Source organism: Photinus pyralis, unplaced genomic scaffold (genome assembly GCF_008802855.1).
Source record: "Photinus pyralis isolate 1611_PpyrPB1 unplaced genomic scaffold, Ppyr1.3 Ppyr1.4_LG5, whole genome shotgun sequence".
Lineage (NCBI taxonomy): Eukaryota > Metazoa > Arthropoda > Insecta > Coleoptera > Lampyridae > Photinus > Photinus pyralis.
In genome coordinates this window covers 33,847,780-34,136,137 of record NW_022170596.1, presented here as the reverse complement: position 1 = coordinate 34,136,137, position 288,358 = coordinate 33,847,780, and the positions used below count along the sequence as shown (strand labels likewise).

Below are 288,358 nucleotides of genomic sequence, written 5' to 3'. Positions count from 1 at the left end.
GCAAGAAATATTCTACCACGGAATGCTGATTTTCTCCTTTGAAAGGTTAGTGACAATTTGGAATATTAGATGGTAGAACGCGTTTATTTGGTTACTCGTTGAACGTGAATCTTGAAAGATGATTGACAAATTTGAAATTGGTACAACCGTGGTTCAGGTTGCTCGCCAATTTCGTTTAATTATGGGAAAAATTACCAATGTTCCGCACTATGGAAATGCCCAAAATTACCTTTATAGTCCAGGGAGAGAAAGCACAAATTAATTGTTTTTAACTTTTTTACCGGTCGCCGTTTTATTTATAATTTTATTAGCATCTCGTATAAACAGATCAGGCGTACAACTTTGATTAATAAAACTAGTTTTTAACGTACACGAAAACTCTTATCTAGGTCGTAATTTGGGACCGATTAACCACAAAGCTAACCATTTACAGATAAAACAAGTTAATCGACAGAACACATTAACTAAAAAGTCTTAATTACCTTAAAGTGTTAATAATCCAAAATCTCCATTCGTACTATGATTTACAAACAGACGCGCTAACAAAAAACATTAGGTGGAAATGCTTCACACCACGACTGTAATTATAGCACTTGAATTTCGATTTAGATGACATTGGGTTCCTTGTACTTACTAATGTAAAATTTGGCGCTTTGATGATGGAAAACTCCCTTTGAAGGGTGTTGAGAAACAACTACTTCTTAGTAAAATTCACTTCCTTACATTCACTTTTATTACGACGACTTAAATCTCTTAATACTCATAGCACTCAACCAAATTTCCTCCAAAACAAGAAGTTTACGATTATAAAGACTGACTGTCTTTCTAAAAATACGTTCAAATAACGAAATATATGCCAAACAGTCACAAAACAATAAACGACTACGTTCCAAACGTAAAAAAAAACAATTTGTAACGACCACCACCAAACAAGCTGCGACCATTATCCGTTTCTCCTATTTAAAACCATTTCCCCTTTTTTAATTCCGCTTCACTTCTTTAACATATTAATGCGTCGTTGAACGATAAACAGCACCTATGTTTTCTTATCTTGAAACTAACTAGCTTACGCCGCGATAACGCTCCTATCGCCATCACCATGAGATTACAAATACTACGCAAATAATTCCACATGAATAAACTTAATCTTTTAACAGATAATTTAAATTTACAATTACCAAAAAACAAATATTTAAACAAAATCAAACATCAAGTAAATAATTCTGATACAAAATAAACATTCAGCTCAAATTCAACCAATATGACCATCTTGTGTCCAATATCAAATTCAACCAACATTTAACGTCAAAAATAATTGAAATTCAAATACCGGGTGACCATCATTATTGCATGGCGTAGTTTACACAACAATATATTATCTCTGACGTATGTCAAGATTATCGAAATCATATATACCACGTATACGAAACAAGTCACCCTGCTAAATACTAATATTCGTGTTATGCAGTTAAAATGTGCAAAAAGCATTGCGTTAAGTAACAATTCTTATACAAAACAATATTGAGCTTAAAATTTAAATATAAAGAACGAACTATGTATTTAATTCAATACCAACGACCATAGACTAAGAAATTGATACTCCACATATAGGGTGACATATTATCATAGATGCCGTGGCCAAACGAAACGTCTCGATTATTTTATTCTCCTGGTACGCATAGACCGTTAACGAGTCATGTCCGACTATGTGGCTCAGTGGTAGAGCGCTGGGTTACACAGCCGGGAGGTCGGGTGTTCGCACCTGGGCTGAGGTGAATTTTTTATCTGTGGCAGAGATGGGAATTTCCTTAGGCCAGTTTCGAACATTCTGCCGCCTACACCGAATTAGGTTTTCCTGCAGTTTTCCTAATTCGTTGCAGCATAGAACAATTTAAGACCTTCTGCAGGGGCACCTCCAAAAAAGCATTGTAACGATTGGACGAAAGCTTGTTGAGGGCCCAGAACAAGAGAGGGACAATAAATAAATAAAATAATGTTTATCGTTTGACTCAAATACACGGTTTCTTCTATATCTCCTGAACATTTGATCTCAGGCGATCCTTACCGCCCCAGTGTTCCCACAAATGTAAACTGCAAAAATGCTCCCAAACAACTTCTTGAAACAAATAAAAATCTCGCTTGTCATATTAATTTGAATATTGTTGCTTTGACTTTACAGAAAATAAATTCCTTAAGCTCCTTTAACTGTTACCGGCACTGAACCTCTTTAGTTGAATAAATTAAAATACGGAAGTCAAAGCGATAATAGGAAAATACTCTTGGTTGATCCATATCTCTAAATGGGGTGATGAACCATACAGGAAACAACTCAATTCCTCAAAATCTTCCCCATGGATATATCCCCATATCCTGTCCTGTACAGCGATAATATTCAAATTAATTAATATGGCAGACAGACTGGTGGGAATTAAATCTAATGGGAATGACGACGAGCGACATCTACGACATATACGTGAACAAACAATCAAAACTGCACAAACTAGTTCACTTGAGACTGTTCCTGTCGGATAACTACCTACAAAACACTCGTTTAATTCAAGCGACACTTGAAATATAATCAGGGGTTTTGTTTTTGTTTACTTTTCGTGACGATTTAAAACATCCCGATTTTGGGCAATGTTTGAAAATAATATGCGATCTCAGTTTTACGAGGCAAGAGTAGGATCCTATTTCAGGGCGATATAATGTTCGCATCTTTTGTTACATTTTCGTTTCTCGTTAATTGAATTTCGCCCTGTTTTCTTCGTTTCTTTCTCTTTCGCATTTTTGAGGGTGTCGTCGACGTATCAAGTTACCGGTATCGCGAATGTATCCAAATTTTCCACTGGTTCCGATGTAACAATTTCACAAATCGTGATTATGACAGAGGAGGAACTGTGCGTGGGGTAACCTATTTAGTCGCCCACTTCCACACAACACCAGCCTGAATAATGTTGTTAAGGGATTAACTTCACAGTCGTTTTTTACGCGGTTTATTAAATTGAATTGGGAATAATTGTATCACGTTTTTTAGTCTGTTATCAAATTCAACAGCAGTTTGTTTATCTACCCACTAAAAAAGCGCCTCGGGGTTTAATTTTGTTTTAAGTGAAACAACGGACTTTATAACGAAGCAAAAATTGAACCGCATCATGCAAAAGTTGAAAGGCTCAAATTTCAAAGCAAGTTAATTAGTAATAAACTGGGCGCACACCTTCGACTTCAAAGCGAGTCTTGTAAAGGAAATGTATCCAAACAGAATAGACTCGTTGCATAACATTCACGACAATTTTGAATTCATTTTCCGTTGCGATGGAATGCACAAGCCTTTAATTAGCCGACATTCAAAACATTTCATCGAATTAACATTTTCAAGTTGAGAGTTCGCATATAATTAGTAAACTTCGAAAAAATGTCTCGCCATTCAGGATAAAAATATTTTTGCTTCCTTTAAATTGAGTTTCTGCGACGCTATCCACGAGGTACCGGTGTTGTGCTAAATATTAATGCCCGTGGCTTTACGCTACTGCCATCAGACCATACCACTACTTAGACAAAGAAAGTTGGAATTAACGCAGTTACTCCTTGCTAGTAAAATTTAATTCTAGACTACAACGGCATAAACCTCGATCTTATAGTCCCATGTATTAACGGAAACTCATGGCCGTCCCGTATAAGTTGATTGTATCTAGATCTGCCCACACTATAGAAATTGTATATAAATAGACAGGCTTTATATGCATGCCGGTACATTAATGCACGTGGGCGAAAATCATCTCGACAAAGTTCAAGATCAAATATCACGAAAAATGGATTAAACCTCTTTTATTTCTACAATACCACCTGTTACATAAACTTACTTCCTGAAATAACCGTGAATGAAATTAGTTATGTTAGTTTTACGAGCAAGTTACTCCTCACAGTGTATTTTTCAACTAAACGGTACAATCTCCGTAATGTTTACTTTCTCACAGCAAAGTATGGGTTTTTCATGATTAAAAACACCGCACACCATGTTACCCAAATGGTAACACAAAAGAGAGTTGTATGGTTATCAACAGATGTTCGATTCCTTTAACCTAATAAATAAATTACCTAAAATTAGCATAACACACTTTAGAAAATGTTCTACTTCCATTTACCTACTTATACTGAAAAGGGTCAGATCAATTGCATTGAGCTCATTTGGTTATTGGTAGCAGGGGTTTGTTTTTATAAAATAAAGGGTTTTTTATAACTACATTTAAATTGCTTGGGAGATTATGTGGGAGCAAAGAAATTTTGTTATGCTGTATTCTGTTAATTTAAATTAATTGCGCGATTTGTAGGTTTGGGGTTATTCAGTTATTTAGTTAATGGTGTGTTTATACAAATATTATCATTAGTTCACTATCTTGAGATCATTAAAGAATAGCCAATAGAAACAAAGATGTGGTTTCATTGGTTAGCAACGCACAATAAGCATCTGTTTCTATTGGCCATTTATTAATGATCTAATGATAGTGAACTAATGATAATGATGGTGTAAACTCATCATAACACATGACGGATCTCACAACTACTAATGGAAGATAACACCACTGTATAACCACACTGTCTCTATACAGGGTGTTTTTTTGGCAGCTTTAGTTAAAAGTTTCTGGGAAAGTAAAATAGGTAGGTTTTTGAAAATTTGTACTTAGGAGTTACTCTGAAGGCCGAATCGATGTAAAATATTTTCAAAATGGCCGCACTTCCGGAAACGCCGGAAGTGGATAGTAACTTCGTTATTTTAAATGGCAACCCCTATTTTTTATTGCATTTTTGGATTCTACGTGAAATTTTAGTTCTTTTGATACCTATATGTCGATATCTACCAGTTATGGTTTTTAAGTTATTTTGACTTTAAGAAAAAAAAATGGCGGATGCAGATGGTACCTTGATCATTGATTACTTGAAAACGGTTGTAGTCATGGCAACCTCGTTCAACTGAATTTCTTAAACAACTTATAAATCTGGAAATTAAGAGAGGTAATGCGATATCTGTTCTAGCAACAATTCCATACCAAAAATGTTTCAACGAAGTTTTTTATATTTTGCATTGAATTTAATTTGTTAATCTTGCATTTGCAATTCAATTCATTTTCTTAAATATTCTCTTGTAGAGCTTTGTACCACTTATGCTTCAACGGTTTGTAGTGCATTAGGGGTACAAAATTTCCAAAATTCATACAATTTCGTTCCAGTTTTCGAATGAATGTACGGAAAGCACGCGCCGCGATTCTGCCCATTTCACCATAAATAACAATTAAATTTCTTGGTGAAACCTATAACAGTGGGTGATGGATTAGTGTCACTAGATTTGTTTAAAATTCAATTGTTATAGAATCATGGCCGACTACTAAAAAGAAAATCCGAAAAAAATAGTGTCAATCCTCAGACGCCTCAGACTCTTCAGACCCTTCACTTTAGATTCTTCAGATTCTTCAGATTCTTCAGATTCTTCAGATTCTTCAGATTCTTCAGATTCTTCAGATTCTTCAGATTCTTCAGATTCTTCAGATTCTTCATATTCTTCAGATTCTTCAGATTCTTCAGATTCTTCAGATTCTTCAGATTCTCCAGATTTTCCAGAATGTGGACGTCATACCTTTTATTAAAGGCACTAGCCATTTCAGTTTCAACTTAAGGCAATTAAATACTTTGTTGCATGCATCTGCCATTCCTTTGACTCAAATTCGCTCATGTCGACGGAGTAGGTTTTTCTTTTCTCCAGACCCTCACTATTCTTTCGTATTTCCCAATTCTACTTTCCTATTCTTCGGCCTCTGATTTTTCGGGTTCCTCGGTTTCTTAGGACCTTTCTATCGTTTCGAACGCCCTAGGTTTTTACGATTCGTCGATTTTTTAAATCTTTTAGTCTCTTCACGTTCACAGCGCTATCTACCTCCATTAGAGCTTTCAAATTTTTATGGTTCATAAAGATTGCATCCTGTGGCTACACATACAATGGGGTGCGTGGTAATGTAGACACCGTTATCCTGGTTTCCTTCGTGTACGGTCCTGAGCTGACTGTGACTTATATGCTGCAGTTAATCTCCAATCCCCTACACCACTCGCTAACCGGCCAACTTGCTTCTGTCCCAAGATCACACAAGTGCTTAAAAAGTAAATTGAATTTGTTGTGGGTAGATTGAATTTAGGCAGTGTTGCGGAAATTTTAGATTTAGAGGGTTTGTAGTTGTTTTAAAATTTTGTCACGTGTTTTTAGGGACCCAGTAAATTTAGAGTCTCGTGTAATTTGGGCCAGCCGAATGTATGATAGTAGATACACAAGGCCGAACCTGGCTCAGTTCAAGACCTCTCGCAATTTGGCAGTGACACTGGAAAGTAGGCCAAGATGAAGTTCAAGTCGTCTGCCACGTGACTCTCAAACGCTCTTCTAGTGTTGACCTTGAAAAGTGTGTGACCTTGAAAAGTAGGCCAAGAGAAACTGGAGGATCGCTGGTCTCCAGAGGTCCTTCGCCTCATTTTATGGTGTGATTTTCTTTTTCAAGGTTATCAAAGCTCAATGACCCACACTTGTCCGGTGTCATTTAATTTTTAGGGGTATCAGAGGTCACAGACCTCAACTTTTGTGGTGTCAAATTTTATTCTGAATGTTGTCAAAGTTTAATGACCTCATTTTTTGTGTTGTCATTTTCCATTTTCAAGGCCATCAGAGGTCAATAAGTCAATTATTCTGAGGTGTCATGTTGTTTTCAAGGTTATCATTGTTCAATGACTTTTTGCAGTGTAATTTTCCATCTTCAAGGCCATCAAAGGTCAATGATCCTTTTTTGTGATCTGTTATTTAGTTTGTATGGTTTATCAGGGGCCTGTGGTGTATATAAAGTGGTGTCATATTTCGTTTTGAAGGATATCAAAGTTCTATAACCTGATGCTCCGTGTATAGCATTGGGGATTTTTACATTTTTATTCTGGCACATATTTTAACGCTTGTTTGCATAGGTCAGACTTTTGTCTTTGTTAGTCAAGCCACTCCTTCAACTTTGGGGTCATTGATCTCTGATGACCTTGGAAATGAAATTAGATACCACAAAATATAGGTTCCATTGACCATTGACGATTAGTGGGATTTCGCACATTATTAATCGAGTTTTAGAAGGTTAATAGTTAATATGTTCTTGCCAAGTTCCTGCGCCAATATCGAACTGACAAAGTTCGGCTCACATTCTTAGCGATATACTTTATAAGCGGAGTCGTTATTTGTAGTTTATCCCAAAAGGAGTTTGCAGTCCGATCATTTTCCGAAGATTTGATATTTTCAGGACTCGACCAACCGCAAAAATCATTTCCGGTTGACGAAAAACCGTCTACCAAACTGTATATACAATATATTACTGTTCCGTATTAGCAACACGTCGTGGAGCATTCAGGAGCGATACGTTCGCTGGATAAACTTTCATCTGCGTGAAGAGCATCCCCAGAAAGGAACACCAAGTACCGCAAGTCATTATTTTGGTATCTGGATTTCCTACAGCTAATTACGAGTGCGTTCATTAATATACCAGGAATACATTCCTTTTCTCTTATTTTAAAGGTTTAGTGAGAACGGACTAATCTCTTGCGTTGTAAATTTTTACGATTGCAATTTTCACATAAATGCCATTGGAGTTGTTTTGTTTTGAACGTCAAGAGCGAAGCTACGGATGATTGGTGTATTTCAACCTTGCCGCACATTGCTGTCTGGACAAAAAACATTTACTGTTTAATTACAAAGAAAGAATTCAATGGATTTTTTTCACTGATAATCCCATTAATGATTTGAAACAGAATGCATTTATTACAAGTAACACGAAAATCAAACAAATTCATACCGGCATTCAAAAGTACAGAAACCTAATTCCTAAATTAAACTAAAATTCCTGTTCGCCAGATAATTTAACCTATCTTAGTAAACAATGTAACGATCACTTCTAAATAAACAAATGTAGATAATGAAATTTAATTTATTTAATAAGTGCCCAAGAAAATATATGCGGTTCAAGTTTAATTCACCAATAAGTCGCATAAAAAACGCGAATAATAAAAATAGTACCTACGTTAAAAAAATACATCAATGTACAGGGTGTCCTATTAATTATTAACTGTTGGACGGTTTGGGGAAAAAGATTTTGTTATCAAAAGCGGCCAAGAGAAATCACTGGAAATTATGTTCAAGTTTCTAGGTTTGCCGCTAGAAGGTTAAGCAGATAAATGAGTTATTTTATTTTTTCATCCTATTTGATAATATCACATGTTAATTAAATCGTTCCATTTGAAAATTTCAAGAAAACCTAGAAAATCACTGTTGAAGTGGTACACAAATTCAGCTGTGTAGCAACTAACGTCTGCAGGTTGGGTGCACCGTTGACCTCTTCTAAATTGATTTTTTCTGAAACTACTTTAGAAACACCTACTTTTGTCTCTAAAACGGGTGAAGAAAATGTGATTTTCCTCTTTAGTGAGGAAAGTATAAAACAATTGCTGCTTTAATCTTAATAATGACATTTAAAATTTAAACATACAAGTATCTAGATTACCTACTATGTGTCAAACTTCATTATTGCAAACAATAATTTTTGAATGTTAATTGTAGTTTCAGAACTATTCCGTCACTGTTTTAAAATATGGGATTCATGCGTGTCAACCCAAGATGCCTTGATTTCGTTGCAATCAATCCGAAACTTTGTTTAAAACAAACGCAAGCAAGTGAAAAAACAAATCGCAGCAGTCGTTTCATGATGATACGCGGATTCTTTTAAGATCCATTAATGATTTGACAACTCCCGACCTTTGATATAATACAGTGGCGCCTTTAAATTAACAATTCGTGCAATAATTTAATTACAATGTGAAACAATTGCGCAAATGTTACGCAGCCTCGCGCTCTCCTCTTTCAAGAGATCAACTTCTAATATTTTCCCGCATCTCCTCAACTTATAATACAGACCCGCTACCTTATCTATCTCACATTCCGTGTTAAAAATAACTTGCTAGCGATACAATATAAATTTTTATAATGTACAAAATATCGCTTCTACATTGGGAGTAGAAAAGAAATTACCTTAAATTGAGAAAACGTAACCGATTGTGTTTTCACTTATTAATTTAAGAAGCCTCGCCCCTATTTACTAATTTGTATTTCTCTCCCATGAAAATAATATGATTATTTTGTATGTCACATTTTTTGCCTGTACTGCTGTGAATTCAAAGGCATTTAACTTTCTAGGTTTTCTTGAAATTTTCAAATGGAACGATTTAATTAACATGTGATATTATCAAGTAGGATGAAAAAAATAAAATAACTCATTTCTCTGCTTAACCTTCTAGCGGCAAACCTAGAAACTTGAACATAATTTCCAGTGATTTCTCTTGGCCGCTTTTGATAACAAAATCTTTTTCCCCAAACCGTCCAACAGTTAATAATTAATAGGACACCCTGTACATTGATGTATTTTTTTATTTTGAATTTTAACACGCTGCAAGCACAATTTATTTATCATGGAAGTTACTATAGGTCTACGATTTTAATAAATTTGGTAGAAGCCACATACTAAACTAAATCACCCCTTTACAAAATAATAGATATCGTGCATTGACTATCTTTATCTCTACCCATTCTCCATACAGGCGAAAAAAAGGAATTTTCTCCTTGTATAACAAAAAAAAAAGTAATTTAATTTCTTGTTTATCTGCTTAATCAGATGAAGACAGTTAAAAAGCATTTAATTACGACGCACAGTTTTTAATAAACTGTTCTCATCACTGCTTTCGTAATTGCTCTCAAAACAAACAACTTATTAAAAAGTAAATTAAATTAGCGAAAAGCCAAATACTCTTTGATAAAAATCTAGCTGAAAAAGAATGCCAAAATTGTTAAAAGGGAATAAATGAAGAGTAACTAGCGGTGGGCAGAGTTTTATTTCAAAATTCCTAATGAATTGTTTTACTCATCTCTAGAGCAAATGTTTTCCAACGAAATTCGCTCGAGACGAAAATTAGATTTGCAAGACAAAGGACGTCGGAAAAGTTTATTGGAAGCTGTGTGTCAAATTAAAATACTTATCGTTTACGACGGAATTGAACACAACAAAGCAAGCCAAGTTAGATAATATTTTTCCAATTACAAGTAACAAAAAGTTGGAATAATTCCGCACCCCTTACCGTACCGGCACGTTTGCCTCGTTACGATATATTCATAGCGCAAGCACGCCAATTTCCAACCCTTTTTGTAAACCGCGTCGTGTACTCATTTATTTTTAATCATAATAAATTTTCGTTCTTTGTTCCTATTCATACTTTTCGTGTCACTTCTTTCGGATTTTGCCGTGTCTAAAAAAAATTGCACGCCTCGCGCTTTTCTATGCTATAAAAATTGTAGGTGTAGGTAGCGATATCGTTGAGCATAAAAGGGTAGAAAGTCAACACTCTTCGCGTTTAAAATGCGTATTTTTAAGCGCCTTGCAAACATCTCCGATAACAATTTTACAACGGAATAAAAAAAGATTTAATACCCGTATTTATTTCTATGCCTCGTGTATCGAGACATTAAAGAACTTTTTTGTGGGTTTCCATTCGAACTGCGTATATGATCTCTTATTTCCCTTTCGTTTTACCCACGTTTTTTTTTCTTGGGGCGCCTCGGAAGCGTAAAAGATCCCAGATTTATCGAGAAATAGGTTGTATCAGGTAGATCCTTTATATACGCACACCCTCCTAATGCGCGCATTATGAAAAGAAAAAAGGAGATGCGTATCTCTTGAAGTGCCGTCGTAAAAGTCTATGAAGAAAATGGAAAAGTTTAAAATTGTAACTTTATTGGAGTTACAAACGAGCAACAAGTCGCGAAATGTTGCAGTCAATAAAATGTTATTCAGGTGGATATAGCGACGTTAAGGATCGTTTGAAATTTTCACGTTGAAGAAATCCGTGATGGTAGAAAATACTGGTATTGATCGAGAATTTAAATGTGAATGTTGGCGTTCCTTTATTCAGCTGTTAAATATGTAGACGGTGTCACAGAACCTAGGTATTTCCAGCGGTCTGCAAAAGGTATAATGGCGAACCAAGTGCTCGTGGTAATATATCAATGTTTTTTTAATTAATTTTGACATTATTTATATTTTGAACAGCCTGTAGTTTTTTAAGGTAGAGTCTATTGGCAGTTCGTTCCCGAATTATCAGTTGGAGAGCTGCAGCAAAGTAAACTTACTTACCGCAAGACCTGTTGTGTGGTAGTCACCTAAAAGCACGGTGCTCTTTGTCAAAGATTTTTAGGACCAATGGTGTTACTAAAATCACTCAAGCGAAAGAAAACATTTTGCTAAGATTCTTCTATGGAATGATCTGCACCATTTCTTCTCTTTTCGTGTTCCACATAATTGTTTGCCATAAAGCTCACATACCAGTGATTTTCTTTCAAATTGTATAAAAATGTGGTGGTTGAATTCAAAAAATGATATACAGGGTGGCCCACTGAAAACAGTCAATGCCAATTTTGCCAATTCGCTTCATTGCTTGTGCACTTATTGCACTTATGTCAGATGTTCTTTTCTGACACAAGCTCTCAATTGTTTCAACTTCAACGTCTACTTAATAAACATTTAAAACAGCTCTGTAAAACCATTTAAATAGAGTTTTTCTGGAACTACTAATCGAATTTGAAAAATAAAAACAGTTCTGAAAACATAATGAACATTCCTTTCGACCTATCTAACATTTACTACCCCTTCCCATTTAAAATTTTTGGGGTGCAATTCACCCCCCTTCTCAGAGTTAAAGTTATGTAAGTAGTATTACTTAATTTAGGTGTCTCCCTCAACACTAAAATTGACGTGTACGAGCGTTTCTGGTAAAACTGTCGTTAAGTGGGCAAAATTGGCATTGACTGTTTTCAGTGGGCCACCCTGTATGCAAGATCGTTTAAACAAGTTTTTTTCCAATGACCAGAGTAAGAAAACGGGAACAGTTGTCGCTAAGCCTTGGCACATCGTCGTCGAGCGAAGACCGTTTGGGGTGCATCGGTCGGTCAAGGCCGTAAGGATTTTTTTCAAATTATCGGACTTTTTTGTCAAAAAATCGTATGGAAAGTGATACTTTTTTTTCACGATTTTTACATACTTTCTACATTAAATTCGGAACTGTGTATTATAATGTGTTCTTTGTAAGGTAATAACGCACGAGCAGCTAGGAGAAGTCTATCATGAATATTAGGTTCATGATTCATGCAGTTTTCATTCCATCTTTTTGTATAGTTCGAAGCCATTCATATATTCCCAGAACAGGAATTAAATTTTATCGTTAGTTGGAAGCACTGGCCGTAAAACCAAAACACCAATAAACCACAATAATAAATTTAAACATCGAACCCCTTTCAGCGAAGAACAACAGCTGATATTGGTGTTTCTTTTTTACTTGTCGTTAGTTGAAACAAGTTGTAAATCAGCATATGCATGATGAAAGCGCATTTTTGGTAATGCAGATCAGTATTTCATTAGCAAAGTTTAAAATTATCGATCTCACGAGTAATCCAACTCAAAATAGACTAGAGCCTGCACATCTACGCTACATCAGAAAGCTTTTAGTGAAAATTTGAAGTCTCTAGCTATTTCTTTCTCAAAATTACACTAATAATTAAGTTGTTTTACTGGTAGCGCTATCTAACGGTAAAATTATAGCACCTCCGAAAACCATATCGAAATTATTTTCTTAAATTATCGATCTCACAAGTAATCTAACTGAAAATAGACTAGAACCAGCACATCTACACTACATCAGAAAGCTTTTAGTAAAAATTTGGAGTCTCTAGCTATTGTAATTGCTGAGATCTCATCCGGACAGCCAGCCAGCCAGCCATAACGAATATAATAGCGTATTTTTTAAAAAATACGCTAAAAAAGTAAGTGTGAGGGGTAATTGCCAGTTAAAATTAGTCTGGTGGATTAATTGTTTTATTAATTAGCACGAGAACGAGCAGCTATACTCCACCAATAACGTCAAACAGTTTGAACATCCGTCCGTTCCAGCGTTTGCGCGATAACTCAAAAACGCTTTGAGGCTCAAATTTGGTACATAGACAGGCAATGACTCATTTTGGGCTTCGTAAGTGAACCCCTTCAGCAGGGGCACCATAAAACGCTTTGCATGTGTTACAGGGAGCTCCTAAATATGATATAAATACGGAAGGGGCTAATTGTTTAATTTTATGACTCAAAGTTGATATAAACATAGGTTTTCACCTTTCATTAATAAACAGATGCCAACACAAGTTACAATTTCAAATGCCAACTGTCAAAACTAATAAACAAAAAGGTTATCCAAATAAAGTCAGAGCCTATTGGAACATTTTAAAAATTTTTCTTGAATTTAGCTAACTATATCGATAATTGATTTTTATTCTTTTCACTGATAACGGTCGCAAATATGAAAAAATTACAAGATATCAAAAGTTTTCAAAAAAATCAGAAAATCAAATTCTTTTTTTGCAATCTATCAGTGGCTGTCCGAAAAAAAAGTGCAAGGGTAGAAAGACGACCCCTGAAAAAACAACACCATGTAGATTCTTCCTGATTTTTATTCATTGTACTGATAACGATCGCAAATATGAAAAAATTACGAGAGACCAAAAGTTTCCAAAAAAAATCAGAAAATCAAATTCTTATTTTACAATCTATCACTGACGGTCCGAAAAAAAGTTCAAGGGTAGGAAGACCCCTGAAAAAATGCAAATCGATTACGATATTGCTGGTTACTCAGTATGGTCCATACAAATGTCACCAGGAATTTCAGGGCTACTACTTATTAAAGCAAATGTCACCCCACTATTCGTAATGAATTCAAAAGACCACATTAACTTGATTTGAAATTAAAATTCAATTGAATTTTTTTCACAACTTATTGAATTTAGAAGCTACGAGTAATAATAATTTGCGGTGCATTTGTTAGTTGCAAATCGATTTTTCGTCGACCTTAATTTTTATAACGACGAATTTGACTTAACAATAATGGTTACCGGCATAACATAAACGCCTTGTTACACTCCCAAACGACGACGACGTAAACTTGAAAAACTCTGAACGTAAATGCGAGCAAAATGACAAACACCTTAACGTTGCTTCAAACTTCAAAACGTCGAACTAACTTGAATAATTTTCAAAATTTCAAAAATCTCCATATTATTTTTTAAAGGCTCGCAATTTTGCCGTAGTCAAACACTTACATGTCCACGTATGCAAAAGGTTATATTTGTTGTCTTATCTAAACCTTTTCACACATCTGTTCATTTTAGACAAATATAATGCCTAACAAATAATTTTACACAAAGAAACACCTGCAACTTTTATCAACTTCGATGTATTATCAAATTAAATGAAAGTGATAATTTTTCACCTGGTCCACATTAATAAATAAACGTAAACCACCTGTACCGTGATTAGTTTTTGTCATACACAAAAAATTATACGAGTTTTTTTACTCGTTTCATTTTCAAATGTTCACACTGCTATAGAGAATAGAGTATAACGTATAAAGGTGGATCATGTGACGTTATATTTTACGTTTCATTTTTAATATGGCATAGACATAGGGTGTGCAGATTAAAGGTACGCAAACTTGTTATGAAAGATTTTTATGAAATTGGCCGCACGGGTTAAATGGGCCATTGCGACATTGCGTGTCTTTTTTTGCCATTTCCGTGCTATGTGTATAACGCATGTGTAGGTTTTGGTCGAAACTCATATTTTGTGTTATTTCAATATTATTGAAGCTAAGACAAATACGAAATCTCAGTCAATCCATTAATTTTGTTACTCCAATTCGAATAAGACAATTTAGTGACAATGATTTCAGTCATTTTCATGAAAATGTGCACATTGCAAAAGTATTATGCGCGCAATATAGGGCAAATTTGAAGTAAAAAATGTAGATAAAATAAAGTGGGAAATTACCAACATCTTCATTGAGTAAACGTATAAACTAAATTTTAAATGAGCACTTAAAGTAAAACTACGTTTTACAAACTGCGAAAGGTAGATAGGCGCGCTATTAAACATTTAAAACGGACGAAATATGGAATTAATTTTCTAGTCACGTTTTTTTCCATTTCTTGAGAGTTCGTTAAGGTAATTAGAGCCGAAGGCATTTTTTGTTAGGAACACGAACAAATGAGTGATGCCACTGGGTTTTTGTTGGAGAGAAAAGAGGTACAAGGATTCCATTTCAGAGAGAAGCACTCGTACAATAGGTTTTTTGCTAAACTACTAGAGCACTTCAATTTCAAATATTTGCACAAGTAGGTAGCTATTCTGTTTGTAGCCGGCGGAATACATTACAATCAATTTCCCAGCGGAAAGGGATGAAATAAAGAAAGTTTTGAAATATTCAATTACCTAAGCCGAGGATAATTATTCGGCGTGCCCGACTTTCATTTCTATCATAAGCGACGGTCGATCGAGAAAAAAGGCATAAATCAATCAAATGAGAATCTTGCCACCTGTTAGTTTGACGATTGCTTCCACCTTGCGCTGCACTAGGGATGAGCGCCGTCTTAAACACACAAACTGGAGACCAGCGGGCGTCGGTCGGCTACGGCGTCGTGTAATTGTACTATCGATCGGGTGTTCGTTTCAGAGGCCCGCAACGTTGCCACATCAAATTTTCAAACCATTTCCCCGATAAGCGCCAAGATCTGGGTACTTTTAGCATTAGCTCTTAATTAGTAATTACGTGAGGCACCAAGGCGACATATTAACGTTCGACGTAGTACCTTAAAAGAGGGATAAAGCGAAATGCTAATTAACGCACAACGTGGCGTTATAAATTTAAGATTAATGGGGTCTTCAATTTAATTAGACGCACTAAAAACTTAAGTACAACCAATATTTACAGTAACGGATTTTTATATCCCACGTTAAGCGCGCGTGAAAATTATACCATAATCCATTTAGATTGCACCTGTTGCGTGAAAGTATAGTGGCAATAAGAAAAGTTCGTCGTGGAAAACGTTGACAGGACACTAAAGAAATTATACATACAATTCCACACATGCAATTTATAAATGTTTAGTGAGCGTTTTTATTGTACAACACAGTATAATACTTTTCACTAACAATGTGCTTTGGATTGTGTTTCGTTAAGATAAAAGGAATATTGATTCGGTTCAAAGGACCAAAATGAAGAACTTTCTCTGAATAGCTAGTCCGGCTCTCAAGTGCACCGCGTTTTTATGGTTAATTGATAATTGATTTAATTTCACTATTTCAGAATTACTTGATTTATAATGATTGTTGAATAGGTAGTTTTCAAAAGAAGTATACGTAAAAAGTTTTCGGAATTATTTTTAAAATGGAAATTCCCCGTAGATCTTACTCTAAAAAGATGAGCAAAAGGAATAGTATATTTCGTATTAGGATCTGTATTGAATAATCCTTCGCGTGTCTAACGCGTCACATTTTACAATCAACGAAAGTTTTTCAATTTCCTCACCTTTGAAAATTTAATTAGAGCAATATAGCTTGGGCAAAATTTAAAAAATGGTAATTAATATCGTTAATCCAAAGAGCGTGGGACTCACCAGCACTAAGCTAACGTTTCGGTATGGCGCTTCCAACTTAATTAATTATACGAATGGCTCAGGAAATTTAATAATGGTTGAATATATTTTTTTTCATAAACTACTTCAAAATTAACCTGTTTCAGTTAAACCTGTTAAAATACACATTAAATCGAAACCCCTATTCTTATCCATATCCGTTTGCGATACGGAACAAACGCAAAGTTGACGGCTCGCATGTATTTTCTCGGAAACCACGGACATTAAAGTCCAACTTTTGGGGTTTCAATTGTAATAGACACACTATAAAAATTTGGTAATAGTCTCAGATTTGTGGTGTAGTTCGATGTAGAAAATTCATAATCATCGGAAACCTTGGAAATGATAACAGTATAACGTCATATGTAAAACACAAATAACCCTTATTCACCCGGGATCTAAACTTTCTGAATAATAAACCTCATAATAATAGGGGAGCTAGCTCGAAATCCACTGAACGAGAATGATCAAAATTTTAACTAATTTTAATTTTAATTTTAAAATTTTAATTTTAATATTATTATATATTAATTTTTTTTGATTTTAGAAAGTTCGTGAAAACCCGACCAAGAATTGTTTTTTTTACGGTTATCAACTGATCAACGCGATCTTTTAAATATTTTTTTAAGAGCTATTATCAACATTTTCATTAGGTGTATAACTTATTTTTTCGAAAAACAACCTTTTAGAATTGGTACCGCAAGAAGTATCCACAGCGCCTTAAGTAATATGACCTAAGACTGTCGATTTTAGCATACTGGGATAGGGCAAAATGGAACTCCATCGGTTAAAATTTTGATCATTCTCCTTCAATGGATTTCGAGCTAGCTCCCCTACTATAATATGCGAGAATTTTAGACGGGAATTAACAAAACATTTGAGCACTATTAAATAAGTACCGTATTGACAGTATCCGCGACTTTTCGTAAACCTACCGATTGCAGTCGAGTACGGTACAATCATCAATTGATGCGACACCGTGTCTTTTCTGCTTGAACGAAACTGGTAACTTTATACTCATATACAAAACATAAACATTTCCAATGCTAAGATTCTTGATACAATTTACTTCGTTCTTCTTTTGTTGTAAAACGCTTGAACCTACCTTTCGTACTTTTAACTTCCTAGGCTAGCTCAGATTAAAAATAATAATAATCAAAACTTCGTAATCACAATTTGGAAAAAACACTATAATTTCAACTGATATATTAGATATTCCTGCTGGATAGATAACAAAATTTACCTTAGAAAACCACGTAACCAATTATTCTAAATAAATTAAACAAATATAGCAAACGAGCTCCTGGGTATGGCTATAGCATATGCAAAACCAAATTTTAAACCTGATGTTAGTTTTTCTTTTATTTAAAGTGTATATGTATGAAATTTCATTTGAATGCCTCCATAAATAAGCTGCTCATGCGCAAAACCAAATTTTGAAACTGGCGTTAAATTTACTTTTATTCCAAATGGCTATGTATCAAATTTTATTTAAATCCCTCCATAAATAAGAAAGTTGGCACTGCGCATGCGCAAAACCAAATTTTGAAACTGGCGTTAAATTTGCTTTTATTCCAAGTGGCTATGTATCAAATTTCATTTAAATACCTTCATAAATAAGAAAGTTTGCAATTCGGTCTGTAAATGGTCGAGATGCGCAAAGGGCACTGTGAATGCTGATCGATTAGGTTCAACTTTTGGAATTGTGTTTTATATGGCTAAAGCTATGCGCATATTGAATTTCATGCAATTCGGTTCATAACTAACGGAGATGTCAAAAGGGCCTACTTTATTTTTTGGGCTACATTGCCAATTCACGAACTCCGATCTACAAATTTGATAAAGAATCCACCTGCAAAATTTCATCGTAATCGGTCCATTCGTTTATGAGTTATCGTGCTAACGGACGGACGGACGGACGGACGGACGGACACAACAAAATTATAAACTCGCTAGGAGCTCGTTAATAAGCAAATTTTTAATATTATTCAACAAGCGTTCCTTATTATTATTATTATTATTATTATGGGTACGTGACGCTAATAAGCCCCCCAGGTATGATCATGAAACTGATAGCAATGGATAGAGGACACCTTAATAACACGTTTAGAATAAAAAAATTTGCGGAAGAGGCCCTAAATTTTCCACAATCTTAATTAAAAGTTCACCTCATTTAATAAATAAACAAACAAATGTTTGTAGGAGGTTATGTTAACTTCTTCGTCTACTAAAATGAAATATGTTGGGTTTAACGTGTATATTAAGAGAATGTAATAAAAGTAGTACAACAGGTATAATATACAATACAATTTTAGGTTTTGTTCGACTTAAACACCAAATAAGTGACACTTCCATGTGACGTACATTTTAATAACACGACTTTTTGAAGCGTATACAGGCCTTTTTGTATCAATCGCCGCTTAGCATCCACCGCCTAATACGGTCGTGAGAGTGAGGGGAAGGAACATCTTTCGCATTTTCCATGGATCGCAGCTACGTTAGCGATCGCCGCTTAACTTGGAACGCCTTTTCCTTATGAATCGCTGCTTAGCACAATGTGTAGGATGTAGAGAACTACTTACTGCTATTATGGTATAATTAAAAATACATGTATAAAGTTGTATATCATTGTTTCAAGTTAATTAAATCGTGGAAAAATAACATAACCTCTTAATAAACTAACTAAAGTTGGCACTCAGGAATGTTAAGAACACCACTACCAACTGAAAAACAATCATGAAATTTGGAGTAATATAACCTCACTTTAGACGAAATGAATTGAACTTTTAATTAAAATTGTGGAAAATTTAGGCCCTCTTCCGCAATTTTTTTTATTCTAAACGTGTTATTAAGGTGTCCTCTATCCATTTCTATCAGTTTCATGATCATACCTGGGGAGCTTATTAGCGTCACGTAACCGATATTTTTGTACCTCGGAGCCTTTGACAGATGCAATTATCTGCGTGGAAACCAACGCCTGCAGGTTGGATTCGTGTACTGCTTTGCTTACCTCTAATAAAATTCACGTAGTATTGATGAGGATTTTGGAAAACGCGTTGAATGCTTCGATCTTCGCGATCTTTTAAAAATAACAATCACACGGTCAAATGAACAAAACGCTGCCTATTTTGGTGACGATTAATCAATGGAACGGTATTATTTTTACGATTTCACAATCGGTATTTATAAAGTAGATCTTTATTATCACTTTATTGATAATTTTGCGTACTCCACTTTCACTTTGTCGTAAAAATAAAGGACCAGTTGCGAAAACGCTCGAAGATAACACCGCCAGCTATCACATACCTCTTTCTCTTGCGAGCCATCAACCCAGTCTCCCTTTGCACACTGCACTGTGTCGGTATAAGCTACATCTTATCTCCCATTCGAGGATTAAAATAACTAGGAAAACAAAAAATGATAACTTAGCACGTTAACGATACAGTACTTATTTTTTTACAACTACTCAAATTTTCCTCCTACCAGGAGTAAAAAGAAATTACTTTACATTGAAAAAACGTAGCCTGTCGTTGATAAACTTATTCGCGGTTACTATTCGTATGAAGGAGTGCATATGGTGGTAATTCAACCCAATCGAAAAAATGAAAATAGTTAACGGGCTCCCGTTACAATACGTTCTCGAATTTGTTGGTAACCTTGATTGCCATCGTTGAACCTTGACGAATTTTCTCTCCTTCGAAATAAACCTCTACCGGAAACATTCTTCCCTCAACTCTGCCATGACCAACAAGTTTAGCATATAATCAGAGTAAATTTTTGATTTCGTATCGTTCATCCACTATTTTTCCGAAAAATGACGTCCAGATGGTTACCAAACCCTTTACTATTGTTGAGATGCTGTGCTCAGGTCGAGATTTTCGGATGGTGTCTGGGTAGTGGAAGTAATGGAATAAGTATTTGATGTCTATTTTTAGATGAAACAATTTTTTCTGCCTTATTCCTCTACAAATCGCTTCAGATGTATTTGATATGTGCAATTTGCTTAGTAGCAGTAGTGGAATTGCAAACCTACTAGACTTGTTCTTATTCCAAGATTCGCACCCTAGTTTTAATTATGAATGTTTTACATGACGCACTGATACCGCATTTGACGTAAGTTTTCAGTGCAAATACAGTTCTATTTTTATGACATGAATTAAGACGGCGCTGCTGTTTCTCAAAACCCGCCACATAAACAGCCCGCTTGCTTAGGGATGTTAATACCACAAAGGGACACGAGATACTTTACAGTTGTTAGTTCGGTATGGCCATAAACAACTTTGATAAGCTTCACTGTGACTTACTGATATATTTTCCCACTACAATAAATTAATGTGATTTCATTAAAATTTGTAATGATTCTAGGGATTTGAAGCCGGCACTGAAAATGTTGACTTACCCTGTACTTACCGTTGGCAACTCTGGGAAAAAGTTACGAGAAGAGTCACCCACCTTTCAAGTCGAAACGACGCATGTTTCGCGGTACTTTTTGAATCTACGCAACAGTTGTGTAATTAGTCCTTTTACGTGTTGGGACGTGAAACATGATCGGAAAGGGAATTAAATAAAAGACATAATTTTTTGCTTCTGATGGGAATAAGAAAATAAAATTTATTACGCACGATGCTTGATTCCGAGGAGCAAATCCAAACCGAAAAGCCAGGGAAAAAAGAACCAGCAATAAAAAACCTGGCCTAACATACACAAATACACGAAATAAATCAAGTACAACAAAATGCAATAGAAAATACACATAAAGAAAGCATCTCAAATTGTATGATAAAAATCAGGTAGTCAAATGCAGTTAAACAAATTCATAAAAATAAAACACCATAAATGCAGTGGAAAACATGATAAATCAATTCAGTGCAAAAATACATTAAAATACATACACGATCAATTGAGATAAAACAACTCGTAAAATAATAAACTGCATGTACATATGAAACATCAAAATGGCGTGGCTCTACTCCAGTCTCAGTGAACATAATTAATTTAACACGAAAAGTACGTGTGAGAATGCAAATAGCAAGTATTCGCGTGAAAGTCAATTATCCCTCAAGCAAAACATTTTTCGAGACACAAGAACTGCAGCCTGCATGAGTAAGAGAGCAACATATACAGCGAATCATATGACTGTATCGAGGAATATAGTTGAAACATTCATACACGGAAACACCACATAAGAGACCCCCCTCTCGTATAGCTTACGCACCGTCCGGCAGCGGGCCACGAATAAGAAAGTAACAGACACAGCGAACAATCAAACTGAACTAGGTCCTTCCCTCACGGAATAGTTAGATTCTATCGAACATGACACTGATAATCAACTCCTCGTGAATACAGAAATAAATACTTAATAAAAAACATAAAGGCATAACCACCTGTACAGTATATCAAACAAATATAGGTACATAAGCAAAAGCTGAGTACCCAACAAACAAAATAATCCAGAAGAAAAAAACCGGGAAAGCGTGATGCCCTCCATCATCGACTCCATCGCCATTTTTTTCATTCCTCACGCTAACTTTTCCCCCTAGCTTCGTTATGAAAATCCCCTAGTCCTCGGCATCTGCGCAATATACAGAGCGTACCGTATTTTTGTTTCAAATGTAAAGGTGTGTTGCCTAACCATAAGGGTGGATGTTCAAACCTATTTAAATCCCCCCCCCCCCCCTCTCATTCAATTCAGGTACCAAAAGAAATACTGGTTTATTTACACCAAATATTAAATCAAAAATAAACTCTACAATGGAATAAGGTAACACATAACACACAAATATTCAAAATTATACGTTAGGTTACACACAAATCTGAGTATCTTGACTGAGCAATTTAACATTTTTCCGGTTTAACAAACCTCCAATCAAGAATGATCGATTACCCTTAACACAACTTTCCACAAATAAAAATGTTTACTTCGAGCAAAAATTCGCACGTCACTACAAGTACGAGTAAAACATAGTAGGCAACGCGTACCTTGATTTAAAATAGATGACGACCCCAAGAAGTGAGTTCAGTGCTCGGATCCAAAACCTGCAAACAAAAGAAAAGCTCGCTAGCCGCAGAGCTCGCGGTATATAATTAATTGAAGAATGCCTGAAGGGCCTTGCTTTACTCGTAGTAAGCTTCTATCACAGGGACGCTACTTAATCGGCCAGCCGTTCCAGAAGGAAGTGGAACAAATTAATTGAATGTGATGGCATATAATCCAGAAGGAGCAAAAATAGTTAATACTAATACGCTAAAAGTTACGTAAGTTGTTTCATTTGTTGAGCATCGTAATTCCGACATCAAATCATGCTTATGATCTGGTGACCCATTTCCAGCAAATGCCGCAGGTGGAAGATGTGTCAAAGGCTTCGACACTCGCAAACAAATGGTAAGTTTCACCCAAGGTTACATGCTCGTACGTCAACAGAATTGTAGGTAATTCGTCCCCGAAAATTAAGCGAGCCCCTGCAGTTCAATTAGATTTGATTCGAACTAAAATTAAAGCTAGACTTTGAACCCTAAAAGAAAATCAAAGGTAACCCTTTCGTTGATGCCATTAAATTTACATATCTCTTTAATAAGAGGGCTAATTATGGATGCATGCCACAATCGTCGATGGAAAATACAATATGTCAAATATCAGTCGAAACCTTAAGAATGATACATCAAATCCAAATGGCGTACTTACGAAGAAGAAGCAAAAAACACAGTTATATCCCCTATATATCTAAGTTAAAGGTGAATCCGCCCAATACTGCGGAATCCCCCAATTAAAGGAATTCAATTGCCAAAGATTAATCAAATTTGGATGACGACAATTAAAATTCCACGCGTTCTCACTAACGCCTCAGTTGTTTTTCAAACGAAATGCACTCTGTTACTGCTCACAAACGAAAAAGGAAGACGCTGGCAAAATGCGCGCTAAAATTGAGTGGACAAATTTCAACAATAGATGGAGCCATCTATTCAACAAAATATACCGTGAACAATAATAATGCTTCTAATGAAGAAAATAAACCGTTACAGGATGTATATTCAGGTGCTGTGGTTGGCTGTGGTTTCAACAAAACAAGTGAACTCTATTGGTACAATCTATGAAACTTTACACATCGAGTGCACCTTGGTATTATGTTCATAAGCACAAGTAGAGACCTACCGATGATAATTATTAAACAGCAGGGAGGCGGTAAAGAAGTGCGTGTCGACGGAATGTAGAACATTTGTTGTAATTGAAAAATGACCAACATAACGTAATTTAAGGTAAGTGAAATGGTATGTTCCCAAATTGGACTTTTTTCCGTGCTACATGTGAACTAGGAGTTGAACGTGAAATGAACATTAGTCAATACAGCCCTGACTAGAAAAACTACTGCTGAATAAGAAACATCTTATTTGCATGAAGCACGGTGTCTTCAGCGACATATTGCGGAAATGAAAGCTCGGATTATGAGTTCGTGAACAATAAGAAAATGCGTGACACAGATTCAATTTTCAATTTCTTAGAGGATTAGCGAACAAGGGGCCTCGTGGCGACACGTAATCAATTACGAAATAAGCGGAAATGTAGTCGGAGATGTTCCCACAAATGCCGGATTTGATTTCTTTTTTTTTGCCGTGTACAAATTACATTTGCCTGGAGGTGGGTTGTGGAATGAAATTTATAAGAAAGAAGTCTGGTGAAGATCACGTTTTAAGTATAAATACGGATGACGCCCGAACGACGACGCTCACGTCTTTTAAACTCGATTGTTTTAAATCTCTTGGTTGTTCTCACGCTTCTATATCTCGCGTTTCCGTAACAATTTTTAAGATCGAAACAAATTGAATTATTCGCGGTTTTTTACATGGAGAAATGCAGGGATTATGCATGGTATCCGGAATTTACTATGGCTTTGATTTTAAGTGTGCCTCATCTACATTTTGTGAGAATCTCCGACTGCCAAGCCCATACTTACCGATTCTCGGTTAACAGTTGTATTTTTAAAGCGGTAAAAATCTTAATTATATAAGGTCCCGTGTGTACCCTGTAACAGTACGACACCTTTTCTGATTATCCCGATACCGTCACTCTCCAGGGTTGACTTGCTAGAAAAGCACTGACGCGCATATATTCCAGGAAATGTTTCGACCCACATGCTAAATCGGGCCACAATGACAGGCATTTCATGCATTCAGCTAATGTGCATAATGCAAAGGGAGCTTTGAGACATTTCGTAGGTAAATAATGGCCACAATCAAATTCCTTAAAAAAACATGAGACATTTATCTGAATCGTTAAAAAGGGTTCGAATAAACACGCGATTTACAAGAATCAACATAGACAAAATGTATGCTAAACACACAAATCAAATTAATCACAGAATCAAACAAATTAATGCAATCTAAAACCACTTACAGTTTTCTGGTAAAATCTCAAAAATCCGGGCAAAACCACTAATTGCGGCAGAAAATTAACGCACTCACAATCTCGGTGCACTACACTTTTTTGTCGTTAACTTATCTCCTCTTCGGAAATCAATGAACGTCATTTTTCCGTTTTGAATTGGGCTGGCTAGCGAAATACGCGACCGATGGCTGTTCGAAACAACCGACGAATAACTACAATGAAACTGTGACTCGAACTCGGCTGAGTTTCTGATTAAAGCGTTATGAACTTTACTTGTCAAGCAAGACCAAACTTAACGCAGGACGCGCGTCTTCTAAGTTTTGAACGAACAGAACTCCGACCTCGAAATTGACAATGTGCCTCCTTCTTACACCAACTTCAGTAATTAAACTCACTCCCCCAATTCCAAAACTAAAATCTTCATCCAAATAAGGGACATCTAACAAAACAACAGCCAATCCCGCCTACGTTCCTGGTCTCTCCTTAACGTCCCGTATCTAAATTTTTTCGTAGAATTCCTTATTTCAGATAACACTTTTCTACGAAAAACATCACAATTAACAAAAGTAATAAAAATGCCCATAAATTCAATCAGCACTGTCACTTAAATTACTTAACAAAGCAAAACTGATAACAAGATAAACAATAATTTATTTATTGTCCCTCTCTTGTTCTGAGGCTTTCGCCCAATTACAGAACGACCCGCATAATTTCCCTACACTTAACAATTCTAGAAATTACTCTTTTACAAGGAAAAATAAACCACTTGGATACAACTAGAAATGCAATAATCGTCTGTTTACATGTAAAAAAAACCAACAGACTAATTACATAATATGAAAAGAAAACTTAACCATCAATTAATGACCCTTCATTAATTTAGGCGTCTCGACCACACCTTAACGTCCACGTTGACGTTAATATAGTAATATATGTAAAATAAAGGTTTGTAATCGTGTATGTTATAACGCGCAAGTTTAGAATGCAGGGCACTATAAAATACCATGTGCAATTGGAAATCAACACACACCGCTGCTCGGCCAGCTAGCTCCGTTAGCCAAATACTTAACAGCGTAGAGAGATATGCTCTTACTCAGGGTAGTAGGTAAGTGAATTAAAAACTTTGACAACAAATCATTATAAAAGATGCCAAGTAAATCTCCGCCACTAATACTTACTGGTGCTTCAATTCAAGTCTTTCGGGCGCCACCTAATTCCCCAACAATTTTATCTGCAGCCACCGGAATTAGGAAAGGTAGCTCCAATATAAAAAGAGTCAACAATTCAACAATTGACCCACAAGAAAAATTATCGTTTATTAATCAAAGAGTATGCAAAATAAAGAAAATGAAATCTTCCCATGAACTATTAACACAAAAATTAACCCACCAACAACCCCTGAAGTTATGTGACACCTCGTACCGCTAAGAAACGACAAGTATAATTACTAGAAATTAAAATTGAAATGATGTACTATAATCGGTAGCTTGAGGTGTTGAAGTTAATCGTAGTAACGAGCTCTTTACCTTACAAGTGATTACTTCTCTAGAGTTAATTCTATTTGATAGTTAAACATCCTTAAAGGTCAAGCATACTAATTACAGTAATAAATCCACTTCCACATAGGGGTCAAATAAACTGTTTCATAGATATTTAGGTCTTAAACAAAAGAAAAAAAAAATTGAAGGATACGTCACCGCTAACAATAAATTGTTCGCAATTCCACAGGTTCCTGTTAACCAAAAATTACTCCCACGAGATACAATGCTGTGCCCAGTATATGCTCTCCCGATCTACGTTCGGCTGCCCTTAAGATCTTAATGATTCTACGGGATGTTTTACAGCACACTCATCTGCAGTAGGCCGATTATTTCCCCGGATTCAGCTGAATATTAACCCCCTTGCAAAGACTCTAAAAAAGTAACCTGATTACGACTACGTTAAAACCCACAATGATGCTAAGCTCTTATTCAGAGAGTACACAAAAGAAAAGAACTGGATACGTCCCAAATGGCTCCAAAATTTACTATATGGTCGGTATTTGTTCCCCTACAATAGAAAAAATAACATCGGTAACCTCAATTCGTGCACAAGAAAACACTTACGATTTGGAATGCTTGAGTTTTCCGTATTAAAAGTCCATTTCGGAAAAAATTGTAACCGAACGTCCAAAAACAAATTATTGGCACAACGGGTAATCGATTGATTAAAGATGCTTCCGCTAATTATTAAATCAATTCGATCATTGGAAAATATATCAAACACTCAAATTCGGGAATGTAGTACGACCGATTCTATTGCAGGTTGCTGGAAGACGCCACAAGTTTCGAAATTTTACCCAAGCCAAAGCTACGGATAGTCACTCTGACAAATAGTAGGGCAGTATTTGATACATGACGATATAAGGTAATTTAATGGTTAACATAAAAAAAGCAAAACAAACTAAATGTCCTCTAACGACAAGAATACAAGACAAGTTAAATCGGAGAGGCAAACACAGAAATGCAAAAGTAACTAGAAATTGGTCGCATTCAATGACGAGAAAATTCAGAAAATATACAGGTGGAAATTGAAATATGGACAGAAATGTTAATATTATTTTAAAACTGTTACAATGTTTACACCACTTATAGTTCAAGAACATGATTTTTGATTTGTTGGATTCGTCTATCCGACGTAGTGTGTGTTCAAAAGATTTGAAGTGTACACATTGCAATTTTGCAAAAAATCTTGGACATGTTCTGAGACGACATCTCTTAACACAAAAGGCTTCAAAGGATTTAAAATGTGCACAGTGTGATTACTGATTATACAACCAACTAAATTAGTCATTTGCGCACAGCTCACTGTAGCCTTCTTACATGCCGGTACCAGTACAAAGCAAACTTCAGTAGTCATATGTTAAAGTCTGTTCGTGGGAACTCTATCTGGTTCGCACTTTGGATTCGAATAAACACACAATTAATTGATTGGCAAAGACGAGATGAAAGAATTAAAACAAAATCCCTGAAAGAAAGAAAATTTATTACCCGCACGCAAGCGGTCGACAATTAGAATAAGAAATATTAAGTTTTTTTAATAATCCAAATAATCTGCACTTAACTCAAACTGACAGTTTCTGAACAGCAGTGCACTCTGCGGTAGGGTAGCGTAGTTATTCTTTATAGGGGAGGACCATCACCTACAAAATTAAAATATAAACACACATTTTGCATAAACGAGAGTGTCATGTCAAAAGACTAGAGATACTTTTTTGACAAGCAAATGTTGTGACACAATCGTAAAAGCCACCCCTTAATTTTTATACCCACAAAATGTGACCGTCTGCAGAGATAAGTTAACCCCACTCCCAACTACTCCAGAACCAGGAAAAATGAGGATTATATCAACAGATTTTTTTTTTCATTCTCAGCAAAAAAGCACTCGTTTTGTGTTGCTTTGAGGGCGCGGACGACACCAATTTAGTATAACGCGATTAGTAACTTATAAAACTGTTTAGGGAAAACGAATTCCGGGGTTGTGCGTGGCTAAAATAAATGATCCAATTATGCAATTTTGATACCATCTCGCTCTAATGATTGAAATTACCTACCAGTTCTCTCGCCGCCTAAAAATGAAAATTTATGAACTACGCACGTTCGCCGAGAATATTATTTGAAAAGATTAAGAACTCGCAATACACTTACCATAATAACGCAATTTATCTTTGCTAAGGTGATATTTAAGTTTAATAAACTGCGCGTTAACGTTTTTTTAGGAGACGATTTAATCATTTTTAAGTAGGAAAGAAAAATTAATGATCAAGTTTTATTCTGGAAAATTGTCGCCGACGGAACGTTACATCTTTTGGTTCGCACGTTTATACCTTGCTAATGGCTTTCGTGACAATCCAAGACAATGCGCACTGTACGTATTTCACGCGTTTAATGTCGTACCTACATCCCTTGTTTTACACCGCCTTTGCTTTATATTCATGTAAATGCACCACCGACACGTGAGCGTTTTTGACAATGTACCTAGTCTTGGGAGTGACTCTTTAGAAACATGAGCTGTTAGATAAACATATTACCATTGAATTTGTAACTATAACCATTTTACTAACTCGATGGAGATGTATATGTATAATCATTCATCTTATATTAATTCCTGTCATACTGCATTACATGGATGATCCATTTCGCCATTTACAGCCATTCATTCCTATCTACCTTTCTCAAGCATCGCCTGACAAGCGAATTACATGATTCTAATTAATTGAGTATAGCAACTGAGCCAAGGACGCACTTACACCAATATAGTTATTCGTTCAAATTGTATACATACCGAGACTCACGCTTTACCTTTGCCAGTAATTATATTGCTCACAATCAAATACAAGATTTTGCCTTGTAACTCACTTAATTGCTCAATACGACCCACAGAAAAATACAAAATTCTGAATTATCGAAATAAATGAGATCGTCGCCCCACCGTTCGTTACTGAACGTGACTATTTTCCCAATCACTTTTTCAGTTTTGTTTTACACGTAAACGGCTAGCCCAAGGTTTACAATAGACTCAAATTTTACAGAGTTCATAAACACACGTTTACAAACACACTCCACACATCCATGCGTTGTCATAAAACAGTCGAGAAAGTGCGGGTTGGTTAATAATCAGAGGTGGTTGCATAGAAGACATTCCAAAGCGCACTGATTCCGGCTTTATGGTTCAGTTGGACTATAAATCCGGAGGTCGGGTCTTCGAACCTGGGTTGAGGTGAATTTTTCATCTAAGAATCTGAGAATGAATTAATTGAATTGCTAAAAATAATGCCGTTGTAACTCCAGTTTTCTTTACTATGGTTGTGATTGAAAAGATGGATGTACTTCATATAATTAAAACAAATTAAAAGTTAGACCATGTCTCGTGATCACGTCCAAATCTAATTAATTACCTACATTTTTTTATATCTTTATATCTTTGGTTATCGTTCATATAACAATACACAAATTGGTTCACGGGATAAATTCCCTTAAATCGACCACTTCAGGGACGTTGGAATGACTTTTTAGTACACATTTTTTATAGAAAATCCCGAAAAACTGTCGACTCGTTTTTACACAATGCAAAAAATTCTCCCACGAAATGCTGATTTTCTCCTTTGGGAGGTTAGCAGCAATTTGGAAAATTGAATGGTGGAACGCTTTTATTTGGTTACTCGTTGAAAGTGAATCTGGAAAGAAGATTTTGAAATCGGCATAACCGTGATGCAGGTTCCTCACCATTTATTAGTTCTAGTTTAGGTTATTTATGGGGAAAATTACTAATGTTCCGCAGTATGGAAACGTCCACAATTACCTTATAACTTAGGGTTTGCAGCAAAAGAAAGATAAATTAATTGCCTTTAACCTTTTTACCGGTTGCTGTTTTACTTATAATTTTATTAGCACCTCGTACTGGTATAAACAAATCAGGGTCACAACTTTGACTGAAAAAGTGGTTTTTTAATGTAATTTCCAAAGATAGCGCAATGAAATATTTGCATCTTGAACTCAAACGCTTTCATGGTAGCAATTTATTTGAATACGAGCACCTTACTCCGACCGTGCAATGACCCGCAAATATTCACGTACGTATTAAACAAGATACGATGAATCGCACACGATTTTCAGTAAGAGCATTTTTTGTCACTCCGCTCGTATTCGGAATCCAGATTTTGATCCGGTTCATATTTAATAGCAGTGATCCTTGAACTCGTAGCATTGGCGAATATTTGACCACTCTGTCTCTTTTCGTTCTTAGGTTAGACGAGGAACAGACGGACAAGCGGGCAGACAGACGGACAAAACCATCATATAATGGGAATTTTTTTCTTTTAAAAAATTTTCCTAACCCTCCCTTCCCCTAATCCTCGGTAAAGGATGCCCGCACGACATACCAATCGCCAACTCTGTCGGTTTGTAGAATGCAGACGCAGTAGTCGTCCGTTCTGGTCGCAGATCGTCCCTTGTTTTTTCCTGAACGACACCTCGAAACCTCAAATCGGTAATTTTACTTACATCAACTCCCTCACCAACGCCGCCTGCTACGAATAGAATAAAATTGTCCCTTTGCCCAGGGTTTCAGTGGCACTATCTTTTGCAAAATTTAAAAGCCCGCATTTTGAATCGTCTATATCGCAAAATAGTCCGAACTTATTGCACATCTGCGTTGTAGGGCCACTGTCCAAGCGCAAATCGCAACTATGATGGGCGATCGAGTGTGCCTCCGTCCAAACCTGTAGACAAACTTTGGCGCGCTCCTCACCACCACCTTTTTATTCTTCTTACGACACTCCGAAGCTTTGTGGCCAGGTTCATGGCAATTGAAGCATTTAAGTGAAAATCCAAGATCTCCCCATAAAATGAATGAATGAAATTGAAGCATCGCAGCACCGGTGGCTATTACTCGCCTCGGACCTCCTGCAATCGCGTTGTTTCTGCGATGATTTTAATAGGCAGAGCATCCGGCGATGGTAAATCATAGAGTCGAAACTCGCTTAAATGCAACCACTGATCGACAAGATTATGTCTGACTTTCCCTTGAGGTGGATTTTGATCTATGCGGTCACGTTGGCGTCGTTTAAAGTTTTACGGAATCTTCGCTGTCGCTCTTGATAACCAGCGCCTGCATGTGCAGCCCCCATGTGTGTGTGTCGTGGTCTCGTGGATCTCTTTCCCAAGTAACTGCGGGGCGCATTTCCGCCTTTATTACACTTTCACTCCCGACTTCCAACACGCGAACAGTGATCCTATAACCTGTTTAGATGGCGGATCACAAAATCGAAAAGTCAAAAAAAACTTTATTGAAAGCAGAAACAGTTTTTTATTTTATTTTTTTATTATTTTATTATCCCTCTCTTGTTTTGGGTCCTCAACAGGCATGCGCCCAATTACAGAGTGACCCGCACAATGCTATTTAGAGGTGCCTCTGCAGAAGGTCTTAAGATGGTCTATACTACTCCTGTATTTACCTTACGAATTAGGAAAACTGCAGGAAAACCTAATTCGGAGTAGCCGGTAGAATGCTCGGAACTGGTCTAAGGTAATTTCCATCTCCGCCACAGATGAAAAATTCACCTCAACCCAAGTTCGAACACCCGACCTTCGGATTTATAACCCAATGCTCTACCACTGAGCCATAAATCCGAGTTAAAAATCTAAACACGAAACAGAACTGTGCAAGGCATGATCATTGTTATCATGCGATTAACATACTTTGCGAGGCGCAACTCGTTTACAACAGAATACAGATGGAGCCACTAAGCTTTAAATTCAATTCAACAAATTTCAATCAATTCAACCTAATAAAAAAAATAGATGCTGTAGTGTACTTAACCCCCAGGTTCTACGTTAACTCGTAGCCTACCGATCTATCGGTAGGCTACGGCTAACTTCACACTACAAGAACACGGAAATAAAGTCAACCCGTCAACGTTTAAAAATGGCCACCCGAATGACTATTCCCTCCAAAACTAAACAAGATCCCGATTAAATTTGAAAAGTGGCACGTGATCAAACATCTAAGGCAGGGCCCCCTTACGTTAGTTGTAGACAACGCTTTGACCTGAAGCACAGTAGGGAAGGAACGTAAAATAAAACACTCAAATTGTGAAAAGTTTGTTTAATAATGATCGCAATTATTAAGATTGTGAAAGCTCGGAAATTTAAGTCGAAATAAATTACATTGCAAAAATAAACTTTGAAAATGGTAGTTCACCGAATAAAAATAGAAATAGGCTGGGAGAAAAAGAACTTCCCAATAAAAAAACAGCCATCAAATGAATATTAAATTGTGTAGTAAAATTAATTGTTTGTAATGATGTGAATGCGTAACATAAAATTATAACATCACAAAAAGTATATAGCATGTAGGCTTCAAGAAGTAACATAGAGGTCAAAAACAAGTTTTGGGAATTATGGATCAAGCAAGCATCAGGTACCAAGATTGTAAGAAAGGGTGAAATACACAGGATGTGACTCATCTTTGGTGCAATAAAGTCCTTTTGTTAAAAGCAAGATGGAAAATTACATGGCGTTGTATGCAAATTTAACTAAAATCAAGATATGTCAAAATTATTGAATCGCCACTCATTTATCGCACATAGATTCTAAACTGAAGAGCTTTGATTAGCGTAATCCAGTTCCTGCAAGATAGGTAACCCGCTCCTGGTTTCGGAGTTTCGAGCCTACAGTTGAAAGTCGAAGACAATCACGGAATTAGGTGTCGTAGCTCAATTTTCACTACAGTTTTTATCACCCCCGTGGCTGCTTCATTCACGGAGAAAATTGTTAGTTACAAGTCAGTACATACATCAAACGAATCGGTAATTTCCATATATTACAATTAAATGATCAAAACTTATATGAATGTTACTTTAGGGACAAGACCAAGTAATCAACATTAATAAACATAAATTAAGCAAGCATTACACCAAAAACGTAAACAATTATAAACAAAAGGATAACGGTATTAAACATTTCATTCTGCATTGCGGTTAAACCAAGTAAATTTCAAAAACAAAAACTGAAACATACAAAAGTATAAAATGCGGCATATAAAACACAAATACGATATAAAGAAATGCAAAGATTAATACCTGCACTAAAAAAACCACAAAATAACAACAAACATTTATGGAGCGACGCGTTCACGACCGCCATTCAAGACAAGATCCCAAACGTAACCCCCGTTCGTGCTCTTCAGATGGCGCAAATCGCTCTCCCCTCCTAAAAATTGCGTGGTTGCCGACTCTCAAAAATGTGTGCATCGTCGTAAGTTGTATATACAGGGTGGAACCTCTTAATGCTCTGGCCGAGCACCGATGTGTCCTTTTTACTTCAGCTGACCGTGCTTAATTTGAAGGAGGAAAAATTGGCATACATCGTCTGGGAAAGAAACTCGCTAAAGCTGTAAACAAAAAGCAGTACGTAGGGTCGCTACTTCTCTAGCTACCAATAACAGGTATTGAACTTGAAACAGGGGCAGTAATCACCTCAACGTTTCCGTGATTGCCCATGAGGGAGCGGCATGGTTTGAAAAACCTGCAGAAGGAACCCAAAATTCATAAAAACAAACGAAATATTAAAATTCATATTTCTATCCTGCACCACCTAAATTTTTGACTACCACTAAAAATTCCCAATACCCAAGTCCTCCTCACCCCTCCAAAACCTCCCTGGAACTACTATGTGTAAGGCTACAATCGCCTAAAATCGTCACAGTCGAGAAATAAATGAAAATCATGTTTCATAAACACCGCTAGGATTGCGACTGCATTCTACGACAAGAAATGCCCTCTGCGGTATTCTTTTCCGCCCTTGCACGGCCTAAACCACTAAATAGTTTTTTTAGCATAGCAAATGAAAGGTATAATGTTATTGTTGATAATTAGTGAGATGCTCTAAAAATGGATAGCTTCCTGAGAGTTAAACTATTCGAATTTCCCTTTATATTGAAGTTATAGCACAGACTGCAAGGAAGTAAAATACAGACACGGTTGAAATAGTATATTGCATAATAAGTGTGCTAAGAAGCCTATTTCGCACGAGTATTTTGCGACACGAGCGAGCGCAGCGAGCGAGTGTTGTAATAAAATCGAGTGCGTAATAGGCATTAGCACTCGAATTATGTACTATACTTTTTCTACGACTTGAATATAATTGATAAAAGATTGATAGATTACGATTGATTTGGTTCTAAATATTCGAACTTCGAACTAAAAATTAGAACTGTCAAGTGTCAAATGTCATGGTCTATTTAAGGGTACGTTCCACTTAACGCCCGCAACGACCACAACGCCCGGCTGCCGTTCCACATAACGACCACAGTCGTTATGGTCGCAATCGCGACGTCAGATATGACGTCATTACTAGCGACCGCAACGAGCCCACGGCGCTCGCCTATCGTACCTGGGTCAGCGTGGGCGTTCTAATTTTATAACCTTACATTCTTGACAGGAGACATTTCTAGAGACATTTAACTGTCAGACACTAATTGTTTGAACACGCATGCGTTACAAATTTTTCGTTTTCGCTATGGAGAAAATATAATTACGTGTTTCAGTACGTAACCTTGTGGTGGACATCACTATGGATGTTCTACATGCACAAACGGGTAAGTATATATGCTGATTCGTGAATGTTAAAGTTATTTGTTAAGGAAAATTCTGCTCTAACACAATTTTCTTTATTGCAGATCTTAGATTTGCCACTAGTTTCAAAGCTGCATTCCCAGAAGAAATTCTGGGGAGAAGTGTTCATTATCATCGTATTAAGTATGGCCGCAACATTTATGATAGAAATTCAAAAGTCGTCTTCAATATTTTATTAACAAGAAGCCATATCTTGTGTAAAGCGAAGAAGTATGTGTCAATAATTGGTACTGAAAAATAAAAAAAATTTTACTAACTTAATGTGACTTTTGAATTCATAATCCACCCCACTTTCTATCCTTTACGCATTACGATCTCCTCAACGGCGTCCATGTTGGAAAACTGTTCACTCACGCGTGACGTCACACCGTACCCAAAAGCGTTCCACTTAAGGGTTCGCCCACAACGCCTCTAAGCTAGTGGAACGACAAAACCGCGGTCGCGGTCGTGATCGTTGTGGGCGTTAAGTGGAACGTACCCATAAGGAATACAAAATACAACGTAACCTCACTTATATTCCATGAATGCACGCAGCGAGCAAGAATTTTATAAATACTTTTTACTTAGATTAGAAGTGTATTGCAGGGTTTTTACATCCCTATTCCTTACTGCAATGTGAGTTTTATTTTAGCACCATAGATGCAATAGCCAATAGGATACAAGATACAAGTGTTGAAGTTGAAGATTACTACCTAACTAGCTCAGGTGGTGTTTGTGCTCTTTTTCATTACAGTTTTGAACGATTTCTATTGTAGTTGCCAATGTATTAGGTACCTAACTATCGATAATACTAAGGCCTTCAAAACGCTGCGTCTTTTAACGAGTTTTCCCGGGAAGGAAGCATCGGACTACCCAGTATTCTAAAGTGCATTATTCCGTGTTCCATATGGAAGTCGTAATTGGCACCATCCATTAATTCTTCGAGTACTTATTGTAGTTTTCTAAAATACAAAATAGTAGCAACAGAGTTTGCTTAATTAACTAAACGCAGCTTCAAACCATTCTTGAGTAGCCCATTACGATTATGAAAAATAATTGGGCACGGCTAATAAATTACGTACAGGCTCCATTCTCCATTCTCATACAAATGGCAATGTTTAAACAAATTATGAGTAATTCTGTTCAAAGAAGTTTACAAAATGTGAAACATAACCTACAACAATAATATCTGACGTTACTTCATTCATTAGGCAGGGCTGACAACCTACTAAATTAACATTTCGCGTTTGACCTTTAACCTGTTACGTAATATATATATATATTAAGTAACAGTTCTAATTTTCATTATGCAACCGTATGATATAATGAACGATTTAGACGTGCAGTACAGGGTGACATTTTGGGTATGTTTACGACATAGGAGTAGAAAAAATACATATGCATACCATTATCAGACGTCTGTCGACTTGTCAATATCGCGTAGTCTTTATACAGATCACAGCGTACATTGAAAGCAATTTATTTATGTCCGTCTTTCGTTTTAAAAATACTAGCGACAGCGACTATATTTACATATAAAAATCGATCGTTAACCATTTATTTCCCCATAATGGAGTTATTTATAGGACTGGAAATCTAATTGCAACTGGAAAAGCATATAGCGTAATGAACAATTTATTACTTTGAACGTCATGCGATGTCGAAACACGTAACGACCATTAAATTTCGAAAAATTGATTTACAGTTTCATAACCAGGTGCTTCGAATGTCTTAACATTTTCTCAATAAAACATCAAAGTCGAATTTCCAAGGTTCGAATTTCCTCTAGAAAATTTTACTCAATGCATTCAAGTTTTATGTTAAGCAATCGCAATCTGTGAAAGAGTGATGGATGAATTCCTCTAACTAAATACCCTCGTGTGGATGAACGCCTACGTCAAACGTTAGTACTACAAACCAGTAAAAATTTTTTACTCAAAATCGTCCTGAAACCTTCATTTTCATGCCTACTTTCTGTCAGGAAACTTTAGTTTACCCAAAATCGTCCTGAAACCTTAATTTTCATGCCTACTTTATGTCAGGAAAGCGTCAGTTTCCATGACGGAAGCAGACCAGTCTACTTTTCCTGCCGCCTGTCACTTTACCGGCCGCACTTGTCACTTTACCTGCCGCACCTGTCACATTGCTAAATGTCTATAAAGACTCCTGTCATCATCATTGACAGATTGACATTAATCAAAAGTTCTATATGAAAATTGAAATTTTATGTTAAAATACGATTTCGGGTAAAATTTAATACAAAACTCGTCAGTAAAATGTCATTACCTGACTCGGAAATTAAAGTACTCGGCCCCTCGCACTTCAATATTTCCTCGCCAAATGTATCATTTTCCTGACTTTTATGTAAATAACTATTGCCGATAGGAATAATTTTCTTGTAAATCAAGGGTTATCATACGTTTTCCGATTATAAGAATGATTCCCTTAAAGGTCCATGTAGGCTAAACTCCCGACAGAATATAATCAACGGGAAAGCGCGAATAAATTAAGCGACCCATCCGGAAACGAAATACTACGTTTAAGCACTTTTTCGTGGTGTGTGCACACTTTAAAATATAATTAATAAGATCCGTCATAATTACAATTTGATGGTTTTTCGTTAGTGCAGGATAAGTACACAATAAAAAAACCAGAAATTCAGATCCAGAAAAAATGTTCCATTACGTTTTACATCTTCGTGGGAATTTTGATACATCCGACGGCTATCCAAATTCGACCCACATTCCAAACGAGCTAGGGTAATCTAAGAAATATCCATTTTACAGAGGAAACCGATTCAATGTTATATGCGAAGAAAACTAGTTAGAGATTGAAGTTCAGGTTACGGTTAATACTATCCTTCTTTGGAAAAGGTAGCTTCAACTTAGACTTATACGATTCAGCTGAAATTTCGGCGCCGCTCTGGTAATATCAGCTTGTTGTTGAATGGAAATTTTAGTACAAAGTTGCCCGTATGAATTACGTATACAAACAAGCCTGCTTCAGGTTCTCGACAGTATGTATCAATATATTGTTTATGCACAGGAATAAAAAGTCAATTTCCCATTGAATATTAATTTTGCCCATTTATTAATGAGGTTTTGCTACTCAAACTAAATGTCATAAAATTTATCGTATACCACTGGTAACAAAGTTTTATTGGTAACACAACGCGTCTCGAAATGAGGTCACTAAAAGTTTACCGAACTTGCCTTTTTAACTAGTCGTTACAATCGCAAATTATAAAAAAAGTTCTTTATTTATAATGGGATTTGACAATTGGTTTAATATCATCCTGATGTGTAAAAGATGGCATGTAAATGGATTGCTATAATTCCCTTAAATTTTAATCCCCCCTCTACCCCACCGTCGTAGCGGTTCAGAACTGGCAACATAGTTGAGCTCGTGCTTATCTACGTACGCAGTCTGCGTTTCACTCAAAATACACATCGTTATCGCTCTTATCTCCAAACATACTTTCGTTCATGTTTACTATGAAGCAGTACATGTGTAAATTTCCCTATGTGTAACAAATTCGAAACAAATGATTTTTGAAACAGCAAAGCGATCGTGATAGCTTTTTGATACATTTAGAATGATTCATGTGAACAGTCAATATTTATAAGGGATATAAAATAAAAGAAGTTTCTAGGTACCTATGTACTGTAAGTCGGCTATCCCGTTTTTAAACAGTTTCCAAATGCTGGGCAAGTTTACTCAGAAATAAGACCTAATCTTACTTCTAGAGTTTTAGTTTTCATAAAATGAAAGAGCGTGTATGACCTACTTCAATTGTAATTGGCATTTTCATGACTTTGAGGTTTAACGCAACATGCCGGTGGATGGTGCACAAAGGAGTTCATTATGTGTTACTCTTTCCGATGCATTCATAAAACAAAATGAGTTTCTGCATAAGAAACGATTTTGTCATTGTACGAATTTGAAATGCCGTTTTTCATTTCACGTCTTCTAACTTTTTTTGAAGTTACTTCGCGATGACTTTAGAAATTGCAAGCTCTCGGAAATTTCAATCAAAAAAGTTTTATTAAATTACCTTCTTCGTGCCGAAGTTGGCGCGATAATGATTTGTCTCCTATAGGTAAAAATTGGAAAAGTGCCGCTCGCATTTTTAACTCGAGAAGGAATACAAAGGAATAAATCAATTGTATCAACTGATCATTGTGAATTTCGTCATTTATAATGCGCTTTCTAAACGTATTACACGCCAATGAAGTTTATCGCGTAACATAGATTCGAAAGTGAAGATTCTATCGAACCTATTGAATGGGTAGTTGTCCCTCGTTCCGGATATCAAGACCTACAGACGAGTTTCGAAATCAACATCTGGTTGACGTAGCGTGGTTTTTATTACCTACAGTTAAATTAAACTTCGTGACAAGATCATGCAATCGAAACCACAAATTAATTGAGCATTTTTGAACAAATTTAATTGAGTCATTCTCTAGGTCTATCTGTGTTCCAAATTTGAACTTTATATAACGAAGAGCGGTCGGACGGACGGCCGGTCAAAGGTTCGGTCTTCTTGACGTTACTCACGTTTTTTAACAAATTATAAAGAAATACAAAGATTACCATCCGTACTAAGTAACACAAGCAAAACAACACGATCCCCTTTTCGCGAGAGCCGTACGTGCTCTTGGAACGGCACACACAGCTTTTGAAAATATTTCCAGAATAAAAAGGTTTGTTGAAAGAATATAGTATTGGATATTGGTTGTTGAGATTTCCGCCCATGTTGCATCAATTTTCTACTACATGTCATACGTGTATTGTGTGTTGCCTACTTCTAATTTGAATTTCTGATGCAACATGGCGGCTGGGCGTAGCTTTTTGTCTCGCATAAAGCAAGTGTAATTTAAGGTATTTTTAAAAGCGCCCTCTATTAAGCAGCAGTATAACCATGTACCGTTTCAAACTGTAAAAGGACACTTATGGATTCATGAATTGGATGTCGTTCCAAAAATGTTAAAATATTCTTATTATTGGTAATACCATTGTTTAATTAAACAAGGGCGAGCTACTCATTCGCTTTGAATTTTTTGCAGCGACATCTAATGCATATGCCACGAACTTATAAATTAAGATGGGCTGCTGATCAAACAGTTGCATAGAGGTAGAAATTGCCCTAGCATGGGCGCGGCCATGATGTGCACATTTTAGTTATTTTCTAGGGGAATTTTCCTAGTGCTCAAGTTTTGAGACTATTGCAGCCTTGGAAAATGACATGTGTCACAGTAATTTATTTAGGAAACGTGAGGTTAATGCTTGTTTATTAGTTAATTTGAATTTCGCGCCAAGTGAGTGCACATCATGGCTGCCCCCATGGAGGTGTCATTTGTCAATTCAGCATTAGTAAGTTCGTGATAAATGCATAAGCATAATGTTACAATTTTGACTTTTTATAATGCTGCACAATAGAGGGCGCTTATAACTATACCTAAATGTGTTACCCATGAAATGCAGAAGGATGCTGTAGTGTACTTAACCCCCAGGTTCTACACCAACTTCACACTACAAGAACACGGAAATAAATTCAACCCGGCAACGTTTAAAAATGGCCACCCGAATGACTGTTCTCTCCAAAACTAAACAAGATCCCTTAAATTAAATTTGAAAAGTGGCACGTGATAAAATATCTAAGGCAGGGCCCCCTTGCGTTAGTTATAAACAACGCTATGACCTGAAGCACAGTAGAGAAGGAACGTTAAATAAAACACTGAAATTGTGAAAGGTTTGTTTAATAATGATCCTAATTATTATGATTGCAAAATCTCGGAAATTTAAGTCCAAAATAAATTACATTGCAAAAATAAACTTTGAACATTCACCGAATAAAATAGAGATAGGCTGGGGAAAAAAAGAACTTACCAATAAAAAAACCAGCCATCAAATTAATATTAAATTGTGTTGTAAAATTAATTGTTTGTAATGATGTGAATGAGTAACATAAAATTATCACAAAAAGTAGCAGGCTAGCAGGTAAACTTCAAGAGGTAACATATAGGTTAAAAACAAGTTTTGGGAATTATGGGTCAGGTAAGCAGGTACCATCTCTGGTGCAATAAAGTCCATTTGTTAAAAACAAGTTGGAAAATTACATGACCTTGTAGGCAAATTTAACTACAAACCAGATATGTGGAAATTACTGAATCGCCATTCATTTATCGCACAGATTCTAAACTGAAGAGCTTTGATTAGCGTAATCCCGCTCCTGCAAGATGGGTAGCCCGCTCCTGGTTTCGGGGTATCGAGCCTACACTTGAATGTCAAAGACAATCACAGAATTAGGTGCTGTAACTCAATTTTGACTACAGTTTTTTTCCACCCCCGTGACTTGCTTCATTCACGGAGAAAACTGTTAGTAACAAACAACAAGTCAGTACGTACATACATCAAACGAATCGGTAATTTCCACATATTAAAATAAAATGATTAAAACTTATATGAATGTTACTTCAGGGACAAGACCAAGTAATCAACATCAATAAGCATAAATTAAGCAAGCATTACACCAAAAACGTAAACAATTACAAACAATAGCATAACGGTATCACACATGTGATTCTACATTGGGGTTAAACCAAGTACATTTCAAAAACAAAGATTCAAACACAAAAAATATAAAATGTGGCATACAAAACACAAATACGATATAAAGAAATGCAAAAATTACTACCTACCTGCTGTCCATCGTCCATATTTCAAGCTTGCACGAAGATAACATAATTTTTGAGAATCAGGCAAATCTTTATTTTTGTCTATTAATGATGTAAACACATCGTAAAATTCACGCCAGTTAGCAAAATTCCCATCAAATACGGGTAGATCAATGCGTGGCAATTTCACATTGATGGGTTTAGCATCAAGAACTTGTTGAGTGGTTTGATTGACAACAGTGAATTTTTTTAGTAAAAGATTTGCTCTGTTGAGGCCCCCAAAATATCTATTTTGAAAGGTCTCTCTTTCATTTAAGTTTTTATCTACATCTGGTTCCAACATATCGATTTCACTTTGTAATAAATTATATTCATCGAAAAGGCATAGAATTTTTTGTGACCTGGTATTCAAATCGTCACAATCAACAGAATCGCTTGACTCGAGTACAACTAGATATTTTTCGAATAGAGTAATCTGTGACAAAATACTACCACGTTTATGCTTTAATTTTTTTAACTCATCCATATTAAATATTAGATATGAAAGGAATAACTTAATGGGTTATAGGTTTATGTTAATAGGTAACTTGAAATTAATAATTCAAAGATGGAACGAACTCACGAATTTTGGTGTGGGTGTCCATCGTCCATATTTCAAATTTAATTTGAGTATGGTTTTGAATTTTTGCACAAGATCGGTTAATAGCGTTGCTGCTAATAACTCTAGTTTAGGAATAGTGACAGGTTTTAGAGGTGAAACTCTTGATTTGGCAGCAAGAAGTTTTACTGAATGTTTGTTATTCCGATCTGTTGCCCTTAAATATATAGTAGCTCCGTATGCATATTCCGACGCGTCTGCAAACCCGTGTATTTGTATACTAACAACATTGTTAATTAACACAAATCGAGGAATTGAAATATTGTTAATACAATTTAGGTCTGACTTAAATTTCATCCACTTGGTGTGCATGTTGATAGGCACAGACTCGTCCCAACTACATTTACTTCGCCACAACTCTTGTAATATTAGTTTCGCTATGACAATGATTGGCGCCAAAAGACCTAAAGGGTCGAATAACTGAGCTACTGTAGTTAAAATTGACCGTTTTGTCACTTTAGAGGCATTCTTAAGATTATTTAAAGAAAATGTAAAAGTATCGTTGTTTGGGTTCCAATACATCCCTAAAATTTTGGTGATTATTTCCGTAGAGTTAGTTTTTAAATTACAATTTTGATGGTTAAGTTCTGGTACGTTACTTTTCCATTTCTGTAAAGAGAATTTGGCCTGATTAAGAATAGTAATTAAATTTGCTTGTATAGATTTCAATTCTTCTACAGAACTAGCACCCGTAAGTACATCGTCGACATAAAAATCACTTTTAATAATTTGAGACTCGATTGGAAACTGGAATTCATTTAAATTAGCGAGTTCAAACAAACAGCGAATAGCTAAATATGGCGCAGCAGCTGTGCCAAACGTGACAACGTTTAAGTAATACAGCCCAAGTGGTAAAGAAGGAACTGCTCGCCAAATGATTTTTTGATATTTCCTATGATCGGGGTGTACGAGAATTTGTCTATACATTTGCTTTACGTCTGCTGTGAGAACGTAAGGGTGGGTTCTAAAACGGGCTAATATCGAAAATAAATCATCCTGTATGGTTGGACCAACGTACTGTATTGAATTTATGGGTATACCTTTATTTAAGTGACACGAACCGTCAAATACAACTCTTAATCGGGTAGTTTCACTGGATTCCTTTTCTACTGCGTGGTGCGGAAGATAAAATGAATCAGGTTCATTGAGTTCACTCTTGGATAAATGATTTTGGGTAATGTAATCCTGAATACAATCAACATATAAATTTTTAAAATTAATGTTTTGACTAAATTTTCTTTCTAAATTCTCAAATCTGGTTTTAGCTACATTGTAAGAATTCCCTAATTGATCAATATTGGTTTTTAATGGAAGTTTGACAATGAATCTTCCATCACATTCTCTAGTGGTTGTTTCTGTAAAGTGCGATTCACAGAAAGCTTCCTCTTCGGTTAAATATTTGGACCTTGAAATAAATTCATCAATTTTCCAAAAATTTTTCAATTCATTGTTTAGTTCTATCATTGTTAAAAAAGATACAGTTTTGTCTACTGGTTTTTTACTATATACACTACCTGATGTTACCCAACCTAGCTTTGTTTTTTGAAACAAAGGCCCGTTTGGTTGTTTGATTTGACCTATAGATAACAATTCATAAAATATACTTGCGCCTATTAGAATATCTATGCAGCCTTGTTGATAAAATGTGGGATCTGCAAGTTTTATGTTTAAAGGTATATGCAAATTATCCAAATTCAATGTAATCGAAGGTAATTGAGTAGTTATTTGTGGAATAACAAAACAGTTGAGTTCGATACTAAAATCAGAATAGATAGATTTCAATTTGACTGTCGTAGAAAATTTGACGTTGGAGGAACTTTGATTTATTCCTGTCACTATGGTATTAGAGGGTTGCATGGGTAGATTTAACATTCTACAGGTTCTTTCCGTTATAAAATTAGATTGCGATGCAGAATCTAGCAAAACTCTTACACGAATAGGTTCACTATTGTAATTATAAACGTCAACTTTAGCTGTTGATAATAAAATTTGTTGGCATTGTGAATTGTTGTAATATGATGCACATTCATTTGGTGTAACAGTTTCCCCAGATTGGGTTGGAACTGTTGGAAGTGAATCGTTAAATTGAATTACAGAAGTGGACGTAGCTTCTTTTACCTTAGTATCAAAATGTAACAAAGTGTTGTGTTTCTGATGGCACGTCCTACATCTTGAAGAAATGCAATTGCTAATAAAATGCCCCTTTCGTAAACAATTTAGACAAAGCTTAAGTACCTTTACACGTTCGATTCGGTTTTTTGCATCCATTTTTAAAAATGCATCACATTGCTGTATAAGATGATTTCCATTACAATTAGGACAACAAAGTGTGGTTGAGGTTAAAGTTCGATTAGATATGTGATTTCCAAATTTGAGTTTTACTGGAGTAGTATTTTTAATATAGGGTTTTTTTGAGGAATCACCTAAATATGAGTCTGGTTTCTTATCCGATATGCTCTCTAGTACATTAGTTTTTGTATTTAAAAATTCTAACAACTCTGACAACAAAGGCAACTTATTATTTGAATCGGGTTTCTCGTTTAATTTCTCCTCCCATTCTTGATTGATAGTTAAATTTAGTTTGCTCAAAATTATAGGTATCAAAATAGCATCCCACTTATCAACATCCTGCTCGTTGGCCTTTAGACACTGAAGATTATTTTCAATGGTATCTATAAACCTTCGTAAATTCGCGCGCATATCAAGTATCGGTTCAAGATTTAATAAATTTTGTACGTGCGTGTTAATGATTCTACGTTTGTTATTATAGCGTTTTTTCAATGCTTCCCAAGCAATAGTATAATTTTGATCAATAGTCTCTAAGGAACTTAATTTTAAGGAAGGTTCTCCTTTCAAGCTTGCACGAAGCTTAAATAACACAAATAACAACAAACATTTATGGAGCGACGCGTTCACGTCCGCCATTCAAGACAAGATGCCAAACGTAACTCCCGTTTGTGCTTTTTAGATAGCGCAGGCAGCTTTCAGTTCACAGTTCACCGTCGAGGCGTCTGGCGTTGCGGTAGTGGGGCTGGTGTTGCAACTCCTCCTATGGTGACCATCTCAGTAAAGTTAGTACACTCCCTAACATCGAAAATTTAAAGAAGTTAACGTTGAAGAGGAAATTAACCACTATTTAAAATTTGGTTAATCGACTAATGAAAGTAAATAAATGACCTCTTGATCCAATTTTTGTTCTCTTCTGCAAGCGCTGTCTGTAGGTTAACTTAGATAAGGTATTGACTTTGGGCTCAGGAATCAAGGGCCCAAAGTCAATTAAAATTGGAACTTTAAACAAAACGTGGATGTAAACTTGAAAATTAGAGCTTGGGAATACAATGCTAACTCAAAACAAACAAAAAAATTAAAACCGTGTAAAGAAATCACATGTAACTTCCATTGGAACGAAAAAATTGAGATACCTCCGACTTGATTCAAACTCCATATAAAGCAGAGTACATGATACAACAATTAATTCAGCAAATGGCGGCCACTTGCGTATTTAATAAATTCAATTTAAATCCTCCAAAATGAGAATCCGCTTAAGTTTGGCCGTGCTCGCAAAATAATCAAGCGCATTCCAAACTCGCTTTAAGGAGTCCCCCATTCATAATTCGCCACGACTAACTACGAAACAATTTGGAAACTATAGTAGTACTCCAACAAAAATTACAGTGGTACTTCACCAATAATAATTCATATCTACTTGAGAAAATAAAACTGTCACAAAGAACAGTGGGAGGAAAGTAATTCCCATTAATGACTAGTTACGCACTATCTAAAAATGCTGTAGATAATGGTGTTATTCTCGTAAAAACTTTTTAAAACCTGGTGGTTTAATGAAATGTTAAACAATCTGAAAGTGGCACTTTGTAAGTGCCGACAGCGGTGATTACCTTTTTCTTTCTCGCAATCCTTCGCTCCTTTTTTTTGGTGCGATCTGTTATAGAAAAAAAAGCGCGCGTTCAGGGGGTTCGAACCCGCGTCATCACAATCGAAAGGCGTTTTTTTATTTTAACTGCATTTAAAAAACGCAAACTTTGGATTTTTAGGATCGTGACTACCATCTAATTGGAGCAAGGGACGAGAGTGAGTCTTTAAATTTTTTGTGCGACAAGTGCTGAGAATCCATTAGTTTAATTATACGTTATTGTGATCGAACAACACCGAACCAAACCCTGGGATAATAAGGACACTTCAGATCAAAAGCAAAAGCAATTATGTCACATAGATTTCTTCTCTTGGAATTAAAAAAAACCAAATATGACTTGAGATATGATTATTTATACATTGTGCACAACGTAATTTATTTTTTTATAGGTAGCACGAACTCGAAATAATAAGCACCCTATTTTGCTATCTTTGTTGTACTCGGCACGCAAAGAGAAAGATGTCTAAATTTTTTAATAAACACTTTGAAGTTTCGCTTTGAAAATCAGCAATGTTTGTAAGAAACCTCATTAACTGTGAAATTGTAAAGGAACAATGAAACCGTAAAGGAGTAAACTGTAAATAAAGACGATATAAACTAAATTAAAATTGCAAAGCCAATTGTGTTGGAAAACAACCTTGTACATTCGAAACGTGGATCGATCTGTTTGTGGGAATTGGAAACGGGACGTATCTCCAATCGACGTTTTATATAATTGATAGATGCCTACATCTGTAGACGTTTTAGCGTGGCACTGAAATCATTTCAATTTTCATCAATTAGTGGAAAAGTATTCTGGAATATTTCGCGTAACTTGGGAATAAGCTTTGTTGTAAAGAGGTGATATGCAAATTTAATTGCCATAGTCCGCTACTAATTTCCATAATCATATTACTAAAATGATATACGTGCGAAATTGAAAACCTCTACCGGGGCGAAATATACAAATTCTGTTAGAGACGCAAATTTATGCGGCCCTTTCGTCGTTTTTATACGGGGGACGACGGTCGGGACCTTTGCGGTCAATTTTCCAGTGGCGCAAAAGAGTGCGTGGTCGAGCTCGCGTCCCGCATGATTAATTTACGACCGAGGTTTCAAGTTAATGAATTTAAAACGAAATATGGAAATTCGCGACGCTAAAGATGGGCGAATTCGTTCGCCTACGCCCTAAGGTCGTATGAGCAATCTCCGTTAAATTGGACGAATAAGTCCGCCAATATTTCGCGTAGAACAGAACATAAAGGACCCATTTCCTTGGGTGGAAAATTTATAGACAATGACGTATAAACAATTTTTATTTTACTTGGGGGCTTCTGGTATTACCTATTACTACTGTTTCGTAACGTAAAGACGGCACAAATAGAGAGCTCTCTCGTGGAGTGATATCAACACGTTTCCAAGTGTTCCATTTGCAATTTCATCAGTCCGTTATGTTTGCTGCTTTCCCTGGCGTAATACTTTAGATATTGATTTGACTTCAGATCGTTAACGTGAAACACAATTTCTCTATTAATTTAATTTCAAATTATTTTCTTAGTACTTTTTGCTTCAAAATGGCGTAAGCCGTCTGGAAACAATAATTGCCCTTTGATCTTCATTCTTGATCAACAGCAAATGCAAATCCGTTTTTCGCCTTTTGGGGCTATTTGTTTCTAGTTTTGTTTACAGTTGTCATGGATTTCTCACACCAACATTTTTCAACTAATTTTATTGGATATTTCAAACTTCCCGCATTTTCTTGTTTAAGAACCTGGAGACTATTGTCATATATATAAAAGAGGATATGACTATTGCGGTCTTTTATTAATATAGGATTCCGATTAATTTCCCTAGATTATAGAAAGTAGCGTATGAGCTGAAGCACATGTACCTAATACCCCAAGTATAGCATAGTATCTCCACCCTTAAATGTCACCTAAAGGCCTGTGCACAATTACGAATAGTTGACCACTGAGCGTTTCGGAATATTAGTATCAAATAAGGACGTGTTGACTCACTTTTTCATTTTTAAAAACCACCATATGATTGCATGCCCTTATGGTTATGCAACACACCTTACCGAAAGACCAGAAGGTGGAAATACGAAATGCACTGTATAACAACTACATCACTATTCGATGCACTTGAACGAAAGTCCTTCGACTGTTTAGGGTAGCTGTCGGAATCATAATAGCAGGATGCTGAGGAATCTCGACGCTTAACTTGTTTGGACGTATTTATACACCTATTTGGGAGGGGGGAAGGGCGGTTTAAAAAAAACGATAACTATAGCTCCACAATAAATTTTAATCTTCTTGTGACTTAAACTATAAACTAAAAAATGGCTTATAAGTTTCAAGGGGAGGAAGGGGTCTAGCAGAGTTAAAAAATTAAAAATTAAAAAATGCCATCTGTCCGCTGGTCCGTCTATCTGATTGTTCGTCTTAGCGTCGGTCCGTCTGCCGCCCCCACTTTTGTCGTTTTGAACTACTTTTAGGGGAATGGTCCTATAGTTCTGGAATTTTGCGATAGAAACCTTGAGGTTTTGCCAGCCAGCTACCCGTAACAGTTGGTTGTTTTGAAGGGGGGGTGGGGAGGAATCATGAATTATCCCCCGAGATGCTGATAACTTTTACATGCGACGACCAATCTGTCTGAGGTTACATCGAAAGGAATAGGATTCTAAAAACTATAACTTTCCTCTGCGATTCCTTTTAGAGATCAAAGGGAGAGAGGGGAGGGGGGAGTTGGTTTGATAGTTCATGACATTCTAATTAAAGGTCTTAACTGTTCAACGAAAGGAATTAATTTCTACCAACCCTAGCTGGGAGAGGGTACTCACAAAGGGCGATTGGAACGTCTAGACGAGACATATCGACTGTCGATGAAAATAGTTGAATATGAATATCTAGAAAATGGAGTGTCGCAGTGTCGGATTGATTCTTCTTGTTTTATATACCGTCAATTTTGAATGTGTATAACTAAACTTGATTATAAACTTCTCAAGACACGCTCGGCCTCCGCTACAATGAAAAAAAAACTCGACAAAGGCTTGATTTTATTAATTTAGGAATGGCAGGAGCCCTGATCGCTTCTCCAATATTCCAAAGGATTAATTATGAAAATTTTGATTAACACCGAGGTTAATTTCGGTGCCAACAGAAAAAATTTTCATGAAAACTCTAATCTGGGTCGCAGTTTGGGTTCGATTAATCACACAGCTACTTGATTGACAGAGACAAAAATTTATTCGGTAACACATAAAAAAACTAAACAAAGATAGGCCTTATTTACACATACCACGGATGCAAGCGATCGGTAGACCATTAATTAAAGAAAATCTTAATTACTTACAGTTTTTAATAATCCAATAATTTGGTCGTTAACTGCGATATTCTGTCGCACAAAGAACTAAACAGAACGCTCGCTGATAAACTCAAAATTTCCTCTTTTCTATTAGGCAAACTGAATTTGTGGAATTCAATGACTAAATGTTGTGCTTTTCGAATGGTGGAAGACTTTTGATTTTAACGAAAAAAAAACTTGAGGAAAGGCCTCGCCGTGCCGGTCGACACACACACTCGAACCATTACTTTTTCCGAATACGGATAAAACGCTTTAAAGTTCTCTTTATTAACGCACTTTGTAAGGTCGCAAATTAAATCTCTTAGCACAATTACCTAAACTTCTTTCTACAAAATTTCTTAGGCGTCACTAATGTATGTTTAATGTAAAATAAAAGTATTTAAATAGTTCCTCTATTCTCACAAATAAATAAGCAAAACGCAAGGTAACTCGAAGCGGCTTTAAATTTCCCGGTTCTCCAAGAACCCCCTTCCGCAAATTCGGGATGATCTCCATCTGGACCCAGAAGTCTACTCCAAGGATTAAGATATGTTGTAGTTCAGGAACGACTAATACCTCGATCATCCTCACTCTATCCTGAAGTCTCATAGGAACTGACAGGACTCCAATAACGTTGAAAGTTTGCTGGTTGGCAAATGTGCAAGATTGTGATTTCGATTTTTGAAGTTGCAATCCTAAGGATTTTAATAATTGAAATCCTTTGCTTCCTACCACACTTCGATTTGCACCGGAGTCTAACGGCCCTTTGATTTTGTAACCTAGAACTTCAACTTCTAGGTATTGTCTCTCATCACCTTCCGTATGTGAAAATATAAAATCTAAAACCGGACTTATTTTGGTGGTGATTGATTTTCTTAGCTGACGTAATTTTTCTAAGTATGGGATTCTTCTTTTGGTTAGGGCCCACTGATCGATCCGATTTCAGTGGGTCCCTTGGCCGTTTCCCGAACATGAGGGGCAATTGCGTAACGTTACGTTTGGTTTCCCACAGCGATAACAATGGATACGTTTCGGTTGACCACATGCTCTTACCACGTGACCAGAATTTTGGCAGTTCCAACGAGCCATAGCTTGTGGACGTTGACTTTCGTTATTTCCCCACGTCTAGAGCGTCCTATTATTTATAATAGGTGCCGAGGCCAAAACAAAACGTGCACATGACGTTGTTTACACAACATTTCTCCCTTAAATTGACCACAAAATCAAAATGACTCAAAACCCCCCTTGACTATTGGAATTGTATGTTTCTGGTCAATTTAGCAACTGATTTACCTTTAACCCTTAACCAAGAAGCATTTAATATGCTGGCGATATATTTTGAGTATTTTCAAAATGCGACCATCGCTGCCCACATCTTCTATTAGCGTTATCCGAATCGACCACGAACCATCGCCGCCATCAAATTAAACGCTTCTTGGTTAGAAATCGACATTTTAGAAAAGATTACAAATTAAAAAAACTGCACTTTCTGAATGTAAACAGCAGAATAATTTACAAATGACGGCTGCTATTATTTTATAATGCATCGTGTTTCATTTGTTTAATTTTCCAAGGCCTACCTAAAAGTGTAGGGTCCTTTTCCAAACAATCTTTCGCGCCATCGACAAATACCGAAAATATGTCAAATAAGATACAATTTAAGCATTTTTTTTAAATAATTAATTCATCTCATTTTCTCAATATTTGAGGTTAGGAACGAGATTTTGAAAAACCGTTTTGGCTGTGGGTATTATTTGGCTACTTTTTCATAAAGAGAAAAGTCATATCATTCCATTTAACCCTAATTTACAGGTCTGGGGTGGATCGCACCCCACAGCCACTTTCAATGTCCATAAGTTCTTTTTCTTTCAATATTTTGGCCTGGGAGCTCGAGTACCTTCCAAGTTTAGTCTTTTCTATCGTTTTTGGCGTTCTTGGGATTTGAGTTTTTATTTTATCACTACTTTTAGAAAAACTTTCAAGTTTACAGGTCTGGGGTGGATCGCACCCCACAGCCACGTTAAATGTCCATAAGTTTTTTTTTTCAATATTTTATATGGGGGTTCGTTCCACCCCACGCCCGTAAACTTGGAAGTTTTAGTGGCCAGTAAACTAGGGTTAATTTTTTTGACTTTTTTAGGATTTTGGATCTTAGTGTCAAAACTAGCCCCCTGGCGGAGAAGGATTCAACTAAATTAACTATATTTTGAATTGATTGAACGCCCCACGCCATCTTTGTTTTTGAAATGACCAAGTTTTTGTTTTTACGGAAATGATAGATAAACTGGTTCTTTTTAGAAATGTGAAAAAAGAATGTTTATTATGCGAAATTTCAAGAAAATGCAATTTTAAAATTTAAGATGACAGTTACGCCCTCTGGTGATCATTTTTAGAACTTAAAAATATTTTACAGCGAGTCTTCATAACCGATTTACCCAATCATTTTTTTTATCCCTAAGTGATACGACGAACGGTTCTCGAGATATGACCGAGGAACAGTCTTATTGGGTCACCCGGTACATATGAAAAAGGAAGTTATTATTCGCACTGTTCAGGGTTGAAAATTATAAAAGACGTCCATTGCGGCAACATTATAACGTGTGCCGATTTTTATCTGCTTGAACACTCGTTTCTTATCATAGCGCGGTTATTTTCTCGAATAGTAGTTCAGTTTTCTTTCGTATAAAATTTCCTATAGCGGCAAATTTGTAAATATTTAGAGCCTAAAGTCTAGATATGTATAACATTTTTTGTCTTGTGCGCTTTTCATGCGGGCAATGAAATGACAGTACATGACAATTTTAACCTAATAAATTAAGAGCAATTGCTACTGTGATCAAAAATTCCAAAACCCTTCCTAAGCATACCAAAGTTAAATTACCACACTTGAATCGTGGACTTGCTTCTTTGACTTCAGAAAAAAGCTTGAAGCTTTGGTTTGGGGAAACTTAGCCATGCATACTAGCCACTTTTTTGTCACCTTGAAGTGTACCTATCGACACTTACCCACTAGAACACATAATTTACATGTTAACGTGGGATTCTGTGATCCTTGAAGCTTTGCTCGATAATGTATTCGTAGGGTTATTATTTGCTTTTTTAATAAACCGATACAACGAAATATCGAAGGATCCTCAGTATTACAATCACTTTTAACGACAATTTATTTTAATCTTACAAAATACATTTTATAGTTAACAAAAATGCATCAAATTCATGTCTTGGGCTTTGAGATAATGCTCTTGGTTTTTTTCCCCACGATCTTGGTGCATAAATAACGATTTTGACATGTTTTGATCAAAATCCATGTGGTCCATAAAAATAGATCAAATTCATGTTTAGATCATTGAGATAATGCTCTTGATCTTTTTCCCAACGATCTTGGTGCATAAATAACGATTTTGACATGTTTTGATCAAAATCCACGTTTTCGCCAAAAATTCATCAAATTCATGTCTTGGGCATTGAGATAATGCGCTTAGTCTTTTCCCCAACGCTCTTGGTGCATAAATAACGATTTTGACATGTTTTGATCAAAATCCACGTGGTCGCCAAAAATGCATCAAATTCATGTCTTGGGCATTGAGATAATGCGCCTAGTCTTTTCCCAACGATCTTGGTGCATAAATAACGATTTTGACATGTTTTGATCAAAATCCACGTGGTCGCCAAAAATGCATCAAATTCATGTCTTGGGCATTGAGATAATGCGCGTAGTCTTTTTCCCAACGATCTTGGTGCATAATTAACGATTTTGACATATTTTGATCAAAATCCATGTGGCCTCAGAAAAATAATTTAACATTTTTGAATCACACACATGCGGTTATCAAACGTGCACGTTATCAACTCTTTCAGCATCAAGATAATGCGTTTGAAAGCTTTTACAACTCTAAATTCATGTGTAAAGAATAATTTTGGGTACATTTTGCTCTAAAACTTTTGACCGAGACCACAGAGAAGAGTTATATTGAATTGTTACACATCTAAGAGTCATAGGGAATAATCTAGCGAAAGTCCGAACTCGATACATGACCTAGGGAATGAAATATGTTAATTTTTATTATATTGAGTTCGCAGTTTTTCCTGTTCCGATTCACTCGAAGTCGTATAACTTTTGTTCCTGTTGAACCAGCTTCCTGAAAATCAATAGCGTCCGTTCTTAATGTCCAACGTACCCGTATACCAAATTTCAACACAATCGGTCACTTTTAAAAAGAGTTAGAGCGCACACGGACGGACGGACGGACGGACGGACGGACGGACGACAATACAAAACTATAAAGGATCTGAGGATCCTTAATAATCGACTTTTGTAGGTAACGTAATAAATTCGCTCTTTAGGATTACCATCTGTAGCTGTACTTATCTGGGACTTTAATCCTCGAAGCGCTTTTTCCGGCAACGCGCATTGATTTACACTTAAACATTTAATAAATAATGTATTAAACGAACACGAACGCAACTCGAAAACATAAATACAACAAATAAAAGGTAATACGAACTAAAATCTCCTAAGTATAACGACGAAACCGATAAATAAAGGGAGCGCAAACCGCAAAACAGAAAACGAATCTTTCTAAAAGCCATACATAATTTAAAACCACAGGTAAATATTACAGAAAACCTCTTTGATAAAGCGTCACTTGGGTTACAATGGAAAAAGCAATATCATAAAAAGCTAATCTCTATTTACGCTTTCGGGATTAAGGTATTATTTCTTAAAAACGCATAATTCCATGCACCTAAATTTATATGTTATGACATAGTTTCAGTTTTAGCATTGAATTTTATTATTCAATGGTTTTAGGTTTGGGCGCAAAGCCTAGACAAGATCGTGAATATCGAATAACGCCAATATTGACAGTGTAAGATCCTTTGATGTATACTGTAAATTGCGAGCAGAAACAGAAACTAATTTCGCGTCAGTGGATGAAATGAAACTCGAGCAAGCTTAGAAAAACGCTTTTCCACATCGAGACTCGGGCTAGTGCTTTTCATCGTAGGTATTTATTTTACGTTTGCGGATATGAAGATGTGTGGGTTAAATCAACTTGTCGGTTTCGAGAAAGGCTTTGGAACTGTGACATTTCATTACACGTTCAGAATGCCTTTATCATATAAGTGGATCGTATTACAGAACACGCATAGGTATTTGGTTGCTCATTGCCGCATTGTCAACCCTTGTTGGACGTAAAAAATAAAGTGGTAGGTTAAGCGCTAGCTCCCGGGATGCATTAGCTGCAACTGCATCTGGTTCTCCGCGGGTATTATTGATCTCGTTTCAGAGAAACGGGGTAGGCAGTTGCAATACTAGAGCGAACATTTACCATTCTGCATTATAGAAACGCGGGAATCCTGTTTCGCGAGAAGTACTTAAAATTTTAATGAGTAAATGAAATTTCCTCGACGCATCATGAATCATCAAATTTAACGTTTCGCTTGTGAAAATTTAAGCAGAGGCACGGATTTAGTGTAGGCAAATAGTCTGGGATAAACAAAACCGCGAGCAAACAGCTTTGGTAAAAAGCCAATGCGATATATGTTGCTTTCACTTACCTACCCCATTAACGTGAAGGGGCCAGAAAGCACAAAATGAAATTTAAACGAGCTGCGATGGGATCAATTTCTTTCCTGTCACTTTTTAGAGAGTCTTTATTGAAATAAATGCGACTTTCGATTTCATCCGTTTAGATGAGAAAAGCTCAGATCGATCTTTGAATTGAAGGAATTAATTATACGAGCAAATCAATGCTCTGACACACTGAAGGCACAGTCTTGCCTATCTTTTGAATAAAACACTGTATGAAACTGAATTGTGGTAAAAGGAACACCATACATGCGCCGAAATTTTAATAATAATAATTTATTGTCCAAATATACGACAATATTATCTAGTGAGGGTCACAATTTATAGTGGATAAATATTGTATAGTCATATTGCATTTCCTCTATGACAGTCATACATCTCTATGGTATAGTGCAAGGGAACAAAATATACCTAGCTCTATAGTTTCCTTTTTAGTTCGTAGCTAACATACCTACCTTTTCGATCAATTTAATCTCAGGATTCTCTTTCTGATGATGTTACACCTACTGATATCTTTTCCATTCTATTTCTTTTTTAATATTGTAACGATACCTCCCAGTATGGACCCACATTTTTCCATTTTGTATAACTATATAGTATATACCCTGCTTTTCCCGTAGTTGCTCCTTAGATTGTAGCTATAGTTTTTCGCCTTACCTATATAAATACCTGTTATGTATTATGTGGTAAATAAATAATGTGATATTGGCATATCCAAAATAGAGTTTGGGTAGATTTATGACAATAAATCTTGGGAAGGATGTGCTCAGATCAAGCGCCAATTTTAAATTTCCCATCAAGATAGAGATCGATACGTTACTTGAATTTTATCTTTAAATCAATAAATACTGTCAAATACATCGTCTGCTTTATTTATGATGCAAACGTTATAAATAGTCCAATCAATGAACTACTTATTTGGGGAGTAGAGTGCGTGAGGGACCTAAGCGATTCCTTCAGAAACTTCAGAGCGCTTTGGTAACATACTAACAATCCTAACGCCAATTTTTTAGTTTTCCGCTTTTATATTAAAAACTCAAAGAGGAAAGTTTATTAAATTCTCTACAACTTTTGTACCACTTTTTTCGAATTGCCAACGTTCTCAAAAGTCAGTTTAAAAAAGATCTTTATCTCGCGTTTGTCATCAAATATCCTTTTGTATTGTCTAAACTGTTCATCAGAGATTGAAATTCTACTTTAAGGAGTTGTAGAGAATTGTAAAGTGATTGTTACGTCCATTTTAAATCGCCGTACACAAAAAATGCAATAAATTACACTGTGGACCGTACGAGTACTTCCAGCTGTAGCCGCCATGGTCCAGCAATGGGAAGAAATTGGAACAGATTACAGAGAATGGACACACAAGCTTAGATTTGGATCCAGTATTTCAAGATGGTTTATCTGGTCAAAGAACGCACAACGATCAGGTGATTGGGGGACACTTCCCCTACGCCAAGTCCCTCCAATTGTATGTTCAGGATGAAAAGTTTACCATCAGCAATGACAACTGTGCAGTACGCCAATACCCCAAACTCACCACCAGCGGCTACTTTACATTGCAGCGCTCGGATCGGTTTTGGTTCACCGTCTGGTCGGGTATGACCATTCAAATGGTATTTCAAATTTTTATGTACACGGTAATTCAAAAATATTTATTCAGGTACCATCTCAAGTGGTGTTACACATTTTTTTTTGTGTGACATGAAAACTTAAGGCGCGCCTGTGAGTCGTGGGATATGGCGCCATCGTCTCAGGTTACAGGGAAAAACGACAAGAGATGGGTTGAACCGAAATTAGATCAAACACCTGTAAATTACTCTAGTGTGTTTTATTTGTGTAGGCTTTATATATTGATGTGACGCCCTAATAATCACGAGTGTGTATTCCTTTCTGAGAAATGCTGTGTTAATACGGTATAGGGAAGTTAAGTTCGTATAAAGCAAATGCGAGAAGTTTAAACGCCCAAATTAAAGTTTTGGTGACCCTCATTTACAAGGGACTATTACAGTAAATACGAAGTAAATTTTAAACGCGCTAGATTAAATTCTCTGTGACCCTATATAATAACTCTAGAAGAATGGACTTATTGAATTTCATGTTTTAAGAGTTGAATCAATCGTTTGGATCAAGTAGTACTTCGAAAGCAAGGAGGAGCAATAGTATTGATCTATAATTACGGTAGCCATTTTGTTATATTCAAAATAATAGGAAATAGTTACTTTAGGATGTTGTTTAAAAAAATTTAAAAAAAGTGTGCTATTGTTTGCTTTTTGTTCGTCTGTCTGTCCGTCTGTCAGTCCGTCCGGGCCCATTTATGCGGTTTTGAATTACTTTTAGGGGACTTGTCCTAAGTCACCTTAAGGTGGACCAGACTGTCATCAACTGGTGTTGCCTTAAGTAGGAGCCCCCCTCCCCCTCTTCTTATTTCCGAAGATGCTGTTTCTGAAAGTAAAATGTGGATAATTATGACATGCAACTCAAATTTGAATAAACAGAGTTCTACCCTTCATGGTATTCTAATGAAAATTGGTTTTTACAAACTATAACTAGCTAGCCGTCGGAAAAAAATTGCAAGAAGGCACCATTTCTTTATATACACTGAAACAAATGTATTTAAACATTTATCTAGATAAAGTATGATCAACAAAAAGGTAATTCGAGTTGGGCCTGACAGAGGGCGAGGTATCGATCATATTTCATTTTAATGCATTTTTAATGTCACCTTTGAACGAGTACAACCACATATATACACAAAAAAAGATGCATTTCGTGGGTAACACATTTCTAATGACTTTAATTTGCATTAAAGTCACTAAATATAGAAAGTACCGCAATCCATTGGGCTCGTGTGTTAGAGAGAGAACGCATGATTTTTGCCCAAAAATGGCGGAAGTTACCAGAATCTAGTAACTTTAATGTTAGGGATTGTTCCACCTGTTTGGAGATATCTGTATATATTTTTATAAAACATGACAGTACTATGAAGTTAGGTTATAAAAAATGACAGCTATTCAGATTTTATTTGTCAATTTTTTTAAGTTGGCACCAAATTTGCCCAAAAATGGCGGATGATTGCGGTACTTTCTATATCTAGTGACTTTAATTTGCATTACAGTGACTTTATAGAGACAGTGGCGACAACAGGGTATCTCGTTTTTGATTGGTCGTTGGTTCCGGTCGCCATATTGGAGCTAAATTCCAAACTGGCCAATAGAAAACCTTCAAAACGACGCGGTACACTCCGTGCTATAATTATTAATTATACTGTTTTGACAGTGTCACCTGTAATTGTCACGGCTTCATGTTACTAGTTTACACTTTGCTTCTTGTATTTGCTTTATTTTACGTTTTCCGTCTCCAGTTTTATATAAACTCGATTTTTAAAGACGCATATAGTTTGGATTTATTACGATATTATAAGGTATGTAATCCGCTTAGTGTTTTTAGATGTAAAACTGTGCCTAACCTTACGACTGGTAATTGATGTAAAATTTTTTTCAGAAGCCCTAAATACCTAATGAGTTTAGATAGAAAACTGGTTAGAGAAGCAGCTTATCCGAAATTTAGCAGCAAATTCAATTGTGATCGTAAATACGCTTGAATTGGTTTCATGTTTGCTGGAGCACATGGAATATTGATCTCTTGTACTCCGTGGACTAGATCAACGTGTTTTGTCTTCCATTTAAGAGACTAAAGAAATACTTTTAAGTCTGGAAGGAGCAACACGCGACAGGGGACAAGAAGTGACAGAAGACACTGAAATGTCAAACACAATTTAATGATTATTTATATGTACATTTTGGATATTGCACCATATGTCATACTACTTATTATACCGTTTTCCATATACCCATACCATTTTGAATTTGGGAGGCATTTGTTTTCCCATAGGTTGTTCTGCAAAGCTTTAAACGATCATTTCTGCGCCGTTCGTTTTGAACAAGAATCTTTACTTAAATGAAACTGACATTTATTATTCTACGCTCACAATTTGACATGACAAGGTATATTGATCTTACAATCAATTTTTTAGCTCCAATATGGCGGATTATGATAAGTTGTCGCCACTGTCCTTATAAAGTCACTGTAATTTGCATTACAGTGACTTTATAGAGACAGTGGCGACAATAGAGTGTCTAATTTTTGATTGGTCGTTGAGATCGGCCGCCATTTTGCGTCAAATGTCACGTGTTTCCGGTAATAGATATGTCACTCGCATTCCCGCGCTTCTATAAACGTCACTGGTTGACAAATTTGAAGTACAGGTGCCATGATATTCCTACAAGAAATAGTATCATGACAGATGACAGCCTGACATTAGCGACTTCTGCAGTCAAATGTCAGAGGCAGACGATGAAAAATTTGTGTTTCGATGGCCGTGAATTCAGTACCTAATTGTATTTCCGCGTGCAATTAGCATTGGAGGACAAAGGCATCGAAAAATAGCTGAAAACGAACGTGGCGGAACCTAATATGTGTGACAATGGGGCAGCAATTGAGGATATTGTTGTGAAACGCGATACCATATTCGACTCGCAGTGCAATAGCCCATCGAACAATTTCTATGAGTTGGATTCAGCGAAGAGATTATGTTGACGAGGCAGAGTAAGACGTTCAATTGAAAGGATGGTTTTCAGAAAGCAGTTGATGGAATCTGGACCATCCTCTAAGGCGGAGCTGTGGAAGTTGAAAGATATGATGCTGAACCCACTGATCTGTGACCTGTGGGATGATCAAAAAGTGTTTTCAATTACTTACTCAATGGTAGCGAAAATGATAATTATACGTGTTTTGCTTAGACCAATTATTTTGTAATAAATTGATTGGAGAGGAATTTTGTGTTTTATTTAATAAGTGTAATAATCCGTTCTTCTTGATATTACTGTCTTTTCATTTTCTTCACCTGCAAAGATATTCAAAATTTTACATTGAATAAATGTTCTTAATTCTGATATTCAGTCCAATTGTTATAAATTTTCATCTAAAAAGGAAAGATGTTCACATAATACTTGTAGGGGTTTGTTTCTTACTAGAAACAACCAAATTCATATTCATATTTAGTTTTCATATCGCTAATTGTACTAATAAAACGTTTAGAAAATAGTCGTTCACAATATGTGTAACGCAACCACCGCGGTGTACACCACACATGCCTACGTGTATTGTGTGTTGCCAACTTTTGACGCAAAATGGCGGCCGAACTCCTATTGTCGCCACTGTCTCTATAAAGTCACTGTAACTGTGATGAGCCAGTGGCGACAATAGAGGATCTACACAACACATGTCAAACATGTATTGTGTGTTGCTTATACTTCAAATTTGAATTTTCGATGCAACATGGCGGATGGGCTCCCAGTGTCCTCACTGTCTGTACAAAGTCACTTTATATCTAAATAGAGTGACTTTTTGCGAGACAGTGGCGACAATAGATTGTTTTAATTTTTGATCGGCGGCCATTCTGCCTCGAGTTTCTGCTACATGTATATGATTATTGTGTGTCATACGTGTATTGTGTGTTGCCTACACTACAATTGTATTGGTATTTAATAATTCCTAATTTGAATTTTCGATGCAATATGGCGGCTTAAGGCGGAAACACATTACTGTCACGTCACATGAGCTCACGTGCTATCACGTCAAGCATACCTTCGCGTGATGGCACGCTAGGAGATACACTTGTGTGCGCTCACGGCGTCGCGCGGTAAATGTCGTTGCAATTTAAGATTTGCATTTAGTCATTAGAAGCGATGAAGCGAAGTAGATTCTTCTTCGTCCAGTTCTTCAGACGAGTAAGAGGCTGGTGGCTGCTTTTACAGTGGCTAAGATTCTACCAATTTCCTCCCAAGCTTCTTGTCGAACCCTCTAATCCCGGTACTCAGCAGAGGAGTGATTGTATAGCCCTTCGTGCTGTCTCACCAGCCAAATTAAATGTTCGTCCATCTTTTCTGGACGAAACCACTTCGGAAAACACTTGACGTGATGGCACGTTCTACCACAAAATGTAATTTTGCGGGATAACGGAGGCGTGATATCATGCGAGATCAGAACAGCACGTCGTGAATGCGTAAGGTGACAGTAGTATGATTCTAAAGACATAAAACGTCATAAACTTCTATACGTCAATGGAGTTGCACATTTTGCGCAGGTAACGTGAGTTTGCGTTATAGCACATGAGCTCACGTGACGTGACAGTAATGTGTTTCCGCCTTTAGGGGAGCTTTTAGCTCCTATTGTCGCCACCATAAAATGAATAAGGTAAAACTAAGGAAGATGTTCCGGAGTCGTTCAACTCGAACTACTGACTGGTCTACTTAGTTGGACCAAGTGGTTGGAAGGACGTTTCACTACTGTTCGGTTTTACGACGATGGTTCCCAACCCGGAAAATATCTCTTTTAACTGAAGGTCACTAAGGACTTTAATTTGCAACCTTTTTCACGTATGATTGAAACGTACTTAGCTACTTCTCTGCACGTAATATTTACTGCTGGTTAGACTCAAATTCAAATAAACAAGAAATAACAGGCATTCTGCGATAAATTCCCGGGAACCGACCGAAGTTCTGTCGCGATTCGAAAACACAAAATAAAAAACCGACCCTACGGTTATCTGTTCACGGACTTGGACCTATTGCTGATACTTGTGGAAAATCACTTGTGGAACAGTATTTAGCACTTTTTCCACTAAATATTAATTCATTTTTGAGGCACATGTCAATATGCGACAAGCTTTTCTTGCATAACTCGCACTATACTTCAGTAAAATTTAAATTACAAATGCAAAATATACCTATTCACTGTAACGTTTGGTATTGAAAATTTTTAGATACACGGTAATTCAAAAATATATATTCAGGTACCATCTCAAGTGGTCTTACACATTTTTTTTGTGTGAAAACTTAAGGCGCCTGTGAGTCGTGGGATATGGTGATAACATGCACTCTGCGATAAATTCGTAGTAACCGACCGAAGTTCATTCGCGATTCGAGACTTATCTAACACAAAATAAAAACCAACTAAACTTCGTTGAAAGCTTCGCGTTAAATGTCTCTGGCGGTTCGGCGTGAATTGCCTCGCGACTTAACACCAATATCTTGACGGCTAAACTCGAATTCAATCGTGGCTTAACGCGCATTGCCCCACGGGTCTATACCAAAAACTTAATTACCACTACTTTCCTTTTTTTAAACACAGCCATTCCGTGTATCAAACCTTGTCCACCAATCAAAACAAGTTTTTTCGTCCAATTAATCCGGTAAGCTTGATAATCACGACTGTAAAATCAACCAAAAAAATCCGGTAATCTGTATCAAACGCGTCAGTCATGCGACTCACTGGCGCCGCCCGATTTTGCAAGCAATTAACCAGTCAGAACCCTATTCAGGAACAACTCGCCCACATAAAAAAATCAACAATAATCAACACTAAAACTCAGTAAACCTTGTTATTTAACTGATAAAAATCCGAAATTGTCAACACTCTTAAAGTACACTGTACTGCATTGAATACACATATAGGATGGCTGCCATAAGTATACACCAATAATCATAGCAATATTCTCTGCGTCGTCCGAACTCTCAGTACTGATGGATTCATTCGGCTGCCCCACCTTCGATAAAAACTCCTAGGTTTCGTACAATTAATCGCCCCTTTGATTTTGAAACTCCAATACGATTACTCAAAATTACGTTATCAAAGGGTTAATATCAATGTCATATAAAAAATATTATTTGCGCACAATCCGATATGCGAAGACATACAACATGGAATTCATGAATTCATTCTTCTAGTTTTCAGGGCCTCATTAATTTTGCGGTTTAAAAAGTTCTGGCATTGGTCAGTTTCCAAGTCGTAAATTATCCTAAGGGTCACCAAACCGTAATTCGCCTTTTTGCGCATTTTGTCCGTATTCACCGTAATAGTTTTTCATTCGCAAGATTGCGGATGAGGATAATTTAAGTTTGATTTGCGCATTACACATAATCAACTTGGCTACGATAAATTACAGGGGGTTGACTTGACTTAGCTCACGGTTCAAAACGCATTGTTCTCTCACGGTTCGATTCGAATAACTAACTTTTTTTTAATGACGGCCGTTCCGGGATGCAAACTTTCCACCAATAACAACATTTTTGGTCCAATCAAATTCCTTGACATGCATAAATTAACTCTCTGATCTTACAAAATCCATGTTAAATAGAAAATTCCTAAAGTTATTTTTATTTCAGATGGAGGGGCTGGTGCGGGAGATGCAGGACTCGGAGAACGGAGTACCAGTGCGGAGTCAAAAACTCTTCTTAACATCCATTCCCTCCGCTTTCATGGGTAAGTAATTAGTAATAAATGATTAAATTGATTCTGTCACAACGTAAGGCCAAGTCTGTAGTCAGAAGTTTTGAACGGTAATCAGTCACAAGATTATAATAGTATGTACATTATTTGTCTGCGAAAATGTTGTACCTTTAGGAAAAGTGGAAGTGATTTTGCGATAATGCGTAGGTTATAAAAGAAGTTGTTCCAGAATAACTGAGGGGGCGTTTCTTCGTTTTTGAGCCATAGAGACTTTTGATAGTAAAATTTAACAAAAGAGCACACTTGCATATTTCATTCAATTTAAACGTCCATATTGCTTACATTTATTTTAGCCAAGGACGAAACTATCTGCCGCGTGACCAGTCTTTCTCAAAAACGTCAAAAATAAACACAAACTGAAATTATGCGCACTTTCACAGAAGTATTATTTAACAGAGCGCGTTTGGAAATTACTCACGTAATAAATGCTTTCCCAGAAAATCTCAAGCGTACACGTTCCAATTTCTTACGTTGCAACTCGAAAACAAAATCTCATTAAATTGATCACGACTGAACGCGAATTCAACTGGAAAAGGGCACGTTGAAAAGACGAAACCAGGTTAAAGAGACTAAAACAAATCTTCGAGCTGTCTGCCATGTCGTCACTGTGATATGTAAAGAACTTAAGCGTGCACGTCGAAAGCGAGACAATAAATAAGACGAAAAGCCCAAATGTGAAATTGGTTAAATCGAGCAAACTATGCCGTTCCTATAACTTCCACTAACCAGAGTATTATGTACCTCTAATTTCAAAAATCTAAACATAGTAATAGATATAATGAATCTAATCAACTACAAGAGGTTCAGATTGTTTGACATAAGCAACCGCATAACGCAATTTAATGGGGGATAGAATCTCTTAGCTACTTTGACTATATCGAGCGCAAATTTTCTTTGATCTTCCTTTTAGCATTGAATTAGCCGCCTTTATTCACTCTGTTGCACTCCTTTCTATTATCGCGTACGCATCCAAGGCGCCACGCTTCAGTGCGATATACTAAAAGCAGAGAATTAAGCTGTGCGGGAAACACTGCGTGCAAACCGGCATAAACATATACCGCAATAAACACAAATACGCCCACTAACAGCATTTGTGGCATATTTTCGTTAGAAGTAGCGTTGTCGTTAAACGCCCTGCAAATAATTCTTCCATAGTCTCATGAATAGCGGAAATTTTACGAGATGAATGTCAATAAAAAAATAAGGTAAATGTTAGTCCGCTGTTCTGAGAAAACCGTCAGACAATGCGTGTTGAATAGTGAGTGAAGTTAAGTCGGCCACCTGTAAATTATCGCAGGGTAGACTTTATTTTATGTGTAACTGTAGACACAAAACTCCTAACCCTCCTTTTAATTTTTATAGGTTGGTCTTTATCGAACAAGAGAATTCTTTTTTGATGACCTTGTATATTGGTGTGAAACTCTAACAATAGAGAGCGTGTATACTTTCGGAGAAATTCCTTGCTAATACAGGTAGCGGAGTTAAGTAATGCGAAAAGTTGTGGGACTCTTAAATTCAATAGATAATCTGCGAATTAGAGATCATTACGGTAAATACGAACAATAGCGCAAGTTTTAAAGACACAAAATGAAATTATGTGACCATGAAAACTAGAGGAATGGATTCGTTGAATTTCACAAGCGGAATTTGAATTGACTTCTAAAGGTGCCATTCATTATATGAAACCTAGGATTTTGTATAAACTGTTTTTGTCAATCATTTGGATCACGCCATTGGATCAACCAAAAGAATAATCGCTCAAAATTGATCATGTTCGGCAGTTACGATTGAAATAATGTTGTTCAAAAGTTACTTCAGTACGAATCTCTGTATCCTTGACGAGGTAACCAATTTATGAATGACAAGTAAACGGTGATCTAAATTTTTACGAAAGTAATCGTTCTCATGTTCCTTGAAGAGGGACTATTCAATTAATTACTACTTATTTTAATTCCACTAGATGTTTAGGGGTTCTAAGGAAATGTTTCTTATCTACGCCCACTCGTCGAGATTACCGGTTTATTGATTGGTGGTTTTTTGTGTAAGCTGGCCGCTACCAGGTATACAGATTCCTTAACAAGATACTGTGGTTATCTCATAATTATCATGAGTGTAAGGTAATTGACGGATTCGCACAACTTGATGACGAGTTGATTTTTTCGGCCCGAATAAACGCCAAAACGACGAAAAAATATCGACTGTCGTAAATATAAGGCGATTATTCCATATGTTGAATGTGGTCCGATTTTTGGTTGAAAATGTGCGCTGCTCACCCCCTTCGTCGAAGTGGATCGGATGGTATGCCATCAGTTGGGAGACTTTTGGGACCGCATTTGACCAATTGTTAGTTTTTCAAATTTTTCATATCGATGAAGTGCGTTTCGAAGGGGGGAAGCAGTTCATATGGGCCCACACTCGCGGGGGACTGCTCGAAAGCCTTAACCAAATTTTCTGGTGGTAGCCGCACATCGAAAAAGTCCAGCGTGTAAAAAATTGGTGAAATCGGTGAGGCTAAAAAAAGTTCTTAAAGAAAACGTCGAGAACTGCTTGCAATTATTACAAATCACGTCAGCGGATGAAAGTCAACGGCAACCTTGATGTCACGTCGGCAAAACGGACGGATGACGGACTCGAGCGCCACCAAGGGTTACGGTCTGGCCCTGATCAAGGTCGGCGGTGGTAGCGCTTTACGGAATGCTCTCGGACGCCTCGGGCAAACTCAATCAGAGTAAACGGCAGCAGGAAAACAACTGTAGACATTTCTATGCAAGAAAAAGCACACACTGTAAATACGGTAGAAACAAAAATTAAAACGATGTGAATGCAAAATGGCAAAAATGGAGGTATTTACGAACGTAATTTGAAAAGATGCAAACGGCAAAATGATCATCTCTAAACAACCGCTTTACCCCTTTATAAAATTTGGCCATGGTAATGGAGGGAACGACGGTTTCCCCAACCAGCTCAGTGTATTCGGATAAGAACTTCCAAAAATTAAAACTTCTTTGATTAATTGTGTGGCCTGCTGACGTCCTAAAAATCTGTAATGCTTTTAAAATTCAAATTAAGAGCGTTTCTTTTGAGACCACTCACGATTTAATCGGATGCTGTTTCTGCAACTCATTAAACTAGTTACGTATTATTAATCATACTCACTTAAATATGCGAGATAAAATTTCTAAATACATACTTCTAATTAACACCCATTGTCTCTTGCAATTTCTCAGTTCGGTCAAATGCCTCTTATCAAACAGATACCGGCCTAAACCGACATGGCCTTGCAGTTACTCATTTAAAATTACCATAAGAAACTAAAATCGGCTAATAATGACTTAACGGCTCTGAAATTCTAAAATATTTTCGCTCTCGTCTTCTAAATGTCAAGAAATTTTGGAAACAACCAATTGAAATATCTTGACGGGAAAGGTTGCAAACGACAGCTTTTGTTTAGGGTAATGGCGGTTGAAACACAACTTTAGACATTACATCAATTATTTTTACCTTCTGTCTTCCACTTCTAGAGTCAACACAAATACTTTCGGCACGACACTTTTCGCTTCCAGATACCCGTACCGGGTTGTCATGAAAGTATGTAAACTTCAAGGCGGACAATAGGTACTGCGTTACATTATATGTCATGTATACAGAATACACATAATTCGGTTATGCAACTAACAAAGAGAACAAAATCTTACGAGTTCTAATCTCACAGAACTGCTAAGTAATATCTTTTCATTTAACATTGATTAATTGAATTGAATTCATAATAATTTAAACGCAGCTTTTATAATTCACAAAATATGCATGTAGTTTAATCCCACCAATGGTATACAACCAAAGGGGGCGTAATTTAAGGATATTTCTTAAATAAACTGTACGCTGTCGCAATTATGTCTTGCGCTTATGCCGCGCGGCGCATGGACTGTAAGTCAAAGAAAGAGACGTATTTTGATATTACGCCCCATGTAGAGAGAGAACACAAAAAATGATTTTCTCATTCGAGATCGAAAAGGTCATTGAATTGCCTGGAGGTAACTAACGGATTAAAAATAGCGAAGCGCATCTGCAATAGGTGGTACTTGTTTTAATGCGCGTGTTGTGCCACAACACCGCTTTGAATCGTGGCGATTAAATGAGGAGTATTTATTTTTGTGTGATATAAATATAAAAAAGTTGACGATGAAGATGCTTGTACTTCGACGATTGTTTATAATCTAAAACTTGAAATATGACATAGACTTGGGTTTCACAAGCATTGAAGATAGTAAAGTATTGACACAACACCAAATGAAATGAAGAAGCATCTAAAAACACTGCTCCTGAGATATATAATTGAGTAAATTCTTGAAGGCCATTGTAGAAACTTTATCAAAGGAAACAACCTAACAATATTCCTTTATCCACGAATTATCCATAAACTTATTTTCCGATATAGAGCAACAGTTTATTGGAATAGTATTTGCAATTCATCTTTGTGAGGGAACTGACTGACTGTTTTAGGAAGAACTCTAGGCAGTTACAAATAATGTTACCACTGAGGCACATTTCCAGTGGAATCATTGAAAAATAAGAAGGCATAAACAAACTCTCTCTCTGAATATAATCGGTAAAGGTTTGGTGACAACAATAAAGCTTAACTTAAACTGGTGAACTATTACAAACCAATCTTGTAGTTAGTAGAATCGTAACTAATATTTCTTGGAAATGAAGGAATGAACGGAAAACTTCACGATTTCCAAGAAACTGTGAAAACGTACAGTGTAACAAATCAATAATGAGGAAACTTTCCTTTCGAAATTTAACTTCTTCCATTAGAAACGTCAAATTGCTACATCATGTGCAGTCGTTGGCCAAATAAATTTAAACTTTGACGCGAATAATTCATATGGTCGTGGCATGAATGACGGCAATAAAAACGCGCGTGCTCGTTATTTATGATGTGGCATTTCCAAATTTGGCGTCTTTTCACCGTATCTAGATTTAGGTAACGTAGTGGAGTACTAGCTGTATTTGAGTAATTCGGCATATTGAGGATTGACCCAACCGAATACGGAAGACATTGAATTCCGACTAATGCGCGTGCCATAAATTGAGGTGAATTAATTTTAGGATTGTCAATAATTCATAGCGTCGCGTTGTAAATTCCGTTTGAGAGTTTCTACAGCTCAAAAGTTCGAAATACTGAATTTCTCATTGCAAAACGGTTTTACGATGGCGGCGCACGCACGAAATATTTCGTTTAATTGCATTCTAAGGCACTAACGCTATCGTACGGATTTTTGTAATTACGTCGTTTAAATACGTATTAATACGTCAGATTGGTTTTGGTGATTTTTAAGGGGTGTCATGTTTATTTCCGTGGAAAAGTGAAACAAGAGAGATTGCATCAAAATGTCGAGCGGTTTAGAGTTAAATTTGACGGTAACCTACACGATACGGGAATAATTTATTCAGGAATGTTAACAATGTCTGAAGTTTGAAGTGCGATAAACCCCCTTCAAGTGCAAAATGTACCTACTCGTAAAAGTTGATGCAAAATTATGTGCAATACCAACGATCATTACGATCTTAAACTTTTTAAGCTGGCTGCGTAAGCTTTCCGTATATTTTATTTCTTTTTTGATGGGTTACTTACAGTCATGAAAATTTTACGGTTCAGTGTAAGTTTCCTGTGAAATAAAATTCTTCCCCACTGTTCATAAGATGAGTGATTTTTGCGTTTGCGTCGCTTTCGAAGGTGAATTATGACCTGGGAATTCCCTACTTAATTTATTTATTGCAACAGGAAGGATAACTGTAGGATTCAGTCTTATATACCACTTTCAGTTTTAAGGGAAGTTCAAATGGAATACCTGCCTTTTATAAGTCAAACTCTGCAAGACATACTCCGCAAGTACGTGCAGATTTTTTAATGGAACTACAAACTGCCAGTGGTAGAAAGAAGGGGTTTCCCATTTAAAACAAGTGTAAATTGTGCAGATAAACTACAATGTTTTACCAAAATAGTATCGTAAAGTTTTTGGATATGTAACGGATATTACCATTTATTCTTCTACTTATAAATATCTATATTCATTGTTCACCAGGAGTTCTATATGCGTTCTAGCCACCTTCTTTCCGGACCGGCTATGTAAACCGTGTTTGAGACCGTTTCTTCTATGTAGATTTCAAATTGACCTCCAGCTGCTCTGCACGGACCGGATACAGAATCCTAGTACATTTTCCGCCGTGGAAATTTTCAACTTTCTTGTTTTCATCTTGGAAATGCTGCGAAAATGTTCGCCTGGAGAGCGGCGGTGCTTGAATGAAAATGATGGCTCGCTCTTGACTTAATTTCTATGTTCGTGATCCACCCAGTGGACGGTTTAACGCGATATTTTAAGCTTTTTGTCATTCAACATTCGGTTCCCATAGACGAATTTAACTCGGTTCTCTTTGCTCTTATTTTAATATAATACGTAGGTAACGCAGAATAAATATTACGCTTAAGGTTAAGTAAAAAGAAGCCAACATGAAATACGCAATTCCCTTTTAATATCCACACACACAAGATCTGTATTTAGATAATGTATTTTTACTAAACTGTACAAATTTCCGTATACGTCCGGTTACAAATACTACTAGGAGGGCAACGTTGACAAGGATTGACAAAAACTGGAGTGGAGAAGCTTTCTTTAGACACAAACACTTAAATGCCATCTGTGACACAATCAAACTATACGCTATATTGCATTTTCGCTTTGTAAGTACCCTCTTGTGTGTACGAGATATTCCCACTTAAGGATTTGCCATATTACCATCGCCCCGTTCTGGAGATATTCGACTTTTTTCTATTTCTATGACGCTGCAATTTCAAGATAATCGGATTTGAAGTTCCTCGTTCCCCGGTCGATAAGTCTCGTCCGCTTTTTGGATATGCGGAATTAAAACGAATCTCCATATTACGCGAGAAAAAAAGACGGTGGTAAGTAAAAATTAATTGCTTTGGATATTTACGCAATAATGGCAAATGCTCTTTAACAATCGTCTCGTAAACATCAGCGTTTATTCTTCGTATTTCCTATTTAAAAGAACAACCACCTCCATCCGTAAATTCCATATCGTTGTTTTCAGGCGATACTCGGAACTCTGGTCCGTCGCTCGAACTGATAATCACATGCGTTGTTTATCTCGCACGTGGCATTGTTTGTCGTAAAACCAAATAATTTTCGAATATATATTCCCTTATTTATGAGCTTTAAACAAGAAATAAAGAGTGAATTAAACAATTACTGACTAAATTTATAATAAATAACTAACATTGAAATGACAATTTAACAATTTTTCTAATTCTATCTACTCAAAATTAAAAAAATTCTCAGATCCTATAAAATAACTTCAATGATTTTAAAAAATGCGCTTCTTCACACGAATTCCATACATATAAAATTTCATTTGCACAAACCCTTGGATTTTGTGCCAAGGTCGTGGTCTTGGATTCAAGACCATGGTCGTGGTATTGGAATCTGAACTAAGGAGCGACCTTGTTTTATGGTACAAGGTCGTTCCCCGGCAAAGAATTACGTGACTAAGAAGTAATCTTGTTTTGAGGTGCAAGGCCGTGTCCTGGGATTTTGAAGTACTGTAATTAAGGCTTGCCCTTGGTGAAGATGGCGTTAAGGTGCCAAAAGGACGCATTCGTAGTCTTATTTAGCTTTCAATGCATCATAACTCAAATTTAATCAAAATCAGATGAATCCTTAGGAAATAGAGTTAAGGTGGCCAAAAGAGCAACACCACTCTTAAAAAATGGCAAATTATTCATTTCAAATTTTTCAGAGAAGAAAGAAAGCAAAAGCGTCCTAACCAAACAAAAAAGGTTCTGTACTTACGTATTTTAAAATTCACCAAAAGTATTCACCCACGAAAGGATGCACTATAATCGCATAAACTCTTAGAAAATAATGAGGGATTTATGCAACTGATTACGGAAAATATCAAAATTAATACGGTACTTACGAATGTAACTATCAAAATGTCAAAAGCAAAAGATCCCCCCTAAACAACACTTTCCCTTTGGTCTTAACGTTTAAATTAATTAAGAGTGCTTCTTTGAAACCTCTCACGAGTTAATCGGATCCTGTTTACTGCATCTCATTTAATCGTAAACCTACATGGACTTGAAGTTTTAATGCTCTTTTTAAATTACCATAGGAAACTAAAACCGGCTAATAATAACTTCACGGATCTGAAATTGTAAAATATTAATTCTAAATCTTCTAAATGTCAAGAGCTTTAAGACGCAACAAAGATAATTGAAATATCTTGACGGGAACGATTGCAAACGGCGAATTAATTACGACTTTTGTTTAAGTTATCTTCAACTTCTAGAACCAACACAAATGCTTTTTCGACACACTTTTCGTAACGAAGCGACCAACTTGAAACGCTTCTAGATACATGGTGCTCATCTACAGAGTGATCACTAAAATTGGTAAATTCAAGGCAGAAAACGAGTTGGAGTTTCTAATTGTCTGGCTTTTCAATTGGGATATAACCCCGAGCAAAATATTGTTCAAGATCCCGTAGCGGCACATCCCATTTAGATTGGGTATTTTGATCGGGGTGATGCTCAGGGCTATGTTCCAATTGTAAAGCAACGTGGTCAGGAAATCCAAGTAAAGACAAAGAGTTTAATTAATCTTATTTTATCGGTCTATTACAAATTCTGAAACTTATTTCAAAATTTAAACCTATTTTTTGGATGTCCGTTTCCACCGGGTGGGTTAGGGCCGTCTGGTAGATGGTCAGTAATCTTCATCTTGGGTGGTACCGAACAAGACTGGTTCCAGCCTACAATAAATACATTACCGTTTGCAGATGACTAAACAAAACTACAAAAAACAAAATGTGTCAGTCAAAAAGACGAAAGTTATGCCCTTTAAAGAGAAATATCCGATACTTGGAGAGTAATTAGGTGAAGGTGAAGGTATAAATTATACTAGAAACAGTATATACCATATACTATTTCTTGTAATGTTTAGCGCATTGTTTAAGGATTAAAAAAAATGTGCTATTCTTGCCCTTTGTCCGTCCGTCCGTCCACCCGTCCGGACCCACTTCTACCGTTTTGATCTACTTCTAGGGGAATGGTCCTAGAGTCCTGGAATGTTTTGCAGTAGATAGCCTACACCTTGAAGGTGTGCCAGACGGCCATGAAATTTCGCTGTCTAAAAGGCCCCCCCCTCCCCCCGTGTATAACTTTTACATACGACAACCAATTGGTGTCAGATTTTGCACACGCATGCCTTTAGTGGTGCCAAGTTAAACTTTAGAGAATGGGTGGGGGGGTAAACACATGTTCTACCCTTCACGGTATTCTAATGAAAAGTCTCATCGAAATAAATTGGTTTGTAGAAACTTTAACCTTCCAGTGCGACTCTTTTTCGAGATCCGTGAATAAAAGCAAATATAACGCCAGTTTCAAAATTTGGTTTTACGCATGCGCAGTCCCAACTTTATTATTTATGGAAGGATTTGAATGAAATTTGATACATAGCCACTTGGAATAATAGCAAATGTAGAGCCATTTCCAAATTTGGTTTTGTGTAGGATGTGCAGTGCCAACTTTATTATTTATGGAAGAAATTTCGTAGGGATTTAAAAAAAATGCGCTTTACCTGCACAAGGGTTGTGCACAATTTGCACTTGTTTCGTATTTGCGACCGTTATCAAGAAAAAAAGTAAAAATCCATTTTCAGTAGGTAGCTAAATGAAAGTATAATTTATAACATTTTCCCGTAGGCCCTAGGTTTATTCAGATCATATCTTGCTTGCATTAGTTTTGACAGTTGGCATTGAAAATTATATATTTTTGTTGTTTATAAATTTTAAGGTGTACGGTAGAACTATAACACCCTGTAGATCTGTAACGAAAAATATATAAACTTTTAGATATAAAATAAGGAAAAGAATTAGCCCCTTCCGTATTTACATCATATTTAGCAACACCCTGTACATTCCTAAATAACAATAACATGAAGAAGATATTAAAGTTAAGGGGCCGTTCTCAAAGATTATCAATTTTCTCGAGCATATATCTTGAAAATGTAATTTGTAACTTGTGAATCAAATGGGAATTGTAAAGACACTTTGTCAACTTTTATGGAGTGTCAAACAAGATTGTTTACGATGCACCATTTTTAAGGTATATAAACAACTTTCAGAAGTGAAACTTCGGCTACAACTAACACGTACACTCTCTTTTGAGCATCACTTGAGTTGTTGACATTTGTGTCAATGACAATGATTAATTAAGTCAGTAACGGATGTTTTAAGCTTTGAGACGTTTTGAAGCAGTTGTGATAGTGATGGAAATATGCGAAAGCTTACAATTCGATACATTTTATTGTTAATTTCCAAGATACTAATTTATTAAGAGGAGCAAATTTGAATTATAGCGCCCTCTATGTACCACTCTTATGACATAACTACCCTGTACGTAAATTATTTACAATTACATTTTTTTTTTTTTGTCCACAACTCCGAGACGTTAAATCATAATGTTAAGCGTGGTGGACAGCGATTAAGGTCTAACCTTCATAATCCAATTAGTGCCATAAAATAGGGAGACGCTCATAAAAGAATAGTGTAAGAGCGGAATGAGAATCCCAGATTATAACGGCATTACCAAACAAGTCGTATAACGCTCCGCTTTTTATCCCTTTTCATTTTAAGTGCGAATTTCTTTTGTAAAAGTTCGAAAGAATTGCTTGGTTAGGTACCAACCTTTGAGGAGACGATTTTATTCCTCCACGCACTTCGCTAAGAAGCTCTAAATATTCCAGGCAGGGCCGATCAAGTTTAATCTATGAGATATTTATTTGCGCTATTACACTCCCCATAAATTTAATTTTTGTCTGCAAATGCCTTTGAATGTAACTCAACCCTCAATAACGTCATTCGGGAAAATTGAGTTTCTAAATTCCGAGAATGAGAGTAAACAGTTTCTACGAAAACCACTCGAGTGAGATGAATCATATTTGTGGATGTATTTGCATTCTTGTCTTGTCAGTATGTTTTTGTGAGAATTTCAATAAGGGTTTTAAAGGAAAAATTTAGAGACGCAGAAGAACTTTCAAGGAGCTTGCTTACACTTCGTAAACCTCTATCACCATATTTTGCTCGATTCTACATTCCAGAAATCGAACGCAACGTGTTTTTATTTGGGAAATGGATATTACCCCAATTCCGCGCCTCTCTAGCTCACAATCGACGCATATCGAAGAAAAAAAAATGACTATTACCTTGACTATTACTAACTATGTTATTATTGAAACTACGGTCCTTATCACATAGACAGGGTAGATAACAAGTCCCGGAACGGTCGTTTAAACTCCGTTAACAAAGATTAATTATAATGGCTTCCTTTTTCGACTTTCGGTTTAGTTAGAAATTACCGTAACTTTTTTATTTCCAAATGCGGTACACCCTGTATATTTTATTGTTAACGGTTTTAGAGACCGACGGGACCGCGAGAGGGAAAAAAGCGAAAGAAAATTTGTTGGCGGGTCCGGAAGTGGCGATTTGAATGAAATTTGGGGTACTTTTCAACCGATATCATTAATTACGGTACTGAACTTTCTTTACGAAAAAATGATTTTATACGTTTTTGTTAAGTAGCAGAATTCTTAACGAATCTATTATAGAACAAGTATAAATTGTGCACAATCCTTGTGCAGGTAAAGCGCATTTTTTTTAAACACCCCTACGAAATTTCTTCCATAAATAAGAAAGTGGGCACTGCACATCCAACACAAAACCAAATTTGGAAAATGGCGCTACATTTGCTTTTATTCCAAGTGGCTATGTATCAAATTTCATTTAAATCTCTCTATAAATAAGAAAGTTAGGACTGCGCATGCGCAAAACCAAATTTTGAAACTGATGTTAAATTTTCTTTTATTCGAAGTGGCTCTGTATCAAATTTTATTTAAATGCCCAATGGTTATATTTCTTCCAGACGTCCCAATCGCCCTTTGTAGGTACTTTCCTTTGACAAAGGGATCGAAGAGGAAGACTATGGTTAGTATAAATTAATTCCTTACGTTGAGACCTTTCATTAGAGTACCATGAAGGATAAAACTAGTTCCACACCCCCCCCCTCCCCCTCCACCCCGTACTTTGATAAGAGGACAGAAAGAAGAGCAGTAGTTTGTACTTGGCACCACTAAAGGCATGCGTATACAAAATCTGAGACAAAATCTGAGATTATTGGTTGTCGTATGTAAAAGTTATGCATGTTTTACTTTCAAAAACAGCATCTTAGGAAATAATTTGTGGGGTGGTCCCCCTTTTAGACAGCGAAATTTGATGGCCGTCTGGCACACCTTCAAGGTATAGGCTACCTACTGCAAAAAATTCTAGGACTCTAGGACCATTCCCCTAGAAGTAGTTCAAAACGGTAGAAGTGGGTCCGGACGGACGGACAAAACGCAAACAATAGCACATTTTTTTTAATTTTTAAAAAATGCGCTAACAATTAGCTATGTCAATACAATTGTATACGAGGATCTAAAATAAACATTTTTCCAAATAAACTGGAGGTGGTTCAAAATGTTTAATCTGGGAGCCATCCCTTTCTCCCAAATGGCGGTTTATTTTTAATTTTTCTCAGCGACCGTCATTCATTGGAGGATGGAATTAATTCTGCGGTTGCAAAAATTTACACTGGAAGTAGATAAGAAAGTTGAAAAATTAAAGTGGAAACGCAAATTTTGGGACCACTGAAACGACCCTTTTCGACTTTCATAAATGAACACAAACCGGGCACAATTACCAGTATCTCCGCACAAAAGGTGGGAGCATACTCACAAATCAGCACAAAACGAGCACTAACTAATGTATTAATGAACTTCAATTTTTGAATGCACTGCACGTCAATTTCTTCAATGCAGTGCTTGTCCAAAAATCCAAAAATTTCGTGTCCAGCATCAGGAGCCGTTACGATGTTCATACAAAATTATCGATAGCTACTGGAAAATTTAGGTATAATAAAATTCAATTCTAGAGGAAGAGCCTTAAAAACACGTGTAAGTGACGCATTGCTTGGTTATCTGATACGTATTTTGTATCGTGGATGACGAAGTAGGTATCATTATCAAGTTTGGCACATAATTTTGATAGAGCGCCATTACAACGCACACATGCCAAACGTAATCCTTACTCTTGACTTCAGGAAATTCTAAATTTTCCTTGAGGGTTAATGTTGGAGGTAAACCCGATGGAGACGAAAACGATGAGAAGCAAGCAAGGGGGCCAAATTTCCTCTATCGGAATCGTATTGTCCAATTTGACTTTGTTTATGTTTAGTTCCATGGGCCAAACTGCAGTTCATTGTATCGATTTTAATCTTGTCAATAACCGATACGTGTACAAATGAGAAAAAGGAGCGATAAGTTTGATAACATTTCACAATTGACCTTATAAACTGTACTTATTATCAAATGTGGAGTGCGGGCGAACTTTCAAGTATGCCTTAACAATAGTAAAACGTAACTGCTCACCTTTAAGTACACCTTCCACGGTTAACACAGTACTGGTACTAGAAGCAACTTTTGGTAACCACTTCCTTTCAAACGTAACATCGACAATGCGTTCCTCAAGATAATTCCACACTAAATAATCTTATCAGTACTTGTTACCCATTAATGAAGATCGGCTAGTCGGTCCAAAATCCAGCGGGAAGTTTTACTCCGTTGAATGCAGATTGTAGAATTTTTGCAACTCAAAATCAAAAAGTGATGCTGTTATTTGGAAAAAGGGAAAGCTACTCAACATACAGCATTTAGTATGGACATTTAATTTGAAATACTTTCGTTTCATCTTTTTTCCAGTTTCAGGGGATCTATCAGAACCTCCAAAAACGCTTTTAAATTAATGCAAATCACAAAGAATTTTTGAAATAATTATTTTGAAATAATATTAATAGAATGTTTGACGCAGATAATAACGTTTTTTTAATCGCAATTGAGTATGACGTCCGATGTCGATAGGTCGCTTGTATCGCAACATTTTTTAGTTAATTTTGTAAGATACTCTCCATATCTCGATCGCTTTTGTTTATTTATCTTCACATTTACAAAATAAAAAGAAATACTCTACCTATAAAATTTACGTTTAAATATTTTTGCGTTAAAAAAATTTCGAGTGAGATTTTTTTAATTTTTCGAAATACGAGGGTAAGTGAGGTTTTTGGTTGAGTTGCGAGCTGTTAATGCACCGCTTCTTACAGCCCCTCCCTTAACTATTTGAGTGGACCATGTAACGGGTGATCGCTTTGCAGTTTTAAAAACAATTTTTTCTAGTTCAATAGGGAAACTCAACGGCTTCACTAGTAGTAGGGGAGCTAGCACGAAATCCACTGAACGAGAATGATCAAAATTTTAACCGATGGAGTTCCATTTTGCCCTATCAGAGTATGCTAAAATCGATCGTCTGCCGCCTCAGGTCATACGACTTAAGGCGCTGCGGGTACTCGTACTTCTTGTGGTACCAATTCTGAAAGGTTGTTTTTCGAGAAAATAAGTTATACACTAAATGAAAACGTTGATAATAGCTCTTAAAAAAACATTTAAAAAAATCGCGCACATTTGATAACTCCGTAAAAAAACAATTCTTAGTCGGTTTTTCACGAACTTTGTACGGATATAACTAGGTTACCGTTGGAAGAATGAAGCTGATTTTTTTACAGACTAATGGTAGGTACAGCCAATGACTATGAGAGTGTTTCTTTTTTAAATTTTTTCTCTAATTATAAGATATCTTATAATGTTAAGCTAATAAGATAATCTTGTAATTAGAGACAAAATTTAAAAACGAAACACCGTTAAGTCATTAGTAGTACCTATCATGAGTCTGTAAAAAAATCAGCTTCATTCGTCCCACCGTAACCTAGTTATATCCGTAGAAAGTTCGTGAAAAACCGACTAAGAATTGTTTTTTTACGGAGTTACCAAATGCGCGGGATTTTTTTAAATATTTTTTTAAGAGCTATTATCAACGTTTTCATTTGGTATATAACTTATTTTTTAGAAAAACAACGTTTCAGAATTGGTACCACAAGAAGTACCCGCAGCGCCTTAAGTCGTATGACCTGAGGCGGCAGACGATCGATTTTAGCATACTCTGATAGGGCAAAATGGAACACCATCGGTTAAAATTTTGATCATTCTCGTTCAGTGGATTTCGTGTTAGCTCCCCTACTATAGGTTCCGTTTCAGAAATGCAGGTGGGCATCTACAAACGATTTCTAATTGCGATAAAATGCGAGTTTTAAGTACATTTCGTTTATTTTTCGCTAAAGGGCAAGCGCACAGTTTTAAAGAGCGGGGTAGAAGTATAAACTGTTAGTAGGTCTAAATTACAGCAGGGGTAGTCTATAAGATTTACCCGAATAAACCGTTGGAGAAAAAACATTTTGTGTTCACAAAATTACGAGAAAAAACTATCGGTTTGTATACAACGCTTTTACACACCAGAACGCTATTAAATCAATTGAGCTTAAATTCTCAGTTCCTTTTTTCAAGGTAAGACATCGTAAGCTGATGAAAACACCAGTGTCATCCAAAACTGTAAGTAATATTCCTGATGGAACCGACTTATGAAAATTTAATCGGATATGTATTGCATTATGTGATAATAATCGAATCCACACAAAGGACACAAACGTTATTTTTTTCTTAGTTGGGAATTTGAAACAATTCCTTATCTGGTTTAGCATTAAGGGGTGTGTAGATATTTTGAATAGGAGAATGTACGTGGAGTTTATTATGTATAAAAAACGGCATAATCGGCAAATCTAGAACAAAACTAATATTTTAAAGCAAGGTGGATGTAAAAGAAGATTGATTAAGATGAATCGATTCATCTTACGTGCGTATTTATTTGAGTTCAATCAAACCATAGCATCAGGTTCTGTATTTCAGATTTAAAGAGAAGGCCAAACTCCCGAAAAGTAAAGGGTAATTAAAATTTGTATTACAGAGCTAGCCGTATGTAAAATTAATGGTGATAGGAAAGTTTTTACTAGTGCGTAGAGGTTCGATTTTAGACAATGCAACCTAGAGATCGTTTATAATTTTGCATTGCTATCTGTCGTCTGCATGCTGGTCTGTCCGTCTGTTCCTTTGCTGTCTGTCCATCTATCTGTCCGTGTGAACGATAACTTTGTTTAGAAATGTTCGATCGCTTTTACATCTCCGTTAGTTATGAACTGAATTGCATGAAATTCCATATGGGCATAGCTTTAGCCATATAATACGCAATGCCAAAAGTTGAATCGAATCGATTCAAAATTCACAGTGCCCTTTTCGCATCTCGACCATTTATAAACCGAAATGCAAACTTTTTTACTTATAAAAGTATTTGAATGAAATTTGATACATAGGCACTTGGAATAAAGGAAAATCAAACGCCAATTTCAAAATTTAGTTTTGCGCATGCGCAGTGCCAACTTTTTTATTTATGGAAGAATTTAAACGAAATTTGATACATAGGCACTTGGGATAAAGGAAAATCAAACGCCAATTTCGAAATTTGGTTTTGCGCATGCGCAGTGCCAACTTTTTTATTTATGGAAGAATTTAAACGAAATTTGATACATAGGCACTTGGGATAAAGGAAAATCAAACGCCAATTTAAAAATTTGGTTTTGCGCATGCGCAGTGCCAACTTTTTTATTTATGGAAGAATTTAAACGAAATTTGATACATAGGCACTTGGAATAAAGAATCATCGAGCGCCAGTCTCAAAATTTTCTTTTGCGCATGCGCAGTGCCAACTTTTTTATCTATGGCACCATTTAAGTGAAATTTGATACTTGGAACAAAGGAAAATCTAACATTAGTTTTAAAATTTAGGTTTGCGCATGCGCAGTTCCAACTTTCTTATTTAGAAAAGCATTGAAATGAAATTCTTCTCATAAACTGAAATTGAAGTAACACGTAAAAAATGGATTGCCCATGTGCAACGCTATCTTTCATATTTGTGGCCGGATTTTTACGATTTTAACAGAAGTTGCATCTTATAAATGGGAAATGAATGCAAGTGGAAATGCGCTTTATGTAAATCGTTTACGATTACTTTTTAACTTGTTCCCTTTTAGCATGATTTTCTAAAAGTTTATTCCTTCTTATTACAAATTTCACCCCTATCTTTGGAGGGTAGATTCGTCCTTTTAGCCTTTGAACTGCTGCCTTGGAAAAGATGCTTCTTTCTTTTTGGATGATTTTATAAGTTTTTCCAGCCTGCTACAAACATAATTGTAGATACTATATTGTAGTGAACATTCCAGATTCCGAATCTCGATAGACATCAAGGGGCTATGAAATATTAGTACTCGGCGTTAAAGAACGAAGGCGGATGTGACGTAATCTTTTCGAAAAATATGACGTGTTTGTTCGAGAACGTTCTAGAATAGTTGGATGCCTTCGGAAGCGTTTGAGACCTTTCGAGAAATAGAAGGCGTTTGCTATATAAACAAACAAATTGCGTTTCGGTCCGGTTCCACTTTTGACGACGAAGTAATAAATAGTTCGCGCTGTTATAAATAATGATAAATAATATTTTACTGTTATAAATCTATTCATTTCAAGACTGTTGTAAGTTTATTGTTAATTAGTTAAAAATAAATGAAGCAAGTAATTAAATTTACGTTACATTATAAAGAAAATTTAAAATTACGATTTAAAAACAATAGGCATTCCTCTGTCGAGTAAAAACAAATTTTAAAGTTTGTTCTACAAACTTTTTTCATGATCTTTAATCAGTCGATTCTCAATAGTTATTAATCATTGCGTATTTGATTCGCGATGCATTTGCTAATTTGGATCCGTGACCTCTTATACTTGATAATACTGCTAATCTTGATTATCCTGTATAGTTGTTGAAGTTTTTTGTCCTAAATGACTTTACGACCTTTGTCTTTAGAATACGTTTGATATTTATTGACCAGTAACAAAGGAATAAAATGTCATAGTTGTTCTAGAACTGTAATAACTGTATATTTTGACATCTTTATAAATTAATCAAATTTTTATAAACAAACAATAAATGATAGGATCAATCTGTAAATCAATCAAATCTATAAAAATTGTTCTATCCGTTAATGTAGATAACTATTTTGGAAAGTAAATATCTTACAAAAACACTATTAATGCCACTAACAGAGATCTTAAGCGGCCCATCACTATACTGCTTACCTATGCCTTCTATTTTTGGTATTTCCTTTTTGTAATTTGCCTACAGTAGAAGGTCGAATACAAAGAGCAACGGAACACACAGTAACGAAGTTAACTTTTCACATCAATTTTACTTTTATTTGTAGTAATTTGGAATTGTAGTTTAAAACACGCCCACTTGCAAAAGTTATAGTAACCAAGCACGGTTTTGAAGAAACCTCCTACAATTTATCCCGTTTTTTCAACCCCAGCCACATTCCACCTTCTGCGCCCAGGAACAAACTGCGCCTCTTCGTGACTACGGGTATTTTTGTTTCAGGCACGGGAATAATATCAAATTTGTTCAATATCGCACAAAGTACCAACTTAACTTCCAACAGAGCAAATCGAGTACCTGAAAAATGATACATTTCGTAAAGCAGGCACAGTTGGTATAATACCTATGCATCCTTTAGGCCCAGCTCCAAATGGAAGGTAGGCAAAAGGTGTTAAAGTCTGTTTATTAACCGCACTAAACCTGTCCGGATCAAACTTCTTTGGATTCGGATAATAACGTTGATCCATGTGGATGGCATGTACGGGTATCACGCAAATGGTTCCCGAGTCGAAACATACAGTACCTTGGTCGGATTCCTCTGGCTCGATAGTGAATGGCTTTACTGCCCTTCGATCGGTAAATGTAAGTGGTGGCCACATCCGCAAGGTTTCTGAGAAATTCGGACCTTTAACATGTAATCGAAACGTGAGTATGTCAACCTGTAACAACCAAATCCATATAGCTCATGCTAATTAAAGTGTCGTACGTAACAAAACCACCGCAGTCCTCCACAGCGGCATCCACTTCCTCCTGGAGCCTTCGCTGCACGTCCGGATTAATCGCTAACTCATACGCGGCAAATGTCAACGCCGTCGAACTGGTATCAAAACCGGCCAAAAAGAAAATTACGGCCTGCGCTATCAAATCGTCGTCGCTAATATCCGACGACTTAAACTTCTGAACTTTACCAAGTTCGGACTCTTGAACTGTCGCAAAACTTGTATCGGTCTCATCAACATCTTCATACTTAAGGCGACCCTTTCTGGCTTCCAGCAGCAGGTTGAGCACGTCTGGTCTTTGCAGGTCTTGTTTGGCGCGTTGTTGCATGGCTTCCAGTACGATTTTACGAAAAAAATCGCTTACGTGCCTCGGCAAAAATGCGATACCTAGAAACTGAGGGACCCATGCGATTTAGACTGGTGAAGATTGGGCGCTTACTTTCATTACGGCCGGAATTGCACCGTAGCCAATTATTTTAAGTAGAGAGGAAAACCTCATTGCAATAGAATCTTGGCCCATTTTGTAAAAAATGTTATCGGGGTTACTGAATGTGTTACACTCAAGACCGAAGGCCGTAGTCCCAATAATATCGGAGGCATACTTGGAGAATGTTTCTTTCATTTCCAAAGTAATTACATCGTCACTGCTCATTTCGTAGTGCCTTACTAATTGCTCGGCGCACGAGACCATCAGAGGGTACATCGTTTTCAGCTTGTAACTGGTAAAGGCTGGGCTGAGCAGCGACTTTAGCCGTTGCCATTTTTGCCCCCCTAAAAATCAACGCGTAAACTCCCTATAATAGTCCAGTCAAATTACGGTTTGGGCTGGATGTTGTCACTTCACTCAACGACACCAAGCGCATCCTATGTAGAAAAATTCGCTGAATCCGAGAATCGTAGTCCCCCTGGCCGGAAACGCCCGGAACATATTGTTATAAACAAAAAACGAAGAAAAAATGGGAAAATGTCGTGTTTTTTCACATTTGACTCTGAATATCTCGTTAACTATTGCTCGGAGGGAAAAAATGAATAGAAATGAACTTGTTTAGAATAAAATTTTATATAAGATACAGTTGGTCCGGAATGCTCATTTTCAACTGTTATTGCTATTTACGGAAAAATGTAAAAAAGTAATCTCGAAAATTAACACTCTGTTATTACTAAGTAAAATTCATCCGATTTTTTGAAAATCCGTATTTAGTAACATCTTTTGATAACAAAACAATATGACAAACCAGATCACCGTAGGTTTCATACTCATTGATTAATTAAATAAACAAGTAGAAAAAGGGATGCTTTGTCTTTCAAACTGGGGGACTACAAGAGCGTTCCCAATTTTTTTATACATAGTGGAACCGTAAAACAATCTTTTCCAATAATTGTCCCGATCATTTTTGCAAATCAATGGACTGTGGAATTTTTTTAGTTAACTAACAAATTGAATAGCTTCCGAGATTTAACAAGAAAAGTAACTCTATAATCGGCCTTTGGCACTCGGATTAATAAAAATCATTCATTTTGGTGAAATAGAAGCATGAAAAAAGTTCACGCTGTAAAGAATCGATCGGTGCTACCCGATTTGCAAAATCATTCTGGTTGTTTCGAAAACTGGCTTCAAAGTCAAAAACTGATTTCTCGTGAACTATTAATCTGATTTGGACGTATTTTTTTTTAATGTACGGCTTTCCGAGAGGTTTACATTCGCCTATTATAGAGTTATATTATTTTGTTATATTTCGGGAGTTATTCCATTTGTTAACTAAGAAAATTCTTCGGATTTTAAAAAAAATTGCACAGTCCGTCGATTTGCAGGAATCATCGGGACAATTATTGGGAAAGATTGTTTTAGGGTTATAATATGTATAAAAAAATTGAGAACACTCTTGTACTCCCCCAGTTTGAAAGACAGACCATCTCTTTTTCTACTTGTTTATTTAATTAATCAATGAGTATGAAACCTACGGTGATCTGGTTTGTCATATTGTTTTGTTATCAAAAGTAGTTACTAAATACGGATTTTCAAAAAGATCGAATGAATTTTACTTAGTAATAACAAAGTGTTAATTTTAGAGATTACTGTTTTTACATTTTTCCCTAAAAAACAATAATAGTAGAAAATGACCGTTCCGGACCAACTGTGTCCTATAGAAAATTTTATTCTAAACAAGTTCATTTCTATTCATTTTTTCCCTCAGAGCAATAGTTAACGAGATATTGGCAGTCAAATGTGAAAAAACACGACATTTTCCCATTTTTTCTTCGTTTTTTGTTTATAACAATATGTTCCGGGCGTTTCCGGCCAGGGGGACTATGATTTTCGGATTCAGCGAATCTTTTTACATAGGATGCGCTTGGTGTCGTTCAGTGAAATGACAACATCCAGTTTATACTACTTTTAGAGCTAATTTGACTGGACTACAATAGTGTTGCACGACTCTTGCCTTTCATAAACAAAATGTTTCGTGCAAAGAATGGATCGGCGTCTTCAGGCACAACGCTCGCGTGCTCGGGAAATGTGTCAAAATCTTTCACTGTTATTCGCTTGATGAGGTTGAGATCTTTTATTAGCAGCGTGGGAGTGGTGAATTGGTAGACTCCGAAATATCTAAAAAAAACCACGCGTGGAAAATGGCTACTTGTTAAAGTTTACCTTTCATTCGGAAAGGAGTTATAGATGCGATGCCACAAATCCACCGGGGAGGTTTTTTGAAATAATGTCGTCCCGGTATTTCCAAGTAAGGGTAACGGAGGTAATTGTTTGACTCCTTTTCGTTTCCAATAATTGTTGATGTTTTGTATTTTGTTCATAATGTATATCAACAGCAAAAGAATTGCCGCAACGTACAACATCGTCACAAAGATCTTACCAGAAGTTGCTAGTGCTTCTCACTTTAATTGAAGTTACTGCATTTATCGAATTAGTTTTGGTATATGTTTATCTTAAGTACTTAATGTGTAATAATGCGTAATCGTGTTTGTAATTTGAACCTTTGAGTTGCGCGCGCCTAATTTTCTTTAAGTTGGTAGGTCATGCAACCAACTATGATTAGGTGTGAGTGATTTGGTGTGATATTACGAACGCTACACCATAATTTAGCTCCAATTGCTGTCAATGAGAAAATGCCAGAAAATATCGTTTCCAAACATTTTTTCAGGATTTTTTAAATTTTATTTAAAACGCATTTCATAAATAAAATAAAAAATTTCTTCTAGTCTGAAAGAATTGGTGAAAGTTCCCATAATGCAACTTGCATTCCCTCTTTGAATTGCAATACCAATTTTCTGTTTTAAGAAGTGTTGAACGTTTTAAGTTTAATTAACGCTCCCATAGCTTCAATGAATGATATTGCTTCATCACACCATGGTCAGTGGCGGATTTACATATAGGCACACTAGGTACGTGCCTAGGGGCGGCAGCTTTAGGGGGCGGCATTTTTTTGCATTATATTTATTTTAGGTAACATTTTAAGTTTTAAGATAAGTCCGTTAACAAGTTAGGTACAAATGACAAAAATGTTTTATTAAAATTATGAAATAAATTAGAATTGGTAGATAGTTTCTAGTCATATTAGTTTTAAAAATTTCATGTTATAATTTGAATTTTATTTTAAAATGTATTGCAATTTAAAGATTATTTTGGGGCGGTATATCTTTTGGTGTGCCTAGGGGTGCAAAAAATTTAAATCCGCCACTGACCATGGTCCAAGGGTTTCGACAGCAAAGGGAACGAATAAGTAATTATCTGTGACAAGGTCCTTATATTTGTTTAGTTTTCTTTTAGCAGCTTGTTTTGCAATTGTACCAGCTTCTTTGGAAGAGGAATGAATATATGATGATTTGCAAGAGTGTCTGGTACTGTAGCATTCCAAAAATGGAACCTAATGGCGAAATATCTACCTGGATTAAATTTTGGTGTTGTGTATTTTGAGGTGGCACACTATTAGTTAAATTACATTTTTCGACTTAATTCCATTTTAAATTGAGAACATAATAAAGGGTTTTTCAATAAGGACGGGTCGATTTTGACATGAAATAAAAAAGGCTGTATGTGAGATATTAACGAATTTATTTTAATTTTGAAAGAGCTATATATGCGATTATGTGTGGAATATCATATCGTTCAAATGTCCGCCGCGGCTTCTGACAGTGGCACGAATTCGAGTGGTCCAATTTTCAATGACTCTACCGCATAGATCCGGTTGAATTTGAGCGATAGCCTGAGCTATGTTGACTTTAAGGGCATCGGTAGATTGTGATGGAATACCCCCTAGTAAACACTCATATTTTACCAAGATTTGCAGAAAAACTCCATGAGCTTCTTTTAACATCCTTTTCAAGCGGCCATCCACTTTCTTCTTTTGCTGGAGGTGGGGGGACTCACCTGTACTACGTTTCTTGTGGCACCTTTTAAGAGGAGAGAATATGATTGTCCATGCCCATAAACTGCCACGAGAGCCCTGAAGGATAAGCATTTCTACCATGAAACTATCATGCGAATCCTAAAGTCCAAACATTTTGTTGATGAAATTGTAACGGGGTGGTCTGGAACGTATGGAATACCCCCCAGTAAAAACTCATATTTTATCACAATTTTGAATTAAAATACCATGAGCTGCTTCTAACATCATTTTCAAGAATGTGTCATCCATTTTAGTTTATTTATTAATTATTTTATTTCTTGGTCGCGTTGCATTTACTATCATGCCATACACATTTATTTTACTGTATCTTAATTTTATTTTATACTCCGAAATTACATTTTTTTTGCCTCTACTCTTTGCTGAATTTAAGTAGCAATCACTTGTGTCCTGCATACTAATTTATCACTTATGTATGTGTTTAAAATTAATTTAATTTATTCTGTTAATATTGTTTAAGCTTTTATTTTGAGGTTTGTCCTGTTTACAACTCAAATTGATTAAATAAATAAATAAATTCTTTCCTTTACGGGGGGGGGGGGGGGAGTATTTCAAACCCAACGGTGGTACGTTTCTTGCAGCACCTCTTAAGAGGAGAGTATCTGATTCTCCAATATAATCCATGCCCATAAACTGCCACGAAAGTCCTGACATTTTGTAGATGACAGTATTACCGGGGGGTGTTGAATACTTCCCAGCAAATGAAAAATGGATGGCCATTTCTCTGCCCCACTAAATTTTTACCGCGATGTGCAGTAGAACACCATAAGCTACTTCTAACATCATTTTCAAGATAATGCTTGGGGAACCCTACATCCAAAGTGTTGCGAAGAAGGAAGTTTGTAACAAAACTTCAAAAATTCATATATCTTGAACGGCTGGGTCCGCTGACCTGACATTTGAAGCAGGATAATGTGGACAAATAGCAGCAAAAGCAGGATAATGTTTGGGAGATCCTGCTTCCAAAGTGTTGCTGAGAGGGAAGTTAGCAACAAAATTCCAAAAATTCGTATCTCTTGAAGGGATGGTGCTGCTGACCTGAAATTTGAAGCAGGATGCTAGCAGCACTAGTAGGATGAGGTTTGAGTGATCCTCCTTCCAAAGTGTTGCCAACTTCCCTCGCCTGGTCATGAAATTTCTGGGACTTGGACAGGGTTTAGTGGCAGGAATTCTCGAGTCAGGCCAGGCACGAAGTACCCGCCATGATTGAAATTTAGGTCCCTGATCCGCAGTGCCAGCTATGAGCTTCAGGATAATTCGGGGTTCAGAAAAATAAAAAAGTCCTGGGGTTGCAGATCTGAGTGGTTTGATTAGAGGAAGTTTACGCGAAGGAACGGTAAATGAAAAAGTCTTCTCTAACGGCGAACGATGAACTTTTTGGTATCGGGGTACCAGGGTGTAGCATTGCCGTTCCCGTGTGGCTCTTTTGGGGGCAATTTCGCGTCAGGCGTCGGTCCACACGACGCCAAAGTATTTCACTTCGGTCCTATACGGAATGGCATTTCCGAAGATGGTGTGGTATCTTCCTTTCGTGAAAAGGACGGCCTCTTCTCAGCGTTGACAGTGCTCCTGCATCTGGTGGACCGTGTAGGTCGTTCAGTGCTGTCTAGAGTGTCCGACGTCGTCTGAGTAGAGACCCATGGTGGTGTTCCGTGTCTTCGCCTTCTCCCGCACGTAGGGAGAGAACGAGAGCCCTGGGGGTACTCCTGCTGTTGCTTTGCGCTCGCGCGACCTGTATCTTTCGTAACGGACGCGTCAATGTCTGTCTTTGAAATATCATGCAACAATTTGAACCTTGGCTGGGGAGAGACCGGACTCCATTTTCCACAGCAGCTCGTTATGTGTCAGACCTTATCGAACGCCTAAGAGACGTCCAAAAAGACTGAACCCTTGGAGCGCATGCGTTTGAAGCCTTCTTCTGTCGCGTGTTCTACCGCCGTTATCAGCTGGTGGATCGTCGAGTGACCCTTCCGGAGCCCGAATTGGATGACGAGTCTCTCGTCCGTTTGGTCCTGCAGCCTCCTCAGGATCACCGCTTCCGCTACTGTAGTGATCGTCGACAGCAGGCTGATCGGGCGGTAGTTCTGTGGGAACGTCGTCGTGAACTGGCTCGGTTTCCAAGGGTTTTCCACCGCGATTGAAAGTGAGACAGTCTTAGCATCACGCTCAGAATAAAAGTAGGACTCTTATCTACCGCATGTTGAGGGAGCTTTTTGAGCGTCCTGTTCCTGATGCCCTCCGGTTCTCGCGTCTTTCTCGGATTGGTATTTTTGACGGCGTCGGATACTTTTTCTTCGTCGTCTTGACTCAGGGATCTCCTGACCCTTCGATTGACGGCGGCCAGATCCGCGATTTTGTAGTTGGGAGAAAACTGACGTTCCAGATACTCCGCAAAGGCGTCTGTACACCCCAGTCCTCCGACTCCGTGCAGCAAGGACGATCTCGGGAGGGTGCGCCCTTGTTATCTTCCAGAGGTCGATCAAGGACTGCCGGCGGTTTTTCCAGGACTCGTTTCGGTAGTCGCCGGTGGCGGCTTTGACCTGTTCTTAAAGCCTGGATTTGGTTCTTTTTCCGGATTAGGACTCGGATCCAATAGGGCGGGCGATAATTGTCTCTGCGTTCTCAAAACGACTTCGTGGCGTCTCGTAGGGAAACCTGCATACTTTTGTTAAACTCGTCGGCCCCCGCTTCTAGATCCTCCACGTCTTCGATTATTGGTGGATCGCCCGTCATCGTTTCGCAAGGCGCGCCAAGTCGCATACCTCGTTTCGACCTCCTCTACCGCATTCGGCCCCAAAACGCCCCGTTCTAGTAGAACGGCATTATGGTTCGAAACCGGTGCTGCCATCGTGGTGAGACGATACTTCAGTGCGACGTCAGACGTCGCCCCTTCCTTTCGAACTGTAAGGCTCAGTATGGACTGGATACTAGATGTTGCTTTGGAATCCGGTTTCCCTTTTCAACTATCAGTTGTACTCGCGACCACATGTATTTCCGGCATCGGATCCTTTGTTGCCGCCACGTAACTCGTACCGGGACAAGTCTAGGTGGTTTGGCCCTTAGATGGCCGCGGTTGCCACTGTAAAACCGCTCTCGGCCTTCTTGAAAGAAAACGTGGAAACTTTTCGCATCCTTTCTAGTTTGCGCGATGGTATCTCCCGCGATGTTTTTCGATCCCTCACGCACTCGGTGGTCAAGCGAGAGCCGACGCATTTCACCCAGCGAGCGATGGAAGCCCCGACAGCGGCGACACTGTCCGACGGTGAGCCTCCTTTTAAAATACTAAAGCGTAGTTCTTATTCCATCCAATATGTGCGACTTCCGAGGATCCGATAGTGTTCCTATTGATTGAAAATCGAGATCAGTGGTTGACCTGGGGGGGGGGGGAGGGGGGTGTAGGAGGGTAGGAATTAATTTTATCTTTCATGGTATTCTAACTAAAGATCTCCAAGCCTCAACAAACCGAACTGTTTTCTACAAACTACCACCCTTCTTTCTGAGTCCTTATCAAAATATGGGGTTTGTTGGAGGGCGGGGGTGGGGGTAAAATTGATGCTATTCTTCATGGCACTCTAATGAAAGGTCTCAATGAAAGAAATTAATTCCTATCAACCACAGTCTTCCTCCTCGGTCCCTTATCGTGATCGGATATCCTTATGTCTCAAGAATAGATTGGTGATGTCAAAAATTTAGCAGCGAATATTTCGAAAACAGTTTGTCGGAGGAAAGTACTTTCATCGTCTGGACGAGACGTATCTATTGGTCAAATCGAAGCGAATAGACTTGAAAACGAAGTGTCAGAAGAGGGTACTCATAAAGGGCAAGTGGAACGTCAAGACGAGACATATCTTTTGGTGCTTTCAGTGCAGATATCTGCGAAACGGAGGGTCCTCTCAAAGGGCGGAATGATCGTGTCAATGGTCTATCTAGCTTTCAAGAAATAGTTGTTCTGGTTCCTTTTAACGTTATTAGATAAAAATGCGAAATTATTGCTTTCATTTAAATTGGAATGCATTTTAAGCTGATAAGGTTTGCAGATTTTTCTTTCTGTTTTTTATCTTGGAAGTTTATTTGTTATGGACAGGTGTGAAAAGTGAAAGTGGTTCGCGTGCAGTTTTGAATAAAAACAACTTGAGAACCCATCTACAAATGTTTGTAATTCTAAAAAAAAATTCCCTAATAAAATTGAATTTTTGATCAGGGGTGTGGGTGGGTTAAGCAATACGCTCCTTATTAAAGCTGGCGTGGCATCGATGGTATTGACGTTACTTTTTCGGAGTGTGAGGTCCTGTGAGCAAAGTAAATTTTCCGAAGACGAATTTTTGTGAGAAAATTTTGAGGGTTGAGTTTTCTTCGAACCGAAACCGCGCGGATCTTCTAGGAGCAATATTCCGGGGACAAATTTACCGGGCCTGTTTAACGTACACGCTTTCAAGTAGCACGAGAAAAGTTCTAACTTTATCTACAGAGTGTAAAAAGTAGGTAGGTACGACCTTCAAAATAATTTGGCGATTGTTATGTGCATTTTCATATCAGTCGTAGAAACAAATGTTTGGAATATGAAATAAGCGCGCCCCTAAAATAAAAATTTTGTACCCCAGAATAACAAACATTGATACGTAAATCATTAATTTAATTATGGATCACTAAAAAAACGTAATGATACGTTTGTATCGCAAAATTGTAAAGGAAGGTCCAATTACAATTACGTAATCCTTTCCATGTGACAATTTGCAACGAAAAGCCTTTGTCGTGTAAGAAGATGATTAATTACTTTTGCCGATTAATCCACTTCTTTTTTGGGGAAATGAGCAATATACGACCTAATGGCTGTGGCCGTTAGTATAATTATGCAGTTCAGCAGATAAAAAAATAGGTTGCGTGTTTGCCATACCTATAAGTAGTAGAAACATACCAATAGATAGGTACGCTTTCGTTTTTTTTCGTTATACAACGAACACGTATTTTTTGTCGGTAATTTAAATGATCAATTTAGTACGGTGGATTCGCTTGTCAATAATATTTAATTGTTGATGAGAATCCGCTCCTCATTGTTAAATTAAATCTGTGTATCTAAACAACAGCGACATATTTAAAATAGGGTGCTAAAGAAAGAATGCAGAACGGAGAAAGGTAATGTTAATTTAACTATTTTTTCGGAGACAAATTATCATTATCATGTGCGTATCATTGTCCAAAGATCCTCGATTTTTCGACAGATTACAGACGTCATTTCGAAGCCTTTTTTTTTCATTTTCCGGTGCAATCTCGCGTAATCACGTTCAATACCTCTAAATTTACTAACAAACACCTGACAAATCGAACTGTTATATAGGCAATAAAATAACGAAATAACGGGCTTGCTGAAATCGTAAGGGTGGAAGGGATAAAGGTTATACTGCATAATGGTTACAGCGGCCTGTACAGAAAATAAAGCATTAAAAGCAATTTTTTGGATAGATCTTAAATCACACATACACAGTAGGATAGAGGGACGAAAAGTTAAAGAGGAACATAGGGAACATATTTATATAGGTTTGAAATAATTACCGCCACGTTGGTTGCGCTAATGATGATTTTTCACACAGACTCTTTGACCTGTAGTTGTTCCTTAAGTTATTAACTCGTTGCATGAATTTACCTTTTTTGCTTACCTGTATTTTTGTAGTAAAGAAAGAATGTGGTGTTGATATACCCAAAATTTAATTTGGGTAGATTTAGGGCAATAAAGTTTGGGAACGTTGTGCTTAAGCGCCAGTTTGAATATCTCAGCAAGATCAAAATCGATACGTCACCTGAGTTATATTTTTAAATCAATACATACTGTCAACTGTTGACAATTTCCACACAAACTAGTTTGTCTATGGAAAAAAATACTATTATTATTATTATTATAAATGTCGGCAATACATCGTCTGCTTTATTTATGATGCAAACGTTATAAGTTACAATGTAGAAAATATATACAATTCAATGTAAGTTTCGAATCATTCAAAAACACATATTGAGGTATCATCTCACGTTTCTCGGAGTCAATTGCGTTTACCTGATCTGCCGCTTTGGCTCTAGACATGTTTTTCTCTTTTTTGAACTTCACTGGAGAACGCCATTAAGTTACATAATGATCTGCCCGAGCTGGTGGCTGATTTGAAAGTTAGTTTTCTCTAAATAAAGGGTGAACGACGGTCATCGTTAGATGCCGTCTTGTTTCTCTAAGCACACGGGATTCACAGTATTTAAACCTAGGTTTGCTTATTAACGTATTAGGAATGCGTTCTGATGATCCTTCTTTGTTTTCGCGAAATTCCACTTCCGATCTGTAATGGGTGCTGTAACGAGAGCGATGATTTGCATTAAATTTTTTGCGATTTATTCCATTGAAGTATGCGTAAGAGGAATTTCCAATTTTAAAAGAAGTCAAGGTTTCAGTAACATTTAACCAAACAAATATTCCTTATGTCAAGTTCAAGGTTTTATTTTGTCGATTGTTTATTTATTTATTATACCTCTCTTGTTCTGGGCCCTCAAGAGGCTTGCGCTCAATTACAGTGACCCGCATACTGCTTTTCAGAAGGTCTTAAGTTGTCTACACTACTCTGGTATTTACCCTACGAGTTAGGAAACCTGCAGGAAAACCAAACCGGCAGAATGCTCGAAACTGATCTAAGGAAATTCCCATCTCCGTCACAGATGAAAAATTCTTACTTCAGCCCAGGTTCGAACACCCGACCTCCGGACGCTCTACCACTGAGATACATAGTCGGATTAACGTAGTGAACTTTATTTGTCGTCTTCGTCATGTTTATCGGTAACGTCTTTGTTTAAATCGCACTTGGCGCCCCATTGTCGAAAGTCGGTGTTGTTTTACTCGATAAAAAGAGGTCATATTAGGTTACATATCCTACGCTGCGAATTAAGCATCCTTTGAGAAAAGATAAGTAAAATCTGTCGTGTCAACTTTTCTGTAGCCAGCCCAGAAAGTTGGTGAACCAAGGGAAATTGACAAAATATCTTTGCTATAACTATTCCACCATTAAATAGGCTTTCAAAAGTATAGAGAGCGTGAATGATTTTTCCCAAAATTAGAAAATCTCGTTTCGGCGTTCGAAGAGTCAAGACGAGAGGTCGTTTGGTCAATATATGTCGAATAGCGGCCTTTTGAGCCTAAATAAATAAATTTGGCGTTAAAAGTTAATCAATTTCAAAGCGACCATTAGTTTCCAGTTTCTATCCGGTAGTTTACTGGAAAATTATTATTTATCCCAGTGGAAAGTTATGGGAGAGTCCAAGTTTTCATTTTAAAATATTATTTTAAAAAGTGCAGTATAATTTACCTACTTTATACTCAAACCATTTCTTGGTCGTGTGGGTCGTGTTGGTCTTCAATTTTTCACCCAAAATTCCTTACGCACTAGGGATTTTGTTGCGTGCCAAATTGACTTGACCTACTTCTAAGCAAAATATATGACTAAAATTTAATCAACTATTTTAATGCACTGTTGATTAAATATATGAAATTAAATAAATTTTACAGTGGTCCTAAAAAGACACTAGCTTAACTCAAAATATATCTACTGGCCAGATAATTCAATTTATGTTAGTTAACAATATGACAAGTAATTCTGAACAAGCAAATCTAAATTATTAAATAAAGCGTTCATTTTCTGTGATCTCTTAGGGGCTTGAAGACGACCCCTGCAAATTGACTTTGGAGGACGATGTCCCGCGCCGATCGTAAACAAGCGCAAGCGTTAAATAAAACAACTGGCCAGCTCAAAAGGATAACACGCCTAAGTCTTTAAAATAATTCGCCGCTCATTTGGATGTCCATTAATAAATGGAAGGTTTTCGATTTATGGTGAAATTCGAATGTTAATATTGGACACAGATGAACGTAGTTTTTATATGTGCGGCTATTATAATTTTTTTGTTATTATTTTACCTTTTATACGCACAACTTTGACTTTTAAATTGGCCTTACAACAATACTATCCGGCTACAAAATACATGCGATTTTCACGCATGAAACGCTCAAGTTCACCCTCTACGAGTACAAATCGTAAACCCAGACACCTTGAGACGTTAGTTTCAATATTCTGTGTGCCATTGTTGCTGGAAAAAATGAAAAGGAACGTAAAAGTTGGCACTTTTGGGGCGTAGTCCTCGGATTACTTACAAAAATGTTGATTAAACACCGCCGGTCTATCCGCCTGAGGGTTTAAGGTTAATAAGTCTTAAAATGTAGCCTCCGCCACGACGAAAATGTCGATATTGACGTAAATTTTGTTAATTTGAGAAATTCAGCAGCCTTAAACGCTTCCAAACTTCCAAAGAATTAATTAACAAATTTTTTAAGAATGGCAATGGGGCCAAGATAACACATCTACCACACAATAAGCGATTTAAACCAATAAATTTTTTTGGATTACTTTAAGTTAATTAATAATCCGGTCATAATTGCGCTTTTTAACAAGCAGACGCACTAAAGACTAAAGCCTTCCCTCTGAAACTTAAAACACGCTTCCGTATACCTCCACTTATACAATTTTCTCCGTGAAACGTAACTCGTAACACACTTGAGCTTTACTAGACTTTGAATGAAATAAACGACTCAATTCCTCAAAACCTTCCCCATGGATATTTAATTGTTGACAAACATATTGTGAAATGTTACATGTTTCGATTGTTAATCATCTTCAGGTAACAAATTATAAGTACGGTGTGTGAGAAAAATTACTACACCGTACTTTGTTACCTGAAGATGATTAACAATCGAAACATGTCGTAACATTTCACAATATATCTGTCTGTCAACAATTAAATATCCATGGGGAAGGTTTTGAGGAATTGAGTCGTTTATTTCATTCATGGTTCATCATCCCCATTTTGAGCATGGATCAACCACAACCACGAGTTTTATCTGTCTACTAGACATTCTACTACAAAACTTTGTAACTGACAAAAAGCTTCGATACTGGCAAAATTTGTCCGTTTTGCAAAAAATAACGCCCACCAAACAAGACAACCACGATTAACGTCTTCCTCTTCTATTTAAAACAATTTCCCTTCCTTTCCTCTTTTCTTAAAAAAATACTGCGTCTATGAAAAAATTAACATCTGCTTACAATGGCGATAACACGTGCTTATCTTGAAAATAATTAGCATACGCCGCGATAAGGACTCTTATAGCAAACGATCGTAACTTTTACAATAACAACAAACAAATAATCAAACTATAAAATAAAATAAACCAAATACAAAGGTTTTCGTAAATAAAATTAACAAAATAGTTTCGATACAAAACAGAATTGACCCCGAATTCAAATGATATGGTGAGATTTGCGTTTAATCTAAGAATTAACGTACCACATGAACGCTTTAAAAATAATTGAAATTACACGTATAGTGTGACCCAATATTATTATAATAAAATTTTATCTAACAAACGCCCGCATTATGTAGTTTACACAACAATACTTAGAAGTTTTGTTGATGTAGCTCAAGGTAAAGTAATCAAAACACGAGCTAGAAGGTCGAATATGCACCTGGGTACTCTGCATGGAATAGGTTAAAGGGAAAACGGAAGGTAGGATGGATCTGCCGGTGAGGTCAAAACTACAATCTCGCATACCTCAGGAACAATGGGCCAGAAGAGAGATGTAACAGTTAGTTACAAGATTAACTGAGATTGCTTTAAAATGTATCGAAGTATTTTTTATTTATTCATATTTACTTGCCTTTATTTTTGAGTGGGCGGGGTTTCAGCGAAGGCTGCTCTACCAACCCAACCCACTATACATTTACAAATATCCATGCCCGAACCCGGATTCGAACCAGGGACCCTTAGCACCACAGTCCAGCTTCAACTGAACTGCCCACACGAGCCGGCAAGTATGGTTGCACCGAGTGGTTTAAACGGACAAAAAATTTACTTCTTAAGATGGTGACATAAATATGTATTTAAATAGGAGTAGGTTCATTAACTAAAATTCTAATCCGACAAAAAATGGCGTTTAGTCGTATTTATGAACAAAAGCATAATTTTTGAGTGACAGCAAAACGCAAATCTCAATGATACTATTCAATTATGGATCACTATGCAAAAAAATGTCCTGTATAACACATTTTGAAAGTGTCTTTTTTTCATGAATTTTCGTGATTAACTTGGGCTTCACCCACATTAACCAAACTGCTAATTCATGAAAAAAAGTATCACATTCAGAACTAGTTTTGACAGTGACAATACTATATTTGTCACCATTCGACGCTCCGTTTTCGGGGTATGAAAAATTATAAACGATCTCGATAAGAGATCGCGGAGGATGGGGGTGGTTGGTAGAAATTAATTTACTTCCTTGAGACCTTTAATTAGAGTGCCATGAAAGCTAAAATCAGTCCACTCCTTCTCGATCCCAGTAATTTTTGTTGTTGATACATTGAATTCGAATATGATGAATAAAACCACTTCTTAATATACAGGGTGAGTCAACGATTGCGCGGAGTAACTTAATGCCTTGAAGATAAGATGTTTCGATAGAGTGCTTTTGTATTATGATATGGTTGAATATTCTCCACATTTTAAAAATATTTGGAATTATACAGGGTGCGCCCACAAAGTAGGGCGCCCAAATGGTACATTCTTTTAAATAGAACCCTCTGTATTTGAATGCATTTTTGAATTCTACGTGTAATTGTACGTTTTTTTATTATATTGTTAATGTCCGAAAAGCTAGTAGTTTTAAAGATAATTCGATTTTTAAGAAAAATTGGGCATTTGCAATCTTCATAATAATAATAATAATAATAATAATTTTATTTAACCTTTTTGTTTCCATTTCTAAAATGTAAAGGTAAGTCATTAACTATTATGTAATATAAAAAATGATTAATCTATAATATTATTACAGTTCAAATAACATACCACAGATAACGTACAACAGATAACGTACAACAGATAACATCTATGACTTCACACATTCTTGGAGCGAGTAATAGCAATTGTTGACTAGATAGATTCTAAGTGCATTTTTGTACTGATTTTTATTTTTTATTTCTTTTATTTTTTGTGGTAGAGCATTGTACAAGTAGCAACCTGCGTAATGTACCCCTGTGGGTTCGGGGATAGAATAGGCCCACTCTCGCCCTAGAGATCGTAAAAGGCGATCAATGGGCACTAAAGGTGACCAGTCCAACCACCTTTAGTACTTACCTACCCACTTTACTTTCCAACTCCCACGTCCATGTTCCCTACTTTCCTACATTATACACAACACGCAGGTGGATATTTGCTTACGCGAATATCTTGAAGAGTGACGCCTTCACGTGTTCCTAGTCACCCCATATTCTTATGAAAATGGAGTTTAAACAAAGCCTCGGAAAAATGCCGCTACCTGAGGAGCGTCAGGGCACGTCTGGAGCTATCGCTGGGCGTTGCAGCATGCGAGCCGATAGTGACGAGTTGGTGAACAGGCGGCCGCTCGTCGGGATACCCGAAACCTCTACAGCCGAAAGAAGACTACGAAGAGGACAACGACCACCTGAAGAGGACCGCCATGAAGAGACCTTTGTGCCTGCTTCTCAACCGCTTGTGGATGGGACCAGCGCAAAGGATACCTCCAAAAGACGTATGAAATGGGACGAAGGGATGAATCGCTTCATTTTCGGTACGTATCTGGAGATCACGAAGATGGAAACGGACAGGACAGCATACAGAGGTAAACTATATCACGCGTTCATTACACAATACCCACATTTAGCACACTTGACAGAACAACGCATTGCAGACCAACGTAGAGTTATCATTAAAAATACACTCCTTACATTAGACACACAGGAACAAATCAGGCACGAAATTGAAGCACTACTCAACACAAACAACACACTCATCGTACAAGATAATACACCCGTTCTAAACAACACTGAAATACAGATATTTGCGACACCCCAGCAATCGATAGATACAAATAATCCCATAAACCAAACACTCACATCCCTTCAAAAAGAATTTGACAATGCATTGTTAGAATTCTCAAACACTGACCCAACACAAAGAGCACGAATACCTAAACAAAGTCACACTACAAAATTACGCACACTCTCAAAAACACTAAATGATCACATTTTACCAAATTACATTAACGATAACACAAGCTTACATCAACTACACTTTGTTGTGTATTGCGGTGCGGTTGCAGTTTCTAGATGTAACGGTTCAAGAATAACAACAAACAAAGAACACCACACAACAAAAAAGCGCTCACCCCCGGCTTGGGAAAAACGCCTGATTAATCGCATCGATGACATCAGACGTGACTTGGGTCGAATTACACAATACATACAAGGAACTCGTTCTTCAAAATTAACACGACAAGTACAACACATAACTACAAAACTAAACAATCACACCACACGAGAACAAAATACAAACTATAACGAACATAGAGATACACTCACACAAAAACTATCAATATACACAAACCGTTTAAAACGCTATAGGGAAACTGCAGACAGAAAGCGCCATAACACACAATTTAAACATAACGAAAAACTATTTTACAGATCACTAACACAAAACAGCACTAATGAAAAACTCATTCCACCATCTCTACACTCACTTCAGCAATACTGGTTTGACTTATGGACCAAAGACATTAAACACAATCCACACGCCCCGTGGATTACCACAGAAACCACACGCACTGAATACATTACTCCTATGAATAACACAAACATCACTACAACAGACATCATTCAAACTATTAATCACTTACATAACTGGAAAAGTCCAGGCATTGATAACATTCACAACTTTTGGTGGAAATATTTTACCTACACTCACTCTTACCTTGCGCAACAATTTACTGAACTTCTTAATTCACCAGATCGCACTCCTGCATTCTTTACACAAGGTATCACTTACATGCTCCCAAAAGACAACAATACACAAGACCCATCTAAATATAGACCAATTACATGCCTTCCTACAATATACAAAATCCTTACATCATGCATTACAAACAAAATATACCAACACTGTACTGATAACAACATTCTATACGAAGAACAAAAAGGGTGTACCAAGTATTCCAGAGGCTGTAAAGAGCAACTCATTATAGACTCTGTTATACTTGAACAATCCAGACATAACAAACGAAAAATACACACTGCATACATTGATTACAAAAAAGCATTCGATTCAGTACCACACTCTTGGTTACAACAAGTACTCTCAATATACAAAGTCAGCAACAATATTACACAATTCCTCAATTACATAATGTCATGTTGGAACACTACGTTAACACTTACACTAAACGACACAAAACTTATTACTGACCCAATACAAATTAAAAGAGGAATTTTTCAAGGCGATTCTTTAAGTCCGCTCTGGTTTTGTCTTGCTCTTAACCCACTTTCACATTTGTTAAACACTACTAACTTTGGGTACAATATTAAACACAACCACGAAATACATCACAACATTACACACCTGTTTTACATGGACGATCTTAAATTATACTCTTCCACAAGCATAAAACTTAATCACCTTCTACACATTACCGAAACATTCTCACGTGGCATACAAATGGACTTTGGAATTGATAAATGTAAAACACAACACATCACAGCTGGTAAAAGACAACTTTTAGATTATGAGCTAGAACAGGGTAATTTAATAAATTCCATGGACGAGAATGAAACTTATAAGTATCTTGGTTTTCAGCAAAATACACATATTAAACATACGAGTATAAAACAAACACTTATCACACAATACCTACAAAGAGTACGCAGTATACTTAAAACAAAATTACACGGTAGAAATACAATCAAAGCTATTAACACTTATGCCATACCAGTGCTTACATACTCTTTCGGGATTATACGTTGGACAAATACAGATTTAGAACAAATACAGAGAAACACACGAACACTATTAACAAAACACCATATACATCACCCTCACTCCTCCAGTATACGACTTTACCTTCCTCGTTCGGAAGGAGGTAGAGGACTTACAGATATAAAACTATTACACCAAACACAAATACACAATTTACGACAATACTTTTATAACAAATCAGATACTTCAGTCTTACACAAAACAGTAACATATGCAGACAAATCTTACACACCACTTAACCTACACGAAACTAATGTACTCCCACCCACATCCAAACTTACATACATCACAAATAACATACAGACATGGAACCAAAAGCCTTTACATGGACGATTTCCACAAGAGGTTGGCCAGGATTGTGTTGACTCTATAGCAACGCACAGTTGGTTGTCTGAATGTGATGTCTTCCCGGAGACTGAGGGTTTCATGTTAGCAATACAAGACCAGGTCATTAACACACGCAACTATAAAAAAACACATACATAAAGATAAAACAGTGACAAATGATTCTTGTCGACTTTGTTCACAAACATCAGAAACAATCCAACATATAATATCGGCATGCACACGACTTGCACAAACTGAATACAAACATCGACACGATCAGGTAGCTAAAATCATACATCAAAAATTAGCACTTAAACACAATCTCAAAACAGATACGACACCATACTACAAATACACGCCACAGATCATACTCGAAAACAACACACACAAATTATATTGGGACAGGACACTACTCACAGATAAAACTATCCACAATAATAGACCAGACATTACACTTATAGATAAAACACAAAAATCCATTTGTATTATAGACATTGCCATCCCCAACACTAACAACTTAACTAAAACACATGCAGAAAAACACCGCAAATACACCGATATAGCTATCGAGCTTAAGACGCAATGGAGAATGAAATCTACTGTTATAGTTCCCATTATTCTTAGTGCTACTGGAGTTATACCAAAGACAATACACAACAATTTACAACTATTAGGTTTAGACAAAAACACATACAAACATTTACAAAAAGCAGTCATTATCAACACATGCCATATTGTTCGTAAATTTCTAAACATAACACAAGATACTACATACAGAAATGATCCACAACGTATACATGTAAACAACAGTACTCGCTCACAACACGGTACACAACATACTGTAATATCTCCACCTCTAACCCAAACAGACACACAAATACAACTTACCGAACAAACAAGTACAACAAATGATACAACATATACTACAATCAGAGATTCACCTCTGAAGCAAACCACATTATCACAATCCATTAGTATTCAACCCAAACGCAAAAGCCTAAACAGCACTTTAGACTCACAACATGACACACAACATACTGTAATATTTCCAAACTTAACTCAACCAACCACACAAACACAACTTCCTGAACAAACAAACGCAATAAATACAAGTAACGCAACACGCACTACAAAGACGCCCTCACCCACACGACCTAGCACATCTGAAAAACACAATACTCTTTCTTCTCAGAAACACACCACGTTATCACAAACACAACCCACTCGTACTCAACCCAAACGCAACAACCTTAACACAGGCTCACAAAATACTGTAATGTCTCCACCAATAACCCATGCAACAACAGAAATACAACTTCAAGAACAAAGAAACACCATAAATACAACTAACGCAACATGCACTACAAAGACAGGTCCACCCAATAAAATTACACGCCCTAGCACAGTTAAAAAACACATAACTCCTTCCTCACAGAAACACACCACATTTTCACAACCCACTCGTATTCAACCGCAACGCAAAAACCTTAACAGAACTACAGGCTCACAACATACTAAAATATCTCCACCTAAAACCCAAGCAACCTCTCAAATACAACCTCAAGAACAAAGAAACATCATAAATACAAGTAACGCAACATGCACTACAAAGACAGGTCCACCCAATAAAGTTACACGCCCTAGCACAATTAAAAAACACATAACTCCTTCTTCACCGAAGCACACCACGTTATCACAACCCACTTGTATTCAACCCAAACGCAAAAACCTATACAGCACTACTAGCTCACAAAATACTGTAATATCTCCATCAATAACCCAAGCAACCTCACAAATACAACCTCAAGAACAAAGGAACACCATAAACACAAGTAACGCAACATGTACTACAAAGACAGGTCCATCCAATAAAGTTACACGCCCTAGCACAGTTAAAAAACACAATACTCCTTCTTCACAGAAACAACCCACTCGTATACAACCGAAACGCAAAAACCTTAACAGCACCACAGGCTCACAAAATACTGCAATATCTCCACCAAAAACCCAAGCAACTTCACAAATACGACCTCAGGAACAAAGAAACACCATAAATACAATTAAAAAACACAAAACTCCTTCTTCACAGAAGCACACCACGTTATCACAACCCACTCGTATTCAACCCAAACGCAAAGCCAAAGAAACACTTACACAATAAACTCCATTTAATAAAATTACAGGAATTATTATAATGAATTTTTTTGTTTTGTTTTGTTTTCCTCTTTCCTGATAGCGTTGGCTATTGTGCCCATCAATAGGTATGTTGGTAAGTACGAATTACATTATCCCTAGATGTCCAATGTACGTGTGTGATTTTTTTTTTTTTTTTTAAGGACCCTACATAACTTCACCAGACACAGACACAGACACTAATCGTTACTTGATTTTTAATCCGTGCGATTAGTTAACCAGGCTAGACCTGAGTTCTCACAAGAAACACCGATAATAATTTTATTTAACCTTTTTGTTTCCATTTCTAAAATGTAAAGGTAAGTCATTAACTATTATGTAATATAAAAAATGATTAATCTATAATATTATTACAGTTCAAATAACATACCACAGATAACGTACAACAGATAACGTACAACAGATAACATCTATGACTTCACACATTCTTGGAGCGAGTAATAGCAATTGTTGACTAGATAGATTCTAAGTGCATTTTTGTACTGATTTTTATTTTTTATTTCTTTTATTTTTTGTGGTAGAGCATTGTACAAGTAGCAACCTGCGTAATGTACCGATTTTTTGAAACTAGTGTGATTGCATTTAGGTAAGTATATATTGTGCCCAGTTCTAGTTGAATACTTATGATTATCACAGTTACGTTTAAATAGCTGTATATTTACATGTATATATATGTTAAAATTTTATATAAATATATAGATATAAATGTTAAAAGGTGGTGAGTTCAGTATATATTGTCAAAATTAATACTTAAATTTTGATTCCAGGTTTTATATCTTTTATCCTGGGTTAAGTGAAAGTCAAATAAATACATCTACTATCAAACATTAAAAATATAGCTTACAGGGTATTTTTTTGGTTGGTCCAATGTTGCAAAACTTCATATTAAAAAATCTCACTTTTTTAAATGGAACACCCCGTATATTTTTCTGTCATCATTTAGCTCCTCTAAAAACTTTCAACTTTTGATAATAATGTCCTATACCTATCTCTGATAGTTTTCGAAACATCTAGGTTTTCCTGGAAATTCAAAAATGCATTCAAATACAGGGAGTTCTATTTAAAAAATGTACCATTTTGGCGCCCTATTTTGTGGGCGCACCCTGTATATTTCCAAATATTTTTAAAATGTGGAGAATATTCAACCATATCATAATACAAAAGCACTCTATCGAAAAATCTTATCCTCAAGGCATTAAATTACTCCGTGCAATCGTTGACTCACCCTGTACATCTATAATATACACTATAGAGGTTGAAATCGTTCGTTCGTACTAAATAAAATTGGTCCTCTACGGTACTGGTAAGAATTTTCATATACGGATTACATAATAAATAATTGAAAATATTGCCAAACTAAGATCGAGTCAATTCCATTCTCTTTTACACTTATGATTTCAAATCTGCTTCATATAATTACAAAACATTCCCTATCTCGTAGCGACGTATTAGTTCTAATTTCCCTTTAAATTTTGTTAAGCGTTACGTACTTCATTTTCGAAGTTCAATCCGCACAAGCTTGGCCTATTTTTATGATGTTGAATAATGTACCTTTCTAAAAAGGTATCAGAAAATCAAAATAGATAAAGGCCCAAAAATTTCGTGGAAAATAGAAAATATGCCCAATTGGTATTCAAGCACGATTAGAACGTTGTGCGCGGGTGCACCATCCTGTTGGAACCAACAGTTCCAACTTTGGTTTTTTTGTGTGCGCCGTACATCTTTGTATTCGTAGTTAAAAGAATGCTATTCATTACAGTATGTACCTTTTTTACGGACCATGTAAAAAATAAAGTTGATGGCGATTTTTCCGAAACGAAACGTTTTCTCTCAAGGGTGTCTTGTAGAACTCAAATAATGACAATGAGATTTCAATTACGTATTAATTGCTTCGAATCTTCTATGGTTTCTGAGATCCCCACTATCTTGGACACAGTGTATATTTCCTTAATGCAAACAAACTAAATTGTGTGCTCATCTTGTTTTGCTTTCTTTTCGGTTAAGGTGGTAAAGAAAAATATTCATATATCTTCAATTTCGTGGGTAAAAAGGTAAAACACTTGGCTTTGATGCACAGGAACAACAATTTAGTCATCCTCTTTAATTTACACGCCTTTTATAGTGATCCAAGTTTTCCAACAGAATTCATTAATATTGCAGAATAGCTGTCCTTAATAACTACAATCAAAAGGAGAGCGCTCAGCACAAATCCAGAGATAACAACGTCAAATTTGGACAAAACAGCTCTAGATACTTTGCGGAGTTTTGTGGATCGACCAGCATACATGGACTCAAATATTTAAGAGAACGCGACCGTTATGTGATCGAAAAGTAAGTGAATAGTATTTTGGATTTTACTATCGAGACGTTTGCAGAATATGGTGGATCATAGTAGTTTCCATAGCGACAGTCGGAGCGTTTTCACTTATTTACAAAACGTACATGAAGTGGACCACCTCGCCCATAGTGGTAACTCTTGCCAAAACCGAAACGCCCATTTGGAAAATTCCCTTTCCGGCCGTCACAATATGTCCCGAATTGAAATCTAGCCCAACCGTCTTCAACTGCACGGACGTCTACCTGAAGTATCTCAACAACTTGGAGACTACCGAAACCGAGTACGTATCTTTCCGGTCACACCTCGTACGCATATCATCGCGTTACCGGGGTGTTATGTAAAGGTGAAGGTGAAGGTCTGAAACAATACTATTAGCTAATTAGCGGATCACATACCTAGCAAACCGTAAAGTATGGGTAGAGGAGACGGAAGGTTAATGAAAATGATTAGTGTAATTTGTTCCGATAACACGATAGCGAAATTAAATAATTACCTACTGTTTCAGGAGGGAGAACTATGAACTCTTCTCCTTGATATGCGATTCGAAATTAAAATTTCTGGACGGGAACACTACCGAATTTTTCAACGAGACGCAAATACATCATTTAGTGAAGGTAATTGCATTTTTGCTTGCAGTTTTTAATTTGCACCTACTTGTATCTGGTATCTCCATCCTTTTTGTTATTAAGCGGCAGAGCAAAGCGATGCAAGTTTTATAGGGGAGTCGATGGTGTCCATCTGTCCGTGAACACGATAACTGTCAAACGCTTGGACCGATTTGGTTCAAACTTTGCACAGTTGACCTATATGCCACAAGTAATAAGCCTCTTGAAAATGGGTCAAATCGAATGACCCCGTAGGGTCACGCCTCTCTGCCTCTGGCAAACGCTTGAACCTATTCGGTTCAAACTTTGCACCGTTAACATATATACCACATGTAACAAGCCAATTGAATCCTATGACTCCGTGGGGTCACACCGAGGTGCTCTGCCGATTTTTTAAACGCTCTTTATGGGTTTATTTCAATTGTAAACCTATAGGTACCGACTGTGGAAGTGCACGATCAGTTGTCGTAAGTTTTTTCGTACCTTGGTCTTGTAGGGTGACAAATTGATAGTAAAGCCTCTTGACAAAATCTCAACCCACGATTGTTATTATAATTAATAATAAATTTCAAACATAAATTCAACGTGAACGTGAAGTTGGAAAGGAAAGGAATTCAGTTCTAAGTATCTCATAATTTTGTGCTCATTTTGTGCTAATTTGTGCTGGTAATTTAAAATTTTGTGCTCGTCAGGTTAATGAGTAGGTAATTCAACATTTTCTGATGATACTCCTACTTAATTCACGCTGTAGTATCAACATCGATTTTTTCAAAATTTTCTTTTACTATAATTTTGTGCTCATTTTGTGCTAATTAATTTGTGCTGCTAATTTAAAATTTTGTGCTCATCATGAGAAATTCAACTTTTTCATGATACTCACTTCACAACTTCGCTCTGTAGTGTCAACATTGGTATCTCCAAAATTGTTTATTGCATTAATTTGGCCTCATTTTGTGCTAATTTGCTCTGCTAATTTACAATTTTGTGCGAGACACGGTATCGATATTTCAAATTTTTTGGTATGTGCCTCCAGTTACGTATCTGTGTACAGTGTGGTCCAATTTCGATGGAATTAAATGCAGTTTTTAACGTAGATAATCAATGCCGCCAGTCGTTTGTAGACCTTTTAGTAACTGCGCTGCAACACAAAATTGATTTTTTTATGGAAATTATAGTTGACCAACTTTTGTTATTAACTTTCAGGCACGATGTATTAATAAGCAAAATTTATGGTAGAAAACTTATTGAAAATAAGTATGATATATTATACATTTTGGAAAAGCGCGTAAAACAATAAATATTTTTAAACCATCGTAAACTGTACCTTTATTTAAAAAAAAACCAGGTGTCAAATTCTTGACAGAATAGCTTCCTAGCTGAAACCAAAAATTGCCAACATATGTACGCACTTACAGACGGGAAAAATTTATTCTTTAAAAGTTGCTTAAAATGATCTAAAACGTCAACATTTGAAGAAATTTCGCATTGTACCTAGCTCATGCTATGAAGAGAAAACCGTCAATTCGTGGAATTGTATGCAACCAATATTACACGATTTCAGGATACGTCAAACATTTCTTGAACTGTTATCGAACATACCATTCCAATTTATTCGTTGTGAAAAATCGCAATTTGACACTAATAAAAAATACACACTAATGGGCAACTTAAATTTGACATTAAGCGACCATTTTTATAGCATAGATTATTTCAAACAAATTCGCGTGGAGTTGATTACCTGTTTCATCTATTCCCCATGATTGACCTGTTTTTTTAAAGGTTACATATGCCGAAAGTATACATTTAAAAAAAATTCTCTGTATATATAGGAATGGAAGTTACTGCAAATCTGACATAATAAGCTAGAAAGAAACCCAATAAGCATTACACAAGTGTGAAATAAAATACACAACAAGCTAAAGGTGCTGATGCCATTCATGCGTCTTTTGAGTAGGCTAGTATCCACGACACATTTAATCGATCGTAAAAATCAGGTGTGCATATGCGCGCAAACTGCGCAATGCCAACTTTTTAGTGTATCACAACGATGTTGAGGTAACGCTTATGTGCTTGTGTTTTCGTCTGTCTGTCTATGTCCGTCCGTCTGTTCCATCGAGATCTCGGCCCCTGGGTCACCAAGAGACTTCAGATTTTCGCTAATTGATTGCTGCTATGGTCTATATTTGCCCATTACTCATCATTTACAATGTGTTACGCGGCAATACCCACGAGTGGGTTTTGAAACATTTTTTGGTAATAAAACCCGACACAATTTTTGTAGGTTGTACACAGGAAGATAAGATCTTCCAAATAACTCAATAAAAATTTCAGGTTACTATTTGAAAAAAAAAGTTTGATGCCATTGCGGCGCTCCAAAATTTTTTTTCAAAAATCCAGCCCGTTATTTTTCTGTTCGGTATGCCTAATATACATATCCGAAATTTGAACAAATCCGTCGAGCCGTTTTCTCAGAAAATTGCCAACAAACGTACGTACGTACATACAGACGGAAAAAATAAGAAAGGTGCATTTTTTACGCATGCATTTTGTTTTCTTTTATTAGGAGGACCTACCATCCAAATTTCGTTCTAATTGTTCCATAAATAAGAAAATTGCATTTCTGCGCATGCGCAACACGATTTTTGCGCATGAATTTTGTTTGCTTTTATTAAAGGGACTTACCATAGAAATTTCGTTTAAATTGCTTCAGAAACAAGATCGTTGCGTTTTGCACATATGCAACACAATTTTTGACTTTGACAATTTTTTTCTCCGTTTTTTGATAATATAACCCGGCCCAATTTTTTGTAGGTTGTACACAGGAAAATAAGGTCTTCCAAATAATAGAATAAAAATTTTAGGTTGCTATTTGAAAAAAAAAAGTTCGATGCCGTTACGGCGCTCCAAAATTTTTTTTCAAAAATCCGGCCCGTTATTTTTCTGTTCGGTATGCCTAAAACATATATACAAAATTTCAACAAAATCCGTCGAGCCGTTTTCTCAGAAAATTGCCAACAAACGTACGTACGTACATACAGACGGAAAAAAATTTTATTCTTTAAAAGTTGCTTAAAATGGTCTTCGACATTTGCAAAAAACGGCTATCGCAATAGCTACCTAGCACATGCTACTAATTCGCTTACGCGTTTCCGTTACAATTTTCGGTCGGCCACTGAATATGCGTATAAATTCAAATAACTTGAGAGCTGAAGCACGAAGTTAGTTTAGAGAACTAACTGATATTTAGAAGCTTAAATTTAATAAAATAAATTGCAATTGTAATATACCTCTAACGCTACCTTCCTGGAAACAAGACACAACGTGTACCCTAAAGCCTACGTCTAAGAGGCCATTTTAGGTAACGCTAATAGTTCCGGAAACAATTATAGATTAAAATACAAGGGACTCCGATCTGTCACCAAGGCAGCAAGGCGCGTGGCGCAGTGGTTGCGCTAACCGATGCTATTCGGGAGGTTGTGGGTTCGAATCCCGCTGCTGACTGCTCTGTCTGGGGTTTTATCAGGGGGGTTTTCCTCAGACGTACCGTGAACCGTGATGTTTTTCATAATAATAATATAGAATCCAGAATGCATTTCTCAATGTAAAAAATAAATGTTCTACGTTATTCATAGAGTATTAAAGGTCTTTAATATTCGTAAATTACTCAAGTTTGGCGACGAGGTAAAAAAAATACCGGTTACATTAGGCAATCTTGAGCAGCCCGCTCCGGCGTCCCTGTAGTCGGAAATTCTAGAGGAATGAAACACGATGACATTTATCGCAATCTATTAACCTGTACATAAATCGACTGTGGTCGACGCGAACGCTATCGTGGCCTAACGCGCATTGCCAGGCGGTTCTCTGTCATCAACCTAAATCCCACTACTTTTCTATTTTAATTCACGCCCAATTCGCAACTGAAATCTTTTCCAGCGATCAAAAGTATTTTTTTTCCTCCAACGAGAACCCTTGGCCTTTGACAAACCCTCGTGGAGTAGAATACCTCTGAATCAGTAATCAGTAACCAGGCCGAAATAGAAGCAGTCAGAATATCCAGTTGTCAGTCGGCCCTCTCTTGAAGTCAGTAGACTGGCGCGACACCGTCGACCTTCGTAAATTATTCAAGTTTGGCGACGAGGTAAAAAACCGGTTACATGAGGCAAGCTTGAGCAGCCCGCCTCGGGCGGTCCTGTAGTCGGAGATGCCAAAGGAACGAAACACGATTGCCTTTATCGGAATCTATTCACCTGTACATAAATAGGCGACGGCAAAAACACGAGCACAAACCAGACGGGGAATGGTAGAAGGTAATACGAACATGCAGCTTACCTTCTCCATACCTTCTCCTACAACTTGTATCGCAGCTTTTTTTTTTCACAATTCTATTAAGCCCGTTCAGCCAAATTTGGCTATTTCAAGGCTTGTAGCACAGGTATTAATCTTTCACTGTTTTAAGCACTATGTGTTTATATTCACTATTCGTTACTGTTTATTAATTATTTACTGTTTATCCACTATCTCCATCCGATAAGTAAATATCCTGTGGTAATCTTCGTTTCAGGCGGGTATGTAGGTTTTTTATTCCTAGATTATAGTGTTCACAGGCTGGGCTTATGCGTAGTTTAGTGTTGTATTGTTTATACAGCGTTTTAATAAAAGCATTTACGAGCGGTATCCCGGTTTCTCGGTGGATTTGCACATTCCTGACGTACCATGGAGCGTATACGATAATTCTAAGCACTCGGTTTTGAAAAACTTGAATTTTATTCAGTTGCGTGCCGCTTGCATTACCCCATATTGGGCAACCGTATGTGAGGACAGGTCTTATAATTGCCTTGTACCTATATTAGGGTGCCACATTCGATTTTTAGTGGTGAGTTTTTGTTTATCACAGGGTAGAGTTTTACTAACCGCGTGTTGGCCTCGTTTAATTTTTTGTTAATATGATATCCCCATTTGAGGGTTTTGTCCAGATAAATGCCCAGGTATTTTACGGCGCTGTTAGCATTGTTCCACTGTATTAGTTGACCGTTCAGTACAATATTGGGTGGGTTAGATACTCGTCTCAATGTGAAGATTTTTGCTTCGGTCTTAACTGAATTTAGTTGTAACCTCCATTTGGAAAACCAGCTGCTAATTACGTTAATGCCGTTTTGAAGTTGAATTACTGCTGCGTCTAAACTGTGATTTTGTGTTGCTATAACGGTGTCGTCGGCGAACATACCTACTGAGATGTTATCGCAGCTAGGGAATGCAATCCCGCAGCAAAATCTCAATCCCGGCATTTGCGGGATCGTTAGATGTTAATCCTGCGGGATCCCGGTATTTGTGGGATCCCGCAAAATTTTAAATAAATTGGCAAATTGGAACTGCGCATGCGCAAATCTAAATTTGGAAACTAACGTTAGATTTTCCTTTGTTCCAAGCGCCTATGCATCAAATTTCACTTAAATGCTTCCATAAATAAAAAAGTTGACACTGCCCCCTAGCATGTATAGTTTAGGAGATACACCAATTTAAAGTTCCGTGTTTTTCTCAATTTTTGGAAATACCATTTTTAGCGCATTTTTACGGATTAAAAGAAATGTGGGACAACTAATTTGTCTCATATTTTGCATGTACATGCCTCCAGTGATGCCATGTAAAACTTTTGAAAATGGGGGGAGGGAGAGGGAGTAAATATAAATACGCGTTCTACCCTTAATGGTATTGTAATGAAAGGTCTCACCGAAATTAATTGATTTCAACAAACTATAACCTTCTACCAGCTACCGTCATTCTTTCAAACCCTTTATCACAAAGGGGGAGGGAGGGGGTTGGGTTACTAGTTTTATCCTTCATGGTACTCTAATGAATGGTCTCAATGAAAGGAATTAACATTTTACCAATCATAGTCTTCCTCCTCGATCTCTTACCGTGATCGATTATAATTACTTATACCTCAAGAGTGGATTGTCGGAAAAGATCTTCTAAACGAGACACTTCTATCAACGCGGTAGAAACGGTCACTTGAATGAGTTTTTTATACACGTAATGATGAATTAAGTAAATAAATTTAGGTAGGTATTTGTTTATATATTGTATATCTAATCTTTTTGTGTAAAGTAAGTCTGGAAAAATATCATCTTCTACCGGACCTTTTGTAACCATAAAGTAGAAATTAGCTGAACTATTAGTATTGCGAAACTAAAATCGGCTAATATCCCGCATCTTCCAAATGAGGAGAGCTTTCGGATGCTGCAACAATAATTTAAATATTTTCACGGTTACAAAACTGATAAATTGTTTATTTTTGCTATTAACGGCTGAAATACGGTACAACAAATTAAAGCAATTAATTCTACACCCTATTGCCCATTTCTGCGGGAGAGAAATAAATAAATATATTACGTAAATAACTTACGGCTACTAGTAAAGTAATAGAGCGCCCATATACATACCGTGTGTCCGTCCCCATGAGAAACAAAAACACAGCACTGGACTCGTTTTCCATTACTGCAGTAAGAAAAGATTTGCAAGGGCTCCAAAATACGCTTTTAAATTTCCCCCTCGCTCTAAAGCCCGTCTTACAAAGAGCTTGGGTCACACTAATAATATAATAAGCACCTACTACCTACTCTTTACATTAGTCGAGTGAGATTTCATTACTCTAACCTCTAGGATCTGCTGCTAGATCTCACGGCCGGATCATGCAAATGGCTGGGCGTGGAATTTAATTGCAGTAGTGAGCTCAGACCACTGCTAACCCTGGCGGGATTGTGTCGAACTTTCAACCTGTTGGACTTCTCCGACATGTTCGACGAAGAAACTGAGTAAGCCCAGCGCCGACGCAGCCCTGTAACTAACTCGCTTTCGATGTAGGGATATACTGAACACGCCGAGGGACTACCACAAAAAAATTCGTGAGTGGTCGTTGGAGAGCGGTTACCACTCATCGGCGTCCATCGACACCTACCCCAGAAGGACGACACTTCCCGGCATCAAATCCGGATTCCAGGTGGATCTGTACGTGCACGACGACGATATTGACTACACCTGCGGGGAGTTGCAGGGCTTTACGGTTAGAAGGCCGCGGTCAATTTATTGACGTAAGGCTTCAAGTGACTTTTGCAGGTTTCTTTGCACCATCCGGGCGAGTCCCCGGATTTGGTTAACTTCTTCCGGGTACCTTTGGACCAAGTCGTGATCGCTGGGGTAAAACCGAATATGATAAAGACCTCGACGGACCTTAGCAAATACGCGCCTCATGTAAGACAGTGTTACCTTCCGGGAGAGAAGCAATTGGACTACTTCCAAATTTACACTCAGCGCAACTGTATTATGGAGTGTTTACACAATTACATACTGAAAACGTGCGGGTGTATTACTATGAACATGCCGTGTACGTATAAAGTCATTTTACTGTGACGATTATTGACTAGCTTTCAGATGAGGACGATACCAAGTTCTGTGGACCGGCGAAGATGGATTGCGTCGACTACGCCCACGGTAGGCCCGACGCAACGGTCCGAAACTTAAGAATATGATTTCAGTACATTTTATGGAGGAAGAGATTCGGATGGAAATCGACAAAGACTCGGAGGATGACACGAATTACTGCGGCTGCCTACCGCCCTGCACCTCCCTGGAATTCGACGCCGAAGTATCGCAGACCGACTGGAACTGGCGCAAAACTCACAGTCTAAGGAACGAAAACGCGAAACCGCCCAACTTCGACTTCGAAAAGTGCGTAGGTACAAGAATCTTTGAGTGAAAGCTTACCTTTAACTTTTAGGGGTCATTTTTCGAGATTAACGGTTTTCTATCGCGAGATGCAGTTCCTGAGCTCGGAAAGGCACGAGGTGTATGGGCACACTGAGTTTTGGGCCAACTGCGGCGGTCTGCTCGGCTTGTTTTTGGGCTTCTCGTTTACCTCGGCCATGGAGATTCTGTACTTTTTAACTTTAAGGCTGATTTGTAACATTCTCAAATTTGGAAAGAAAGTCTGGTCGGGCGCTCCCGAGTTATTGGAGAAACAAAAAAATAGTGAATAAATTTATTTGTTAGTCAGATCTTTAACGATTCGCTTGTGTCCTTTCATGATGTGACAATAAGTGCTTCTGCATTTTTCACCGTCAAGTTTTGTAGGAACTTTCCTCTTTTTGTCAAATTGCTTCTTTTGAGTTTGTGGCACGCCCTTGATCTAATAGATAATAATGTTAAAATCTGAAGAGCCCTTCAGACCCCTTATACTATGCTTCAAGTGGATTAAAAGCTCTTGAAAGTCTTTAAGAGCGTTTAAGAGTCGGCAACAATTTGAGACGGTTTCCAACATCTCCAAGTATCAAAAAAGGTCTTTATTTCATTTATTATTAATGTAATATGACGATTGTAAATAGTACCAACAGTTCATAATAGCACACTTTCATTCATTATGCTACCTATAAAGGGTGCGTTCCCTGAAAATAGTGGTGGGAGATACAAGAAACATGGCGCTGTTGTCAGATTTAAGTTAAATCTCCCCATCTCGACAGGAGCTCGTTGGAGACCTTAATTTACCTTGTAAATATTTGATTTATATTCCAGTCGACAGAGTCTTTAATTATGACACAGGGCCGTATGAATAAAAGTAAGCAAATGCTGATACTTGCATAATTCAAAGTAAATACTCGTAAGTGCTCCTTCGCACTGGGCGACTTAGCAGCGCTTCTAAGCAGAAGGACAGGACGCAGTGCAGCGCTGCTAAACCATGCTAAACAGACCAGTATGAAGGGACAGTTACGAATATTTACTTTGAATTTTGCAAGTATAAGCATTTGCTTACTTTTATTCATACGGGCCATTGTCCTGTACTGTCCGTCCAAGATAATAGTGCTGGAATCTCATGGAAAACCCATTCACCGAACGTAGAAGTTAACAACCCGATAAATTGCACTAAGTATTACTATTAATAACAATTATTACCTGTGCCTGTAGGTAAACCACTAACGACTTCTTTAATAATTAGGTACCAATTGTGTAGTCAATGTTTTTAGCTTCAATCTATATAGGATATTACTTTGCACAGTTAGATATAAGTTAGGTGAACGAACGATGCACTTATTTGTGGCGTTATTGGTGGGTTTTATACTAAACGTGAGCGGGTCTGAGCTCGGTTATGTTGTATACTTTCGAGACACTTTAAGTAGTGCAGTGCAGAATGCTACAAATGGAATTGGTATTAAATGCAGACTCCATCTCGACTATTACCAGAAAGAATTGGGGACGTATGGAACGTGGGCTTTGGAAAGTAAGTACGAGCTCTAAGTTCAGATTTCAAAAATACCAGTGTTTAGTGTTCGACGCATCAAGCAAGGTACCGTCAGGAATTGCTGGTGGAAACGCGGCTGACTTGGGTTCGTTTGAAGAGTGTATTAACATAAAGCAGCGGGTGAATTCTTCAGATTTTATCCGAGGAAGGTATTGTTACGGGAGCACACCCTTGAACTACAATGAGGTGAGTTTAGAGTAGATGTTCTTTCAAAACTAAGATGTTGCATCTTAAAAATGGGAAATGAATTCAAGTGTTTTTTAACTTGTTTAAATGTTTTTCAACAAAAATCAATGTCTGAATTAAGGAAACAACGTTTAAGGAACTAAACTGCATTTATGGGAAGACCAAATCTAAGGATTCTCCACTTTTTGCTTCCACTTCCAGTACGAGTCACCAATTTAAGGTAGTCATTAACCAGCAATTACAGAGGCTGCACCCTGTAAAAGTAAACCAAGTTTCAGTGCTTCAACTATAACAAGCTTGGCCATCGGGCTCGTGAATGTAGGAAGCCGAAGCGTGAAAAAGTATCGCGCTTCAATTGTAGATCGATGGACCACAAAGTAAAATCCTGGCCAACTGCTAAAATTAAATTTGAAAATACAATTTCTCAGTCAATGACTTCCGTTATTAGTTTACAACTTTCCAATCCTTTCATTTCATTTCATTCTCCACTTTCACCGATGGTATTACCAGAATCGTTAATATGACCTTGCTTGACACTGGTAGTGTTTCAAGTGTGATTCAAAGTTCTTTTGTTCCTCTTCAGAATCAGTAACCGAATCACTTGCTGAAGTCCAATAGACTAATAAAACTATCATCCAATTCCGAGATAACCATTGGAACCACGGGTGTTCAAACCAAAATAGGAAATTCCTCTTGTATTAAAGATGATGTTTTAGAAAATTTAAATATTCAATAACCGAAATGGAATCTAAAAATTGTTCAAATCGATTAACCCATAACCGGTAACGTAGACTTTCATTTTACGAAAACTACCGTTAACTTTAAATCGATTAATACAGGATGGCAATATTCTTCCTAGTCAATCTCCTTATCGTATTGATTCGCAATCGTGATGGGAACATTACAGGTCTGTGCAGATTACAGAGAATTGAACAAAATTACGGTTAAAGATAATTTCCCGACTCCACTGATCGAAAAAATAAATCCTATAATAAATCATTGGACCTAAAAAACGATTTTGATCATGTGAAGATGGCAGAAAATTCCATTAAGTACGTGTCATTCATAACATCCATTGGGCAATTCGAATTTTTACGAATGCCGTTTGGACTTACTAATGCTCCTTGTGTGTTCCCAGGGCATTTGGTTATTTAATTCAAGATTAATACACTCCATTAATATACGACCAATCAGCCTGGTGATTGTTTCAAATTCTAACCAATCAAATGATTTTTATCTGATTAAAAGCTAGGTAGCTTTTTATCAGCGATAAAAATGCGCGTAGGAATGTGTAAAATATACAGGGTGTTACATGACCGCATGTAAAAAAATTTTTTTTACAAAATTCTTACACCGAAAGGGCGCACCCCTATTTGGGGGTGCGAAAAAAATTCTGATTTCGACAAAATTTGGTATCTGGGGGTTTTTGAACATGAGAATGACGAATCTGGAAGTTAAGGAACAAAATTGTTGAACAGTTTGTTAAAATAACTTTTCAAACAATAGTTATACTCATTGGAAGATTGGGCCTTCGGGTTACAAAGTGTTCCCCGCCTACTGGTGTAAAAATAAAATTATCCGATTAAAAATCAAGCTCTTGTGTATTTACCCCTGATAATAGCATTTTATTCTAGTACTTGACATATTAATAGCCACGGAAACAATTGAGGAGCATCTGTCAATTTTAAATGAAGTTTTTAGGCGCACTGTCACTTTTAAATTGGAATTTCGGTCAGCTAATTCTTTTTCTTAGATTATGAAACAGCATATTTAGGATATTTAATTAGTAGGAATGGAATTAAATCGTGATGCGGGAAGTGTCCATATACGATCGAATAGATCGTAATGTTACATATAAATATTTTTCGTGTTTCACCAAATAAAAGAGATATTGAGGTGACCCTCACAAAAAAAAACGCTACCATTCTGTTGTCATTCTGCAGGGATCGGACTAAATTCATTTGTCCTCGCGCAACTAGTCGCTTTCGCGGTTCCACGCATATTTCTTTTTTCTACTTTCCACGAACGATTTCCCTACTCTCTTCAATTTATATGCCCCAAAATGACCCTAATCGGTTTTGCCAATCGAATTCATTCATTTTTACCAATCTGCTATTTAGAAAAGCGATTCGTCAGAAGCCTCTGGTAACCCAGCGGAATATGTCCACATAATTGGTTGTGCAATGACCCGCCCAAATAACACAAGTACGTACATTGCAAATACAAAGTACGTACAGCTCTGGATTTACGGGCGTACACTTTACCGTTCATGTACGTACACTTCACGTACATGGTACGTTATTTTTGCGCTACTTTGTACATGTACCGCACATACATTAGACGTACCCTTATGTATGTATAATGTGCTTACTTTTACTCACGTAATACGTACTTTCCTGCACATACATAGTACGTACGTTAAGTAGCAAAAAAACGTACCGTGTACCGAAATGTACGTACATGAGCCGTAAGTGTACGTGAAATGCACGTCCGTAAATCCATAGCTATGCGTACTATGTATTTGTAATGTACGTACGTGTGTTATTGAGGAAGTAGCCGTGTGGTTCAGTCGACTTTCTATTAAACAACAGCGTGATTGTATACCTAATCATGCAAAGTTCTTTTTGTGCAATTATGGAAAAAAATGTATTTGGCCAATTACGTTATACATTAGATGAAATGCTATAACGTTTTCGGGTGTTTAAATAACAATACAATAAAATGAGCTGGAAAAATAAACGCGTTATTTCCCATGCATAATTTCTGCCGATGATATGGGATCGTAACGAAACGGTTCTTCACGGTTATGAATTTCATGAATTACATTGTAAAATTGTAGTTTTCAAATTCTAACGATTGCGATAAAATGGTCACCGGCCGCCACTGAAAGCAATGAATCCCGAAAATAATGAACTTCAACAATATCATATCCATCAAAGTCATAAATAATACGTACATCAGACGTACATATTTGTCACATGGACGTATGTACGTAAAATTGAACAAAAATATACGCACAGTGGACAATTGGTGCTATATGGGCGATAGCGAAACGGATCTAGGTTATCAAAACGACCACCTATACCCTATTAACTCTGCCCTTTTTGCCCTAAAGAGACCATTCTGCAGCTTTTGCAATACCCATTCAAAAAATCGCACACCCCAAAGATAGTTGACTCTAAATACCCCCCATATTGGAGGAAATCACCCCACCAAAACTTAAAAAAAATCGCGGTTACTGTAAAAAATTTAAAAAAATGAAACTAATTAAACCCCATTAAAGGGATCCCGTTACAGTAGACCTCCGTACTTAAACCTGAACATTAACTTCTCTGTGTTATAAATTTTCATGTTGCATGAAATATCATAACTATGTATTACATTTGGGCCTCTCAGGCACATTTTGGATTTGTTAACACCTAATAATTGCGACTATCATTTCAGATTGCCTCCACAAACGCAACATTTAGGCTACAAGTGGCAAGTTGCCTACCCGACACCTGCTCTTCTAACGATGTATCCGCAATATATAACTACTTCGGTCTCAACGCTACTTTTCCAGAACCTCTGTGCCAAACAGCTTCGGTCCATGAAGTGTTGCGATTTGGCGTAGCGGAATACTGCGGAATGTAGGTATTTTCATTTACCTACTGCTCGTAGAAAAGGAAAAAAAAGACGCAGTTCTCTTCAAGTGCAAATTATCGCGGCCTCTTTCTCAAAGCTCACTGATAATTCAACGTGGCGATGTCGTCATTAATTAAAACGTGGACACGCCTTTACATTCAAGAACGAGGCCTTGATGGAATTTGTTTGCAACTAAATCAAAATGGCTGACAGCACATGCTAAAATATGTGTAATCAGTAACTGGTTCTAATCATTGTCCGTTACGCTTAAGGAGGACCGCGTGTTTTTTTTCTATTCTGCGAAATTTGCACCCCCAATTAAAGATGTACTGAAATGTCACGCAGAATTTAAGGTCTACTACTTAAAAAAATAGAGGCTATCTCTTCACTATTCGTCACTGACAGTGACTTCAAAAGGACATACAAACTAAATTTACAAATAAAATTCAATTGAATTTACGCAATTTTTGAATCACACTCGGCTTGCTCAAATCACATGAGACTCTAAACTTCCTGAGTTCATAAACACAGTTGACCGAAACATTATCACCTAATAACGGCGAACCATCCATAGCGTAATCAGCTTTCTGATAAACATAAAATAACGACCTACACTAAAATTGTGCGTGGCATCGCAGCAGTACTATTTTTTTTTCAGAGCATTTTTTGCAATTTTCGCGCTGATTACATCTGCTTCTACCATTTACGACGTCTACCTGCACAACTCACACCAACTGAGCAACACAAAAAGTTGGTACGAGACGCTTGTTGCATTTTCCATTCTTAAAAATGGCAGGAAGTTACTCGCCATCGAACATAATGCGAAACAAATAACTTGTATAAATGGAATTCGAGTTATCAGCACCTTGTGGATCATTTTGTATCACACATTCTCCATACATTTCTACTCACCAGCAATGAACAGCTTCTACCGGGACAAAGTAAGGTGTCACGATTTCGCTCACGTTTCACCAAGTTCAATTGCAGTGGAGGCAAAGCCCAGGAAGTATGTTTCTGTTTAACGCCCCAATAGCGGTTGACACGTTCCTGTTGCTATCAGGAATCGTTACATCCTACGCACGTCTATGGTCGGCCGAAAAAGATAGACCGTTTCAGCTTGTCAAGTTTTACCTACACCGCTTCTTGAGGTGCGCGGTTAAAAGTAGGACAATGACCAACGGACTGTTTTAGGTTGACACCAGTTTTGGCGGCGGAAATTGTTTTCGTAGTCACGTTGCTAAGGCAGTTTTCCTCAGGTCCGCTCTGGACTCATATAATTGACACGCAGTTGATTGAAGCCTGTCAGGAATATTGGTGGAAAACGTTGCTGTATGTACAGAACTATGGACAAGTACCATCCTTGGTATCTTCCCGATTTTCTACTCGGATATTGTAATTCAATTTTCAGTGTCTCCCTCACGGCTGGTATCTGGGCGTCGACATGCAGCTCTTTGTAATTTCGCCAATCTTCCTGCTACCGTTGCCGAAATGGCCGAAACGTACAATATGCGGGGTTGTTGCGCTGATCGCTTGTAACATAATCGGATGTTTCGCATTGGGCTGGTTTTTGGAGCTTAATGGTATAATTGAAGGAAATGTAGAGTAAGTCAGGGACGATTTCGTGCGTTAAACTCATGAAACCCTCACAGCCATAAAAGCTTGATATACGCTTGGCAGTACTACTACCCTGCGTACACAAGAGCAGCACCATGGCTGATAGGAATTGTACTAGGGTACTACTTGTACTTGTCCAACAAAAAGAAGCATACGCTACCGAAGGTATGAGAGCTAATACTTCGCCGTGGAAACTTTAGACGATGAGTTTTAGAAAATTGTCGCATGCGTATGGATTCTCAGCCTCCTGGTTATGTTCGCAATTGCATTCGGTGGACATGGTCTGATGACATCAGAGGGACAAAGAGCGATAAATTCAATCTACATCGCTTTGGCCCGCCCGGTTTGGGCATTAGCTGTTGGCGTGGTGATTTTTAGTTGTGCCAATGGTTACGGAAGTAATCTTCGGGGGTGTACTTTCCGACAAAACTAAGACATACTTTCAGGATCAGTAAATTGGTTCCTTTCGCTGCCTGCGTTCGAAGTGCTATCACGGTTGACTTACAGTCTTTTCATTGTTCACTACATAGTTATTTATGTCTTATGTAGTCAAATGTGGACAAGTGGACGAAAAGTGGAAGTTGTAAGTATGTGACAGCGATTTTAACTTTGTAACTTGATCATTTTAAGATGGTCCAGTTTTGGGGCCACTTTGCGTGTACGTTGTTCATAGCGACGTTTGTAACGTTAGTGTTCGAATTACCTGTCACCGAAATTGAAAAGATCATATTCACAAAAAGGAAAAGTGAGGCCCAGGAGGGTGTTTTATCAAATAACAGTTTAGCTCCATCTACGATAATGAATAACTGTACAGTTACGGTGACCGGTAGCTTGTGATATCTTTCTACAATGGAGAGCTGTTCCACGTGGTAATCCATCATCAAGTCGCCATGTATGCGCAATTTCGTTTGTTAATATGTTTAATTTGTTAATTAAAACTAATTTCTTGATACTTATACTTTGACATATGCCTGGTGTAGCTGTTTAAACAACATTTCATCTCCAAATTATTCAGTAACTAGAATAATAAAGGGAGATTCTACAAGTAGCCTGTTGCCGTTACTCCCTTCCATTCGAGCTATCATAAGTTAAGTCTTTCGTCGTTACGGGTTGTGAGACTGCTTCCCGGTGGTAGCTCATCTCCTTATCCTTCTATTCGGTTGCCATAAGTCAAGCCTAAATCTACACAGAACGTGAGGCTGCGTTCTGGTGGCAATCTCCCAAAACGAACTTACCCTAAGTTTATTCATGGTCCTTCGAGCCGGATTTATCCCATTCTAGTTGCTGCTGCCAGAGTTCTTCTATCAGAAGTTTCGCTTTGATTATGACTGGTGCTAGAAATCCTAGTGGATCGAATAACTTCGCTATTTCGGACGGGATGAATCTTTTCGTAATGGTTATTGTGTTCGTGTGTGTGTGTGTGTGTGGATTCCAGAAAACTCCCAAAGATTTGGTTGGTTCGTCTTGTGACATCTCTTTGATGGTTTGATCTGACGATGACGTACGATGACTAAGTGGGTATTGTTTCCTGTTGATAGCCTATCTCCCTTCGTTCCATTAGTTCCCGATGCTTACATCCATTGATCTCAATTCCTTCTTTTTTGTTTCTTCCTCTTGATTCGTCACCCACCTCCAGTACTCATCTCATTTTGCTTTCTTCTTTTTGTGTTTGTCTCTTCTCCACTCTTCCCATCTCTCTATGGGAACCTCCGAGGCCGCCACCGTTTGGTCTATAGTGATGTTTCCATGGGCCGGCCTACTTTTAATTCAGATGCACGTAAGTAGATTCTTGGCCATCTGTAGATTATGGTCTTTGTACCTCCTGTTTGTATTCCCCAATATCTCAGCTGCCTCATCTTTAGTCTCTTGGTGATCATCTTTCCTTCTAGTAATTCCCTTATTTGATTTCTTGTGGTGTTGATGTTTTCTATCAGTATCCTTAGTGACTACCGTTCCGAAGACCTGCCATCTCCAGGTATACTTCGCTGGTTTCGACGAACTATATTCTTTCTTGTCCGCAATTACGAGTAGGTCGTCCGCGCACGCCAATAGTGTCGGTAGTTGTAGCTGGCCATCCGTTTGCTTTATGGCGTTGTCCAGTGCTATCGCGAAGAGCCTTGGGGAATGGGGAGAGCGGACATGCTTGTTTGATTCTTTTGGTTTTCATTTGGTGCTTGGTCTTCTTCCCAAACCATTAGTACTAGTATACTCCCTTAAGCACGCGTTTATAATTCTATTGGTTAAAAGGTCAGCCCCAACAACGTCAGAGAAGTGTAGTGTTGCCGCGAGACGAGACGAGACGAGACTTTCAAAGGTCTCGCCTCGTCTCGTGACCTCGAGACGAGACCAACTCAAAGTCTCGTCTCGCCCTGGTTCAGTCTCGCCTCGTCTGGTCTCGTCTGGTCTCGTTTGGTCTCGCGTGGTCTCGCCATACTATCAAAAAATGGTGTAGACTGTAGAGCATATAAAAGGGAACAACGAAGGCATGACAAATAATAATGACCTTCCTTATCTATTTGCTAATCACGAAACATAATTATGCGTATTTTAAAAATTTTCTTTACCATTCTGCAGCTAAAAAATATTAGCTTTCATAAAATGTATCTGGTAATGTAACTAGGTAGGAAAGTCTCACTGAATTCTTTGTTACTTTGTATTTTGTAAAATCCTACTTTTATGGTCTTAACTACGCGGTTAATATGTAGGTTCAGGAAGTACCTATACCTACAGTAACTGTGTTAGGATATGCCATATGTCCACAATATACATTTTACCTTAAGCAGCGCCTTTATTCACAGAATTTTGCAAGAACACAAAAAAGTGTAAACCCATACTAAAATACCTGTAGCATTTTAGCCCCAATATGGCGACCAGAACGAAGTACCAATCAAAAGAAAGGCTTCCTGGATTTAAGAAAAATTACCTCCTTCAGGAACTTCTCCCATACTGCCATTGGTGCTTATCCATCGGCGCATTCCTCTCCATTGGGCTAAGCTTGGCGAAATTCTCTGCAAACTAGTCGAATTCCTTGATCTCATTTTGTTCAAAGCTGTTTTCTCCTCCCTGGCCTCCCTTAGCTCCTTTTTTGCTTCGGGTTTGTGTGGTGTTCCTGATCTCGTCCCTTTTTTCTTACCCCCCCCCCCTACTTTCACCCCTTACCATTTTGTAGTGCGATCCTACTGTACTGGCCCATACTGTGTTCGTGATGCTTATTTTCTTTGACTTGCTCCTTACTATGTGGTTGATCTGTGATTCAGAGTAGATTTCCTGAATGTGTTTTCCACCCTCAGTCCATGTAGATCTACCATGCTTGGAAATATCATTCCTCAAAAATGGTGCCAATAACCTGGGATGACCTTGAAAATTAATGTGATCAATGACCTCGGATGACATTGAAAATTAATGGGGGCAATGCCCTCGGATGACATTACAAATGAGGCCACCACAACCGCCCATGTGGCACACGACTTTCACCGTGACCTTGACCTACTTCCCAAGGTTGCCACCAGGTGGCAAGCGACCTTGAACTGCGCCAGGAGCCCCCCTGTATAACTACTTCGCTTCCTTCTTCAAATGTCTCAACCACAATGATTTGGCGTTTCCTGATTACGATTGCTGTGCCTCTGCTGGTACTCTCCTCCTCCTATCCACTAGTCGTAGTTCCTTGTCGCGGCCATCCCACTTGTTAGTTTGGTAGTAGACTGGCTACATCTATTCCCTGTTTTCTTAATTCGTGGTCAATTAACTCCCTTTTATTTGGGTCGTTTCCCCCTTGTACATTCCACGTGGCTACCCTCACGCTGTTGCCTCCTTTTGCATCTTGGCTACTATCCTGGTTATTTTCACTCCTTCTCGGCGTAGCATTCCTCCCGCATACCATGCTCAGACTATATTCGTTTGGGACGGCCGGCGGCTTCTCTCGCTTCCTCGTACTCCCCCAGTACCCTTGTTCTCTGGTATTCCTCCTCTTCATCTACCCCCCCCCCCCCCCCCCCCCATGCCCCATGCTGCCCTCAGCACGATGCCGTAGTGGTTTCGAACATTGCTATTCTATATGCTATATTGCAGTAATCTGTCGTCCCCATTATTTCTCGTGGTTCTGTGATCTGTTTTCTCCCTTCTTCTTCGTAAACCACTATCTGTTATATTTGTTGGTCGTTGCCACCAGAGACTCGTATTCTCCCCAGAATCCCTGCTTTCTGTGATCCCTGCGGTAAGCTTCGACCGTATCTTCATTATTGGGGGTCCTAATGTCACTACGTTCCCTATCAATTGTGGGTAGAATTCTTCCAGGTTCTCCCGGATGTATGTGTTGGTTTCTTCCCTAATACTTTTGGTTAATCTCCTGTGTGGTTCTAATGACACCGGGCATCCCCTAAGTTGATGCCTATAATAACTTCGAACAGGCAGTCCCCATCCTTATTCATCTTAACACACTCTAGGACGTACTCGTTTGTACGCACTTATTCGGCCATCCCGTTTGGCGGCTGTTGCTTGTTGTTTAGGTGGTATTCTGCGGTCTTAATTTTGATTTAAGGTAATGGGCGCTGTTTTTTATGATCGCTAAGAAAGATAATTGAACACTGAAAATTGAACGCTGAAAGAGATAATTGAATTGGATTATGGTTCGGAACAGTGAGACATGTCCATGCAATCTAACTTGGTCACCCTCTATAATATGTGTTATAAAGTAGCCTTGTAAAAGAAAATTCAAATTAATTGAGTCGAGCAAAGGAAGTAAACTTCTTATTTATCCCTCCAAACGCTATAAGTAACGTAAAAGCGCCCCTCGTATGTATACAACGATATGTCGTCAACTTTGGGAATTTAAATAGCCCGTTGTATGGGTTAGGGTACATGTATTTCACCGATTTACAAGTTTATGTTTCCTTTCGTAAGGGTCCAATTTGTTTGCAAGAGCGTAAGGCGAGTTGAATGCAGACGATATAAATAAAAAGTTTATTGCCCGATCATCGGCACACGCAGAGGTAGTCTTCATCAATCATCCTTGCGGAGATCCTATTTTCGTTTTCATATTGACCAAATTTAAGGCACCATCCGTACCAATTTGTACCATAAAGAAATCATCGGGTCACGTTAAGGTAACGAATTTTTTTTTTATTTGTGTAACAAATGACTGTAAATTGACTGAATGTAATATTTAATAACTATTTTTGGACTAGAAATAATTTTGATTGTTTCTGTTCTTTTCAAATTGTATTGTCACTTACCTAAATGAGAATATTTCTATAAATGAGTGCAATTTTGTTGGCAATAAAGGTTAGATAAGGTTTATTATTGTTATTGAGGGTTAAATATGGTAAGTAATCATCGTAAAAGTATAAAATCTTGAAGTAAGGAGTAAGAAGAAAACATAAAATTTATACATTGAGCAGATTCCATGATTTAGTTTTTACCTTAGAAAAATTTTTGAAGAGAAATGAACGGCCTTTTTACAAATAGCTCCGCAGTAAACAGGTATGTGTTACGTCTCTTATTTATAAATATGCAAAATGGTAAGTTTATTCTAATGTTTCGTGGTTTCGTACTCGTGTCACGTGAAAATTCGTAACAATAAAAGCGTGTATCTTGCGAAATCTATGCGATAACGGTAGTGTGTGATATAAATTATTCATACAAAATGTAATATGCAACTGAATCCTTTCAAAAATAGATTTAGTTGAGCTTAAAGAGTGAACGAACAAATATAACAAAAGCGTTAATTAGCTAATGATTGTATTAATTATTCTGCTGTGCTTGTCGACCTTGTAGCATCATTTGCGTTGAGTTTCTGTGTGTAGTGAGTATCGAAAGGCTCGTGAATAATGTGATGCTTGTGAGCTGTACGTACCTACTATAAACATTCGAGATCATAAATGACCATGTAAAAACAGTTAAGTAAGTATACAAAATAGAATAAGTTAGCTGTTAGTTGTTTAAGTGACAGACTGACAGATTGTATCATTTATTTAAACAATTTATTGGCAGCGTATACATTGTAGTATTCATGCAGTAAGATAAAAAAAACACCATACGAAAAATCGCATACAATTTTCAGCAGGTGAATTTTTTGCCACTCAGCTCGTATTCGGAAACCAGACTTTTGATCCGGCTCATATTCAATAGCACTGATCCTTGAACTCGTAGAAATCGATTGGCGAAGGTTCGAGTGGCTCTACATTGTAGAGTAAATTTTAGCTATTTCTCTTTGCAAATTAAAAATTTATACTGTTTAATATAGTAACAGATTCCAAAAACTACTGCTTACAGAGACTTCCCACAAGTAATATTTTAAAGAATTTGTGGTATATAATTTTATACTAAGTTGGTTCTATTACCGGGGAACACGCAGTTTGTGCTCACATACAGACCAGTAATTCGCACCTACAGACTTACATAATTTTAGATCTACTAAGTCCTTATTGCTAAGAGTCACAAATTTTGTGCCGTCTTACAAAAAAAATATTACCAGAAGCAATTGTACACCTATGCTGTTCTCATATTTATATACCAATGGCTTTATTTATTTTTTTAGTGACACACGTAACGGTGGTTACAATTGTTTAAAAAAATCTACGAGTCTAATCTCAGGGCTGTTCTTGTTAATTCGGACCTGCCATTTTTTAATATAATAATAATAATAATGCATTTATTGAAAACAACTTAATATAATGTTCAATGTTCAAGATAAAAATAAAGAAAAATAAAATCATACATGATGTTCGAAGAGAACAGAGTACTTAAGAACTGCCTCACTTGTTGTTCCCAAATGGAGTGAGTTCAAGCAACTACTAAGTAGCAGCTTGGTCTTCCACTCAACCCAGTTTGATTACTAAATAACATTAATTATGGCATTACGAGTGAAAAATAATATTTTTAACGGGACAAATAAATTATAATAAAAACAGAAGCTTATCAAGATTAATTTTTATTTAAGAGGTGTATTGATTAAGTAGATATAGTTTATGTAGTTGAATTTTGAAATGTTGTATAGGAAGTTCTTTAATTTCAGGAGGTATTGAATTATAAACTTTAGACGCGTTATAACTAAATGATCTTTCATACAAGGAGGTTTTATGAAGCGGTGTTATAACTAAATTTTTATGTCTCAAGAAAAAATCACGTATGTTATGCCGAAATCGAAGCTTATTGAAAAGATACTGTGGTGTTTGGCGAGTAATGACTTTATGATATAAGCAAGCCGAATGCAGCATTCTTCTATTTGTCATATTCAGCCATCCTATTTCATTCAGTTTGCCACCACCACCAATAGAATTAAATTTTCGAATACCAAATATTAACCTTAGACACGAGTTTTGGATGCGTTGTATTCGTCTGCAGTCGACGGAAGTTAAACAAGGACCGTACACACAATCACAATAATTAAAATGAGATAGGACAAGCGACTCGCAGAGTATTATTTTTACTTTTTTAGTTAAGCAAGACCGATTTTGATTAATTTGTTTTAGATTAATAAATGCCTTTTGCACATTTTTAGATATATGCTGTCGAAACCTAAGTTCATCATCTATAATAAGCCCTAGGTTCTTAACACTGCTCTTAACACCCAATGGAGTATCCCTTATCATAATATTTATTTGAGATATATACTTTTCTCTTGTCTTCCGTTTGCCTAATAGCATAAGGTAGCATTTAGATATGTTAATTTGTAACCCATGAGCCTCTGAGTAATCCACTAGACTGTTAAGATCAGTGTTAATATGAACCAAGGCAACAGGCAAATCTATAGGCTTGAAACTGTAATGCAACTGAGTGTCATCAGCATATAAATGATATTTACAAAATTTTAGAGAAGATTTTAAATTAAAGGTATATATAACGTAAAACAGGGGACCAAGAATTGAACCTTGAGGTACTCCATTGATAATTGGTAAAGAGATAGATTGAGAGTCTTTTATTTTCACTATCTGGCTGCGATTAGTAAGGTAATTTTCAATTAAAGAAGTAGCAGACTCGTCGAAACCAATACATCTCAGGATTGACACCATAACATCATGTCTTATGGTGTCAAACGCCTTCGAGTAGTCAAGCATAATCAACACGGACAGTTCATCACTATCAGCACTGCTCAATATATCATCAGTTATATTTAAAAGAGAAGTTTCACAACTAAAACCCGATCAAAATCCCGATTGTGTCTCGGGGATAATATCAATGGATTGCATATAGCTTTGCATTTGAGTCATCATAATTTTTTCGAAAACTTTTGATAAACATGGAAGGATACTAATTGGTCTTAAGTCCTTATAGTCAGTTGGTGCATTTGATTTAGGTACAGGAATAACCTTTGCGGTTTTCCAGGAGTCTGGAAAGATCGAATCGATTATGCAGGAATTGATAATATGTGTCACGTAAGGAACAATAAAGGGACAGCAAAGTCGTAACATTTTTATACTCAGTTCATCAGTTCCAACCGCATTACTTTTGATATTTGATAAGATTTTTAATATTGCTTGGCCATCAGTTAATGAAAATTGAAAATTTGTCCCAAACTTTTGTGGAAAATCTTCGCAATAGAATCGAATAAGGTTGTTGAAATTAACGGTAGACAAAGATTTACTTGAATTTACAAATGCCTCATTAATTTTGTTAGGATCACTAAGATGAATAGGTACTTCATGAGACTCTGCTTTTGTATATATGTTAGTCCTATTTAAATCTTGCCATAACGTTTTATGTTTATTTTGATTGAGTCTAAATTCAATATATGCTTTTTTCTCCTGTTTAACTGCAAAGGTAGTGTAATTCCGTAACTGTTTGTAATAATTCCAATCAGTATCCTTAAGCGTTCGTTTAAACTTGACAAGGGACTTATTTCGTAGTTTAATCATAAATTTGATATTATCAGTCATCCAGGGAGGATTTTTTTTAACAATTTTAATAGTTCTAATGGGAGCATGAATATTGAACAACTCTGTAAGATTAGCATTTAAAAAGTGAATTTTATCGTTTACATCACGTAAATGAATCATTAGATGCCATGGAATAGCTTGCAAGTCAGCATCAAAGGTTTTTTGGTTGAAGCGATTAAAGTCCCGGTAAGTATGTAAATGGCTTTTCATTTCCACGTTACTGTGAAGTGGGTACTGACAATATATTAAACAATGATCAGACAAACCATGCGAACCAATTACACCACACTCAATGATTACCTTACCTTCACTAACCAAAATGTGGTCTATTAAAGTAGACGTTGTACGAGTGACGCGTGTAGGTTCTTGGATGATTTGTTTTAAACTGAAGAAGTCTATCATAGTTGTATACTTTAATGTATCACGATTATTTAAATTGAGCATATTTATATTAAAATCACCCAAGCACACTATTTCATCAGTAATAGGTAATACAGATACAACCGAATTTTCCAATTCACTGAGAAACACATCACATCCAAATTCCTGTCGCCTATATAGAATTCCAAGAGCTAATTGGATTCTATTTATTTTTAATAAGATCCATAACTGTTCACTGGCTGAGTGCGATTCGGATTGCTCTAAAATTGAAAAAACAAATTCACTTTTAACATATATACCTACGCCTCCACCTCTCGCTACGCGATCCTTTCGAATAAACCATTGAATAAAAACACTATATTCAATGAATAAACTTATACCCATTTATGTGAACTGCATCACTAGGTACTTCGGGCGATAACCACGTTTCTGTTATTCCTATTATGTCAAAGTTGCACTCAAATGCGAGATCCTTGAATTCTGAAAAATTATTACGAAGAGATTGGGCATTTAAGTGTGCAATTCCTAAAATATTCCTACTCATCTAACATCTGTAAACAAAAAAGGAATTAATAAATGACCATATAAAAATACAGTTTTTTTTTTAAATTTTGGTAATATCCAAACCGAATTTTGTAAAGCATAATTACAAGTAAATTTAATTTTAAAGACACAGAAAAATATGTAACACAAGTTATTTCCCAGAAAAGCAGTCATTTTTGGTTTAAAGAAGCAAACCTTATTGATAAACACATCATGCTAAAACTAACAGTGGGGCTATTGTTTATGTAGGAATGTTCGGCGATAACTTTGAAGAAAGCAGCTGCAGATAAATTCACAAATTTCCAACGAACGCACGTAACTAAACTACTATTGGCTTTGTGATGTATAAAAGTCAAACAAAAATTTAAAGACAATAAAATAAGAGCATTTTCTCCGTAATGTTTTGAAAAACAACAAAAAAAACACTATAGTGTGATAAACCATCACCGAAACTCGATCAGTGGACATCCCGAAGATCATTACTTGATTTTATTTCATAAACGCGGCTCTGCTCATTGACACGCATAAATATTTTGCCATTCCGTATCCACAAATATTTTACGTTGTTTTGTTTTTTAAACTCACGCGCCTTATTTAACAATATCTTGTTGGTAACCGTGAGCGAATCGTTCACATAGATGTAATTGTCTTGCTTTATTAAATTACGAAAATCGGAACCTAAATCACTTACTTTAAGTTCACGTTTAACTCGCTTTAACCTCATGAACTCTTCTTTATCTAATCTGCGTACGAACTTAATAATGATTCCCCTGGCTTGATCCGGACGATTTGCGTTTTTTCGCAACCGATGAGTAGTATCGATCATCCATCTTTCCAATTTAAACCCTATCGAATTGGCCACTGCTTGGACAACAACGGCAATATTTTCTCCTGGGGATTCCGGCACGCCATATACTTCAAAGATATTTTTCCGGGTGTACTGTTCCAACTCATTTAATTTTTCTTTAATCTCACTGTTTTCCCTTTGAAGAATTACGTTCTTAGTTTCTAAAGCTTCAATATTTTTTTCACAGGCTGTCACCGCATCGCTTAGTTTTTTGAAGTTGTTGTTCAACTCATCAATTTTTTCGTGACATAAATTGATCGACGTAGTTGTTTCTGATTGTACTTCTAAAACAGTTTTCAGTTGACCTATGATGTGTGCAAGTGCAGTTGACGTATTTAGTTGACCGTCATTAGGATCCACATCCACAGATGCTGGGATCTCATCTGGAACATAATATGATGAGCTGCCAGTGTTTCGTAATTTCGTATTAGATTCGATGCATGTAAGACATTGCCATTTCTCTTTGTTATCTTTCAAATATTGCAATTCCCCGATTGTTGGGTTCATGCAATTGATATGATATCTCTTCGAACACCTTACACATTTAATTTTTTGCTGAGTGGACGTAATATTAAATGTACACTTTTGACACACTTCAGACATGATCGTTGGTTTTTTTTTAGATTTTATAATTAAACTAAACACAGAGCGCTGAAAACACGTCCGCACTCGATGCCGTTATAAACGAGTTTTTTACCAATTTTCTAACACAACACACTTTATGTTAAATTACAGGTGACTGGTCTAAATTCGCGTACAGTTCAACGCGAATTTTGCATAACACAATAAAAAATCCACCCTACGGCAAATTACAGGGGATTGACTTGACTTCACTCACGGTTCAACGCAGTTTTCAGGTGGGTGGCCTAACTTCGCTAATTGTTCCCCCAAACAACCCCATTATCTTATTCCATTCATAAAGGGAACTAGCCAGGCACCACTTAAACACACCAAACGCCTATTATGTCTACCCCATTTCCTTGGCAACGAGGTTCAGAGCCCATTCCCTTCAATAAAGTAAGGACCCTGTTTAGTCTAAGCTGCTTCACCCTCCCCAGTTCCAAATATATGGCGCCAAAGAGCTGATGCCTGTCTCTGATCAAGGCGTCACAGTGACAAACTACATGGTAGAATCGAAGTAAAATCTTCCCAGCCGGTAACGTAGAAACTCATCTGTGGGGTGATTGACTTGATGAGATGGCGGTGGACTTCCCCAAATGAATCTTGCACAATATTGGGACAATCCAAAATTCAGCGGTCTCCAATCAGAAATGTTGTTGTAGAAAGCAGAATGCGGCAGGTAATAATGAAGAAAAGAGAAACAAAGTCAAAAGGTAAATGCGTAATCTTTGTTAACATACCTAAAATGGCTTTAGAACTTTAGTAAAATATATCCGCAAATGTATCAAAGCAAAATAACAAGAGAAAACTTCACAAAACTTATACAGCAACAATAAATCCCAAAAGGCTGACAAATTGTCGAGTAACTGGAATGGCGTGTGTCTGTGTGTTCTTCTACAAGGAATGATGGAATCTCGTCCTGGCACAAAAAAGTGCGTGCGCCAAAAGAAACTAAAGAAAACTCTGCACGACCTCCGTCGGCGAAACAAAGAACATCGTAAAAGAAACCTATACTAAGATAATAACAAATTTACTACAGGAATTAACTTACATCTGAAAGTGGATTACAAACGAAACATTTTGATAGCGTAAGAATATCAGGTAAAACCTATTTCAATATAAACGAGAGTTTAAGAATACTAAATTTGAATTACGAGCGAAAAGAACGTAACAAATTAATAACGGGGTGCTGGTATCTGGATCAATCTGTCTTACTCAGTCATACGACTGCACTTGAGAGGGATAATTAATAACGTGACACAGGTGTCTGGATTAATTTCTCTTGCTCAGGTATACGACTGCATTTGAGAAGGAAAATTACGGGTAGGTATCAGGATCAAGCTTCGGGTAAGCGCGAGGAATAGGGAATTCAGAACGTTTCGTTCTGGGGAAACTGGCGGTGGACGAATACATGCGTCAAAACTGCCGCCGGGCCTCCTGGTAGAAGTGTCCACTGCCCATTAATTGAAGGATTCCTATAGAATTTTTAAAAGAATAAATGATATACCTAAATTTCATGTCATTACTGAGGAGAATGGACCTTTGTCTATAGGTATACCTGAAACACGTTTTAACGTGCAGTTTATGTGCCAAAGAACGTTATTTTACAAAATGACGTCTTTGACAGATAATCTGCCCGTTAAGTTTAACTTGCTGAATCTCATTAATAGTTATTTGTACAACTAATTTTGAAACTGATACTTTTAGAATTGTCAGATAGCACAACATTACTCGTGTACAGGGTGGCCTATTAATAAAGGCTGCAGGTCATATCTATGGAACCGTTAATTGTGCAGCTTGGGGAAAAAGGTTTTGTTAATAAAAGAGGCCAAGAGAAATCATTGGAAATTATTTTCAAGTTTTGAGGTTTGCTGCTGGAGAGCGTATGAATGACGTTTTTTTTCTAAAATATACCCAGCAAACATGCATAAAACATACATGCATAGCAATTTTGTATCAATTTTGCATCATTTTGATGCAGACAAATTGCTCTAGCTCATAAAATATGAGGGGTGTGGGAAGGGGAACATCTCTCTAAGGGATTTAGTGTAACTTCGGTTTAGGTTAACAGATTTTCACACCTTGTTGGAAAGAGCTCTCTTCGTGGAATCAGATTTTACATGAATAGAGCCTTTTTAGTAAATGTGATGCGTGGTAGAGGGCGCGATGTGACATTAACATAAACTTTGCAGGTTTTTTTGAACATTTCAAACGGAACGATATAATTATTATATGATATTATCAAATAAGATGAAAAAGTGAGAATATCAGTGAAAACAGCATTTTGATATCTGTTTTCTAAGCAGAGATATGGCGAAAATACGAACATTCACAAATTTTAATTGCCCCTTCCCCCACCCCTCATATTTTATGAGCTAGAGCAATATGTGCTGCATCATAATGATACAAAATTGATACAAGATTGCTATGCATGTATTTTTTATGCATGTTTGTTGGGATATATTTTAGGAGAAATAGTACATTGAAATACAAGTGCAGAAACGGTAATATTGAAAAACGAGTTTTTCAATAACCGTTTCGGCATGCGTGTTTCATACTATTTTTTGTACGAAAGTGGAAAGTTTTTCTCTAGAAATTAGAAATTTAAACTAGGCAGATAACGGCAGAAAATCATGTAGTCTGATCGTAGTTGGATGTTTTAATTGTAAATGATCAAGTAAGCTGGTTGCCATGACAAAACATAATTGTTTGAAAAATCGTAAATTTAAGTCAAACAATTTGTGGCGTAGTGATGGATTTTGACGAAACTGAAGATGAAGAAGGTATGTGCACCCCGCCGGACGTTGCGGAAATGGCTAATGCGGTTTCGCATGAATTGCTACCCCAAAATTCTAAGCAGCGTTTCGGAAAGGAGCGTTTTCATAAGAGAACAAATCGTTTTTGGGAGAAGCGCCTAATGAAACATTTGTAATAATGAAGGTTTGTGAATCTCTTATTGTATTTTTAAATAATAAATAAGCATAATTTAATAATTACAGGTTGCTCTCGTCCTTGGAGTGGCTGGAGCTTGCCGTCGGAGAGCGAACGTTGTAAACTGACTGTAACGGATTTCACAGAACAAGATACAATTTTATTGATAACGATTCCTGACTCCAAGAATCATGTCCCAAGTACGTTTTCTGTAGCAGAAGGCAAAGAAAATTGGATACAGATTTATACCAAATCTCTAAAGTCACTAAATTAGAGAGTTAGAGAGAGACCGCATGATTTTTGCCCAAAAATGGCGGAAGTTACCAGATTCTAGTAACTTTAATGTTAGGGATTGTTCCACCTGTTTGGAGATATCTGTATAAAATTGTATAACATGACAGTACTATGAAGTTAGGTTATAAAAAATTACAGCTTTTCAGATTTTATTTGTCAATTTTTTTAAGTTGGCAGCAAATTTGCCCAAAAATGGCGGATGATTGCGATACTTTCTATATCTAGTGACTTTACAAATCCCGAGCTTTACGTCCCTCTAATGTGCCAACTAATCGGTTTTTCTTAAATTATAAGAAAGGTAAATTTACCGTTCAACCGTATAGGTAAACACGTTTTGCAAAATTTCTCAACAAACTGCAAATGATCTAAATCTGCCAGATCCTTTTGCTTTTATCGGTCATTGTTTTCGCCGGACTTCGGCCACGCTACTTGTTAATGCTGGAGCAGATATTCTGAGCCTAAAGCGTCACGGAGGCTGGAAGTCGTCAATGGTAGCAGAGGGTTACATCGATGAGTCTTTAAGAACGAAGTTTCCAAGAAAATAATTGGTAATGCTTCTGATATTTCTGAATTAACTGGTATACCTGCACATCGTCTTGGGCGTTCAATGTAATAACTTTCAATCTTTCGATTTCAAAATCTATTAATCAATTAAAGTCGACAATTCCAGGTGTAAGTATAGGTAATTGTTCATCTTGTACCTTTAATATTAATATTAGTAATTAGTAATATTTCATGTATGATTTTTTAGTTGTAGTTTAATTGTAGTTTTTAGTGATCCAATTTTTCTACCATTGTCTTATATAACGAAACTGTGAATAAAGCAATACAATTACAAAGAGTTACTTCGTTTATTAGCGTGTAGAAAATGCGTGCAGAAAATATTTTTGCCGCACTACACCTTTTCCACTTTTATTCGAGAAACTATCAAGTTAATTTGAGAAAGTATCAATTGTATTTGAGAATAGTAAAATGTATTTGAGAAAACAACAAATGTAGTTCAGAATAGTGATTTGTATTTGAGAAGGCATCAAATGAATTTGAGAGTAGTAAATTGTATTCAAGAAATGGTAAAATGTATTTGAGAAGATATCAATTGAAAATGAGAAAAACAAAATCACATGCATAACATAGCCTGATGCTGCTGCTGCTGTTGCGGGACTACATACAGTAGCGGAATTATAAAAATTTGATTCTTAATTATAATTCATTAGGAATAATATTACATTCTAAAATACAATAAAATTAAATGATACTTTCTCAAATACAATTGACTATTCTCAAATACATTTGATGTTTTCTCAAATCCAACTGACTATTCTCATCTACTTTGACGTTTTCTAAAAATAATAATAATAATAATAATAATAAATGTCTTTAATAGTACCTATAGGTTACATTACATAGAAGTGTGTACAAAGGGCGAGATTCAGTAATGGAATGAAACATATGTACATACCATTTCTGCTCTTCCATCTAACCCATGTGATTCCGTTCATTAACAGAAAATACAAAGAAGAAAAAATAAAAATAAAAATAATATATCTAGCAAAAAAAAAAAACCTCAAATTAAATTGTCAAATATCATTGAGAAGAAGATTGTTCGTGCAATAACCTCGACATGGTAGCTAATCTAAATGTTTTGTAAGGCATGCTTTTGATGTCCATAGCTAGGGAATTATACCATTTGCTGATGTTGTAGGTAAAAGATCTTTCATACATAGCTGTGGCGTGCGAGGGAGGTGTAAGCAAACCTTTGTTTCTCAAATTTAGCGTATGTACATCAGTTCTGTATTTTAATTTGCGGTATAAATAGGTGGGTTGATTATTAACTAAAATTTTATAATACGTGCTAGCAGCATGTCCAGCGTAGTTCTCAAATACAATTTACAACTTCTCGAATAAAAGTGGAAAAGGTGTAGTGTTTCAAAGACCTGTTTTCACAATCAATTTAACTACAAAAACAAATGAAGAAAGAAAGAATGTTGCTATATACCTTGCACACAACTCAGAAACTCCATAAACGTAGAAAGCATTTTTGCGTTAGACACTTCTTTGTCAGAGGGGTCGTCCAGAAGGGAATAGTGAATCCTAGTGATCTTCAAGGCTTAGGTTTCATTGTAATATTAAAATTCATTATTGAAAGTTTTGTTATACTATTTTCACACCCCACCCTTCTTATTACACAAAGTTAAATTTGTCCTTGGTAGAGATCTTCAAATTATTCCCAATTTTCGTGGAGGTACATTTGAATACCGTGCCGTAGGTAAGTTGGTGTAGTTCCTCAATTTAAAAAAAAGTGCCTTTGGTTTTACCATAACTATGACTCTATTTAAGAAGCAAAAAAACATTGCTAGTACAATATACATAAATATTGAACTAATCCTCACTTAAAGCTATTAAATGCAATACTGGTGTTACTGGTATCCGAAAAACTCCCATCTTGTATCAATTCTTCACGTCTAGGTACGTTATGTAACGACGACAGTGAAGTCCCTTGATCACGAACTTTAATTTTCGAATTACGGCGGCTACATCATGATGCTTTATTTCCCAGTGTAGCACTAATCGAATACTGGATGGCGAAAAGGAAAGGGCTTTCACGCTGACTTCTTCCGTCTCTGTTATCTTGGCGAGCTGCTCTAAGAACGTCTTTGAAGTAATCTTTCCAGTATCCAGATGTATGTTAACGATATTGGTCTGTACAGCAGACAGGTCTACGCGGACGATGTCCGAATCTGCATCGCTAATGGCTGAAACGAAAATGAGGGTTAGGTTCGATTTTACCCTGGTTTAAATTACCTTTAGCGATCTTATAGGCGTGGTCGTGATCAATCTGAAGGCGATCAATCATTTCGTCTAAGGCCACCAAGCCGGCCGCTGCCAAAATACCAACTTGCCTCATTCCGCCACCCAGCAGCTTTCGGTAACGCCTAGCTCTGCAAAAACAACGCATTTGAGCTGCAAGCAAACGAAACGATGAAAAACGCTTACTGCTTGATGAAGCTTTTGCTGCCGCACAGGACCGAACCAACTGGACATGACAAACCCTTACTCAAGCAGAAGCAGACAGAATCCATGTCACGTGCGATACGTTTCGCGGACACTTTGCTCTGCACCACCGCGTTCATTATGCGTGCACCGTCCATGTGGAGTGGTAGCTTGTAGTTCCCAGCGATCTTGGCTAACTTATCAAGCCATTCCAATGGGAGAACCTGACAACAAAAAGTGTTACATTCCACTTGGTAGGTGTAAAAGTCAAGAAATTACCCGTCCCCCGCACAGATTGTGTGTATTTTCAACTACAATTAGTGCAGTCGAAGTTTCATGGCTATCATTACTGGTTCTGATTTTCGATTCCATTTCCTCCAATGAGAAAGTACCATCCGGATTGTTGGGAATTATGGAGGATTGAACTCCGGCTAACACTGCGGGACCACCTTTAACACAAGCATTTGCGATAAATTGACATGAGTGGTTAATATATAATTAGGTACCTTGTTCGAATAGATGAAGATGGCTCTTATCGCCAGCTATAAATTCAACACTTCGCTTGTTACAGTGGACCATAACTATAACAAGTTAAAAAGTAATCGTAAACGATTTACATAAAGCGCATTTCCACTTGCATTCATTTCCCATTTGTAAGATGCAACTTCTGTTAAAATCGTAAAATCCGGCCACAAATATGAAAGATAGCATTGCACATGGGCAATCCATTGTTGACGTGCTACTTCAATTTCAGTTTATGAGAAGAAGTTCATTTCAATGCTTTTCTAAATAAGAAAGTTGGAACTGCGCATGCGCAAACCTAAATTTTAAAACTAATTTACTATAACTAACTAATAAACTAAGATTTTCCTTTGTTCCAAGCGCCTAAGTATCAAATTTCACTTAAATAGTTCCATAGATAAAAAAGTTGGCACGGCGCATGCGCAAAATAAAAGTTTGAAACTGGCGCTAGATTTTCCTTTATTCCAAGTGCCTATGTATCACATTTCATTTAAATTCTTCCATAAATAAAAAAGTTGGCACTGCGCATGCGCAAAACCAAATTTTGAAATTGGCGTTTGATTTTCCTTTATCCCAAGTGCCTATGGATAAATTTCGTTTAAATTCTTCCATAAATAAAAAAGTTGGCACTGCGCATGCGCAAAACCAAATTTTGAAATTGGCGGTTGATTTTCCTTTATTCCAAGTACCTATGTATCAAATTTCATTCAAATACTTTTATAAGTAAAAAAGTTTGCAATTCGGTTTATAAATGGTCGAGATGCGAAAAGGGCACTGTGAATTTTGAATCGATTCGATCCAACTTTTGGCATTGCGTATTATATGGCTAAATCTATGCCCATATTGAATTTCATGCAATTCAGTTCATAACTAACGGAGATGTAAAAGCGATCGAACATTTCTAAACAAAGTTATCGTTCACACGGACAGATAGATGGACAGACAGACAAAGAAACAGACGGAGAGACCAACCGGCAGGCGACAGATAGCAATGCAAAATTATAAACGATCTCTAGGATCGTTAATAAACGGCAAAAGTGTAAAATTATAGAACATGTAAAAAAACGGTTTTTTGTTTTTTTTACAATAACTTTTTTTGTAAGCGGTACAGAAAAAATTCCTTCCTTGGTACAAGACTCGACACCATAACGAACCAAATAGCGAAAAAAGTAGAACAATAGCTCTTAAGATAAAAAACTAGTAGCGTCGCAAAGTTAGCGGACGGACGGACGGACGGACGGACGGACAAAGTGGCCACAATAGCGCATTTTTTTTTATTTTTGTGGAAATGCGCTAAAAACAAGATTACAGTAATTAATCACAAACGAAATCATTAACTTACCTGCAATTATGTTGCACATAGTTCCACTGGTTAGAAAAATGCCATCTTCCTTGCCCATAAGTTCTGCAGATCTTCTTTCTAACTCGTTCACCGTGGGATCTTCTCCGAAAACGTCATCTCCAACTTCGGCTATGGCGATGGCCTTACGCATATTCACCGTGGGTTTAGTGATGGTGTCGCTTCGAAGGTCCACAACGTGGGCAATCGTGCCCTCTACGTGGCCGCACTCGCTGTATTCTTCGAAATTGTAAGGCATCGTATTGTTTGTTGTTGTGCGATAAAAGTCGACCAACTGAATGCCTCCTAATTCGTTGATTAACTTTTATACACGAGGATTCGGAAGTTATCTAACAGTAGGGAATGTGCAGAAGGGGCCAACCTCAAAGATTATGATGAATTTTCCATCTTGCTTGGAAGTTCTCATTAGATTTCCCTTCGATGGTTAGTAATAGTAATAGTAGCGCGGGTTTCTCCACGATCCGCGGTCGTAGTGTTTTGATACCACCGCGTCTGGGACATACACGGGCTGCCTTATCTAATCTAGAACCGCATTGTTACCCGTCATTACATAAGCTATATAGAAACCGCATCTCTTGTAACCAGGTGTAGAATTTTGTTATGGTTAAATTTACCCTGTCAAGCACGCAACAGAAATTAACTTCCGCGTACGTCATTGGATATTAAACAGTCAAAATCCTACGTTTAATGCTATACCACCATAAGGGACCAAAGACAATAATTGAGGCGTATAGGATCAAAACCGGACATGTCACATATTTTAACAAAATGAAGTGAGATATAGGTTTTGTACATTGAGGCGTGTTTTATAATAAAATGAAGTCAGTTTAGTTGCAAATCCGTACATCTCCTATTAAAGTCAGGCTTGAAAATTGCCATTAGATTCAAAAGCGGACATGTCCCATGAAATTCTGATGCAAAAACGGACATGTCCATTTGAACCAATAACGTTCTGGCATTGTGTCATGTGATCATGAATTTATTGAGGAAGTTTCTTGCATATAAGTGGCGTGGCCCCTTTTTTGTGCTTTTTTAATCAAAAAAATTTATTTTCATTTTTTAATAAATTTTTGATTATGTTGCAATTGCGTTAGTTTTTTTTACTGAAAAAATAAGGATAGGTATTGTAACTCAAAAATCCATCATATTTAGTTTCAGAACCAGACATGTCCACAGTTTGAGTGCAAATTCGGCCAAACCCTAATTAAATTAATTAATAACTCATTTAATAATCAAAATATTCTTATTGTTTCTTGAGTAGGTATCATTTTTTGGGTTTTTGGGTAGATCTGCAACTCAAACCAAGAATTTTTATGTTTCGAATCCACTGAACAGATTATTCCGTTTTTTGGAAAACCATAATCATGTGACATGTCCGATTTTGATCCTGTACGCCTCAATTCATCACAAAAGGCCCAAAATTAGTTTTGATCCTAAGGGTGCCGTTTCTTATCCGAAACGAAATTGAGGGCCATAACTATCCAAACTATGTTATATACTCTGTTTCTTGAAGTCTCGAGTCTTGATCTCGAATCTTCAAAGATAGAAAACGATGGAATCTCTACAGATCGATCGCGACCAAAGTTCACCTTTCAATTGTGCTCGTTTTACACTGATTTGTGCGCCATATGCAGGGTGTTATATATTATAAAGATCCCACAAGATGGTGCACCCCTAAATGGGAGTGGGAAAAAATACCGAAATATTTAAACGTGGAAATGGCGAACCTGCAATTAGATTCTTGAAAAATTAGAAAGACAATTCCGACTAATTAGTAGCACAGTCGATATGGGCTTTGTGCTCTGCAACAATTCCAAAGTTTTTGAGATGTTTGTATCTCTTTTTTTATAGTGCATCCTATTAATCAAAGCAAAAAAAACATTATGCCAGCTTTCGGAAGGCACTATACAGTATGCGTTTGTGGCGGATAGTATCAAGGGAATTAAGTGTATGTTTTAATCTTAAGGGATTAGGACGAAAAATTTGTTCACCTCATAGGGTTTTTAACAGTGGATACTATGGTGCCTCCTTGGTCTGTCAGGTGGGTTTACTGGAGTTTCCTGTCGCTCTGATCCGGTTCTCTTGTGTCAGTCTTGACGTTTCCCATTTATTTGAATTGGTGGAATACTCGCCTCTTCTCCCTTGGAGAGTTTCTAGCAATAAAGTTGATGGGGTTTCGTATGGATGGCGATAGACACTGCATTAAGATGGTGGTAGCGAACGTGTCGACTGCCGAATCGACGTCGTCGTGGGGTGTTTCGAGGGAGGGATGTAACGGAGTGTTTTTGATACGTGTTGGGCAAAGTTTCCATCAAAAAGTATTATAGTGGGAGGAGGAATAGGAGGACGGGTGACGTTTGTATGGACAAACAATGGTAGGTAATTGTTGAAAAGAAAAACATTAAATTCGTTAGATCAGGGTTTCAGTGTGTCAAATATAAAAGATTTGATTGATGACTGTACTTTTTTTTTATTAAAATCGTCTTGAATATCTCATCGTCTCTCGTCGTCTCGATTTTTTCAACATGGTAGCAGAGCGTGGTTTCCTATAAAAGAAGTTGGACATTGAATTTCTTTTTGGAATGGAACTTCAGGAACATGGAATTGAGAAACTCAGAGGAACGGAAAATTGGACTCTTTGGAAGTTTGCAGTGAAAAGTTTACTTCGAGGAATAGATGGAGCATATGAGGTACGCATCGGCGAAATTGTGAACCCAGCTCCTTTGAGAGAGGAATCAAGAGACGCCGATCGAGCTGAATATAAGGTCAATCTTAAAGCTTGGAATAAGGCGGATCGCGCAGCGAGTCAGCTGATTGTAAAAACAATCGATTTTAAGGTATTAGCGTCACTGGTGCGTGTGAAACAGCACAAGAAATGTGGTTGAAACTACAGTGTAGCAAATATTTCATCTAAAGAAACGTTGCAGATATGGCATGAAAAATTGGGCCATCAAAACAAGTGTCACGTGAAAGAGTTGCTAAAGAAGCACAAAATTGAATTCATTGAGGATGACGATTTTTGTGGAGCTTGTGTTGAAGGCAAGCAGCATCGTAGTAATTTCTTGAAACGTCAGCAACGCGTAACCGAACCAGGAGAAGTAATAACAGCTGATATTTGCGGTTCCATGGAATGTTTTGCTTTAGGAGGATCAAAATATTTTTTTCGTACTTCCGAGACTAAAGTGACAACTTCACTCCATTATGACAAGTACTGAAGTGTCACTTTTTGTCCCGCCGGGATTAAATTTGGACGACAATTCAACTCATGTATAAAAAATCGCATAAGCCGCAGTGAAATTGTCACTTTGACAGCGGCAAAAGTTACCTGCAACTTTTCCAGCGACAAATGCACTAGTGGTTTTTTCACTTATTCATTTTCGAACCAATTATCGCATTATCCTTTCCCATATGACTAGTTTGACGTCTGTCAGTAATTGATTAGTTATGTGAATTTCTTGTTCGTTAAATTGTCCTGCCGAATTACACTCGAGGTTTGTATTTAAACCGAGTAAATTTGTGTTGTTGCAATTCAAATCTGTTGCCTTTTAGCAATTGAACTCGAAAAACTGTCAACCTAAAAATGCTCCACCTGCGGTGTCGCATTTTTATTAGTTGACAGTTTTTCTCGTCTAATTGCTAGGCAACAGATTTTCATTACCTAAACAACCCAAATTTACTCGGTAAAATACAAACCTCTTGTGCAATTATAAGTGAAAATCCCGGAAGGATGAAATTACTAACAAGGCAATTTCAGTAGGTTGTTCCACATTTTGTATGCGGCACTACTTCTTAAACGCATCGTACTGCTGCTCATATAGTTTTTTGGATTTCTGTGGTATCAATTCTTTACCTACATTGGCCGCTTTTTATCAATATCAAATACACCTTTGTCACCCACCACTAAAATTATGACACTAGCAATGACAGTTTCCAAATTATTTTTGTTACCATAGCATAGGGATTGTCGTACCAACGCAACGTTCCTATGGTAACTTGTTAAGCAGCGATTTTTGGAAAGAACGCGTTCTCTAACTCCATACATATTAAGTGTTTCGGTTTCGGAAGTACGAAAAATATCGTATATTATTAAATTGCTTTATTGGAATCGTCAGGACATTGTTAAGTACACACACACATGCATACACAATAATACTATCTTAAATTTAAAAAAAAATGTAAAATATATTAGAGAAAAGAAAAAAAAAAGATTTTATTCTAGTGCAAGTGTGCTAAAGTTTTATTAATTAATTAATCTCAAATGAGCCTGACCCAAAGGCGAAGTTCGGTTAAGAATATATGTCTTCGCCGATCTTCCACTTAACCCTCAAAAAATTGTAAACTTGCTGAGAAGAGGAACAATCACAAGGATAATTAAATAATCAAAAATTGTTAAACATACATATTGCAGCCCGAACAATTTACAGCATGGTAAACAGTGCATAATGATAGGTGCACACCGAGGTTGTACCTATACGGTAAGGATCTCACGACATAGACCTTCGTATTTTGTATTTAAAAGATTTTAAAGGGTATAATTTTAAATCGGGAGAGAGGGCATTGTATAGTGAAGTTATATTGTAGGAGAAAGATCTTTGGTACATTTTTTTTGTTTTATATTTAAATATTGGCATTGATAATAGCCCTTTTCCACGAATATTAATATTATGAACATCGGTTCGATAGCGAATTTTTTCATGAAGGTATTTTGGAAAGCCTGTAGTGATTATTGAGTGATACATGCAAAGTGCATGTAGTTTTCTTCGCTGCATCATATCTAACCATTGCAATTGTTTCAGTTTTTTGGAAACATGCTCATGACGTCGAAGACCAAAAATAAATCGAACGCAGTCGTTCTGAACAGTTTGTATGCGACGAATGCTTACGGCATCCAAACATGGCCCATATAGCGTATCGCAAAAGTTAAAATTTGACAACACTAAAGCATTGCATAACTTTTTCTTGGAGTTGAAGGACAAATAATGTCTATGTGGATATAGGGCTTTTAAGTTTCCGTATGCTTTACGTATACACATATTAATACGCTCACGAAATCGCAGTTCATTATCCATATGTAAACCTAAATTTCTTCCTACACGTAAACCCAGACTGCATAGCAGGTAAAGTATCATGATCAATAACAAATTTCCTAAGCTGACTTTCTAGACATCTTTCCAGTACTTTAGACAATACTGGTAGTATACTAATCGGGCGGAGATCGGCATATGATTCTGGTTTTCTATTTTTAGGTATTGGGCTAACGACCGCAACTTTCCAAAGATCTGGAAATTCACATTCTAATATGGCCGAATTTATTAAATGTGTTATATAGGGAATTATAAAAGGACAACACATCTTTATAAGCTTGATATTAAAATTGTCAAAGCCCGACGCGTTTGTTTTGATGGCAAGAATTGCGTCAACAACATCATTATTTGTTACGGTTGTAAACATGAACTCTTCTGTACTGTCATTTAGCTTATGTCGATACTGTTGTTCTACGTCATTTATGTCGCTGGATATATGTGGTATTGAGTTAACAAAATATGAATTAATGCTATTAACATTTTGTAGTTCTAAAGGAATTTGTACGGTTTTCTTATTTATAATACCCGAGTTATAGAATCCTTTCCATTCCCCCACACCCTGTATATAATGGTTCAAGTACGCTCTTTTATCGTTTTGTACTGCAGTATTGGTCATATTTCGCAACGACTTGTAATATATCCAGTCATGTGGGTTTCTCGATAGTCGACTATTAGTGAACGCTTTATCTCTAAGTTTCATCAAGAGTTTGGTATTGTCAGATAGCCATGGTGATGCTTTCCTCTTAAAAACTTTTGCTTTGAGTGGAACATGCACATTGAATAGATTATCGAGTAAACTATTTAAGTAAGCCAGTTTATTGTTTACACCATTTATATGAAGAATATCATTTAATGGGAGTGTACGCAAATCATTAGTAAAATTGTCGTAATTACATTGTCTGAAATCACGAAATGTGGTGGGTTGATGTGCTAGCTTATGATGATTTGTGTTTAATACAGCAAAGATTAGGTCATGGTCTGCTATGTCACTAACCGGCATTACATCACAGAGAGCAATTATCGATGTATCATTAGTAATAATAAGATCCAGTAAAGTACTTATACTCATTGGTGTGACTCGAGTCGGAGTATTTATCATTTGGAATAACCCAATGCCCTGCAGCATTAAGTTTAAATATCTTACCGCAGGATCCTTATATTAATGTTAAAGTTCCCTAAACATATCAACAAATCATTATTAAAAAGGACATCTTTAAGAGTTTCTTCAAGTTTATCCACAAAATGAGTAGAATTACTATTCGGGGGTCTATATACACAACCAACGGCTAATTTTCTATGACGCAGTATTAATCTAATCCACAGTTGTTCTACATCACCTGAGCTGGTAATTGGGAGGACAGTAAAACAATTTCTTACGTAAATAGCAACACCTCCACCTCGTTCATACCTATCTCTACGATATACATTATACCCTTCAATATTAACCTGATGATCATGTATACTGGAATTAAGCCATGTTTCCGAAACAGCTAGTATATCAATTTTCTTCTCGATTATGAGATCCTTAACGCTATCAAGCTTGCTAATTATAGAACGGACATTAATATGTGCAACTTTCATTTTATTTTAAAGTAACTAAATTAATGGCACCCATGCTGGTAAATAGTGAGGGCAGCTTTTCCACATTAAACACTTACCTAGCTATATTCTTCCACAGTATTCAGAAATCCAAATAAATACAGTCTTAAGTGATAGGTAGATCAAATCTAGCGAACCAAGTCGGGTATACAATAAAAGATATCGTTGATATGTTCCTCAAGGCAGCAAGTTACTAAAATAAAAAAAAATCGCACGTTAATTCGAAAAGCACTAGCAAGATATTCACAAAGTTATCTTCGGCACACATGCGCCTGCATATTATTCTATATCTTTACAATATTAAAGTAATACATGGTATAGTCACACGAAGACAAAATGAAAGTAAAAAAAAGATGGAACGCACACAAGATAGAAAAAAAGAGAAAAGAGTATTTATTTAATTTATAGAAAATATTTCCTCCACCAACCACAGTTCAGAGTTGGACTGGGTCACTGGGTCACTGGGTCAACTGGGTCACCTGGGTCACTAAATTAAACTGGGTCACTGGGTCGCTGGGTCACGTCATACTCTTTTCAGTTAGACCCAGTGAGCCAGTTGACCCAGTGACCCAACTTGACCCAGTTTGACCCAGTGACCCAGTGACCCAGTTTGACCCAGTGACCCAGTTTGACCCAGCGACGCAATTTCACCCGGGGACCCAATTCGACCCAGTCACCTAGTTTGATTGAATAACGCAGATAAGTCAGTGCCCTCGGTTCAAGTGTACAGATTATGCAATAAATGAAATGCTGGTTTGTTGAAAATAATACTCGATTGCTTGACAACTGCCATTTCTGTGATGTTTGCTTTAATACTGCCGTAAAAAACTTTCCATGTCCCGAATTGTATTAGAATAATGTTATTTCTTTGCTTCAGGGCTTACCAGTTTGCTTACAGGTGTTCATTCACATTTAATTTTTTTCTACTAGTTAGCTTAATCCAAATAAATCTTTTCTCTAAATACTTTCATTGACTACTTGACTACAAACTATAAACAAATGCATTTGATTTTTTTAGGTATTAGTTCTCTTGAATGAAATTGGGCTACGTGCTTGTTGCCGAATATTATTGAGGAAGTTTTTTTTTAAATTATTACTTGAAATTGTTTTGGATGATACCTAACAATAATTTAATTACTGGGCTACCGGGTCAGGACGGGTCACTGAGTAAAGCTGGGTCAAGATGGGTCACTGGGTCAAGCTGGGTCACCGGGTCAAGCTGGGTCACCGGGTCAAACTGGGTCACCGGGTCAAGCTGGGTCACTGGGTCAAGCTGGGTCGGGTCAAACTGGGTCAAGCTGGGTCACCGGGTCAAGCTGGGTCACTGGGTCAACTGGGTCAAGCTGGGTCACCGGGTCAAGCTCGGTCACCGGGTCAAACTGGGTCACCGGGTCAACTGGGTCACCGGGTCACTGGGTCACCGGGTCACTGGGTCAGTAAACTAACTGGGTCACCGGGTCACTGGGTCACTCTATGCTTGACCCAGTCCAACTCTGCCACAGTTACATGTATTATAAAATTAATTTTGATTGTACATCATACATCTAAGAACTAAATTAGTGAACAATCCATATAAAAATGGCCCCAAAAGCACATACTCCTATATAATGATTGCATTGCATGAAGCATTGTACTAAACCATTCATGAAAAATTTACAAGATTAGGATAACACATATCATTAAGCACAGTTGTATGGCGTTAAAATTAACCGGTGTTGGAATTGGCTGAACTGGTCACTATTATTTAGATTTAGATAAAGGCACATTTTAGTGTAAACACAAAGATTAGTCGTTAAGGTCATTTAACGAAAACAAATTTACGATTTTACCTTGGTTTTTCACTTTTAATTTAAATTTCTTGATAGCGGCAGACAGTAGCTCTCCTCTTTTCTTCGTCAGATCTTCACGGATAGTAATTCCGGTTCCCTTTAGTCGCTTTTTTTTTTATATATACCTTGCGACTGAAGTAGTGGTCTTAATCCCTCAGGTAAATTATGGCCCTCCCTTCGGTCGGGCCATAAACTTTACCTTCGGGATTAAAAGTACTACTTCAGTCCCGCGGTATATAATATACTATATTGTGTTTTACTTGCGACTATTCGAAAATGCGTATTGTTTATTTTCTCAAGGAAAAATCCGAGACTATAAGAAACATTTCTGAGATGTTGAAAGTTGTGAAGAATCAACTTGGAAGAGCAGTCAGAATTTTTCAATGCGACGGTGGTTTGGAGTTCGATAACGCTGAAGTGCGGAAACTTATGATGGAGAATGGTATAATATTGTCGGTTACGAATCCATATAGTCCAGAACAAAATGGCTGTGCAGAGAGGACAAACAGGACTGTCGTTGAACTTGCCCGGACAATGCTTCTTGCCAAGAATTTACCGAAACAGTGGGCTGAGGCTGTAAATGCATCTATTTATATTCTAAATCGTACTGGACAGAGTCGTATTCCTGGACAAACACCTTATGAGTTGTTTATTGGTAAAAATATCCACTTAAATAATTTTCACATTTTTGGTACAGATTGCTATGTGCATGTACCAAATGTAAAGCGATACAAATGGGATAAAAAAGGAAAACGTGGAATTTTTGTTGGGTATTCTGATAACGTGGACCGATTTCGGATTTGGTTCAAATCAGAAAACCAAACTGAACCCAGCAAAAATGTAGTTTTTGGGCCGGAATTTACTGGAAGATTGTTGACTTTATTTCCTAATGAAAATCATAGTCATGGTTCCAGTCACGAAAGAAATCAAGTAGTACCACTTCCAGTAGATGTACCCGTTAATCAGGCTGACGATATAATACCTCTAACAGAATTTACGGAAGATATAAACCTCTCGCCAGGAAAGATTGCCGGTCATAGAACACTTGATCACGGTCTACAATCTATGTTTTTCTAAAGATGTGAGCGACTTCCGGGATAGTATCGTCTCAATGTTAAACGAAAAAACTTTTCGTTCAACATTGGCACGATCCTATTTCGGAAGTCGCTCGCACCTTAAGAAAATCATAGATTGTAAATCGACACAGGGTGTGCTGTGACCGGCAATCTTTCCTGGCGAGAGTTATAGATGATGAACAAAGGCAATTGGGTGATCGTACAACATTAAAAGCGCCAGAGCGATTGCTAGAAATTATGATGGCTGAAATAGAAGAACCAAAATGTTATTCTGAAGCAATACAATCTGCAGAACAGAGACACTGGAATAAAGCAATTAAAGGGGAATTAGATTCGCTTGAAAAAAATCAAACTTGGGAATTGGTTGACTTACCGAAAGGTAAAAAAAACCATCTCAAATCGTTGGGTTTACAAGATGAAGCGAAATTGTACTGGAGAAATTGCTCGGTATAAATCACGATTGGTTGTTCGTGGTTTCAATCAGAGATAGGGCATTGATTATGAAGAAACATTCAGTCCAGTGGTACGTTTTGATACTATTCGAATTTTTTTGAGTATTGCAGCAAAGGAACGGTTAAAATTAGCTCAATTTGACGTAAAAACTGCTTTCTTATACCTACGGATTCATTGATAAAGAAATTTATATGCAGCACCCGAAGGTTATGAGGATGGTAGTCAACAAGTTTGCAAATTAAGAAAAGGTATCTACGGTTTGAAACAGTCACCAAGATGGTGGAACAAACGTTTCAAGGATGTTCTAATTTCTTTTGGATTACAAGAGAGCAAAGCCGATTCATGCTTTATTTTCGTCTAAATGAAAATGATAAGTTGATGGTTACTCTTTATGTTGACGATGGTCTTGTTGCTGCCACGAAACAAGAAATCATTGAAGATTTTTGGGACAAATTGAAGGAAGAATTTAAAATAACTATTGATAGAGTCGTTGGAAGTTTTCTGAATATACAAATTGATCGTTTCGATGATGGGTCAATCTTTATAAGCCAAAGAAATTACACTAAAGGACTTCTTCGGAAATATAACATGACAGATGCAAATCCTGTATCGATTCTTATTGAACGATGTCAACTGACAGGGAAAGTACTAAATACTGAAAGAACTAATGTTCCTTACCGAGAAGCAGTAGGTAGTTTATTGTATTTGACTGTAGCTACACGACCTGACATTGCCTTTGCTGTGAATTATATTTCGCAATTTGTAGAAAATAGTCAAAAGCAGCATTGCACAATGGTAAAGAGAATTTTAAAGCATTTGAAAGGTACTATTAATTTTGGTATTTGCTATACTGTTACTGGAAATATTCAAGAATTAGAGTCCTATTGTGATGCCGATTATGCAAGTGACCCTAATACGCGTCGCTCAGTGAGTGGAGTATACTTTTCAAGTTCTGCGGTGGTGCTATTGTATGGACAAGTAGAAGACAACAAAGTGTTTCATTATCGACGACAGAAGCGGAATATGTAGTTGCCAGTGAGGCTGCTAAAGACGCTGTTTGGTTGAGCCGCTTATTTAATGAAATTTCTCCACTAATTTGATGTACCAACTCTTCTGATAGATAATCAAGCGCTATGAAACTTGCTAAAAATCCAAGTTTTCATAAGCGCTCTAAGCATATTGATGTTAGGTCACATTTTATTCGAGAAAGAGTGCAAAGTTGTCAAATGAAGATTGAACATGTATCTAGTGAAAAACAATTGGCAGATATTTTAACAAAACCAATTGCAAGACCCCGTTTTCAAGAACTTCGAACCAAAATTCGAATGAATGAAGTTGAAATTGGATAGAAGTTATGTTAGGTATATCTGTTATTCGTTACAAGAATTTTGTGTTTTAGGGGAAGTGTAGAAAAGAAAAACATTAAATTCGTTAGATCAAGGTTTCAGTGTGTCAAATAAAAGATTTGATTGTTGACTGTACGTTTTTAGCGCATTTTTGCAAATTTACTTGTAAAAAGTAGCTTTTAATCTCACTGTGGCTGGCTGGCTGGCAGCAAATATGGGCGCATAGAAAAACTCTTGTAGAAAGGCAACGGGTGTACGTGTATCTACAAGGCCGTGTAATTTGTCAACCTTAGGGACCATGATGTGGGGTTGGCGACATCTGGGCGTCATCCTCGAGCGTAGTTTACTAACGTGAAGGTTTTTCAGTTTTTTTCTATCTTCTATTACAGTTTTGCTCCGATTCTTTTCAAATTGGTGTCGTCAGAAAGATGTAAACGCGCACAACTCCCACGTGGCGTTTTGTTTTTTGTCCTAGGGCGCGAAATTAACGACCTTTTTCTAGGCGCGCGCGCGCGGCTTCGAGAGGTAGCCAACTTCGGGCACCTTTTACCTTCCGTTGCGAATTTTGTCACGCGGTTTAACGTTTCGTAAATCTCGAATCGCTGTCTCTTTCTCGTGTCGCCAATAGAAGCTCGAGCAATGAGAAGTGCCCCAAAAATTAAAATCCACCAAAATGTGGGTGTAATATAAGTATGCACCGAAAAAGAAAATGTGGTAGCTCCGACAAGATCTAACTGATGGTGGAGTGAAAACTTCAAACGCGAATTTGGGGTGAACGGGGCATCGGAAGTGAGTGCCGTCAAAGGGAATGTGGTAGCCCCCGTCACGATCTTCCTGAAGGGAGAGTCAAATATTCAAACGCGAATTGTGGGTGAACGGGACGTCGGAAGTGGGTACCAACAAAGGGAATGTGGTAGCCCCCGACACGATCTTACTGATGGTGGAGTCAAATATTCAAACGTGAATTGCGAGCGAACGGGACGTCGGAAGTAGATACCGATAAAGGGAATATGGTAGCCCCCCGACAAGATTTTACTGATGGTGGAGTCAAAACTTTAAACCCAAATTGCGGGTGCACGCGGAAAGTGGGAAGCGGGTACCGACAAAGTGAATGTAGCCTTCGACAAGATCTTTTATTGATGGTTGAGTCAAAAGTGGCTAATAGAATACTGATCTGCCACATAAAAATACGCTGAAGTCCCTTCGATCTCACACGAGGACTTGACTAATTTTTTTAAATTAAAATCGTCTTGAATATCTCATCACCTTTCTCGTCTCGATTTTTTCAACAGTAATAATATGATAGACCATAGAAGTGCCGTGGGTGTTACGGGAGTTAAAATCCTCTAACAAGACGGTGTGGGTGGGTGGGGGGATATAGACAAAGAAAATCATTCAGAGGAGTATAATCTGGGGGTTGTAAAAACTGAAAAGGTTAATAGAGAAATTTGGAGTAAACCGCAGGGATTGTGACCTTAATTTAGAAAATTACAAGTAATATTGGGGTCTTAAGGTACGCGCACATAGAACGGCATCGGACGGACGGTACGGACGGTATTCTACGCATTTTTAATAGGGTATCGCCCATAAGTTATCGGAATCGCCGGAAGAAATTCACTTTAAATCTTAAAATGTCTTCGTGCAGCCTTCGTTCTGGAAGAAGAAAAGCTAAAAAAAAGGATTGGACGTAAGTATCGTAGGCCTCGATTGGACTGATTTTAATTCTTGTTTCTCAATTGGCGCCGGATTTTTAAAATCCGATCCGTACCGTCCGTCCGATCCCGTTCTATGTGCGCTTACCTTAAACCCTTCCTTCTGAACTACTCACTGTCAAACAACTAACTACTGATGTTTTTCTTGCTCAAGAGGTGCCTCAACCTTCTTACCGCACGATAAGCAATTTTCAAATATCGACGCCTCTTGGTTAATTCTATTTGTACCACATTCAAAGTTGCAGTTTTGCACTTATTATTTGACAAAATTAGCGTACAAAAATGTACACGCTCTTTTAACAACCTACGGCAAGATGGTCCTATTAGGCCAACAGGCTCCGTTTCTTCCTTCTTTTTCCTATTTAAACAAAAAAACTCCTACTTCCGCCTACTTCAAAAGTAATCTCCGATAAGAAGCACTTGAGTGTCCCCGCTACCAAAACAAAAAAACGCGCAAAAGAAATCGTGCACATGTATGCTTTATCAGCGCTTTTCGAAAATCAATTAACCTTCGCGGTAACGACTTCCTTATCACTTCCAAAAAAGATAGCATTTAAATGCTCTCGACCAGATGTTATTTAATTTTAAATAACGCAAACTTTACATTTTATAATTTAAATACAAACGGATGATAAAATTTAAACAAGGAATTCCGAAATTGAAAATAATTCTAAAATGGGAAAATAGACACTAAACTGCCAAATTGCGATTAAATAAACCAATTTTGTGCTTATTTGTAATGAGATCCTGCAGATTTAATTCGCACATACAGGATGGCCCGTTATTAATTATCTTCGGTATTATTTCAGCCTGAATAACGTTCACACCTGACGTTTATTTATTTATTCATTTATTTATTTATTTATTGTCCCTCTTCTTCTGGGCCCTCAACAAACTTTCGCCCAATTACAGAATGAAACGCTTAATGCTTTTTAGAAGGGCCCCTGCAGAAGATGTTAAGTTGTTCTGTACTACTCCGGTATTTACTTTACGAATTAGGAAAACTGCAGGGAAAGCTAATTCGGATTAACCGGCAGCCGCCCTGAGCGATTACAGGTTTGAATAATCGATAATCGATAATTAAAAATACTGATTAATTGATTAATCAAATAACCGATTAATAAAATAATCGATTAACCAAATACTCGATTAATCAAAGAATCGATTAATCAAGTAAGCGATTAATCAAGTAATCGTTTAATCAAATAATCGATTAATTGATAAATCGATTAATTTAAAAAACAATCAAACCCAACTATCGTTTGTCGTTTGATTATAATCGCAAAACTACCAACGACATTATGAAAATAAACATAGGGAAAATTAAAGATAGCAGAAACGCTCATTTCGACGACAGCGCTCACTGCGGGCACCTCAGTTCCCATGTTTATTTTGAACTTGATTTGGTAAAAACTGTTTTTTACAAAAGATTATGCATTACATTGGTTCATCGCTGTTCTTAAATAAGTCAGAACAAAGCGCTCTCGTTTGCAAGAAATTAAAACCGTAATCAATCATTTATGGTCACCCCGTATACTCATCATTATTCTAGATTACGTGGTTTTATCAACTGATAAGAAATCGATGGTCTAAAAGTATGTAATTCAGTTTCTTTAAATAACGCGTCATATTCCATAATTTGTAACAAAAAATGCTTGCGGAATAAGTTTCACAAAAGTATTCCATTAACATACCAAACATAGAGAATTAGCTTAGGTAATTACATTAAAATGACATTTAGGTGAAAGTTGTATTTAAATGCATGTTTTGTTTTAGGTAAGGCTCAGTTCAGGCTACTCCGCTACGTAACCTCGTTTAAAATGATTTTGACGATTTTAATTAGTGTAACGATAATTCTGTTGTATCTCAAAATGCGGCGGACTTATAAATATTGGAAAAATCTGAATGTGATCTACTTGCGCCCTTGGCCGCTGTTTGGATATATGGCACCTAGTGTACTTCGCTTGAAGGCGTTCCCGTTGATTCTGCAGAAGGTCTACAACGTATTTCCAGAACAGAGGTAAGCTAATTTGTGAACTTTTTACGCTTACTAACGCCTTTACCGCGTGATAATTGCACACTAAGATATAAAATTATTATACCGTATGTAATGGACGAACACAATGTGTCGTTTCGGGACCTAAATTGATAAGACATTGTCCATCAAATATATCTAGAATGCTTTATCGAGCCAAAAAATTAAATAATGTGCCTACCTACATGACACACCCTGTACAAAAGTTTTAGTAGGGCATGCAGGCATTTTTTGAACACTCCCCTATTTGTTTATTATCGAGTTTATGCGGTTTACTTGATACACACATTAAGTGTTATACAGGGTGCTCCTAAGTATGATATGCATACGGAAGGGGTTAACTATTTGGCTTATTTTATGACTAAAAGTTCATATAAACAACGTTGATTCACAAACCCTTTGATCTACAGGGTGTTATAATTTCACGATCTCACGGTATATATCGTGCAGTTTTTTTTAGAGATTTAGCACAAATTCGATTCAGCGGTTTATACACAGTCGATCGTCAAAAATCAGCAATCGTTACCAACGACCCCTTACTCTTAAAAGTTCTAAAGAATCAAATTCTGCGTCAAAACGGCGAAATTTAACATAATTTTAAAATTTTGCCTTCAGATCTGAATCTGCAATAGTAGACCCTAAAAGAATACTGGCACGATCCGGTTTCGGTGGGAGGCCAAATTGAAGTAGGTACATAATTATTTTTCGATCATTCTTTCTAAAAAGTTGAAAGCGAATTTCCTCCAAATGTTTGGAGCTGACGCTAGGGGTTGAGACCGAAAAGAACCGGGACCGAAACCGATTGCGTTTACAAGCCCCTCTCTTGTAGGTAGATCAGGAGTGGCGTTGGAATCCATGATATATGAGATCACGTGTTGGGGGCCCGTATGTTTTTGAAACACGTTTATAAACTTCATTTTGCATTGTCAAAAAATATAAGGGTGGTGTCACAGGCACTGAAGGCGTGAAGGAATGTTTTTGTGCTTCTTCAGAGAGCTTAGAACTGTTGGGGGTGTAAAAGGTTAATGTGTCTTGGTTATCTTTTCCAGGCTTCATGTGACGGGTTCCTCTAGCAGAAAGTCTTATATTTACTTTTACGTTTTTATTGGTATTTTATTTGGAGGAGCCGTTTCTAACATACAGTTTCAGCAACTTGAACTTAAATTCATTTTTCCGCTACGTTGGTATTGCTGATTTTTGGCGATCGATTGTAGCTAAACCCCCCTTACGAAAGTGGACGAAACGATGAGTTTTTGTTCAGCATTGATGCGATCCTATCCCGGAAGTCGCTCGCATCATTTGGAATGAAATTTTACATGAATTCGAAGAAATTGATTAATCCGACCTCGTATGATGAACCAAAGAAATCGAACGGATATAAAAGTGCAACAGGAATACGGTTGAGTGAAAATCAATCTGAGGTCTGATGGATATGAATAACTGAATATCGAACGAATCTAGAAGAATTGAAGAATATGGACATTCCGGAGAAACGAAAGATTTTAAAGTACTTGAAGACAATGAAGAATCGTAAAAATCCATATAGATATTCGGAAAGATCCCCAATGTTCGATAAAGTTCAATGATTGGAAGAATTTGACATATTCGAAGAAACGGACCGGTCGGAAAAATTGGAGGGAAAGGAAGAAGACAACCAATGTGAGGAATCCATGAAATAATCCGAAGAATTAGAGTGCAGGGCGCAGCAATTTCAATTCCAAATCGAAGAAACGGTCTCATGTTACCGGGCGGGGTAACGTAAGTGGCAACGGAGGTTGAAAACGTATATTACACAATATTTACAAATAATACAGAGGCTATATGTACATATATAAGATCGCTTCTGGCACGTGGGATGGCGCCGGACTTGACTACGGTCAAGCCGGGAAGTGATGGCGTGCGGAGACGGTACTTGAGCCCAAGCGACCAGCCTCAGTCGCTTGTATAGGGTAAGGTAGGCTTGCCCAGGCACAAGTGAAGTTCCCCTGTCGGTGCGCTGCTTATAAACGATTTCCGGTAGAGGCGTCTGGCGACGCGGCCAATAGGGCGCTAGTGGATGGTGGGGTGGAAGTTTCAACCCCTCTCCTAGTCGTCGTAACAGTATCCCCCCCCTGTAAAGGGGTTGCGACGGCGGGGTGCAGGCGCTGTAGCAAACGGCGGTGACGGGGTTGTCGTTGGTTCCGTGGTGGCGTCGGTGAAATGATTCTTGGCGGAAGTTCCGGTACTGGTGCCGGGGTGGGTTGGTTGGGTGCAGGGCGTAGATCGTGTACGTGCACCTTTACCAGTTCGTTTCCTCGCCTTATCCAGTACGCGTTTGTGCCCGCCAGCGCTTCGATGGTGTAGGGACCTGTGTACTTCATGTGAAAGTTCCCGGAGTGTTGGTCCCTGGATCTTTCCATCACTCCGTCGCCTACTTGGTACTGGGTGCGGGCTGGCCCGTAGTTCGCGTACCGGCTGCGGGATCGTGCCTGGTTCCTGTGCACCGTCTGTACGACCTCCTCTCGGGCTTCTCCTGTCGGTGGAGGTGGTCGATCCCTGGCTTTCCACTCTCCTGGCCTGGGTAGGTCGTAGCCTAGCAGCGCGTGGCTCGGCGTGAGTCCAGTAGCGGCGTTTCTCCTCGTACGTAACGTGAACATGACAATGGGTAGTACGGCCGCCCAGGCGCTGGGGCTTTGTCCCACCAGATGAGTGCGGAGGCCCTTTTTGATTTCTTGGTTCCGGCGTTCGACGGGGTTCGCCTGCGGGTGCCATATGGGCGTTGTCCAGTGCATTGCTCCCCACTTCCGAAGTGCCGCGTCCCATGTCACTGATGTGAATTGCGGTCCGTTGTCTGAGATGATCGCTCTCGGGAAACCATAGCGTGCGAATACCTCGTGTTCCAGGATTCTGACCACTGTTGGAGCGACTGCTTCCTTTACTGGAAATGCCTCCACCCACATGCTGAAGAGGTCCGTGATCACGACTATCTGGCGGTAGCCTGTAGGTGTGGCGTCGTAGGGGCCCATCAAGTCTACGGAAACCGCTTCCCAGGGTCGTGTGGGTTTGCGTGGGCGTACGGTGGCGTCCTGGACCGGGCCTCTTTTGACTGCCGCGCAAATCCAACATGCTCGTACATAATTCCGCACCGTGTCTCCCAGTTTCGCCCAGTGGTAATGTGTCATTATGGCCCGTTCCGTTTCTTCGGCTCCTGGGTGTCCAGCTGTGGCTGCGTTGTGGTACGCTTCTAGTACCGCTGGTTGAAGGCTGCAGGGGACTACGAGTAGGTTCCCTTGGGGTGCTTTGCGGTAGAGGTAACCGTTGTCCACCGTGTAATCCCGGTTGAACCTTGCTTGTGCTGGTGTCGCTGGTCCTTCCTGCTGTATTCTGTGCCAGGTGCGTACCAGAACGATGGCGTTTTCGTTTGTCTTTTGGCACTCCTTCACATGGTCCGCCAAATTGGCCACTTCCACTGCCGCGATTACCGGGGTGCTGTTGGTTTGTTTGGACTCGTGTGTGGTCGTAGGTGGCAGCATGCGGTTTACGTCTTCTGCCGTGGCTTCTTCGGCTTCTTCTGCTGATGGGTGGCGGGACAGGTGGTCTGGAAGCTCGTTTTCTTTCCCCGGACAGTGGACCACATCAAATGTAAATTCTTGGAGCCGTAATGCCCAACGAGTTAGCTTGCTCTTTTCGTCTTTTGTGCGATCCAGCCACAGGAGAGCGCGGCTGTCTGTCTTCAACGTAAAACGTCTATCTTCCAGATATGGCCGGTATCGTTTAATGGCCCACACTACTGCCAAGCACTCCTGTTCGTTGATATGGTAGCGTCTCTGCGCGTGGTTAAGTTTGGCACTGGCGTAGCTGATAATTTTTTTCTCTCCGGGGTGGGGTTCTTGAAAGAGTACGGCCGCAATCCCGTTTTCGCTGGCGTCGGTTTGCAGCACGAATGGAGTGGCGAAGTCCGGACGGCTGAGTTGGAGTGGTTTGCTAAGTGCTGCTTTTAACTGGCTAAAGGCGACGTCGGCTGCCGCTGTCCATCGGAAAGGAGTGTTCTTTGTTAGTAAGTTATCCAACGGTGCTTGTAATTCGGCACACCGGGGCACGTACTCTCGTAGCCAGTTGGTCAATCCTAGAAAACTTCTTAGCTTCTTCCTCGAGGTGGGCCGGTCTGCGGTCCGGATTGCTTCGATGTGTTCCTGGCACGGGCGGTTCCCGTTCGCCGTGATGTTGTGGCCCAGGTATTGGATCGTTTGCACCCCGAAGCGACACTTTTCGAGGGACAAGCGGAGTTTGTGGCGTTGCAGTCGTTCCAGCACGAGGTGTAGATGTTTGAGGTGCTCGTCCCAGGAGTCTGAGTAGATTATTATGTCATCCAGGTATACCATGACGAATTTCCGTAAATACCCGGCGAGAACGTCCTGGGTCATTAGCTTCTGGAACGTAGCAGGTGCATTCTTGAGCCCGAACGGCATTACTTTGAATTGATAACTCGCTCCATCAGGGGTTGAAAACGCGGTGAGATGTCGGGATTCCGTCTCTAGCGGCACCTGCCAGTAGCCTGATTTGAGATCCAGGCTGGAAAAAACTTTGGCCGTCCCCAGGTCTCGGAGGGTCTCCTGTATGACTGGCAGGTTGGTGCTCTCGTCTTTTGTGATGGCGTTTAGACGACGGTAGTCGATGCAGAATCTCGGGCGGCCGTCTTTTTTCTGAATTATGACGATGGGCGAGCAATATTCGGACGTGCTGGGCTCGATCACCTGCGCTGCTAACATAGCTTCCACTTCATCCGCGATGACCTTCTTTTTGTTTGGCGAATGTCGATATGGCGGAAGTCGGAAGGGCGTTGTTTTGGTGACTCGGATGCGATGTGTGGTGGATGCTGTTGTTGTGGGCGTTGCAGGATCGGCAAGTGTGCTACCGAAAGTTTCCAGCAGTGTGGCCAGGCGTCGATCGAGTGGTGGTTGGAACCCGTGCTTGACTCCGGCGAAGTTTATGGAGGCGCTCGTTGTTGGGCCGCGGTTCGGAGCTTGGTCCCAGTGTGTTGTCTGCCTTGTATGGGTTCCCCAGTGGATGCACGCTCTCTCGTAATCCAGCACCGCTCGATGTTCTTGGAGCCACTTCTGTCCCAAGATCATGGGCACGACAAGGTTTGGTGTCACCAGGAAGTCGTCCGATTCTTGCTTGTCGTTGAGCGTGTACTCGACTCTGGATGTGCCGATGACTTCCAGCTGATGGCGGGGTTCGCTAGGCCGGCTGTTTGGTGGTTGCTATGGTGGATTTTCCACGCGAGCTCCTTCTGGATGAAGTTATGGGATGATCCGGAGTCGAGGAGAGCTCTTACGCTTTTTCCGCGTACCTTGACTGCCAGCGTTGGTAGGTTGGGTCGGGTCGCAGTCTGGATTAGGTGGACGGCCGGGCATTGTTCCCGACCGCTGCCCCGTTTCCCTGGTCTCGGCGGCGGGTCAGTACTGGGCAGTCTCGGTGGAAGTGATATTCCGGGCAGTGGTGGCACTTTGGTGTGTTGGGAGGTCTGTCGGCGGGGGTTGGTGGCGATGGTCTGGGTTGGTTGTTTCGAGGTAGCGCTTTGTTGCAGTTTTCGATTTCCTCGGCGTGACGCACCAAGTCGAGGAGTGAAGTGGGTGTTGTGGTTAAAAAGGCTACTCTAATGCGTGGGTGCAGCAGGTCTCTCAGTAGCTCGAGGTGCTCGCCGATCGGGATCTTCAGCCGTTTTGCTAGCTGTGCCTTCCTCTGGAGGAATTGCTGCGGCGACTCTGCTCCTTGTTCTCGGCCGAAGAATTCTGATTGCATCTTCCCGCGAATCTTGCTGCTGTCGTATTTTTCGCGGGTGTAGTTCTTTAGGTCGTTGTATGTCGGTGAAAATGCCTCGTAACTGTTCCACCATTTCGCAGCCTCCCCTTTTAGTTGTGCTGCTGCTGTTTTTAACTTTTCCGCCGGGTCGGTGGTTTGGATTGTCTGCTCGAGCGTGCTGAAGAAGACTGTTGGGTCCTCCAGGTGGTCGCCGCTGAAGGTCGGTAGGTCCGGTGATGCGGTTTTCTGCGCGTTCTGGAGGGCGTCGGTCAGCGCCTTTAGCATGTCGAGGGTGTGTTGAGAGTGTTGGGCGCCACTGGACGGGGTTGCCGGGTCCAGACCGGGGTTGATTGCCGGGGTCATCTCCGTTGTTTGAGTGTCGATACCTTCGTCGGCGCCGGAGTTGGACGTCGGGGTGTTCCTGCTCCTCGTATTCATGGTGTTGCGCGTCGGCTGTCGCGGGAGCGTGGGCGTAGATCCTCAGAGCGCGATGCTGCTGGTTGACTCACACGTATGGGCGCCAATTGTTACCAGGCGGGGTAACGTAAGTGGCAAACGGAGGTTGAAAACGTATATTACACAATATTTACAAATAATACAGAGGCTATATGTACATATATAAGATCGCTTCTGGCACGTGGGATGGCGCCGGACTTGACTACGGTCAAGCCGGGAAGTGATGGCGTGCGGAGACGGTACTTGAGCCCAAGCGACCAGCCTCAGTCGCTTGTATAGGGTAAGGTAGGCTTGCCCAGGCACAAGTGAAGTTCCCCTGTCGGTGCGCTGCTTATAAACGATTTCCGGTAGAGGCGTCTGGCGACGCGGCCAATAGGGCGCTAGTGGATGGTGGGGTGGAAGTTGCAACCCCTCTCCTAGTCGTCGTAACACAGCGGATTCTATAGCCGGTCCGTGCAGAACACAGCTGGCGAGAGGATTGAAATCCGTGACCAGAAGACATCTAATCTAGAACTCCTGGTGCACAAACATTAAAAAGATTCATGAACAATAATTGGTATCACGACGGACAGCGCCACTATTTTACCATTTGTTGTTGATAGCCTCATTGAACTAGTGTCTTTATTAAGCGGCAGAGCAAAGCGATGGAAGCTTTATAGAGGAGTCGATTGCGTCCGTCTGTCCGTGAACACCATAACTGGGCCTATTCGGTTCAAACTTTTCGCAGTTGACCAATAACCACATGCACAAGCCTATTAAAAGTGGGTCAAATCCGTAAGGCTAGCCGAAAGGTATTGAAGATAATTGTATACCAAGCGCTATTTAATTCTGTTTTTGCAAATGAATGCCTTTTAACCGCAAACCTCATTGCAGCAAAGATATACCTTAAAGAAGATAAGAATCGTTTCAAACTTGAAAAAACATTATTGACTTATTATTTATCATTTTTCCTTAAGAGGCAAGAAGAGCTAGCCGGGACACTTTTAATTATATAATTACAACAATAACAAGAATCACGCCCAACTTAATTAAGATATATGTGTCACTGGAGTTATTCTTCCACGCGCAGGTCCTATGTACAGCTCCTGTATTTACTATATACAACTCTGTGGGTTAACCAGGAGTAGGATGGAGTAGAAGTAATTGTTAACATCCGTGAGACCGCGTACCACGCCCTCTAATCGTACGAAAATGCGTTTCGGACATATTTTCCAAGAAATTTGCGCGATAGATATTCTTGCACGGTTATGGCGTTGTGCGTGGGTGCACCATCCTGTTGAAACCACCAGTTTCCTACTTTTTTTTTGTATACCTTACATCATTCTATTCCAGGTTCTATTTGTAATAAAACTCAAAACAGTATGTACTTTTTTAAGGGCATAAAAAATAAAGTTGATGATTTCTCCGAAGTGAAATGGAGGAATTGATAAACGATAAAGAATGCAATGTTTTTGAAGCTGAAAAATGGGAAGGAACCAATCAAGTGAAAGATTTAAAAAAATCAAACAACTTGAAGAAATTGAAGAATCGTACGAATCTGAAAGTATACAGGGGATATTGCAAATTTCGAAGAAATAAAGGAATTCGATGACACCAATGCAACAGAAACATCTAAACTGAACAAAATTAAAGAAACCAAAGAAGCGGAAGAATTCGAAGCACTCAAATTTAGAAATATTCGAAAAATGGAAATCGCTAACAATTTTGATCTACGAATATGAAGTAAGGTGTGTACGAAATTTCGGAACGATTAGATCGAAAAACGGTTTCGGTCCCCACGTGCAGACGGAAGAACGTACGGGTATACAAAACATAAATCTAGACGTAAATACTTCAAATTCAAAAGAAAAATAATATGAAAGCTAATGCTGAAATGACTAACCTGATCCAAAAGGTAATTTTCACTACCTACCTAATTTCTGTGGTTATCTCAACAAAGTTAAGCATACGTATATTTAAAGATATGTAAAATTGTGAATGAATAACACATTGCTCTCGAAGAGGTCTCAATCGTAGTCCTCTCGGATCTATGAGAAATTTCATTTTTACCATTCATGCATTTGTCTAATGATACAGTGATATACGGTAGTGGATATTCTCGTGTTTGTTTGGTGTGGACATCAAGGATAGTAAACTCTTTCTATATAAACCAGTTCCGAAAATAGCTCTTATCGTTACTTGATTTTAATTCGTGCGATTAGTTAACCAGGCTAGACCTGAGTTCTCACAAGAAACACCGACCATAATAATAATAATAATAATAAGACAAGAGGTTAGTCAGGATTGTGTTGATTCTATAGCAACGCACACTTGGTTGTCTGAATGTGATATCTTCCCGGAGACTGAGGGTTTCATGTTAGCAATACAAGACCAGGTCATTAATACACGCAACTATAAAAAAACACATACATAAAGACAAAACAGTGACAAACGATTCTTGTCGACTCTGTTCACAAACATCAGAAACAATCCAACATATAATATCGGCATGCACACGACTTGCACAAACTGAATACAAACATCGACACGATCAGGTAGCTAAAATCATACATCAAAAATTAGCTCTTAAACACAATCTCATAACAGATAAGACACCATATTACAAATACACGCCACAGATCATACTTGAAAACAACACACACACAAATTATATTGGGACAGGACACTACTCACAGACAAAACTATCCACAATAATAGACCAGATATTACACTTATAGATAAAACGCAAAAATCCATGTGTATTATAGACATTGCCATACCCAACACTAACAACTTAACTAAAACACATGCAGAAAAACACCGCAAATACACCGATATAGCTATCGAGCTTAAGACGCAATGGAGAATGAAATCTACTGTTATAGTTCCCATTATTCTTAGTGCTACCGGAGTTATACCAAACAAAGACAATACACCACAATTTACAACTATTAGGTTTGGACAAAAACACATACAAACATTTACAAAAAGCAGTCATTATCAACACATGCCATATTGTTCGTAAATTTCTAAACATAACACAAGATACTAGAAATGATCCACAACGTATACATGTAAACAACAGCACTCCCTCACAACACGGTACACAACATACTGTAATATCTCCACCTCTAACCCAGACAAACACACAAATACAACTTACCGAACAAACAAGTACAACAAATGATACAACATATAACTACATTCAGAGATTCACCTCTGAAGCAAACCACATTATCACAACCCATTAGTATTCAACCCAAACGCAAAAGCCTAAACAGCACTTTAGACTCACAACATGACACACAACATACTGTAATATCTCCACCCTTAACTCAACCCACCACACAAACACAACTTCCTGAACAAACAAACGCAATAAATACAAGTAACGCAACATGCACTACAAAGACGCCCTCACCCAATAAAGTTACACGGCCTAGCACAGCTAAAAAACACAATACTCTTTCTTCTCAGAAACACACCACGTTATCACAACCCGAACGCAGCAACCTTAACAGCACTTGAGGCTCACAAAATACCGTAATGTCTCCACCAATAATCCAAGCAACAACACAAATACAACCTCTAGAACAAAGAAACACCATAAATACAAGTAACGCAATTTGCACTACAAAGACAGGTCCACCCAATAAAGTTACACGTCCTAGAACAGTTGAAAAACACAAAACTCCTTCTTCACAGAAACACACCACATTATCACAACCCACTCGTATTCAACCGAAACGCGAAAACCTTAACAGAACTACATGCTCACAACATACTGTAATACCTCCACCAAAAACCCAAGCAACCACACAAATACAGCCTCAAGAACAAAGAAATACCATAAATACAAGTAACGCAACATGCACTACAAAGACAGGTCCACCCAATAAAGTTACACGTCCTAGCACAGTTAAAAAACACAAAACTCCTTCTTCACAGAAACACACCACATTATCACAACCAACTCGGATTCAACCGAAACGCGAAAACCTTAACAGAACTACACGCTCACAACATACTGTAATATCTCCACCAAAAACCCAAGCAACCACACAAATACAACCTCAAGAACAAAGAAACACCACAAATACAAGTAACGCAACTTGCACTACAAAGACAGGTCCACCCAATAAAGTTACACGCCCTAGCACACTTAAAAAACACATAACTCTTTCTTCACAGAAACACACCACATTGTCACAACCCACTCGTATACAACCGAAGCGCAAAAACCTTAACAGCACCACAGGCTCACAAAATACTGCAATATCTCCACCAGAAACCCAAACAACCTCACAAATACGACCTCAGGAACAAAGAAACACCATAAATACAATTAAAAAACACAAAACTCCTTCTTCACATAAACACACCACTTTATCACAACCCACTCGTATTCAACCCAAACGCAAAGCCAAAGAAACACTTACACAATAAACTCTATTTAATAAAATTACAGGAATTATTATAATGATATTTTTGTTGTAAGTATTGAATTACATACTATCTCTAGATTTCCAATGTGAGTGTGTGAATATTTATTTTATTTTTTATTTTTCTTTAGAACCCTACATAACTTCACCAGACACAGACACAGACACAGACACTAATCGTTACTTGATTTTAATCCGTGCGATTAGTTAACCAGGCTAGACCTGAGTTCTCACAAGAAACACCGACCATAATAATAATAATAATAATAAACTTTATTTCCCGTTTTCTTATAACACATCCAATTACAACACGAAAAAAAGGAAAAAGGACTGCATTCAGTGCTTATAAGCTCTGTTCTTCCATACAGCCCGGACAATAACAGATATATAAAAGTAAATTTCTCATTGTCTCAGAAGAAAAAAAAACAGTAATTCATTAAAACTTAATCAGGTGGCATGATTACATAACTACAAATGTTAAATTTGTTTTCGCAGCTAATCTTTAAGATGATACTTAAATGGAATAACAGATAAGTGCTTGGGAGTGGTGGAATGGAATTATAAACCTCAGCTACATTGTATGAGAATGAACTATTGAAATACGATGTTTTATGGTCAGGAATTGTTAATAGGCCTCTGTGTCTAAGGTTTAAATTATGAAGACTGCTTCGATAACGTAACCGTTCAGCTAAATATGGCGGTATTTGGGTAGTGATGACTTTATGGTACAGCACTGCAACATGTAGGCGTCTTCGAAGGTTCATATTGAGCCAGCCGGAGTCTCTAAACTTGCCTGATATGTGGTGCATGCGCCTAATCCCATAAACAAACCTTAAGCAAGAGTTTTGAACTCTTTGCACCCTACTTGCCGTTAACGAATCAATGCATGCCCCATAAACCACATCACAGTAATTAAAATGACTCAGTATTAGAGAGTCCGTCGGATAAGTTTTTGTCTGTATGGATAACAAGTTCCTACTAGGATACAACTTCCTCAACGTGGAATACGCTTTACGTATACAGGAATTAATATGTCCCTTAAACCTTAAGTCGGAGTCTAGTAAGAGCCCTAGATTTTTGGCTTCATCCACAAGAGGAAGAAGTGAACCATTCATAAATATTTTAATGTGGGATTTTGAACGAGTCCTTGCTAGCTGGCGACCAAATAACATTACCACCGATTTGGATGGATTAATACTCAGATTATGTGCCGATGCCGTTTCAGATAAGGTATTCAAGTCTGCATTAATTTGATTTACGGCTGTATTAGTTTGATCCAATGTAAAAGAGCAATAAATCTGAGTAACATCAGCATATTGGTGGAATTTGCAATAACGTAATCCATTGCAAATGCTGCTGGAATAGATACTATAAAGAAGGGAACCCAGAATAGATCCTTGAGGGACGCCACGCAAAATACGTTCCACATTAGAGGTTTTGTTGTTGACAACAACGCGTTGTTGTCTATCTGACAAATAAGAATTAATCAGCTGGCTTGCCGGCGCTTCACAGCCAAAGTGAGTAAGAACGGATGAAAGAAGTTTATGACTAATCGTATCAAAGGCCTTACTGAAGTCCAATAGCACTACCACCGTAAGTTGATTTGCATCAGTTGCTCGAATTATATCGTCCGTTATATTAAGAAGCGCTGTAGCGCAGCTATAACTCTTCATAAAACCCGACTGCGTCGATGGTAGTAAGTTAAATCTCTCCAAGTACTCTACGAACTGTTCTTTCATTACCTTTTCGAGGATCTTTGACAAAGTGGGAAGAATGCTAATGGGCCTAAGGTCTTTGTAGCTTAGCCGCGGATTGTTACTCTTGGGAATTGGAATAATATTCGCTGTCTTCCACGCTGATGGAAATGTGTTTGATGAAATACAATAATTTACAATATGTGTAATATATTTCACAATAAATGGACAACCACAATAAATGGACAACGTATAACGTATGCTTAATGCTTTCTTTGTTATTTGCAGATACTTTGGAGCTTTCCAATTCGGCACACCGGTTCTGTTCATAAGATGTCCAAAGATGATCAAAAAAATTTTGGGAGATGATTTCGAAACGTTCCCAGATCGCCGGTCAATAATGGACGCCGACCTGGACCCAATATGGGCTAAAAACTTACACGCTATGCCAGGTTAGTGACGCCAAAAAAACACTTGAATCAGCGCCGATTTACAGGCGGGGATCAGTGGCGCAATAAGAGGTCGACCCTCAGCTTAGGATTCGGCGACGAAAATTTGGAAAAGACGTTCGAGTCGATGAAGACGTGCGCGAAAAATTTGGCCTACTTTTTTCTGGAGCGAAACAGCGAGTCGGTTGAACTCGTAGACGCTACGAGCAAATTTGCGAACGACGTTATAGCGTCCGCGGTTTTTGGCGTTGCTTGCGATTCCTTACAGAATCGCCGCAACGAGTTCTATTCAATGTCGAAGCATATTACCGAATTTAATCTACTGAGGTTATTCAAATTATTTGGCTACTCAGTAAGCCCAAGGCTAATGAAGGTATCTAGCAAAGCAGTTTACCTACATCGAAATCTATTGTGAAATTTGAGTTTTTTAGATTTAAAATTATCGAAGAGCGCACCAGCCGATTTTACAGTGGGATCGTTCAGGACAGGTGTTCAAAGGAGGACAACCATTTAGTTAGCTTCTTCGCGAACAATGGAATCGGAAACGACAACAAAGATCACCTGGACGAAGCAATTGCGCAAGGAATTCATTTCTTCGTGTCGGGTTACGAAACTGTATCTATCGGTCTCAGCTTTGTGTTATACGAACTAGCAATCAACAACGACATCCAATTAAAGCTACGCAAAGAAGTAGACAGCCTCATGGAAGCGTGCAAGGATGTTTCCTACGCTCATGTGCTCCACTTGGACTATCTAGACATGGTAGTCTCAGGTACGTTGTAAATCTTTCCGTGGCTGTGTTCAAATGAGTGTTGTAATTTACAGAGAGTCTCCGCAAGTGGCCCCCGACCGTATTAATCGATCGAAAGTCTGTCAGATCGTTCACAATCGACGCTGAGCAAATATGGGACACTACGACAACGTTCAAAGAAAATACACTGTGCTTAATACCGATATTTGCGATTCACAGGGATAAGAAGTATTATCCAAACCCGGACGAGTTTGTCCCTGAAAGGTTTAGTTCCACAAATCGGGACAATATTGTTCCAAATACCTACATGCCCTTTGGTTTCGGTCCGAGGAATTGTATAGGTAGGATGTATGCTCCATTGGAGACGATGAAAGCGAGATTGTTTTAGGTTCTCAGTTTGCGTTGCTCGAAATTAAAACCGCCGTCCTTTACTTGGTGCACGAATTTGAAATTGTGTGCACTCCAAAAACTAAGCACCCTGTCAAACTGAGCCGGACTGGATTTCAGCTGTCACCTGCGGGTGGTCTTTGGGTAGGGCTGAAAGCTCGAAGAACGCCCGAAACGCTGTAATAATGATAATGTTAATAGATAAACGTGTAGTGTAATTTTGTATGTATGAAGAATGAATTCATTAGAGTGTGTTGGTGTTGAAGGGTAGTTTGAGTTCAATTTCGTTCAGGTTATGGTAAATAACCCTCGCAATTACCTGTATCGCTGCCGTAAGGGGTAAGTTTACCTATCTGTAGGTGGTACCCATGACGTCCATGTCTTTGAAAAAGGTTGTTTGGTTGTATGGTTTCTAGCAATATATAAATAATATAAACCTTCTATTTCTATTCTACTCTTAAGGGGAGCACGACCGGGCAGCACGTAGGCACACCAAAAGCCTATTGTGTCTGTTACAAATCATTATACCTGATTATAATTTTAGTTGGCATAGTTACAATTTACAATATAAAATAAAAAGTATTGTCAATTTAATGTTTTGAAGCAAAATAAAATATTAATTTAATCCTTCTTATTAACATTCTTGTATTCTACCACTATCCCAACAGTGTCTACCCCCATTTCTTTCGCAAGCACCAAGCGGCCGCTCCGAAAAGTGCTCGCCAGTGACCGCTCGCAAGCGCTTTTTCCGCTTGCAGCGTTATTTAGAGCGAAACGCTCGCGAGCAGTACCCAACTCTTACCGCCACTTAGTCTTCAGTAATTATCAAAAGAGAAAGAAATACTTATCGAACGGGGTAACAAGGCAGACTATGAGATCCTTTTTCTGGTCTGGGGAAGCTAAGGGAATAAAACAATACATAAACAATAGGCCACTGTAATATACATACATATACAGGGTGTTACATCATATCAAGACAAGTACCTACTTTTTCCGAATAAACCGGGGGTCAACGTCCTCGGTCATATCTCGGGAACCGTTCGTCGTATGCCAGGGGTAAAAAAAATATTGGGTAAATTGGTTATGAAAAATCGCTGGAAAATGACCACCAGAGAGCATAACTGCTATCTTAAATTTTACAATTGCGTTTTCTTTAAATTTCGCATAATAAACTAAACAATTTTTTTTCACATTTTTAAAGAGAACCAGTTAATCTATCATTTTCATAAAAACAAAAACTCAGTTATTCAAGGATGGCGTGGGGTGTTCAATTGTTTTTGCAATAACCTGCCTTAACTTCTTAACCCGTTTGACCGATTGTAACAAATTTGGTATCGTTGAAAAGAGCATTCCTTGGGCAACAAGAATCAACCAAAATATAGTTAATTTAATTGAATCCTTCTACGCCAGGGAGCTAGTTTTGACCTTTTCTGTATGAAAAAGTGGCCAAATTTAAAATTATTTAAGATGGCAGTTACGCCCTTTGTTGGTCATTTTTTGAAAATATTTTCCAGCGATTCTTCATGACCGATTTACCTAATATTTTTTTTACCCCGTCATATGACGAACGGTTCTCGAGATATGGCCGAGGAACAGTCTTATTGGGTCACCCGGTACACAACAAATTTCGTGGAATTCTCTCCATTTTCGTTGTCTGGCCAAGAATTGTAATGGAACTTTTTTTTTCGAATTTTCAAAAACTAATTTCAGATTCGTCATTTTCATGTTCAAAACCCCCATACCAACTTTCGTCGAAATCAGAAATTTTTCGCACCCCCAAGTAGGGTTGCCCTTTCGTGGTAGAAATTTCGAAAAAAACATTTTGAAAAATTTAGAAAAAAATTCAAAATTGTATACAGCATACCTGAAAACCTTTTCAATGACGTGCCACGCACCCATCTTTGTAACTTGCTTGCTTGGTTGCTGAGAAAAACATTGAAATCCAAATTTCACCACTTCTTTGAAGTGGCTCCCAAACGAAACCCGTTGGACTCTCGGTTTATTTAGAAAAGTGCTTCTCTTGATCCCCTCGCCCAATTTTATTTTATATGCGGTCATGTAACACCCTGTATAGATCTGATATGTCAATATTTGAATTTAAATTAATTTTTAGTAAAACTAGTTGTCAGGTAAAGTCCTGACTTGACTTTCCGACTACTTTTAATAGAGTCATTGCAATTATCTTTGGTCATAGTATAACATCTAGAAAATGCCCCCTAGTGCCTTTATTTTGAACCCGACGCAAAAAGTGTAGAAGCCTTTTTTTGTAGATCTCATCAAGATACATCTTTTTTGTAATTAACATTTTTCACTCTGATGCTTACTTTTAGAGAAAAATGCAAATTTAGAAAAATAAAATAAGTAGTTTAACGTTTCAATTCAAAACTTTTAAAAACAAAGGAACTCACAAAAAAATTGTAATGAACTGTTTGTAGAGTCAAATGTAACAATTACAACTCGATGGTATCGAAGACCAATATATAATCAACCAGTTAAAGAAGAGGAAATCGACTAACATAAAAATTTTCCCTTTGAATTACAGGTCGCAATGGCATTGTGAGCTCAAGAAGGGCGCGTACCTGCAAATCTTTAACCAGAAAAAACAACAACAAGTAAATAAGAGGGGCAATGATCGCGCTGCATAAAATATATTGCGAATTGCAATGCTATCGTTTGACACGAAGGCTAATCGTATACGAAAAACTGTCATTAATACTTAAAAGGAATGAATAACTCGAATGACTTTATACTATGGAATCAAAAATTAGTTGCTCACGAGTCAACTTAGCATGTATCATAAAGTTTAGTTTTTATTTGTTCTTTATTAGGTAGCAGGCCGTTTGCTTCCAAAAGTCAACCTTTACTAATTCAAGGCAGTAAGTATTCTTTCCCTAGGTACAGCCAACTGTGATTAGTAGATGTTCATCACCTTTCGCTTTGAATCAACTTTTACGGAAAAGACTAGTAAGAGTCTACTTTACCTAGGTCTTTGAATATAATATTCAAAGACCTAGGTAGAGTTCATCCCAAAATAACTTCCTTATGTCTTCGCTCGAATGTTTACGGGAATTGAGAAAAATGTGATAAAAAATAAAAAAAAAGGCTATCGTTTATTCGTACCAAAATGTAGGTAATTATACTATGTAAATTCTTTAACCAATTAAGTAAAGATGTTAATGATAATTAATTATCGTTAAGTTAGGTATATACTGTTTAACGAGTAAAGTAAGTTAAACAGGTGAAATATGCGGTATGAGTACGTACTTGTGGTGATATTAGTGAGCGGTGTGTCAAATTCGAAAGTGAGCGGTGAACCATTGGGTTACTTGAAATACGTTCTGGATATTCTGGGTGATGTGGTTCAGAATGAGACAAATGGAATTGGTATTAACTGTAGACGTCATATGGACTACTATCAAGCAGGATTGAAGACAAATCGATTGTGGGCTTTTCAAAGTAAGTACGATCACTGGTTGGTTGACACTTGAGAACAATTGGAATCGTAGTGTTTGACGCTGCAAGCAAGCTACCATCAGGGATTGGAGCAGGACATACGGTCGATTTGGGTTCATTTGAGGAGTGCCTCGAAGTAATTCAACGGATAGATTCCTCAGATTCTTTCCGAGGACGATACTGCCTTGGAGAGACGAATATAAATTTAAAGAAGGTGGGTTTAGAAAAGAATGTTATTCTTTCAGTCAGTAACGCCGTCTTGTGTATGAATTTTGTACTGAAGCGTAGAAGCGGCATACGAGTTATTTTTTGCAATGAATACAGTGTTAAGTGTAAATTTATACGCCTCTAATCTCGGAATTTACAAGCCTATCTGGGAATTTACAGAACTTTCTGGTAATTGACGGGTCTATCTAAGAATTTACGGAAATTCATGCAGAATATTTACGGCGCGGTAGACAGCTCCAGAATTTCTGTCCTTAAAACTGATCCCCGCAGTATTTGCTCCCAGAAGGTTCGCCTTCGGAAAAATCTTCGCTCCCAGGAAGTTCACCATATCTTGTATTAGACGTGCGCATGCGCGAAGTGCGCAACGTCTATTTCCATATTTATGAAGATACTTCTTTAAAATTTTAACCATTGATGCCTTTTGTAGAGAAAAACATGACTTTTTGGGAAGTACCGATCAATGCATGGAAAATGCGATTAAGTTATCTCCTTAGGGCCGGTTCCACAATTACACCTTTACCCAGAATAAGATATTCTTGGAATAACTGCCATAGCAACATAAATTGGATGATGCAATGGTAACCAACGTAACCGTGGACGTATTCTAGCATTACCTGCATTGTTGAATCGGCCCTTAGGGTGAAAACCTTTTTACCACAATAAACAGTGTCCGGCTTATCGGATGATTATGATTATAATTCTGCCCAACAAAACTATTAATTATTTTTTTCTACTCCTATACTTTAATTGTTTAATTGATATACGTATTAAACATTTGCTATAACTTTCGCCAGGAAAGATTGCCGGTCACAGCACACCTTGTGTCGATTTACAATCTTTGTTTTTATTAAGATGCGAGCGACTTCTGGAATAGGATCGTGCTAATGTTGAACAAAAAGTCTTTTCGTTCAACATTAACATGATACTATCTCGGAAGTCGCTAGCACTTAACGAAAAACAGAGATTGTAGATCGGGATCAAGTGTTCTGTGACCGGCAATCTTTCCTGGCGAGAGTTATACCTGTACCTAAATGTAATTTCGATACAGATTTTTCAATTTACGACCAATAGAAGTGCAGCATCATGGGAACACGACGTATAACTTATGAAAATCAAAGTTGCCATAACAATGACAGGTCTAAAATTTATTACTTTTGACAACTGCTGGGCATAGCGAATTGGTGGTTCGTTTTCTTATGAATTAATCATAAGATTCCAATCGACGGCCTTCTTGAATAAATTTGACAGTAGCTCTCTGCTGAAACGCGTTACCATGACTGCGCAGTGCGCATGCTTTGAGGTCGGTAACTTCGCTATCTGCACACAATAAAAATCTCAAATTTTGGACCGCTTTTGAAGCCATCGTACTCTCTATAGCTCATCATAGCCGTAGAAAAAATAGTGTAAGAAGCTCGCATTTATTAAGACACTGGTATTTTCTTATATTCTCATACTCGTGGCTTAATAGCTGTCATTAAATGCTCATTACATAATATACTATTGTATTGTTTGCTTTAAATTTTAAATTAGTAAAAAAAATTTGTTTTGTTTAATTTGATTCTTTTAAATTTGTTTTTCCTTGGGAAACAAGCTATGACGTCAGTATTTTTGTGAGACTTGATCAATCTACAGAAAGGGATCCTGTAAGATAACTTGTTCCTGGTGTCATATGGTTTATACAGTCAGCAGCAATAAACCCAACTAAAACAGTATAACTTCCTTTGAAATACTCCAACGTATTTTCATGAAGTGATAAAATTAAAATGAGTCAATTGTAAGAAGAGGAATTAATTAATCAATCCTTTCAGCTAAGTTAATATAATTTACTAGCAGAATGCGTAATTAGCAAACGTAATTCCTATTTGGCATGGCTTCGCGCGGTTAGATTTTCATTAATATAAAGCACATAATATATAAATCTGTAATTCCTAACTTTAATTATTAAATCCGTTCTTGACCATTACTCATATTAAACCACGCGCAGATTTATATGGGATTATATCTACTTGCAAATATTATATTAATTAATTTTAATTGAAAAGAATTTACCTTGTATTGAATTATTCTTATTGTGGATTTGCACTGAAAATAATTAACAAATGCTTGATTACATTTCACATTCCACGTCTTTTTTACTAGCAAAGCTGCTCTTTTCCCGGTCAACGGGTATGCTTGACTGCTTCCCGAACGCTTTCTTTACAAGTTACATATCCATTCCTTAAGAAAGACATGAAAAATGCTTAAAACGTACATTTTTCACCTTTATTGCTTTAGACTAGATAACGAGGTTGTAATAAACAGGGTCTAACATAAATGGGCCATAAGTTACAAAGCGCGTACGCATTCGTTATTTCTATTTTAAAATTCCAGTTAAAGATTCTTTCTGCTTAATTATCATTTAACAAGTATCTATAAAGTAGATCACTTCAGCGCCTTCGAGTGATTAAATAAGTTCTACTTGGCCCTCAACAAAATGGGCCCGTTTCTTAACAATTCAGTACGATCAACATCCGATTTTAAAGCAGCGAACACCCAAAACCGTCTGCCACTTGCTCTGCACTCACGTCTCCCCATTCCACTCTTGACCAGTACAAATGTAGAGAGTAAAAGCAGTCGAACAACTTACATTAGATAGTCTTCAAATTTACTACATTTGTTACAGATAAATGCCACAGTACCACTGAAACTGGCAAGTTGCTTACCGGAGAGCTGTTCCACTACCGATGTGTCTACAGTATACAAGTATTTTGGATTCAATTTCTCGTTCCCAGACAATTTGTGTCAAACAATCGCTGATCGAGAAAAGCTACGGTTTGGATTGTCAGAATATTGTGGAGTGTAAGTGCTTTGAAGCTTTAATCTCATTCAGTGTCCATTTCCAGGGCATTCTTCGCAATCTTCGCGCTGGTGATTTTTGCTTCTACAATTTACGATATCTACTTGTACATAACCGAATCACGTAAGCAGCAACAGTGCCTCACCTGACAAAATTAAATTCTCGCTTGCAGAGGTCAAGCATCGGGCACTTGTCGCGTTTTCCATTCTTAAAAATGGCAAACAACTGATCGCAATCGAAAACAATGCCAAACAAATAACTTGCATGAACGGAATTCGAGTTATCAGTACCATGTGGATCATCCTAGAGCACAGATACTACATACCATTAAGCTACTTTCCTCTGTGGAATAACTTTTACAAGGAAACCGTAAGAATGGAGTTCACGCCGTTTTCTATAATTTCTTTAATTTTAGTGGAAGCAAAGTGCAGGAAATATGCTTATGATAAACGTACCAATGGCAGTTGATACCTTCTTTGTACTATCAGGAAGTCTTGTAAGCTACGTTTACCTCTGGTCCGCCGAGAAAAGCACCTCGTTTCATATTTTCAAGTTCTACCTTCACCGGTTTTTGAGGTGCTTACGTGATACTAATAAAAGATGCTTACGGCATGCATTTTTTCAGATTAACTCCCGTTTTGGTCGCTGTTATCATTTTTATAGTCACATTACTGAGACAATTAGCGTCAGGCCCGCTCTGGTCGAGCATGGTTGAATCACACCTGATTGATGGTTGCGAAAAGTATTGGTGGAAGGCGTTGTTGTATATTCAAAATTACGGTCAAACGCCCTCATTGGTATGCACCTTTAGTGTTTTTATTAACTGCTACAATAATGAATTCAGTGCATCTCTCCCAGTTGGTATTTGAGCGTCGATATGCAGTTGTATGTAGTTTCCCCAATCTTTCTGCTGGCGTTGTCCAGATGGCCGAAACGTACCATTTATGGAATCGTCGCGCTCATTGTCTGTAATATAGTGGTATGTTTTTTGCTAGGTTGGTTTTTTGAGCTTAATGGTATAATGGACGGAAATGTAGAGTAAGTCGGAATTGTTTCGGTATAATGAGTTTATGTTGGCACCCTAGCGTTGAAAAGGCGCTGATATTTGTCTGGCAGTATTATTTCCCCGCATATACAAGAGCAGCGCCATGGTTGATAGGAATTATATTGGGGTACCACCTATACTTGTCCAAAAAGAAGAGGTATGAGCTGTCTACGGTATGTGATTCAATTCATCCATTCTAAACGATTGGACGGATGAGTTTTAGAAAATTGTCGCAGGTGCGTGGATTCTCAGCTTGATGATTATGTGCGCAATTGCATTTGGGGGTCATGGTCTGATTACTTCAGAATATCGTAGGGTGTTAAACGCACTCTACATGGCTTTGATCCGCCCGGCCTGGGCGTTAGCTGTAGTCGCCGTGATTTTTACATGTGCCAATGGTTACGCAGGTAATGATGAAGATGTTGTAACCACAAACCCAGTAGACCACCATTTCAGGTCCAGTAAATTGGTTCCTTTCGTTGCCCATATTTGAAGTGCTATCACGTTTTACTTACACACTTTACATTGTACACTTCATCGTCATTTTTGTTCTAACAAGTCAAATGAGGACAACTGTGCCGTTTAGCAACTTGGAGGCGGTGTGTACTCCACAGTAATTTCATCTTAGTAAGTTGAACTGTTACAGATGCACCAGGTTTGGGGCGACTTTGCGTTTACGTTTTTCGTCGCGACGCTTGTAACTTTAGCGTTTGAGCTACCCATGATCGAAATTGAAAAGATCATATTTGCAAAGAAGAAAAATGAGTTAACTGATGGTGGGTCAAAGCAGCCTTAATTTTGTTTTTAGTTGAGTCAACGTCTGGAGGACAGTAAAAATACGGAAGCCGGTCCTAGTATATATTAATAAAATAAGATAGCAAGTACCTACTTATAATTTCCCAGTACTGGGGAGAGGCTAAGATTAGTGTGCGACTATTATAGAAACTATATATTTAGTGAACATTTACTTCAGTAGCTGCTTACTTATTAGGTAATAACTTAATAACTGGTTAAGGGAATTAGAGAATTATGTTTATTTTGCTTCATTGAATTCTAAACATACGGATGCTAAACGGGGACTTCGATTGAGAGAATGAGAGATGATGTGTAAGTAAAATGGCAACAATTACTAAGGAACTTTCTCAAAAGGTTTACAAAAAAAGTCTACAATGATAATTTGCTACGGGGGTTCCTTCTGGACTTGAAAATTACCATCGGTTCCGCCCGGCAAGGCAAACCGTCTTCTTCTCAGGCTGCTCAATCGATAAAAATAAATGCTCCGGCTAACTCAAAATCGGTGGGCTTTTAACTCTTTTGAAACTGCGTAACAAACCTTAACCTGCCGCCTACCAGTCTCCTGCCTCAACTCCTACTCCTCCCTTTCCTTCCCCTCGTTCTTCGTTAAAGACATAGGCACATTGAAACCAAATAGATAATATATTGAAATGATATTAGAGATACAAACAAATTACAGGGATCTAGCAGTTCTTCTCTCCTCCTTGTAAAAACAATAGCTTAACAATGACAACTAAACTAAATAAAAACTTCTACCAGGTGAGACTAATTTACTCAAGGGGTGGCCATCCTCTACAGTTTGAAAATTGCAACAACAGGTAATCGGTTTTTAATCCAGCATGGGCTGGGACTTATTTAAATAAACACAAAAATTTATCCTACTCTTTGGTAATCGTTCATTGGACTTTAATAAACAATCAACTCAAAAAATTTTTTCTCTATAGCTTAATTACCAAAAAGTGGAATTTTACAGAACGTTACAAATTTAATTAGACTAACCTTCACAACATTTGTACAGCCGATCTTGTGAACTGCTCTTTCCTCTGGTACAGGGTGGATGTGATGAAACCTGACACTTAGGTCTCTGTGACTTCCCAGGGGGTGGCTTGAATTTAACACGCGGAAACAAAAATCCACGGTGCCTATCCTTCCTCGGAACGAAAGCAAAGTTTAGTGTTTGAACGGAAACTTAGTCCAGGAAATCCTTCGCGTGGCGAGTGGGAGACGGCTAGTTGCCAAAGTTTCTACACAGCACGTGTACTTAATTTTATTTTATTAGTTTATTAGCTTTGATCGCCTGCGGGAGACGGATTTTTTGAGTTAGCGGTACGGCAGAACACAAACTTTTATGATCACTATCCGACGGTAAACCGCGATGGGTCAAAGTATTATTTCACCAGCTCTTCTTGGGGCAAATATCTCTCCGAAACGTAGCGCTCCTTCGACAAATGACCTTACGGCACTAGTAGGAAATTCCACCTGGGGCGGATCCCGAAATTCTGCGCCTTGAGGACTAGGGCAGCACTTTGAATTATATATCCTCGAGAAATCACAACGTATCCTAACGCGATTCACTGCATCCAAAGTAAACTGGGGTGAAGCTCAAGGGTTCGCCAAAATATCACCTGATTGGAACCTGGGTCTTCTTCGCCAAAAAATCAACGCGAAAAGAAAATAACACTTCCGAACGGGTGCAAAAAGCACGCAACTGGGAGCAGCCGAAATAAGCCGGTGGCTCAAACCGCCAAGTGTACCAAAACGATCGCTCAAGGTACGTGTTGACCCCTTGACGTACTAGACGCGAGTCTTCCCAAAAACGATCCCCTTCTTCAGAATTGAAATGAAAAAAACCACACCCAAATTACCATAAAACAAAAATGGCTCCCGCTAGAAATTCTCCCATTGGTTTAGATAAAGAAGACTTAACCCACTCTAACTTCGTCGTCAACCTCAAGGAACTGCTGACTAAACTGATCTCACGGTTTTCTGCTGATGACGTGAAAACTCCTTATCTCTTGACGGCTCGGTGCTACATCCGCTCCTATTCTCGGTCCAGACGGCGCCAAAGTTGATAAACGAACGACAAAAAACTCGCATTACTCATGATGACGTCAATCAGCTTTGCACTCTTCCCACGACGAAATTAAATCTGAGCGAAATTAAATCTATCGGACCATAGTCTTGAGCGAACCGAAATGCCCAAACACAAAATTTCTAACCGGAACAAATAATGAAATATACAGGGTGACCTTCACTATCATGACAAGAAATTTCGAAATTTTTTATGAAATTTGGCGCGAAATCAAACCACTCGTTACAAATTGTAGACTGGTCGCTAGGTAAGAAGGAAACTAAAGACTTAGGAGAAGAAAGAACTTTTAAGGTGAAGAACTCGAAAAATTTTTCAAAAACGGTTTAGCGGGTAGCGCTAAATAAAGTGCTGTGCGTTTTAAGAAATATATCTACTCAGTGACATGGAAATTGCAACACCAAGAAGGAGTGGGAATTTTTTGAACAAACGTTTAACATTTAACTACCAAAGGTAACAATTGACTAAAATTTAAAAGAAAAAGAACGAAATATAAACATATTTTTTTCTACAACTGTCAAAAAAACCTGTCATTTTCTGACGAATTTTGAAACACGAAGTACTAGTTTTTTAAACTGTTGATTAATAAGTAAAGTTGCTCTTGACAACGTGCGCGAAACCGTCAACAATGAAAATAGTACATTATACAGGGTGGTGCCTAGCGCGACGCAGCATAGGGATTTCAATGGTAATTTCTTTATAGTCAATTACTAGCTCCCCTAATTATTTTAGAGCAAAAGTCTAAATACGTTTCTTTTAGAGAAAAAAATACTGAATCTGTTCATACTATTAATTATAATTTTCCGTTTTTCAAAACCGTAAAAATCGACAAAATAAAAAGGTTCATTTTACAATAAATCAGATATGCCTTGGAATTACCTAAAAAAACAGCGATAACTTTTTATTATTTGTCTTTGACTTACTTATATTAAATTTATACTTGTTTATAAATTAGTTAATCATAAAAAAATCATGTATTTAACTGAAAAGAAAGAGGAAATGTTATAATAGTACATTATATTATATCAAGGTAGAGAAGTACAGTATTATTGCCTGAGCACCAAGATTACATCTCGAGGCGCTTGCGCCGAGGGGTCTAAGGTGCGAAGGCAATAATATACTTCTCTACCGTGGTCACTGCTAGCACTTGAAATCCTCTAAATTAACATATTATATTGGTAAGAAAGTGAACGGTTGGACAGAATTTTTTGAAAAAATTCGAACGAAATTACTCTTTAAAAATATCTCAATGACAGAACAAAATACGGCCTGTTTGACTTCTACACACTTGATTGACATGTTAAATTAATAAACAAAAAATTCTGTCCAACCGTTCACTTTCTTATCAATATAATATGTTAATTTAGATGATTTCAAGTGCTAGTAGTGAAAAAAATAGTATATATACCACGGTAGAGAAGTCTATTATTGCCTTCGCACCTTACACCCCTCGGCGCAGGCGCCTCGAGATGTAATCTTGGTGCTCAGGCAATAATACTGTACTTCTCTACCTTGATATGTAATGTACTATTTTCCACTACTAGTACCTTGAAGTCCTCTAAATTAACATATTAAATTGATAAGAAAGTGAACGGTTGGAGAGAATTTTTTGTTTATTAATTTAACACGTCAATCAAGTGCGCGGAAGTACTATGCGATCAAAAAAGAGTTGCTGTCGAGTCACCTTTGGAATTTTTGTTTACATGCAAATTCATATTTAGCTTGACCTTCCAAAGGCGACTCGACATCAATCCTTTTTTGATCACCCGTTACAAGTCAAACAGGCCGTATTTTGTTCTGTCATTGAGATATTTTCAAAGAGTAATTTCGTTTGAATTTTTTCAAAATGTGATAATTTTAGGTATGTAATTTCTCTGGAAATGGCGGATGGTTGCGTAAAACATCATAGGGATTTCAATGCAAAATTCATAACATGCGATTATTGGCTCCCCAAATTATTTTAGAGCAAATTTTTGTAGAACAAAATTTTTTATGTCAATCAACCGTATTAGTTTTCAATTTTTTTCATATAAAGACGGAAAATTGGAAAAATAAAACCCGCATCTTTTTCAATAATCTGCGATGCCATGGAATTTTCTAAAACAAAAAGATACCCAGTTATCAATTAGCAGCAGTTCGAAATGGATTTTATGATCGACTTGGTTACTGTCTTGCAGTTAATGGTGACTTATTCGAACATTTATTGTAAATTGTTATATTAGGAAACCGTTTTTAGTAATTTGGTCTTTCTTTATGTTGAATTCGCTGTTCTAAATATAATACTTTTTGATAGAATTTGGTTTGTTTTATAGCAGACATTCCATGGCATAACGGATATTGACGTAGTTTTTGTATTATAAAATTCCATGGCATCACAGATTATTGAAAAAGATGCGGTTTTTATTTTTCCAATTTTCCGTCTTTATTATGCAAAAAATTGAAAACTAATACGGTTGATTGACGTAAAAAATTTGTTTCTACAAAAAACCTTAATACATTTTTTCTCTAAAATAATTTGGGGAGCCAATAATGGCATGTTATGAATTTTACATTGAATTCCCTATGATGCGTGACGCAAGTCACCACCCTGTATACAGGGCCGTAACTAGATATGACCGCGCCTTTGCGCCCCCTCCCCCCCTCCAAATCTGCGCGTGGGGGTATTAAATACCACCCAACAAAACCGCAAGGACCTTCCGGCCCTTCTCCGAAAATTTTCTAAAGTCCTACGCTTGAAGCTTTTTGATCCGAGAATTTCGCTTCTTTAAAACATGGAGAAAAGATGCATATGGCGGGTATAATTCAAAATCGTTTACCCCAACATCCGGAGTGCCCCAAGGATCTAACCTGGGTCCATTTATATTTTTAGTATTCATTAACGACTTACCAAATTTCATTTCTGCTAGAAAATTGATTTACGCCGATGACATGAAAATATTTAAAAAGATAAATAATATACATGACTGTCAGATTCTCCAGAACGATTTAAATGTTATATATGATTGGTGTGAAAATAACAAACTACACCTAAACATTACTAAATGTAAAGTGGTGTCATACTCACGAAAAAATCAACCTCTTCGTTATACATATACAATAGCCAACGAAACGTTAAATAGAGTCACCATGGTCAAAGATTTAGGCGTCACTTTTGATAATATGTTAACGTTTGCGTTTCATATTAATGACATGGTAAATAAAGCAATGAAAGTAGCGGGGAATGTTATACGCGTCAGCGCGGAATTTTCCAGCATCGCAACAATTAAATCTCTCTACACAACATTGGTTCGACCTAAACTGGAATACGGAGCAATCATATGGAGTCCACTGTACAAAAAGTACGAAAATGACATCGAACATGTGCAGAGGAGAATTATTAAATATATGTGTTTCCGCAAGGATGGTCACTACCCGGAAAGAGGCTACCCCCAGGCAATTATGCTAGAAAACTTTGATCTTGTCCCGCTAGTAGTTAGGAGAAGGCGAATGGCTGTTACTTATCTATATAAGCTTGTGCACAACCTAACTGACTGCAATTTGCTACATAACTCGATAAAATTTTATATACCACGTCCCTCATCTAGGAATAAAATCACATTTCAATTGCCAAGATGTAGAACTAATATCAGACAAAGCTCACCGATTTATACAATGTGTTATCACTATAATGATATTTCAAGTCATGTAGATATTTTTCACACTCCATTACCTATCATTCTTAATTATATTACTTAGTTATTATTTTTTTTTTACGAGTTAGTTACTTCATTAATTTTTACTCTCTCACTTATAATTTTGTCCTATTCTAGGGTTTTGTATTACACCTGTTTGGACAATAAAGATTATTATAAAGATAAAGATTATTATTACAAAATACAGTGTGTCCAAGATAAGAATGAACATCATGGACACATCGGAAACCATAAGAAGTACACAGTCGGTGAAATTAGAAGAGTTTAGGGCTTAATAAAACGATGTTTTAAACATGCGGAAATTCCGATCAGTTCCGAAGATATTTTAAAAAACCAAAAGTAACTTTTTAAGCTCACCATTTTACAAAATTTTCGCTGCGACGTTTCGTCTTTGAGAAACCATCATCAAATTAATATTTTTATATGGACCGGAAAAAAGTGTGGTACAATATGTCATTTAGAAGAACAAATTATTTTGACATTTTGTCAAGGCCTGCTAAACCAAAAATGTTAAAAATTTAGTAACAAGCCATTTTTCTGAGCTAAATAATAAATCATTTTTAACATTTTACTGTAGTAAAATGTTAAAAATTTAGTAACAAGCCATTTTTCTGAGCTAAATAATAAATAATTTTTAACATTTTACTGTAGTAGGCGTTGACAAAATATCAAAATAATTCATTGATGGTTCCTTTAAATGATATAGGTGATAAAGAATCTTATTGTGCCATACATCGTTGTTGATGGTTTCTCAAAGACGCCAATTGTAAAAAGAAATTTTTTCATGGCCAATTTTGCGCCTCCCCGTAGCTGCGCCCTTGGCGGGCGCCCATCTCGCCACCGCCTAGGTACGGAAATGGTGAGTTGCCCTAGGCCTCAATCTGCCAACTCCTAGGGTTGATCCAAGACGCTCGATCGATAGATGCCCCTAGTGCTCGCGGTTGGTGCTTATATAGGTAGCCGCCGCCAATCCCTAGTATAGTAGGCTCCGCTTAATGAGTAAGGGTAACAGTTCCCCCCCCCCCCCCCCGCTTCGAAGGATTCGGCGGCTGGTGGTTGGACGTGACTGGCTGCGCCGTGTTAGCTTCCTGTGCTGGCCGGATTCGTTGCGGTATGTTGTAGTGGCCGGATGTTCTTTTGTGGCGTGGTGCGAGATGGCGGTTCTTGGTCGGGTGTTCCTCGATCTGGCGGTGGCGGTTCCCGTGTTGCCTCTCTACGATTGGGTGCTGGTCGTAGGTCATGGATATAAACCTTCACCTGTTCTCTGTCTCGCTGGATGAAATATGAGTTTGTACCTGCGTTGGCGATTACTCTATATGGCCCCTTCCATTTTCGCTGAAATTCTCCCGTTGCGAGGTCTCGCGATCTCTCCATTACTTCGTCCCCTGCTTGGAACGGCACCCTGGTTGGTCCGAAGATCGCGTACCTGGATCGGTAGCGGTGCTGGTTGCGGTGGACTGTCCGGATCCCTTCCTTGCGTTCTTCACCTTGGCCGATGCGCCATATGTTCAAGTTGTCTTACCTTCACCCCTGCAAATCCATATTCATTTCAAATTACATCCTTACCTTTCCATGTCTGTACATATTAGAAGTTTTAGTTTTTGTTAAGACCAATTTAGATATTTTCAGGGATATTTTCAATCGTCTGAACTTTAATCATCAATGCAACACACGGTATGGTCATAATCTGCAATATAAAACACATAATCTGGAAAAGTATAAAAAAATCCTGTGTATATTGGAGCTGTGCTGTATAATAAACTTAGTTTACAATTAAAAAGTATAGATAAGATATATACATTTAAAGCTGAATTAAAGAAAATATTATTAAGTCACGCATATTACTCTGTAAATGAATATTTAAGTAACTGAATGTAAATACGCTAGACTGTAGGACTTGTCTTATATCATAATATGATCGTTTAGACAAAAAACATATTATTATATTATATTATATTATATATATTATATTATATTATAATACTTATATTATTATATTAATATTATAATACTTTCTTAATTAACCTGGTTCCGCCTCTCCACTGGGTTGGCTTGGGGGTGGAAGATAGGTGTCGTCCAATGGTAGCACCCCCAGTGTCGGAGTGCGGCATCCCAGGTGACGGAGATGAATTGTGGGCCATTGTCGGAAACTATCGCCCTTGGGAACCCGTATCGCCCGAATACTTCATTCTCCAGCCGATTGACTACAGAGAGGGAAAGCTTCTACCCACATGCTGTATAGGTCCGTCACTACCAGTATGAACCGATTTCCCAGATGTGAGGTGGTATATGGTCCCATTAGGTCGACGTAAATCACCTCCCACGGACGACTGGGTTGGCGTGGTCGGACAGTGGCTTCCTGAATGGATCCTCGCTTTGCGACGGTGCATACCCAACAGTTCCGCACGTAGTTTCTTCTTCCATTTTCGGCCAGTGGTAGTGGGCGTTTATGGCACGTTCTGTTTCTTCCGCTCCTGGGTGGCCTGCTGTTGATGAATCGTGGTACGCGTGCGGGACTGCTTCTTTCATGTCGAGGGGTACTACCTGAAGATCTCCGTGGTTGGATTTGCGGTAGAGATATCCGTCGTGGGAAGTGTAGTTCTGGAAGAAACGGTTTTGGGCGGGGTCCGCGGGCCTGTTGTCCTGGATTAGGTTCCACGTAGTTATCAAATTGCCAGCGTGTGGATTGTTTCTCTGGCTTTGCTTCACGCGGTCGGCAAGCTCTGCCACTTCGATGTTGGCGAGGAATGGTGGTCCTGTGTCGTCCCTGTCTGCTGGTGCGGTAGGCGGGGGTAGGAGGCGACTGATGTCTTCTTCGGTATTTTCTTCCACGACTCGGTCTGTGGGGTTCCTCGACAGATAGTCGGGGAGTTAGTTTTCCTTGCCGGGGCAATGTATCACGTCGAAGGAGAATTCTTGAAGTCTCAGGGCTCATCTGGTAAGTTTACTCTTGTCGTCCTTCGTTCGGTCTAACCAAAGGAGCGCTCAACTGTCCGTTTTGAGTGAGAACTTTCTGTCCTCCAGGTATGGGTGGTATCGCTTGACCGCCCAAACGACCGCCAGGCACTGTTGTTCATTCACATGATACTTGCTCTGTGCTCCGTTTAGTTTTGCGCTCGCGTAACTTATGATGTTGCGCTGGTTGGGGTGGGGCTCCTGGTAGAGTACGGCTGCGATGCCTTTGCTACTGGCGTCAGTTTGTAAGATGAACTGCAGCTTGAAGTCCGGACGGCACAGCTTAAGGGGTTGGCTGATGGCGTCTTTCAGTTGAGCGAATGCTTGGGCGGCTGCTTCGGTCCATCGGTACGGCATGTTCTTCCGCAATAGGTCGTCGAGGAGGCCTTGCATTTCTGCGCATCGCGGGACATAGTCTCTCGGATCCCATTAGTCAGTCCCTGGAAACTACGCAGCTGCTTCTTTGTTTTAGGCGCTTCGGCGGTGCGGATGACCTCGACGTGCTCTCGTAGCGGTTTGTTGCCGTCTGCTTCAATGGTGTGACCAAGGTATTGAATGGATTGTACCCCAAAGCGGCATTTCTCTACCGATAGTCGTAGCCTGTGGTGCTGCAATCTCTCTAGCACTAGATGGAGGTGGTGGAGATGCGAGTACACAATGATGTCGTCTAGGTAGACCATTGCGAATTTGTGTACATATCTTGTGTCATCAGCTTTTGAAATGTTGCTGGCGCATTCTTCAGACCGAAGGGCATCATTCTGAATTGATAGGTGGCTCCGTCAGGTGTCGTGAAGGCGGTTAAATGTTTGGACGCATCATCCAGTGGTACTTGCCAGTATCCCGAAGTCGGAAATTAACTAAATTCCGAGTTTAAAGTTGGAATTTAGTTAAATTAGCTTAAATAGCTCCAATCATTTACAGGCTCCTTTGGAATATATCCACATCTTAAGTTTGAATTCTGCAATGCGGGCTGCCCGTCCAATCATCATTAATTATTTCAAAAATTAAATCAATATTATTCAAACGAGTTTTTTAATTTTTGCAAAACAAATACGTCGTCGGTTTGCTTATTGCTGAATGTTTACGGCAATTTACAATTTTGCGGTGAGGATAACGTAAATGTCTGTCAAACAAGCGCGAATAAACAAAATTGCGCGCCGATACGATAGACAACAAGTTAAAAAGTAATCGTAAACGATTTACATAAAGCGCATTTCCACTTGCATTCATTTCCTATTTGCAAGATGCAACTTTTGTTAAAATTGTAAAAATCCGGCCACAAATATGAAAGATAGCTTGCACATGTGCAATCCATTTTTGACGTGATACTTCAATTTCAGTTTATAAGAAGAGTTTCTTTTCAATCTTTTTCTAAATAAAAAAGTTGGAACTGCGCATGCGCAAACCTAAATTTTGAAGCTAACGTTAGATTTTCCTTTGTTCCAAGTGGCTATGTATCAAATTTCATCTAAATCCCTCCATAAATAAGAAAGTTGGCACTGCGCATGCGCAAAACCAAATTTTGAAATTGGCGTTAAATTTGCTTTTATTCCAAGTGGCTATGTATCAAATTTCATTTAAATGCTTTTATAATTAAAAAAGTTTGCAATTCGGTTTATAAATGGTCGAGATGCGAAAAGGGCACTGTGAATTTTAAATATATTCGACTCAAATTTTGGCATTGCGTATTATATGGCTAAGGCTATGCCCATATTGAATTTCATGCAATTCAGTTCATAACTAACGGAGATGTAAAAGCGATCGGACATTTCTAAACAAAGTTATCGTTCACACGGACAGATAGAAGGACAGACAAACAAAGGAACAGACGGGCAGACCAACAGGCAGACGACAGACAGCAATGCAAAATTATAAACGATCTCTAGGAGCGCTAATAAACGGCAAAAGTGTAAAATTATGAAACAAGTAAAAAACAGTTTTTTGTTTTTTTTACAATAATTTTTTTGTAAGCGGTACAGAAAAAATTCCTTCCTTGGTGCAAGACTCGACACCATAACGAACCAAATAGCGAAAAAAGTAGAACAATACCTCTTAAGATAAAGAACTAGTAGCGTCGCAAAACAAGCGGACGGACGGACGGACGGACGGACAAAGTGGCCACAATAGCGCATTTTTTTTTATTTTTGTGGAAATGCGCTAAAAATATGTGTAAAAGTAAGAAACGTTATCGTTTATTCAACCGTATCATTTTTACCTTCAAAGTGTCCTTATATTATGTAAATTTATAAACCAACAAAGTTGAAATTTACTCATTATGTAAATTTGTTAACCAATTACGTAAAGATGTTAATGATAATTAATTATCGTTAAGTTAGGTATATACTGTTTAACGAGTGAGGTAAGTTAGATAGGCGAGAAATGCTGTTTGAATACGTATCCGTGGTGATATTTGTGAGCGGTCTGTTAAATTCGAAAGTGAGCGGTGAACCATTGGGTTACTTGCAATACGTTCTGGATATTCTGGCTGATGTGGTTCTGAATGAGACAAATGGAATTGGTATTAACTGTAGACGTCATCTGGACTACTATCAAACAGGATTGGAGACAAATCGATTTTGGGCCCTTCAAAGTAAGTGCGATCACTGGTTACACGCGTGGGAACAATTCAAATTTTAGTGTTCGACGCCACAAGCAAGCTACCATCGGGAATTGGAACAGGAAATACAGCCGACTTGGGTTCGTTTGAGGAGTGCATCGAAGTAAATCAACGGATAGATTCCTCAGATTCTTTCCGAGGACGATACTGTTTTGGGGAGACGAGTATGAATTTAAAGGAGGTGGGTTTAGAAAAGAATGCACATGTTGCTTGTGAATTTCAATATCGGCGTCTTGAAACTTCGCAGTCTCTTTGAATTACTGTGAAGTTGCTTCGATATTGAGATTAATTGAAGCACATTGGTGGGATTAGACCGCCATTTTGCTTATTTACAGTAGCTAAAAGTAATCATTATTGTAGTCTTTACGGCTGTAAAAGTAAATACACTTGCAAAAATTTCATTTCACCCAAACCAATAAGTAGTATTCTTTGCCCAAACATAGTTCTCCAAAACTACGCCCGTCGAACATTCGAATTTAGAGCTCTACCAGAATCCGGTTCAGCAAATATGCACAATAAGTAATCTAAAGTATCACTCCACAAATAAAAGTTCGGAACTCAGGTAGTAAATGAATGAGAAAATCTATAACCGAAAGAGAGTTGCCTAACTCCAAAGTATGCTAAGGCAGTCAAATAACGGGTTGAGTGCCAAACCGCAAAGGCGTTAGAGGGTTAGTAGTGCAGCAGAGAGAGCCGCGAAATCGTTCAAAAAATTTTTTCGGAGTAGAAAGAATTGGGACCCACACCATGTTGTTCAGAAATGTTTGAACCTTCAGAATCCCGCTTTACGACATTTTCCCGTGGTCTTGACAAAAGTTATAGGCCGCTAAAGTTGAAATTTACTCATTTTCGCGCGCGCGACTAGACCACCGAAAGTATTTATTTTCTCAGCAACTAAGCGATATACATCAATCATTCCTTTTGTAAAATGAAAGTACATTTATAGCAGAATCTAAAGCATTCAATTTACCTACCTTGTTATGCACAGTTTTTAGAAAAATGACCGTCAACTTCCAAAATTCGTGTAGCAGATGAAAAGTGTGCACTTTGAACTCTCATAACTTTTTATTTCACGATATCGATTTCCAATATTTATAGCTCATTCGATGCTCCAAAGCATTGTGATTATTTTATTTTCTATAACATGACCGTGAATTTTTCATAATAAAAAAGTTACGGTCATTTAAGTAAAAACCTACCGACCTCGCCGAGTCGGTAATCGCGAGTGAGACGGAGAGGGAAGGATAGTCAGCAGCGTTCGCTAAACAAGGAGCGATGCGTAAGAGATTTTACTTTACTAAGAAATTTCTCTCCGAATACCAAAACTAGCTATTTAGGCCGTTTAGTTTACAAATGCATTCCGCCAAGTTGCATTGTAAAATCTCAAACAATTCATTAACTTCATGTATCTCAGTTCTTTGGTGAAATATATAGGTACAATAGGTACCTTTCCCTGTAAATTTTGGGGGTTACTCCACATCAGGTATCTCTTGTGCTGTGCTGTATATTGCAAGATCAGCAGTAACAACGGTATGATTTTGTCCCAAAGATTCAGGCTTGTTTTTTGATTTCACTAGACGATGGTTAGGATGGTATTGTAGCTCGCTGGTGGAGAATTCAAAAACGGCATAGGTATATTATATTGAATGGTAGATACCGGAACTTACTTAGGAGGATTATCAGCAGGTACTTAGGCTGTTAAAGTCAGTTATCTGGTCGTTATCTAGTGATAGGTAAACCTGGTGGTCAATCATTTCTAGACATGCCGTCTGCATGATCTCGAATTTAAACTTAACTTAAATAATTTAAATATGTAGTCATCTCAATAGTTTCAAAACTTTTATAAGTTTATTTTTTCCCCCCGGTTCTTTTGAAATGTGTTAAATTCAACTTTCAACTTTTAATGTAATAATTCAACCCTCCGGTTGGTTGTCTTAACAAGGCTTGATAATAATTCGTTTTGAAACTTAGGACAACCTTTCCGTTTTAACCACCCTTCAGGTTTTTTCACTTGGCTTCGGCCAGTTAATAATTAAAAAACAACATGTTCGTCTTATTCGTCTTCAACGTTTGTAACTTACCGTTTTCCTGTTAAATTTTCACATCGCCTGATGATGGCAGTACGCCCGAAACTATAGTCGTAGTAAAATCCCTTACGCATCGCTCCTTGTTTAGCGAACGCTGCTGACTATCCTTCCCTCTCCGTCTCACTCGCGATTACCGACTCGGCGAGGTCGGTAGGTTTTTACTTAAATGACCGTAACTTTTTTATTATGAAAAATTCACGGTAATGTTATAGAAAATAAAATAATCACAATGCTTTGGAGCATCGAATGAGCTATAAATATTGGAAATCGATATCGTGAAATAAAAAGTTATGAGAGTTCAAAGTGCGCACTTTTCATCTGCTACACGAATTTTGGAAGTTGACGGTCATTTTTCTAAAAACTGTGCATAACAAGGTAGGTAAATTGAATGCTTTAGATTCTGATATAAATGTACTTTCATTTTACAAAAGGAATTATTGATGTATATCGCTTAGTTGCTGAGAAAATAAATACTTTCGGTGGTCTAGTCGCGCGCGCGAAAATGAGTAAATTTCAACTTTAGCGGCCTATAACTTTTGTCAGAACCACGGGAAAATGTCGTAAAGCGAGATTCTGAAGGTTCAAACATTTCTGAACAAAGTGGTGTGGGTCCCAATTCTTTCTACTCCGAAAAAAAAAACTATCTCAAATAAGCGAGTTAGCGCCGGCTCTCCGCTGCACTATAGGGCTAACCACTCTCATAATAGTATATAATAGTATAATTTAGCTATTGGTGTTTTTTGTACTCAAATTATAATTGTTTCCCACGCACTGTAATTATCACTTTTAATTGCGCGGTAGTTCACCGTCATTGTTAACTTGGTACTTGGTGGTAAGTACTTTTGAGTGATTCAGTAAGTCTCACTTTATGAGCTTGGCTCTCAACAAAATGGCCCCGCTTCTAAACAAGTCTGCACCAGTACAATCAACATGCGATCTCAATGCATCGAGCGCTCAAAACCGTTTCCCGCATTCACTTCCATTCCACTGATCACCTCTGCAACGTGCGTCCTTTAACTTACTACAATCTCATGATAGAAACAACGTTACAAATACAATACATTCTGCAGAGGCACCTCTAAATAGCATTATGCGGGTCACCACACCACACCACATTATCACAACCCACTCGTATTCAACCCAAACGCAAAAACCTAAACAGCACCACTAGCTCACAAAATACTGTAATATCTCCACCAAAAACCCAAGCAACCACACAAATACAACCTCAAGAACAAAGAAACACCATAAATACAAGTAAGGCAACATGTACCACAAAGACAGGTCCACTGAATAAAGTTACACGTCCTAGCACAGTTAAAAAACACAAAACTCCTTCTTCACATAAACACACCACGTTATCACAACCCACTCGTATACAACCCAAACGCAAAGCCAAAGAAACACTTACACAATAAACTCTATTTAATAAAAGTACAGAAATTATTATAATGATATTTTTGTTTTGTTTTCTTCTTTCCTGATAGCGTTGACTATTGTGGCCATTAATAGCTATGTTGGTAAGTATGAATTACATACTATCCCTAGATTTCCAATGTGAGTGTGCGAATATTTATTTTATTTTTTAATTTTTATTTTTCTTTAGAACCCTACATAACTTCACTAGACACAGACACAGACACTAATCGTTACTTGATTTTAATCCGTGCGATTAGTTAACCAGGCTAGACCTGAGTTCTCACAAGAAACACCGACAATAATAATAATGTGGTCTTTCCTTTAGTAGAACAACTTAAGTACTTTGTTACAGATAAATGCGACAATAACACTGAAACTGGCAAGTTGCTTACCAGACAGCTGTTCCACTGGCGATGCGTCTACAATATACAAGTATTTCGGACTCAATTTTTCGTTCCCAGAAAATTTGTGCCAAGCACTCGTTGATCGAGAAAAGCTGCGGTTTGGGTTATCGGAATATTGTGGAGTGTAAGTGTTTTGAAACTTTAATCTCATTCAGCGTCCATTTCCAGGGTATTTTTCGGAATATTCGCGCTGATGATTGCTGCTTCCACAACTTACGACATCTACTTGTACGCAACTGAATCTCGTAAGCTGCAACGGTATGCGCCACCTGGTTAACATGAAATTCTCACTTGCAGAAATCAAGCATCAGGCACTTGTCGCGTTTTCCATTCTTAAAAATGGCAAAAAACTGATCGCCATCGAAAACAATGCCAAACAAATAACTTGCATGAACGGAATTCGAGTTATCAGCACTATGTGGATCATCCTAAACCACAGATATTTCATACAATTATCCTACTTTCCTCTGTGGAATAACTTCTACAAGGAAACCGTAAGAGTATTGGAGTTGACGCCGTTTTCTGTAATTTCTTTAATTTCAGTGGACGCTCAGTGCAGGAAATATGTTTGTGATAAATGCACCAATGGCAGTTGACACCTTCTTTGTACTATCAGGAAGTCTTGTAAGCTACGTTTACCTCTGCTCCGCCGAGAAAAGCACCTCGTTTCATATTTTCAAGTTCTACCTCCACCGGTTTTTGAGGTGCTTACGTAATGCTAATAAAAACTGCTTACGACATGCAGTTTTTCAGATTAACTCCCGTTTTAGTCGCCGTAATCGTTTTCATAGTCACATTGCTCAGACAATTCGCAACGGTCCCTCTCTGGTCGAGCATGATTCACTCAAAACTGATTGAGGGTTGCGAAAAGTATTGGTGGAAGACGCTGTTGTATATTCAAAATTATGATCGAACGCCTTCAATGGTACGCACCTTTAGTGTTTTTATTAACTGCTACAATAATGAATTCAGTGTCTCCCTCACGGTTGGTACTTGAGCAGCGATATGCAGTTGTATGTAGTTTCTCCAATCTTTCTGCTTGCGTTATCCAGATGGCCAAAACGTACCATTTATGGAATCGTCGCGCTCATTGTTTGTAATATAGTTGGATGCTTTTTGCTAGGTTGGTTTTTTGAGATTAGTGGTATATCGCAGGGAAATGTAAGGTAAGTAGGGTTTGATTCGTTACATTGAGACCATGTTGGATCTCTAGCTTTGAAAGGCTGATGTTATTCGTCTGGATGTATTATTTTCCCGCCTATACAAGAGCAGCACCATGGTTGATAGGAATTATACTGGGCTACCACCTATACTTGTCCAAAAAGAAGAAGTATGAGCTGTCTACGGTATGTGATTCAATTCATTCATGCTAAACGATGGGACAGATGAGTTTTAGAAAATTGTGGCAAGTTTGTGGATTCTCAGCTTGATGGTCATGTGCGCAATTGTATTTGGGGGGCACGATCTGATTACTTCAGAATATCGTAGGGTGTTAAACGCAATTTACATAGCTTTGGTCCGCCCGGCCTGGGCCTTAGCTGTAGCCGCCGTGATTTTTACATGTGCCAATGGTTACGCAGGTAATGCTGAAGATGTTGTAACCACAAACCCAGTAGACCACCATTTCAGGTCCAGTAAATTGGTTCCTTTCGTTGCCCATATTTGAAGTGCTATCGCGTTTTACTTACACACTTTACGTTGTACATTACATCGTCATTTTTGTTCTAACAAGTCAAATGAGGACAACTGTGCTGTTTAGCAACTTGGAGGCGGTGTGTACTCCACAGTAATTTCGTCTTAGTAAGTTGAACTGTTACAGATGCACCAGTTTTGGGGCGACTTTGCGTTTACGTTTTTCGTCGCGACGCTTGTAACTTTAGCGTTTGAGCTACCCATGATCGAAATTGAAAAGATCATATTTGCAAAGAAGAAAAATGTATGATGGTGGGTCAAAGCGGCCTTAATTTTGTTTTTAGTTGAGTCTGGAGGACAGTAAAAATACGGAAGCCGATCCTAGTATAATCTTAATAAGGTAGCAAATATAATTTCCCAGTACTGGGAAGAGGCTAAGATTAGTGTGTGACTATTATAGAAACTATTTAGTGAACATTTACTTCAGTAGCTGCTTACTGATTAGGTAATAACTTAATAAATGGTTAAGGGAATTAGAGAATTATGTTTATCTTGCTTCATTGAATTCTAAACATACGGATGCTAAACGGGGACTTCGATGGGGAGATGATGTGTAAGTAAAATGGCAACAATTACGAAGGAACTTTCTCAAACGGTTTGTAATGTTCCTAGGGGTCTATCAAACCGACACGGAAAACGTTGATTTACCCTATACTTACCGTTGGGAATTCTGGCAAAAAACTACAAGCAACCTTTCAAGTCAAAACGAGAGACGTTTCGCGGCACTTTTGAATTTGGATATCAGTCGGCTCGATATGGATGACACAATGACTCCTACGTTATGTAATCGGTTTTTTATGTATTGGGACGTGCGACATAATCAGGAAGGAAATTAAATAAAAGACAGAATTTTTGTGCGTAAGAAATTACAAGAACAAATAAATATATTACACACACACCCTACCATGCCAGGGAAACCTTCTACGGGACTAAAACCCTGGCATAGGCCACACAAATACATGAAATAAATCCAAAATACACATAAATAAAACATCTCAAATTGTTGTATGATAAAAATCAGATAATCCGATCAAATGCAATTAAACAAGTTCATAAAAACAAAATACACAAGACATCATAAATCCAATGGAAAACATGATAAATCAATTCAGTACAAAAACACATCAAAATACCAGTACGATCAATTGAGATAACACAACTCCTAAAATAATAAATTGCATGTACATAGGAAACATGTAAATGGTGTGGCTCTACTCCAGCCTTCCGTTAACATAATTTAATTATCTTCTATCTTTTGGCGCATTCATTCAAAACTTCAAACAATAATAATAATAATAATAATAATAATAAAACCCCTGTGGGTTCGGGGATAGAATAGGCCCACTCTCGCCCTAGAGATCGTAAAAGGCGATCAATGGGCACTAAAGGTGACCAGTCCAACCACCTTTAGTACTTACCTACCCACTTTACTTTCCAACTCCCACGTCCATGTTCCCTACTTTCCTACATTATACACAACACGCAGGTGGATATTTGCTTACGCGAATATCTTGAAGAGTGACGCCTTCACGTGTTCCTAGTCACCCCATATTCTTATGAAAATGGAGTTTAAACAAAGCCTCGGAAAAATGCCGCTACCTGAGGAGCGTCAGGGCACGTCTGGAGCTATCGCTGGGCGTTGCAGCATGCGAGCCGATAGTGACGAGTTGGTGAACAGGCGGCCGCTCGTCGGGATACCCGAAACCTCTACAGCCGAAAGAAGACTACGAAGAGGACAACGACCACCTGAAGAGGACCGCCATGAAGAGACCTTTGTGCCTGCTTCTCAACCGCTTGTGGATGGGACCAGCGCAAAGGATACCTCCAAAAGACGTATGAAATGGGACGAAGGGATGAATCGCTTCATTTTCGGTACGTATCTGGAGATCACGAAGATGGAAACGGACAGGACAGCATACAGAGGTAAACTATATCACGCGTTCATTACACAATACCCACATTTAGCACACTTGACAGAACAACGCATTGCAGACCAACGTAGAGTTATCATTAAAAATACACTCCTTACATTAGACACACAGGAACAAATCAGGCACGAAATTGAAGCACTACTCAACACAAACAACACACTCATCGTACAAGATAATACACCCGTTCTAAACAACACTGAAATTACAGGAATTATTATAATGATTTTTTTTTTGTTTTGTTTTCCTCTTTCCTGATAGCGTTGGCTATTGTGCCCATCAATAGGTATGTTGGTAAGTACGAATTACATTATCCCTAGATGTCCAATGTACGTGTGTGATTTTTTTTATTTTTTTTTTTTTTATTTTATTTTTTTTTAAGGACCCTAAATAACTTCACCAGACACAGACACAGACACTAATCGTTACTTGATTTTAATCCGTGCGATTAGTTAACCAGGCTAGACCTGAGTTCTCACAAGAAACACCGACCATAATAATACTGTAATACTGTAATGTCTCCACCAATAACCCAAGCAACAACACAGATACAACCTCAAGAACAAAGAAACACCATAAATACAAGTAACGCAACATGCACTACAAAGACAGGTCCACCCAATAAAGTTACACGCCCTAGCACAGTTAAAAAACACATAACTCCTTCTTCACAGAAACACACCACGTTATCACAACCCACTCGTACTCAACCCAAACGCAAAAACCTAAACAGCACTACTAGCTCACAAAATACAGTAATACCTCCACCAATAACCCAAGCAATAACACAAATACAACCTCAAGGACAAAGAAACACCATAAATACAAGTAAGGCAACATGTACCACAAAGACAGGTCCACCCAATAAAGTTACACGTCCTAGCACAGTTAAAAAACACAAAACTCCATCCTCACCGAAGAACACCACGTTATCACAACCCACTCGTATTCAACCCAAACGCAAAGCCAAAGAAACACTTACACAATAAACTCCATTTAATAAAATTACAGGAATTATTATAATGATTTTTGTTTTGTTTTGTTTTCCTCTTTCCTGATAGCGTTGGCTATTGTGCCCATCCATGTTGGTAAGTATTTTTATTTATTTATTTTTTTTAGGACCCTACATAACTTCACCAGACACAGACACAGACACTAATCGTTACTTGATTTTAATCCGTGCGATTAGTTAACCAGGCTAGACCTGAGTTCTCACAAGAAACACCGACCATAATAATAATAATCATCTTTATTTAGGATAAGGAAAAGCCACAAGGGCCATTTATCCCTCCTCTACAAGCTTAATCATATAAATGTAGTTAAAGTTCATTAAATATAGTAAGTACATAAGAATATAGATAAGTAGATAACATCAAAGAGAAAGAGTATATATACATTGATTGCAGTGGTATGAGTTAAATTTAGCCTACAGCGTTCATCAGGAAGTTGTGGCATTGCTGAATGAAAAGTTTTCTGGCAGTGATGTCACGAATGCTCGGCGGTAAGGTATTCCATAGGCTTGCGGCTAGCACTTGAAATGAAGTAGAGCCTATCTGAGTGTTCGTTTTAGGTAGAAACAAGTCACTGGTACGTGTGTTATACGAGTGAAAACTTTGTAGGGATTTGAACAAGTCACGTAGGTATAATGGTGCACTGTTTGTTTTGATTACTTTATGCAACAGACAAAGTGTGTTATGTACACGGGTTTTCTTCATGTCTAGCATATTTAGACTGCGTAGCATAGGTTGTATGCGATCAAACTTATGTAAGCCACATGCATAACGTAAGCAATAGTTTTGGACCTTTTGTAATTTGTAAGATAGCTTCCCGTTAAGACCATGGTAACATACATCTCCATAGGTGATTAGTGGTAAAACTAATTGTTTAACTAGATTGAGTTTAATATTTTGGCTTAAAAGATTTTTAGATCTGTATAGCGTTTTTAACTTGTAATACGATTTGGTGCATACATAGTTGGCGTGCACTTCCCAGTTCAGATTTTGATCAATATGCAGTCCCAAGATTTTGGCGGATGTGGCAAACTCTATACAGTTTCCGTCGACTTCTACTTTTTGAGATGTTGACATGTGAAATTTATGTAAATTTGTCGTGGTGCCAACGGCCATAACAACAGTTTTGTTGGAGTTGAGATGTAAGTTGTTCACGGCTGCCCACTTAGAAATTGTGTGTAGATCTTCATTTAGATTACTCATATGCGTATTTGAGTTGCTACTGTTGATCGTCATTAGCAACTGGATGTCGTCTGCGTATTGATGTATATCAACATATTTTAGGAAATAGTTGAGGTCCGAGACATACACGTTAAACAGTAATGGTCCAAGGATGCTTCCTTGTGGAACACCTCCTTCAACAGGTAATGAAGCAGATACGGAAATCCCTTTTGCCGTAGAGATTTTAGTCCTTTGCGATCTATCGGATAGATAATTTTTGAACCAGTTTATAGAGTGTTTAGAAAGACCTAATGTCTCCAGCTTATGGGTTAGTCTAGAATGACTGACAGTGTCAAAAGCCTTCGAAAAGTCTAATCCACACATTACAGTAACATTGCCGTTATCATACTCTCCTTTTATTGAATGTAGTAAACACAATAGAGCAGTAACAGTGATGTGGTGCTTACGAAAACCTGACTGTTTTAGGTAGTAGAGATGGTTTCTTTCTAAATAAATATCGATTTGTTGGTGTACGATTCTTTCCAGTATTTTGGACATTGCTGGAAGGATGCTTATGGGCCGATACTGTTCCACATTTTGAGCATTTTTGATTTTCGGGATAGGTGTGATTATTGCGGTTTTCCATAGTGCTGGGACAATACTGCTGTATAATGAATAATTAATTATGTCAGTCAGCGCATCTAAACAAAATGGCAAACACAACTTCAGCTCAGTAATGGACAAATTATCACATCCCTTGGCTGAGCTCTTGATTGATTGCACTGCGGATAATACTTCAGACCTATCCACACATTTCAAATTGAATACATGTGACTCAGGATTTCGACATTTGGCCTCCACAGTAAAATTAGGTTGTAGCCCGGTATATCTACAGTCTTGGTGAAAGTATTTATTAAACACGTTAGGGTCCTTTAATACGCTGAAAAAATTTTTGTTGTGTTTGCTATCGATAATTTCCATGTTACGTAGTCCATTCCAAAGGCTGCGTGGGGTGATATTGTTTGTGTTAACAAATCTATTGATGGCCTCCATTTTACGAGTTTTAATTGCATGCTTTGTGTCAGTAAGTAGGCGTTTGTAAAATACCCAGTTGGTGTAATTCCTTTGAGATCGATATCTTAGCCAGGCATTGTTTTTCTGACGTATCATTTTTAAAAGCTCTCCAGACAACCATGGCTTATATTTTTTGCTCGTTTTGATAGCTTTTATCGGTGCATATTCATTGAGGAGTTGATTGATAAGCACATATAAGTGGTGTAGTTTTTCATCAATTGTGTGACAGCTGTTTACGCCATTCCAATCCAGTGAAGACGCAGTTTGACAAAATTCAGCGTAGTTTATATTCCTGAGATCTCTAACATGGACGCTGGTTTCGTTGGTGGTAGTTGTGACTGAATTATTCATAATGTATTCAAAAGAAATAACATTGTGGTCAGAAGTTCCAATAGGACAAGTTTGTTTGATATTAATAATTCGCTCGGGATGGATTGTAAACAGGAGGTCGATGAGTGTACTCGAGCTGGGAGTAATTCTTGTAGGATCTTTAACCATCTGAACAAAACCTAGTTCGTTGAACATTTCTTCAAAAACATGAGGTACACGTGGACCAAGCATATTAATATTAAAGTCGCCAACACAGATTAGATTGTTATATTTAAAGTATAAGTTCTTAATAGTATCATTTAGAGCAGACAGGTCACTAATGTTACTACTTGGGCTTCGATAGGCGACCCCAATGGCAAAAATCTCACGTCCGTGTTCGACTTCCAACCATAATTGTTCGATTCCAGTGTTAGCGGTGTGTATTACTTTTGCTTTGATATGATTTTTGACTATAACCGCCACACCACCAGCATGGGTAGGTCTATCAACTCGATGTACTTGATGGGTGTCAAATACTATATGGGGATAGGTACATTTGGGATCTAACCAGGTTTCTGATAAGAACATGAAGTCGAAATCAACCACCTTCAATTTTATGTAGTCGGCATTTTTAGACAAGGATCGTATATTGGTAAAACATATTTGCATTGTGTGATTAGTGTAGCTTGTGAGGAGGGCATTTACAAGTTTTTTTGATCAACGATTTTGGGCTGGCCGCGTACATATCGAATGGTAAGGTTTGGTTCGCCATTGTTTTTCCGTGAATCTAGTTCGTTGCGCAATTTGTTCAGATAGTCGCGTTCCTTAGGCGTTTGATCGCTACTGATGGTGATTGCTTGATAGTTCGGGTTACCTTTGAGCTTGATCTTGTTTTTCAAGATAATTTTCGTTTCTTCACTGGTATTGAGTATAACCTTAATTGGTCTTGGGCGAGATGTCTTGTTAATGATACCTAGTCGAAACATAGACACTCCGGATAGGTTGCAATCAGTGCTGATTAGCTGTAAAATCTGGTTTACCCGACTACGGTCGTCTTCTCTGCGGAGATCAATACTTTCATTATTGCTTTCTGTTACCCCAAATATGATAATGTTCTTCTGGCGAGTCCAGCGTTCGTTAATTTCATTAATTATTTCTTCGGTGTTTGCCCCATTCTTTAGGCTCTCAACTTCGTTTTCTAGAGCAATGATTCTGTTTTCATTTTTGATGTTACTTGCCATTGCTTCCTCAAGTTTTTTTGTTAAATTAGCAACGGTGTTTTTTATGTCGATATGCATGTCTATTAGGAAATCGAGCTTCTCATCAATCGTCTTAGCACGCATCTGTTGCTTGCTGCCCGTTGCGGCATTCTTATCAATTTCTCCTGGATCACAAGCATTACATAACCACGTAGTGATACTTTTATCCTTTTTCATTGTTTGATATAGGTCCACAGAAGTATTTACACATTGTATGTGATAAGCGCCTTTGCAGTTACCAGTGCAGTGCAAGATATCATCGTACCTTCCTAGCTTGCTACTGCACCCTTCACAGTTTACCATTATGCGTATGTAATTTGTGTAATAGATTTTCTTTTGCGTAAATGCACAAAGTATGAAAAATTTGTAAATAAACAATTTGAAGGAGACAGTATTTTTGAAGTATGATAAAGGGTTTTATCTAATCATGCAGTTTATAGAGTAATGGTGTACTACTCACTACTTTTGTCTATAAAAGCACAGGCACTACTTGTTTTGTGTAACTATAGTCGCTAATGGATACTACCGGTTTTCTTCTATCCTGCGGTACCGAACAAAACAATTAACTCGCAATGGAAACTGTTCAATAATTTAAATTAGCGAGTCTATTACAACGCAATCGAGTAACAACCATCCGTTCCAAACGATTCTATTATAAGTCAAATTAGGAAGCATCCTCATTTTTTAAGGTGAGCTGTTCAAAATCGTCCTATACCACAGGAAGATGTTAGAAAACATTTTTCTGAATAATCACATAGAATCTACCAAGGATGATATAGAAAACAAGGGGAGCGTCTTATTTTAGAGATTACCACTAGGGAGATTGGAAGGTACGGGTGCTAGTGGTCCAACAAAAATTGACATGAAGACATGAATAAAGACTTGGTGGAAAAATGATACAGATGAAAATGAAAAAGCCCAGGCGCTTCCCACGCCTTGGGATTTTCCAATCGTACCAAAAATTTGTATTTTATAACAGGCACGAACAGTCGGAAGTACTTTAAATAGCTCACATATTCACATTGAATTTGAAAATTCACTATTCACAAGCACTACCTAAGTGTACTACTTATAAAAGCAAGACCTTAAACTTACATTTGGACGTTGCAAATCACCGCATCTTTTGAGTTTCGGTTTCTTACATTATCTACCTTTTTTATATCACGTAGGGTAAGTACATACATACTTTTCTTTAGTGTGTGTTGTAACCAATAGCTGATAAAAATGAATTATATTAGTTTTTAGATTGTAAATACTTAAGACATAAAACTTACAATACAGATTTTAACTTATTGGTTCAGTTGTTTATTATTCAAGTCAGAAAAAAAGGCGTTGATATTAAATTTTTTCCATTTGCTGTTGATAAAAGGTCAAGATAATTTTATTGTTAGTTCCTTTAATAGTAGTTCTTCATTAATATAAGACGATAAAGGGATATTTTGAAGCGAATTAACTTTCACGAAGATGGTTAGTTTTCCTTTTATCGTCGTGAGTATAATACCACAAACCTCTTATTTGCTAATTGGTGTAAGATTCTACAACGCTCTCACCAGAATGCATAAGAATTAATTCTCGATAATAAATAATTCAAAACAAAAGTTTCTACAATCTCAATCAATGACTTGTGGTATTCGTTTGGATGATTTTTTTTGCCAAATGTTGCATTTGATAAAAATTTTTTTGGTTCAAAACTTCACTCGTAAAGGTTGTAAACACTGTTTCAAACTTCTACAGTTATTTCCATATTTTTTAACTTTAATTTTATGATTATACATACTATATATTCAATATGTATACCCCATCCGTATGATTATAATTCATGTATATTTTACGCCAAATGGCACAAAAATAAATGAGTCTCAATTTAATCGTATATTGGTTGATAGCTTGGAACCGAATCAAAGACGAACGTGAATGAGAAACCTATAACTACGAGGGTTGTCCAGAAAGTAGCAGACGTTTTGAAATAAAAAATGTTAAACTTTAAAAGAAAATCTATTATTATATACATTTGGGGGCTACACTCTTGGGCTATTTATCAACACAAGCGCCATTCAAATTGAGGCACTTATCATAGCGTGGCACAAGTGTTTTGAACCGCTGCTAGAATTTTCCCGAAAATAGAGAACATGATACCTCATATTGGCAAATGGGTCTAAGATTCTACAACGCTTGACCACAACACATAAAATTAATTTCGATATACATATAAACATTTAAAAAAATGCTCGAAAAAATGTTTCGCATATCGTCATTGAAGGACGCTCAATGTATTTATTTACAGTCATTCATTAACTCCTTTTCAATTTTACCGCTTGCGTATGTAGATAATCAATCAAACACTTTCTTTACGAAGAATAAACCAGCCGTTCTCTTATTGATAAACGCATTGTTAAACCCTTCACCTAGGTATGTAGCTAATCCATATTTTTCGTCTAAGAAATTCGTACTAAGTTTTNAAACAAAAAGTTTCTCATCTCAATCAAATGACTTTGTATTCGTTGGATGAGTTTTTTGCCAATGTTGCATGTTAGATACAAATTTTTTTGGTTCAAAGTTGCTCGTTAAAGGTTGTAAATATTTCAAACTTCTACGTTATTTCCATATTTTTAACTTATTTTATATATACATACTATATATTCATATGTATACATCCGTATGATTATAATTCATGTATATTTTACGCCAAATGGCACAAAAAATAAATGACTCAATTAATCGTATATTGGTTTGATAGCTTTGACCGAATCAAAGACGAACGTGAATGAGACTATATACGAGGGTTGTCCAGAAAGTAGCAGACGTTTTGAAATAAAAAATTTTAAACTTGTAAAGAAAATCTATTATTGTATACATTTGGGGGCTACACTCTTGGGCTATTTATAAACACCAGCGCCATTCAAATTGAGGCACTTATCATAGCGTGGCACAAGTGTTTTGATTTAAACTTTTATAAATCCGCCGCCTGAGATTTTAACCTGCACTGGGTAACGCTGACATGAAGTTCGGCGTCCCTATCGAACCGCTGCTAGAATTTTCCCGAAAATAGAGAACATGATACCTCATATTGGCAAATGGGTCTAAGATTCTACAACGCTTGACCACAACACATAAAATTAATTTCGATATACATATAAACATTTAAAAAAATGCTCGAAAAAATGTTTCGCATATCGTCATTGAAGGACGCTCAATGTATTTATTTACAGTCATTCATTAACTCCTTTTCAATTTTACCGCTTGCGTATGTAGATAATCAATCAAACACTTTCTTTACGAAGAATAAACCAGCCGTTCTCTTATTGATAAACGCATTGTTAAACCCTTCACCTAGGTATGTAGCTAATCCATATTTTTCGTCTAAGAAATTCGTACTAAGTTTTATAGAGTAAATGATTTTTGTGCTGGAGGTTTCATAAACACTTATCAGTTCTAAGATGCTAACCATTTCATAATCTATGCCAGTAGCTATTTATATTCTTATTTATATATAGGATTGACAACAGTTTTTTAAAAATAATTTGATGGTTGGATCGTTATACCCGTAGGTGCGCACCTTGTAATACACTACTCCATTGGACAAATGTGGTAAAAATCATCATCGAAATTTCACTTCCAGACGGGGTACATTGGCAATAAATTAAATTTCTAGTCGCAGAGACTGGTATGTGGTTCATGCAATATGTATACTGAAAAAGTTGGGGGGCCCAATGCTCCGTCTTGGGACCCTTACTTTTTATCATTTTTTTAAATGATTTACCATTTAGTTTTGGGCCACTGGAATGATTTTGGGGGGTATATATGATGTATACTGACAACACTAACTTTGTATCATTTGTATATTACTAAATGTGCAGTGTACGTCCACAACAACATTCGCCTATTTGTTGCTAATGCCAAAGTTCATAATTACAATACAGCATACCAAATAATTTAAACGCCAAGTACCACTTAGGTACGCTTTTAAAAAAACTTTGATTGCATACTTCAGGGAATTTGTTTTTTACTCTACATGTGAATTATTTGATTCTCTAAACCAGAATTTTAATTTTAGTATGTGAACATATTGTACTGTAATATTATTTTTTGTCTAATATGTAATACTATTCTACACCTATAACGGTTAATATGAACAAAGTGCGATATGATATGATTCGCTATTGTAGAGTACTACAGAATATAATGCTATACTTCAGAATGCCATGTACCTAGGTACTATTTTAGCTATTTCATCAACCGATAATCAATGCATTTTTTAATTGCCATAATCATATTAATTACATCAATAAATACGAGTAATTTAATTAAATTAAAAACAGTTCCCAAGTTGTTTATACATCTTAAATAATTAGTAGCATACTCAATAAGAGCTCCTTGGACTCACAAGTCCATACAAATTCACTTGAGAATATTTTCCAAAACGTAAGAAACCATCAAACCCTATTCAATAGTTCTCACTCAGTCAGTAAACTAAGCGTACGTGCTCACAAATTGTTTAACTCACTAGTTTGTTTTTTAAATTTCAAGTGACAACAATGGCGAATTCGGTCAGCGAGGAAATGCAAAGAATAAAAAATATAATCAGTAGAATGAGAACGGAAACTGACATTAAGGTTAACGAAGAGCTCATAGATTCGGTTACAAAACCTGGCGAAAATTGGGTTGGAGAAATTTACAGTGTTAAGGCAAGTCGGTATCAATCCTCGGAAAATCTTTTTTTAGTAATAAAAATTGCCCCCTATGATTTAACGTACAGGAAAATGTTTAATGCTGCCTCCTTGTTCCAACGTGAGATATACTACTATGACAAGATAATACCGGAATGCATAGCAATACAGCGAGAAAGACGCATAGCAAAGATCTTTCATCCGTTCCCAAGGCACTACTTCTCGTCAAAGAAAGATCTGGAGGAGGCTATAGTGATGGATGATATGAGACAGAAGAGCTTCATTGTCGGGAATCACCGCCAGATAGTGGATTACGAAACCGCTCTTTTGGTTATGAAGACCTTAGGAAAGTTTAATGCATTGTCGTTTGCAATTAAAGAACACAATCCGGACGTGTTTGAGGAAATAAGGTTAAATTGTGAAGACAACTTCTTGACAAGTCCGCCATTGTAAGACATGTTGAAGAGTGTTTGCTCAAGTTTGTCAACTCAAATTATTTCCACCTGTGGTTACGGAAATGAACAAATTGTAGAATCACTAACAAAATTTACTGAAAATCTTCCATCAACGTTTCCAAGACTACTATAATTACACCCGGAGCACGTCGACCATGGTGTTGTTACCCATGGCGATCCACAGATAAGGAACTTCCTGTTTAAATACAATGTAACATAACCATTTTTATTTAGCTTCACTAATTGTTCAAATTTTAGACCGCATCTACCATTCCAAAAGAATGTTGCATGATTGATATGCAAATCGGACGGATCGGATCGCCAGCATTAGACATCCTGTTTTTTATGTTTGTCACCACGGATAAAGGTCTTAGAAGATCTCACTACAAACACTTGATTGAAGAATACTACAGTAGCCTGTCTACATTTTTGCGAGAGCTGGGATGCGAACCCGACACTTTGTTACCTTTCGGCGTTCTTCAGAGTCACTTACGTATGTTTGCCCCCATTGGGTTAATGTTAGCGATATGGATAGTTGGCCTAAATTTTAAAAATCCCGAAGACGCTCCCCAAAAGGACAACCTCACTGAAGAGTCATTAACGAATAATTTTTCTACGGTTAATGACGAACGGCATTTCACAAGGATTAAAGACTTGGTTGTTGATATGCTTGACTACGGATACGAATTCTGTTAAGCGCAAGATAAAAGTAGTTTAACGTTGTATAGTGAATCATGTTTTTTAGCGCATTTTTGAAAAAAATACGCTAAGGGGAATTGTGCCTAAAATGACATACCAAAATTGAGATGTCGGAAAAATTTTTTTTATTCAGAGTTTAACGTGACAAACCAATACAAGTAACTTAAACAGGCATATATGAAACTTTTATGAGCAATACTTTGAAGAAAAAACACATAGTTAAGGGAAAAAAAAATACAAGTTAAAGTTCTACACTATGTCATTTTATCAACAAGTGCTTTGTTAAAATGACATACCTAAATTAGTAGCTATGTTAATGGCATAATTCACAAGTAAACATTTTTATTTTAAAAGATACTCCTGCACACTCAGTGTGGCTCCATTTTGAACAAGTTTGACATCGAATCCATTTATCCTTGGGCTTTGATAACGAATACAGCTCGTTGCAATAGATGCATGCTGCATCATCATCTTCATCGACAGACGGGTTAAAATATAAACCATTTCCATCATCATCACTGGTCTCCTCCAGCACAGAATCTTCAATTTTCTGGCTTTTGACCGTTTTGCTGCTTATCACAATTTTTCTTTTTGTTCCTGCCATTCTTTGTGATTTTCGAAATTCTCTAGCATCTTTTTCAATTTTCTTCCTTTTAGCTTCTTCTAAATAGGGTGTTGAAGTAAGTTCCTCTGCGGATTGTGTTTTTCTCTTGTTCTTGTTATACTGCAATGAAGCATTTACTGGTACAGGAGATATGTCTTCCAAACGAACAAGACATTCTGTGATATTTGGACCAATAGATTTATTAGGAGGGTTGTCGAGAATTTCATGTTCCACGGATTTTGAAGTAGTGGGTTCAGAGATTGTTGAAGCACAGCCAGCTGTTTTATCGAATCCAGTTGTAATCGTGGACGTACTAGGTATACAAACTGGGCCATCTTGAAGCCGTTCACCTGTAACTTCACTAGGAGCGAACATATCATCAGAAAATATATCAGGATTCCACGGTGAAATACCAGAATTTTTAAAACCATTAATGGCATTTGAAATAGTTGCGGCTTTTCCGTATGCTACTGAAAATAGTTTCGCAATCTGAAACGTTGTTACAACTCTCCCTGGATTGTTTTTTAGCCATTTTGATACTTCTTGGTTATAATATGTGCTTAATGGTCCAAAGAAGCAAATATCCAGCGGCTGAATTCGATGTGTGCAGTGGGGGGGTAGGCATAACAGAATCACGCCATTGGACTTAGCATACTCTAGAGAGGCCACATGCTTGTGACTGGCGTGACCATCTAGAATTAACAAAACTTTGTTTTCCGGCGAAGCATGTGAATGCTTTACAAAGTGCTTTATCCACTTTTCAAACAGCTCTCCCACCATCCAGCCTGATTCATGAATAAGTGGTAAAGATCCTGGGGGTGCCTCGTCAAATAATTCTGCTTTAAACTGTTTTCGGGCAAAAATGATTGCTGGAGGAATGAATGTGCCACTTGCACTCATACAGCAAACTACAGTTGTGTGGCTTCCTCTTTCAGCGCTTGTAAGCTGGCCAACCTGCTTTTTACCCCTTGTGGCGAAAATTTTCTGAGGTTTCTGAACCGATGAGAGACCGGATTCGTCCATGTTATACATGTTCATGGGTTCAATGTTATGTTGTTTTATAACATCACTTAAACATCTAAAAAACTTTCCAACTTGCTCTCTATTGAATCCAAAGGCTCGGGCGGCAGAAGTTGCTTCCGGAATTCTTAAGCTAACTTCAGGATTTCGTAATCGGAAACCTTTAAGCCAGTCCCACCCAGCCATTTTCGATTTTTTAGAAAATCGGTTTGGAATTTTATTAATGTGTGCATATTCATACACAATGCGTCTCAATTCAACAGTGGTTATGCCAAAAAACAAATTTTCCATTTTTTTGACGTATGCCACTATGTCCTTTTCCAAATTAACCGGAAAGGTTTGCTGAAATCGACCTAATCCCTTCTGAACGCCATGAACTTGTTTGTTTCGATTTTGAGCTCGACGTCGAAGGGTTGCTTGAGGCACATTAAATTGTTTGGAAGCTGCAAGCCAACCCATCTGTCCATTGGTCACAGCTTGTACTGCATTCTGCATTGACTGCACATCCCATGATTGTCGCTGTGTTGTTCTTTGGTATTTTCCAACCATCCTCTAAGTAACAATCGAATTTTTAAGTGCATAATATTTAACAGACGAAAAGAGATACGTCAGTCTAAAATGACATACCTATGTCATTTTAGCAACACGGGACTATGTCATTTTACCCTGAAAGTAACCTCCAATAAACAAAGCCTCGCATTTTTTTTAGTGTGCGTGTGCAGCTATACTTTGATTTACCAATACGAAGCACAGTAGTATACGAATACGCTACAAAAAGGTTTAATGAAATAAAACTACCTGCCTTTAGATTTTCCTTCTAGAAGTTCACCATCAACATTACACAAAAGTACCGGGAAACACATTTACCAACTGACAGACCGTAAATATGGTATCTAACTTCACATATTGCAGAATATGACAGGTATGTAACAAATCATGGTATAGATGGCGCCAGATACATAAAAGAACAAATATTTTTTGTTTTCCTGTGGTGTGTCATTTTAGACGTATATGTCATTTTAGGCACAATTCCCCTATATTCGTTATTGCTGGCAGGCCGGCTGTCCGCGTTAGATCTCCACAACTACAATAGCTAGAGAATTCAAATTTTCACTAAAAGCTTTCTGCTATAGTGTAGATGTGCAGGCACTAGTCTATTTTGAGTTAGATTACTTGTAAGATCGATAATTGAAGAAAATAATTTCGATATGGGTTTCGGAGGTACTATAATTTTACCGTTAGATAGCGTTACCAGTATAAAAACTTATTATTTACTTTGCGATTTGTTTTACAAAATGAAGACGTACCGTCAATTGAAATTAAATAAAATTAATTATTTAACGCAGCCAAAATTACTCGTGAGATCAATAATTTTAAACTTCGCTAATAAAATACTGACCTGTATTACCAAAAATGCGCTTTAATCATGCATATGCTGATTTACAACTTGTTTGGGTATATACTGGTTATATGGATTTTAAGGTAACAATTAATCGGTAAATTTTGGTGCAGTAGATTTTTGGAAAAAAGGAAGGTTATACACTGCCTTTTTTTTGCCCCGAAAAAAAAAATTGTCTCAGATCGTCCGGGGAAAATTTTTCTTATAGAACGTGGCCTGTAGAATCCATAATTTCAAACAGTTCCAAGATTGGGCTACTAGTTGAAAAGTTACAGCCCTTTGAATTTTCTTTCGAAATTGGTTTCTAGTCTATAACTTTTGATTGAGAAGTCTGATCGAAAAAGTACGAATTGTTTTGGATTCTACGCACCAAAATTAATAAGGAAAAGTGTTTTCCCGAGAAATTTTGAAGCAGTCGATTTTTGGTAAAAAAGGAAGGGTTTACACTGCCTTTTTTTGAGGCCAGAAAAAAAAATTGTCTCACATCCACCCGGAAAAAAAATGTTCTTATAGAATGTGGCCTGTAGAATCCATAATTTCAAACAGTTCCAAGATTGGGCTACTAGTTCAAAAGTTACAGCCCTTTGAATTTTCTTTCGAAATTGGTTTCTAGCCCATAACTTTTGATTGAGAAGTCCGATCGAAAAAGTACGAATTGTTTTGGATTCTACGCACCAAAATTAATAAGAAAAAGTGTTTTCCCGAGAAATTTCCGTGTGGACTTTTGGTCCTTCGTCGCGGTTTTCTTTCTCATAGAGGAAAAATGACATTTTAGTCCCTTAAATGAAAGACAAAACAGGTTTATTTAATCCAGGGAGTACAAAATTCGCTTTTGAAGGGCGTCTAACTTTATGCAATCAAAGTAACTTCTTAAAACAAATAAAGATCTACTTGTCTTAGGCCGGTATTGGATTATAAAAGATATTTGACAAAGATCTTTTATAAAATATATTTTATGTACGACTGCTTGATAATGCGGCGATTACAGTCGCAATTAGTGGCCATAATTTGCAATATATTATGGCCTAGTCTATAATGATAAAGTAAAACGACGGCCTGTCAATGTGACACTCGTACTTAGGTGTCAATCCAAGGTAAATTCAAGTATTTTAGAAATACTTGACAAATGCTTGACATCTGTTGTCAATTATATATAGATTTTATCGTTTATTGAATTCCATGAAATCTCATTAAGGGTTGTTGCAGTCGTATACAAAGCTTTGTATATATCACGTCCATAAATAGGCTTCATGGGGACTCGCCTTGTTTATTTGTGCCTCGCTCGCAAGTTCGCTCGGCAAAATAAACGGCCCGTCCATAAAGACCCAGTTTATGTACTTGATATATAAATGGAAGTAATAACAGACGATAACATTTAATAAAATATTTGTCAATCTTTTATTAAACATATTTGATAAAATCTTTGATAGTGCAATACCGGCCATATATATTAATTAATTCGAATATAACCTAATTCATTAAAAAAAATGAGGGACCTTTTCCCAATTAAGCTTCGTTGCGACTTACACATGCAAATAGATTTCTATTTGAAATAGTTTATACATAACCGTAATGATTTACGGCCTTTTTAAGTGACAACAACTGTAAAAATAAATTTACAATACCTCTAGTCCGGGTAATTTAACATCGTAGAGATTCCAGAGATTCCTATTTCCTGTATGATGAATACTGTCACCCTAGGGCTAGGTCAGCGTTCTTTGTAGTTGCAGCATACGCAAACACGGTTGACAATGGAGGAAAACACGGCTCGTTTTAGATTAAATCGGATCGTTCATACATACACTAATCATCATGTTCACCAGGTCAAAGGTTAAGGTGAATATTGTATTGTATTATAAATTACTGTAGTTTAGACGATGGTTATTTTTTGTTAAATAGCAGCATTGCAATTTGTTTATTTTTATTATAAAATTGCTTTGAGCAAATATTATAAGGGGTTGTAAAAATTATTAAACCCGTTTCAGCGCACTTTGACCTTCAGATCTACGCATGCGCCAAGTTCAAGGTCATTCAATTCAATTCGGTTTCTGTTTAACGGACCTGTTTCTGATAAATACACCTGTTTTCGTCGATAAGCAGAACCCAGGGCAGAACCGAATCGAATGACCTTGATCTTGCCGCATCCCTAGATCTCAAGAGCAAAGCGCGCTGAAACCGGTGTTGTTCTACTACTGTTCTCCTTTACACAAAACAATAAACGACATAATAACAAAAAGGAAATTTGATGAAGGTAGGAAAATATTTACGAGTCAAAATCTGTAAACGGTGACGGCGGCGATAGTCGACGAAAGACGGCTGCAAGAAACGGAGGAACGGGATAGTGCTTTAAGCGCCACCAGATGTTTTCGGTCTCTCTTGTTTCTGGACAAGATGCAGTCGCTGATGGTAAGCTCCAAGTAACTCGAATGGAGAACGGCGGTCCCAGGAATCCTAAGCGGGAATAGTAAATAGTCGGATTCGGTAGTAGTTTCTACGGAAAAGCAATTGCAGGAAACGAAAGAATATGACCCCGTTATAATTAATGAAACGAAAATTAACTAAAAGCTTACCTTGCGATTAACGGAGCGATAGCAATTAGTGTCGGTAAAACACCAAAGGCAAAAGATAACACGATTAATTATACTTATCCAAATAGTCGGAATAAAATGTGCAAATTCGTAAGTCCAGCACTTTAATCCCTTGAATGACAAAACACCAAGAGAGAGTTTTCTTACGGTCGATCCTTCGGGGGTGTAGGTTTCATGAATGTGAATATTTCTTGGAACTGAAAAGAAATTGTTACAGAGAAAACTCCGAGAAATTTTACTTAGAAGCGAATTTACCGCACACGAGCTCCAAATTCTACAGGGTTTCCAACGGCCAACTGAATTGATCTAAACAACTATATTTCACAAACGTTGTAGGTAAGGGTTATTTAATGAATCCGTGTCAATATTTGAACTAACGAAAGGAGTCATCACTCAATCAAATCCTAGGGGAGGTTGTGCAATTTTGTCGGACAACTTCGAATGTTTTTAAAACAATATCGGGAAACGAACGATGGGTTTGTGAGAACTTACAGAAACTAGCACCGTTTGTGAAGCCTGCATAGACAATTTTAATTTTGAAATGATGTTAACACCAACGTCCTCCTTGCCTAAACGAAAACAATCCAAAAAGTAGTGCAATCTTCACGCACTTGAAGGGGATGCAACGGAGACATTTCAAGAAGAAATAACTTCATTACATGCGCCTTTAGATATTAACATTTTAAATAGATTAAGACAAGTACGTTTTGCGGTGTATGGCACGTGTTGAATTAAATTGACGAAAACGCAATACTCCATACACAACACCTATCAAAAGTGATATTCAGTCGCAATTATTCTAGGTACGTCGTGGTATAAATAGGTATACTGATGCAACCATCAATTACTATTTCTTCTTCTGTTGACTAAATCTGTCAAAGCGTGTGCGCATTTTTTAAATTTTTTTATAATAAATACTGATTTTGCATACATTACATAGGCAGTTCAAATCTAACACTAAAATTAATGAGAAATCAGGAAATATGTCACACTTCCGAAAGATATACTTCAAAAATCACTTCCTAACGGTAATCAAAACTAAGAGAAGGATGTTAGTTAACACGTTTCATTTTAATAAAATAAACAATAGTCGTGACTAAGATGGTCGCTTATAAACCTATGACTAATATTCTAAGCGGCATTACTTTTGATAGAGTTACTCATTTCACTTTTTTTTGTTTAGGTACCACTAGCACCAGACTATGCTATAACCTGTCGCGAGAAGACAGGAAGGAATTGAACGGAATTTGTAGAAGCGAAAGCCACAAGCTCTAGACAGTTACTTAATTTCCGATTAACATAATTAATCATTTTTTTTTCAGTCAGTGACCTTTATCAGATTGAAGAGACCAAAATGTGTGATGTGTCTCATCGAACGAAAATGTGCACGAGAACATGATCGACCGTTGGGAACGCACAAATTTTGTACGATTAGTCAGAGTTTCTTAATTATTATGGATTTGTGTTAATAAACATCGCAGAATCGGAAATGTGCGCAGAAATTACAGATTAATTCGCATTAGAAAAGCAAACATTCCTTCTACCTTATTATGTATGCAATATTATATGGACATTTGCACAATGCAGTCTTTGTCATTATAAACGTATTTCCCATGCAAAATATTAATGAGCGAGTTCATGACTTAGGACTTTCTGTTCGGCCGTCCGTCCGTCCGTCCGTCTGTGTACATCATAACTCGCGAACGGTTTCGAATTTTTCAATTCTATTTTCAGTATTATGGTTATCATCACCCAAGGAAAAACTGATTAAATTTTCAGTGATTCAGAAGCTCGTTTGTTATACCTGTTTACCTTCATCCTCAGCAACGATAACATTCGAACAGAACTGACTGTAACTACTTGTGTTTTTGGGGGGTGTCATTAGTCATACCATATCATCCGAAGATCCGGAGATACCGTTGAGTAATAGTTCACTGTCGGTTTTGCTTTCTAGTGTGAACGTTGGAACGTTCGCTTGGTAGGTAATTAAAAAGATTGTATGCTCTTCTATAGAAACAAAAATATTAGGCGCTACTTAGTTCATTTTGCTCAATAAAAAACGGTTCTTCCCGTGAAAGCAAAGAATTTTTATGTTTTTCAACTATAAATATTCTTTCTCCCCTCTTATTATTAACAACCTAGGCTTTAGTGTACTCAGGCCACAAATCCACCACTGATGATACTTTAGTTCCAATTTTCTCTAAAACGCTACATTCGATGGATTTCCACTGTCAAGTTTAAGCTGAATTTAGATGGGTTTAAGGACCTACAGTAAGTAATATTGCTCAAAGTTTGACCACAGATTTTGTATATTTAAATCTGTGGTTTGACGTTGAAGTTTGTTCGTGTTTAAACAAGGGGGCACCCTACATGTGGTATAATTTCGCTATATCCTTCCATGGCGATTTGCAAAACAGACTGTCTAAACGACTGCCGCTACTTCTGCCAAAGTTTGGAAGTCCCTGTTGGAAGACCCGTTATTTTCTTTCATGGTTTCCAAATGGCTGCTTAAGTGGCTGCTTACACGTTATCTTTAAATAGCATTATATTCTAGTTCTCGCAATGTGGTGTTGACTGCTAGAGTACATTTTTTGTGCGGAAGCTTTTGGTGGCGCAGTGGCGTAGAGGCTCGACTGCGGTGCTAAGAGTGCTTGGTTCAAATCAGGGTTTGGGCGTGGATATTTGTAAATGTATAGTAAGTCGGGTTAGTAGAGCAGCCTATTCATATAAATAAAAATAAATGGAAAAATGTTATTAAAAACTCAATAGCTACCTTCTTTTGATGGTAATGTATGCACCAACCAACCAAGATTTAAGATAAAAGTTAGGTATGCTGGTAAATTAAACCAGTGCCGTTGCCGAATGTATGAGCTTGTAGGTCTATTAGTAAAGTTAAATAAACAACAAGTTAAAAAGTAATCGTAAACGATTTACATAAAGCGCATTTCCACTTGCATTCATTTCCCATTTGTAAGATGCAACTTCTATAAAATCGTAAAAATCCGGCCACAAATATGAAAGATAGCTTGCACATGAGCAATCCATTTTTGTCGTGCTACTTCAATGTCAGTTTATGAGAAGAATTTCATTTCAATGCATTTCTAAATAAGAAAGTTGGAACTGCGCATGCGCAAACCTAAATTTTGAAACTAATGTTAGATTTTCCTTTGTTCCAAGCGCCTAAGTATCAAATTTCACTTAAATGGTTCCATAGATAAAAAAGTTGGCACTGCGCATGCGCAAAACCAAATTTTGAAATTGGCGTTTGATTTTCCTTTATCCCAAATGCCTATGTATCAAATTTCGTTTAAATTCTTCCATAAATAAAAAAGTTGGCACTGCGCATGCGCAAAACCAAAATTTGAAATTGGCGTTTGATTTTCCTTTATCCCAAGTGCCTATGTATCAAATTTCGTTTAAATTCTTCCATAAATAAAAAAGTTGGCACTGCGCATGCGCAAAACCAGATTTTGAAATTGGCAGTTGATTTTCCTTTATTCCAGGTGCCTATGTATCAAATTTCATTCAAATGCTTTTATAAGTAAAAAATTTTGCAATTCGGTTTATAAATGGTCGAGATGCGAAAAGGGCACTGTGAATTTTGAATCGATTCGATTCAACTTTTGGCATTGGGTATTATATGGCTAAAGCTATGCCCATATTGAATTTCATGCAATTCAGTTCATAACTAACGGAGATGTAAAAGTGATCGGACATTTCTAAACAAAGTTATCGTTCACACGGACAGATAGATGGATAGACAGACAAAGGAACAGACCGGACAGACCAACAGGCAGACGACAGATAGCAATGCAAAATTATAAACGATCTCTAGGATCGTTAATAAACGGCAAAAGTGTAAAATTATGGAACATGTAAAAAACGGTTTTTTTTTTTTACAATAACTTTTTTTGTAAGCGGTACAGAAAAAATTCCTTCCTTGGTACAAGACTCGACACCATAACGAACCAAATAGCGAAAAAAATAGAACAATAGCTCTTAAGATAAAGAACTAGTAGCGTCGCAAAACGAGCGGACGGACGGACGGACGGACAAAGTGGCCACAATAGCGCATTTTTTTTTTGTGGAAATGCGCTCAAAAACATGTTGATCGACAAAATTTTAAACCCCACACTACCACTTCGGGTGGTGAAGAACGGTGGGGATGCGCTAGAGGTCATCGAAATTTTATAGAAAACCCATATCAAAATTATAACAAGATTCGAAGAATCGCGTACGATTTTCAGTATAGGAATTTTTTGACACTATTTATCACTCTGAAAACAACGAAGCGTGGTATTGGGGAAACATTGCTTAGAATTCATCAGTAAAACGTGTTAATAAACTTAAATTACTTGCTCATATCCAAAAATCCACCACGAAAGAAATGCGAAGGATGACGAATGGAAGTGGAACAAGATATTCAGCCAAAAGTTAGCTCAACCATTCATCTAATGAAAAATCTGGATGTGCGATGAAAAGCTGGAGGCAGCTTTTCATCGCACAGCAGATTGTTCATCTTTTGTAAAAAAATCATTGTAAAAATGTGTTTTCTGACATATGCCTTAGGAAATTGCTTTTGTCCAACAACACAATAATCCATACGCCATAGCTGACTGGGTGAGTTGAGGGCGATTGTGGTGCAAACCTACGCAACAAGCGTCGCTTTCCAATATTTTATTGAAACATTTATTTTTATTATTGCGTCATAAAAACGTTCGATTCCCGAAATGCTCTGCAAGCACTCGAAGTACGTCTTCATTGCGCCCACTTCTGGTATTACCCCAGATACGTTTGTGAAATTCCGATAACGACGCAAAGAATAGTTACTGCGGAAATGCTAATAGATCGATGCCAGGAAAATTTTTTGATTTTTCCGTTGGTTGTGTGAAGTAAATTGTCAGAAAATTATAACTATGGCAATACGCAACGAGAGGAATTGGCGATATTTAAATTCCAGAAGGAAATTGTGGAAATTCTTCAAACAATATAGTTTTCTTAGACGAGTTTTTTCGGAGGTCGAAAAAACTTACGCCGTTGCTGGAAAAGACACGAAACGAAAGAAATCGAAATATCATACATATCTTTTACTTCATACCAGGACCAAGTTCAAGGTTTCACGTGCAGATGATAGAACTTTTCATTAAGATTTTTATACACCAACGCACTACAAATTTGTGCGGTGAGTCAATATATTGGCAAAGGTTAGGAAACGAATTACAGGTAGGTGCAGTTAATACGATGTTTAATCGAGATTGTGCAGGTGATTGGATCAAAAACATGCTTTTTGTGATCGATTGATTTTTCCATCTTCTTCTTGATAAATATTCCTCCGTCGTTTGATAAAGTGTTTACAGTTACAAAGTAACTAAGGCCAGGTAATTCTATTGTTCATCTTTAATACGCAATTTGAATATTGATCGCGAAGTCCTTACCGAAAGGTTTATCAGAATTTAGTGACTTTGCAAAATTTGTCGGTTGACGATTTCTACAAAGTAAACAACACCGCCAATTGAGAGTTGCTCTGAATAACTAATGAAAAGTGACTACGCACGCAAATCGCGGTTTTTACGAGATTGATCTATTTCATCCTTTCCAATAATTAGGAGTTATATTTAAACTTGGGGACAATTCTCATTAGTGTTACGAAGGAAAAAAAAATATTTTTGGGACGAACTTTTTGATAAGTTCCGCGTCAGAAAGTCTTGTTCTTTAGACCCATGAGTCACTTCACCATATGAGTGCGAAGATATTTAAGAAATGAGTTGTATAATGTGGGTACTATATCTATCAGCGGTCATTCCACGTATGAGTGGATTGGCGTGACTCATTCCATATGCTTTTCAATCTTTCTTTTATTCGATCAATTTAGAAGCCATTAAATCTAACCGCATAAAGAAAATGAAACCTCCTCAGTATGTAAATCGCTTGCATGTAAATTTCGATGACCTCCATGGCGCGTAGGTATTAGCTTATGTGTATCTGTGGTATTAGCGTAACTGGACCGAATAGGAAGTAGCATCTTGTTAATGTTGAATTAAGGAAATGGTTGTCCTTGACCCAGAAAGTTTACTATAAACATTGTGAGACATGAGCCATAATATACTTGTAGATTAATTCATTAATTTGGCGTCAATTTAATTGATTCCTGTCCTATGTAATTCAAAGTGTTATTTTAAAAAGTTTTTTTATGAAACGATAGAATTTTCAGAAATCAATATTAGCAGTTACCAGAAAAAATTAACTATTAATAATAAGGCTTTTTGTGAAAAAGAGTAACGTCGCCAGGAACAGATGGTTTATGTCCTCTTGGATCTATAGAACTTGGTATAATATTGAGGTAGTAGATTACTTGTTAGGAGTAGTAATTTTAGTCCATGAATTCGAAGCATGTTCGATTTGGTAAACGTGCAGATCCAGAAGCCGCTGTGCTGCCTGGGAGATGTTTTCGTGTAACGTTACCCCAGTGCGAATACACCTGCATACATTATCGATACTCAAGAGATAATCTCCACCATGTGACCAGCTTATGCGACGCCTCTGGGAAACCACAGATCGTTTCCTTTCCTCAAGAACACCATAATGTCAGCTTCGAATCGCTCTTTTTTTAGGAAGAAAATAATCACTCTTCACACGAGCAAGCTTATCAGGTTTTTGCAGTTAGAGACACAGGCTGAGCAGGTGATTGACTAATAAACCAGTCCATTTGCTTGGAAGGAAATTTGTTTATTTTATTGCAGATGTTACATTGGCAGTATAACATTTCTGAAAATTCTAAATTTAATTTAAACACCAAAAATAGCAAGCTTACGTTCTCCCCCTGGTTTCATAGAAACTATACTGTTTTTTGTTCTAAACTTTTATTTCACACTCCGCGTCCCATTTTTAATAAGAATGACACATGTCATTAGAATGCATAATCATTAAGGTAAAGCGAAGCTAACCTTTTCGTAAATTAACATTTTTCACTTTATGGTTCAAACATCCCTTTATCGTCTTGTATAATAAAAAGAAGCATTACTCCCCAAGCGAAATCCACCGGACCCAGTAGAGGCAATATATGATGCATTTGACGATATCACACGGACCGAAGTATTCACGGCAACACGGGAGATGACGAACAACAGTACGCCCGACCCGGACATGGTTCCAGAAAAAATAGTAAAATATATGGCAACCTATAGACCGGAAACAACAATGGAAAACAACTGCTAAACATATATGAAGCTGGGCCGATACCCCGACGACGAGTGGTGTTGGGTCCGAAGACAGAAATAACATATAGACTCATACGGTTCCTAGATTCCTCAGGGACATTTTTCGAAAATATAGTCTGGAAAAGATTGGAAGCCTCCATAAGTTTCAGAATATCTGAGAAACCGAATGTATTCCGTAAAAAAATTCACGCGATACAGTCGTATCGTCGTATCTTTTATGGTTTAGGAGATGAGATCCCCATGATCCTGATCCTGAACATAATGTATATCCAATTTCGTGGAGATCAGTATAGGAATTTTTTTAAGATTTTTTTAAAAACTTTGGACAAACGAAAATTCTGAACCCTTGCTTTATTTAGAAAATTCTTTCTTTTTACTTTAGTTCATTTAAGCACAATTAGTCTATTATATACATCAAAGGGACTAAAGTATGTGTATTAATCCCGAGGGTGCAGATTGTGGCCCGAAACGTAGTTAGGACAAGCACCCGAGGGATTAGGACGCACTTTAGTCCTGTGGCATATACGCTATTTTTGTACTCCTGTAATCAGTTGCAGCAATTTCAATGTTACAGTCCAAATTTGAAAGAAAAAATTTGTTTGATTGTAGAATCAATATAACTTGTGTCAAATTGGTATTGGCAAAGTTATAACACTGTGATTTAATGTCATTAATTAATATTAATTACATTACCTTACAATCATTTTCATATTGTTAACTATGGGATGAATTACAAATTTTTCTGTATAAGTTCATTGCGTTGAGGTAGAACCAATTTGTTTCGAATTTTCGAAAGCTTAAATAATCTAAAATCGGAAGCTATAGATTATATAAAATCAAGTTTTCAGTTGTCATCATTATTCTGCATTTTACAATTATCAGGTCATACGGAGTAATCAAGCGAATTGGTGATTTTATGCCGAAAGTGTAAAGAGCATAAAGAAAGCAGTCACGTAACGTTCAAATATTAGTTTCCGCAGGTTTTTCATAACTCGGAAGTAGGTACATAATTAAAATGTCTCATTTAATGGAATATTTATTAATTACTTAAAACATTCATTGATAATCTAGATATAATGATCACATGCTCATTTTGAGTACCTACGGATGGAATGTTACTGACACTACTTTCCATGGCTCTGGCTGCATAAAACTAAATATAGAGCGGAGAGCGCTATAAACAAAAACAAAATCTCTAGAAGCAGCACATTATTTAAATTATGTACCTACATTGATTGATGTGGTGTATTCGCCGTTAAAACAGCTTCACAGTTATCACACTTTTGGGCACAAGTCTAGGAATTTCGTGCGTAAAGTGTTTGTCCACAAAACAAGACCATTTTAAAATAACGGAATGTTTAGACTTCATTATGGTATAAAGTAGGTAAGCAATTTTATTTCCGTAGTATGTACTACATTCCTCATAATTGTTTAGTCTCAATCAATCAATCAATCTATAGGGGATGCTGCAATCGACTTTCTTCACAGCTTCGTTCAGCTTTTATTGTATTATATATATAAGCAGGTCGCATAAAAGTGTGGACTACAGCGAGTCCTTTCTTATTATTTTAGACCTGCGCACAAATATCGCAAGAACTATATTCAAGTTGTAGGTAATTTTATCTCCTTTAAAAGAAAGTGCCAGAATATTTCCGTGCAGTCGATAATTCTCAAGACATTGATGAAAAAATGAAAAAAGTCGGAAAACATCGAGGTTTTTCGACCACCATCTACCATACCATAGGTCTTTGGAAGTTGAAAGCTTGGTTTTACACTACCCTCATACATCTTAACAACACAACAACAAAATTCGATTGACTTCATTTTTTTCCAATCTTTACGCTGAGTGTACATTTGTAACTAAATAGCCCTAATTAAAGTCACAGAACATCATCTCCATTCCAGACATCTCGGCGACTAGGTTTCCGAAACTAAGAGAACAAAGCGCTGTTGAAATTAAACGACGCAGTCAAGCACAGGATTCATTTGCAGCGCTGTTTTAAAATTTCCACTGCAGTGGTGAATTAATATAAGGGAAGAATTAATTATTTTAATTTTATTACCCCTATGCCCCTACGACATACAATGCCTAAACTGATCTAAGCGTTAAAATCCCAAGAAATTTAGAAAAAAATTAAATGCAAGTTTAGAGCTCCCGTTACAAACTCTATCTTACGAAACCGTGAAACACATTATCATCTTAGGCGGTGGCGAAATAGACAAAGAACATTGCACTCTAGGCTGTGTACCTGCTTATGCTTTTATAATTATTGTTTTGAGAAACAAAGAGAATCGAGCATCTTCCATTAGCAAAAAAAATCCAGACCGAAATTTCTTTAAGTATTAAAGTGATAATTCAATCTTTAAGATTTCTAGCACTATGTAAAATTGCTAGAATATTTTTAAAAAATGACAATTTGTTTCATCGCTGAAATTTAATGTACTAATGAACGAATCTATTCCTTATAGGATTGCACCAAAAAAGTACGCAGGGTTAATAAAAAAGCGATAGTTTTGAAACTGCATATCGATTAAATTACCTGCAATCGGGAGTAGGGACCAATTTTGTACCATTCTCAAAATTCCTAGTTTGCAAGTGACCAAATTTTAATTCGAAGACATTCTAACAATAATAGAATTTCATTGGCGAAACTCCGTCATTTGCGAATGGTACGTTATCGCAAGGTGAGAATAGGTTAATTCCCTCGCAAAAATTTCCTGCTCTTCTTTTTCAAATATTCTCTTATCTCATACTTTACGAAAAAATTTACTCTAATTTCTAAAAATGTCTAGTTTCGCGTTTTCCTCATTTTGCACCATTATTTTTCAGCTATTTCTTCCTTATGGGGTGCAGGAGGGCCGAGAATTTGCTCAATGATGCTTTTTTTCAGCATGAATTATTACACTGAATCAGAGATCGTCCATATGTATTTGTAACTATATACGCAGATTTTGCTATTTTATTTTTTCAGTTTACGCTTTTATTCGAAAGGGAAAATTTTTTAACTTGGCTGCGGCGGCCCCTCCCACTTATCACCTTTTACTGATAATAATAAGTCACGCAAAACAATAAGATGTGGTGTACCGTTAGAGATGAAATTTCTACTAACCCGAGATCATCCAGAGTTGATCCCACTAGACGTCGAAAAACCCATAGTAATGACTTGATGCCTTAATCGGTCGACTACAAAACTGCAAAATCGATGAAACCCAGAAACCTACAGCTCATCTTTATACTTTCATCTTTCTACGTGAAGAGCAAAAATATATTGAACTGAGCCTCTTGGCAATGCTTTCCTTTCTTTTGTTTATAGTGTTAAATATTTCTTATGCATTAGGATAGGAGAGGAGATCTTATGCCATGCACGTACACTGTAGATGAATTTAGTGCTATCAGCCATACTAGGAATTGTTTGATAAATGTCCCGCGGTGGGGATCCATCCTTTTTATTTAATTAATTATTTCTAATTTGCTATCACGATGCGTAACGATTTTAAGTTTAATATGTAATCAGCGGATGTTGTTTATTTATTGACGTAATTTTTGTTGACAAAAAGTGATATAGCATACAGCAAACATAAGTACTTTTTATGAAATTTGCGCTATAAATGTAGATACTTGAAAAAGCGAATGTGGCCATAAACGTCTTTTTTCAAGCACAATCTCAAGATTAGATTTTACAACTTTTATGCTGTTGTAAATTTCTCTAGGAAGTTCATACGCTTACAAAATACATGGGACTTGGTAGAAAGCGTTTTGCTCATGATGGTCCTCAACTACTGGAGTGAAAGCTATATCTCAAAAATATGCCAATACAGTAGTTCCAAACCAAAACGTTCAACCAACTATTATAGGAATAAATGATCTCTGGATTTATTTAACAAATTACTGCCATTAACATTTACAACATTTTTCGGCCCTCCAGTTTTCCTCAATGTCACCAAGCGTATAAATTTACATGATCATAAACCTACCTCACTGCACACATCTAAGGTTATTCAACACAAACAAATTACAAAAACCAGTTAAACTCAACCGTTTGTTAACAATGCATTGAAATTAACAGGTAAGAGTAATTATCTCAAGTTTTATTTAAATTTCTTTCTCTGGATTTTGTTTTGGCTAATGAAGGCCAACTCTTGCGACCAATTTGTTCGCCGCTAACGAGTATGAAAAATAGGTACAAAAATTGTGGAATAATTAATGAAATTATTGCGGTTAATGCCTGCCTAATTATGTAATACCACCGATGATGATGTCAGCCAACCACAGTAGATTTAGGTGAAATTTGAAAAAGATAATATCGTACATTATCAGCAAACTTTTATTGGATTTTGCAGATTTACAACTGTTTTATGACTCATTTTACTACACGGTTTCGATTCTTAGAAAATGTTTAGTCAGCCCGTAACGATTGCTATGCATGCATCTAATTAAACCCATCTCATAACGTGCGTAAATGTATGTTTTTGTGTTCTGCGGTTTGATCGTTCACGACCACCTCAACTTTGTCGGTGCGATTATAAACCCAAAGAATACGGAAGGATGTGAGGAAGCAGCGATAAAATTTCCACATCATCATCTTGTAAATCACTGTAAATTTTCGCACACTTTCTTGTGGGTGTTAAATTCAAAGAAGAACCGCAATGCTCTACATGTTGCATTTGGGTACAATGTCTGCTTTTGTCACTGGTAAGGCTTAGTTCGAAGCACGTCATCTGGTAATTACCTCCATTGAAATGTGTGAGAAAGATGTAAAATAGAAAAATTTGATCTGGCAAAGTTCATTTTGGTTTTTACCTTGAAAAGTGACTCTCATGTTATTTAAATTATGTATGTACTTACTTACTAGACATGTCTATGAAACGTGATTCTTCAAACATGCTCCGTCCCTTGGAAACGAAAATCTGTGCAAATAGATGAAAATTTAGTATTGAGCTGGAATTAACCCATCATAACTAATAAGATAATAATTCTAGTAATGGTGATAGTCCCTTATGTACTTTTAGTATCTACGAAATATCCATTTATAAGTGAATGATTGCGATGGGAATCGTATTGTTTCTGTTAAGCTTTGTGAATATGTAGGTACTTCCAAAAATTTCCAAACGGATCCAGTTTATTTTTTCTCTAAAACGAGTCTATCAAATTTGGATTGTTCATCCATCTGTGATCAACACGTATACCAAAATTACTGTTTTTTAATGGGAAGTTCGAACGACAAAGGTCTAATCATCTCTACATAAGTACCTACATAAGTACCCATGTCTCCAGTCGGTGCTTAATTTTTAAGTTTTACAATACTTTTTAATCTGTTCAACTCCTCCTTCTACACATACTTCTGCTTTACAATTTTGTAAGAACTGACAATATATAGTTTAATTATTTGTTATTTATTATTGGACAATGATAACTTTATGATTCTGTGAACGTATTTTAAAAAAATCCGATTACTTAATATGAAACAAGACAAGGTTTTGCAAATAAACGCCACCCAAATTTTATTTGGGACACGCTTTACATACGTTAACGACTGAATTGATATACATTTGTCGTTACTTGTGGAGAGGGAACTGTTTACACTATGAAAAGACCGTGTTGAAAAGCAACACCAATTTTGGTTATTCTGTTCCTAAATTGGGCGTTGTTGTCATTTGAAAATCCAAAAAGCTTTCCACACAACTACGTGAGCCAATCTGTGGGACTAACTTTCTTAATGAATTTGAGTTCATTATATTTTTTACTTGCATTGAAAAAGGTACACACGTGTGTTATAAACAATAGGTACTTTGTAAACAATTTAACAAATTGCCTATTCTAATGGTAATTACCTACCAATCAGTACGCTGTAACGCTGGAAGATGGTTTGATTTGGCGTTTTCGAAAATCGCTATGAAGTAACGTTTCAGAAAACATCCTTAATTAGACACCTATACGAAACGATTACTAAAAATGTTACGAGCAATCCTTCGCAATAGGAAATGGCCAGGAGTTCTCAACTTATAGAGATCAAGATAAATTTGATCGTAAATTTTAACATACAATGCAGATTTTCATTGCGCCAATTGAGCATTATCTCTTCTGATCGTGATCAAACTATGCCTTTCACTCTGTCATGAAATACGGTTCGTTACTTTGGAACTGTCATGGAGGAGCAGACTGGGCATTTTAGAGACTTCGGGCTAACATTAGGCCACTCAATTTTCTCTCAGCAACATACATAGAAAAATCCAACAAACCGCTTTATACTTAGATTTTCGGGTATGCCAAGCCAAGGTGTTTTCTAAACTCTTTTTTGGGGTGCACCATCTTGGGGTAAAAATATTGAAAAAAAAAGACATCCACAAAAACCTAGCCCTTCTTCTACATTCTACACCAAAATTTCTCGGCAAAACACTTTTTCTTATTCATTTTGGGGCGTAGAATCCAAAACAATTCGTACTTTTTCGATCAGACTTCTCAATCAAAAGTTACAGACTAGAAACCAATTTCGAAAGAAAATTCAAAGGGCTGTAACTTTTGAACTAGTAGCCCAATCTTGGAACTGTTTGAAATTATGGATTCTACAGGCCCCATTCTATAAGAAATTTTTTTCGGGTCGATCTGAGACAATTTTTTTTCGGGGCTCAAAAAAAGGCAGTGTACAACCTTCCTTTTTTACCAAAAATCGACTACACCAGCGTTTCTCGGGAAAACACTTTTTCTTATTAATTTTGGGGCGTAGAATCCAAAACAATTATTCGTACTTTTTCGATTAGACTTCTCAATCAAAAGTTATGGACTAGAAACCAATTTCGAAAGAAAATTCAAAGGGCTGTAACTTTTTAACTAGTAGCCCAATCTTGGAACTGTTTGAAATTATGGATTCTACAGGCCACATTCTATAAGAAAATTTTTTTTCCGGGTCAATCTGAGACAATTTTTTTTTCGGGCCTCAAAAAAAGGCAGTGTATAACCTTCCTTTTTTACCAAAAATCGACTGCACCAAAATTTCTCGGGAAAACATTTTTTCTTATTAATTTTGGTGCGTAGAATCCAAAACAATTCGTACTTTTTCGATCAGACTTCTCAATCAAAAATTATAGACTAGAAACCAATTTCGAAAGAAAATTCAAAGGGCTGTAACTTTTGAACTAGTAGCCCAATCTTGGAACTGTTTGAAATTATAGATTCTACAGGCCCCATTCTATAAGAAAATTTTTTTTCGGGTCGATCTGAGAGATTTTTTTTTCGGGGCTCAAAAAAAGGCAGTGTACAACCTTCCTTTTTTACCAAAAATCGACTACAATAAGAAAAGGATTAAAGCTCTCAAATTATGAGATTTTGGCACTTTACTTTAAGTAAATAGAGGAATTTACATTGTGTAAAGTTTTGAAATTTTCGTCGCTTTATACGTGTTTTTAGACTCATTTACGTATTTTTTAGACTGCACAAAAATGTATACTCGTTTAATAGGCCATTAAATCTGGTATTTCAATATTTTAAACACTTTAAAATTAGATCAGAATGAACACGGAATTTTTTTTAAAATGCGTCTTTGAAAGTTGTAGAAAAACTCTACAGAAAAATAATCCTGGTAGACGGTAGAGGGGTGTTAGTCGTGTTTGCATTGTGCGTTTGCCATTTAACATTTAAATTTAAAGTTGTGGTTAAAAACGATTAATTTTATTGGTGCAACTGGGGCTAAGACAATCGTTGCTATGGCATTTAAGTTACGGTTAACTTGAGCGATACTTAATTTTGACGGTTCAATAGGCCATTATCACTTGACGGCAAGCTTGACGGTTTTTATTCCAATTATTGTATTTGTCTTTCCCAACCATTTTTTTTTATTTTTAGGTAAGCCAAAAATAACAAAAAAATTTTTGGGAAGGACAAATACAATAATTGGAATAATCTACAGCCCAAATAATGATGGATCCACCAATACAATATTTTGACGGTTTTTCTTTTTTAATTTTTTTTTCTAATTATAAGATATAACTTGTTAAAAAATTATGCTCTTTAACAAGTTCTATCTTATAATTAGAGAAAATTTAAAAAAAAACCGCCAATCCATTAACAGTACATAGCATTAGTCTACAAAAAATCAGCTTCATTCATTCAACTGTAACCGAGTTAGGAACGTAGAAAGTTTGTGGAAAAGCGACTAAGATTTATTTTTTACGCTGTTATTAAATGTGTCCCATTTTTTTAAATAGTTTTTAGTGCACTTTTACTTTAATAAAATTAAAAAAGCACTTTTACGCTCCTTATATATCTGTCTATCTGTCTGAGTCACAAAGGCTCCGAAACGACACCACTTACAAACTTGGTATTTGTGTCATTCGATCAGAAATTAAAAATTATTTCGTGTTTGTATTGTCGTTAAGCCATGAAATGTCCATAAGAGCTATTAAAATCGAAAAAACAAATTTGAAAGTGCACGCTTCGCCTTTTGCTTACAAACGGCTTAACGAATTTCTTTAAGAGCTATTATCAACGTTTCCACTTGGTGTACAACTTATTTTCCCAAAAAAACAAGATTTAGAATTTGTCCAGGGATATCAATTGCCGTACTGCGTGCATCATTCAAAGATTTATAGGTATAAATACATTAAGATTGAATTATTATTCCATGATATGTTCCAATATCTGGAAAACACTGATAGGGGGAATATCTCCGCACTGTAAAGGGTTTTGGAAGAAGGATAACTTGGGAAGCCTTCAAAGAGGAAATTTGACTGGAAAATTTTTAATTGTATGACGCCAAAAAGGTACGATATGAGCATAATATTGTTATTCAATTACACTGGCATCTGAAGTGCATTTAGGAGAATAATCTTTTGGCATAGCTGAGCTTTTTTTGTATTATTAGTGACTACGTTAGTTACTTTATACATTTTCATAACAGGTACTTCTTAAAATAATATAGTGCGTTATTGTTTGACACTAACTAAATATTGTACGGTTTTCATGGGAATACCAACAATGTGACATGCAAAAATCGGAAAAAGTTATGCGTCTTGGTTTCCCATAGTTTTGGGATAATGGAATTGAGCGCCGAATATTTAATCCATGAGATATTGCCTTAGATCCGGTACCATTCAAATGTTAACCAGAATCGAATGTATTACGTCGCTCAAAAAATAGTGTGTTACAACATCAAGAAATGCTACCCTGTAATTATCGATAAATAATGATACTTAAATATAAAATCATCATGTGTTCATGATTAATACGTTTACGCTCATTAATGGAATTAGTCATTACAAAAACCTGAGCTTCGTGTTTTTTAGAAAGGTAACGCATCATTAATAATATGTACCTAACTGTCGTGTGTATTGGAGATTTAAATATTTATTAAAATTTTAAATGGAAGCACTTAAAGTAATGACAGCGCAACAAAAGTGAACAATGCAAGTTAATAAAAATTAAAAGAATGACGATGTAAATACGGTCACACCTCATTTCCATTTAAAAATGTTGTAAAGTCTATGAATCAACCCCCTTAATACGAAACCACATCAAATAAAAAGATCAAGAACAATCAAGATGGTGAATTGCACATCGTTCTCGCGTATTAAATGCAACTCGAATATAAATGAAGTACCACAACCTTCGCTTGATACCACTACATTAAATGTCTTTAACCCACAAAAAGAATGCAAAAAATGTATCATTTAGATGTCATTGTGTTCGGGACGTTATACCCACTTTTGCTTGGGATTAAAGAAACACAATAGATTACGAGGGCGTGTGATGGACTGTCAAAAAGGTTTGTAATTCAAACATAGATCTCTTGCGATCAAAACTTTTTCTCGGAATCTAAATCAAATCTACATCATCTACATATTAAGATCAATGGTCTCTCATTTATAACTAAACGTTATAGATCTACCTTGACAGGTTACAGTTTTTTGTCAACATTCAATTTCAATTCTTATATTGTAATAACATTATTCTTTTGTTTGATTAGCATCAATTACCGATGTATGTGTGGGCAATTGAACACAATGGTAACTGTAAATTTTCTAAAATTATATAATAGTGTAAATACGGTACAATTTTTGCAATTACGCTTTTACTTTAACAAAAAAAATGTATCCCCCACGTAGTGATTTATGGATTTGAATCGATCAAAGTAAGGTAAACGCTCTGGTCGTTTTAATTAAGATAAAACCCTCGATCCATCAAACTAACGATGTGACAGTGTCGTTGTTAAAAATTCGGATTAGTTTTTCTTTTTTTTACTGCCACAATGTAAAAGTCAAAATTTTACGATCAAATCTACGCTTATACTTTCTGCTCTATTGTTGTTATTATATGCTTTTATGGAGAGCCAGTGAACTTGCACGCGAAAGGTGTGCTTGAACTGAATCATTTATTGTTTGTTTTGTTAGTCCGTAATTAATGATCTGTGTTAATTAGTTTGCCTATCTTACGTAGTGAGTCGTGGTGAATTGCTGCGTCACTACAGTTCTAAATAGGAATAAGAAAAGTATTCCAGGATTTAAGAAAACGCAATTAATTGCAATTAACATAAAAATTTCGTTAATTTGTTTACAAATACTTTCTCTATAAAATGCGTGTAATAGTGGCACATGCTTTAGTAAATATTATTTATTTGTAAATAAAAAGGGTTTATGCGTATAATATCAGGCCAAATTTTAATAATTATTATTTTCTGTTTGGAACGTATTTTGTTTTCCTGTCCGCCTTGCTGCTATTAACATTTGTCATAGTAGGTTCTCATTTTTGAACGTCCTAGTCGGAACTGATTACTGTACAGTGTACGGCACACCAATTCTCAAAAAGTTGAAAATTTGGCGCATTTTTACAAATGGGAAGGATAGCTATTGTAGACATTCTGTCTCTCCGCCCCTAAAATAATTTTTATTGCACTTTTTATTCTCAAAACGGAGCTTATTGTATAACCAACTGTCTGCTGTTCTGACGCCTTTTATAAATCGATCGAGATCTCGACGACGACATATTATAGAACATTCGGGTTTTCGGCATTATATTTATATTATCGCGTTATTCGTGCATTGCTTAGTCTGAAAGCTGAAAGTCATTCCAATTATTCACTCTGTCAACAGGTCAATACATGGTCAATACATCCCCGATGGGTAATAATATAATAATATATATTCAAGATTTATTAATAATAATAATAATAATAATATATATTCATTGTGCTAGTACATTAAAAGTAATGTTTACACGCGTCATAAAAGCAGAACAATACATATAAATATAAAACACAGAGACTTGCTATAGCATAAAACATAAAACGTAAACTCTAAGAAATATTAAAATTTATAATTTAACGTCAATGTTCAGAAAATCTTTAATATTGTATAAGGGGTTTTCAGTTAAAAAAGCCTTTATTTTGTTTTTGAAAATCTTTCTATTTTCTGATCGAATGTGATCAGGCAACCTGTTATAAAACACTGGCCCCCAGTAGTTATGTGCAGCTTGCGATTTTTTAAGTCTAAGTTTCGCGCATACAAGATTATTGCTGTTACGTGTGTTGTACCTGTGGATGTCTGAATGGGCTACATAATTTAATTTATTTTTATGAACATACACCAAACATTCTAGTACGTACTGAGAAGGCGCTGTAAGAATTTTGAAAGATTGAAAAATGTAACGACAGTCTTCTCTGTATCCAGCACTAGCTACACTTCGGACACACCTTCTTTGCATCGCAAATATTCTCTTCATTGCAGTGGAGTGGCCCCACGTATATTTTTCGTTGAATGTTGGCAATCTAAATGCTAATTTCGGGAATACTTCAAAAACTCACCTACGTATTGTAACCGTTTAGTTACATTTACAAGAGCTGAAAACCCCACTTGCATTAAATCAAATTAAACCGAGAAAGAGCAGTGGAAATCACGGGTAGAAACTAACAAATTGACAGAAGGTGAAATAAAAGTCGCCAGGGGTGTTTTACCACCCCAACTTGCTATTTATCTACAAGACTCCCGTGATCGAAGACGGATTCAAGCCAGGAATTTTCAAAATTGTTCTTATATTGGTTTGACACCGGCGGCGGGACTCACGGACCAGCAAAATCATCACATAAAATGATTTTTTCTTTCAAAAAATTTCCCTAAAAAACGTATTGCTCTATAGCTAAACGATTTAAAGTCAAACAACTTCCAAAATACTATAATGTTGTGTTGTTTGTACCTAACAGAATATTATTTACAGATCGGTGGAGGAAATCGGCAGAGTATGCTACGTCTGTTATCCTTGATTATGTATATGTGGGTATCTAATATATTTGTTAGCGCATTTTCCTCAAAGTGAAAAATCGCTATTGGCTGCACTTTGTCGTCCGTCCGTCCGTCACACGTACTCCTTCTATATCACTGAACCGATTTGGGCGATATGGAGCTCATTTGAAAGGGCGTGGTCCAGGATACCGTGATATTTTTTGGTTTTGCGCATGCGCAGTGTCAAAAATTTGGATTAACGCATTGTCAATGCTAACTTTTTTTATTTATGAAGATATTTAAATGAAACTTTATATGTAAACACTACGTATAAGTAAAATTAACGTCGCTTTCAAAATGTTGTTTTACGGCAATGGCAACTTTCTTATTTATGAAAGCATTTAAATGAAATTTATACATAGGCTCTTGGAATACGACCAAACACCAATTTTAAAATTTGGTTTTGCGTATGGGCAATGGTAACTTTATTATTTATGAAAGCTGTTAAATGAAATGTCATATGTAGGTACTTTGAATGAAACTAAAATTACTGTTTATGTATGCTGTATGATGTATTTATGAATACATTCCTATTTACAAAAGGATTAAAAAAAGCCATATGTAGACACTTCGAATAAAAGTAAAACTAATGCTCATTTCAAAATTTGTTTGTATTTGTATACGCTCCACTATTTTTCATTAAACTGTATAGACTTCGACGATAGGCGGCTCATTTGAAAGAGAATGGGGTAAGGATCTCGCATTTTTTCCTGGTCCTAGCATTAATATTATTAGGAGGAAAATACGTTCTCGTCATTTATGTTTGCATAATGACTTTTTAAGCTTGTTTTTTTAGTCGTCATATCCCATTCAATGGTTGTCAGTCAGTCTACAGGAAAAAAATCAGTAGGTATACAATAAAAAAAAAGTACAAACAGACAAAGAAATTCGCATACCAAACCAACAATAATAAAAATAAATAAACAAGTTAAAGTCACACATTAAAAAGCAATAAGTGTACGCAGTCTATGGAGTAAAAACAATACGTTAAAAAATGATTTTTACAACATTTTTAAGCTTATCAAAATTTAAATGTTTTATAGCCAGTGGTAGTACATTATACAAATCTATGCGGGGGCTATTATTTATTATCGCATTAATTTCTTTCGAAATAAAAAAAAATTCAAAGCGCTCGAAAATTTGAAGGTAGCGCTTTTTTTTGCAAGTTTGTGACCTTCCCACTCCCTCACGTCACGCTCAAATCGTCAGATTATTGAATTACACACTTTTTCCCACGTAGTCAACCCGCTTTATTCGAGTAAATTTCAAAATCCCTTATTGAGCTCCCCTACTATTATTTACCTTCATAAAAATAGATCCCTTTATTCGGATTTATTACAAAAATTGCAATTTAAAAATTCCAACTTAAATTCCGACCTAAAGTTTAAAATTCCTCTGCAATTTCGACGTTTGGTAAGAATACACTTGATGTTTCGTTAAGGATTTTTGTGTTTAAGCCACAGTTCTTAAGGACAATTATGATACTATTCTACCGCTTGGCGCTTCCTAGTATAGGAAATGCTCCTCGAGCATCCCTTAAGAGAGACTTTACAATAATTTAATAATTGTCGTCAAAAATGCGAACATTGATCAGAAAGAGCAAAAACCGACCGACGTTGAATATGTGGCAGGAAATTTTAAATAAGTATCTTTCAAACTGGTTATAAAAACACAAACGATGATTTAGGACTAATCAGTGATTAAAAATGTTAGATGGTAAACACATAACCTAATAATCGAAGGTAGCTACATTTTTAATCACTGATTAAACATCGTTTGTGAAAGGGGGAATACATCTCTACATGTTGGTATTTTGAGTTTTACAAATCTATTCAAAACTGTCTTCAGGTGCGTATTTCAATCCCGTATTATAGCTTCATGAACGACCAGTTAGTCATTTAGGTAAAAGTCCCAGTGTATCTGTGTAGGTACCAAATTGTGTAAATACCTACACTTATTCATCCCTTCAAACTAAAATCAGTGAATCATATTTTTATTCGCTTCGCTGCTACAACGTATGAGTAGATAGTATATAGTAGTTTTACGCCAGTAGCAAATAATTACTAAGTATTACTTACGAAATTCACTCGAAGTAATTTTGTTTTCATTGATAAATCGAAAAACGTTTACTCATCAGTTGTTATCAGATACTCAAATTAGTTAAATTAACCTTTGCCATCGCTACTCACAAAATCTATAGTATGACGAGAGCAATTTATCTCAACTTCAGTGAGTAAGGACTTCTTAAAAAAACATTTCAGATATTGTAATGATAAATCGTAATCTCCTTTTCAGCGAATGAAGCTGTTTGTTTTTGTAATCTGTGCGGTATGATTGTTACATAGCGGCATGAAACAAATTTCCTAGGAATCAGGTGAATTATATAAATCCCCAAACTGGATCGAAAATCTGTCCCCAAGACTGTGCCATTTTTACTCATAGTACACCATAGTTTTCTAATGCATGCAGAATTACCCGTTTATACAAAATGTTGTTATCGGTAGCTTATCTGATTAACTGATGATGCCATTCAGAGATCTAAAACCTTTCCAAACAGTACAATCAACTTCTGGCAGTGCGAGTACCTGGAACAATTCGCGAATCATTTATGTTACTTTAATTTTTTGTTTCTCTATACTGATCGTTGTAGTGTTACAGATACAATAAATTTTGTACCAATCCATCTTGTACTAGGCACAATCTTAACTGCCACTTTCATTTTTCACACTGTTAGGTCTGAAATATACACCCACGTTTTGCCCAATGTTGTAGCCGAAAAATCTGAGGTGAATGCTACGGAATGGCAGAACATACACAAAGACGACTACATAACGATCTTTAAGCAAAAATGATCGATCACTAGTCAATTTCGTCTAATTAGCAAGCAATTACCATAAGAGTCTCATCAGGTGTTGAAATATGTAACCACCAACGGAACGAATATTTTTTACAGGTGTTATAAATGAATTAATTAGTTTTTATTACCTAACTAACATTCATATAGCTAGTAAATGTGTCATTAGTCATTATTTTACAAATTTTTTAGTTGGTTGGGCGCTCTGTTTCAAGCGTAGGTACTGCAAAACCTCCCAACTCTTCTCCTTTGAATGGCGGAACAAGATAAATTGTCATATTGCGACAATGACCTCGATAAATAAATCATTTTTTTAAAATACATCAGCCAACTCCCGCGACTGATTTCCTGATTCACTTCCGAATGAAAATTAACAAAGGTGCCGAGACGTATAAGGAATTTCTATTACTTCCACTGAAGTTAAAAACTCTTCATAAATAATTGATGAATCGTTATGCACGTGTAACGCGTAATACTAAGTGTATCACAACGTTGTAACTACTATTTGACATTTTTTCGAAAAAAGATGATAATAAAAACTTGCTGGTAACCTTGACTTCTGTGACAAATATAGTTTCACGTTGTAGATTTCATCAACTGATTCCAGCAGGCCTCACAATCTAAATTTTGTTGATCGAAAAGAAGATAATTAAAATTACCTATTGTGTCTCGGTGCGGTTTTTTTTTTTATTGTGTCGCTGCTACGATGTGGTATATGATGTTGTAAATCGAGAGTGACACCATTTTTTGTGCAGACCATTCATTGATATTATTTGCGATTAGCTATTTTTCACAGAAAATCGTACCTACTCATTATAAATTCTTGGTCGTGGAATTTTACTATAATGCTGATGGTACAATATAATTACATAGTGATCGAATCCTCGTGAAGATCCTTGAATAGGATGTATTGCAATAATGTGGTATTATTTAGTAATGTAGTCATTAACTCTAAAATGATGTACGGCTACTGCAAAATTCCGAACTATATTTAAAAACTGACACCACGGGAATTACTCTGATCTTTTCCGATTTTATCGTCCAAGTCAATAAAAGAAATGTGTGTTTTCTTGGTATTCCTTGGTAAAGAAAGAAGCGAATTTTCCGTCCACTTTATCGGATTACCTAATAGAAATGGATTGAATACATTATCGCCGCGGACATTTACTAGGGTTAAAATCGGAAAAGCCAAAAAAATCATTACGTGGTGTGAATGAAAATAACATTAAAAAAGCAATTTTTAATTGAGAATTTCTGATAATGTATGTGCGATGTTAGAAATGCAGGAATTTCCTATCATTTGTGCAATAGTTTTTCGGACAAGATGGACTAATCCCTGCATTATTGAATCCTAAAAACTCTAAATTTTGATTCTCAGTACAACCAAGTCTTAAATCGATTCTTATACCAATATGAACCTTTACAAACTATTAAGTATTTCTGGCGGGATTGACGGTCTTCAACTACAACACTTAAAGCATTTGTCAAAATTAAAAGGAGAATCAAGCACTCGTTCTCGAAGCTGAGAAAAATGGTCAATTCTTAAGATGAAAGTGTGACAGCCAAACGAGCAAGCTCTTCGGTACCAGAAAGGAACATCCAATTTCTGAGGTCAGTTTAGGTTTGCTATGAACGGAGGTTGCGAAGTCCGGATTTTACAACCCAAGCAGTCTTATACAAATTGATCTGTCCAATTTTCTGGCGCAATGACGATACCCGAACTAATTTTATCGCAGGATGTATGTCACGATCCAGGTGCTCCATTATGTTTTTTAATTTAGTTATACAGACAATATTCAAAATATTGAATCCGTTTACAAAGACTTGCAAAACTTAGGCATTGAAATAATTGGTTGTAGGTTAACCCCTCTAAGCGCACAGAGCGATTCAAAAAATTCAGCGTCATATTTGGCGATGGAAGTTTAGTTGTGAATTCGAAATAAATTGACAGGTCCATCTGACAAGTTTATTGAGGTTGGTCCACAATAAACACCTTTTTTTGAATCGTTCTTTACTAAAAAAGGCTGTACATAATATGCACATCGTTCTCATTAATCCATGCATTGTAGTCCTAAAAGGGTACGTTGTCTAATGAAACTATGAGAATGATCATTGGTTCTTCCAAATACCCATAAATCATATCAAAAAGTCCGCCAATCTATTGTATTTGATAAGACTGTTTATTTCATTTTCTATTTATCTATCTCAAATTAAAAAATGAAACCGCAGCAGGAAGAGCTTCGATAGTAGGATGTCTTGACGCATTATAGAAAAATTTGATAACGCAAATGAGTCAAAATTGAAGTCTTTAGGAAAGTCTAGATAGCCTTATCGTAGGAATTTGCCGTCGCGTGATATCAAGTGACGTGGCATCTTCGATGGACCAATTTATTATGCCTCCGTTACACCAATTTTACCAACAGTCCCGAATTTTATAAATCGCTCTTCATCACTTATTTTTTGACATCAGCCCACCACCCCCTTTTTCCTTCGACATGGATTGTGGGTACCAAACCAACATTGGTTACTGGTTGTTACTAGCCACAATTAAATTGTGGTTGATACTGGCCGAAGTGATTACATTTGATTGAAAATCGATTTAAAATTTCAAATTGGACTTGCCCAGAACTTACCTCCTTATCGAAGAAGTGACTTCTTTCAAAGTCCATTCCTTTCCATCTTTGCAAACCACACCTCATACGACAAGATGCGTACTAGGATGTGGGTATTAAATTGGTCCGCATGGATTTTTAACTGCGGTTGTATTATTTCAGTCTACGGAATTGTATACTTTCCAAGCTTGTATACCTACTTTTGTTTCTAAAATAGGTATAAACAAACAAAAATTGATGCAAGAAAAATGTCTGACTGATGATATTTAGCAAAGATCCGTTCCTTGTTTAATTTGGCTATTAGAAAATCGAGGCATTCTCAAAAGCTTTACCAGTATCTGTAATGAAACTTTTTTGCCAAAATTAAGTAACTCATAAAGAAGCTCTGTCTGTACTTCTTCCATGTTTATCAGGTAACCCAATTATCTTTCTCGTTTTAAAACCTAAATATTTACAGGCACAGACGTACAGAGCTTTCAGTGCGTGTGTGGATACTTCTTTAGGTTTGACATTTTTTTGGAATCATAAGCTACTAGGTTTTCATTTTATTAAACTTTTAAACCAACGCAACGTTTCAGATTTCTAGACAACACTGCAAGTGTCCCAGAGTGACACGATTCGATTTCAGAAGCTGAAAATTAAGCAATCTTAGCTGAAGTTTTTAATTCGTAGAAATAATTAGTTGTATAGTGATTCTGCGGCAATACCTAATCTTAAAAGCAGACAAATGAGTATTATTTTCGTATTTCCACTCGAATGCTAATAATGATCAAAATTTCTTAGTCTTGGACTTGTTAATTGATAGTAAGAAACATTCCCATTAACGACTTCGAGACCTAGTTTGCTGTCCAATTAGCAACTCTCATTTCGTTGATTGTACTGAATTATTCCCAAACGCAATAATGCTACTCAAAATTTCTGTATAAACCTTCCCTTTTATTCTGATTTTTACCTTCACGTAATTTTAAGTAACTGTGAATAAAAATAAAATGACAATTCCTCTTTTCACCGTCTACAAACATACTAATTGTCGTGAAAATTGCAACATCAAGAAAGCGTTGGAATTTATTGCTTCAATTTGGTCGAGACGTATAACTACTCAAAAGAAGTAATTGCTTAATTTGAAAAGGAAATACAAACGATGGACTTTCATTTTTGGTTTGTTTCTTTAATAATGCACGTTGACCCTGTCCTATTGGGAGGGATTCTAACCCTTCGTGACATCGATCTCAGTAGTTGTTAATGTTTATTTTATTTTTTTGCTTTGTGTCTTTTTTAATGTCTTAATTGATTTTTGAGCTGTTTTTATTTCCTTTTTGATTTGTTATTTATTTATTCTCTTTGGTAGTCTCGTTTTTGTAATACATATTATAAAATCTGTAACTATATTAATAATTCGTTTAATTTTACTATGTAAGTATATGCGGAAGTTCAGATGGTTTTGTAGTTTGTACAATATTATCACTTTGTTCGTTTACAGTCAAGTTTTGGTAAATGTAATTAAATAGCTGAGTCAGGAGGAGACGAAATTTATGGATCGACAACACAGGAATTACTCCGACATTTTGAGTGAAAATGTGAAATATCATACAAGTAACTTAAAACGCAATCTATTTAAACGAAACATTTTTTATGCTAAAATGAATAATAACAATGTACATCACCTGAAAGTAAGTGAAAATAACCTCCGTACAAGATAATCAATTAACGCCCATTACATAGGCTTTCTCCCTCATCACAACTTACAATTGGTATACTAAGCGCATGACCGCACAAGTATGGTTTGAAGTTTATACAACGGCACGTTTCATATTTTTGTATTCGAAATATAAACATAGAGGTAATACGAAAAGGTGTATTAATCGATACCGGTGCTACCCCTTACTCATTTATTTCTGGATAATTAAGAACTTTTGCGTTCCAAGAACACTGCAAATTGGTTCTTATCTCTCCGTTCGTCCGAGGCCTTAACTCTTCTGCAGTTTTCAAGATATTTAGTTCGTTCTTTTTGCATTCGGTAGCTTATAGCTCTGGCGCCTCAATCATGAAAAATCTTGACGATTAATGTGCGCGTGCGCAGATTGTGTAATGTCAACTTTATTATTTATAGAGATATTTTTTAAAATTTAATGACACGAAAATGCATATTGAAAACTGCGCAGTATCAAGTTCGAGGATCAGTGCTTTTGAATGTCAGCCGGATTAAAAGTCTGGTTACCGAATGCAAGTAGTCTGTCAAAAAATTCCCATACTGAAAATCATATGCGATTCTTCGTATCTTGTTTAAATACGGTAGGGTACATTTTAAGAGTCGCGAGAGGTCTCGGTTACGGTGGCTTCACCACTGGTAACAATAGGCAAAGCCAGTCGGTTTCTTAACTAATTCTCCTTCGGTTTGCTCAGCAAAATTAAGAGTAACAATGTCACGGTTTACTGCTTAATTGAACTATTGGTTCAAATATATAGAACAAGGAACATTAGTGTAAATTAGTTAACAAAGCTCGCTCTTTCAATCACTCTCCATCGTTGCTTCCTTTTACTTAAATCTTCATAATTCTATTAGCATGTTATCTCGTTCGATGTGGTTGAAAGCTTAACGAAAGTCGATTTTGAGTAAAATTTTTTCGACATTTTATGGGTTGCTACTCCAAGTTGGTGCGGATTCAGGTATTTTTGGATCTTTTTCACTTGATTTTGCACGTGCTGTGTGCCCAGGCGTAAAGTATTGCCAATTGCGATAGGATGTAATCCTCCATATTTCTTGGGAAAGGCGCATAGTGTTGCCCCGAAAAGTATTGGCAAATATTCTGAGACCACTTTACCAGTCAATGTTCTGCATCCACGGCCGATTTAGACGTGATGTCTTTAAGAAACTGGGGGTGTAAATCATCTATACCAGAGCTTGATCCAGCAGGGAATTAATGCCTTTTTAAACTTCGTGTTCGATTAGTGAGTAGCGAGATCCATCTGGAGGACAAAATATCGATCATATCGGTCGGTCTGTCTGCCTGTACTCTCATTTCCGGCTACATGGCTGAACCGATTGGAACCAAATTTGGTATCCACATTCTTAGACATAAAAAGAAATTTTGGGCAGAATCTCGCGTATGCAAAACAAAAATCTTACCAAAGATCAAAATAATGTAGCACGTCAATAAATCTTTGAAAATTGAAAGGTCTGACCAGCGTTTCGAAGACCAAAGTTCATATAAGGGAATTCAAATATTCCAAACGAGGTAATCACGGCAGTCTTCTCAATGTTTGAACATTTGAAGATTATAAACATATCCCTCGTCATATTTATTGTGTACGTATTACTGAAAACCAACATGAATAATTAATGAGATTAGCGTTGATAACTTATAACGTTATCTACTTATTCACAAAGATATCATTAACTACACATTAATTGTCAATAATCCTTTTCTTTGTACCAAATCTACCTGTACATACCCATTATGTTCTCCAAGGTATTTCTATTGTTTCCATAAACGTTTATCAGTTCAATAATTACTTATTGTAGGACAAATAATTGGGTTTAAAATTTGGTACGGAGATTATTTTAATGACTATACGGTGTTTTTAGCATCTGCATAAAGACCATAGGTACATAATAAAATAGTTCAATGGCGTTGAACTGTCATTCATCGCATTCTGGCACGGTTTTTTGGTCGAATAAAAAAAGTGTCAATGTATAATTTTTTAAAATCGGATTAGGGTATAAAATGCCCATACAAGTCTGAAGAGATTAACAACATTATTTTAAAGTCTTCGGATAGGTACCTACAGTGAGGATTTCTAAACCTAAAGTACTGTAGGGTATATTTCATAAACAAAAGATATGAAAAAATACTCAGTACCGTGTCTAGGGGGAACTAAAATGACAACTAACTCCTGCCAAATACCCAGGACTCAACTAAAAAAATTAAATAGCTAACCGCTACTTGTGATACGTGGAAAAGCGTATAAAAATGCTATTGAATGGTATTAACAGTTGCACAGGGTGTATCAATAATAGCAAATCCAATATTTTAAGTTTAACAAAAATACTACTTGTGATTCAATGTCAAAAAGTCAATAATAGGTACATACCGTGTGTTTTTGAATAGAAAAATTTCCCAGTTTTGCAAAACAAGTTCCTTCCGGCCCTAGAAACGGTTTTGAGTATTTGTTGATTTACCATCTATTGTTTGTGAAATATAGCCTATTTAAGTTTTTAAATTGTCACACTGTAAAAGAGCAAGGGTGTATTGTTTGATAGTAAAGAAATGGCAATAATGATTGATGACATTTGAACTTCATACCATCTACATTTCAAAGTGATTTCGTATAAGGGCGCTTTTAAATTGTAAAAGTGAACTTTTGTGGCAAAATAAACTGTAATTTGCACTATCCTGCAACGAGATCAGATGGGCTTCACAAAACAAAAACTGTTTTTTTCTTATACCCAAAAATACGTAAATACTGCGGTGCGTGTTAGTAATTTTTCCTGTTTACGGTTCGCCATAAAAAAATTACGTAAAGATTCGTGCATAATCAATAAACTAGATCCGATAAATTAAAAAAAAATAGTCACTCAACCTTCAAAATCATACGCAACTTTACGCGACTCTGTAATTATCTGATATACTATCAATAAAAATTATGCATTATGCATGATTGAATTTACTATGTAAATCTTCCATTGCGGCGATACCTGCATGAAACTCGTGTAATGAGCAAATGACGAATAGCAGTTTTCTTTAACCTTACCAGATATCGATTAATTAATTTTCATAGTAACGTAAAGAGAAATTAGTAATAATGCGTGAACGAAATTCCTTAAGTTAATTGCCTTAATGCTTGTACACTTGCCAGTTTTTAGAAAATTAATATCATGGGACTTGCTGAAAGAACCGATAAATTAATGAAGCAAAGCAAAATTACGAAACAATTGGAAAAGTGAAAGAATATTAATGTTGATATTATATCATCTCTTAGAGCTCTACTTGTCTCTTTGATGTAATAGTAAATTTGCGTTAAACTGTGTAAAATTGGCAAAACGAATCACTCTCCAAGAGGAAATTTTAGTAAGTTACCACCAAAAATGATTTTCTACGTGTGCACGTAATTTCCCCATGGAGCACATGCGTTGGGTGCATACTTAATTAGGGACCGGACGCACAATCAAAATACACATCGGTGGTGGAATTCCTGCAAAATTCTGGAAAAAATTGCACCGAACTGAAATAAGAGGAATTATAATCGTGTAATTACAAAGCGCCGAGCAGGGAACGGCGATCGTATAAAAACAGCGTCGCGCATTACTAAGCTTAGTTTTATCTCGCACAGTACGCGATTAACATCACATTTGGTGACAGTAGCAGGTGCAACAATCGTTCGTGTAAATAACAAGAAATTAGTTACATGATTGATTTAAATTGGCTAAAGTAGAAATCGCGACCATAGTCAGTTGTGCGGGAAAAATTTTACGTAACCATTCATACATAAATCAAGTTTTTTTGCATTTTTTTGTGGTCGTTGAATTTCATTTTTGAGCTACTTGAGGACTATTCGGTAACAATGGGCCCGAGTATCGCAATACTGGCGCTAGTCTCCATTTGCCAACTAGTAAAGGGCGCTGCGGTTGGTGGTAACTCTGCTTTGGTAAGTTTGCTAGATTAGTAGGTAATTCAAAAGTAGGCTTGTTTCCAACTTTATTTGCTTGTTGATAATGAAGATAACGCAAAATCGTGACTAAGCTAGGTGTACGGAACTGTTGTAACGATAGTACCTAAATTTTTATCAAGAAGGCCGAAGGACGCCTGAAACTGACGCGGCGCCTTTAAATGACGTCATTATTGGAACTACCTGTTGGCCATGAATGCATCATTTTCCGATTACTAATTAGACTTTCGTGATTGTTTTAGTTATTGATTCCAAAATTTATATGGATTTTTACGGTAGAATGAATTGGCTTCATATAATTTTCGTGTTCATCATATAGCAATGTATTGTCAATGTAATGAAAGTCCTTGGCTAAAACCTCGTGTAAGGCCGTCACATTTATTATGTTACAAATTAATAATTATTGTTGAAAATGTTTGGTTTTTAATGTTTAGCTTCCTTCCGTTAACAAATGAATGTGCTATTGGTTTGGTTTCTAAACATAATTTATGGTTGGAGATTTTTGGCTTTACCCATTTATAACGATATTTCCAGGCAGTGTACGAAATTCTCACGACTAGAATGCTCCATATTCATGAATGATCCCAAAAACGTCATGTTTAACCTATTCACGTATGTAATTTCTGGAAAGGTGAGACAAAATATGATTGTTTTGCAATGTCTCTGTTGCTACTCCACTACCTATAGATAAAAGTCGAAAGTTCCCATCTGATTCTCGATCCCATCACCGACTATCACCGTTGTTCATCTCAATAACAAAATTAGACGTGATTGTTGATGGTTTAAACTATACCCATGTCACGTACGTGTGTATCGCGGTACAATTGCAAAACGATTAGAAAAAAGGGAAAACTGTGTCTTCCATCTCGTGTTTATATTTGGATGACACTAACTGAACTGAATCTTAATTATTTTTTTTTACAAACTGTTTAAGTTAACAATACATTCCGGCACTTGTGTTACTGCCATCTTCCAAGGTCATGGTGCAAATTTGCATTTTATAAACTAAAACGTTAACGGAATAATAACGTTTTAAAAATTTTTATACAGTCAGTGACCAGGGGTAATAAATAGATTCACTACCATGTTCTACACAAATAGCATTTTAATCTGGGGGAAAATCGACGGCTAGCGTGTTCTTGCATAGAGTCCTTTAACTTGGATGTCGACATTTAAATCGCTGTTAGCTCTGCATATATTATTCAGGATGTTCCCGAAGCAAGGCTAGCCAAAGGTCACCTGATTAATATTGTCCATGCACACGCTACCGAAGTAAAGGGGAGCATTTTAATTCTTTATATAAATAAATGTGCCGCACGTTATTGTTCTTTTAGCCGGAAATGAGCGTTTTGTGAAAATGTCATTGGATTTACGAGTTCCTAGTGATTCAACCTGTCAATTTAAGTAGAGTTTGCGGTTAGTGTCTCATTAAAAGGAGTTATTAGCATATTCGACAAAAACGTGCCTTTACACTTATGAGTAAGAGATCATTGTATCATTAGTTATCGATCACTGAGTCATAACGGCTGGAGGTTGGCGAGTAGCACTCTCAGGTCAACAAATACACTCATGCCATATGATTTTGCATGAAAATATTTCCGCAAACTTATTTGCATCCGTTTTTAGAGTGGGTGGTTGCTCTTGCGGTTCATTCAATTAATATTAATATCGCCGAAATTTATTCTGAGAATTTTTGTCATTTTGTTCTGAATAAAATGTAACCAGTCTACTGCACTTTCAAACGTGGCGATAGAGGGAGTGGTAGAGTAAAAGGGTATTCACCCACAAAATCGGCACGCTTCTGAAATTTGTAAATTTGTTGTGATTAATACATTGTTATTACAATCACGTGGATTAGAAATCCTTTGCACATGCAGCTGGTGCAAACGATCTGTGAAAATTTTTCTTTGTCACCCGTCGCTATTTTCTGCTCTGATTATTAATAAACATGGCCGGCATTTTCTAAAAATATTCAAAAGACACACTTCCTATTCTTCACCTCAAGCCAACACTTCCGCTTTTATATAAATTTTCGCGTTATTTTAATTTTAATGAAATACGGAAAATTCAAGGTTCAAATTTAAATACTCTCTGAATTTTGATTACAGTAATCCCGCTGATACCTAATTAACAAACCTGAATTATTGCAATAATCCTTGACCGCCGACCAACAGTTTATGAGTAATGAAAATACAGATTTATTCATTCAAAATTCAAAGAAATCTAATTTACTAATATAGTAAATAGTGGGTGTACTCATTCAGGTTGATTCACAAGATTGCAGTTTAAATGACTAATATAATACCTATATGATTACGTACCACTTTCCAAACAATAACACAGAAAAATTGTACTTTCCCTTTCTTTCGTCGCTAGTCGCTAATTTAATAAATTTGTTATAGTTCTACCTATCACAATATGGATATTTGGGAGCGAATACTAGAAACATATTCAATTCCAGTAACTTAATTGATGGACGGGTATTAAACAACGCTGTAGCCGACTTTCAGAGTTTTGCCGGTTTGGAAGTCACAGGTAATAAAAATAGTCACTCTTTGTTTATAATTATCAATAATTCTATAAATGTGGGTGAAGGTGACGCCGTCACACAAATTATAATATTTATCTTTGAACAGGTGAATTAAATGATGAAACCCTGCAAACGATGTCACTGCCCAGATGTGGTGTTAAAGATAAAGTAGGCTCGGGAAGCGACTCAAGATCAAAGAGATACGCATTGCAGGGTAAGTTTAATTAAGTTTAATTGCAACTCATAAATGCTTGTAATTGTCAGTTGCTGGATGTACGCTCCATTGCTCATGAATAGAAAGTCTTCTATTCAAGTTCAATGTGTTTTGCTAACCAAGCACAATGCGTTACTGACTAAACTCGGTCATTTGCGCCCATATAAATTTATAACTGATTTTTGCAGGGAGTAGATGGAAGGTTAAAAATCTCACGTATAGAATAGCGAAGTACCCAAGAAAGTTAGCGAAGAAGGATGTCGATGTCGAAATAGCTCGCGCTTTTGCTGTTTGGACTGAATACACCGATCTAACATTTAAACCCTCCAAAGGACAAGTACATATCGAAATCCGTTTCGAAAGCGGAGAACACGGTGATGGGGACCCATTCGATGGACCCGGCGGTACCTTAGCTCACGCATACTTTCCGGTAAGTTAAATTATTGGCAGCATACCGAGAAACTTACCTCAACACTGTAGGTATTCGGAGGTGATGCCCATTTCGATGCGTCCGAAAACTGGTCGATAGGCTCTTACCGTGGTACTAACCTATTCCAAGTAGCCGCACACGAATTCGGCCATTCCCTGGGCTTGAGCCACTCCGATGTACGATCCGCACTCATGGCACCATTTTATCGTGGCTACGACCCCACGTTCGATCTCGACATGGACGACATTCAGGGCATTCAGGCTTTGTACGGGAAAAAAACTCGCCGCAATGGAGTTGGCGATGACGACAACCACGAAGAGGGATCCGATCGCGACGAAGGCAGAAAAACAATTCCTCCCCCATCGTACCCTCCTGTGCCGGGCGACAGTGGCTTCTGCAGCGATTCTAAATTTGACGCAATATTCAATTCTGCAGACGGACACACTTACGTTTTCAAGGGATCAAAATATTGGTTACTGACCGAGAGTGCCGTGGCTCCTGGGTACCCAAAGGAAATTTCTAGCGCATGGCCAGGCTTATCATCCGATATCGACGCTGCATTTACCTACAAGAATGGAAAGACGTACTTCTTCAAAGGAAAGCACTACTGGAGGTACGTCGGCACAAATATGGAACCTGGGTATCCCAAGCTGATATCCGACGGTTTCTCCGGCATCCCGGATGATATTGATGCCGCAATGGTATGGAGCGGCAATGGCAAAATTTACTTCTTCAAAGGTATAAATCAGTCAGCTTTAGTGATGTGTACTGATCATCTACGTTTTCAGGTGCTAAGTTCTGGAGGTTCGACCCATCCCAGCGACCACCGGTTAAACGAACGTACCCAAAACCGATCGAAAACTGGGAGGGTATCCCTAACAACTTAGATGCCGCTTTCCAATACACGAACGGCTACACATACTTCTTCAAAGATAACGCATACTATAGGTTTAATGATAGACAGTTTGCGGTAGAGCAAGCAAATCCCGCATTTCCACGATCCACCGCTTATTGGTGGTTCGGCTGTAAATCGGCACCGGGCGGCACAATAGGTAACAGAAACACACGAGGATGGTTGCTTGATGAGGGGAGCGAATATGATTCTCAGAGCAATTCAAATGCAGGATACGATGCTGTCGACTCAGGTAGGCAACTTTGCTTTGAGTGTAGGTAGTGCAATAATATGCAATATTCTTCAAAAATAAAATTGCATATTTTTGCACAACTCTAACAACGTACAATACTAATTTTTGCTCTAGCAGTTTGATGCAGTGTGTAAATTTCTTGACAGTTACCCTTGTTCAATTTTGGTGCAAATTTATACACTGTATCACAAAAAGTAATAAAATTAACAGATAGTAAACTAATTCGCTCTTCTCAGCAAGTATGTATATCGATTATTTATCAGCACATAATACGTACTTGTGGTGTTGGGCACAGAACTTAGACTAACATGTAGAGAAATCATCTCGTCTAATACTCATGCACTAATCATAGCACATAGCGCTAAACACCAAATTGTGTTTAGTGTATTGTAGTACGCTGCACGCTCTCGCGGGATAACAGCACTATCCGTGATGCACGCTGCCACGATTTTTTAGTTGTATTAGCCTGTAGTAGTTGGTCTCCCATAGGGAGGTTCCTAGGTTGGCACCTTCAATGTAGTAGCATGTTTTGTTTTTCTTGCACGTTTGTTGATTTTTCACGAACATACATATTATAGCACATGCAATTTTACGATAGCTCTACGTAGATGGTTTATTAATATTAGCCGCGGCTACATTCCAGAGCCCGTCCACCACGGACCTGTCACCCACTGACGGCTTGCAGCGCTAATACACACTTCATAAGTATGTTTATAATTTAACTTTTTCGAAATACCAAATACAAACTTTTAAATTTATCGTGCGCCGGATTACACCAATTAATTTCGCTTCTTTTCTAAATTATATTTTGCTTTTTCATGTTCATACCATCTCCATCGGCATTAATCTAATTGGTGGTATTTTCTCTTAGGTGATGATCAAGTACCCGGTATAGAAGAAGACGGAAATAAAGATAATGGAAGTAGACACCTAGGGGCATCGTTACTAGTATTAATTCTTTCACTAACGGCGAGATATTTCATTTCGTAGTCTTTATGGTGTATTGCCAGTGATATATTTTTTTTACTTCCGTCGAATAAAATCGTTTTATAAACGATTTTTATACGTGTATTAAAGTTGACTGACCTTTTTAATGTAAGTGTGATGTTAAGGACAGCGTAGTTTTAGGTGTAAGTGTTGAAAACTTTATATAGACTCCGCCATTCAAGACAATGTTTTTCGTTCATCGATTTTGTTGATTTTGCAAGTTACTTAATATGTGATGTTCATCTTTTACAAAATATCATTAATTTATATATCTATTTGAACTGTTATTAGTTCGTCTTTCGCAGCATGATAAAGATAATATCACGAAATGTACAGTAGTTAAATAAATTTAATTATTTTTACCAAAAAAGTGTGTTTTTTCGTAGTGTACCTATCTTCTAAGCACTATAAGTTCTAATTTGGGCATTAAATGCAAGATATTTCTACAGAATAAAGTTGTTGGTCTGTGATATTTCCTAAAATTCTGCGCGCGGGGACTCACGCTTCTGTTTACAACCATCTTCCATTATCACACACATCAATCATAAAGAATTTCGTGAATTAATTTAAATATGTATCTATGACTATCGCTGATTAGTTCTATGTCTACGTTATAATTAAAAAATTCGCCGTTAATAGTTATTTGTACAACTAGTTTTGAAAGTGATACTTTTTCATGAATTTGCAGTTTGATTAATGATCCCGAGTTAATGAAGCATATTCATGGAAAAAAGACACTTTCAACACGTGTTGTACACGAAATTTTTTTGCATAGTGATCCATTATTACCCACAATTGAATAATTTTATTGATATTCGCGATTAACCACTTTCCATACGATTTTTCGTTAAAAAAAGTCCGATAATTTCATCAGTATGTAAAAAAATATAAATAAGTAGGTAGGTATAACACCTTTCCTACGAAATTAAATTACATTTCAAATTAGATACCGTTTGTAGATTTATGTGTACAGTGTACCTAATTAATCGTCCCTATTTTTACGCTACATATTTCAAGTGTAGCATAGGATTTGCCAGAACCATCAACAATCTTACTAATTTGGTGGAGATGTGTTATTTTTAAACATCTTGATCCTCTGTGCGGTTTTCTTAGTTAACAATGTACATGATGAGCGCTAATTATAATGGCATGTGTATTCCAAATTTAGACTGGTATGTAGGAGACGATATCTTATGAATTCGTAAACTATGATAAGCAAGATGTCTCACGAGTCACGTCACCATTCTACAAGATAACTCTATGCACCATTCTTAATTTTTCACTCAACGGTATGATCTAATTCTAATCATACTGTATTTTTATCAAGAATTTCTGGGGCTCCTGATTTTTTCCAAATTCGAATCTAAGATTGATTAGTACAATTTTATAATGCAATTATGCATAAAAATCTCATGGGTGTTTTTTTTAATTTATAACTATAACTTTCTTACTAATTCATTTAAGTTTTTTCCATTAGAAAATTTGTATTTGTTATTATTAAAAGCTCACAGTTTTAAGTTAAATGCAATGTACACTGCCTTTTGCAGTATTAAAAAAAAGTCACACATTCTGCGTAAACCTGGTTCCAAAGGTGTCATGGGGGGTCCCTACAGGTTTTCAAGGACTTCTGCAGGGGTGGACTGGGTACTTACGGGCCAGGTGGAATTGCATAGGTTACGGGCCAATTTTTTTGCTTCATTTTAAAGTATTCCTTTCTCGAAAATCAATTAGAATATAGTTTTTTTTAAATTGCAACTGATAAGAGAAACGTGTTAATAATTTATTAATAGTGCAAGAAACTAAATACAGCACATACTTATAATAGGGCTAGGATTTTAATGACGTTAAAAATCAGCGAAAATGCAAAATAAATAATGCAATTATAATAATAACTTAATAATTTCGCAAAAATGGCATAAAAATGTAAAGAGATGACATTTTAAATAGCATAAATTTATTGATGAAACTGAATAAGACCACAAAATTATGTTAAGAAGGGTAGTGCGATTAGGTAAGATAAGACAGGAATTTCAGTGGTGGTTCATTTCCACCCTCGGCCAGTCGTAGAAACTAGGTATGTAAGGTACTGACCCACTTACCGCATCCCAAGTGGGCATTCGTTTGTGGATGACTTAAGCACGTTCCAAGAAAACGTTACCTATGCATTTAGCTTACAATGGAGGTTTCATTTCTAAACAAGTAAAAATACCCGGAACTACCGAGAAAAGAAAAATTTTGCATTAAGTTTTAGAAATATAAGACTGCATGAAAAATAAAACTTTAATAAAGGTTTATAAGTTCGCCAAGAGAAATACCGTAAAATATCAAAAAAAATTCCGCTATTCCCGAAAAATGCAAAAAATTCAAAGTAAACACACAAAAATGCTAAAAATACCGTAAAAATTAGCAAAAAATGACCCATTGCTCAAAAAAGACAAAGAATGCAAAAAAATGCACCAGCAAGTTGCTGTCCAATATTTGATTCAATTTATCCTGAAACACGTTTATATATGACAGAGCAATGTCTCAGACTTTCAGAAAAAAAGATACAAAATCATCAAAATTCTAGCCCTACTTATAAATTTCCAACGGGCCATTATGACCTACAGGCCAGGTGGCAATCGCCACCTGCCCCCACGGGCCAGTCCGTCCCTGGACCTCTGCATCAGAAAACGAGATTGTAAGGATGTAAAATCTACAGGATGAGAATGGAGGGAAGGGGAAGATGTTGATCCAGCACTCCCGCTTCGATTTCATCATAATATTAGTGTTATATACAGCTAATAAGGTCTATTCATAATTATTTGCAGGTATTCCTAATTTTCATACCTACCTACCCCCCAAACATATCAGTTTAATGCGCTTATTGATTCTTTATTTTTATAATGTGTGTACCACGTTCTAATTAAGAATTATTTGAATTTAATTATTAACTCATTGTACAAATAGACATTGACTTTTTGCTTTATTTTCATTGTAAACCAAATAGATACCTAATTCATTCTCGCAAGAATTCGTATCGACAAACTACGTTCCCGGAGTGTGGAAATAATACACTAAATATTGATTTTGTGTTCCCAAACGTCAAATCAAGCATTTGGGATTTATATAAAAATTGAAAGCCCATTGACCACCTTTTGCCCAAAATTTCCCTTTAATTTCATATTTAACAATTAGTTTGATAACTTATGGTACGAAAACATTAAATCAAATCTAACGTCTAACACTGCCTCCGAATTATAAGCACGACGGGCTTTATTTGAAAGGGATTTTAATCCTCTTTTTAGTTTCTTGAATTTGGTGCAATTATAACTGAGAAAATTAATTTTGAAGATGTAAACTGTTGATGTCTTCCTCCCAAAACTCTACGTAAAATGAAGAAATATTTATTTAGTATAGGTATTTACTTTTCAATTGATTTTATAATAATTAAATTAAGTGTTCAAAATAAAAATACACTAAATAATAAATGTGACATTTCTTCTTCATTCTAGGTATAGTTTTGTGTGTACGTTATCAAAATGTTGAATGTTTATAATTAATAGTCAGTTACTATTGCACATACTTAATTAACAAAACTGCATATTGCTGTACAAAGAACTAAAATTTCTTTCAAACAACGTACCTACTATATGCAACATGCAAGCCCCTTTACAATTTCAAATGGTCGAGGACGTGCTTATAATTCACTGAAGGCTAATAATTGCAGTTTCCCCTAACAAAAAAGGGAAATTCATATCATTCTTATGTAAAGTTCATTAGGTGTTTCAGGAAATTGATCGTGTTAAACATGCATGTACCGCTTTTCCATAGAGCATTCTGTAAAATTTTCGTAATTTCTTTGACTGTGAGTACTCTTTTGCTATTGGTTACACCTTTGATGTGTAAATACTTTGGTCGTTTGCACATTTAATTGTAATCTGACTTGATGAATAATAATGATGATTATTGGTACAGTCGTTGTCGTGGATGTTCAGCTATTGTAACGGGAGCTCTAAATTTGCATTTAAATTGTATTCGAATTTTCGTTGTGAAATTAGCTATTTTGGAACTTCTAAGAGTACAACCATTCGAGCATGGTATATCATAGAAAGTATAAAAAATGTAGTGACTTGAATTGGTTTTCCACATAAATGGTACACGTACGACAACTTACCAACCTCGAAGCTATGGAAAACCCTACGAGAAACTAATATCAAGCAGGATACAATTAAAGCCGTACAAGAGTTCTATAAGGATTTATGTATTACAATCAAATTAGGTGAAAAAATCTCAAAGGGATTCCCGGCGTCAAAAGGATTCAGGCAAGGGTGGTGCATCTCATCGACACTATTCAAAACATATATTGGCAAAGTACTTAAGTACTCCAAAACTGAAAAACGGCATGGAGGAGAATGGTGACTTATTCACAAACTACAGTTTGCAGAGGTCCAAGTGATCATAGTGCAAGAAACGAAGGACCTGGAACATTAGCCCCGAAAAATAAAAGAGGACTACGAGAAAGGGGGTTTACAGATGAGCATGGATAAAACAAGAGACCTATGCGTTTGAAACTCAATGGACAAGAACTTAGTTCCCGAAGGCGGCTAAGAAATTAAAGTATGTGGAAAGTACAAATATCTGGGGGTTGCAATTACTGCAATTGTGGGAGATAACTAAGAAACAAGACAGAGAATAGGGAAAGAACGAAGAGCAATAAAGAGATTCGGAAAAGACAACTGATATGATTTGATTATGTGAAAAGGATGCCGGAGAAGCGATTGCCTAAACGAAGAGAAAGAAAAAAGGACGGCTCAGACCATTATGGAAAGGAGCCATTAAGAAATGCATGAACGAAAGACACCTGTCGGAAGAGCAATGCTATAATAGAGAATAGAGCCGAATGGAATGGAAATCGGAGAATTATAGTAATTTTAGTAAGAGCCATTGTTAAATCTGCTGTATAAATTGCCATAAACCTGAAAAAGGGTTGTTTGGTAATCGTAAAATCATCTTAATTATGGCGCATTAGAAAAAATCAATAAGGAGCATTAAGGTGCAAATTTTTAAGTAGTGAAGCTTTCTCCTAATTGTGATAATCTAACCAAGTGTTTTCAATTTTTTGGTCCAACTCGTCAAACTCCAAGTTGTGTTAATGAAATTTTGCACATTCACAGAAGTTTCGCGTTACCGTCGGCAAGATTCGAATGTGCGCGATCCTTCACCTACCTTTCCTAATTCATTATCACTAAAGGAGGATTTTATCCAACCCAATTCTGTATCAAAACTGTCACCTGCAAAAGGGTTGTCCCTATATGAGGTACCATTTTTTAAACTTACGTAAAATTAAACGTTTGAATGAGTGAATCGCTCTCTAATGAATTAAGAAAGTTTTAAAGGACCTTAGGATACATTCGAAAATGTTTCATCGGAGGAAAGTGGTTTTATATTTTGTGTCAGAAACAATATAAATAGGGGAGATAAGTTTTAGGGCTCTTTAGGTAGCAGCCCGTGTTAACATACTGTGGGAGGAATGGCATCCCTTTAGTACCTCGGACTTTCCTTCTCAGTAGGTGCCCTTTGAATTTTTGGGACAGTGAAGCATGGGTCATTCATACTTCATAGGTGAGCTGCTTTTCGTTGATTTTATTTGGCTTTGAATCATATTGTTAAACATTGCACATCCGCAGGGTAGGTTATAATAATTAAAAGCGCACCTGTCTCATAAATCGGGCATAACGATTTGCGGTAAAACTGAACAGAGAAAGAGAATGAGAACGGGTATAGAAAAGGGTCTAAGAAACCCCAAAAAACAAATATTGCACCAAGGAATGACTAACGTTGTCATTTTGTCAAAAAGCTCGTGGATTGCAGGTCTCCTTTACCAGGTGCATTTTGCATATTCGGAAAAAATTTCCGAAGATTAAAAAATATGGCGGAAATTTTTTTGATATAATCAAACGTACAGCAATATAGATGTTAGTTAGTAATTTTTAAACTATGAGGCTCATTCTCCTTTTTGTAGCATTGACCCTGGAGTGGCCGAGTATCGGCCGTAAACAATTTGACCCTTTAATTTTGACACCCTGTAGACTTTCTTATTCATATGTAATTCCTAAACCGCTCTAACTCTTAAAATCTCTAAACAAAATTCAAAAAAATTTCACACTTCTAATACGAATTTTTTAGGATTCTACAAAATTTAAAGCTCTTTAATAAAGCCCTTGTTCTTGTTCTTAATACAACACGTGTTTCTTTTCCCATATTCACATATGCAATCATTATCTAAAAACCAATAAAACCGTCACCTTAAAGTAGGCTTAGAGGGTAATTCAATCATGCGTGTTGATCACGACGGCGAAGGGTGTCGATATTAATTAGTATTTCGACTACGAATTCCACAGGGGAGATTTGGGGCAGTATTGTTTTGTGCTTTGCTAAGTGCACCCGTTTATTTTGGATCAATCTATATTACTAGGGTGATTGCCTCTGCTTGCATAATTATTGTATGAATGCAGGTAATTAGGCTATATGTTCATAAAAGGGTAATTCGTACCCTCCCTTAGAAATGTTATGCATATTATATTATATATTGGTCATACGTTCTCTCCAACATTACTCTAACCATTGTCCGACGAGAATTGTTTTAAAAAAAATTGGGGGAGAAATATAAAATAGCCCCGATTTCCCCATAAATTTAGATCTGAATAATTTACAGTTTTATCGATTAAAATATTACGAAACCCTTTATGGAAAGAAGACTACATACATTCAAATGTATATTCCATTAAAGAACATTGAAAAGCTTTTGGGAGAGCATAATGACACAATTTTTAATCAAGATTTAATCAAAGAACCGTTCAATGAAGTTGCAGGGTTTGATCTTCCAAGTAAAATGTGGGTCAAATTAAATCGTGTAAGAACAGGACATGGAAGATGCAATTACATACTACACTACACAAATGGAACCCAGAACACAATCTAGGCCAAGAAATAATTCAACATCTAGTTGAGGAATGCGCAAATTGAAAGTTTAATCCCTGTTTTGAAGCAAATCATCACATTCCTCCTGAAGCACTAGAATGGTTAAAACTGGTTAAACCTTATAAAATTGAATTTGTCTTGGTAAGATTTTCTTATATTTAATTTGAAGTGTAAATATTCATACGATTCGTATTTAACAATATAAAGAAAATCCGTACATGATCAACGTGTTTATTCCTCTGACCACCCAGCACCCCGACTAATACCAATACCATTGAATATTATTCAATGCTAATAGGTACACACTGAGGGCGGGCTCCTTATAGTCTCTTCACTCAGACAACATAAATTTAAGGATTGGTCTAAAGTTTAGGAATAGATCAGAATGAATTCAGTGCTTAGGGGAAGAGTATGTACTGCTTCACCTCGCAGGTCGCACATTTCAACATAATTCCCGAACAGAAAAATCACCATTTTTGTTATCGGAGGGGTTAAAAGGATGGATATTTCAGGTGTACCTTCACAGCCATCATACTATAGGTCATAATTGGCACACAGCTTCTTCAGCGGTTTTTGAATATGTATTTCTAAACAAAGCTGACGTATATTTGTATGGTCACAGTACAAGTTTGTTCCTCCAATAGCACAAAATTCTTTCTTTCAAATTTAATACAAAGATTTGTAGTATTGAAATTGATTTTACCAATTACCGGAGTATACAAAAGATGGCGTATATATCACAGGAATATAGGAGATCCTATCCTAATCCCTAGGCGTGAGAAAGTATACGTACAAGTGATTGATTTGTTGCCTAAGTTTCTGTTATTATAAAGCCACGTGTCGTGATACCTGTTCTCAACTGGCTAGGAATTTATCCAAAAACAAGTTATACTTATAATAATAAAGCGTTGGGCCTTGCCCAAGGAAAAATTGTGTATAATTTCACAGCGCCTGACCTGCTTAATTTTCTTTGTTGTGATATAAAAAAGCAGTTCAGTCAAATATTGGTTAAAACTAATTTCTTGTATGTTTTATGCAATATGTATCAAATTACTCAGGTACATCGACTCTTGCTGAAATAACGGATGTGGAAGTTAAATCCAGAACTCGTTTTAGAATTGCACCCACACCTTACGTTTATGTACTTTCCTGCAAAGAAGGATTCCGACGAAGCAGCGTGTCTCATAACATAAGTATAATAACTGGATGTTCACGCATACCTACACGTTTACTTGTTTTACAAACTTTCAAAACATCTACAAAGGATGGAAAAATATCGGTAATGATTTTAAATTACTTGAGACGCCAACGCCAGTAAATAGCAATTACTTTAATTAGCTTAACAATTTGAAAGTCAATCCTACGATTATGTGTATGGGTTTTGTGGTTACAGTTTTGTTTAATTTTAAACATCGTTACCTTGAAATCTTTTTTCTACAATTATAATTTACATACCTAATTGAACTAGGATCGTAAGGAGTGAACTGGATTAGTCTGCACCTTACGGAAGTATTGATCCTGCATATACTTAAATAAATTGGTAAAAAATTAACAACACCCTCGATCGTTATTCCACTACACCATGGAAACGTACAATTTTGTAGTTTAATCTAATTTACCAAAATCAGGAAGCAAGTAATTGATAAAATTGTCGCAAGCTTGAGGAAACGTGGTTACGATCTGCTCTAAAAAACTGCGGGGGGGTTAGAACGTCAGAGCCTCTCCTGAAGGGTTTCAATTTTACCGTAACCTATTCGAGTGGTTTAATTAGATTTAACAAGACAAATACCTGCAGAAAACCAGTTGTTCATCTGTGTATTAAAATTTAAATCGGTAGTGGAGGTACGATTGAACGAACGAATGAAAGCGCAGGCGTGCGTGTATGTTAGTTTTTAAAATTTGTGCAAAAGTGAATAGCACGAAAGTGAAGAGACGTTTTAAGTTACTGTCTACTTGTTTCTGAACCAAGCAAGATGGATAATAGCAACGATATAGAAACACTGATGGGATATTTAGGTATGTTTCACTTTTATTCAATAAAGTATAAATGAAAACGATTTGAGAGCATCAACGGTTCTCACAAATTTTTTTTTAAGCGTTCGTATTTTGAAAGTACTTTTATGGTGCAAATATTAATGTGAAGGTAATACCGTTAAACACTTCATTAGATTATAAAAGTGTAATAAAATCGAATTTACCATCGTAATAAATTGTTCGTTTGGCAGTTAACATTTAAACTAAGATTAACATCTCGCGCGCTACTAATATAGATTGGACGATAGAATTTCGATTAATTTTTTATGCCGGGAACGCTGCACCCTCATCGTAGTTTGACGTGGAATAACCTCGCAGCAGGGAAGAAGCATCTATTAAAAACCTTATCCGAATTGTGTATTTAAACGTTTCGGATCACTTAGTATTGTACTTAGGTATATTTACTACCCTTAGGTACCACCCAAAGTCGTTGAACTCAAGTGCTCTTTTCAGTGAAATATGGTCAGAGAGGATAACGGCATTTAAGGCTTTTGAAATTGGTCAATATATAGTCGTTGACTCAGAAGGAACAGGTTAATAAATATACGTTTTATGCTAGTGTTACCAAATGAAGATTCTTATTAATCAGGACTGTCCAGTATATAGGCATTTTATTTAGTCTTTATTGCATGTTTTCGTTTTCGCTCAGTCGCATTAAAATTCTTGTATTTAGGTACTTCACTGATTTTAGTGTGATAATATGTTTTCAAATTTTTAAAGAAATTTTTTGTTGCTTAATACAACATACTCAGTTTCAAATTTAATACCTATACCCACTCACAGAAGCGTCATTTTAGTCAAAGTTGTTTTCCAAAGAAACCTTCGAATTCCAATTTAAAGTTCGAATCATGGCTAAAGGCTCTCAGAGTCAAACCATTTTTTAAAGATAGATACCTGTTCCACTTCGTATAATAATGATGATCTAAGCAGGCCTGTAGCTAGACGTTAATTTCAGAGGGGGCAACTCAAATTTCAGAGGGGGCAAAATTATTTAATAATTTAAAAGCAGGTGACGATAAAAATCCCTTAACAAAAAAAAACAACTAAGAAGGTATATTTGAAATGCAAAAATAAAATCAATGCGTTTACATATACATTAATACATATAAAAGACAAAAAAAGGTTAATAACATGACGAATAAGATAATATACAAAACACTAATATAATTGCAATTTTCTATTTTTTCTGTTATTAAATTTGTTTAAGAACACATCCAAGTTTATATTATTTGCACGTTTGCTTTCAAACGCTAAATATGTTAGGTTGGCCATTCGACTATGGGACATTGAGTACCTTTGTGGTCTATTTAATCGGGTTAAGGTCGAAAATGAAGACTCACACATAGCTGTGCTACAGCCAAATACAGCCACAGTTGCATACAATTGGTAAGATTCTTTAAAGGCATCACGTTGATTGTAAAGAACTTTAAGAATGTTCCGTTCCTCAACCTCCTTACTTTCTAGATATAAATATAACTAAATATAAATACACACAATTTAATTTTTTTTGAGCGATTTAGGTACTTAATTTCTTATTTTTTAAAGATCCAACCAATTTTTCTAGAGTGGGCAACATTTCTTATCAGAGTGGGCAATGCCCACCTGGCCCCTCCCTAGCTACGGCCTTGGATCTAAGTCAGATACAAAGGGTATGTTTCTTTTTATTTTGTCCATTGCTATCTCGAGAACTATAAGAGCTACGGGGTTGGTTAAATTAGCAGACAATTTCTATTTTCCAAGACTATTTTAATGAGCACGAAAAATTATTTTTTCAACCCGTGGTTCCGAAACTGTGGGTACAAACTTTGTTATTTTAAATGGAATAACTATATAGCTAAAATAACTAAATGCATGTTTAGATTTATATTAGTTTTATTTTAAATTGGCTAAAATAAGTGGTCCAAATAAACGTGAAAACCAATTACTCTTGTTCGGCCATCAATCTTATTTAAAACATTTTCTATGCTGGTTTTTTAGATGGTGTCAATCTGGATACATATTATTGTAAACTTTATCCTTTAAATAGCCCTATAAAAAATTTGATTAAAATGAGGCGCCCTGGCGGGCCATGAAATAGGGCCGTAAGTACCAATCCACTGATTCGGGAACATATCATTTAAATATTGCGTTACTCTTTGCGCATTGTACAATTTGTACTTGTTTCGTCTATGGCACACTTATTTTAGCTGTAATGAAATTATATGTGAACATGCATTTTTCTCATAAAAATTGTTATCTTAGGGTATAAAAATGCCATATATCACTGAATTCTTTATCGAATAGAGAAATAAAAAAATATAGCTCCATTTAATATAACAAAGTTGGTATCCACAGTTTGCGAACCACTGGTTCAAAAATTTTTTCTCGTGCTCATGAAAATAGTCTTGTATTGTAAAATAGAAATTCTTTGCTTATTTAACCGACATTGTAGCTCTTATAGTTTTCGAGATAGGAATAGTGGATAGAATAAAATGTTGTGGGGTTGAGGATAAATTAGTAAATGTACAGTGATTCTTGAAGAGATTTTTGGCTACCACATTTCGTTTCCTAACCATTTCGCACCCTGTAATAAATTAACATACGGAATAATTTCTGTAATTTTTTTTTCATTCAAGAGGCTTTAGGAGCGTTTCAAAAGATGTAAATCTTTGGAAATTGTGTGCGGATCATTTTCACGTACGAATTTCGCTTCATGGACCAGTTGGCACTAACATTATTAGCATACGGAAGGCTGAGACTAATGACTAAGATATCTCACAAAGGACTTCATTGACTATCTAAAACGTGCGGACTTACGTTAATTTTTGTATGTTACTTTATGGAAAAATGTTTCACACAAAAGTTGTTGTTCCGGTTGTCAACAAATGGCACTTCTTGAATCTTTTAATGTTTGTTTATAAAACCATAGGTAAGGTAAATTTTTTTAAATCGCAAGATATAGCTACTGTTTATTTATTTGGTAATTTCAAGAAGAAAAGAAGGGATAGGAGAATCGTTGAATAGTGTAAGGTAGGCTACACTCAAAAAATTATATACCTGTGCATAGCTTTGGTGTATTTTTAGTACAAAAACATAAAAGAAAATACGCTATTGTAACGGTTTTCTCTGTACGTGCGCCTGGTCGTCCTGCTCAGATCTTTGTTTAAAATTTATCCACGTACTTTAGTCGTTTGTGTGTCAGCACGTTACGAGACGTTGTTTTATAAAAGACTCAAATAAGTGGAAGGTGCGTAACAGAAGTCGAGTACGAGTGGTGACAACTTCCATTTGAAAAAATCTTGCGAATGGAGAAAATAGAGACAAGAGGTGCTTTTTGTGGAACAAATTGAATGTCATCCAACTTTTAAAAGAAACGTGTTGCCATAAAGTCTATATTGAATTAGAAGTATGTATGTACCTAGTAGCTAAAGTAATAATGAGCTTTGATGTAATTTTTTTATAAGCGTTGCCAAGAGAAAATGCTGGAAACTGTTTTTAGTTTCTTACAATATTCCCAAAACATATACCTTTCCTAAAACTGTAAATTGAATCATATATGTATCAAACATTTTTTATCATAAAAACGGGAAAATTTGAAAACTCATATTGTACCTATGTATTTGTATGCATCTGGGAAAATAAGAGGAGAAGAAATGTGTCAACAAAAAAATACTATAACTTTTCCTTGTGTCATGGATTTTCAGAAACCTGGCTGTGCTTGGAACTCAATACACATCAACTAACTTTCAAGAATTAACAAATTAACGATTATACCCACTATGTAGATGGCATTTCGAGTGGTGTTACTTGATGTGAAAATATCTAAATTTAAGTGAAATATGCACGATAATAATTTTGAAAATTTATGAAATAAAAAAGTTACAGCATCTTTTAACACATCAGTTAACCGTGCTTCAAGATAATCTTTTTCAAGGCAGAAAAATGCATGGAAGCTTTTTTTTCAAATTCAAAAAATCTAATGATTATTTATAAGATATAAGGTTGAAATTAAAAGAAAAGGATCAAATTAAAATCACCCTACAAAGTGAAATAAAAAAATAAAAAAGTTACAGCATCTTTTAACACAAGGTAATATTTTTCAAAACAGACAAATGCATTTTTTTTTCAAACTCAAAAAATGTAATAATAATTAGATTATAAGATATAAAGTTGAAATTAAAAGAAAATGATCAAATTAAAACCCCCCTATTCCGTATATTTACATCTGTGATAGTCGAGGTGATAGTAGTTTCACGCTGGTCACGTTAATCAACCGGAATAAGATAGTAAAATGTAGTATCCTATTCCGGTCGATTCTGATTGGAAAATGTAAACTGATTGAGACTAAACATGTTGCTTGCACTTTTTGCTCCAAGGTTATAATAATAAGAGCAAAGTGACATCGATGATCTGTACCATTGGTATCCTCTCTTATAACAGGAATGCGTGATAAGCAGTGAGTGTACACAGAGTACGTTGTTTATTTAGTTTTATCGTTGGAATTTGTTATCTAATAGTTGCGTTTGCGATTTTCTTAAGGTTCATTGTTTGAAAACCTTTGCTTGGCGTTTTGGAGGACACTTAGACTTAGTTCATGCATTGTGCATCAATGACGTTGCTAACAAAGTGGGGTGTGTGAATGTTAGTAGGTAGATCTAGATACTACTTTACCTACTTGTAACAAAATGGTGCGTGTGCGTTATAAAACAGACATTAGACGTCAGAAAAAGTCAGTGCTTTTGAAAAGCATGGTTTTTCGGATAGTACCTACGTTTTGGATCCTCTCTCCGGCGAAGACTTGAAGGTATAACAATTTTACAGACCGCTCAGATCAGGGAGATAGTAAATTTGCTTTGGGGTTATAGAGGTATTCACTTATTCAGTCCTCCGCTGCAGTCAAAAGCTCCAATCCATAACATTTCATTTGAAAGGGGTGCCAAAATTTTAATACAAAAATTCAAAGTCAGAAAATTTCTAAATTTTGGGGCTTAAGGGTGCACAAAAATGATTGCAAGTTGCGTTTATCTGCAGTTGTAAAACTTAGTATAAAAGTTGGGTGCTGGAAGTACTTTCTGTCGCCACCCTGATGAGAAGTCGAGTGAGAAGATCGGAAGACATGGGTGACTAAATGTCAATTTAAAACCCTTAGATTTTAATCGTAATATCAAAATTGGTGGGTCAAAAGTGGCATAATAGTACTTTTTTCCATAGTGATCCAATTACCGGGCTTTTTTTGTCAAAAAAATCGTATGGAAATTGGTATCTTTTTCACGATTTTTACTATATGCGTTTCCATGGCGTTTAGTCCTATCTATGCTCAATAGCATACATTTTTGAGTGGGAGTCAATCACGAATGTCAATGATATTATACAATTATGGGCTATATTAGAATCACCATGGAAAAAAATTGTGTACAACACGTCTTTAAAGTGTCTTTTTTTCATGAATTTGCACTTTGATTAATGAGGGCGAAGTTGTACAAAAATCATTATTATGTACCAAGGTGGGAAAGTGGATGTTTTTCTGGTCGAAAGGAAGATATGGCCTGGCGAGGTAAAGCCAAGACTGGCCACTTCCTCAGATCCGGAAAACCACTTTCGTGCCGTGGTGCACACAATATTGTTGATCCTATACGCTTACATTTAAAATGATGCCCTTGTGCTTAGATCATATAATTCTTCCGCAGATATAGCCTACAGCCACTAACTTTGTGCCATCATATGTGAGAGAGATAGCCAACAGTAGAATACTGATCGTGCGCACTGAGTTGGCATTCCCTGCATTTCACTGGCGTGTGGCGTGTTAAATTTCTATAGAACACAAATGGGTTTACGGTATTGTATTTCACACCAGTCACGTTTTAAATCCTTGACAGGTCTATGTCTTAACAAATGGTGGATGTTAGATGTGCTTTAAGACTGGATCTATGTTTGGTGACCAAATTGCACTGGACATACGTTAAATCCTCGTTGATCTTGTATGTTAATAAATGTGTTTTATTGTTAGATTTGTCATTCCTTGCATAGTTACACTGCACATATTTTTAAATCATGGTAGTCTCGTTTGTTATAATGCACATGGTATGCGGTGTTTTTCTAATTACAGTGCAAAGAAGGTATATCTCTGTGAAATAATTATGTTATTGAAAGAAATGGGAGGCTATTTTTGCAAGCATTTGAATGCTGCCATGATGTAGGTATACCCTCTTTTTATCCGTCTGTATATTCCTAATATAAAGTGAATTGAAACTAACATTACTTGTTTAATGAATGCGAAAAATATTTGGGATTTCCTATGAATAAGCATGTCTATCTTCGGTCTGTCTCATGTAAGTGTGAAATCTAGCGCAGAGGGTCAAGTGTAGGTACTACAGCTTTGATTTAGCGCAGGTTACAGGCGATTCTTTTCGATTGATATTACTTTACTGATTTGATAAATTAAATAGTGAAGATAAGTACTGGGTAGTGTTTCAAAAAGTAACAATTTCGTTCTGTTCACACAAGAATAGTCAACAGGGCATTGTTAAGATATTAAATTGCCATTGGTCAAGTAAAAAATCGTTACTGTAACTGAATTTCACGAATTTAGTGGAGAACATTTAGAAGTAGACGATGACCTAAATAAATAATAATGTAAGAACAGAATTTATCTTTTAATGGTGGTATGTCCAAAATACACGCAAAGGCAATCAAAGGCAATCGATAATTTCCGTAAGGGTAATAAACTTTCAAACTTGCGCTCAATCGTTGTCTCCTTTGGGTTTAATTTTTTGCTTCAATAATATGCGAACTTGTAGTGTTTTTGAACAACATTGTTAATTTGTAGGTACACGTTAATTAGTCGTCGGTACACATACGTATTTTTAAAATAATTTTTATTCGCCTAAGTGTATGCTTAATTTAGTACTAACCTCGGTACTACCTACCCATCCTACAGTGTCGTGTTACCCAAGCAATTCCTTTTCAATTACGTATGAAATGTATGGGTGAATATACCTTCTGGCTTATACATATAGGTATTCGAGCATTCGTCACTAAACAATGAAAACGTACAATGGCCACAAGACATATTTTTGTAATAATAGCAAATTAGAGAATTCTGAGAAATAATTGTAAAGTAAATTTAATTACGTGTTTTATTTATGACAATTAACAATAAATTTATAACAGCTTGAAATTTATTAATTTATAATAGTAAAAATAGACATTGATGGATTATTTATCATTCGGAAATACACAAAAAATAACAGCGCGAAGTATTTATTAGTTCGGCGCGGAATTAGAATTGAACTGAAACACGTACAATTCCTTTGCTTATATAGCAAACGTCCCATTTCTTTCGAAAAATCTTGCGCGCTTCCGAAGGCATCCGACTTTTCTAGAATGTACTAGAAACAAACATGTCAAATTCCACATCCGCCTTCTTTCTTTATCGCCGATGTCATGGCACCTCGATATCTATCGAAGTTTCTGGAATGTTCGCTACATAATTTTAGAATTCGAAGTAAGTAAAATCAAATTCTTAGAAAAGATTAAGAATTCTACGAAAAATCTTCGTATTCGAAGAAAAATCGCTATCTTTATGTAAACATCTTTGGTGCATAAATTTGTGTCTAATTTAATTACTCCGAATTACAAATTTTTTCTTCAACAAAGGAAACTATGCTACGTTTATGTGGTGCCTTGCCTTATGCACGTCGATCAACTTCAAACGTTTTTGCAAAGTTCTGGTAGGTAATGTAACTCTTGTTCCATATTTTTATCCAATATTTTTCTGTACTTGGGGCCACTAGAGAAATATTTCTCAGAATTCTCAAATTTAAAGTTTCGCGTAAATACGCCGTCGTACATCACAGAATTCCGGGAACAAATAAACTCCGCCACTATCACCTTTCATCCCCACAAAAAAAACCAATAGGGAAGGCATCAATTGTTTAAATACTTCAAACAATGCCTTTAGGCATTTGAATAACTGAAACCTAATCGGGTCTCTACTGATACCTCTAACATCGTCATGATGAAGTTCTGATGCATCTGTTGACTCAAGAATGCCCAAAATTTTGATCTAGAGGTATCCCAAGCTGTGTTAAACAACCGTTAAATTATAGAAGTAAACTGGGATTAATCTATTTGGATTATTGCAACATGTCACACGCGAATTCTACAAAAAACAGACAAGAATTTACTGTAATACGTAGGTACTATTCAATTTATGGTATTCATTTTTAACGACAAAAATCGTCATTTAGTCAATAATCGGAATTGAGGATCGTTTCAACCGAGATTTCAACTTTTTAAGTTTATCTCTCCAGTTGGGGAAATAGTGTTAGGTACATGACGGTTTATAAATAGCTTGACGCACTGCTTGACAGTCGATTTTCGCTACTTGTATAGTATCTATATTTTGCCGGCCCGTGTCACGTGTGGCGCAGTTCAGTTAAAGCTGGACTGTGGTGCTAACGGTCCGTCGTTCGAATCCGGGTTCGGACATGGATATTTGTAAATGTAGAGTGGGTTGGGTTGGTAGAGCAGCCTTGGCTGAAACCCCGCCCACTCAAAAATAAAGGCAAAATAAATACCTACATAATAAAAAAAATTATATAACAAAAGTTTAACTAAAAATTATACTAATCAACAGGGAGACTGAAATAAATATAACACAAGGAAGAGTTGTACTTGAAATACCAGCCAGCTGAAAGCGCCGATCGAAAACAGAATTCAGTTGACCGTTTGAAGCCAATAGTTTTGGGTATGCTTTATTAATATTTTTTGAAACTTGATTTTAGGTATTAACGTGTACGTACCTACATCTCTCTTGGACGCCTAAGTAGCGTACCTAGTACTGATTTGGCGTGTATTACCATAATCAACCACTCCATCCTCATTACCACTCATGCAGGAGAAAATGTCAGCCAAAAGGTAAGACATTTAATTTGCAGAAAAGTGTAAGTGATTATTCCCTTTTATTTTTTGAAAGTATAATACAGAGATAAGCCGTTTGTACAGAGTTTTTTTCAATCTGAAAGATACGTACAACCCCAAAATGAAAATCTATGTTTTTGGAGTGTGGAGTAACTGAGTGATCATAAGGAATTTTGAAACATCTGCTTTATTTATACTGAATTTGAATCCTCCAGGACAGTATGCTCAAGTATTAACCTAAAATGACGGACGTTCAATACTTGCTTCTTGTTATTAGAGCCGGTGTCCTTGTGAAACACAAAAAAGAGATACTAGGAGATTATAATAATTTCTTCTTACTTCTAAATCCTGAAACAGGTTTAGAATCCTGGTTTACCTGCAATTTGTATTGTCTACATTAGCAATTTTCAAGTATACAAAAATGAGCCATGGATTAATTATATCATTAAAGTGCTTCGTAAATCTCCGATCTCTTAATTGACAATGATTAGGGTTAATTCTAGTTAAATTCAAATAAATGAGCAAACAAATAATGCTTGAACTATGGTAATATGTTTTGTGTGTTTGGTGCAATTGAGTGCAGTTCCTTAGTAGGTATCCAGTTCTCGGAGTTTATTTTTTAAATCCCAAATCAAGTGTTATTGCAGATAATCCTTTTACCAAATGAACTTTGTGCCATAATGTCAACAAATTTATAAATGACATACGTATATGCAAAAACCGACGAGTTCGAGCTTGCTGTTTTTCAATTTTTGTTAAACCCCAAATCGTCCCTTCATAGTAGCACAGATACTAGTCTAGTCAAGATGTCGAAAATTAAGTTTATTTAGAAGAGAGTGCAGACATTTATCGCTTTTTCGGTTCTTTGCTTATCTGGAAAAGAAGGACGCTAACTTTTGAATTTTTCTGGCTAGGACGCTAACTTTTGAATTTTTCTGGCTAGTAGCTTCCTCTGCCCTTTCAAATATGAGGTTTTATTTATTTATGGCGCATAGCAATGAACTTGATTGACTAAAACAAAAAAATCTTAATTAATCGTGATGTAACATAAACTCCGCTGTACAGGGAATTCCATGTAGTGGCTCTTAAGCGGAAAAAGTATGAATAATTTTACATTTAGAAATAGGTCTCCTCTACATAGCAACACTTCTTTGGACGTCTATACAGAACCGCTGACGTAGAACGAGAATTTATTTGTTTTGCTAACTAAATATTGGATACGCAATTATGTAAATTAGAAAATGTTAAATCGCTGCAATGATGTTGTAATCTGAAACTTATCCGGTGTTATTAATGCCATAAAATGGTCCGAAAGTATTGCCAAATCGCCTCGAGTTTGATTTTATGGAACGTTCGAAAAGTGACGCTCCAGTAGCTTAGTACTTTGCTTCACAAAGTTCAACAATTTTTTAATAATAAAAATTATTCGTCCAATGAGAAATACTATAACTTTATTATTTTATCTATTTATTTTCTGAATGTGCAATTGAAATTCTCACTATATTCGTTTTAGTAGTATGATAAGTTGTTAACATTTGAAGTTCAGTCCAAATTTAGTGCAAATTTAAGAAAAAATTATAAAAAAAATAGAGCACCCTTTTATAATTAGAAGTTACGGTATTGCAGGAATTCGTATGAAACTGAAAATATTTTAGCTGACACGAGCTGAAGAGTACTTACGCACATGTACAGGTACAGTGGTTTCTCATATAATTACTCAGCTTATCGGTTAGTAATGTTGTTAAAAACGTTGAGGCTAAATTAACACTGGGCCCAGATCCACAGAACTACTTTATAGTCTTTCCAGTTCATCACCAAATTCGTATTTTTTATGTAGAGAGCATAGTACAAATCTCCAAAATAAATCCCCATTTATTTAACAATTTCGTTGGAGAAGAGCAAATAATTCTCTTTAAATCGGTAGGCGGTTCCCCTTATTGTGTGAGTATATGAATTTTTTGACATTGAATGTAGTTTCTCGTAATAGCCGCTGGCTTAAAAATAAATTTTCTGTTTCAAACCAATATTGATAACGAGCGATAAACACAGATGGACGGACAGAAGGTCCGAATGACCAAAATTGAATCATTTACTCCTTTGACCATTGTCTACCTATTACTGAAAACAGAACTGGAACATTCGTAACCGTTCGCAAGTTCATGTGCACCCGACAGACGAAAAAAAGTCCAAAATCCTGAACGCGCTGGGTCGCCCATTAATACCAGCTCGTTAATAAATAAAAAAAGCACTAAAATAAAACTTTTTACAAAACGACTTACGAATGTTGAAATCCTTGAAGTCATTTGAAGTCTTCGTCAATTTTTTATGAAAAAATCAATTACTTTTTACAAGCTATACATCTTAATCCAATATATTTGTGATAATCACCAGGCGAGCTCTATTATTTTGCAAACAATAATTTCTTAATATTCATAATAGTGGATTTAATTTTAATTGCATTATAGCGCACTGATGGAATCTGGAAAATCCTATGTCTACCCAATTATAATTCATATATGCTATAATAAATCAGAGGCCTCGCCACAACTGTCTGTACGAATGTTCCATGTATCAAGATGATGATATAAATTAAACAATAATACCTCGGTATACAATGAGTAGGCAAAGATATTCAATTTCATCTCAGACAAGTGACTGATTAAATTAATAGCATCATGCAATTAATCGAACTGCTATTATATTGTAATGAATCCCTTGCACACATGAAAAACAATATTAATATTCATGGATCTGTTTTGCAACTTGATATGAAAAGGTGAATCTTTCAAGGTAATCATTGGTAACTTGCGTTGCATCCTTTAGTTTTCTAGCTTCTCTTCTTATTGATTCTGACTCAGATCTATTGCCTTGAAACAGTCACGAAGAAGTATACGGTTGGTCATTCTCAAGCTCTTCTATTTAAAAATGTCGCACTACACCTTATGTTCTTCAATAGAATACTTCTGTAACATTAGATAAAGGTGTACAGGAATGTTATGTGACAATTCTTTACAATCCCTCAATAAATAACCAACGGTACGAAATCTTGTATGTTGTTAATGCCATTCACTGGAATCAAGGAGTGATATATTTTGAGGCACTGAAGATCCTCTATAATGAATATTGTAACAGTAATTAATAGTGTACCCCCAAGAGAAGATGTGCTAAAAATCAATAATCGAGGCTACTAAAGATTACTGAGGCTTATAGGTTTATTAATCTATCTTGGCGGGTCTTGACATCTCGAACTTTGGGTCACTCTTCCGTTCATCCCTAGTTGTATATGGTTACTGTACTGTAAGATATATTTCATAACCCCTAAATAGTAATCTTAGACAACAATTCGTTACTAAGTTATTGGAGAAACAGCTCTATACATATCATCATATCATATACATTAATATACCTATGTATAACGCACATGTGAAAATATTCACCTTTGGATGGTCAAAATGTGCGTGTTATTCATAATTATGAACATGGAATGAAAGTAATTGTAGAAAGTTTTAAAAGCTTTCATTTTTATGAACAGAATTTTTTTCTTTAACCCGCCGTTTTCACGTTGTATGTAAAAAAACTATAAAATGGGACTTTCTTGCCACTATTTCCCCCTTAGCACAACCGGTACTCAACCACAACTCAATTCGGTTGATCGACCAAGTTAGGCTTTCAACCCCCATAGCTTTTGCCGATGGAAAAGGACTACGTTTAAAATCATACAAATTAAGATTATGTATTAATTCTGGCATGTGTGATATCTGTAGATTGGTTTTCAATCAGGTACGTCATAAAGATTGGATTGCCCGACCACTCCTAAAATGGAGTTGCAATTTCCCATAACTGTTGCTTAAGAAAAACGACTACATTTAAAAACTATTTGCATACGTATTTTGAGTATTAAATCGGTAAATGCGGCAGGAGTCGTTTATATCTGAACTCGTTTGGCAAAATTACCCCGGTATTTCCGACTTTTTTTTAGGATTTTCGAACTTCAGTGAGAAAACGGTTGAAGGTTTTACTACAATCTGATTTCAGCGCATTGTTACTGTTATTGACCTACACCAAAAAATAAGAAATTCGTCTTCTATAATATATGCAAAATATACAGGATGTTCTGTTCTGTTCAAAAAATGTAATTTTGCCGAATTTTCCGATAACCCAGATGCTAAATCGTTGTTATCAATCGGAATCGTTGATCCAAATCCAATACTAAAAAGGCTAGCAATACCGCCAGATTTAGTTGGAGTATACCGTATCCGATTAGTCATTTGGTCAATATGAACATGGTAGCAGTTTCTGATTGTGCGGTGTAGTGACTAATTAAAATTATTTTTATTATACCTGAATCACAATCTCCGTTTTAAACACTCAAATGCGTGCGAAAAAGGGCCTTTAAAACACACGTGCTTTAAAGTTGCTAAGTAACGGTACTTCAAGTATGACTTTTGAAACAGTCATCTGGATGAAATAAAAAATCCTCTTAGGTCGCTTTCTGTAAATGCAGAACATTTCTTTGGCTTTTGTACCTATCCTTTGGTTGAAGCTTTCACAAACGCGCGTAATTAGGGTATGCTTCCAAATCTGTTCCACTTTTTAATCGCAGCATTGCTTTAAAGTTTTGAATGAATGCACCAAAATATAGAAGATTTAAATACCTTTGACATTTCATTCATATATGCCAGCATTATGGATGCATTTAAGACTTTATTCGTAAGTAACTTCCTATTCCATCCATGGAAACAACTTTTCATATTCTTTATAATAGGCTTTATTGGATTTGGATTTTACACCTACCAACGTTTGTATAGATTTTACAACAATCGATTTAATGGACAGTGTATTATCTTTTTCAACGGAAATAGTTTAATTCACAAAGACGGTGATTTTTATAAGCAAAGTCAAGTGATATTTCCATGGCAATCGTGAAATTACGAACACCCAGCCCACTTAATTAAACATGTATTCGAGTATAACGTCAATATGACTTCATTGTATTTCCTATTTTTAAATTATACTGCAGGTATAATAAAAAATACTATAAGATACACGTGTATAATTGGTCTTTAAAGCACTTGCAACTTAAAGGCACTCCGCTTTGCGTCGTGCCCTTAAACTCGTTGCGCGTGCTTTAAAGACTTGATTATACACTTGTATCTTAATATACTATTTTAGAATCGGGAGTGTGCCTTGTTTGTATGCTAGTTTCAAGTTATGTGTCACACTACAATCGTGTTTTAGTATGTAAAATTAATGGTGCAAACATTTTTAGGGTTTATACCACCACCAAATTACTCTTATTATAGCATAAGAACGTGAGAGTTAAATTATACCTCCGCTCCGTATGTAAGAAATGGTGTTGTGCAGGAAATTTTATAGATAATTTTTATTCTCAAGCTTCGAAATTAATTTTCTTACTATTCTACATGTAGTTTTAAAGCTACGTACCTAATTTGTCCAAATTAAGGTACTTGACCTTAAGTAAATCGAACTTTAGATACAAAATTCGAATTGAAATCTTCTTATTTATCCTTTAAACATACAGAATGAAATAGTACTGACCATCAAGCCATCACGAAGAGATTGGGAGGGTCTTTTGTCTTAAATCATACCATTAATTCTCAAAAAATGTGACTCTATTCATATGTTTCCATTATTACCTATTGTTGTTCATTCATGCTCCATTATTTTGATTTTTGAAAGACAAAGGCTCTTCATGCAGAATCTGTCTACAGTTCAAGATGACCGTTACGACTGTGTAAATTTATATTTCTATTATTTATTTTTTGTTTATACGATCTCCAATTCAAGCCCTATTTAATTGAATCATTTCTAAGTTTAGCTAATTAAATTCCAAGGCTCAAACACTTCCTTACTTGCAGGCGATTTTGGTAAATACCAATTTTGGCAATTTTGCCTCCAGCTACTATCAGCAATGACTGCCGCCGTCAATATGTTAAGCTTGGTGACAGTTGGAGCCGTACCAGATCACAGGTAAGTTTCGTTAGGCATATTATACGTCTTTAAACGCTTGCGATTTTGCAGATGTGCCATACCTACGATCGATGACGACTTAGGAACCAGAAACTTCAGTATTACGAATTTGGATAGGTATATACCAGTATTAGAGACTCTAAAGTACGATTCCTGTAGTATGTACGATGTAAATAGTAGCGATAATGTGACAATTAAGTGCAACGACTGGGTATACGACACCACATTCCACAAGTCGTCAAGAGGAATGGATTGGCACTTCGTTTGCGATAGAAGGTGGATGGGTGCGACGGCACAATCAGCGTATATGTTTGGCGTATTTTTCGGTTCCCTAACCTTGGGTGCCGCTGCTGACAAATATGGAAGAAAAAATGTGTTTTGCGGAAGCGCAGTTTTGCAAGTAGTTTTCGGGGTTGCAGCTGCGTATGTTACCGAGTTCTACGCCTTTTTGATTGTCCAATTCTTCTACGGAATATTTGGATCGGCCGGCAGCTATATTCCCGGTTTCGTTTTGGCTATGGAACTGATTGGACCGAGTAGACGAACTGTGTGCGGAATTAGCTTTCAAGCCGCCTTTTCGTTTGGTTTTATGTTGGTAGCTGGATGGGGCGCGCTTATACCAGATCGACAACTGCTGCAGTTAGTTTATGGTTTACACGGTGTGGTTTTGTTAGGGCATTGGTGGTTAATGGATGAATCTCCCAGATGGTTGTGGGCCAATGGTAAAGTCAATGAAGCCGTTAAAATAGTGCAAAAAGCGCTCAAGGTTAACGGCAGCGCGATTACTGTAGACGCATCGCAATTTGTATCAAAGGCAACTGTCAGGCGCCATGAAAAAGAAGTTAATGTAGGTGTCACAGATCTTTTTAAAACTCCGATTTTGCGAAAGAGAACTTTGAATGTGTGCTTTTCTTGGTTTGCAAACTCTTTAGTTTATTATGGGCTCTCATTAGGAACTGGCAAATTATACGGAAACCCTTACTTAGTTCTATTTTTGGCGGGATGCGTGGAACTGCCCGGATACGTTGTAACTATCCTTTTAATGGACAGAACCGGGCGTAGGTCTCTAGTATCATTCTTTATGATATCAGGAGGTATTTGCTGTTGTGTGGCTGCGTATTTGTTCCAAGGTGGCACAACTCGTACCTTGTTAGTTATGCTTGGTAAATTAACGATCTCTAGCTCTTTTTCCATAGTTTACAATTACTCGGCCGAATTATTTCCTACAGCAGTTCGTAATACTGCCTTGGGATTGGGAGCAATGAGTGCGCGTTTGTCGGGTACCGCAACTCCGTTGATAGGGCTGTTAGATTCTTTAAATCCAGCACTGCCCAGTACTATATTTGCCATAATAGCTATACTTTCAGGATTTTTAATGTTATTTTTGCCAGAAACGTTGGGAGAGCCCATGTTGCAAACGATAGAGGAGGGTGAACGGTTTAAAACCGACGACACGTGGTTTAAATCTGTTTGTGGGAGCAAGAAAAGTGCCAAAGAGGATACAAAAGAGCAAATGGAACCTTTGAAGGTTGTTTAAAATGGGGTTCTAAGTGCTGAATTTTGTCAAGACGATATTTTGTTCTTTTGTATTAATAAAGATATATTCTGTCATATTTTCTTACTGCATCTGATGTATTTTTGATCCAACTATACAGGGCGACCATTTAATACGTAAATAAGAAACGAAGTTATTTATTCATTACAAATTTTGAATCTTGAATTATGCATTTTTTTTAGATAATAGTTAAATAAAGCATGTGTGGCACCTAAAATACTGAAAATGGTCACGGAAACTAAAAGTGGAGTAACTGGTTACAACGAAATAGATGAAAAAATAATACGAAGAAATACAACTAAGAGAATATAAAACGGAGTAAGGTAAAGCCCACAAACAGGTAAAAGGGGCGCAAAGAGTTTGCATGGCAAGTCAGCATGCTGGAATATACTTAACAATGTACGTGAAGTGGAAGTGGAGTGAATGGTTAAAACAGGAGGAATCAAAAAACGAAACAGAAAAAGAGATATATAAAATATACAGCTAAAAGAATGTAAAACAGAAAAAAAGGAAACTCACAAAAGGGGGGCAAAGAGAAACAACAGTTTGTATCAAGAGCATCAACGGCATGCTGCAATATAGGTAGGTACTCGTACCAAAGAGTACCCTTACTCTTTGCTCGTACTAATAAGAGTGGAATTCTAGACCGTTATGAAGAAAATTTGCGGCAATTGCGAACCAGAAGCAAGAGGTGAAGAGGGGAACGTACTGACCAGACCATGAAGGAGTGCTGCCTAATATAGATAAAATACGGCAGGTAATAATAATAATGTTTATTTAGTAAAAAACAATTTCACATTGTAATACATCGTCACAAACAATACATTTACGAGGTGGTCTTCACAAAATTCGAATTCATTAAAATAAAAAAGAGATTAGTCGTAACGTTCTTTTAGGATAGGAGTAGGAAAGCACTTATAGGACTTAACTACCTATCGAGACATGCAGTATTTTGGTAATGTATTTCAAAATGAATTACAAGATGCAATAAAGGCAGAAGTTGTTTGATATCATTGTGGTTTTCGTAAAATAAGAACAACCTTGAACTAAATATTCATCCTGTGGATGAGAATGGAAGAAGGCGGAGATTATAAATATCGTACGTACTTTTTTGCATTAATAAAGATTATTTTTTTAACACTTCCTACATACATGTTTAGTATTTATTATGATCAATGCAAATCGAACTTCCTTCAATGTTGTTATTTTCTCATTGCAGTATGCAGAGTGGCTTATTTACCGTTTAGAGTATTATGGCATCTTAGAAAATTCGTCATGATTTAATTGGCCTTTAATAGTTTCTATAAGTTTCCAAAGGTTTTCAAGAGTTCTCAAGGAGCAAATGGCAGCCTATTTTCTGATATAGTTGAAGATAATGCTGCAGAACATGCCATCGAGTTGAATAAATTTTATTATATTATTGTAATTAAGTGGATCTTCTGAAATGGGTCCCGCAAAGAAAAATCCGCCATGATTTTCCCGGTATTCCGACGGTCCAATCCGGGGCTATGCAAGCCCTTTCACGGATCAAGAAAAAAAATCGTCCACTATTGAGATGCGACTTTGTATTTGTAAAATGACGGCGTGTATGGCGACGTGTCCAACAGTTTGAAGTAATATTTTTGTATTTTTTTCCATGCAAGAGGGAACTCCTGGATCGATGTGGTCACACTTCAAAAGTAGCTGATTAATACATACTGTGCTTCCCCTTAAGGAAAGCACAGAGTTGGTAAAAATCAAGTTTTCATTGTTTTTGGAGTTCCCCAAATTATGCCATGCGACAACGGCTTACAATTTTACATAAGAATTAAAAAATTTAGCAGACCGGTATCGAGGTTAATCCTACAGAAAGAATCAATCGCGTTGTCAAAATCGCGTCATATATTAAGGACCATCAAGGAAATGGGATGAAGAGTTGCATCGTGCTTTTCAAGCTATTCGTATATCCGTACACGAAAGCACAAATTTTACTCCTGCTTTCATAAATTTGGGCAGATATATTCCAATTAGTGGAGAATATTATGGGAATAATTTAAAAAATATTACAACAGAAAATATAGACAACCTTCTTGTAGAACAACTACCTACATCAATCTTATACCACAGACAAAATACTATTTAATCTGTGCTTATACGATGTATATCACGGTATAAAACTAAAGAATATTATTTAGTTACTCTTTGATAAAACAAAGACTAAAGGAGGTGTACGAAACAAACCGCCGCACAGTGTTTCATATTACTTGTAAAAATTTCAAATTATAATTAGATTTTTATTAGCATCTTAAAATTTATTGCAATTTCAAGATTATTTTGGGGGGTATATCTTTCGGTGTGCCTAGGGGCGCAAACAATTTAAATCCGTATCCGCCACTGTGAACTGTATGGTCTAGTAAGTTTTGTAGTGGACCTTGGGCCAAATGTTTCGGAAATTTTCACATTCTCGGGATAACAGTATTTGCTTCGATTATTTTGCCATAACCCGGAAAAATATTATGCCTTTTATTTTTTTATTGTTTTTCTGGTAAGTGGAATTTAGATAAATTACATTGTATTACTAGTAGGCATCAAAAACTGTTTTTTTTCTCATTTTTGTTTTGTTTTCCCTCCTGAAAATCGTGTGCGATTCTTCATACTTTATTACAAAATTTGTCATGGACTTGAATGATGTAGGTATCCGCAAAGAATAATTGGAATTTTTAAGAAACATTCAAAATAAACTGTCTTCATCCAAAAGAGGCATCATGTGACGCTGGTCTCAAAAAATTGGCCGTGTGTTAGTCTCTTAGCCGTCTCTGAAAGGCTGTCTGTAGGTTCAATACTTTGGTATCTTATAGATCTAGAGGAAGTGTATGCAAATGAACTTTTACCTTTGAATATAAAGCTTTTACTGAATAGTCTTCCTAACTTAGTTTCCTCTCTAAGGGTACCAACTACATCCCAAAAATTAGTTCCTTACTTGAAGGTGAGGGTTTCTCCAGTTTTCTCCTAGGTGTTGGCATTGAAAGTTATAAATTCATTGGTGTTGGTAATGTAATTTCACCGCCGTGAGCTACGTCACAGATAAAATACCTTTATCTGTGGCTACGTCGTGCAGTAAATGCAAAGACTCTGGACTGTACACCCACCCTATGAAAATTCTGAGAAAGCGTTTCGAGTGCTCTATGTTATCATTTTTGTAACGATGGCTTCTGTAAAGTAAAATAAAGATAACATTAGTGGATATGAAACTTACGTAACAACAGATGTCTCTAGTAAAACCTTTGTAGTCGCGCATAACGCACAAGATACGTTTTGGACGAATAAGATTGAATGAATCTCTAAGAAATCAATAGCACCTACCCCCTATACGCATTACCCTAACAAACGTAAACATTTTGAGTTCTGTCAGAAGAATTACTTGTAGTTCGAAAAGATAAAATATAATCCTGAACACTATACTGACTTTGTGCGTTATGTGTGAAATTCGTTGCTGTAATACAATTGTAGTACATAATTTTTAATGTCAAATAACGCCCAATGGGCTGTAGGTACAGAAATTTAAATACATTAATTTGTTGAGATAGGTCAAGGTAATTGGGCGGATGCCTGCGCCTCAATAATAAAGCCGCACTTATTTAAATTGCAAAATTCTGTTGGCTTTTCATGTTGTGATAGAAGCTACATTTCACGTTTTAGTTCATCCCCTTAAAGAGGTCGTCAAATTAATTTTATTCAAACATTGTTTTGCGTAACAAAAAAAATCGCTGTTGTCGGTGTTGGTGAATGGAAAAGGGGAACCTTTTAAACAAATTAGTGGGTCCAAAATCAAAGGCTTTTAAAAGGGTCATAGACATGTTAAAGAACTGTTTATAATCCACCCTCTAGTTTCGATAGCTCGCATTAATAAAATGCTGTCAGTGGCGGATTTAATTTGTTTGCGCCCCTAGGCACACCGAAAGATATGCGCCCCAAAATAATCTTTAAATTGCAATAAATTTTAAAATAAAAATCCAATGATAACATGAAATTTTTAAAACAAATATGAAAAGACTATCTACCAATTCCAATTTATTTCATAATTTTAATTAAACATTTTTGTCATTATTAGGGCACTTATTTTAAAACTTAAAATGTTACCTAAAATAAATATAGTGGAAAAAATGCCGCCCCCTAAAGCTGCCGCCTCTAGGCACGTGCCTTAAGTGTGCACATATATGTAAATTCGCCACTGACTACGATCATAGATTAAAATACTACTAGACGCCCACTTCGTGTTGAAGGACAAACTTCTTTATTCCACGTCCGTGGTTCCAAAAGATAGGGAGGGTTGGATTTATCCTCAGCAGTTCCGAAAGAAGTTGAACGATCCTTCGCCCTTTCCGCCAGCGTTTCAAAGACGAATGTTAAGGTGGCGTTTACAAAAAGTGCAAAAGATGCTTTGCGATTTCCTCAATAACTTTGTTTCCAGGTAAAAAAATTAACTTCTGTTAACGACCGATGGTTGCTAAAGGTTTAAGCTTGTGCATGAAGTTAAATTTGATAACTACCTAATTATTATCAGTGTGTGATAAAAATGAAAGATATATATTTTATATGGGAGTTTTTTAACAACTTATTTGCTAAAATAACGGCGAAAGTGCAGGAATTAGCTAAATAATTTTTGTTTCATGCAAATGTGGGAACATTATATATTTGAATGAATGTTATTTCAACCAAAACTGCATAGCCAGAAGGAAGGTATTGTGGAAACAAATTTCCACTTTTTCATTGTAAACGCCACCTTAACAGACTGAATGTAAAGTTGAGTTCTTTATACCCGGATAATTTGCATTGGAATAATTCGCAATCCGCGGTAATTCGTTTCCTGTTAATTATAATTTACGACATGATAATTTGCACATAGGCATATCGCTCGCCTGTTCTTAACTTTTCATTCAATTTAAAAATTATTAGAGAAATGTGTCACTTGGCATTGATCGACCTGCCTGTCCGTCTGACAACAATTTTCTAATTTTGAACTAGTCATTTTACAGAATACATTTTAGCGTATCTTATGAAACAGAAAAGTTTGTCGTTTCTTGCGATAAGTTGTATTAAAATATGATGGTTTCTGAACTACAACTAGAAAAGTTGCATCTCGACTACTCGCCCAAGTAGCCAATCCATCCACTTTTTCCTCGCCTCATAGGTATTCTTGTCGGAAGCGTTGTCGTAACATTTCTCTGATTATTGCTGTTTGCTTGCTGTACTCGTCCGATCCTTGGAACTTGGTCTGCTGTCTACTTGTGGCCGCCGAAACCGATTGGAAACCGTCACCCTTTACCAGGAGCAAGGATTGAAACCTCTTGGTGGTGTCCGAGAGCAACCAGCCCGTTTGCCGAAGACTACAGCATCTACCGTTTCGTTTATAAATTAATTCTATTATTTATTTATTTTTGATCTCACTAATTTAAAGCCACCGATTTGAACGGTCTACCGAAGTTCGTCTCAACATGGGAAATCAAAAAAATTCCCAGATCTCCTGGAAATTTACTGATTTGTCTGGGAATTGGTTATTAGGTCCAATTGCACTAATTCTTAGAAATGTGGGAAAGATAAGTCTATAAGGGTACTGGTAAATGATTACCAGGATTATTACCCACGTATAAATTCCTAAATTTCAATTTGGTAATGTAAGGCCGGATGTCCACCGCATCGGAACGACCAAGATCGGTGCGATATGAATCGTCCGATAAAGATCGCGCGCGTGCGCTTCTATTGAAGCCTGTCCACAGGCTCGATTTTTTTCGGGACCGATCGAAATCGCAACCGACTATTTTCTCCCGACGCGACGCTCTTGCACGATCATTTGTCGGCAGTAGTGTGTCATAATAATCAAAAGTGCTGATAATCTTTCTTCTACCGTGACACATCTTCTGTAATTGGTGTCCCTTTTGGCAATTCATGGTCGAGCAATGTCAGCCAAAAGGAAAAAACTACTCTTGGACATACGATACATACATTTAAATTTGTGTTCATAATTCGCAAGTTTACGGGCACAAATGAAAGCACCTCTTTTTCTATTATTAGTTATGTACGGATGTACCGAATAACTGTGGCGGCGAATTTTCTTTCTCCTGTGGTGCAAAAGCATGACAACTGCTTCGTCTTCACTTGACATTTATATGTTAACTGTCAACCCGATAAAAATCGTTCGAAAGGCGATCGACCTATGGACATGAATTGCCAATTTTAGTCGGCCGGATCAATCTGGATACGACTACAGTTGGACCGATCTTCGTCGCCCCGATTTGGTGGACATCCGGCCTAATTCTTATTCAGCATGACCCTATTTAATGAAAATCGCACAGAAAAGGGGTATTTCCATTAGAAAAAGATTAATTCATTTTGGGAGTACAGTACACAATAGCTCAACAAAATTTGATTAAAAAATTATTATCTTATCACAATCTTCTACGAATAGTTTTCTAAACTTTTCCAGGGCTTTTGATGGGTTTTGTCGACTGCTAAGGAGTGCACAGAAGGTTCTTAATTGTTTCAAAAAGGTTTAATGTGTCCCTTAAATGAACCTACCACAGCTTTCGATGCGCTTTTCTAGATTTTACCTCTTTACAACTCCTTACAACGCTCAGGAGGACTCTGGTCCATGCCAATAGGTACGTTTTATATTTATCCAAAGGTGCAATTCTCGGAATTTTTAGGTAGATCTACTAATGCACCTGACAGGGGTGATGTCAGAGCTTTCTATGTTCTTCTCACTTCTCAAATTCTCAGTATTACCCCTAGTTGAAATATATGCACGAATTTTCATTCAATTGCAGTACCTATTTTAACTGTGTATAATTAGATAAAATAAAGCTTATTTCAAATAAACAAATCATAAAACCATTTATACTCGAATTTTTATTTACCTACATAATTCTTACTTTTCGTGCCGGGGCGGCCATCGGAATCGCCGGAAAACCTAGTGACTTCACAGAAAGATCCGGCAGCTCTTTTTCATTCCCAAAGTGTAAATTGCGAGTTAGATCTGTGGATTAATTTCAAATAACTTGTATGCCCCTTCTACGCTTCCGTACCGGAACATGTTTAAGCTGAGATCCCGAAAACGGTTCTCCGCAGGTGCAATGTATAGGTGCCTACCACAAAAAAATGAGATTACAAAAAAGTTTTAAAAAACCATAAGGAATGTTTACATCGAAAAATCCCAAGAACAAAAGATTTCCAAGACAACACACAACTAACTAATTATAATAGGTAAGGGTCAGGATGGAGGTTCAAGGTAATTTAAACAAGTGTACGCCAAATTACAAACACCGTCAATGTCAATACAGTAGGAACGATATAATCATCTCATCTTTCTATAAATTGAAAATGTTAAGAGCTTTCCAGTAGCGCAAAAAATAATTCCGTTTTGCGTACATCAGGCTCACAATTATAGGTATAGGTATTTATGACAGTTAAACACGCATATATTTTAGATTCATTAATATAATCGATGCAGAGACAATTAAATAATTTTCATCTTCAGCAGCATATCGAGTTGTACTATAAAGGTGATGACCTAAAGTTAATTTACAAGGTTATAAACAACAAACATTGCCGAATCATTAATCATAGTTATCCTTATCCATATCATCATTCAATAAAATTGTAATATCATTGACCTTGATTCTGGGCGTCTTCTTTAAAAAATGATGCGTTGTATTTCATTTACTTGTATTCCTTCTGATGTGTAGCAACAAAACTGTAATTAGCGCAACCGCATTTAAATAAAGGTGAAACTGAAATTAAGATACTTTCTAACTTTTACGGTTATATCAGTTAATGTGAACGACATAATCTGGCAAGGAAAGCCCAAGCAAACCAAACGAGACGAATTTTTAGTAAAATACAAGTTTTCACCTTCCTGTGCATTAATAAAGTACGTTATTTTAGTGCCGAATCAGTCACGCTTTATCGAATATTGCCGTTATGGCACATCAGAACACCGTCACATTTTGAATCGTCACTTTTTGCGGTTTTTTAACGAATTGATGCTCAATATCTTCCAAAAAGCGCTCACTGTTGACAACTTCCTGAAGTGAAAACCCGCAGTTTATCTACGCAAATAAAGTTTCCGCAATCGTTCCGATAATGTAATCATTAAACTTAAAAATGGGAGAGTGACCACGGACTTAGCAGTATTATAACAGACTACACGATGAACTATCTCGCCTACCTCTTTCCCGTCTTATTTCAAATCCAAAACCAAACGGATAATATGAACAAATCGATGGTGATGGTGAGTATAAAGTGCAACATTCTTTTGAAATGATGAGGCTTTATGTGTTCAATTAAGAATTATCTGCACGATTTTGGATACTTGCCAATTACAAAAGCAACGGACAATGAAATGAAAGCAGCTCTTCAAGATTACCAGTATTTCATTGGCATGAAACCTACAGGTAATGTAATAACCTTTCTTGAAACGAACACTAAATTCATCATAGGTGAAATGGATAACGAAACTATGGATATGATGTTAAGGCCGCGATGTGGAAAACCCGATGAAGAAAAGGAGCGAACCAAAAGATACACGTTTCTCGGTATGTCGACTGAACGCGGGGTCAATTATTAGTATGCTGTTAGTTTAGGTAACAGCACTTGGGCCAAAAAAGATCTTCTGTACAGGTTTGATAGCTACCCGTTGGGAATCAACTCCAATGATGTGCACGCGGAGTTTAAACGTGCCTTTAATGCGTGGGCGAAATATGTTAAAATGTCTTTCAAACTAGTTCAAAACACGGAAACTAGTGATATTAGCATCAATTTCCGATCTTTAGATGGCGAAGGGAGAAGTATCGGTTACGCATTGCATCCGGTGAGTTCGCACAATTCATATCCTTAAATATTGTAATTGTCACTTCCAGACGCACGGTGTTGTAATTCTGGACAAAGACGAAACTTGGACAATGGAAGGGGAGGGTGTAAATTTGTTTCAAATTGCTATACACGAAATCGGCCACTCTTTAGGTTTGGGCCACAGCAGTAAACGCTCCTCTGTTATGTACCCATATTATCTTGGCTACAATCGCAATGCCGGATTAGATATCGACGATATTAAAGGCATAACGACTCTTTACGCGAGTCACACGAGCGACGCTCGTTCTCCAAAGGGAGATAACACCGAGCTTTGCAGGGATCCAAAAATTGACACGATTTTCACAGCGCCCGATGGTTACGTGTACGTACTTAAAAATAACCAATATTGGAAATTTTTGCCGAACTTCGTAATGGTGGACGGTCCAGATCTAATTCAAAACCGTTGGCCTGGTTTGCCCAGTAAGATTGATGCCGCCTTTACAAGTTGGAATAATGTGACCATCTTCTACAAGGGATTGTATATGTGGAAGTATGTTTTGAATAAGCAATTCGGCGAACCAAAGTTGATAGAGGATGGGTACGATAAGGTACCGAGCCACATAGACGCGGCGTTCATATGGAGCGGCTCTGGACATTTGTACTTTTTCAGAGGTAGGCGCTTGAATAACGTGCCCGTTTAATCAAAAACTTTTATTCAGGCGACAAGTATTGGATGTACAACAGTTATAAACCTTTGGGAATGCGCGTTAAGTACATTTTCCCATTACCGATTTGGTACTGGAATGGAGTTCCTAACAATATAAACGCTGCCACATCTATTGGAGGTGATACTTACTTCTTCAAAGGACGCTACTACTATAAATATGACAGCATGAATAGAATGGTGTACGCTGGATATCCGCGAAGTACAGCTAAAAACCTTTTTAGGTGTACATAAATACCCAAAGTGAAAATAGCGGTTTGTAGGTTTCGAAGACAATTGTTTTTTTTTTTATTAAAGACTTATAAAAATTATTATAAATCTTGTTTCAATTGCGCAGATTTAGATTTGCAATATTTCATACCATATCTGTGTATTAGTGCAAGAAATGGAAGCCAGTATAGTGCATTGGAACGGTTTAGACTTATCTCTATTGAAAACATAGATTACACCATTAATTCGTTGGATGTAATTTTCCATCACTTTTGGAAATGTCCGGATTGATGAAGGAAGTAGACTTTTTTTTAACACGTTATTAAAATTTGTTTGCTAGGGCTATCGATTTCGACAACTAAAGATCATCTTCAGCGAGCGTAATAAAATTAATGAATATTGGTGTTGGTGTAATGTTGTTAGGCAGGAAAGAACTATTAGAAGGATGTTAAAAAAGAGAGGTTATGTATAGTAGATATATACGCGTTTCAGGTGCGTGTAAAATGTATGACTCGTATAGAAAAAAAATGCATTTTTGGAAATAACATTTACTTAGGTTCAAAATAGATACAAAATAATCCCCAATTGAGGTGCGCTTTACATAAATCGTTTACCTACAATTAATCGGGGGCCAAAAAACCACACGTTCGGGAAAGGCTTATGCAAGGGTGTTGTGGAGATGGGTGGTAAATTTGTTTATGTCTTACTAACCTATCATAGCACAATTTATATCTGTGATACGTGGGCATAAAGTATCACTTTATGCCCTAGGGCATTAAGTATCACCATAGTAACTCATTTATACTTAATGACAAAACAAACAAATTGTCATTGAAAATTAGAAACGTCAATTATTAATTGTCAATACCCACTAAATCACAAGATTTGCCTTATTTCGAATAGTTTCTGGAACTCCTTGCTCACTCACGATGAATTGAATTATTTAAAATTACGTTTGACGTGTGGATGGGTTCAATCACATTAACAAATTCGAACCACGCATACTCGATCAAACATAATGAATTATTTTGTAAACGAATTTTGACGAAGAAAACTATTTGTAAAACATAAAATTGTGTATGTACCATGGGCATAAACTGATGTTTATACTCTCGGGCGACTGTCGCCCTCGAGAATATAAACATATCACTATTATGCCCTTATTTAATACATAAATAACTATTATATAAGTTTAATGTCCGGATTCACAAACGATGATTACGTAAAAAAATATTAGAATGGGGAAACAATTAGCGTATAATCAAAGGTGGCTATCATTCTAATATTTTTAATCACTGATTAATTTTAATCATCGTTTGTGAAACCGGGCATAAGTCGCCCAGATAAACTAGGTGTCAAATTCTTGACAGAATAGCTTCCTAGCTGAAACCAAAAATTGCCAACATATGTACGCACTTACAGACGGGAAAAATTTATTCTTTAAAAGTTGCTTAAAACAATCTAAAACGTCAACATTTGATGAAATTCCGCATTGTACCTAGCTCATGCTATGAAGAGAAAACCGTCAGCATTTTGTTTGCTTTTATTAGAGGGACCTACCATCCAAATTTCGTTAAAATTGCTCCATAAATAAGAAAGTTGGATGTTGCACATGCGCAACACTATTTTTTGCGCATGCATTTTGTTAGCTTTTATTAAAAGGACCTACCATCTAAATTTCGTTAAAATTGTTCCATAAATAAGAAAGTTGCATTTCTGCGCATGCGCAACACGATTTTTGCGCATGCATTTTGTTTGCTTTTATTAGAGGGACCTACCATCCAATTTTCGTTAAAATTGCTCCATAAATAAGAAAGTTGGATGTTGCACATGCGCAACTCGATTTTTTGCGCATGCATTTTGTTTTCTTTTATTAGGAGGACCTACCATCCAAATTTCGTTTTAATTGTTCCATAAATAAGAAAATTGCATTTCTGCGCATGCGCAACACGATTTTTGCGCATGAATTTTGTTTGCTTTTATTAAAGGGACTTACCATAGAAATTTCGTTTAAATTGCTTCAGAAACAAGATCGTTGCGTTTTGCACATATGCAACACAATTTTTTGACTTTGACAATTTTTTTCTCCGTTTTTTGATAATATAACCCGGCCCAATTTTTTGTAGGTTGTACACAGGAAAATAAGGTCTTCCAAATAATAGAATAAAAATTTTAGGTTGCTATTTGAAAAAAAAAGTTCGATGCCGTTACGGCGCTCCAAAATTTTTTTTCAAAAATCCGACCCGTTATTTTTCTGTTCGGTATGCCTAAAACATATATACAAAATTTCAACAAAATCCGTCGAGCCGTTTTCTCAGAAAATTGCCAACAAACGTACGTACGTACATACAGACGGAAAACCAGGTGTCAAATTCTTGACAGAATAGCTTCCTAGCTGAAACCAAAAATTGCCAACAAACGTACGCACGTACATACAGACGGAAAAAATCCAAATTTCGTTAAAATTGCTCCATAAATAAGAAAGTTGGATGTTGCACATGCGCAACACTATTTTTTGCGCATGCATTTTGTTAGCTTTTATTAAAAGGGCCATACCCTACCATCTACATTTCGTTAAAATTGTTCCATAAATAAGAAAGTTGCATTTCTGCGCATGCGCAACACGATTTTTGCGCATGCATTTTGTTTGCTTTTATTAGGGGGACCTACCATCCAAATTTCGTTAAAATTGCTCCATAAATAAGAAAGTTGGATGTTGCACATGCGCAACTCAATTTTTTGCACATGCATTTTGTTTTCTTTTATTAGGAGGACCTACCATCCAAATTTCGTTTTAATTGTTCCATAAATAAGAAAGTTGGATGTTGCACATGCGCAACTCGATTTTTTGCGCATGCATTTTGTTTTCTTTTATTAGGAGGACCTACCATCCAAATTTCGTTTTAATTGTTCCATAAATAAGAAAATTGCATTTCTGCGCATGCGCAACACGATTTTTGCGCATGAATTTTGTTTGCTTTTATTAAAGGGACTTACCATAGAAATTTCGTTTAAATTGCTTCAGAAACAAGATCGTTGCGTTTTGCACATATGCAGCACAATTTTTTGACTTTGACAATTTTTTTCTCCGTTTTTTGATAATATAACCCGGCCCAATTTTTTGTAGGTTGTACACAGGAAAATAAGGTCTTCCAAATAATAGAATAAAAATTTTAGGTTGCTATTTGAAAAAAAAAGTTCGATGCCGTTACGGCGCTCCAAAATTTTTTTTCAAAAATCCGGCCCGTTATTTTTCTGTTCGGTATGCCTAAAACATATATACAAAATTTCAACAAAATCCGTCGAGCCGTTTTCTCAGAAAATTGCCAACAAACGTACGTACGTACGTATACACGTACGGAAAAAAATTTTATTCTTTAAAAGTTGCTTAAAATGGTCTAAAACGTCGACATTTGATGAAATTTTGAAATGTTCAAAAAACGGCTATCGCAATAGCTACCTAGCACATGCTAGGAAGCTAAAAATATTAACTTTCACTATATTACACAAATCACCACCTTTGCTTCCAATAATCTAATCCACGAAGAATAACGTGTGATTAGGGCATATAAGGGTTTTGGTTTCTTTTCGGTGACAATCAAACAAATAATAATAAACTCGGGAGGACTCAAAATGAATCGAGGGGACACTGTTCGGGATTCCATCGACTGCACGTTTCTAACGTTAATGGATATGGGTAAAACCCGGACCCGGACCCGGACTCGCATTTTGACTGGACTTGGTGGGTAAAACCCGGACCCGGACACGGACTCGGATATTCAACTTTTGATCTTAGGAGATTCAGCGACTTTTATAAAATTGTTATAGTAAGTCCTTCAAATAAACCCAAATTCAAGGCGCACGTGAACAATTAGTTCACACATAGATGCGATTTTTAGATAAACGTTTACAGTAGATCCTTGACAAAAACGGACCTTCAAAGCTTATATGTGGAGTGCTCAAGCAGAGCCTCGTGTCCATTACGGACACGGCCGCACCGACAAAATTCTGAGAAATTGGTCCACGCCCAAGACGCAGCCATATCGCAGGAAGATGGCCTGCTGGTGAAAGGAGAAGCTGAGTAATTGCAAAAGGTCACCGC

General features: G+C 36.9%; 15 protein-coding genes and 1 long non-coding RNA gene across 28 annotated transcripts; 10 read left to right on the top strand and 6 right to left on the bottom strand.

The window, feature by feature from the left end:
• Positions 1–43,960: 43,960 nt before the first annotated feature.
• On the bottom strand, positions 43,961–45,318 carry LOC116170112. The gene is made up of 2 exons (XM_031486305.1): positions 44,237–45,318; positions 43,961–44,093 (listed from the first exon to the last, which is right to left on the bottom strand). Exons 1-2 carry the CDS (start codon positions 45,178–45,180, stop codon positions 44,072–44,074), a joined length of 966 nt encoding a protein of 321 aa, XP_031342165.1. The 5' UTR covers positions 45,181–45,318; the 3' UTR covers positions 43,961–44,071.
• A 36,372-nt stretch (positions 45,319–81,690) lies between these two features.
• On the bottom strand, positions 81,691–85,675 carry LOC116172215 (cytochrome P450 9e2-like). The gene is made up of 6 exons (XM_031489377.1): positions 85,359–85,675; positions 85,150–85,313; positions 83,148–83,479; positions 82,649–83,102; positions 82,333–82,599; positions 81,691–82,286 (listed from the first exon to the last, which is right to left on the bottom strand). The coding sequence occupies exons 1-6, from the start codon at positions 85,556–85,558 to the stop codon at positions 82,114–82,116; spliced, it is 1,590 nt and encodes a 529-aa protein (XP_031345237.1). The 5' UTR covers positions 85,559–85,675; the 3' UTR covers positions 81,691–82,113.
• A 6,418-nt stretch (positions 85,676–92,093) lies between these two features.
• LOC116170698 (pickpocket protein 28-like) lies at positions 92,094–114,525 on the top strand. The gene is made up of 10 exons (XM_031487202.1): positions 92,094–92,259; positions 105,710–105,880; positions 105,925–106,167; positions 106,393–106,501; positions 113,153–113,304; positions 113,354–113,552; positions 113,606–113,873; positions 113,921–113,980; positions 114,025–114,217; positions 114,267–114,525. The coding sequence occupies exons 1-10, from the start codon at positions 92,243–92,245 to the stop codon at positions 114,523–114,525; spliced, it is 1,671 nt and encodes a 556-aa protein (XP_031343062.1). The 5' UTR covers positions 92,094–92,242.
• Positions 114,526–115,324: 799 nt separating this feature from the next.
• LOC116170562 (O-acyltransferase like protein-like) lies at positions 115,325–122,097 on the top strand. Of its 3 annotated transcripts, XM_031487040.1 has the most exons (12): positions 115,325–115,447; positions 115,507–115,760; positions 115,807–115,967; positions 119,412–119,596; positions 120,250–120,532; positions 120,579–120,739; positions 120,783–120,954; positions 121,000–121,193; positions 121,241–121,370; positions 121,420–121,603; positions 121,652–121,788; positions 121,836–122,097. In XM_031487040.1, exons 2-12 carry the CDS (start codon positions 115,565–115,567, stop codon positions 122,040–122,042), a joined length of 2,010 nt encoding a protein of 669 aa, XP_031342900.1. In that variant the 5' UTR covers positions 115,325–115,447; positions 115,507–115,564; the 3' UTR covers positions 122,043–122,097. The 3 variants fall into 3 exon arrangements, with proteins under 3 accessions (XP_031342900.1, XP_031342901.1, XP_031342902.1); XM_031487041.1 differs by having other exon boundaries at positions 115,327–115,760; positions 115,800–115,967; XM_031487042.1 differs by lacking the exon at positions 115,807–115,967 and having other exon boundaries at positions 115,328–115,760.
• A 6,573-nt stretch (positions 122,098–128,670) lies between these two features.
• Positions 128,671–132,523, bottom strand: LOC116170563. 4 transcript variants are annotated; one of them, XM_031487043.1, is made up of 3 exons: positions 131,198–132,523; positions 130,834–131,010; positions 128,671–130,799 (listed from the first exon to the last, which is right to left on the bottom strand). In XM_031487043.1, exons 2-3 carry the CDS (start codon positions 131,001–131,003, stop codon positions 129,347–129,349), a joined length of 1,623 nt encoding a protein of 540 aa, XP_031342903.1. In that variant the 5' UTR covers positions 131,004–131,010; positions 131,198–132,523; the 3' UTR covers positions 128,671–129,346. The 4 variants fall into 4 exon arrangements, with proteins under 4 accessions (XP_031342903.1, XP_031342904.1, XP_031342906.1 ...); XM_031487044.1 differs by having other exon boundaries at positions 131,230–132,523; XM_031487046.1 differs by having other exon boundaries at positions 131,694–132,523.
• A 5,508-nt stretch (positions 132,524–138,031) lies between these two features.
• Positions 138,032–148,962, bottom strand: LOC116170565 (probable low-specificity L-threonine aldolase 2). 2 transcript variants are annotated; one of them, XM_031487049.1, is made up of 7 exons: positions 148,850–148,962; positions 140,551–141,090; positions 139,193–139,267; positions 138,966–139,135; positions 138,690–138,910; positions 138,498–138,634; positions 138,032–138,448 (listed from the first exon to the last, which is right to left on the bottom strand). In XM_031487049.1, the coding sequence occupies exons 2-7, from the start codon at positions 140,804–140,806 to the stop codon at positions 138,144–138,146; spliced, it is 1,164 nt and encodes a 387-aa protein (XP_031342909.1). In that variant the 5' UTR covers positions 140,807–141,090; positions 148,850–148,962; the 3' UTR covers positions 138,032–138,143. The 2 variants fall into 2 exon arrangements, with proteins under 2 accessions (XP_031342909.1, XP_031342910.1); XM_031487050.1 differs by having other exon boundaries at positions 140,551–140,897; positions 148,850–148,940.
• On the top strand, positions 145,667–169,909 carry LOC116170564 (cytochrome P450 9e2-like). Its single transcript, XM_031487048.1, has 7 exons — positions 145,667–145,685; positions 155,444–155,687; positions 168,346–168,509; positions 168,554–168,879; positions 168,930–169,278; positions 169,332–169,598; positions 169,646–169,909. Exons 2-7 carry the CDS (start codon positions 155,488–155,490, stop codon positions 169,825–169,827), a joined length of 1,488 nt encoding a protein of 495 aa, XP_031342908.1. The 5' UTR covers positions 145,667–145,685; positions 155,444–155,487; the 3' UTR covers positions 169,828–169,909.
• A 2,980-nt stretch (positions 169,910–172,889) lies between these two features.
• LOC116170697 (nose resistant to fluoxetine protein 6-like) lies at positions 172,890–177,183 on the top strand. The gene is made up of 9 exons (XM_031487201.1): positions 172,890–173,100; positions 173,151–173,311; positions 175,988–176,163; positions 176,208–176,284; positions 176,334–176,530; positions 176,577–176,737; positions 176,787–176,958; positions 177,006–177,125; positions 177,157–177,183. Exons 1-9 carry the CDS (start codon positions 172,890–172,892, stop codon positions 177,181–177,183), a joined length of 1,302 nt encoding a protein of 433 aa, XP_031343061.1.
• LOC116170567 (O-acyltransferase like protein-like) lies at positions 177,119–178,242 on the top strand. The gene is made up of 5 exons (XM_031487051.1): positions 177,119–177,199; positions 177,247–177,379; positions 177,430–177,613; positions 177,663–177,805; positions 177,853–178,242. The coding sequence occupies exons 1-5, from the start codon at positions 177,183–177,185 to the stop codon at positions 178,000–178,002; spliced, it is 627 nt and encodes a 208-aa protein (XP_031342911.1). The 5' UTR covers positions 177,119–177,182; the 3' UTR covers positions 178,003–178,242.
• A 10,874-nt stretch (positions 178,243–189,116) lies between these two features.
• On the top strand, positions 189,117–195,366 carry LOC116171651 (O-acyltransferase like protein-like). The gene is made up of 12 exons (XM_031488616.1): positions 189,117–189,327; positions 189,375–189,535; positions 193,213–193,388; positions 193,433–193,509; positions 193,562–193,758; positions 193,808–193,968; positions 194,018–194,189; positions 194,237–194,430; positions 194,478–194,610; positions 194,661–194,844; positions 194,894–195,036; positions 195,084–195,366. The coding sequence occupies exons 1-12, from the start codon at positions 189,117–189,119 to the stop codon at positions 195,204–195,206; spliced, it is 1,932 nt and encodes a 643-aa protein (XP_031344476.1). The 3' UTR covers positions 195,207–195,366.
• A 9,604-nt stretch (positions 195,367–204,970) lies between these two features.
• LOC116170695 lies at positions 204,971–207,515 on the top strand. The gene is made up of 5 exons (XM_031487200.1): positions 204,971–205,031; positions 206,225–206,813; positions 206,844–206,892; positions 206,965–207,030; positions 207,078–207,515. Exons 2-5 carry the CDS (start codon positions 206,233–206,235, stop codon positions 207,513–207,515), a joined length of 1,134 nt encoding a protein of 377 aa, XP_031343060.1. The 5' UTR covers positions 204,971–205,031; positions 206,225–206,232.
• An 80-nt stretch (positions 207,516–207,595) lies between these two features.
• On the bottom strand, positions 207,596–210,170 carry LOC116172326. Its single transcript, XM_031489518.1, has 2 exons — positions 209,945–210,170; positions 207,596–209,694 (listed from the first exon to the last, which is right to left on the bottom strand). The coding sequence occupies exon 2, from the start codon at positions 209,689–209,691 to the stop codon at positions 207,832–207,834; it is 1,860 nt and encodes a 619-aa protein (XP_031345378.1). The 5' UTR covers positions 209,692–209,694; positions 209,945–210,170; the 3' UTR covers positions 207,596–207,831.
• A 33,216-nt stretch (positions 210,171–243,386) lies between these two features.
• On the top strand, positions 243,387–249,404 carry LOC116172083 (matrix metalloproteinase-24). 4 transcript variants are annotated; one of them, XM_031489204.1, is made up of 8 exons: positions 243,387–243,725; positions 246,149–246,281; positions 246,383–246,490; positions 246,679–246,920; positions 246,971–247,658; positions 247,709–248,065; positions 248,664–248,770; positions 248,937–249,404. In XM_031489204.1, the coding sequence occupies exons 1-7, from the start codon at positions 243,642–243,644 to the stop codon at positions 248,738–248,740; spliced, it is 1,689 nt and encodes a 562-aa protein (XP_031345064.1). In that variant the 5' UTR covers positions 243,387–243,641; the 3' UTR covers positions 248,741–248,770; positions 248,937–249,404. The 4 variants fall into 4 exon arrangements, with proteins under 4 accessions (XP_031345064.1, XP_031345066.1, XP_031345065.1 ...); XM_031489206.1 differs by having other exon boundaries at positions 243,388–243,725; positions 247,709–247,972; positions 248,709–248,770; XM_031489205.1 differs by having other exon boundaries at positions 243,388–243,725; positions 248,709–248,770.
• Positions 249,405–257,152: 7,748 nt separating this feature from the next.
• Positions 257,153–274,565, top strand: LOC116172082 (organic cation transporter protein). 4 transcript variants are annotated; one of them, XM_031489200.1, is made up of 4 exons: positions 257,742–258,031; positions 266,815–266,947; positions 272,830–272,941; positions 272,993–274,565. In XM_031489200.1, the coding sequence occupies exons 3-4, from the start codon at positions 272,883–272,885 to the stop codon at positions 274,476–274,478; spliced, it is 1,545 nt and encodes a 514-aa protein (XP_031345060.1). In that variant the 5' UTR covers positions 257,742–258,031; positions 266,815–266,947; positions 272,830–272,882; the 3' UTR covers positions 274,479–274,565. The 4 variants fall into 4 exon arrangements, with proteins under 4 accessions (XP_031345057.1, XP_031345058.1, XP_031345060.1 ...); XM_031489199.1 differs by having other exon boundaries at positions 266,667–266,947; XM_031489197.1 differs by lacking the exons at positions 257,742–258,031; positions 266,815–266,947 and adding an exon at positions 257,153–257,294.
• Positions 274,566–280,963: 6,398 nt separating this feature from the next.
• On the bottom strand, positions 280,964–282,517 carry LOC116172518. The gene is made up of 3 exons (XR_004145676.1): positions 282,384–282,517; positions 281,558–281,617; positions 280,964–281,508 (listed from the first exon to the last, which is right to left on the bottom strand). It is a non-coding gene; the product is annotated as an uncharacterized LOC116172518 (long non-coding RNA).
• Positions 282,518–282,622: 105 nt separating this feature from the next.
• LOC116172517 (matrix metalloproteinase-19-like) lies at positions 282,623–284,357 on the top strand. The gene is made up of 6 exons (XM_031489748.1): positions 282,623–282,762; positions 282,820–282,925; positions 282,971–283,066; positions 283,115–283,341; positions 283,391–283,994; positions 284,042–284,357. The coding sequence occupies exons 1-6, from the start codon at positions 282,682–282,684 to the stop codon at positions 284,278–284,280; spliced, it is 1,353 nt and encodes a 450-aa protein (XP_031345608.1). The 5' UTR covers positions 282,623–282,681; the 3' UTR covers positions 284,281–284,357.
• Positions 284,358–288,358: the final 4,001 nt, after the last annotated feature.

What these genes read in the sequence shown, in the direction of transcription:
- LOC116172215 (XM_031489377.1), bottom strand. Translation starts at nt 85,558, where the DNA reads ATGTTGTACGTTGCGGCAATTCTTTTGCTGTTGATATACATTATGAAC. An exon ending in AACTCCTTTCCGAATGAAAG is followed by an intron (nt 85,314 to 85,358) that starts GTAAACTTTAAC and finishes GGTTTTTTTTAG; the next exon opens with ATATTTCGGAGTCTACCAAT. An exon ending in TGGGCCTAAAGGATGCATAG is followed by an intron (nt 82,287 to 82,332) that starts GTATTATACCAA and finishes ATCATTTTTCAG; the next exon opens with GTACTCGATTTGCTCTGTTG.
- LOC116170697 (XM_031487201.1), top strand. Translation starts at nt 172,890, where the DNA reads ATGCGGTATGAGTACGTACTTGTGGTGATATTAGTGAGCGGTGTGTCA. An exon ending in TCGATTGTGGGCTTTTCAAA is followed by an intron (nt 173,101 to 173,150) that starts GTAAGTACGATC and finishes TTGGAATCGTAG; the next exon opens with TGTTTGACGCTGCAAGCAAG. An exon ending in ATGGAATCGTCGCGCTCATT is followed by an intron (nt 177,126 to 177,156) that starts GTCTGTAATATA and finishes GTTTTTTGCTAG; the next exon opens with GTTGGTTTTTTGAGCTTAAT.
- LOC116170562 (XM_031487040.1), top strand. Translation starts at nt 115,565, where the DNA reads ATGCACTTATTTGTGGCGTTATTGGTGGGTTTTATACTAAACGTGAGC. An exon ending in CACCCTTGAACTACAATGAG is followed by an intron (nt 115,968 to 119,411) that starts GTGAGTTTAGAG and finishes CTATCATTTCAG; the next exon opens with ATTGCCTCCACAAACGCAAC. An exon ending in GTAGCGGAATACTGCGGAAT is followed by an intron (nt 119,597 to 120,249) that starts GTAGGTATTTTC and finishes TTTTTTTTTCAG; the next exon opens with AGCATTTTTTGCAATTTTCG.
- LOC116171651 (XM_031488616.1), top strand. Translation starts at nt 189,117, where the DNA reads ATGCTGTTTGAATACGTATCCGTGGTGATATTTGTGAGCGGTCTGTTA. An exon ending in CTTGTACGCAACTGAATCTC is followed by an intron (nt 193,510 to 193,561) that starts GTAAGCTGCAAC and finishes TCTCACTTGCAG; the next exon opens with AAATCAAGCATCAGGCACTT. An exon ending in TACCTCCACCGGTTTTTGAG is followed by an intron (nt 193,969 to 194,017) that starts GTGCTTACGTAA and finishes GCAGTTTTTCAG; the next exon opens with ATTAACTCCCGTTTTAGTCG.
- LOC116172082 (XM_031489197.1), top strand. Translation starts at nt 257,222, where the DNA reads ATGTTCACGCATACCTACACGTTTACTTGTTTTACAAACTTTCAAAAC. An exon ending in CAAAGGATGGAAAAATATCG is followed by an intron (nt 257,295 to 272,829) that starts GTAATGATTTTA and finishes CCTTACTTGCAG; the next exon opens with GCGATTTTGGTAAATACCAA. An exon ending in GGAGCCGTACCAGATCACAG is followed by an intron (nt 272,942 to 272,992) that starts GTAAGTTTCGTT and finishes GCGATTTTGCAG; the next exon opens with ATGTGCCATACCTACGATCG.
- LOC116170565 (XM_031487049.1), bottom strand. Translation starts at nt 140,806, where the DNA reads ATGCCTTACAATTTCGAAGAATACAGCGAGTGCGGCCACGTAGAGGGC. An exon ending in TATGTGCAACATAATTGCAG is followed by an intron (nt 139,268 to 140,550) that starts GTAAGTTAATGA and finishes AACTTGTTATAG; the next exon opens with TTATGGTCCACTGTAACAAG. An exon ending in AGCAAAAGCTTCATCAAGCA is followed by an intron (nt 138,635 to 138,689) that starts GTAAGCGTTTTT and finishes TTGTTTTTGCAG; the next exon opens with AGCTAGGCGTTACCGAAAGC.
- LOC116172326 (XM_031489518.1), bottom strand. Translation starts at nt 209,691, where the DNA reads ATGGTTGGAAAATACCAAAGAACAACACAGCGACAATCATGGGATGTG.
- LOC116170112 (XM_031486305.1), bottom strand. Translation starts at nt 45,180, where the DNA reads ATGCGCGCGAATTTACGAAGGTTTATAGATACCATTGAAAATAATCTT. An exon ending in TCTATCTATTCTGATTTTAG is followed by an intron (nt 44,094 to 44,236) that starts TATCGAACTCAA and finishes TAGATATTCTAA; the next exon opens with TAGGCGCAAGTATATTTTAT.
- LOC116170564 (XM_031487048.1), top strand. Translation starts at nt 155,488, where the DNA reads ATGATTTTGACGATTTTAATTAGTGTAACGATAATTCTGTTGTATCTC. An exon ending in AACGTATTTCCAGAACAGAG is followed by an intron (nt 155,688 to 168,345) that starts GTAAGCTAATTT and finishes TGTTATTTGCAG; the next exon opens with ATACTTTGGAGCTTTCCAAT. An exon ending in CGGTCCGAGGAATTGTATAG is followed by an intron (nt 169,599 to 169,645) that starts GTAGGATGTATG and finishes AGATTGTTTTAG; the next exon opens with GTTCTCAGTTTGCGTTGCTC.
- LOC116170695 (XM_031487200.1), top strand. Translation starts at nt 206,233, where the DNA reads ATGGCGAATTCGGTCAGCGAGGAAATGCAAAGAATAAAAAATATAATC. An exon ending in TTCTTGACAAGTCCGCCATT is followed by an intron (nt 206,814 to 206,843) that starts GTAAGACATGTT and finishes TGTTTGCTCAAG; the next exon opens with TTTGTCAACTCAAATTATTT. An exon ending in ACTTCCTGTTTAAATACAAT is followed by an intron (nt 207,031 to 207,077) that starts GTAACATAACCA and finishes TTCAAATTTTAG; the next exon opens with ACCGCATCTACCATTCCAAA.
- LOC116170563 (XM_031487043.1), bottom strand. Translation starts at nt 131,003, where the DNA reads ATGAGTAGGAATATTTTAGGAATTGCACACTTAAATGCCCAATCTCTT. An exon ending in GTTCACATAAATGGGTATAA is followed by an intron (nt 130,800 to 130,833) that starts GTTTATTCATTG and finishes TTTTATTCAATG; the next exon opens with GTTTATTCGAAAGGATCGCG.
- LOC116172517 (XM_031489748.1), top strand. Translation starts at nt 282,682, where the DNA reads ATGAACTATCTCGCCTACCTCTTTCCCGTCTTATTTCAAATCCAAAAC. An exon ending in CAAAAGATACACGTTTCTCG is followed by an intron (nt 283,067 to 283,114) that starts GTATGTCGACTG and finishes CTGTTAGTTTAG; the next exon opens with GTAACAGCACTTGGGCCAAA. An exon ending in ACATTTGTACTTTTTCAGAG is followed by an intron (nt 283,995 to 284,041) that starts GTAGGCGCTTGA and finishes ACTTTTATTCAG; the next exon opens with GCGACAAGTATTGGATGTAC.
- LOC116170567 (XM_031487051.1), top strand. An exon ending in ATGTGCCAATGGTTACGCAG is followed by an intron (nt 177,614 to 177,662) that starts GTAATGATGAAG and finishes CCACCATTTCAG; the next exon opens with GTCCAGTAAATTGGTTCCTT. An exon ending in CGTTTAGCAACTTGGAGGCG is followed by an intron (nt 177,806 to 177,852) that starts GTGTGTACTCCA and finishes GAACTGTTACAG; the next exon opens with ATGCACCAGGTTTGGGGCGA.
- LOC116172083 (XM_031489203.1), top strand. Translation starts at nt 243,642, where the DNA reads ATGGGCCCGAGTATCGCAATACTGGCGCTAGTCTCCATTTGCCAACTA. An exon ending in AAAGAGATACGCATTGCAGG is followed by an intron (nt 246,491 to 246,678) that starts GTAAGTTTAATT and finishes TGATTTTTGCAG; the next exon opens with GGAGTAGATGGAAGGTTAAA. An exon ending in CAAAATTTACTTCTTCAAAG is followed by an intron (nt 247,659 to 247,708) that starts GTATAAATCAGT and finishes CTACGTTTTCAG; the next exon opens with GTGCTAAGTTCTGGAGGTTC.
- LOC116170698 (XM_031487202.1), top strand. An exon ending in TATTACTATGAACATGCCGT is followed by an intron (nt 113,874 to 113,920) that starts GTACGTATAAAG and finishes ACTAGCTTTCAG; the next exon opens with ATGAGGACGATACCAAGTTC. An exon ending in TTGCGTCGACTACGCCCACG is followed by an intron (nt 113,981 to 114,024) that starts GTAGGCCCGACG and finishes ATATGATTTCAG; the next exon opens with TACATTTTATGGAGGAAGAG.